Source organism: Lycorma delicatula, chromosome 9, assembly GCF_047948215.1.
Source record: "Lycorma delicatula isolate Av1 chromosome 9, ASM4794821v1, whole genome shotgun sequence".
NCBI classification, from domain to species: domain Eukaryota; kingdom Metazoa; phylum Arthropoda; class Insecta; order Hemiptera; family Fulgoridae; genus Lycorma; species Lycorma delicatula.
Genome location: NC_134463.1, coordinates 73,864,154 through 74,152,511, shown reverse-complemented (window position 1 = coordinate 74,152,511; position 288,358 = coordinate 73,864,154). Strand labels below are relative to the sequence as shown.

The window sequence follows — 288,358 nt, the reverse complement described above, 5'->3', positions numbered from 1 at the left end:
AAGTTTTCTTTGAATAAGTTGCAATTTAGTGATTTGTAAGATTATTATATTTCTGTCTCCATGAAAACTGAAATAAGTAGAGTTTTCTTGGTCAAAGGTTTAAGTAATATTTTATTTTACTAGTACTATTCTGTTTTATTTTTGTTTTTTTGTTTTTTTTGTAATTTCGTCTCTTTTTCAGGTTTCTATAAAATTTGAATACCTAAATTAATATTTATCAGTGTTATTCTCACAACCATGAGCATAATGGACAATGCGGGGGGTTCAGGGGGCTAAGCCTTATGGCCAAACAAAAATGGCGAGTGAAGCAAGCTCTAAGGCCTTGGTCTTAGCCCCGTCCTGCTATTATTAAGATAAAATATTGTTTTAAAAAATATATAAAATAATTAATTTCAAAATTATATGGGTCATTTTTTCTCTTTTATATTACGTTATAAGTAATTATACGATAAATTTAGATGATTTCGATTAATTTGCTGTGTTTGGGAACTTTCCAGACCACAGATCTTTATTTTAAAAGTTTCACAGAAAATTTGTTGTTTAAATTTCGTGTAAAACAGGTTTGCATAATGAATATATATAACAAGAAATTAATTATTCAATAAAAACTGTTAAAGACTCATGGAAGCTACAATAAAAAAAATGATGTTTTAAATTAAGTCGGGAGGCAAATCATTAATAAAAGAAAAAAAAATGCTATGAGCATATGTATATGTATGTATATATATATATCTAAACTACGTTAGATGGTCGTTAGTTAATGCGAAATAAAAGCGCTAGTAAATTTACGGTTGAGTTGTTTGAGCGGTGTAAATGCTAAACACTTATGACAAGTTTATACTCCTGGGGTGCCGAGGCCGAGGTGTTGCGAGTCGTGTTTTATGTCGGAATGAAGTTATTTCTGAAGACACCTTGTGTGAAGTCGGAATTCGTTTCACCTCGCACTCTCTTGGCCGCTCTTTTGCCGTGTATTCACTACCATCTCGTATCTACTGCTATGTACTACCCGTTCTGTCTATGTATTTACAACACACAGATTATTTTAGAAAAAGTTAAGCTTAAGATTTTTATTTAGCGTAAGCCAAACTAAATATATCATATCTGATAATAATTTATTATATTTTTAGTTATATAATATGAACTACGATGATATATTTATTATATAAGTGAGATTTTATTATTCATTCTGTGATTATATGATCCAACTAGCATGACAGCACTCCCATTTAATTGATGCGCAAAAGATCGTCTTGTATAACACAGTCTATTATATTAAAAATGATGCCGTTATTAATTCAATTCTCAAAAAAAAAGAAAAAAAAAAGAAAACGCTGATGTGGACATTACATGACTTCCTTGAACGCCTATTAATTACATATAAATATTTTTTTTTAAATTAAAAGTATATAACATTTTATTTCATTAGTAACTTCTGATATTTTCTTATTTTTTGTTTTTGTTATTGAATTACTATTTATCGTTAAAACTTTTTCTATAATCAGAAGTTAATAATTATTAATAAATCAATATAATTAAAGAAAAAAAATTAAAAAGAAGAAGATGAAATCCGATTCGAACCGATGTGCCTTCCCCTTGTAAAAACCAAATATTTTATTTATTATTTGGCTGTAACTCTGGAACCAATGAAAATAAGTATCACTTATGATATATCGTAGAAAAGACCTCAATCAGGGCTTATTACTGCAGTTAATAAAATGTTGTTAATAAAATGGATTTTGGGCTTTTTTGGAGATTTTTGGTCCAGCAATCAAAAAGGAAGGTGCACAATTAGATGTTACAACAGTTCTAAATCCAAAATTTCAACATCCTACGGCTAATCGTTTTTGAGTTATACGAGATACATACGTATGTACGTACAGACGTCACGCCGAAACTAGTCAAAATGGATTCATGGATGTTCAAAATGGATATTTCCGTTGAAATCTGAAAACCGAAATTATTGGCGATCACAATACTTCCTTTACTTTGTACAAGGAAGTAAAAAGAATTAGTGAAATCTGTAATTATTTATGCGTAAATAACCTTTATTTCTCTTTATTACTACTGTAATAACTGAAAAATTATAATTTTTTTTAGGTTTTTAGATTAGCAGTTTAACGATCTAAAAAATAGTAACAAGTTAAACATTTGACTTTTGATATATCAAAGTACTGTACTTTTAGAAGTTTCGTTTTGATTGAGTAATTTTTAATTCATATAGTACTTTCTATTTTATACTGCCTTTTCGAAGAAACGTACGATATTACTTTTGGTCACAGAATAGTTGCGAAGATGAGGGAGACCGAGGTATTTGGGATGCGGATTCGAGCCGGGCCTGTACCGGAGCGGAACGGTGATCTCAATGCACCGGTTCTAAATTTCGAACGGGCTCATCTCCCGCCTGCATAGGGGGCTTTACAGCCTCGCAATGGATACATGGCAGCAATAATGGCACGCCACGGCTAAGGAAAGGTCCTTGTGTAGATTTATACAGAACGTGGTGAGATGGTATGTCTCTCCTTTGTTTTTAAGGGCAACGGGTGCCCAGGTTCTTTCCAACCACACGAACTTGAACCAATATTTGTTTCGGATCCGTCTGGTTGCTGATAAGCTGTGCGTCTGCGGGGAGGTTCAGTCGAACGACCACAGATGTTCGACTGCCCAGCTCTTGGGGGGGGGGGGCCCAGAACTCAGGCCACCCTGGAAATTAGAGGTTAAGGGGAAAATTGGCCGCTCATAAGCGGTGAGTCAATATGGCGAGAGCCTCATTGTCGTACGGTGTGGCAGTTCCTCCTTGATGTGGTTGCTTTGTTCAACCGATATCAGTAGTTTGCCTAAGGGAAAAGACTCTTACCGCGCTGTTGTAGGAAGCTAACCGAGAGATATGGCTGACCACCAGCCTGATTAAGGCTCTAATCGCTTTAATGGTGGACACCGGTTTATCATTGCTGGCATTCAGCGACCTAGTCGTGGCAGTGAATTGCTATCTTGACGATTTAAATCAATTTATTGAGTGTCATATATATTTTATTAGTTGTCAGGGTGTAACTACACATTTTTTTTTTTTTTTTTAGTAATATATGACAAGTGAGCGGTGGGATACAAAGCGAGTGGTGTAGGGCACCACGCTTAGTTCGCTCACGCAATTAGGTTAGCTCCAGGAGCTAGTTAGGAATGGTCGCTTAACTGTTTCGAGGTTCAGTAGCCGTAGCACAGACATTCGGTCTTATGCTTTAGAGCGACCGAATGGGGTGGTGGCAGGAGAAATGCCATGCAAACCGTTTTAGTCACAGAGAGATTGGGGATGAAATTGAATTTTCTTCATGTTCTGAGGTATGAGTACGAAAATATCATTCACTTCAAATGCAATTTCATTATATATATAAGACAAATTTATAGAATTTATGGTTCGAAAATCGCCAGAACTAATAAATAAATTTCACTGAAATTAAGATACGCTGTAGTAGTGTATCTGAATCCACCGGGTTGGTCTAGTGGTGAACTAATCATCACAAATCAGATGATTTCGAAGTCGAGAGTTCTAAGGTTCTAATCCTAGTAAAGGCAGTTACTTTTATACGGATTTGAATACTAGATCGTGGATACCGGTGTTCTTTGGTGGTTGGGTTTCAATTAATCACACATCTCAGGAATGGTCGACCTGAGGTTGTACAAGACTTCACTTCATTTACATTCATACATATTGCCTTCATTAATCTTCGAAGTAATACCTTACCGTGGTTCCGGAAGCTAAAGAGAAAAAGAAAGTAGTGTATCTGTAGTAATGTATGTGAAAATTTGATGAAGATTGGTTGAGCCGTTCTTGAGCTATGCTTAATTTAAGGTCGACAACAAACACCATAATCTCAATTTGATATATTTTTTTGAGTGCATGGTGGCATTGAAGGATGAAAATGAATTTTCTTTACGTTTTCAGGTATGAAAAGTACAAACTATCATTAGTGGGTAACATTTTGTGGTAGGAAAATCGCCAAAAGTATTCAATCAATTTCATTGAAGTTAAGATATACTGTATTAGTGTATCTGAAGTTATGCAAGTGATAATCTTATGGAGACTGGTTGAGTCCTTCTTAAGTTATGCTCAATTTAAGTTCAACAATAGACAATATAATCTTAATTTGAGGTTATGTTGGCTTTGTATTGGTGTATTCTTCGAATCCGCTTATGGAATGAATCACAATAGCGAGCAATTTTAAACTTGATATTTGTGTGTAGGGTCTATTTGTTATTTTTAATTATTTCATCAAATTACAGATATAATAATTTAATTTTTTATAAATAGAAAATATATTTTAATATTAAATAAATAAAAAAATATGCATCATTTAATTTTTGAATTTAATTTATTCTTCGTAATTTCTAATACATGTTTCGTATATTTCTCGAGCAAAAAATTACGCAAAATAAAATAACGAAAAATCGTCTTTGAGAAGTTATTTAACATACATAATTTTGGCGTAATAATGATTATTATTTCGAGCAAATTGGAGTTTAAATTGAATCCTTAGAACAAGATGAATTTGATTATGATATTTTATAAATTAATTAAAATTTTGGACGTTTTTAATGAATTAGTGAAAGAAATAAAAATAAAAGGGCAATTAATACGCCATTGAAGTACATTCTTTTCTTGGATGATTTGATTCCTTATATTACCATACAACTCTTTTCAAAATGTAATCTTACAATAAAAAAATATTTTGAATTTTTAGAAATATTTGATTACTTTTTTGTCATTTTAAAGAAATTTGAAATAAAAATAATCTATTTACTTCACTTACTATAGCAGAAATTAAGAAAGAAAACTGATAATATACGAATCGTTAAAATAATGTATAAATAAAATATTTTCTTATAAATTGTTTCTTATACAAACATCAAAAATATAACAGCTTAAATTTACAAAATTCACATGAATCCAGGTTGTTAGTCTCTTTAATATTAGTTTTATTTTATCGGTGTAGGCCAATTTATAAATATCACTTTTTTCTAAGACCTTTTCTCTTGTTCCATTTGTTTCTCATTTTTTCGACATGTCTTTGTTTTTGGTCCTTTTCTTCTTCTCCTTCTCTTTATTGCCACAAGAACTTCTACATTGTAATATTAACTGTTTTATTCCATTTTTTAAGTAAATTATTTTTAATATATTTATAGTAATTTATTTTAAGTAATCCTATTATACCTATTGAAAACATTACATTTCAGCAAAACAATATTATTATTCATTGAAATATTATTAAGTGTTATTAAATAATTACTCATTGAAAACTATTAACATGAATTTATTATCAACCTCCGTGGTAGAAAGGTAGGAAATCAATTCTTTCGTCCGAAAGATCCTGGTTTCGAATCACGATTAGGCTTTGCAATTTCCACATGCTCATACAATTATTCATTTATTGATAAGAAAATTATAACTGAAATTAACATATTGTTGCTAAAAAAAAAAAAAAAAATTGCAATTCATTTAGATAACTTAATATATTAATTTAATTTATTGACAAAAATGACTGTAAAAAAGCTTACTAAAGAAACTCCAGAGTTCAACAAAGAAAGGATACAGACTGAAATCTTACAATGAAATCTACCAAAATCAATAACACTTAGAAATAGCGATAAGGAAAAAAAAGTTGAATTTTTTGAGGTATATGATCAGGATAGAAACAAACTGATTCAGGAAAACAAATTTTTGACAAGTTGTTGAAACATGAAAAGCAAATAAAATTATTTGAAATTGATGGAAGAGGACCTCCAAAAGATAAACTTGAAAGAAGGGGAAATTTGCGATAGAAATAACTTCTGAATAATTTACAATTTGATAATTCTTTTGGTAGAAAAAGAACAGGAAGAAAATGGACAGTTGAGCAAAAACAAAAGATGACAAACGCATAGAAGAACAGCAAAGAAGTGAAATTTGCGTGATCCTAATTTGGCCTTTTCGAATAAAAATAATATATGTATATTGTCGCGTGTTTTTCGCTCGATCAGGATACTGGGAGATTGACAATCGTAAATGCTTATAAAATTACAATTTATTATTTAAAGAACACAAGAAAAACAAGACAAATCAATAATAACAATAATAATTATAATAATGGCAATACCAAACAATAACAATACTAATAAATGCCAATAATAAACAAATAATAGTACTAATAATACGAGCAATTATAAAGTAATAGTAAAAAATAAAAAAACATCACCTGGATAATTGTTGTGACGATACAACTGGCCGCTAACACCAGAATAAATGTGCCGAGAAGCTGTTGAAGTACAGGGATTTGGCGGATCAGGTCAGGGAGATCCAGACCCAGCGAAAGGTTATAATAGCGCCCATCGTCATCGGCGCACTTGGAGAGATTCCGCACTAGCTTCACAAATCACTCAGGACCATTGGCGTTCAACCTCGCCTCTTCCTGCCGATCCAGAAAGCAGTGATTCTAGACACGTGTGCATTGATAACTAAATGTTTACATAATTACAATTTACTAGTTTAAAACCAAAGTAAAACAACACAAATCAATAATAATAATGAAAATGGTAATAATAATAAACGACAATAATAAACACATAATAATAATGCTAGTAATAGTAATCACAACCACAGCAACAAATAATAATAATAGATGGTCTAATAATGAAAAATACTCCATTCCCCAGATTATTTATGCTCCTATCCTCTTGAACTACAGGACCAAACCCCAGTTGTGGGTGAGAACGATCGACCAAGCCCTTTCAGTTTCCCATGCATTCATAACCTGGGTCCGGTAACTCTTCTCACGAAATTAAATATATTTAGGTGGACCAGTGGGCAGCATTACAAAAGACAATTGTTAAAACTTCAACAAAAAAAAGTCAATAATAATAATAAACAGTAATTACATACAAAACAAAATTTACAGTAATAGTCAGGATTTAATGTCAGGTAGTTAAATATTGAAACCCAGAATTCAGTCTCATTGACAAAAGACATTAACATGACCACTAATCTTAACACCTTTAAACAATATACAACAATATTACATTAGATAAGACAAGTATAAAGTTCTTTGAGTCCAAATTTCTTTACTTTTCACAAATAGAATTATCCTAAAAATTTATAAATGAATTCAGTACATTATTTTTTTCACTAATCGTTTAACAGTAACTCACCGAACCACTTCTTGTTTTCCTGTACTGGAATTACTTGTGACGTCACCTTAATCGCGTCGAACTTGTACGCACTAGAAATTTGCTTCTTCACTGACCTCCTCGCAGAATACTCTCCATTCAAATTCACATAATATTTCAATCACTCAATATCCTGATCGAGCTGCGAACACGCGACAAACTAATTTTTATTTATCTATTACATTTAATATTTTATGTTTTTCCTACATATTCTTCTGTTTATGTTAATTTTATGTTCTTTTTTTGTGTTTGCTGTACGTAAATTATTAATACTAAATAAATGAATAATTGTGTAAAAATAGAATTACATTTCAATATGCTTAAAAAAATTACATGGAAAAATAATCATTATAAATTACTATTTTTTAATTGCGGTACATATATATAAAACTAAATGGAATTAATTTTCTTTAAGGTGAGCCTAAACATGTACCTGTTTTTGCAATAAAGCAAATGCTCTCTATTGATCCAATTAATGTCGAGTTTTTCAGACATAAAAAAATTAATGATTTGCGACACCAGTTTTTGTATACAACAATAATTTCCTAAATTTAGTTACTTTTTTATTTAGGTCGAAACCCATATGAATACTTAATTTAAGACATGTTTTAAAATACTTGTGAATCGTACCGGTATACAAAAAATATCTTCATATTCTATAATACAACTATTATCAAGATTTTACAACGGTTTCCAATGTTCATTCCAGGGAAATGCTGGGATAGTTTCTATTTTATTCGTATATTTATGTACCATTAAAAATAAAAGATTTATTTATTTATACCAAAATTTGATTGTCTAACTCTGTACTCTTAAAAAATTGTAATATTTACATAAAAATAAAGAAAACGTATACATTAATGAACCTATAAAATTTAAACATTTAATTCTTTTTTGTTTAATATATGAATGAATTAACAACAAACAGCAAAAAAAGACTTAAGGAAGTTAAAAATTACTTTATTTATTTTACTAGAAAATTTTTAACTTTTCGAACGTTTTTTTTAATTTTGAATAATAAACATATATAGAAGTTAATGGGTTTATTCTCTAAATAATTATGATAACTTTTACTTAAATTATTGGGATTATCAGAAAACCTGTAGACGCAGATCCGATTCCAAATTTTCAAAAAAAAACATTTTGTACATCAATAAACCTTGTTATTGTTCTGTATCGATATTTGAATAACTAAATCTGTTACATCTAAGTGGATCACATTAATTAAATAAAATTAAGAAGAACATTAAGTTAAGTAAAAAACAAAAAGTGGATTGTTGTAATTCGGCTCAGTAATTATTTTAAGCAGCGTTTTTAAGTTTAATGAAAAGCAAAAGTCATTCGGACTCCTACGATTAATACAGTTATACTTATAAATACTTACTTTATAAGAATGTTACCAAGCATCTACTTCAATAATTTTTCTTTTGTCTTCAGTCATTTGACTGGTTTGATGCAGCTCTCCAAGATTCTCTATTTAGTGTCAGTCACATCATTTCGGTATACCCCTACATCCTACATCCCTAAAAATTTGTTTTACATATTCCAACCGTTGCCTGCCTGCACAATTTTCCCCTTGTACCTGTCCCTTCAATATTGAAGCGACTATTTCAGGATGCCTTAATATGTGGCCTATAACTTTGTCTCTTCTTTTAAAAATATTTTCCCAAATGCTTCTTTCTTCATCAATTTGCCGCAACACTTCTTCATTTGTCATTTTATCCACCCATCTGATTTTTAGCATTCTCCTATAGCAGACGACCACATTCCAAAAGCTTCTAATCTTTTCTTCTCGGGTACTCCGATCGTCCAAGTTTCACTTTCATGTAAACCTACGCTCCAAACGTATACTCTCAAAAATGTTTTCCTGACGTTTAAATTAATTTTTGATCTAAACAAATTATATTTTTTAATGAAAAAAAAAATGGATTCAAGGATGGTCAAAATGGATATTTCCGTTGAAATTTGAAAATTGAAATCATTCGCAATCACAATACTTCCTTTATTTCGTACAACGAAGTAAAATAAATCTTGGGTAACCTTTTTTTTTTTACTATACAAGAAAGTATAGTAAAAAAAACATAATGGTTGGTTATATAAAAAATTGTTTCAGACAAAAGTTTTAAGTAAAGTTTGGAGGACTAACGATCACTTTAAACCGATTTGATACTGTGCTTATTAAGGGAGGAATGATCTTTTTGTCTTCGAAATCTCATTTTTTACCTTCCCGGGATCAATGATTGGTGTTATCACAAAACTTTACTTAGATAGGTTTTACGCCCTTATCTAAAGAATAGTAGGATATTTAAATGAATTTGATATTTCACTTAATAAGAAAATTATAGCGATGTTTCGTTTTTTCGAAAAAGTCCCTCCCAATTTCCACACTCATGGTCCGATTTTGCCCATTAACGAACTCGACCGAGATTTTCCGTCGTTATATTTTACGTATCAATTTGAAAGTGATTGGTGAAAAATTACGGCAGTTATCCTGCCCACAAGAAAGTTATATATATATATATATATATATATATATATATATATATATATATATACATAATGAACATATATACTTTTGAACTGAGATGTTTTTGGGGTCTAGGGAATGTCAAACGCGAAGATATGTCGAAATTTTCCGGAAGTTGAAACATGGTACCAATTACAATAGAGAGGTTTCGTATGAAATTTACCTAAAAAATCACAGACATATATATATTTGTTTATTTATCTTGTAGAAACCCAGCGAAACATTTTCCTTTCGTTTTTATCTAACTTAAGTTTTGAATTTTTTATTATTGCTGTTTCATATTCGAAACATAAAAATGATGAATCAGAAAGAGTACAGGGATCTTTAAACCAAATTAAATTTCATTTTAGAAGATCTCGAAGTATTGATTTTTTAAGCCTATTTTTTTATTTCAAATTTAAATGATTCATTGTCTGAGGTTCAGCCCATCGCTGGATATTAAACAACTTGATCAGCGTTTCGTTAATATTATTTTATATAATAAGGGCAATTTTTTTTTAAGTGAATATGCTAAATTTAAACATATTCACTTTTACAGACCATGCCGACTAACATAGCGCAGTGACATTACATCCGGAAGTTCGTAGGTTCGAGTCCCGATCCTGTTTGCCATTTAACCACAAGAAAAACATAATTTTATATCATCCAAAATAAAAAATGGATAATTGTATCTGGGTGAAGGCCTATTGTTATCGGATAGAATCAAATAATTAGATTTTCAACATTTTGTGATTAGATTCATTATTAGACAAAAAATCTATTTTTCAAAAATGATGTAATTTTATATAAGTTAATGTTTACGAAAATGATAGTAACATATGATACCTTAATGTATTTGAAAAAATTCTATAAACCTTTTTCATTCTTTATAAAAGTTTATTATTTTTCTATTTATGACTTAAATATATTAAAAAATCTTTAGAAAAAAAATCAGTAAAAGATTTTTAACCTAATTTTTATTTGTCCCTTTTTTATTTTCACGTTTTTATTTTTAAATCAAGCGAACAAGAAATTTATTTTTGTATTTAGCTAAACAAATTTATTTTATAAGTACTATATATTTTTCAATTAAAACCTTTTCTTATCTCTTTTCGTAAAATTTTTAAAAATTAAAAGGTTAAACATTTCCTGTTTACTAAGAGGAAAATGGTACATTAAAAATATTATATATTTTTAACCATTTATTTCTATTAAGAAGAAAAAATCGTATTATGAGACAAAATGATGCATCCTTTATTTTAGATATGATTAACTTGTGTGAGAAGTTTTAAGAGTCAAGTCGCCGCCTATATCATGATTACCTCTCTCCCTCCTAATACTGTTTTCTCTTTCATTCTATTATTCGTTCTTAACCACACCGTCTTTCTTTTTCTTTTTCCTGCGCGCGCACACACACACACACACACACACACACACACATACATATTTCATCATCCATATATTCTGCGGAGTCCAGATTGTTCATAACCGTTGTCATCTGGCATGGACTATTCAATTCAACGTTTTTTTAATCCGCATGGTTGAATTAGAATTAACCAAATATTCACAAACGAGTATATATGGTGTGTGCGCGTGCGCAATTTGTATGAGTATATTCTATGTAGTAGTAATTTTTTTTAAATTTATATCTTATTTAGAATAAACCTTGTTAGAATATCATAAATACTACACCGATTATCCCAATATGTATGGTATTCACGTAAAAACCTTCTAACCAACATCTTGCAATTCTGTGCACACACACACACACACACACACACATACATGTGCTTCGTTGGTATGATGTAAATAAAATTAAAAATATCATAATAAAATAAAAATTATACGCAGTGACAAGTGGACGATCTTTCTTTTTTCTTTTTATCTTCTCTCTTTTTTTCTCTCTTCTTTCTCTCCCATCCTTTCTAAACTTTGTCCCTAGTGTCACGTACGATAACTAAACTAACATAGACATTTGTAAGGGATTATGTCTAGTATAGTGTACTCCTTATTTAACATAAAGATACAGCCTACCTGCCTACACTTATAAATAATAAAAATCCATCTACACAGTTAGTATAAGATATATCCACGGCCTAATATATTTCATTTTACTGTATACATTTTTATTTTATTAGCTATAATCGTGGTACATTGCACGGCATCGCATACCTGATCGTCCTTCCAACAGTGAGTGGTAAGGTATCCTTCCTATACTAGCCTGACAACACAGCAGTAATATACAATGTGACAACTAATGAATGTTACTTTAACGATTAATTTAACTGTCTTCCATTCTATTTATTTATTTATTATTTTTATACTTTTTTCCTTTAACTCTTATTAGTGTGACTTATAATATTTATTTACCTATATTTTGCATACAAGTAATTGCATCATTGCGAAAACTTATATATTGTATATATAAAATATAAACATGCAGGAAGGTCACCGGGAATATATTTATTCAGATTATCTGATCGGATATTCATTACACGTAATTTTTATTCTCGATCTTTAATCTATATTAAGTTGTTTATGTGGTACAAGTATAACATTGTAATCATTAATATTAATATAATTATTATTTCTTCTGACGACTAAATTTAATGGAGTGGGGGAAAATATGACATTTTATTTTACAAAAAAACAAGTCATAATAACAATTATAAAATGACAATTCTGGTTAGATTAATTTCAGTTTTATTCATTTTTAATTTTTTTTTTTAATGAAATGAATGGGTACTGACAAAAAGAAAAAGCGTTCGTAACAAATAAATAGAAGCAATACTTAAAACATTTAGCTTTGTTTAATTCTAAGTTTGTTTGGAAATATTATAGTATATGTTTAGATTCTTATTCTTTAATTAGCAATTAAGAAAAAAGTTAGCGTTTCTCAATCTTTCAATATTTGGAGAACCAATTTTCAATCATAATTTTCATCGCTTCCCCCTCTCATAAAATAATAATGTATTTTGACGCTAAAGCTACATTACGACCTTAATTACAAACCTTACAAATTACCAAGAATAAGTAAATTTATTGATATTTGGCAACACCGATCCGTTGCATTGATAAAACCAGAATAGATGCCTTTCTACAGCTCTTTGTCTTATGTCCACCATATCGGACATTCTTGCGGTTTACGAGAAGTTCCGATTTATTTCTAACATTTTGGAACGTCTGTGCAAATGTGTATAAATGCTGCAACTCGTTCAATTCCAGTCAGTCTCAGTCGAATCGATCCTTCTATCGTGAATGTGTATTTTATAATTTGCGTATTCACGGCAGTGATTTATACAGAATCATGAATAAATTTTTAAGTGGGAGTAAGCAAACATTAGACGATAGTGAAGCATCAACAAGGGCACAGACGACCGTGGTTCTAAAAATAAATTCAAGAAAATATTTTTGAGAATACTTAAATTTTAGGTTTATCAGTACTGAAGTAAATGAAGAAGAAAGGCCCCTTGTGTCATTTGCTCAAAGATCTTGGCAGCAGACAACATGAAATCTAATAAACTTAAACGACATTTGGAAACGCTTCATAATGAGTACGTTAACAAACCCCGAGAATTCTTCGAATTAAAATTAAAATTATACGAAATTATACCATTTTAAAAAAAAAAACTTTCTAAATGAAAAAGCTTTACTTGCCTCTTACAAAGTTTCATATAAAATACCCAGATGTAAAAAGCCTCATACCATTGGTGAAGAACTTTTTTCCAGGTGTAACTGATGTTTGGAGATAATCTTGCCAAACAATTACAGTCCACACCTGGATCAAATGATACTGTTGCCCGTCGAATCGGTGATATAGCTGAAGATGTACAACATTAGCTTTTCCGGAAGTTGCGTGACAAATTGTTATCAATTCGGCTTAATGAGGCAACAGATAGCAATAAAGATGTTCATTTCATTGCCTATGTTCGATTTTGTAATGGTATGTCAGCAGTAGAAGAACTACTTTTCTGCAAACCAATAGAACTCAAAGATAAAGTACTCCCATTATTTGCTATCTTAAATGATATTATAAACGAGGCAAACATAGAGTGGACAAATTGCGTCAGAATATGGTGCTCGTTCAATTTCTGGAAGATTCCAAAGTATACAAGCATTTGTGAAACAAAAATCTTCACAGTGTGTCTGGACACATTGCATGATCTACAGAGAAGCTCTGGCTATGAAAGAAATGAGTCCTGGTCTGAATATTGTGCTAACTACGGTTGTAACCGTAGTAAATTATATGAAAATGAGACCCCTAAAATCAAGACTCTTTTCTGAACTTTGTAAAGACGTGGGTGCAGTACATTAGCGTTATTATTTTGTTGCGAGGCAAGATGGTTATCACGTAGGAATTTTTACAACATATTTATGAATTAAGAGATGAATTTTTCATTTTTATAGAATTCAAAATAGAATTTCAAATTTAATTCGTCATTTTTCTAGAAGAGGAAAACCGACCGAAAGCCGAGAAGTTTCCAGATGGTTTATTTGTAATGGAATTGAGATATTTGGTCAACATATTCGAGAAATTAAATACCTTGAATCTTAAACTCTAAGGAGCAAATACACATGTTGGATACGAGTGATAAAGTTAATGCTTTTTGTAGAAAATTGGAATTGTGTCAAAAATTTAAAGCAAAAAAAAACTTGAAATGTTTGTAAATGTGAATGAATCTGTTAAAATTTATAAGGCTGAAGAACAACAGGTGAAATTTGTTTTTGTAACCATTGAAAACCATTTAGGAATGCTGGCAAAGAACTTTAAAAAGTATTTTCTTGCTGACGACAACTTGATAGTAAATTACGAGTGGATTAGGGATTTATTTCAAAATATTCCCGAAGGGCTCTCAACTGCCGAAGAAGAAATCTTCATAGACTTCACGGCAAGTGGCGAGATCAAAAGACAATTCAGTAATAAATCACTCTTTGAATTTTGGGCAGGGGTGAATGATGAGTGGTGGGGTGGATATGAGCTAAATATAGAAAAAGAACTCAGAGTTTCTGTTTGTAATATTAAACCTTCCTTCGAAAAGCTTTGCTCTGCAAGACAGACCCAAGGGAGACACTAATAATTATTAAACTTGTTTTTAATTTAGTATTGATAATTTAATTAAATTTACATTGCGTAGTACAAAGCTTAAGTGAACAAAGCATAAGTGTATTATATCAGTGTAAATGTATATTATATTATTTATTATGTCAGAATATATTTTGTTTTGCTTTCTTTTCAGTAAATTAATAAATTTGTTTAATAATATTTTCTTTTCGATATGCTCGCGTCCCCCATTTAGTGTTGTAACAGCCCCTTAGGAGGGCGCTCCCACAGGTTGAGAAACACTGATAAAAGTAATTAGATGATTGATTTCTTAATTAAGAACGAACTAAAACTCCATATACTGCTCCTAAATTTTTCCGTGGAGTTAATATTTAAACAGAATAGTAGTAGGATAATTTTCCGAAGAAAATTCAACTTCCAGGTTTTTCCGAAAATCTTATTTCATTTATTTTTGAAAAAAAATTAGAGGGGGTGAGAGGTATTTCAAATTACGTATGATTTTTTCTACGATGCTTTATAATTACTTTTACTTTTACTAAAAAATAATTAAATAAATTACAGTTTCCAAAATAGAAATCACCGCATACATTTAAAATGTATATATTTTTATAAAATCTAAAATTAAGTATTTTTATGATTCACAATCGTTTAAATCTTTTAAATACGAGATAAACTGTTAAAAATAGTACACTGATGTAGTGAAGCCTAGTTTCTAACTGAATTGAATTTTTGTTTTAAACAATTTTAGTATGTACATACAGAATAGCGCATGAAATGATCGAATTTTTTTTTTGGCAATAATTGTTTAGATTAATAATTATTAATGTGTTTTATGTTGGCGGAACTGACAGTAATTTATGAATATAAGTTTATTTTCTTTCCGAGTGCGCTTTGTGTATTGTTCTAAGATGGTTGACAAAAGAAGACTGACTGTTGAACAGCGCGTTAAGACTGTGTTGTTTTTTAATGAAACGAAAAGTGTGGTGCTTACACAAAGACGGTTTCGTGCACATTTTGAAGTTCGGTGATCGCCGTCATTTAAAACAATGTGTAGACTTAAGAAAAATTTAATAGAAATGGTTCAGTATTTGAGAATAAGTGCGAACGGCCTACCGATGCTCATTCTCCACAGAATGTCGAAGCCGTTACAACAACGTTGCTGAGAATCCCAGAGAAATCAACAAGAAAAGCAAGAGCACAACTTGGAATTTTTAGGCAATCTGTAGAGCGAATTTTAAAAACCGATATGCATTTGCATCTGTACAAAATAAGAGTGTTGCCTAAATTAACGGTTGACAACAAACATCATAGAATGGCATTCGCTGGACGGGTTGTGAACTAAGAAGTACTGTTGAGTATTGTTTGGTTTTCCGATGAAGCACATTTTCAGCTAAACAGGGCTGTTAATAAACAAAATGTGCGTTTTTGGGCTTCCGAAAATCCACACGTGTTTCATGAAAAGGTGTACCATCACGCTCCAAGAATTACCGTACGAGCCGCTATCTCAAGTCACGGTTTAATAGGGCCATTTTTTTTTAACAAACTGTGAACAGAGAAGGTTATCTAAACATGCTACGTAATAATTTTGTTCTTGGAAAAGCGTTACAATCAGAAAACGAGTGGTTCACGCGGGAAGATGTCACACCATACACAGGTAATGTTGTTTTAGACTTTTTGTATGAAACTTTTAACGGAAATGTCATTTGAAACTGATTTTCCAAACGTTTTGGGCGTGGACAGAACTGGCTCCCGAAAAGTCCTGATTTGAATCCGTGTGATTATTTTCTTTGGGGATTTCTAAAGGAAATTTTTTCACCTAAATATCCTTGTACATTGATGGAACTGCAAATGCTGATCCAAGATATGAGATGTTTCAAGTGTCTAACATCCTCGCAATATTAAGTAAAATCAAAAGACTGTTTTCATGATTGTTAAAGTTGTAATTTATATTTTGGACTAAATCGTTGAATTTGTCATGAACGTACAGAAGGCTTCAGATATTCATAACATATGAAAATGATTTTAGTTTATTTAAAAATTTAAATGTATTTATATGCATAATAAAAAGGTGTCCAAAAGATAAGGTACAGAACCAAAGAGGATTGATACTAAACGAAGAAATTAAATTTTAATTAGTTTTTGTCTAGTTTTGAAATACATAACATCATGTTAAAATTTTTAATTTTGAAAAATATTTTTTTTTAATTGAACAATGTTAAAATATAAGCAGGCATAAGTACAATGTGGATATACAAAGTCGTTTAGTATAACGATAAAAAAATAATAGGCAGTCGTTGAAGTTAATGTTCTTTTACTACGATCGACCACTAAATGTATTACAAATCTGTAATGATAAAATTCTTAAAATTTTAACACGTATAGGAAAATCAATATAACTTGAAATTATTCCCATTACTGAAGTACTAAAGATCATCTTTAGTTTATGATTGTTTTCCATTAGTAATAACAGTACTGATACTAGATTTCCTTTAGAGTCTTGTCAATATCCTATAAAAGTAACAGAATGTACTCATGCTAGTTGAAGTTTACTAAAATACGGTAAGATATTACAGTATTTGGTCGGTTCATCATCACTTAATCATGAAAGTGAATATCAATTAAATTCAAGTGCGTTTTAATATGCATAAAGTTATTTATGCCTATTAGTTGAATACACATCGAATGACGCTTGAATTAGGTTGAGCAACGACAAGGTTTATACACGGTAAACTAAACGAACGATATCCATGGGATTACAGGCAGAAGAGAGATAGCGATCGTGAGGGGGAGGGATGGGTTGAGATGGAAACTCTCCTTATTCCTTTACCTTCCTTCACCTATTCCTCTTCATTCGTATTTATCCCCCACGGGGGAAAACCGTCGTATAAGACTGAATCGGCAAGCAAAGCGACAATCCCTTTGAACATTTCCCCGGCGATTTGTTGCGATCACCGGCGTGGAGAGAACAAACAGCACCGGATCAAATTTACACAAATCCTATTTGCCATAAACACACACACACACACACACTCATATATATATATATATATCTAACTCACTTCTCCACAAGTGTCTCTATATGGAAGTAAACTGACAGTATAATTTCAACCCTCACCCTTCCAGTTTAACCCTTGAATGCCTTTTATTTACTCTTTCTATGTCACTTATATACCACTTCAGCTGTAAATAAACACAAACAAACACTAGCCTAATGTTAACTAACGCTTAATTGTATTACCTTTAATTTAACTATTTATTTTGTTTATATGTCTCATAATTTTCAATTTTTTATTAACACACACAAACATACATATAGAAAATAATACGTCGTGAGTGATTCATAATCAATGCCGAACAAAGAATACTACAAATAAATTGATGAAAATTTTTATGCATGGTTCTTCTTACGGTGTAAGTGCACACTAAGAAAGAATTTTTTGTAATTCCGAATTTAAAGGGATAAAATGTGGTAACATCAAATTTTATTATATTTTTAATGTGTTGGTAACAAAAGAAGATATCAACTTGATTTTGGTGTGTATAATCTTCATGTGATATCTAAAAACCAATTTCTACAGTTTTTGAAATCCCATCTTGAAAAGGATAAAAAAAGATAAACAAAATTTGAAAACGATTGTAAATTTTCCCTCATTTCCGACTATACTAAATGAGAATTGAGTAGAGTACATCACAAAATCAGCTGTTTTTTGCAGTTGAGAATTCTACGGTTGGGTACATTTACACTTACATTGCGCTACGTCAGCCGGTAGCGATAATTTCATTTGACACACAAGCACGCACACACACACACACCTACACCTACACCCGGCAGTTGCTGGAAAACTGATTAGAGAAAATAAACAAATAGAGGTGTCAAATCGTACAAGTTACCAAAAGTTATCCTAGCATAGACAATGGTTTTCGCAAAATATCGTTTTGGAATGTGATTGGCAGAATTTATTTAGAGAAACAGAGATTACATTTACAACCACTTTATCATGGAGTTGAATATCTTCGCCTTTCTTACGGAAGGCTTTAGGCTTGCATCCAGGTTATTTTGATGTTTTTCATACGCTAAAAATAATATATTTCTCATCATAAAAAAGATATTAGGATGGCTATAATTTAGCATTCCCCTATATTTGCTGGTAAAATAATAAGTAAAATAACAAAGAGTTTACTTCAGAAAAATATTATTTTCTAATAAAGATTTTTACATTATAAAATTATTGGGTTTAACGGTAAAGATATAAAAATAAATATTTTGAAAATTTATGTTATTTTTTTTTTCAAATACGTATAAATAATTTGTTATATTTAAAACACTTGTGAGTCGGTTTGTCTAGCATGAATTAAAGAATGTAGTTTAGTCATAACAAATAATCCTGGCTATACCATTTTAATTTATTAAAATTATCAATCACAAAGTAGGAAAACAATGAGATCGTAATTTTTTTTACTTCCTTGTACTAAGTAAAGGAGGAATTGTGATCGCGAAAAATTTCGGTATTCAAATTTCAACGGAAATATCCATTTTTCCTAGCCCTAAATCCATTTAGACTAGTTTCGGCGTGACGTCTGTACGTACGTATGTATCTCGCATAACTCAAAAACGATTATCCGTGGGATATCAAAATTTTGGATTAAGGATTGTTGTACATCTAGTTGTGCACCTCCCCTTTTGATGCAATCGACTCAACCAAAAATCTCCAAAAAACCCCAAAATCCAAAAAAGGTTTTTTTTTCAAGGTCCGATCGGTCACGAAATTAAAACCACAGTGAAAATAAAAAAATTTTTATTTGTAACAAGTATTTACATAGTTACGCTATTTCTCTATATTGTCTCCACTCCGATTTAGACAGTTGTCGTAGCAAAAGTGTCCAAAAAAAGTCCTAAATCCAAAAAAAAATTTGGTTGTTGAACTTTTTCTTAAGTGCAGCAATAAGCTTTCATTGAGAGCATTTCAACGATATATTATTACTGATATTTATTCTCATTGGTTCCGGAGTTACAGCCTAATAAAATATTAATTAATGAAATATTTTTGGTCTTACAAGGGGTAGGCACGTCAGTTCGAATCAGACTTCATCTCCTTTTTTAACTTTTTTTTTTCTAATTTAAATATATTGATTTATTAATAATTATTAACCTTCGATTGTAAAAAAAATTACTATAAATAATAATTCAATAAAAACAATTTAAAAAAAAATCAAAAATATCAGAAATTATTAAAGAAATAAAATTTTATGTACTTTTCATTTTAAAAAAATAAGATTTTTTAAATAAAATGGGTTGTCTCGTTCGGATAGATATTTAGTTATACATAGTTAGTTTTATGATATTTATTTGTTTTATATTTTTAGTTCAAATATTTTTTCACCTTTCCAAACCAAACAATAATAAATGAAAGAAACATTTAGTTAACCTTAAATTATATAATTACTGGCCAGTTCCTTTCTCAATTAAATATTATTGTAAAAATAATTAAAATTTTTTGAACTATTGTATTTTTTTTTAATTAACTAATTGTTGGATAAAGATAATAAGTAATAAATGTTTCAACTGTCAAATATGGGGTACTAAGTATTAAATATTCTATTTAGATATGTGTGGTGTTACAAAAATCGTTAATCTTTCGTGCATATAAGTAGCATATTATCATTCGCGCAAACCCAATTGTAAATACGTAATGTAGACCACAATATACACAATACTAAATTGGTGAACAGGGAATTTCAGAAAGGGGGGAAGTTAATACTAACAAATACTGTGTTGCAATAAAAACAATAATAAAAGAAGTAGTAATTTTACGTGTTAGAATGATACACGAATACAATAAGCAGTTTATATAAATTGCCTTTTTCTTCTTTTTTTTGAAACAACAGTGACTGACCAAAATAGGGGAATTGGAAACAGGATAAAAATAGAGAAAAATAGATGGAAATAAAACAGAATTCGTGGGATAACTGTTAAGCGATGACAATGATGTCCTGTGGGATACAACTATATGTCCTCTCATCGAATAAGAGACGCTCCTCTAGCATATATATATATATATATATATATATATATATAGAAAGGAGGGGAAAAGCGAAAAGGGATTCGGAATAAGAGAGGAAAAAGTTAAAAGATATCACAACATCCAGTTTATATATATATATTTTCCATATTCGATTATTCGTTTACTGAAAAGAATACTACAGTGAACGAAAACTATGATTTAACAACCGGTCTCAATATAATACTCTTCATTCAGTATTATGTAACGTAATAATAAACGATTTTCCATTTGCAATATTTTTGCTAAACTACAGAAAAAAGAACTTTGATCGAATATCCAGTTGTCACGATGAGATGATGGTAATGTTTGCCGTATAACAAGTAATTCTTTTTCGTTCGGAATATACTGGAACAATACAATACAATACAATACAACAGCAATCACAAAACAACGACAACTTAGGGTCCAATCAGAAAAAAAGAAACAAACACAACCATAATGTAAAACAAGGGGTATTGCTATCTATGAATTCAACCTATAACTTTTACGTTTATATACATATATATCAAAAATGAGTTCATAGAGGTAATCTATCTTTTAAAAAGGATACAATTTATTTATGACTTATCAGATAAATTACATAGAAATTTTAAATGAAATTACAAATCTTAATCGTTAAAAATAGATAAAATTAAATTAATTAATCAATGAAAATAAATCTTTAAAAAAAATTAAATGCATTCAGTTTATAAAGAATATTAGGACTTTTATCTATCTTTCGCCTAACAAAATACCCACATAATTCAGAAATATTATAAACTTTCATTAACATCTATCTATAATTTAAGAGAAATGAGATTAGTAAAATTTGAAGAATCCTTTGATCTAATCTTTCAAAGGAAATGAATATCTTTCCTTCCTATAATATACTGAAAGACATTTAATCCTTTACTGATATTATTTTCTTTCTATTTTATTATTTTAGTTATATACTGATTACTGGACGGTCAGGCGACAGTTCGCTCGTCCGATAGTTTAGCTAGGGGACCCCCTGGGCAAAGCCTTCTTGGTTGCGAGAATATTAAATACTTTACAGATATTCGTAAAAGAAAAAAGAAAACTAATTGTTTTACTACATATATTTCTGTTGCCATGGTCACAGAAATATATTAATGGAGAAAAAGGGTTAATTTTTTTACTTCTTTGTACGAAGTAAAGGAAGTATTGTGATCGTAAGAAATTTCTGTTATCAGATTTCAACGGAAATATCCATTTTGACCATGCCTGAATCCATTTTTACTAGTTTCGTCGTGATGTTTGTACGTACATATGTATGTATATCGCATAACTCAAAAACGATTAGCCGTAGAATGTTGAAATTTTGGATTTAAGACTGTTATAATATCTAGTTGTGCACCTTACCTTTAGATTGTAATTGACTGGACCAAAAGTGTCCAAAAAAGCCCAAAATCCAAAAAAAAAGATTTTGCTTGATTATTATTTTTTATTCATTTATTTATTTTTTTTTTTTTTTAATTTTACAAATCTCATAAAATAATTTTGATATCAATCAATCAATTAAAATAATTTTGCATCTCAGAAGGCGAAATTTTGCTATACTACAATATGAAGTAATACACTCCAGTTCCACCCTGCTTGTTATTTAGTCCAGTTAACGGATCTCCAAATCGTTACATGTATGTCGGAGAGAACTTTTCGGTGAAATAGTACCTGCGATTCATCGTTAAGTGTAAGTTTCGTTCAATCTAATTTAACTATTAAATCTTTTCCACCTACTTTCTGTCAGGCATCATTCCATGTAAAACACAAATTAATTTTTCGCTTGTAGATATCCATTAGACAATCATTTTCTATATATTATTTAACGATGGGTTGTAACAAAATTTATCGACATGAACTACCAAAAAATTGTAATCATAATCCTTATCAGTTTCATAATTCAATGTCTTTTAATTTACTTATTTTTTAAAATGAATATACCAATAAAGGATGAATTTACCTATTCTAAAGTGAATTTATATTTCATAAAATTTGTTTTATCTTATTAGTAAAATATAGCTCATTGACACCAGTTAAACAATCTTATTTAGCCAGGGAGATAATAATTCCATTTTAAAAGCAATTTAAATAAAACTACACAGAAATATATCAACATTATTGTAATTATTACCATTCAATCTTAATCTATTAAGATTAGAATACAGTAGATTACAGTGTATTGATCCTCGTAAAGGCAGTTACTTTTCTACGGATTTGAGTACTAGATCGTGGATACCGGTGTTCTTTAGTGGTTGGGTTTTATTTAACCACACATCTCAGGAATGGTCGAACTGAGACTTACAAGACTACATTTCAATTACATTCATACATATAATCCTCATTCATCCTCTGAAATAATTCCTTATAATGGTTCCGGAGGCTAAGCAGAAAAGAAAGGAAGATGACATTGTGTTGGTAACTCATCGGGTTGGTCTAGTGGTGAACTCGTCATCGCAAATCAGCTGATTTCGAAGTCAAGAATTTTAAGGTTCAAATCCTAGTAAAAACAGTTACTTCTATATAATTTTGAGTACTAGATCGTAGATACCGGTGTACTGTGGTAGTTGAGTTTCAATTAGGCACATATCTCAGGAACGGTCGACTTTTGACTGTACAAGACTACACTTAATTAACATTCACACATATTATTCTCTGAAATAATACCTTATGGTGGTTCTGTAGGCTTTGTAAAAACAAATCGGTTTGATAATACAATTAAAGGGAATAACGACCGTTTTATATATTTATCAACTGAAAAGTTTATATGCATCCAAATTAATCTATTTCATCCGGTACGTTGTGAATTTCAATAACTCAGTGAGAGCAACATCCCACACATATAATAATTACTAAAAAAAATTTCTATTTAGTACATGGAAATATTGTAATAGCGAAAGATTTTGGTTTTCAGATTTCAACGGAAATATTCATTTTGACCATTCCTGAATCCATTTTTACTAGTTTCATCGTGACGTCTATAAATACGTATGTATGTATCTCGCTCGCATAACTCAAAAACGATTAGCCATAGAATGTTGAAATTTGGGATTTAGAACTGTTGTAACATCTAGCTGTGTACCACCTCTTTTTATTGCAATCTACTGGACCAAAAGTGTCCAAAAAAACCAAAAATCCAAAAAATGTGGATTTTGAACTTTTTCTTAACTGCACTAATAAGCCTTCATTGAGATCTTTTCAACGATCTATCATAAGTGGTACTTCTTTTCATTGTTTCCTAAGTTATAGCCAAATAAAAGTTTAAAAAATGAAATATTTGGATCGTACAAGGGGAAGGCTCGAATTTATTTGGGTCGGTTCGAATCGGACATTTCCTTTTTCTATCTTTTTTTGAATTTAAATATACTACTTTATTAATAATTATTAACCTCTGATTGCAAAAAAATGTTTACAATATTAATAACAATAAAAAACAATTCAATAATAATATTTACAATAATAAGAATAAAGAAAAATGAAAAAATATCAAGTTATTAATGAAAAAGAATTTTATGTACTTTTCAGTTTAAAAAAAAAAGTATATATGTAATTTAATAGGCGTACAAGGAAGTCATGTGGTGTCCACATCAGATTTTTTATCCAAGCTTTATATACTTTTTTTGTTTATTTCTTAACATTTAAAATGTTTAAATATATAAGCTTAAAGAATCGCACCCCACAACGAAAAAAATTATTTGGAAGAAAAGTAAAGATTAGAAAAATTGAAACATCATTCTCGACTTTGTTTTTTAATTTAAATATATTGATTTATTAATAATTATTAACCTCTGATTATAAAAACATGTTTATATGTAACTTAATAGGGGTAAAAGGAAGTCATGTAGTGTCCACATCAGATTTTTTGAAGTTCTATACGTATATAGAACGGATGAAGCCGTAAAGGGTCTGCTAGTGCAGTACAAAACTCAATTACTTTCGATTAAGCAGACAGATCGTAATAATTAACTGTTCAAATAAAAGATTTTTTCCAAGCTAATAATGAATTAGTACTGCAGTTGAATTTTGTAAACGTTAAATTCATATTGTAATTATCATCTGCTGAAATATTCAATTTACTCATTCATCATCATTAATACGTTTTTGGAACAGATAATAAAAATAATAATGATCTTTATTTAACAGGAAATAAATAAATTGGATGTTATAGTCAATAAAATTTTATCAGATCTTTTCAGTAAAATGTATGAAAGTTGAAAACCAAAGTGAACCAATTTCATAATACATCGATAAAACTGTAAATATTACAGCAATATATTAAGCTATTTTATAAAATATTTCTTTTATAATGATTTAAGAAAAAATATAACTCATGATAAAATTACAGTAGATAACATAAAATATAATAAAATCAGCTTAAAGTAACAGATCGACAATTTAAAACACCTGGTTAGTTCCTTTTTTTACTATGATTGACTAGTCTAAGATACGAGTTTTAAGTTATTTAGGACTATAACTAACAACACCGTGTGTAAAGGTTTTTCTAACAGTTCCCAGACTCTACTGTACACACACATAGGACTATCCACAAAATATTGTTTTATATATATATATATATATATATATATACACGTACATCTATCTATTTACACAGATGTACTGTTACTAATAATATTTTTATTATAAAAAAATAAAATAAAAATATTAAAAAAAAATGAAAACGTTACATTGACGGATTCGGTTATTTATTTTACAATGAATATAATGTATTTATTTATATATGTTTGTTTATTTGTTAGTAGTTGTCATCAAAATTGTTTGCACGGTGAAATCAGGTTGTTCTTTTGTAAAATATAGACTAATATAAATCGTTTCGATTTATCGAAACGATCGATATCGATTCAAATCGTTTTTCATAATACGATCGATGATGTGGGAAATAATTTAACACTTTAATGAATAAAATAGCACAAAAAGAAAGATCGGTACAAAACACTTTCTATTTATTAGTTTTAGTTTTATTAAACCATATCTATCGGTGTTTATGATATGAAATAAATTTTTAGTTAGTAATTTTCTAATTTTACGCTAAGGTTAGTTAAAATTATATCGGTTTATATTTTATTAATGTAAAGTGGATCATATCTATATTAAATTAATCTAGATAATCTAGATATACAATAATTTTTTAATAAGAAATCTAATTAATATTAGAACATTAATATTATTAACACACCAGTTCCTAAATAAATATAAAATTTATTAATATTTATTATTTAATGTTTGATAATTTACTTCATCTGTTATCCTTAAGTTTGATCATCAAAACGAACGTTTACAATAAAAATCCTTCCTATCTAATCACTAAATACGAGAGATAAAAAGAAAATTACATTTTTAAAATTGCGATTAAACCATTTCAATATTTGACTATATAACTAATTTGTTAACCTTTAATAATAATAATAATAATAGTAATAATAATCCGCATCGCACGCTCTGACGTTCAATAAACCGAAGTGTTCGAAAAATATTAAGGCAGGATTTCATAGATAGGATGTTCGTTCTTTTAAACAAACTCAAGTGCGTTGCTTTGGATGTCAAAGATTTCAAAATACAGTGGCATGATGAATCAGGAAACAAATCTGCGTTTGTGGTGTCATTACATCCTGATGTTCCATGCAGGAACCCACCTGTATGCGTCAATTGTCATGAACACCACTCTGCGAGATCCCGAAATTGACCTACTTACAAAGAAAAGTAGCTATTCAGGAATTCAAGAAGATACAAATCGTTAGTTACTTGGGAACTAGGATGATTGTGATCGGCAGAACTCCAAAGGTTGCATCACAGGTTGCACCAAAGGTTGCAGGTTGCTACAGCTCCTGTAGGATCAACTTAATCTCCGAAATAGCACCCGCTCTAGCAAACGTGTTCGAACACATCATCAATCAAAAATTGAAAGGACAACCATCAACAGAAAGTCCAAAACCGACCCACAAGAAATCAGATGTTTCCGAAGAAAGGAACTCCATAAAGCCCAAGAATGAGCTTACGGCTAGTATGTAAGGTAAGCCAAAAGAAACAACAATCGAGAGAAAACTTGTGTCAACTGGTTGTAAAGAAAAAGTCGAGCCAGACAAAATTCCCCATTAAGGAATCTGCGAAACCCAAAATAAAGATACTGGAAAAGGAAGATATTGAAAACCAACAATGGAGCCTCCGAAATCACGGAGACTTTTAGCCGAGAGGGCAAGGAATTCGGCCGCCCCTCATGTTTTAGCGGCGAGTGCATCTAGTCTGGACTGCGATGTACTTCTCACCGCGCCACAAATCGGGTCGTCAGATGCCGGCAGCAGCTGATCCTTCTCGTTTTTCGGCGAGGGACCTGTAGATTCCATTTCCAAGGCCTCAGATCGCTCAGAATTTGTCATCGAGGCCTTTAGGAAGATGGAGAAGAGGACCAAAAAAGGATGGCCTAAGAAAAAGCTAAGCGATAGGTATTAAGAGGTTCATTTTTTATGTGTTTTGAAGAATTTTAACGAAAGGATGAACATTTTAAAGTTTGAATAACATGAACATGTTTCAATGTCAAACACAGAAGTGATCTGTGTATTGTTTAAGTGTCCAGCAACCTTTACAATCTTGTCATCATGTGTTTTTATATTTTAATACTCGTATAAGTGTATTTTTAATTTTGTTACAGTGTTTTTTGAAAGTGTGAATTTGATCGTTTTCGAAAACGTTTCGTAAGAAATGGTTTATGTTTTTAAATGGCAAGTGTGTTTTTAAATACATCCTTCTCATATTCTTTTAGGGTATCGTAATACATCTTGACAAGTCTATTTCTAGATGATCTGTTATGACAAAATTAGTGTACGGACTATGTAGCTGGTGTTTTTAACAGAGAGGGGAAAGTAATTTTTCTTATTTTTCTTTTTGATGTGAAAGGGGCTAATGACTATAGTAGTCGATGCCCCTAAAACTTCAAAAAAAGAAAATAATAATTATCTACTGTGGCATATTATTTAGAGGATAATTTACTATATATAAATACACTAGCAATCCCGTCACGCCATCTCCCGCGGTATATGGTTTATGCGTTTCCCGTCAAGCCACAGCCTCTGTCCTCTAGATTCTCCTCTGTTCATTAAAGTCATGCTTGTGGGAATAATAATGATAAATAAAAATTAAAGCCTATTCAATTTATAAAAAACTGTCAGGATATTGTAAATTCTTCAAAACAACAATTTGGTCAATACAGTACACTAACTGGTTTTTAGATTTCCCATCGTAGCCCACCTCAACGTAGTGGTTAACTCAACGTCGAGTTAACGTAGGGGTTAACTCACAATTGTAAATCAACTGATTTCAAAATCGAGAATTCTAAGGTCCAAATCCTAATAAAGGCAATTACTTTAATGCGGATTTGAATACTAGATCGTGGATATCGGTGTTCTTTGGTGGCTGGGTTTCAATTAACCACACATCTCAGGAGTAGTCGACCTGAAACAGTACAAGACTACACTTCATTCACATTCATATATATATATATATATATATATATATATATATCATCCTCTGAAGTAATACCTTACGGTGGTTCCGGAGGCTAAACAGAAAAAGAGAGAGAGAGAGAGAGAAAGAGATTTTCCATGGTGGATTCGTTCACAAAATAAATAATGGGAATTACAAACATTAATTACTATCACAATGATGTCAAATCTCATAAAGAAAAATTCAGTAACGATAGCATAAAACGGCAAAAAAATTAAAAAAAAAATTACGTTTTTTATACCTTAAAATATTAAAGTTCAAAAACCCGAAAAAGGTTTTAGGTATTTATCTGAAGATTATTTACAAGCCCAAATTTAGTGAATATCTCGTTTAGTATAGTTGGAAATAGGGAAAATTTTTGATCATTGTCAAATTTTTTTTTATCTTTCTTTCAAATCTAAAACAAAAATTAGAAATTGGTTTTAAGATATTTATATGAAGATTACACACGCCAGTAATAAAGTTGATATCTTCATTTGCTTCCGAGAAATTAAAAAAAAATAATAAATTTCATTGTTACTCCATTTTAACTCTTTAAACTCAGAATTTCAAAAAAATATTTTCTTGGTGTTCACTTACACTGTAAGAAGAACGTGTTTACAAATGTTCATAAATTTATCTTTAGTAGTCTTTGCTAAGCGTTAATTATGAATCACTCACGACATGTTATTTTATACTTATACGAGTATATATACAAGACTGTGATACCTAATCTCATCGAGACTAGATCTCCGTGACCTAGGAGTTTTAGTATTGCAACATTTTCATAATTAAAGAATATAATGCTAATTGCAAAGAGTGCTAGTCAACCCATAATTTAAAAAAAAAAAAATTAAGATAGAAAAGTAACCTTAACGTAGTAATTAGTAAAAAATAATAATGATGAAAGGAATAAAGAAGTTCAAAGATAACAAATACAAAAAAATAACGAAAAAGAAACAAAATAATAATAAAATAACAAATATAAAAACAAAAATAACTTGTGCTTGGTAAAAAAATAATAACTACAGAAGTAACAGTAACTTCAAAGGTATCAAAATATAATTAATACAAAAGTAACGAGTACGAAACTGCCGAAATATATTTAATACCAAAATAACAATAACTTCGTAATTAACAAAAATACCAGGGTCGTTCGGAACATTCTCAGTCTGACACTGAGATGACTGAAGTATGACCACATGACTATATTATTTGTCAATTACGATTCTTTAGATGGCGTGATGCAACGTTTCAGACGCGTACGTCTAGCTGCTTATTTGTGGCGATCGAAAGAATCAATTAAATTTTGACATTTTTTGAAAAATTAATAAAACTGAAATTCAAACTGTTATGAAGTACTATGTTTTAAAATATTTAACTCAAATGGACATCCAAAAAGAATTAGATCTCTCTTTAAAGGATACTTCCTCTTCGTTTTCGATGGTAAAAAAGTGGTTTACTGAATTAAAACGTGATTCAAAATGATGAATGCTCGGGACGCCCAAAAACTGGTACGACCAACGAAATCGTCACAAAAATTCCGTATTTAATGATCACTGACTGAAGGTACGCGAGCTTGCTGACATTGCAAACATCTCGAAAGACCGTATTCATAACATTTTACACGATATGTCGGTTATGAAAAAGCTATCCGCTCGATGGGTTCCGCTTTTCATACAGTAGAACAAAAACGTATTCGATGAACTCTTCTCAAGAGTATTTAGATTTATTTAAACGTGATTCCGGTGAGTTTCTTCGAGGTTTTACAATAGTAGATGAACACTGGATTCACCGTTACGTCTCAGAGATCAAATAACAATCCAAACTGAAAATGAAAGGTGGAAGCAAACAAAAGTGCGCCAAACAAAGCGAAAACAATTTCATAAGCAGGAAAAATATTGGTTACTTTTTTTGTGATTCTAATAGTATTGTTCATAGACTACCTATAGAAAGGCAGGGCCATCACCAGAAATATTACCTTTCATGACTGGCTCTTTTGAAGGGTGCTATTCAGACTAAACATCCATATCTGGTAAATAAGAAAGTGCTATTTCACCACGATAATATGTCTACACACACATCTTGAATTTTTTCTAAAAAAATTTCACGATCTACCCTTCAAAATTCTTCCCCGTGATGTGGATTGGGTTCTCAGCAATTACTTCCTTTTCTCAAACTTGAAGAGATGGTTTGCTGGTTTAAGAGTTACTTCAGATAATTAGGTCAAAACTGAGGCAACAGAGTTGGACTCTGAGGGTATTAAAAGAATTGGAAAGTTGTCAGCCATATATTGAATTGCAAGATAACTACAAAGAAAACCGAAAAACAGGTTTTGATAACTACTATTAATAGAAAATATAAAAAATTAAGAAAAGAAAAATTGCTAATCAAACATTAGTATGAATAAGAAATAAGAATTACTTCATAGGTACAGCAATGTTTATTTTGTGGACTATATGGTGCTGAAATTAATGGTTTCTGATTTATGACTGAGCTTGAAATTTCATATTGGACTTTAACTTTGCTTGCAACTGTTTATTGTGTATTATTTATTTTGGAGGTTCCTTAAGGACCTTCTTATCATGTGCTTTTGTCAGGAAACTTACTTACGGCTCCGCAGGAGAGCCGATTATAATTATAATTGTTATTGAGAAGAAAAAAACAATAGAAACAGCAAAATTAAAAACAAATTCCTTTCGGCAGGCCGGAAGTTGGAGGTAGATTTCACCGGTGCTAAGTAGAGGATAAAAAAGATTTCCACCTTAAAGTTAAGAAAAACATCAAATTTACTCAATGCTTCAATAGTTGCATATGAAAAAACGTTTCACATGTTTAGCATGCAAACACCGCCTTCTAACATTCCAGCAATATTTTGGTCATCCCTTGCCGTAAGAATTGGTCATATCAAAAATTTGGTTTTCAGCCTTTGGGCCAATGGTTGGTGATATCAAAAAACTTTACTTAAATAAGTTTTAGGCCCTTTTCCAAAGAAGAGTAGAAACTTTAAACGAATTCGATATTTTAATTAATAAGAAAGTTATAGCGATATTTTTTTTTCGAAAAAGCGGGAAGGCTTTTTTGATATAGCGGTATATAGTTTTTTTCAAAAAAGCCCCCCCCCCCCATATTTTCACCCTCATGGTCCGATTTTCCCCTATTAACGAACTGGACCGAGATTTTGGTCGTTATATATTATATATCAATTTGAAAGTGATTGGCGCAAAATTATCATGTCCACAAGAATGTGAAATATATATATAATTTTGAACTAATTGTGGTTTTGGGGTCTGGTGGGTGTGAAACGCGAAGATATGTCGAAATTTTCAGGAAGTAGAATCATGGTACCCATTACAATAGGTAGCTTTCTTATGAAATCTACCTAAAAACGTTCTAATAACATAAAAATGGTCTCCTCTACTTATACTTTTCTATCAAACTAAACTTGTAACGCCATGCTTTTTTACAATATATTTACTCAACTGTTACCATTTGAGTAGCTTTTCAATTCGTTTATCTCTAGAGTCCGTGTTTTGAAATACTGATCCTGAACTCATGCAACACTGGATTTGTTAACGTTTATTTTTTTCCTTTTCATAATGAAAAATATATAAATTAATTTTGAAGTCGATTGATTTCACATTTTTTAAATTAATAATAACAATAAATAGTATTAATAATAATGAAGAGGGTTGTCTAGTATTAAACTATAATTTCCGCTTCTAACAAAAGGAAATTCTCCTCGGATCTCCAACCCAATTTCTTTTCTTAACAAACGATATACAATGTTGTGACCATTAGTTTCGGTGATATCAAATCTTTAATTTAACAATATTATGATAAACATTCGATTATTTTTTAATCAATTACAAATTGATACATATGTAAATGAATGTATATGTTTTAATAATAAAATACCTAAAACCAATGCAATAACTGTAAAAGAGTATTTATATTAGATTATTACATTTAAAATAACTTTTTTTTCGTTATTTTATTTTGTTTCTTTAAGCTGGAAAAATAAGTTTTGAAGTCAATAAAAAAAGAATAAAATAATAAAAGACTACGCGAAATAATAAATAATAAATAAAAAAAAAATAAGTAAACAATCGTGAAGCTAATTAAAATAAAATAAAATGATACAAAAAAAAAAAATAAACAATAATGAAAAAATAATTTTAATATAATTTAACAAGAATATTATTAATAAGTTAATAATTCCTACGCCCACACTATTTCGTAGTCAAAAACGCATACATATGTTCCATTAATGAGTAGACCATACACACTAGCCTCAAGTTTCAACTAACTGGACTCGCTGCATAAATGCGTATGAAAAATACACCAATACACTCAACATAACCATTAGATAAATACACATATCCAATTATCACGACCCTCAAAGTAAGTAATACTACTTTGAACAATCTACAATCTAATTTAATCTACGTTGAACAGTATTTCTAACAATAGATACGGTAGAATAAGAAGCGTCAACATTCTAACCTGCAGCATCATAATAAAACACGCTTCTAACATGTCTCTCTAAAATTTTTTCGATTTTAAATTGAGCATAACTCAAGAACGACTCAACCAATCTTCATCAAATTTTCATTATATTATAACAATTGTTAAGACATAACAATTGCGAAACTCTTATAAAATGGACTTAGTTACTTTATCTTATGACTAACATTACAAAATAACGACCAGTTGTGTATTTAATATTATTAAATGAATTTGACATTTTTTACTTATAAATTCCTTCTAAAGATGGCAGAATAGCCGAAAGCGCTTGAAGAAGTCAAATTGAATTTTGGTAAGCTGTTCTTAAAACTGTGTATAATAGTTATTTTACCAAACGGTGCCATGTTCGAAAAACTTATATGTTTTTTTTATCTAGACTCTAGATGAACTAGTTGGACATTAAATGGTAAAGATTTGCAAACTCGCAAACGAAGCATTTTAAGAAATTTTTTTATATAAACTTTTTCCGTCATTTTCACGAGTAGAATATTTTTTGAAAATCTCGGGAAAACTTCGTGGTATACTCTGTATAAAATAGTAACCGTGCACTATCACTGATAGAGAATAATTTTTTGATACCTATTTGATAGAAATTTATACGACCGTTCTGAAGTTACAGTACATTTAAAAATCTATTTATGAACAAAATAAAAAATAAAAAATCTTTTTTTTGGTATTGTAAAGTAAAATTCAATAACAGAAGCCTATTTTAAAATCTCTATCTATACAATTTTGCTCAAAAAAGAGACAAAAATTAAATTAGAAAAGTCTTATGAAGGAAATCAATTTAACATTCAGAGAGTTACATTACCCACATATATATATATATATATATATATATATATATATATATATAAAGAATTAAAATAAACAGTTGAAAAAATATTTCTAATATCTATATATTTTGGATGAAAATTATTTTTAAAATAGCAAGAAATTTATTTTGAAAAAACAAAAACAAAGTAAGGCGAATGTTAAGTCAATAAGTATTACTTTATAGCTGTTTTGATGGTAAAAGGACTTTACTTTTCTTCCGATACTTTCAAACAACAAACCTGTAAATAAATATAAAGAAATGTTGAGGTAATTCGTTGAGATTTGAAAGAAGTCCAGGGATTTCATTCGTTGATAGAGAGGGACCGAATTTCACATTTAACTCTCACGGGGAATAGAACTCGTTTCATTCCAAAAATTGAGAGTGTTTACTTTGATGACATGGAGTACGGGGACCAGGGAACAGAGTAGCGTGGGTTATCGAAGGCACAGAAAGAATATAATCTCCAATACGATGAGACGATGACGAGAGGTGGTCTGGTCAATGTGTGTGTATGGGAGTGATACTGTATTTGTGTTTGAGTAAGTTTATCTGCTTCATATTGCTTTGTGTGTGATCTTTTTCACCGCCACAGGGAGTACAATATTGGTATCGTCAGCTCTTAAAAAGAAAAAAAAAAATAGAATAGATAAAAAACTCAATTCTTTTTCGGTTTCCTTTATTATAACACAAAGTCAAATATTGAGTAGATATAGGTAGTTTTTTTATTATTATTAATCTGAATAATATTGGTAATTCATATTATAAATTAATAATATTTAATATATGTATATTTTATCCAAAACTAAAATATTTTCATATCCCAAAACTGTTGCCTTCTTCACAGAATTTTTGTTTAAAAATAACAAATGAAAATATCTATAAAATATAAAATTAATTTTTCCTTTTCCTTTTAGTATATATATTACTGTGAAAGGCCGATATCTGGCAAATATTGATTTCTCCGGTGAATGTCGACATATACCAAACACGTCGGTGAAACATCGAAATACTGTTTATTTAGACCTTTGCCGGTATATGGGGAACGGAACGCAAGAATGGCCGGAGTTTCAATATTTCTCCCTACAGATCGCAGAGCGTGGACAATGTCCCTTGCTGCTGTATCTTTCTATTATCGGGCGGATTTCATCGGTTATTTAGTGGCGGTTATAAATTTTAAGTTTTATTTACCGATGGATTTGGTAATTTGCGTTCCTATCCGTATGGACCATGGTGTAATTTATTTACTGGTTCTGACCGTGGTAGACTAAGCTTTTGAGCCTAGTAATCTCGGCGTGATTCCCTTTCAGTCCATCCGCTGAAGTACCCTCGGTACCAGCACCTATGAGCTAGCAGGAGTGCGCCTACTAGTTCTTTGGAGGGAGAAATGCGTCTCGTTCTCCGGAGGGAGTCGCATATGCTGACTAAATGAAATTGTGGTCTCTTCGTGGGACGGTGTGGGGTGATGTCTAGCTTTTTATACTATTAACAAAATTTAATTGCGAAAACGGTCACTTTCACGCCGGAATTTTTGTGCGGTTTCCATTTATAGGTTACGTAATATAGAGGCTCCTAAGCCTGGTTTGTTATTTTTTGACTCTCGTACCGCCTCTTCACGGTGGTTCGTTTAATACGGCATGAGGCCATTTTCTTATACCCTGTGCAGTACGGTCCTCTCGGCAGATGTCACGGAGATGGCCGTGTTCGGACACGGCCGCTCTCCCGAACAGTCTGCGTGCCTGCGCCACTCCCACCTCGGATACGGTGTGTACTCCCGCATCGTAGCGATGTGTGACGTTTCTGACGAACAACGGTGCTCCAAAATATCGTCCGCAACGCTATGTTTTGGACGGCTTCTAATTTCTTTTGAAGGTTGGAGTTCAACAAAGCTCCCCATGCCGGGTAAGCATATGTTAGAATTGGCAGGACGTATAGCCGAAAAATGAGCAATTTGGTTGCCAGTGGATATGGGCTGGCACTGTTCAGTACTGGGTATAGTGAAGCACTGACGGCCTTTGCTCTTTGGGTCACATATTTACCATGTTCTCGCCGGTATATGTCGACAAACTTTGTTGGGTGAGGGGGGGGGGTCGAAACAATAACTAGAAATTAAAAAAAAAACCACCCAATCTCTAAGCCAATTAACGTTAAAAATTTAAATTATATATGTTATTCTCCAACAATGGAAACGATTAATCAAATTCACCGCAATCAGCATGATGAAAGTTAAATAAAAATATTGTTATAAAAAAATGTAATAAAGGACAAACAATCTGACCATTCATTTGTATCGTTATTGTTCATCCGTGCAGTTAACATATTTTTTATATCCTGATTGGCTCTAGCAATTTATAAAATGCTGAAAATTTGATTAAATGTTTTTATAAATGCGGTGAATTTCTTGGAGAATAGCACATATAAAAAAAAACTTCGCGGTAAACTCTGTGTTTATACATGTTTTTTAGTCTAGATGAACTAGTTGGGCCCTAAAACGTATAGATTTACCAAAAAAATTCGATATCCCATTTTTGACAAGATTATCATACTTGCCTCTTTATTATTGATATATATATCTAGCTATATTTGACGGGAAGGTAACATTTAATTTTTTATCTAAAAAATAAGTAGTAATGAAAGAAATCTATTTTCCAAAATATCCAAAAATAAAATTTTATTCCCTAAATAATTACGAGGAAATTAAATTATGTAATCATTACGAATAAGAATTAAAAATTTAATGTAATTAAAAAATAGTTTTGGACACGGTTTATAAAGTGCAATAAAAATTATTCTGAGGAAAGGAATAATACTGTAAGGTATTAGAAAACAAATCTTTACAATTAATTGAAGTCATATACAGGTAAATGTTATATTATATATATATATATATATATATATATATATATATATATATTAATAAAAAGAATATGTCCTATCAGGCATAAAAGGGTAATAAATTACACTGTAATTAGGCTAGATTAAGCTATTACCTAGACTTAATCTAATTAAAAAAATAAAAATATTTCCCATTATAACTTATGACAGCCATTTAATTTACTGTTTTTCGATGATTAATAACATCTCCTTTAATTCATGATGTACAAAATTTATTATCATTGTTAAAATTATATCATTCTAGCACAGGTTATAATATACATGTATATTCTATATACAGGACAAGTAAATGTATTTTACGGTAAACACCACTCGTATTTATTTGCGGATATACAAATAAATACGGAGCAAATATAATAATATATAACACCAAGTTGAGTCCCGAGTCCATTAATTTTGGCCAAAATTGACAACAAGAGAAGTAAATCAAGTTTAAATTGATATGTTTATATTCAGGTTGAGTGGTCAGTATAAAGGCCTACGTTAGCCTAGCTAACGTTGTAATGCATGCGTATTTTATTAGTGCTGCCTCAAATCCCACTTCAATCAAATATTTGTTATTTTTATTTGTGCTAAATTGTTACAGTACTTTTTTTTATGTATTTTTTTTTTTTTTTAAATTACTCTTTTGTAAAAGTACATCCAATACGATAACTTCATAAAACCACTGGATAGTATCGCGGTATACATATATATGTATGTATTTTTTTGCGATGAGTAAATTTGGATAGGGTTTAAAGTTCATTTAAAGTCCATTTAACTGACAGAGGTAGCAGTCTATGGTAGAGATGTCGGATCAGGGATTCTGGTGGAAAGGGTGATTTTGCGGAGGGGGGAGGTTTACCTTTAACGAAATAAATCAGGAATTGTGTAGTATAGCGACCCGCAACCCACAACATCAATCAGCTAATGTTTATGCCCCGATTAGAGCAACTATCCCCTATTTGTGTTTTCACAACGTCTCCTCTCCTGTCCATTGATTGCAGGAACACCCCCTTTCCCTAAATAATGTACGTGTTATTCATTTAAAACCGCGCCCATAAATCAACGGTGGTTTATTGGTTTTTGATACCGCCATTTTGATAGCAAAGCCTTCCCGTTCCTATACATAACACTCACACACATCTATGTATTATATATATATAATAGAATGGAATGGGGGGAGGGGTTGGACGGATGATGCGGTATAGAGTTGTAGGGGAAGGGGTAAAATTAATGAAGACATAATGGCTCAAAGCCGTCTGATGAATATTGGCGTTACCCTTTACCCATCCTACTTCCCCATAATATACCGCGAACCTCACCTCTTCTTGTGCAGCAGCTCTTCCTTCGTACCGTGCCACCTCACGTCCACCTCTTTAATTAGCACCGGGTGATGTAATTACTTTTTGGCCCGGTTGTATGTTGTGTTATTATTATTATTATTATTATTATTATTATTATTATTATTATTATTATTATTATTATTATTATTATTATTATTATTATTATTACTGCTACTGTTATTGCTATCGTTGTATATATCAGTTATCTTTAAATTGGAATTTATATTTTCACATAACAGTGAGTGCTAAATACCATTGGTTGATTATTAAAAGAAAATAATAAATTAATAGTTACAACTCAGAATAATTTATCTCGTAGTAATAATTGACAATATTTTAATTAAAATAAATTACTTTGATCTTTATTTATTTATTATTATTTTTTATTGTTTTATTGATGCTATAGAAAATAAAATCGGATATAATAAATAGAAAAAAATAAAAACAATTTTGCATAGCAAGCAATATCATTATTTGAAAAAAATCTGATGTGGACACCACATGACTTCCTTGTATGCCTATTAAAATATATATACACATTTTTGCTACACTTCATTTAAACTTATTTCATGTGAAAGTGAGACCCGATTCTTCAATTATTTAATAGAAGTGAACAGTTCACAATTGCTAAAATATTATTTTTTATTAACATCAAATATTTACGCAATTATTAATTAAACCATCATACCTGAAATATTAGGTTAGAGTAAAAGTCCCGTTACTTCTCCTTAAACAAATTTAAGTCTTATATACCGTATATATATCTAATACTATTATTTTTAAATTATTATGATGTAACCATTAACAAAATGAAAACAAAAACGCAACAGGAGGTTACTAAATTTTATAGCGATATTTATTATCAAGTAGAGTGAAACAAATGCATAAATAAAAATAATATGATTTTAAATTATAATTTTCAATTAATATTAGATAATCAGATATTTCAGCAAATTTAATGTGGACACCACATGACTTCCTTGTACGCCTATTAAATTACATATACACGTTTTTAAAAGTACATAAAATTTTATTTCACTAATAACTTCTGATTTTTTTTTCATATTTTTTTATTTTATTTTATTGATATTGAATAATTATTTATTGTAAAAATTTTGTTACAATCAAAGGTTAATAATTGTTAATAAATCAAAATATTTAAATTAAAAAACAAAGTCGGAAATGAAGTCGGATTCGATGTGCCTTTCCCTTGTAAGACCCAAATATTTCATTAATTAAACATTTATTTGGCTATAACCCCGGAATCAATGAAAATAATTACCACTTATATTTCGTTGAAAAGCTCTCAGTGAGAGCTTATTACTGCAGTTAAGAAAAAGGCCAAAATCCAAAGAATTTGGATTTTGAGATTTTTCGGAAACTTTTGGTTCAGTCGATTGCAATCAAAAGGTAAGGTGCACCACTAGGTGTTACAGCAGTCCTAAATTAAAAATTTCAACATCCTGTAGCTAATCGTTTTCGAGTTATGCGAGACATATACGTCCGTTCATACAGTCGTCACGCCAAAACTAGTCAAAATGGATTCAGGAATAGTCGAAATGGATATTTCCGCCGTTTAAATCTGAAAAGCGATATTTTTCGCGATCACAATACTTTCTTTACATTGTACAAGGAAGTAAAAATCTTACAAGTAAGAAAAAAAAGTCGTTTATCATTATAAACGTTTGCTTATAAATATATTTTAGAAAGAAAGAACAAAGTAATAGCAAGCTTGTAATTTATCAAAAAAAAACAAAAAAAAAACAATTACATTATGTTGGACATTTGTCCTAGACCATAGATTTCCAATATAATTTATTGCTTTAAACGTACAGTATAGTAAATCACAAATTAGTTAACTAATAAAAAATTAGTAAAATTAGTTAGTTTTTGGAACTGTTCATTTTGGAATCATATTAGATCATTTATTTATTTGCTATTTTCTATCTGTCCATGTCCCTCTTCATTCTTTCTTTCGTTCTTCAAATGTTCAGCTCTGTCCACGCGTTTTGCGCTACTCGTAATCTTTTATTTTCATCTTTTAATATTCTCTAAAATTATTCCTTCTTTTATAATTTCGTCACTTCTTTTAGGTCTTCTTGAACTTGTGTGAACCATTTTCCTTTATTTTTATTTTATTTTGGAAGAATGAAAATTTGTTTAGTCAATCTACGCCTGTTATTTTAAATAAATGGGAGTAAAATGCAATACGTCTTCCTTATTTTATATTACGTTTTTTAAATTTTAGTACAAAGTTTATTATTTGAAATTAATTTTACTTTATTATTTTGAAATTTAGGACCTAAAAGCTTTCTTATAATTTTCCTTTCTTTTTCTTTAGATTTTCTATTAGACCTTTGTTGCACAGTCTTAGGGTTTCTGTCGCACAGAGTGCTTCCGGCTTTATCACAGCTTTATAGTGTCGAAATTTTGATAGACTGTTTCTTATGTGTAATTTTAATTAGCTGGAAAGCTAATTCACCTGTAACTGTTAACGCTTTTTTATCTAAAGAATTCCAACCGATCCATTCTCCGAGATATTTGAAATTATCAACTTTCCCTGTTTTTTTTTTTTTTATTATTTATACTAAGGAAATTCGGGTAGTTTTTCTCATTATTAGAAATTTTCGTTTTCTCAAACGCGACGTTTAGTCCCATTTTAGGAGTTTCTTTTTCTAATTCTTTAATTCGTTGTTCAGGTTCATTTCAATTTTTAACTAATAATGCCATATCATCAACGAAAACTAAACAGTTACTCTTTAGTCCTTTAGTTCCCAGTCTTATTCCACTATTTTTGTCTAAATTTTTGTTCCATTCTCCGACTATCTTTTCAAGAGCACAGTTAAAATAAAGTGGAGGAAGTCCATCTACGCCTGTTTCCATGGGAAAAGGATCAAATAATTCTCCCAGAGATTTTATTTTACATTATGTATTAATTAATATTGTTTTGATTAAGTTTGCGGTTTTTTTATCTAAACCTAATTCGATTAATGATGAAAAAAGTGATCTAACGAAGCGTACTCTTTTTGAAAATCAATAAAATTTTAACATATGTTCTATTTTGACATTTACAATATTCCATAATATTGTTGAGATTAAAGATTTACTCTGCGCAAGATCTATTTTTCTTAAATCCACCCTGATATCACCCAGATGTGGATCAAGTTGAGGTTCGGCATGATTAAAAAGAGTTTTAGATAGAATCTCGTTTGTAATTTCCAAAAATTAAATTCCCCTGTAGTTATTTGGGTCTGTTCCTTTTTTACGAAGAGGGTGGATGAGTGCAGCCTTCCAATCTTCGGGAATTTTTTCCTTATTCCATATTTCGCTAAATATTTTGACTACGGATTCTTTTGCCTTCTTCCATATTTCTGCTATAATTGAACTTTCCCTAGAAGCTTTATTATTCTTAACGTCTTTAATTAGGGTTTGACTTTCATCTAAATCAGGAGGTATGAAGTTTTCTGCATTATGGTTATTAATTTTTAACTTAAAAATTTCTCTTGGTTTCTCATAATTTAATAAATTCTGGAAATATTTGGCTCAGATTTTACTGTTATCTGTGTTATGTGATTTTTTACCATCCTCATCATACAACTCAAAATTTTTGGTAAAGTTGCAAATTTTTTATCTATTAAATTATTAAATCGATGCGCCTAATTTTTTTTAAAGAATGATTTCAGTTTAGTTATTAAAAATACGAATTAATTATAACATATTGTCTTACAACAAAAGAAAGTACATATTTTTTTAAAAGATTATCTTAATTTTTTAGCTGTATATAAATATATATATATATATTAGCATCCCCGTCGCGGTTTCGCGCGCTCAATATGATTACTTGCGTTTCCCGTTACGGCCAATTTTTTATTTTATTTTATGTTTTTTAGTCAAATAACCGGAGGCAGGTGCAGCCAGTCGCGTCGCACATTCAGTAACAATAATTATCTTCATCAACAATAATGATAATAATACATCTTGTGAAATTAAAAGATTCATTCGCCACGGAGACTCCTGTGTATATTTTTCTAAAATATGCATAATAATACTCGGCTGAATATGGATTTTTTTTTCTAAAGGTGCTCATAACTTTGACTTTGATTCGCAAGGTTTTTCAACGTTATAGAATTCTCCGAGACCAGTGAATCTTGAAATTTTAATTAAGTCTTTCGCTCGCTTATAATGAAAAAGACTTTACTTTATCCAACAAAATGCGCGTGATTTTTTGTCCTTTTCTACTGTAAGCACCTAGCTTTTAATTACTTTTTAAGATGTTCATATCCGACATACCTATTATAAGGATAGGGAATGAAATTCACCGCGTTTTTTAAATCAGTTTTTTTTGTCTAGGACACTTTGATATGTGTTTTTTTTTTGGGAGACAATAAATTTTTTTTGGAAAGCGGGAGATTTTTTAGGGTTCGAGATACAGCGGAGTCATAAACACTTTTAAATTGGAAGTGTTTTTTTTTTTTTTGTAGATTGATATCACGTATGTTTGTTCGACTGATGGTTTTGAAATGTAATTTAAACTTTTCAACGGATGGTTTACTATAATATAATCATAGGTGGTATTATATTTTTCGAAAATACATCTCGCTCGAAATATATAACGGTGGTCCCGAAGGTTATAAAAAAAAAGAATAAAAAAAAGGGAGTGGTAGTATAATGAACGTCATTACTCTCAGAGAAAGCAACTGTAACTGATGCCTCTTTTACCGCAGATGCTTTATATGTATTATAGCCATAAGATAAATACTGTAACAAATAGTAAGAAGCAAGAATTGCCTATATTTCTTTCTTTATGGAACAATGAATAACAAATATTTTTACCTCATAGGTGAAGCGATAAATAAATAAACATAACAAAGAACTTTTAATGATATTTTTGAAGATAAAATAATGAGAATAAAACGTTCATATTATTAAGTTCAGGAAATGGGAATTTATGCCGACGTCAAGATATACTTTTTTTAAATTAAGATACAATCCAGATGAAATTTTTTTTCTTAACCTACATAAATTCAAAACTTGTAAAACTGAATATTTTTTATTGTTGTATGACACATCAAAATATATATAATTTCGATTCTGTCAAGAAATTTTGATAACCAGAGTGTTACAACTTTTTATTTTATATATGTAATAATATTATAAATATATCAATTTAATACGAATAGGGTGTAAGTTATACTTTAGCCTACAGTAAAAATGACATACGTATTTTACAACGAGAAAGTTTTTAAAATTTAAATCCATGATATAAAAAATACTAAATAAAATAAAATATTAGAATTAAACATGAACATTTTTTTAATAGAATATTAAAATAATTTTCTATTTTACAGTTCATAATTTTACTTTCTCGTTGAATACAGCTATTTTAAACGGGAAAAAATGGTGGTCATATAAAAAATTGGGTATCGAATTTTTTGCAAATCTTTACATTTTAGGGTCCAACTAGGTAATCTACATCAAAAACTTATTTATGTACGAACGTATGTACTTTCGTATGACGCATTCCTTTTGCCCTTCTATCTCAGGATTGACCAAAACCGATTTCCTTCAAATTTGGCTCAAATATTTCTGTGTATAGGGAACTGATCATATTAACTCTTTTTGTAAAATTCGTTATACAGTGAGAAGAAAATATCGCGAAAAAGTCAATTTTGATTTTCTTTAGAAGCATTTTAGAAAAACCTTTATTGAAGGAAATTTATTACCTACAATGCATGTAGAGATAATCCAACAAATGTTTTTCATAGAATTCACTTCCACCTCTTAAAAATTGGAATTTATGTTTTTTTTTAATTCTTTTTCTGTAACCCCCTTTGGTTAAAATGTTTTTCAAAAGTTGATCCTGCAAGTTTAAGTTACTGCGAGTATATACTTAATTTTAAAACTATCAAGAAATGCCTACAAAATTATTTTAAATTATAAAATCCCGACCTAAACTGTAGAAAAGGTTTTCTGAAATTTTTTTCTTCTAATTATTGAAGGGGTTGATAGATTAATTGTTGAAGTTTTTAATTCTTCTTTGTTGAAGCGGATGTTAGATTAAGAGAAAACTACTTAATTAAATATTTTAAGCTTAATCTCTAATGAACATTTTTAGAAAAATATTTCTTAAAATTTATTCCCCACTTTTAAAAAAATATATATACTGTTTTTTTCTTTGTAACTCTTTTAATTCTTATTTTTAAAGAATCTGTTTTTGTATTTTACTTCCATGTATGAAATAAAGGAAATATTGTGGTCGCCAAAAATTTCGATTTTCAGATTTAACGGAAATATCCATTTTGACCATAAATGAAACCCACATAATGCAAACCTAATTAAAAAAGAAAATATTACAATAATAAATATTAAATAATTATTAACAAGAAAATAAAAAAATAAATAATTAAAATAACCATAAAAACTATTCAAGTAAAAAATTCTAAATAAAAAAGAAAAAGAACCAAAAAGAGTATTAAAAACTTTTTTAAATCCTGCCCTTAAACGTTCAGGCTGCGAAGAATGAACTAAAGAAGAAAAAGGAATAGAAGCAGCCATAGCATAAGATAATCAAACAGAAAAGGGAAATTAAGTACTTTTAGTAAAAGAAGCAAATAAAACTAAATAAATAAAATCATTATCAAAAGAATAAATATAAAAAATATAATGGATCGATTTTGAATAGTTTTGGCGGTTTAGATCCAAAAATTTGAATTTTGGACTTTTTCTTAACTGCAGTAATAAGCCCTCATTGAGAGCTTAACGATATATCATAAGTGATACTTATTTTCTTTCATTGGTTCCAGAGTTATAGCCAAATAAATGTTTAATTAATCAAATATTTGGATCTTACAAGGGGAAGGCACATCGCTTCGAATCCGACTTTATTCCCAACTTTGTTTTTTAATTTAAATATATTGATTTATTAACAGTTATTAACCTATGATTGTTAAAAAATTTTTACAATAAATAATAATTCAATAATATCAATAAAATAAAATAAATAATATGAAAAAAAAATCAGAAGTTATTAGTGAAATAGAATTTTATGTGCTTTTAAAAATGTGTTATATGATTTTAATATGCGTACAAGGAAGTCATGTGGTGTCCACATCAGATTTGGTGAAACATCTGATTATATAATATTAATTGAAAATTATAATTTAGAATCTTATTGTTTTTTTATGTATGTTTCAGTCTACTTGATAATAAATATCGCTATAAAATTTAGTAACCTTCTCCGGTTACGTTTTTATTTTCATTTTGTTAGGTTACATAACAATAATTTTTAAAAAACACATAATATTAGATAAATATAAAACTTACATTTATTTAAAGAGTAATAAAGGGACTTTTACTCTAACCTAATATTTCAGGTAAGATTGTTGAGTTAATTATTGTATAAATATATGATGTTAATAAAAACTAATATTTTAAGAATTGTGTAACTGTCCACTTTATTAAAGAATTGGAGGATCTTATCTCACTTTCAAATGAAGTGAAGTGCAGCAAAAATATGTATATATAATTTAATAGGCGTACAAGGAAGTCATGTGTCCAAATCAGATTTTTTTCCTTATCACTTTAAGGGCTATTAAAATTAAAGTAGCTTTGGTACCTGTGTTATATTTCGGAACCAAAATGAGAAGCAATTTTTTTCGTTAAACTTATTCTTCATTTTTTCAATATTTTTTAACAATTCTTTTTTAAATAGATTTTTCCTAAATTTTCCTACAAAGTAAGGAAGCTCTTAAACTCGAACATTTTTTTAATCGATATTTAAGAATTTTGATGCTTAAATCTTATTTTGGTGTATATTTAGTAATAGTTTAACATTTTTTTATTTTACAATTCAACATTTTTTTATTAATAGATTCCGTCTTCCATAGAAATATGACGTGATTCTTTTTAATAAACATCATTATTTCAACTGGTTTTGATCTACTGTAGGATTAAAACTTCTTCAGTAGCCTCCAGTAACTACCGTTTAGATAATACTTCAGAGGATGAATGAGGATGATACGTATGAGTGTAAAGGAAGTTTAGTCTTGAACATTCTCAGTTCGACCATTGCTGAGATGTGTGGTTAATTGAAACCCAACCACCAAAGAACACCGGTATCCACGATCTAGTATTCAAATCCGTGTAAAAATAACTGGATTTACTAGGATTTGAACACTGGAACTCTCGACTTCCAAATCAGCTGATCTGGGAAGACGCGTTCACCACTAGACCAACCCAGTGGGTCATAGGTAAGGACTGGCAGGATACATTAATGAAAAACTTTCTTTTTAAGGCAAAAGGGGAGATTGTTCTCCAAAACGATGTTAAGTCTACCAAATGCCCGCCACCCAGGCTTAACTTGTTCAAAAAAAAATAAAAAATGTGTTCTATTCTATTCTTTTCGTGTATGTTCTATTCTTTATTTATATCTAAAACAGAATATAATTTAATAAATAAAATAAAATATATGAATGTTTTTATATAAGTTTTATTTTTTGTTTAAATTTCTTATATTTCTGTAAAGTTTCTTGGATTAATTTTATAAAACCCCGTACTCTAATTTTAACCTTAAAAACTTTTTCGTAGCTCTGCCTAGTGCCATAAATAAAATAAAAGAAGGAATATATCGTGAAAGAGTGACATTGAGAGAGAAACAAGTTAAGACATCATCTGGTAAAAGTTAGGCGGAATAGGATTTATAAAGACCCAAGAAGCGTATGAAAGATGCTGCTTACCTACCAATAACACAACTAAACATCAACCAACGAAGATATAGTGATAAGATGAAGAAGGGAGTGTATACTGTGTTGTGGGAGGGAGAGCAAATATATATATATATAAGTAGATACGAAGTGGAAGCTACGGCAATAAAAATATCTATATAAGTTTGGAGCGGAAAGGGAGAGGGGGCTTGGTTGTGCTTTATAAGTCGCCGGTTCATGTAAAATGCATCAGACGTGACGCACAGCAACGGGAGGGTAGTTAGAGTGTAAGGGGATCAGAGGACAGGGAATAAGGGGACAGGGGGACAGAGGAGGGGGGTATGGGTTTAGGTTTTAGTAAAGTTGAATTCGAATCACGCTCCACAAATCCATCATCCGAAGCGTTGGGTCTTTCTCATGCATGATAAAGGTGGAAGTGGAACCCTTGAATCAAGTACCAACTCTTTTCTATAATCTAAGAACGAGAAAGAAAAAATGTACACACACACACACACACACACACACACACGTGTGTGTGTGTGTGTGTGTGTGTGTGTGTGTATGTTAAAAATATTGAGAGTTAAACCTGTGTATAGTATTATAAGGATGATCTCTTTATGTTATCTTCCATAGAAAATCATGTACTTAAATTCATCTTTCTTTCTCTACATGGTTTATGAGTTTTAAACAGAAACCTGGTGGATAAAACTTTCAAACACTATCAATACTTATCGATCGATTTTAACTTTTTTACTCTTAAATCACCTTTTTCTACATAAAATAAAAAGTAAAAAAATCGAAGGAAATGCAGTTGAACTTTAATCTATATTATTTCTATAACAATTTATAATTCAAAAACTGTGTAAAAATAAGTTATATAAAATGATTTGCAAAAAGGTTTTAAGATTAGGAAAAGAGGACAAATAATGTAATATATTCATAATGGAATACGGGACAAAGTGGTAGACTGATATGTTTCCCCTCTTTCATTCAGAAGATTTCGAGTTCAAATTACAAACGAAAATGGAATTTTTTAATACGCTTTTAAATTTTTTTAGTTAATTTTTTTTCGCTTAAATAATTGTAGCCGGTACGATCTAATTGTATCGCCTAATATCACATTAAGAAGAAGGAAAATAAAGTCTAAAAAAAAAAATTATATCGTAATGAATTAATTATCGGTATTTATAATCTTTACACTGAAAAATTTTTCGTATTTTAGAAAGTGAGTTTAAGAAGGATCCGAGAATATAAAAAATTTTTTCACGTTCAGGATAGTAAAGAAGACGAAGAAGAAATAAATAAAAAAATTAGAGAAATTTTTAAATAGATTTTTTTTTCGCTAACTAGTTTCTATTCAATCGGTGTCTTAAATTAGAACTATAAGTAAATCGTATAATAATAATTACATGATACTATGTTGTTTACGAATTCCCATAATAATTCAATCAGAACCTAAGAATAACAAAAAAAAATATCTAAAGATATCAACAAGCAAAGTTCTTAAAATTCTTAAGTACAAGAATATTTCCACAGTCACTTTTTGATTTAAAAAATCAACAATCATATAAAAATAAACAAAAAATAAAAAGAAATACAAAATAAAAATAATGAAAAAAAAAACAGATAAATAAGAACGAATATTGATGTGCACACTACCGCAGTGAGCATTTTTTAAAAGTAAATTAAACAATTTTTTTTTCAAAGGTCTAAATCTATTCTATTAAAAACAGCAGTTATTAATTTTTACAACTTCATATAAAATTTTGTTAACATTTTTATTAACAAAAGCTTATTTTTTTTATTTATTTTTTTTTTCATAAACTGTAATAAATCAATTTTCTCAGAATAAAATTTCCTTCACGTTTTGATAATAAAATTTACGCATTTATTAATCATTTAATAAACTTATACTTCAAACTTAAAAAAATGTTTTTCGTTCTGAATCTTTCTGTTTTACTTTGGATATCATGAAATATTTAGAAAATACAGTTCTGGGACCTATTTTATTCGATTCTTCAGGTCAAAAAACATAAGAAATCATCAAGTTTACTCCTTATATAATAAAATTTCACCGAGGAGAATTGAAATCTGCAGGAAATTTTTCGCTAGCCGAAATTCGATAACCAAGCGTTTTCGGACGTATGATGTTTTTCCTTATTTCAAGCTCTAGAATCGGTTTCCAGATTATTTCCTTTTCCTTTGGAATCATCTGTGAACATACACACACACACACATTTATATGGGCTATGGTATGACACACCGGTAAAGTAAGGATTCCAACGCAGGGTCATACACCTAAATCGGTTCAGCCGTTGAGCTGCCACGGTAGAACAAACATACGTACATGCATATACTTAAGTACATTACACTCCTTTTTGTGCAGTCGTGTAAAAAATAATACTTTTTTCAGTGTTCTTTAAATATCTCCTTTAAAAGCCCATGTTAATTTAAAAACAAAGACACCCCACAATTTACTAACCCAAAAAAATTTAATTAATTTAATAAAGTCGAAGTGTAAATAATGATTTTTATGTCATATAAATGAGGTGTCAGACTCATTTATACTTGAATAGACTCAGACCTTAATATATATATATATATATATATATATATATATAAAATTTATAATATTTTAACGTTGCCAAAATTTTTTTATGACACAAATAAACGAACTTGCTCGTAAATTAAAACTGTTGTTGAGATCTATTAAGAGCGAGACATTTAAGGACTTCCTGGTGAATCCATCCCTTTTAAAGAAGAATGATTACTCGCTATGGAAGGCCACGTAGGGATTCAAGAGGCCATTACTAACGATCACTCCTCTAAAAACGTTGGATAGGTCCTGGACACGGAGCGACAATGAGTAAGTTTAAGTATTCGCTTGGCATCTTTCAGACTTTTGATATACTGGGAGCTGGTAAGAAAGAAATAAATGAATTCCTGAGTAACCCTATTCTTACGAGTCTTCGGGTGAAACCTTTTTCATCGGTAGAGGCTCTACAAGTGATCAGAAGAAGACAGAATTCAAAGAAGACTCCTGGGGATGACTTGATAAATAACAAAATGCTGTTCATGCTGCTTTTCAGGGCCATCCGATATATAACTCATTTTTTTAATGCAATTCCTCGGACTATGTATTTTCTGACGGTTTCAAATTATAATGGTCCGGAAAGGCCGGGTAAACGGATAGGCATGTATAGCTTCATACAAGCGGATAAGCATATTGCCAATTCTATCGAAGTTATTTGAAAGACTACATCTTTGGAGACTATGGCCGATTCTAGAGAAAGGGATTCTTATTCCTGACTATTAGTTCGATTTCAAAGGTCATCACTAAACGATCGAACAAACACACCGGATTGTCATAGTTATCAGTAAGTGATTAGAAGAAAAGATGTATTGCTAGTCATCCAGCAAGACTTTGATAAGGTTTGTCTTTCTAGCCTCCTATATAATTTGAAAAGGAACCTTCTTTAATTGCACTATTTGATCATGTAAAGCTACCTGGATGGATGATTCTTTCAAATGAGGTACATTCAAGACCTATCGATCTTCTTTTATACTGATTCAGGTGTTCCTCAAGGGTAGGTTCTAGGACTTGTTTTATTTTCGATCTTCACGGTGGTCCTTCAAACTCCTGAGAATGACACAGATGCATTGTTTGCGGACGATACGGCATTCTTGGCTGTGGATGCTGACCATGTAACAACTTCTATTAAGCTACAGACTGTATTGGATAAAATTAGTGAATGCTTTCTAAATAGAAGATGAAGGTAAATTCAGCGAAATCTACACACTTTACTTTTGCGATAACTGCCCTCGAGTACTACTGAATAGAGTTTTATCCCGCATTCTAACAGCCTGAGTCTGGACCTGGATTACCGTCTGGCTGAAGAACGCACATCAGAGAAAAACGGAAACAGCTTAAGGTTAAGTTCAGAGAGATGTACTGACTGGTTGCTAGTTACGGGGGTAGCAATTATCATTATCAAATAAACATAATTGTTGTATACAACAACTGAGAAACCTGTTTACACCAACGGGATAATAGGTATAAAGTATTACAAGCGAGAGTAATATTGACCTCGTTTAGCTATTTCAAAAAAGTTATTGAGAACTATAACAGAGGCACCGCGGTTTATAAAAAAAATATTGAGGTACGTAGTTATCTATGAAAGCCAACCGTTCGACATATTTAGTTCGAAACACAAAATGAGCCGCCTAAAGGGGCTCCAAGTATTAGATTTCTGAGGTTCTTCGAGATTTGGATGAATTCATTACATTAGGACATTATGCTTGATCAAAATATCTCGTTATGTTTTGTTTTCATCATTTATTTTTATTTTTTTCATTTTCACTATTTATATTTAATGTTTCTTGTTTGGTTATTACTTCCTTGTACGAAGTAAAGGAAGTATTGTAATCGAGAAACATTTGGTTTTCAGATTTCAACGGAAATATATATTTTGACCATCCCTGATTCCATTTTGACTAGTTTCGGCGTAACGTCTATACCTACATATTTATGTATCTCGCATAACTCAAAAACGATTAGGCGTAGGATATTGAAATTTTAGATTTAGGACTGTTGTAACATCTAGTTGCACACCTCCCCTTTTGACCGCAAACGACTGAGCCAAAAGTGTCCAAAAAAGCTCAAAATTCAAAAAAAATATGAATTTTGAACATTTGCTTAACTGTAGTAATACGCTCTCATTGAGAGCTTGTCAACGATTTATCATATGTGATTCTTATTTTCATTGGTTTCAGAGTTATAACCAAATAAAATTTTAATTAATGAAATATCTGGATCTTACAACGGGAAGATGTGCCTTCCCCTCGAGTTCGATTTCATCGTCTGTTTTTAACCTTTTTTTATTAATTTAAATATATTGATTTATTAATAATTATTAAACTTTTGATTGTAAAAAAAAATTACAATACATATTAATTCAATAACAACAATAAAAAAATAAAAAATGAAAAAAATATCAGAAGTTATTAATGAAATAAAGTTTTTTATATACTTTCATTTAAAAAAATGTATATATGTAATTTAATAGGTGTACAAGGAAGTCATGTGATCCCCAAACCAGATTTTTTTTTAAATTCTTTGTGTAACGTGAGGTATACATCTTGATGTTTTCTTTTTATTTTATGCATTTGATCAATATTCTTTGAACTCATCAGCGTATTTAATCGTTTATAACATTATAATTCTTGTAAGTTTTCAATGGACACCTTTCTTTCTATATCATTTGTTATTGTGATCAAATTTACTTATGGATCCGGTTAATGGGGACTAATTGTAAACAAAAAAAACTTTATTGCCAAAAAAATAAATGAATTTTCACATTACGTAGGCTGTAATTTTTTAAAAAGTATTAAACTCTGATGGAAGCAAAAAAATAAATTAATTTAAAAAACCTATCTATCATTATGAATTTTAGTAATTCATATTTGAATTTATTTCATATGTCTTAATTAGAGAGGTTATAGTATTTTGTAACAGAAAAAGGACTGAAACATTATTATTTAAGAGAAGAACCCTTTTAAAACTCAAAAAATAATAAATAAATAATGGACTGGTGAAAGGAAAAGAACACGCAAAACATAAAAATCATAATGGGCAGATTAGTGAGATCGAAACAGGAGAATTTGTAATCCTTATAGGAGAGAAGAAAAAAAAAGAAAAGGTTCTTATTAATCAACATTAACGCTACGGAACACACATTAATAATACTTTCACTGTAAATGGATGAATCACATTTTATTTCCTCAATCTTTAAAATATAAAAATTTATTTATTTACCATTCTAAGAGATAAATCTCTTTTAACAATATTTGATATCTATTTCATATATTAATTTTGTGTATGTGTGCGCGCGCGGGATTTAATTGAATAATATCTGACATTAAAATAATTCATTAAAATTCTGTACTCCACCTTAGTAGAAATTAATTACGAGTACATAAGAGAATAAACTTAAGTATTAGAATTTTATTACCACTAAAATACGTTTTAGTATTAAAAAATAACCCACCGAGTTTGTCTAATGGTGAACGCGTCTTCCCAAATCAGCTGATTTGGAAGTCGAGAGTTCCAGCGTTCAAGTCCTAGTAAAGCCAGCTATTTTTACACGGACTTGAATACTAAATCGTGGATACCGGTGTTCTTTGGTGGTTGGGTTTCAATTAACCACACATCTCAGGTATGGTCGAACTGAGAATGTACAAGACTAAATTCATTCACACTCATACATATCATCCTCATTCATCCTCCGAAGTATTATCTAAACGGTAGTTACCGGAGGCTCAACAGGAAAAAGAAAGAAAGTATTAAAAAATAACACTGGTCAACAAAATTTAATATTTTGTTTGTTAAATGAGAGAGAATGGCCGATCCTTATAGTATTTTTTATGCTGATTTCATATTTTTTAATGGATTTTTTCTATCGGGCTCAGTTTTTTTGTAATTGAGATTTCTTTTGAAACAAAAAATGTATGGTGATGTAATATGACAATACATTACATGCTTTTTGTACTCGCTTAAAATCTAATTCTTTTGGATTTTTTGCTGATCAACTTGATTTTTGTTGTGTGTAATCCTCAAATAAATATCTAAAAACCTAATTCAAGATTCTTTAAAATTTGACCTTGAAAGGGGTAAAGAAATGTAAAATAATTTTTGAATATTGATTGCATATTTTCGACTATTCTAAACGAGATATTCACTATATTCACTAAATTTGGGGAAACACCCTTCAGATAAATATCTAAGAACAATTTTGAGTTTTCTGAATTTCGATTTTTTAACGATTGTAATGGTGTACAGCGTGACGGTTCAACCAACGCAGCCACTGCCACTGGTTACTGTATGTGCAACGTGGCTGGTTGCACCTGCCTCCGGTTACTTGTTTAAAAAAAAAAATTAAAAAAAAAAAAGAATTGACAACGACGGGAAACGCAAGTAACTATATAGAGCGGGCGAAGCCGCGAGGGTGCTAGTATATATAATTATATATATTAAAAAGAATACACTTTCTTGCTATTTTTGAGTCAAATTATAATTAATTAACTGCCGGCCTTCGTGGCACAAATTGTAGCATTTTGGGCTTTGATATGGAGGTCCTGGAATTGAATCCCGGTCAGACGTTAATTTTTCGTACGCAACAAAAATTACATTTCACATTCCAACGCAGAAGCTTCGAGTTTCTGTAGTCAATTTTAGAAAAAAAAAAACAGAATAGAGTATTCAATTGGGTTTGATTGATTGCCACTAAAGAGCAGTAAGAAGCATATTCGTTCAATTTTTTTTTTTTTTATGAATCAGAGAAGTTTATCTCATCGCCAAAATAAAAACTGTAAAATAAAACCTGTTTTTATGTTCAAATAAATTCATCAGTTGAGTTACGAAATAAAATTTCATTGAAAGATAATTTAATTAGATAATTAAAAAGAACGATATATTTACTCAGCTATGAATTAGGTGAAATAATCTTAAAAATGCTTATGAAAATAAATCTGACGATCATTTTTAATTAGATTGATAAATCTTCGGAGTAATATGAAAATGTATTTTATTTTAAAATAGATTTAAACTGAATTAAAAGAGATGTCAAAGAAAAAAAATCCTTCAAAAGAAAGAAAGAAAAAAAATTCGTTTTTGTACGTTACAGTCGTCGGTGAAAATTACGTAAAACTTTGTTGATTTATTGACAAACTGAAAAAAAATTTATTTTATATAAATTTAAAAAAATAATAATAAAAAATTTAATTTAGTTATAATAAATATTATTTATTAAATTATATCGCAAAATTAAATTTAGATTTTTTCTTTAAAAGATTAATAGTTTTTTTACACGACTTCCCAAAAAGGTTTGTAATGTTTTTAGGGTGAGTGTTTGTTCCTCCGTAGCAGCTCAGTGGCCACACTGACTTAGATGAATAACGCCGCGTTGGAATCCTTACATTTCCGGGAGTGTCACAGACCATATAAATATACATACATTTCTATATTTATAAAAATATATGTAGTAGTGGAGATTTTCCGGTTAACTCATAAACGTTAATTAATTAAATTAATGAACTGTGAACCTCTGTCACTGAACTGGGTTTGAATTGAGTGATTCAAGTCGATCGAATGAATAAAATTACAAAAATAATAGAATTAAACTTACGTTAAATAAAATAAATTAAAAAAATTCTGTTTAAAAATAATGGGCTTTCCGTGAGGACTGCGTGTGAGGCTAGAATGGTGAGGTGATGCGTGTACCTCCTGCGAGGCTAGACGAATCATCACCATTAACTGATAACAAACGGGATACTCCTGGAGCCCTGTTTTGCGAGGTGCAGTGAGTGGGGTGCTCTTATAATATCTCCGCAAACAATCGTCTGATTTTCAAAATTTCAACGGGCTGTTTGTTAGTTAATACAAAATTACGATGGAAGCAAACTGGAACAAAAGGGCAATGCTTGTCAGCAATGGTTTTTTTCAGCAGCCGTGTTTTTTAATTTTTAATATTCATTTCTTGTTTCTTAAAATAGAATTTAAAAAAATATTTTTTATATTAATCTTCATGAAAAGTAATATAGTGTATTTTTTTTAAACAAGTTGGCAGACGAATATTACGTCGGCGGATCTAAATATATTTTACCGATCTCCATAACGGTGCGATAGCGACTTTGTCTTTCATACGGAAAGTTCTGGGTTTGAAAACCGATCACGCTTTGTATTTTTTTTACGCTTAAAATTGATATTTTGTCATCAGCGATAACTGTACGAGTAATTTAATTTGATATCTATAGTTACTTGGAAGAATAAATAAATAAGCTTTTTTATTCTTTACATAACATCTTTTTTTTTCTTGTTTTCCGTAGGAAGTGGGAGAATTTACCTGAACCAAACGCCCACCAGCCCGCACATACTGGGTGTGCGGGGTTCACCGCCTATGCGGTGGGAACCACTAAAAACCCACTCCCTCACCCAAGGTGGTGCTGGAATTGTCCTAAAGCTATAACATCAGCACCACCCGCGACACAGGCGCACTTCTCATTCACACCAATATTTACGTAACACATTCAGACACTATTTACAGTTAATAATATATACACCTCAGAATATATACACTATAGTTATGCCGGCCTCAGACAACAGGAACGCGTCCCGTGGGAGCTATTGATGACGACAATGTCGAGGCACCCCCGAGTTAACGTCTGAGGAAGATACTGTGTACGAAACAAATGTTATTTTTTAAATAAATTTTGGGAAAATCAAAAGCTTTTCTTATGAAACGTTTCTTAACGTTATGACAGATTTTCATCAAGTAAAGGTTCAATCCATCGATTACATTAAAAAATTCAATGTTTCCATAACTATACGGGACAGTTTTCCAGCTAGTTTTTAAAGAACAATAAAGAGCTACGAATGGTTTTAATGGAAGGTTTTAAAAAGTCAATCCACGGTTAAATAATTTTGTAAATATTCTTTTAGAAATTTATACAGATACTTATACATTGAAAATTGTAAATTAACCTCTTCGTATTAAGGATCCTATAACCAGACGTCGAATGATTTCTTAAAAACCAAAATAAATAAACATCATGAAATGAGGTCACTGCAATATGTGAAATGTTTGGAGTATTTTAATAAACAATAATTTTATTGATGTAACTTAAATTTGAATCTTAGAACTTTGTGAGTAAAATTGTATCATTTGTATATATATATATATATAATTTAGTATTAAACAAATATGGGTTCACTTTCTAATTAGTATTTTCTTATTATTATAATATTACTTACATCAGTAATTTATTACCTTATTACCAGGTAAATGGTGTGTAGTTCGCCTATTATAAAATATTTCTAGGCTGAATTCAACCGTTCGTGTAATGATTTTTAAACCCAGGTACTTGGTGAGCGAATACTAGATCGTGGATACCGGTGTTCTTTGGTGGTTGGGTTTCAATTAACCACACATCTCAGGAATGGTCGAACCGAGAATGTACAAGACTAACACTTCATTTACACTCATACATATCATCCTCATTCATCCTCTGAAGAATTATCTAAACGGTAGTTACCGGAGGCTAAACAGGAAAAAGAAGAAGAAGGTACTTGGTGAGCAATTAGAACCACCGGGATATATACTACCGTAAACTGAGAAAAAAGTATCAAATCTATTGAAAAAAAGCTGAAAGTCCTACAACTGTGGGTTATTTCTTACACACACATAAACACACAACTTAATTTAAAATATTCATCATTTTATTTAAACATAATATTTTTTCATTTATTTAATTCAATGATTCAACTAAAGCGCGCGCGTATACCGTATTTAATTCGCGCGATTGAAGCGGTAATAGCGGCGACGGTCGGCACTAACTAAATTAATATAATTTCAAAACTTAATAGAAAAGAATTTGCTTGTACAATCGGCACAGTGGTGTAGCCACGAGGCTTAACGCACAAGATACCGAGTCAACCGGGCGGTCGAGTTCGAGACCCAGCCAGACCGTTAATTTTGAGGTAGGGGTACGATTTTTCAAAAACGTTTTTTTCAAATATTATTATTTTTTAATTGTTAACAAATGTGCATAAGAAAGATATTAGGTGAAATCTCGATATACTTAGCGTGACCTTGCTCAATAGTCTCACCTTGACCTTTAAAGTTGAAAATTTAATAGCATCAATGCCATTAAATTATATATATAGAGAGAATAATATACAAGTAATATGACTAAATTTGGTCAAAATCGGTCGAGTGCAGATATAAGGTGTGAAACATCGAACACAAACACGTACATGCGAACAATTCTATCCGGTTTTTGTGTTCCTTAGATGAAGGACTTCACCTTTTAAGTTAAAAATTTAATAGCATCAATGCCCCCATATATATAGAAGTAATCTGACCAAGTTTAGTCAAAATCGGTCCAGTAGTTCTGGAGATATGAAATGATTTAGACGCCAAAACTGAATACACGTACATACACATACATGTACGTGATGTACACGTACATCCGAAAAATTTCCATCCGTTTTTTGGGTTCCTTACGTGTTAAAGCGTCAACATCCGGTGAAAACCGTATAAACTCAAATTGAATCGATTAAAAAACTTTCTCTTATAGATTTATAGCTCTGCTATACCGCTATCTAAACGGGAAAGTAAAATTTATAATCTCATTTTTCAATAAAATAAAAAATGAAGGAAAAAAATAGCTCGAAATGTATCTGATAAGCGTTCTCCAAACAATTAAAAATTCTATGTAATCTAATCTTTTAACGCAGTAAAGATTTATTTAAAAGTAATCATTCAAAATAATTTGTAGTAAATCAGAATCAGATTTAACAAAATTAAATGGGTATAGTTGCAAAGAACACTAATGAATATTATTTTTGACAAAAATAAAACATTTATCCAATTTAAATAAATTCAATATTTAAATAATTCAAAGCTTATCGTCTATTTTTAACAATCATGATTAGGAAATTCCAGGGGGATTAAGTAAAAACAAAATTGTTACGAATGATAAAATAGTATCGGGACAGTCTAAGTTGACAGTTTAGTTTTTATGCAATTTTTATATAAAACTTTCGCTTTCAGTTAGGGTAGCCTTCAACAATGACATATAGCTTTTAATCAACTGTTTTCATTACTTTATTTCTTAATATCTACTAATAATTGTTTAACAATTAAAAAGTTGATCTAATGTTATATTTTTATTATTATTTTCTATTTTTTAAACGGTTTTTTAAAGTTATATATAATATATAACCTAAATTAGACTAGAATTTAAAAAACTGAAAGTTTCACCATGTATAAGTTTACTATTATATTATATAATTATATTTTATTTATTATATAAAAAATTGAAGCGCTCGAATACGTAACAGAAATTTCACTTTAAGCATCTTATTAACTGCAAAAGATCTGGTTCCACTTCACTTGATTTCATACTGATGAACCGTATAGAATTTGTAGGTTATAAATCCTATTTTTCATATCTTAATCTATTTGCATCATTATTATTTTTTTTATAATTAATATAACGTACAATCATTTCTTTTCTTTATATTTATTAATTAATATTATGATATAATATTGCTTTAATAAAAATTTTCTCACGGTTTTTCTTCTTTTTTTTAAAGCAAGAATTTATATATAGACTAGCATGCACGAATTTATTTTTGATATAGTCTATAAATATATTTCACGATTATAATTTTTTTTTTTGTCTTCAGTCATTTGACTGGTTTGATGCAGCTCTCCAAGATTCCCTATCTAGTGCTAGTCGTTTCATTTCAGTATACCCTCTACATCCTACATCCCTAACAATTTGTTTTACATATTCCAAACGTGGTCTGCCTACACAATTTTTTCCTTCTACCTGTCCTTCCAATATTAAAGCGGCTATTCCAGGATGCCTTAGTATGTGGCCTATAAGTCTGTCTCTTCTTTTAACTATATTTTTCCAAATGCTTCTTTCTTCATCTACTTGTCGCAATACCTCTTCATTTGTCACTTTATCCACCCATCTGATTTTTAACATTCTTCTATAGCACCACATTTCAAAAGCTTCTAATCTTTTCTTCTCAGATACTCCGATTGTCCAAGTTTCACTTCCATATAAAGCGACACTCCAAACATATACTTTCAAAAATCTTTTCCTGACATTTAAATTAATTTTTGATGTAAACAAATTATACTTCTTACTGAAGGCTCGTTTCGCTTGTGCTATTCGGCATTTTATATCGCTCCTGCTTCGTCCATCTTTAGTAATTCTGCTTCCCAAATAACAAAATTCTTCTACCTCCATAATCTTTTCTCCTCCTATTTTCACATTCAGTGGTCCATCTTTGTTATTTCTACTACATTTCATCACTTTTGTTTTCTTCTTGTTTATTTTCATGCGGTAGTTCTTGCGCAGGACTTCATCCATGCCGTTTATTGTTTCTTCTAAATCCTTTCTACTCTCAGCTAGAATTACTATATCATCAGCAAATCGTAGCATCTTTATCTTTTCACCTTGTACTGTTACTCAGAATCTAAATTGTTCTTTAACATCATTAACTGCTAGATCCATGTAAAGATTAAAAAGTAACGGAGATAGGGAACATCCTTGTCGGACTCCCTTTCTTATTACGGCTTCTTTCTTATGTTCTTCAATTATTACTGTTGCTGTTTGGTTCCTGTACATTTTAGCAATTGTTCTTCTATCTCTGTATTTGAACCCTAATTTTTTTTAAAATGCTGAACATTTTATTCCAGTTTACGTTATCGAATGCCTTTTCTAGGTCTATAAACGCCAAGTATGTTGGTTTGTTTTTCTTTAATCTTCCTTCTACTATTAATCTGAGGCCTAAAATTGCTTCCTTTGTCCCTATACTTTTCCTGAAACCAAATTGGTCTTCTCCTAACACTTCTTCCACTCTTCTCTCAATTCTAGTTAAGATTTTTGATGCATGAGTAGTTAAACTAATTGTTCTGTATTCTTCACATTTATCTGCCCCTGCTTTCTTTGGTATCATGACTATATATTATAAATTAAGATGAAAAATCTTTTTTTCTTAATAAATTAATTTAGTTCAAGCTATAGCCTCCTGTATTACACACACAAAAAATATTATAAATTTACTTATATATAAATAAATGAAATAAAATCTTACCTACAATTCGTCTGCAGTCTCTTTTCTAGTACTTTCGATCATTCGACCATCCTCAGGAAAAGATATTCTTCAATTTATATCATTCAAATTAAATTATGTATAATAAATATATTTTATAATTATTTAATAATTACCTAAAATTGTATGAATATTCATAACTGCAACCTTCTTACTTAACAGACATGACTAATTTTATACTATGACGACCAGTGATTTTAAATTTACATATAAGAAACGAAGTCAAAACTACGATTTGTAAAGAATTCATACTATAGAAGAATAATTCATAAATAGTATCAGCAAAATTTCAGTAAGAAAAGGATGATATTCAACGCACAACCTCTAGATCCAAAAGGTCAACAGCCAGATGGTTTTCGTGCGCATTAAGCTTAAGTACATACTTTGAACACAACCGGTGAATTTCTTCAGGAATAAATGACACACGGAAAAATCATTTGAGAGATAAGAGAAAACAAATATCAAGCTTAGACGGTTCAACTGGTTATTAGAAACACGGCCCCTTTATTATCATTAAATAACAAACTGTTGTACAAAGCGTTTTTAAAAAGCCAATATAGGTCTACGGGATAGAACTTTAGGGTAAGGCAAGTAATAGCAATATCAATATCATCCAAAAGTTCTAGAACAAAGTTCTGAGGAAAATTTCGGAGGCGCGATGGTTTACGAACAAGGAGATAAACGATTTATTTAAATCTGTCTTTTTTTTTTTAATTTTTCCTTAAAGCACAAAACTTAAAAATTCTAATATTGTAGATCTTTTTCTGACCGACTTATATACTTTTCCGTTATAGCTATTTGGCAGCACACATCACATAGTCGGGAAAGTAAAAATAGATTGAAATATTTTAATTATTTTAATAGAATTCTCTTAAGAATGAATTCACTCATTGTTTTTATTTTGACAAATTATTTAATAAAGTTATAATTAATAAAATACAAGACCAAGGTTTATAAAAAATTACGGGATTAAATTACCTGAAGAATACATATATATCAACATCTGTTGAAATTTTTGTTTATATTTAAAAAAAAATAAAAATTATAATTCATAAATATTTTAACTTAATTTAATTTTTTCCTTGTACTGAAGGAAATTACTAATTAATTATGTTATCTAGATCAACATCTAGGCTTACTAATAATAAACTGCAGAAAAAACCCTAAGAATACACGATTATTTCTTATACATAATATTTTATATTACTTGAGTCATAATAATCTAATTAAAAGTTGGAATGATTTTAATATAACGAAAATTCCCACAGATGTATAAATTTAGTTAGAATGTATTAAGGTAGAAATATGAAATTTATTGTCAGTTTTTATCTACAATTTATTTCTTGATTTTATCTCTGAAGTAATTTTAACAACTGTCGGTAAAAAAAATTTGAAGCGATTACATTTTACTGATTTTAAATTTAATAAATTTTCTCCTTCGATGGAGACATCATATCTTTTCAACACGTCTGAAAATTTTATATTTTTCGACTGTTTGGTGATCTTTATAAAATTTTCTTATTTTGTTTTTAATAGACGATTTGTAAAAATTTATTCTATAGAAAAGTGTATTAATGTATGTTCATGATATTTATGAATGAGTGTACGTACACAAATATTTTACGCACGCACTCCATTTTAATTTAAAATTCTAAGTTGGTATGTTTGTCCTTACGTGCTTTATTAATTTATTTGGATTAAGTAGTATTTTATTTGTTGCGTCACTTTAATATTAATATATATATTTAATATTAAGGTCAAAATCCGTTGAATGCCCACAACGCTTCCGTTAGTTAGTTACTTAGTTCTTAGATTGCGCCACTGAAACGCTATATTGAAATAAGAAAATAAATAAATAAAATTATAAATGTAATCTATCCAAACTTAAACTTAACCTTGAATAGCGAACGAACCTCCCTCGTTAGTCAAGGTTAGCGAGCGAAGCGAGAGTAGGTTAAGTTTGGTTAGATTACATTTATAATTTTTTTTTTTCTTATTTCAATATAGCGTTTCATTGGTGCTATTTAAGAACTAACTAACGGAAGCGTTGTAGGCTACAACGGATTTTCACCGATATTAACATACCGTGTGTCCCACAAAGAGGTATACGCTTTTGATTTGTGAGTATTACTCACCCATTCCCCCACCGATTCTATTGAAACTTTACAGCCCTTTTAAAGAATATTTGAAAAATTTTCTACGAAAATTTCATCTTTTTAAGATTTATAGAAACAAAATGGCGAGTTTAAAAAAAAACATAAATTTCAGATAAACTACATTTTCTAGTCATTACAAAACAACTGGTCAAAATTATTAAAAAGAGATGATATATTGTTAAACAGCTGTTCAAATTCAATAAAAAAAAGTGAATAATTAGTCATAACCATGACTAATTATCTAACTTTTTTATTATTCTAGTTCTAATTATCATCCATTTTTAACAACTTATATGTTTTTGTTTCCAAATATCAAAGAATTTGATATTTGATTCTTTGTAACAGATCTTTTTTTTTACCAGCCTTTTGAAGAAAATTACGGTATTACTTTCGGTCGAAGGGGAAATTTTTTTATTATGGTGGTAGTGTAATTGAACCAAATACTATAAACTGTTTAAATGAGAAATTTATATTCTCCAAAAAAAATATCTTGCGCAGTTCTGTGCCAGAAGACCGAATTTTCGTTAATCTAATTTGGTTTTAATATTTTTTAATTTAGTTTAATATTGATAACAATAGATGCCGCTGATAAACGTCAACGTTCCAATTTGCAGCATCATAACAAACTATGCTTCTACCTTGCCCCGCTCAAATTTTTTCGACCTTAAATTGAAAAGGTATCTCAAAAACGAATTAACCAATTTTCATCAAGTCTTCAAATACACAGCAGCATATATACTTCAATGAAATTGATCAAGTAGTTTTGGAAATCCTCGAGCTACAAAATTTGAGAGATAGACCTATATACACATATAGGCCTATCCAAACTAAAACCATGTTGTAGTTTCAAAACTTAAATTTATAATGAAATATACATATGTACATAAGGAAACCCCAATTTAAGTGAATGTTATTTTTGTACTTCTTATACCTCAAAACGTAAAGAAAATTCATTTTCAACCCTCATTAATACCATGAGACCGAAATATCTTCTTTTTTTCGAAAAGTCGATAAAAAACTTTTTAAATTTTTTGAGTATTAGAAATTTGTGCCAAAAAAAAAACAAAATTAAATTACTAAGGCTTAAATTGTTTTGAACTTCAAAAAAATTAAAAATTTAAGAACTGAAAAATATTTTTTTAAAACGATTTTTTTTAATCGGTTTTACTAATTTTTATTTATTTATTTTTTTTAGTGTATGATAAAGATTAATTCTTAGGAAAACAAAAACGAAAAAAAAGATCTTGATAAAAAAAGAAAGAATTCGTAAAAAAGCCACAAAGAGACTGCTAATTAGCGTGATATGATAAAGCTCTCAAGTTTATAGGAATTTATTTATTTTTGTACTTAAAAAAAACGTATTTTTAAAAAAGTATATTTGTTTTGCTAATTTATTTTAATATTTGTTGTGATATATATTTGGAATATGAAAATTAGATGTGGTTATGTGTGCTGTAACAATTCACTATTATATAAAAAAAAAAATTAAATCAATTACGCAGCAAAGTTCATTGATCTAGAAAAAACTTTCTAATCTTATCAAAAACAAATTTTAGAAATCACAACGAGATAAATATTTATTTAACGAGAATATTTATCTCTACAAAATATAAAATAATCTTCAACTGAGCTATTTGGAGAAGAGTACGATTTGAAAATATATAAAAAAAAGAAAACAAAGTCAATTTTTGAAACTATTTTATGTAAATAGTCTATATTTTGCCACTGTTTTTTCCTTTATTAGTGTGAAACGGGAATGTTTAAAACGACTTCTAAACTTAAATTTTAAAGATTTGCTTGTTATATATTTATTAAAAATGTTGTTAAAAACTAGAGGTTTTTAAATAGTTGTAATATAGATATATAAATAGAAGTCAAAATGAGATATTTCCGTTCTTTCTGAAATCAATTGATAAAACTCTTAACTATATAAATATTCTGAATTCTTGATAAAAAATTTTGACTTTCATCATTTTCTTTAAAAAACTTATGTTAATAGTACAAATTTCACAATAAAGTGAGGTTAATTGACCTTCGTATATTGGATAAAAAGCTAAAAAAAAAAAAATATTTGACCGAAACATTTTTTTACGCACTATATATTTATTTCTACGTGATCCAACTTCTTATCAACAGAAAATTATTTTTATTTTTTCAAATTTCTGTCTTAAATCCTCGATTTTTAATTATTTCACTACACTTTTTCCTTTCATATTCTATAACAAACAAGATTATTATTTTCTAGAACAATTAATTATTATAAAACAATTATGTCACTAAATTCGTTGATAATATTTGAATTATGTAGTTAAATTAAATCTGAAAAGTAATTTAAGCTATGGGTAAAGTGTTATCATAAAAGAAATAAAATAAAATTCCTAAAATTATATATTACGTACAAATTATTATCATAATATATAAAATTAATTTTAAAAACTGGTTTATCGTATCGTATTACAGTAAATTGTCTTGAAATTAAAGAACAAGCTACAATTCATTAATTCTAAATTGGAGTAAAATAAATTACAAATCTATATTACAGTTAGTAAATACCTGCGCGTATATATGTATATTTAAAAATAAATTTACGTTAACAGGCGTTATTAGTTTATATACGTAACAGTGTTATCTAATGAGAGAAACGGGAGAAGGGGTCGATGAGCTATGTAACGTAAACGGAAAGGGTTTCTGGTAGTGGCCGGTCGCCGAGAGAGTGAGAAAACGTACAAGAGAATAAAAGAGAAAGAACAGTGAGGGTTGAATATAATTGGAATACTGTTCCACTAATCAGCATAGTAAGTTAATTAGAAAATAAAGGAGGTTGTAACAAGCAGGGTAACACGGAATAGACGTTGTCGAGTTGCATTTGTAGTCGTATCGGTTGGCAGGGGATGGAAAAGGGAAGTGAAGTGACGAGCAGTGGAGAGGGAGCAGTAACTGGAGGAAGAACAAGAAGAAGAAGAAGAAGGGAATTAAATCAAGTAACAATTAGAATAACCTCACAAATAGGCTGCAGTGTCAGGTGTCTGATAATGATTGAAAAACAGGGACGAGTCACATGACTGCCAGCCGGTTAAATTTGAGGAGAAAAGGGAGAACATTGTTGTCGCACTATTGGCTGCAAGACTGGAGGTGCGGTTTGATGCGGACCAATAGTAAAGCTGGAAATCGATGGGCGCTCGCCATTATTGAATCCGGTGGGGGTTCATGTCCCTCCCATCACCGCTTACCGCTAGCCGAATGCTTTCATTTATGTACAGTCGTCAGACCGAATACAACTGCCGTCGGCCGCGTTGAATATCAATACGTAGAGTGATTTATTCTTTGATTTTAATATCGGTCAATGTTATCTCGCGGTAAAATTACGTACAGTTTATGAACTTTAAACGTTATTTATTTTAAATCAGAAATAATTATCGTAATTTAATTAATTAAAATAGTTTACGTCAAACTACCGGCTTATACGACCCGGATAAGTTATAAAAGTGAAGTGTAAATTGTTTGTATTGTGTATAATTAAATTAAAATATAATTAATGACAAGGAACAGTGAATTTTAAAGGACAAGTGTATAAAATTTAAATGAAAATATATTTATAAGAACAAAACATTTCTGTTATTGAAAAACTTAATTATTGTAATAAAAAAATGTGATTAATTAATAAGAATTAGATTATTTATTAAAATATTTAAAAATTAATTACAAATTTTATATTTTTCATATTAGAAAAAAAGGAAACTGTGATTATATAGCCTATAATGAATTTGATTACCTGATGTAATCTAAATAACTGAAAATTATACTTCGCTACTTCAGCCGTAAGAGTCAAAAACTCATATTTTTACAACTTTATAGAAAACTTAACTTAACTGTCTTGCAGTTCTAATTAAAAAGAATATTCGTGTAGGCTCTAGTATATTCTTAATTGATTTTTACGATACAATAATCTATTGTATTTTTAGGAAAAACTATATTAATTTAATAATTTCCAAAATAATTATCATAAATTTAGAATACAAAACGATTTTACTAAAAATAATTTTAAAATATCACATATCAAAAATAGCATTTTATAAATTTACAGAAATAAATATATATATTACAGCTTAGGCTATTAGTGAAATTTTAAAGACACTGCCAATTTGAATTCATGATATTACAGATTTTTTTATTATTCCAAATCATTTGATATTTACATAGATCCTACCATAAATATTTGTAATTTTACAAAATATTTATTAAGATATTTGCAGCCGAAATCTTCATCAAGATAAATTATTATTTTTAATAAAATCTATTAAATTAATTAATTTTTATATTGAAAAACATTTTAAATTTTTATAAAAAATATCCGCTTGAGTTTATTTATATAATTTAAAAAACTTACACGCTACAGTAATAAGTACAGCGTAAAATTTGGCAGCTAAATAAATTTTGACGGTTTATTTTTTCAAGTGAACTTTTACAAATATAAGCCTAAAAAAATTAAAATAAACATGTGAGAAATGTTTGTATCAATTTATATTACACTGACTATATTTTCTCTTATTAAATATTTAAACTATGGTGATAAATAAACGTGAGTTAATATCAAAAAGGCCGTTTAATTCATCGGAGAACATTAAAATAGATTATGTTATACAAAAGTGGAATCCAGTGTTAATAATAGAACGGATCGAAGTGACGATAAAATTCGCCTGAATAAAAGTCAGGCTATGATGGTTTTGGAAGGCGGTTGTTTACCGCCTCCGTTGCGGTTATATCTGCAAACAGGAGGCGGTGGTAATGCTGCCGGAAACGGTAATAGTTTTACACCGTCACCAGTACTTCCGTTATTTCCACATCTTACTAGATTTCCGATGTTTCCACACGGATTTCTTCATCCTCATCCGAGATTCGCCGAGTCGCTTCTTTCAAGAAGTCCCCACGTTCAAGATCATAGAAGACGACATCGACATTCCCCGTCCGAATCTGATAACGCTTCGGATCATAGTTCTCCAAAAAAAGGTAACAGATCATCTTTGATTATTTATCTATTATACAATAATACAAATTATTTTTGTCATCTTTAGTATCTTCGGCCTAACGATGAAAGTTTTTTATTATGTCGTTATAGAAATCAAGTTATTTTAATTTAAGTAATATTATCTTCAATATTGACTGTTAAATAAGTAAATTTAAAAGAAATATAATAACAAAATGCATATTTTTTTTAACCAGACGGTATTTTTTTAAAATTAAAATCCGCGTTGTTTGGCTAGACCTTATAACGAATCGATCTGTATTTTTTTATCTTTCGACTGGTTAGTTAAATATATTAAGTTTTAATAGTTTAGAGATTGCGACTAGAAAAAATTGTATGATTTAAAATGGAAAAATAAAATGATCAAATTGATATTTAATGAAAAAGTATGGATATATAGGCTATTCATAAATAATCTTCTAACAAATAATATTATACAATAAAACTTCCCAATATACCGCACGGGGCTTGGGGAAAACAATTTGTCCATTATTTCGACGCGTCTGCTATTCAGAAAAATGTGAATAAAGAATTGTATTTGGTAATTGTACAGAGAAAAAAAAAACACTACATAGAATAATAGTGTTGCGTATTTATTTCATGTAAATTAAAATTTAAAAAAAATTAGTTGCTAAAACAACTTAGTAAAATTTTAAATTTTTTTATTCTTTTTTTGAAAATAAAACATTGTCCTCTTATGTTCATACTTTAATAAATAAAAAAATACTGTACTGCACTACTCGACCAATAAAATGGAATAGAGAATAAATTACTGTACTATATTAAAATTAAATAAAATGCAATGTACGCTACAAAAATATGAATCAAAGAAGCTACAGTACATAAGAATATCAAATTATTAAAATCAAATACGGATACGTACAATTTATTTAAACCTAGATGGGTTAAAATAGCTATCTATTTTAGTTTGAACTAAGTCCTGATACATATTTTTTCAATAAGCGACTACACTTTTGATATTGCAGTAACACCTTCTTGTAATCATTTTTGTAAGAAATATCGCTTTAATTTTTTCTTTAACCACTTCTGTCGCTTCCTTGCTAAATCCGGGTTCACCGTCGATCGTATTGGATTTAATCAAATCTGAGACAACAACAAGATTACAGATATCAGTCGTCACGTCTTCTGTGTTGCGTGTGTCGTTTACATTCCTGTACTCTTTATATAGTTTCCAAACGTTCAATAAGTTATTGTAATTCTCTCTGTTCCACAAAATTTTCATTTGATTCGGTAATATTTTCAATATCGAATTTGAAATTACTTTATTGAGATTTATTACCGACTTTTATGAAACAATTTCTCACTGTCGTAGCAGTAAACTGCTTTATTGCAGTACGAACCCATAAAACTGCATACAGCACACTAATGCTTTTAGAAAGCTAATCAGCATTCGTAACTTCATTCATTGTTAACAATAAAAATAATACCGTAATACCTTTTTTCTGTACTCAATTTTAAATTACTGTATGATCCAGTGATCATTCAAAATACAATGATCGATAAAATAATTGTCGTCCTGTAACTCCGCTTCTATTTTACCTTTTATCTTTTATTATACCGTTACAAAAATATTACACGTGTTCAACGTATAATATATAATTGTAAATGACTGATGACTAATCTCGTTGGATAATGAAGTGACTGAAATCAACATCGGCGTTTAGACGGGAAATGATGCAATTAAAAACAGATAAATAAATTAGTCACACTGAGTATAAAATAAAAATTACAATTTCTGGCGTCCATTTATTAAGAATTGATTGAACAGTTTTTGTAAGGTAAAATTCATTGTCCGCGTCTGTTATTGAAAATTATTTAAAACATTAATGACTATAAAACTGGGAATTTTCGGTATTAAGACTCATCCGTTATTGGGAAGTGTCCGTTAAGGGAAGTTTCACTGTATTTATTATTTGGGACAATTTTAAAATATATGAAAATTTATAATATGTTTGATACATGGGAATATAACGGAGGAATCAGGAAAAAAATTAAACTTGCATAATTCATCTTAAAATTAATTGAATTCAAATAAAGTTTTCTAATATTATTGTTATTGAATGCTAATTAAATCTAATTCTAGCATTAGAATAATTATACGGTAGAAAAAAATACGACATAAGTTAAGAAAATTATAAAATTAATTTTACCCAAAAAAACAAATAGGTTTAGGCTTATAAAATTGTTAAAACTAATTAATACAAGATATAACAAATCTGTTGTGTTCCTAATAACTCCGTAAGAACAATTCTCAGCAATCTTAAGGTAGAAATAAAATTTATAAGAATGTAATTTATTTCAAATAAAATAACAAGATTTATATATATATATTTTTTTTTAAAGCGTTACTTTTGTTTTAAACTTTTATTATTACAGATAAAATCAAATTAAAAATATTCTTTAGGAAGATAATTTTAATGTAAATTTTCTTTATTTTACACGAAATTACCTGGTATAAACCATATTTTTATATCTTATTGCCTAACGTTTTACGCTAGTTTCAGATTTATTATCGTTAATGTCTTCTTAGATGTCTGAGAAATACTCGGACGGCAAACGATTAAAATCAAATAAAATTTTAATATATAATTGGGTTTATTTCTAAACTAATAATATAATTAAACTATTCAAGAACACTTCCTAATAATAAAAAATTATATTTATATAATTTTGGCAGCCCTGATAATTTTTAACGATGTCATCATATCAGGAACTAATTAATTTTATCAGTTTTTAGTCTAACTCATGCGTGGTTTTTTTTTATTTTACGCGGCTTTTTGTATTATTTTTAAAACGTTTAAAAATTTATCTTCAAACTGCATCAGTCATTTATTAATTGTAACAGGACCAAAATAAGAACTGATCTTAGAAAAATCTACTGTCCATTACTCAAACTATTTTAACAAAGACGGCTATTTTAAATAATTTTGTTTAAATAGTTAATTTAAAAAAAAACTGTTAATTAAAAGTTTTAATATTTGCTTTATAGATAGATATATTCTTCTAAATTTAAATATTTCATAATCGAATTCTTATAATGTTTCCTATAATTTTTATTAAATTTTAATATTTTTAATTATTATTATGTAAAATTTTTTAGATTTAATTTACTAAGCATTTGGCACCTTGGTATTAATATGTATATTTTACAGGTACTTAAAATTTCAAAATTTTATAAATTAATGAATAATTATGTATATTACTTTAATGAGATTATTATAAACAAAACCTATATTTTACAGTGTAGATTAGCTTCTATAATCATAAATTAATTTCTCTACTCAAAATAAGGATGAAGGAGAATAGGAAATTTATTACTATTTATGTCATAAATTATGATCTTTTGATAAATATTAAAGTATTAAAAACTAATCTAAAAACCACGTTCTAGAAAAAACGAATATAATTGTAAAAATGAAATACCCATTAAAATAACGGTTTATTTATTTTTTCTTCTTTTCATTGTGATAAGCGCTTTCATAGAGATCTTTCCTTCGTCAGAACATATGGAAATACAAATAAAACGTAATTATAAAGTTACAATATAATGAGGTTTGTGTAATTTTCTAATATTAAAACTATGACTCAGATATTACATAAAAACGAAATAAATAATACTAAAAAAAACTCTCTTAAAGCTTAAATTTAGAATTATATTCTTATAAATTAGGTAACGTTGTATTTTATTGAAAAATAAGTTTTTTAAAAAGCAAGTCTATATAAAACTGTACTTTCTAAAAAAAACGTTTGTTTTAGATAACTTTTCATTATATTTCAAACTTAATTTTTTTATAAATTTATTCTTTATGGATGAATTGAGAATTTTAATATATTACGCTAAATTAATATTTTCCGTTTTTTAATATTTAATATTTTTTTCGAAGATGTTTATTAGATATTACGCCAATATATGTTTCTTCTTTTCCATGTTCTTTCATTTTCTCGGACTTTTTTCTTCTTCTGTACATTTTCTACTGGTATTCTTTCTTCCTTAATCCATAAGAACATTTATATTATAAATAATTTCTTTAAACATCATTCTAACCAAATTGTCCTAGTTTATCCATAGGTTTATAGAATTTCCTCTTTCATCTGTTTTTATGTGTATTGTTTGGCTTTTTAATTTTCAAAATTTTTCGAATATTTAGTCTTTCTGAATTTATTATGTCCCAGGAATCTTAATTTATTTATATAATTTCATTCTGAATATTTCTGCTATTTTTTTGAGATCGTAGATTCTGTTTAAAGATTTTACTTTTGATTTTGAGGAAATTTTCTGTTTCATTTCTTTATAAGATCGCTGGTTTAACATTCCAATTCATCAATTTTGATTTTGTGAAAATATTATTTTTATTGTAAATTTCTTTGGTTAGAAAATTTAATTTTTCTAATTTGAATCCCAAGATATCCAAAGCTGCTACGTTTATCGCATTTTTATTGATTTTTCTTTTGATAAATATATAAATCTATGAGTATTGTACGTAATATTTATATATATATATATATTTTTTTTAATGTTCACGCGTTATTTGGCAACATACTTGAACCTTTTTTCTTTTTTTTTGGTTTAAAAGGAAAATTTTATTGGTGGTTCCGTATAAATTCTATCAAAATTGGTTAACGTTTTTAAAATTCAGCAAAAAAATTATTTAGGATAATCTGTTTTGTGGTAATCTTTACAGTTTAAACAGAAATCGTAATTTCTGTTCTTGGGAAGGTATCATACAGTGGTATGTAATTTTTAAAGGGATATTCTTATATAAAAAAAACAAAAACTATTAATGTTCATAAAACATAAGGATTTTTATTAGAATTAATAATAAATATGTAAAATTATAATAAAATTTAGAAGTGTTTTATATGTTTAATATTGTAATATAGACGAATCCTAAAATCAAGACGTTGTTTTAAAACATTCACAAAAATATAAGAATATATTATTAGGTTTTATCTGTTTTGTAGTAAATACTAACAAAATAAACAATTACCAATCATCAATTAATAGTTAATATCATCATAGTTATCTATATAAAAATATAGAAATTCAATTTTAGTTTTTTAAACTTTAAATATTCTGAATATATTAAATCATATAAAGAATTCATAAAAATGACAACTGAAAACCGCGAGAAATTTTACAGTATTAATCAATCATTAAATTTTATGACGTGTCATCTTATGTATACTGTATTCTAAATTTTATAGATTTTACTTCTAAAATGGTGAATCGTTCAACCTAATTGATTTTTAAGGTTCATTTTTATCTCTGGTATAAAATTCTGATTGATTATTTTACCGTATTTTCTTATGTATAAGAGTATATAAAAAAAAAATCAGTCATTAAAATAAAATATTTGTTTATTTATTTTTTGTTTTTAGATATTTATATAATTTATCATTTTTTTATCACTTCTGAAATGTTTTATTAACACTTCAGACTTGATACAAATTATACTGAAATTATGATACAATATTTTTATCTAAATACATTACGTTAATAATAACTATATTTTACATAATATTATACAATATATTAATAAATTAACGTTAAAGAGTTTCAATGTCATTTGAATTGTAACCAGATTATAATTCCCGATTTCGAAATAATCAGACGTAATTTTATTGATGATAACATTTAACTGTAATTAATATATAAAATAATATTCAATCTGTAGCAAATTGCATCAGGTTGTCAACAAAATCATGAAGCCATGTTCCTTTTTCCTTCTCATACTAAAGTTTATAATTTGATTGGTCAGTACAATAAAATCCCCATTAACAGGAATGATTTCAATACTGGACTCCGTGGATAATTGATAGAATAATAGAAGAAACCACATAGATTTTAACTTATTTATATACAAACAACTTAATTATGTATTAATGACCGACACAAACGCAGTTTTTAATTTGTAAATTCAAATTCATTTTTAAATAAAAGATGTATATACTCAATTATAGAAAAAATAAAGTTAAAATTTATTGTTTTATATACTACAAAAAAGGCGCGAAAATGTTTACATGGCTTTTATTACACATGAATTTAGTGTACTTACAACAAATTTTTTTTTTAAACGAAAAGCTTCAAAATAATTTAAAAAAAACTGCAACAGCAATGAAAAAATAATAAAAAAAGATTACAATAGATTTACTTAATTTTTTCGACATAAAAAAGGAGATTTTAAATAAAAATAAAGCAAGCAAATGAACTTTACTACTTTTTTGATTTTACCAAGAAGCAATTTATTCAAAATAAAAATCTGAGCACATAAAGGAAATAAAAAAAAACGCATCATGCCTCTTTATCTGGTTGATATACTAGCTCGCGAAATACTTAATCAGAATTACAAACATAAATTAATCATCACAATTTTAACAAAATAATAACATCGAGGTAATATATAAGGTTACCTCTGTGGTAACTCCTGAAGGTTATTCCTGTGTTCTTTTGCCAGGTCAACGCAATTTATTTCGCTTTTATTGAGATCCGTAGTGACGAAAGCTTCCTGATAATTACCGACTCTATGAGTGTACTTGAGAGCTTGAGCTGCAGACGATCTGAATCCATCGTCCAAGTAATTTATGATACCCCCTCAAGAAAAAACAAGACTGTGTAATTGATATGGGTTCCTGGCAATTGCGGCATCCTCGGGAACGAACGATGAGGCTGTCAAGAGAGCGGCAATAAATGTCCTCCGAGTAGAATTAACATGCAAGAGCGACTTCTTGGAGACAGTCCATGTTAAACTACGTTCTCAGTGGAACAAGTTCTTTCTTTCTTTTTCCTGTTTAGCCTCCGGTAATGACTTTTCAGATAATACTTCAGTGGATGAATGAGGATGATATGTAGGAGCGTAAACGAAGTGTAGTCTTGTACAGTCTCAGTTCGACCATTCTTGAGATGTGTAGTTAATTGAAACCCAACCACCAAAAAAAAAACCGGTATCCACGATTTAGTATTCAAATCCGTGTAAAAATAACTGACTTTATTAGGACTTCTGGAATTCTTGACTTCCAAATCAGCTGATTTGGGAAAACGCGTTCACCACTATAACAACCCGGTGGGTAGTGGAACAAGTTCTGAATGCTAAGTCCTCTTACGGCCTTAGATTCCCGTGCGAGAATGCGTTCAAGAAATCCTTCAACCAAAGCAACAGGAGACCAAGTCATCCTAACTCGGTGGAGGATTGGACACACTAGCCATAGCCACGCCCATTTATTTGGCACTCCTCAGCAGAACTGTGAGCCGTTCAATGGTCCGTTCACCATTTGTTCATAGATTTTACAAAAATTACACCTGGGTTTAGATGTGAAGTGTTTACTAAACCTGAAGGAATGCAAAAAAACTGTTGCCGTTTCTCACTGGTTGTATCATGAAGAACGGTTAGCGGTTTTGCTTAGTATGTGTTTTTTTCTTTTTTTTTGGTATTTATTATTTACGATCAAGAAGTTACATTTAAGTCGATAATAACTTTAATTGTTGATGCGACTATAAATAAAAGCATTAAAAAAAGAACATCATAAAAATTGATTCAATAGCGGTAGCATAAAACAGCAAAAATGTAAAAATATATATATATATATTTTTACACTTAAAATATTAATATATTCAAAAAACCCATAAATGGTTTTAAGATATTTATCTGTAGAGTGTTTGGGAAGCCTAAATATTTCGTTTAGTATAGTCGGAAATGGGGAAAATTTACAGTTCGAAATTTTGACCTTTTTTCAAGGTCGATTTTCATAAAAAATTAGAAATTGATTTATAAATGTTTACATGAAAATTACACTCACCAAAAATTAAACCATATCTAACACTGGCAGTGATTGTGTTGTTTGAGCCACATACACCAATGCATCCATAAAAAAATCAGATTAAAAAAACCATAAAATGTTTTTTAGATTTAGTTTCTTATATGAAGAGTATTTTCAAACCAAAATCGAGGGAAAATCTCATTTAGTATAGTCAGAAACGGGGAAAATATACAATCATTCTTCAAAATACTTACCTTTCTTCATCCCTTTCAAGATCGAATTTAAAAAAAAAACATTTATTAATTGGATTTTAGATATTCACATGAAGATTATATAAACCAAAAATTAAATTGATATCTTCATTTGTTAACGAAAAAAAAATACTGTACATACACCGAAAGAAAAACTTTTTTACAAATATTTATCAATTTATTTCAAGTAATTTTTGTTGGGCGTTGATTACCAATCAGTCAGGACATGTTGTTTTATATCCTAACCTACTAAAGGGCATTTGTATGTGTGTGTGTTTGTCCCCCTTAGCTTAACACCGGAATATACCGATCACTAGCGGAAAATCCCGATTCGTTAATTTCAATTTCTAGTGTTAAATTTCTTATTTAACTTATAACTCATTATTTCAATTTTCACCATTCAAAAAAAATATTTTTACACAAGAATTAATAAATTTTGGATACCTAATTATCCTATTCCGGGACGCCGCCCGTCAGGGCAACCCGTCCGTAGGGCCTAGCTGCGGAGGTCGTGCCTATTGCCTACGGCACGCATCTGCAGTTAGTATATTGAGAGAATGAAAATTGTAGTATTATTCAAATCTTTCATATCTTTATAACATTAATGTGCAAGTGACTATAATTTTCTTTTATTTTTTAAATATATATTTATGATAAAAATGTATAAAAGATCTTTCTTCTACAGGCTACGTTCTTTTAATTTATAATATTTATTTTCAAGTAAAATAAATGTAGTACACCTTTACGTTTTGTTTAAATAAAGGAAAGATTTTTATTTTCGATTCCGTAAATCCTAAGTTTTAGCCATTCATAATTTTAATCATTTTATAATTGCTTATTGTGAAAAACTTTACAAATTTAATTACTTTTTTAATACTCAATTTGTTTACATTTCAATGAATAATAAATGTAGAAATGATTAAGTTGTAATTTTTTGAAATAATTTGGATTAAAACTGTTGTTACATAATTTGTTTATTAAAATAGCTTAACTTTAACCCAGAATTGAATCCGTATGCTTAAATTTATTTGAAAATACTTTTACACGTTAAAAGTTTTTCGAAGCAAAAAGTTAGGTATTTTTTATAAAATTTAATAGGTTATGGAAAGTTATAATTTAATTTCTTCCATTTTATCATAAAAAAATTTTATAAATTATTTTTTCCTCTAAGATGTATATAAATATTTTTTTAAATATGATTGCTTTTTACTTTTATTTACTACCAATTTTTTATTTTTATTTTTTTTATCTCACCAATTTTTCTTTTATTATATATAAATGAAGTTCAGATGTTTTTGTAAAATTTAAAATTTATAAACCGTTAATTAAATCGTATACATTTAAAAACTTAGGCTGAAAACCTAATATTTCCGTTTGGATATTCTACTTTACGAATCGAACTAATTTTTTTTTTTTATTCGGCTTGAAATGACCCAAAGAATTGTCATCAAATGTCATCGTAACCCAAATTTCAGTCTTCTTTAAAAATCCCTCAAAAAAATCTCATTTTTACTTAATTGAGGAAATTCCCGAAGTTATTACTCGTAGGAAAATCATAAAATTACTTTGAATGTCTATCAATGATTGATGACATACTTACGGATCTCGAGTATAGTAAAATAAGTCCGATTCGTACAGAAGAACATCTGAACCTCCTGGAAATAGGTTGAGACCGCGTATTTTACGTATAGTAGGAAAGGAAAGAGAAAAACAAGGTTGGGGTGAGAAATGCTGTAAATAGAATAGGTTTATAGCCGATTTTTTAAAATTTAAATATATACAATTACTCTGTAATTATAAAGCTGCCGGAGCTGCATCGAATCTTTAATGGTTATTTGAATTTATGTTCTTCCTATAGTAAGGACAGTTAAAGTTAATTAATTAATATTTAAAAAAAATTTCCACTAAGAGTTGTTTAATATAAAAATTTGGTATGTGTATTGAGTTACAAAGTATTTTAATAGTTTAGTTTTGTGTGTGTAAGCACGCGTGCAAAATAAATAGATAATTGTATTCCAAGTAAATAATTATATCAATTAATATATTTTTTTTTCATGAAGCCGTTAAATAATAAGTTAAAAAATATTTGACATCAATCAACTTGAAATCATATGATATATTGCAATGTCATTTTATTTTTTTGTTGTTTTTTTTTTCAGTTTTTTATCATTGCAGTCACGGTATTTTTAATAGTTTCTTATACCGATAGAAACTCATTAAAAAATTTAGCATCATCTCATTTAAACCGTTAATTAATATTTTCATCGTCAGATTTAAGATAATTTGGTTAAATAAAAGTTATAAATTTTATGTAAGTAAAGTAATATTTTGTGTAATAAATTTGATCGGTATGCTTCTTTTAAACAAGAAAACCAGCATTTCTTGATTAATGACTATATAAAAAAAATAAAAATATTATTCAACGGTAAAAATTAAAAAAATGTTTTTTCTATCATTAAATTAAATGTTTCTTTCGAGTGGATAAGAGGGAAAACTGTTTAGAAATAGATGATTTATTTTTTTTAATGTTATACCAATCCTAATTTTTTTTTACTAATACGCATGAATTAAATTTATATAATAATAAAAAAAAACTACATTATTGTATCTTTGAATGTAATTTAAAATACATTTTCCCGTTATTTATTAATTAATGTACAAATTGTCCGTTAAGTTTCTATACAAAGAAAAAATAAACAATTTTTTATGAAGCTCATAAGGTATCATGAAAAGATACAAAACGTAAATCATCTCAAGGAACGTATCACCGACGAAATTATAAGCATACTAAGCAACATTACAAGTATACTAAATTAAATTAAATGAAGGTCTAAATGTACTGTACTAAAAGCAGCTGTTTTTAATTTTTTAATTCATAACATTTTTGTTCGGTTTTGTTTTTAATAATAAAAATAGATTTTGATTTTATTTTTTTATAAACTTTATACATCAATTTTCTTAGAATTAAATTATCTTAAAATTTTATTTAAACAAATTTACCCTGTTATTGGTAATTTAAAAATAAAGTTATTGAACTTTAAACCTTAAAAAAAAGTATTTCTCGTCACCGAATGTTTCTGATTTGCTTTGGAAAACTACGGGAGATACAGTTCTGCGATCTATTTTATTCGATTTTCCAGGTCAAAAAACATAAGACCATCAAGTTTACCACTAATATAATCCCTTAAAAAGTTCAGTACGATATCATTTCACCGGGGGAATTGAATTCCGGACGAAATTTTTTGCTAGCTGTAATTCAATAACAAAAAGTTTTAGGATACATGTTTGTATGAACTTTTTCCCTTATTTCAACCTAAAATCAGTTCCCAAATTGTTTCCCTTTTGTTCCAGAATAAAAATATATGTTACACAGTAAATTATTTGTGAATAAAAGCGTACAAACGAGTGTCATATAATACAAATTCTTAGCATAATTTTATTAAAACATTATCTTAATTTATATAAACTAAATTCACAAATAAGTTACGTGAAAATAACAATTATCTTGCTATCAAATAATATTTTACAATTACGACATATATAGTATTATCTACGGTAAGTTATAAGAACCTAATTTTTATCTACTAATTCAAACATTTTTGTTTATAGTTACAAAGACATAAAAAATATAAAAGTAGATCTTTTTAATCAGCACCAGATAATTTGACAGGTATTCCATAAACAAAATAAAATAAATAGAAATTAAACTGGGTAACGATTTGAAGAAAAGAAACATAAAAAATAAAACAGAATATATTACTGTATAGTTAACAAAAAAAAAAAATTGTTAAATAAATAAAGAACAATTACTTTAATTACATTTCCATAAAAAAAGAAATCACTTACAATCAATCTCCTTTCCTTCGTTCCCGTTTCAATAATAAAACCTGTTTGGATATATATAATTTACCATAAATACTTAAATAAGTAAGTTAAAACATAATTTAAAAAAGATCGCAAATCTGCCTTTAGGCCTTTTCATCAATTATACCATTTTATAATTCCTAAAATAAGTATTAAAAAAATAATAATAATTTGAATTCATATTTATTTTTTCTTAAAAAAAAACTTAAAAAAAATGGAATATATATTACAATATAATTAAGCACATTTAAAAATTCAAATTAAAGAATTAAAAAAAAAAAATAGTTGAAAACAAATACATAGTATATTGAAAAAAAAGTCTTTGATCAAGATTTTATTCATATCAGTTTTTACAATTGCAAAAAAAATTAGTAAATGATATAACAATAAAATTGACGTTAAAAGAGACAGTTTCAAGCTAAACTTCTAAGGAACACAATTCAACATACAAGAGGAAAATATAAAAAAATTGACATTAAAGATAAATAAATGCTGTGTTGAGACATACAAAGAAAGAAAAAGATACTAAGCAAATTTGGAAGGAAAACAAGCAGAAAATTGGTAAGATCTCATACGTTATCCTCTGGATCCAAGACATGCTGCCGTTTTAAACGGCGAATCGTTATCCAGTAGGTTTACATTAAAGTAGTTCTCATGTCTGTTAAGACGTTGTTCATAATTGTTTGTAAAGCGCCGAATTTCATTCCGAAAATATGAAATCTTCAGATAATCGTGAATCCCGCCATTCCTTACAAATCATAGTAAATTTGTTATATTCCGGAGTAGTTCGTTCTGGAACCGCTTAATAATTTCGATGTTGCTCTTGCCTGTCGTTCCCCAGAGTTGAATATCATAGGTACGGATTGGTTTTAGAATTACATTGTAGAGTAAAATTACAGTTTTCTGTATGTCTTCACTTATTTTGAATGAAGGGAGGTTTCCGAATCGTTCAGAATGAAGGTTTGAGATGCGAGTTATTCAAACCCAAAAGGACTCGTTCATCGGATCAAATATTTGTTTGCTACATGTGCTCACATTTTTATTTTGAATGAAGCGTTTCTTGGCAAAATGCAAAAAAGTAGCAAACTCCACTGGCTTCCTTTATTTTTTTTGGAAAATTTCTTTTTTATGTTGAAAAAATAAAGCATATTTATTGCAGTTTTTTAAATTATTTTTTCATTGATGTTGCAGTTTTCTAAAAATTATTTTGAAGCTTTTCGTTGTGAAAAAAGTTTTTGTTGATAGTACGCTAAATTTATGAAGTTATTTAGTAACATTTGGCAAACACATTTAACAAAATCATGTGTAATAAAAGCCATGTAACATTTTCGCGCCTTTTTACTAGTACATAAAACATTAAATTTTAACTTAACCTTTATCTGTAATTGAATATATATATATATATATATATATGTTATGGTAAAACCCCGAATACCTGTAAATCTTAAGTTTTGCCGGTAAATGCTAACATTTACCAAGTCACTTGGTAAAAGTCGGAAATAATCTTGAAAACATATTTATTTCGTACTTTTACCAAATAATTTTGGTCATTATTGACATTTACCATAGATTGTTGGTAAAAGTTGACAATTCTGTAATGAAATCACTAAAAAGTATGAATTTAAAAGTGCTCTCCCAATTTCGGAATTTTAGTGCACTGCGGGTGAAAAATGAAACAGGTTTTTTTCAAAAGATTACAAAAAAATTTATTTTGCTATATAATACTAAGACATTTCCAAAAGTTTACAAGTAATTAATTCATGCACACTAATATACAGGAATGAATAATTTTCAGCAAACTTCTACAATGGTGAATAGCAATATGTTCGTTGTTATAATTAAATGAATCCTTTTGAGACTACAAATTATCTATGGAAATCTAAAAATCTATGGTAATCAAAAGTACGCTGACGGCAAAATCTACCTTTACAATGTCCAAGAATATGAGACCCAGATAAATTTTAAAGAGTATAAAATCAACGTATAAAGTGAAGAATAAATATGAAAGAATAAATCCTTTTCAAAGGATAAAGCCTGTAGAATACAATTACCATTAAGAATAATCTATTAACTTTTTTGTGTAAAAATTATTCTTAATAATATTAAATAAAATTCAATCGCATTTTCTTAGCAGCATGTTTTTTTAATCATGGTGTTTTGTAAAAGGAAAGACGAATTTTACGATCAACAGAAAACTGGAAGGCTATATTTTAATTAACAAAATTTTTAGTTATATTTTTTAGGTTTTTTATATTTTCCCTTAAGTTTTAGAATGGTTTGAACTAATAAAATGACTGTATTTAATGAAAAACGTTCAGTTGGGATTCAAAACTTTTTTCCTGCAGCAAAAATTGAAAATAAATTGGGTTAAAAAACAATCCGGGTGTTAGACCCAGATTGTGTATTTAAGAGTTAAGTATTAATTGATTATTCTCACGTTTGAGAATGATTAATTTTAATGCAATTTTTGAACTGAAATCCCGAAATTGAGAAGAGAATTTTTAAATTCATATTCTTTCCTATTTAGAAGTAATTTCGTTACAGAATTGTCAACTTTTACCGACAGAATATGGTAATTGTCAACAATGACCAAAACGATTTGGTAAAAGAATTAAATGTGTTTTCAAGACTTTTTCGGACTTTTACCAAGTGACTTGGTAAATGTTAGAATTTACCGGTAAAACTTAAGATTTACCCGTATTCGGGGTTTTACCATAACATATATCTTTTTTTATAAATGAATTGAATTTAAAAAAAAAAATATTTTGAAGCTTTTCGTCGTAAAAGTTTTTGTTATTATTAGTACACTAAATTAAATAATGTTATTAGTCGCAAAAACATTTAACAAAATCATGTGTAATGAAACATAAACCATGCAATATTTTCGCGGGGGACACAGGCTCGAATTTTTTCTAGAACACTTCTAAAATTAATATTTTTATTTCGCGCATAGAGAGCATAACTTAAAATTAATAAAGTTGTGTAACAATTTGCTTTAGTTAAGTCTAAATTTTTCAGAAATAATATTAAAAAAGTAAATATATGAAGAAAACAGGCAAATATATAAGTATATACACAAAAACAATTTTATAAGGATTAGATAAATTAATTATAAAAAATAAAAACAATTTATTTTTTCCAAACATTAGTGTTACATTTTGAATTATCGTATTTATTTTTTAAATGTTGTCATATTGTTAATCAATTAAACCATAGAATTTGTTGTATTACAATAAAAGAAAACAACTTATCGTTTTGTAAGTCATAAATAATTTTATCATAAAAAAATTATTAAAATTTTTCCTATTGTAAGGTTAAATGACATTTATATATCGTTTAGATTTATTATTATAATCATAAATATTATTTATTGGTATTTTATATATATTTCATAAATTTAAACTTTTTACTTCTTGACTGATTAAATAAATATCACTAAAAGAAAATCGTATAAGGCTATCACAAATTTTTTTAAATTAGAATGTTAAAATGAAAACAAATAAAACAACCAATTAACATTTCATCTTTACTGCTTTCTTTGAAAGTATTTTTTCATATATGTAATATTTTTTAAATATCTTTATTTATAGTCGCTTCAACAATTAATGTCATTAGCGACTTATCAATGAAATGTAACTGTATCAGTAAATGTCCAGGACAGACTCAGGCCGACCATTCCTGAGACGTATGACTAATTGAAACCCAACCGATATCAACGATCTAGTATTCAAATCTTAATAAAAGAAACTATCTTTATTAAGATTTAAACTTGAGAAATCTCGATTTCGAAATCTGCTGTCCAATCCGGTGGGTTTGTCAAATATTAAATATATTTATTGCAACATTTTGAAAAAAGAAATCGAATTTTTTATCATAATTTAATAATATAAATTAACTTCTAATACTTTGTTTTTTTTATAATATTCCTTGATATGGAAAAACAAATTCATAATTGCATTAAAAAGCTTTAATTTTTTTTAAAAACTAATTGTAATATCTAAAATTTAATCAGATGAAGCTACTCTTTCTCTCTCTTTCTCTCAGATGAAGTTCAAATCTCAAATACTTCTTTTTTTGTCATCTGATCGATTGATTTTATGCAGTTTTCCATTTTTTTTATGTTTTATGCTAAGCTAGGAATCCCAAATTATTTATCACATACCGCATCGTGAATTATGTATTTCATACATTTTTTATATTATTTTATCTTACCTATAAAACAAAATATCTTGACTGATATAATCAACGCCTTGATATAATCAACGCCTAGTAAAAACTAATAAAGATAAATTAATAAAAATTTGTTTACATATTTTTCTTACGATACAAGTGCACACTAAGAAAGGAGTTTTTGAAATTCCAAGTTTAAAATTTATAAAATGGGGTAACATTGAATTTATATATTTTTTTTGAATTTCTTAATAGAATATGAAGATATCAATTTAATTTTTGGTATCTGTAATTTTTATGTAAATATCTAAAAAAAATTTCTAGATTTTTTTTTTGAAATTTGATCTTAAAAGGGGTGAAGAAAAGTATAAATCTTTGAACAATGACTGGAAATTTTCCTCATATCCTATTATACTAAACGAGATATTTACTCGATTTTAGTTTGGGAATACGCTTCAGATAAATATTTAAAAATCATTTTCTAATTTTTTTTAATTTCTATATTTTAAGGGTTACATTGTTGTCTGGCGCGTTATGGATCAACCAGCACAGCCACTGCCAGCTTTACTGTATGAGCGACGTGACTGACTTCATCTATCTCCGGTTACTTGATTAAAAAATATTAAAAAGTAATAAAATAATAAAAAATGAAAAACGAAGTACGATCATGTCATAGTTGTGTACGTCGAACGCTAAGAACCGAGTGAAATACATTTTTACTCGTACGAAGATCGGGTAATCAGCTATAACTAATATTTTTAAGATGGAGGCCGACTATTTTGAAACCCGCATTTTTCAAATCGCTCAAAGTTTCCGACCAAACTGATGCTCTGAAGAAATTACAGCACCATGATAGTTTTTATAAATTTCAAAAATTACAAAAATTTCAATTTTTATTTATCATTATTCTCGTAAGCAAAAACATATTGAGGGGAATCCAAATGAATACATAAATATTTATCAAATTAAACCTAACTGCAGAATATAAATATTAAAAAAAATATCTTTTGCGATTACTGCTTTTGTTTTATCTTAAGATTTTTATGATTTCGTAAATATTTATCAGATCGTTATTTGTATATGATTTAATTCCAAATATAATTGTAAATATCAATATTTCCGACAGGTATTTTTACATTTTCAGTCTGTATAGATTATATTAGTGCGTTTAACATCAATAATTAGTTTCGATGATCAGCATATCTTCTCTATAATTTTAATATTTAAAAATATATTTTAATTAAATTCTATAAATAACATTCTGATTATGGAATAGAAATTTCTGTGGAAATACTACAAGTTGAAAAAAATAATAAAAGCATTAAGGAGCAAAACATTTTTTAATTGTGTAAAAAATTAATTTTTTTTTCAAACTTTACCCTCTGTTTAAATCATTATGGTACAAAATTCCTACCCTAAATATCTCTTTTGTTGGTTTCAAGAACTATTCAAATTTACAGAGAATATATTATCTAATTTTAACATTTCCCCTTTAGTACGTATTTAATATATTTTATTATTTTTGTTTGTATTTTTCCTATAATCATATTTTTATTTCCATAAGTACTAAATTTTATTCCGTAGACAAAATGTCTACGGAATTTTATCTACTAATGTTAAAATCTGTAGCATCATAAATAAACAATAAATAATAAAGTTATCGAAATAATCTTTTAGGAAAGGAAAAGCTTCATTTTGAACACAAAACGAATAAAAATTTAAAACAAATAAATCATTCACCTTTAGATTATTAAAAAATTTAAGCACCTAATTCACTTAATTGATGTTGAAACTCAAAACAGCCTTGCAATCTACAAAAATTTCTTTATAAATCTGTATCGAAAAAACAATTTATTTTCCTGCATGACTCCTTTGTTGTTTTACTTAATTATTTTACTCTTATATTTAGTAATTTTACTACTCAATTACCAAAATGGTTCAAGCATGGTGTAAAATATTCATTTATTAAATACATTTGATAATTTTGTTACATTTTCGTTATTTATTTAATTAATTAAATGTAATGTATTTATTAATTAAATTTATAAGTAAAACAAAAACAAACATTATTGGAGAGAAAAAAGCTATCTATTATTATCTACTTAAATTGTTATTCCACTTTAAAAATGTTTCTTCTCTTCCTTTATTACTTCTACTTATAAGTAAAAATGAAAAAATAATGGAACTCATGAAGAACATGTAATGTGATTCACGTATATAGAATTATAAGATTCCCACTGTCCCTACTAATGCTGTATATGATATATAATGTATATTGAATCTGAAAAGTTTAAGACGAGATAACTAGATTGTTGATTATTTTATTAACTGTGCTAAATATCTTGCGCAGAAACTCGCATTACCTGCCCCTACAGAAGATAATATAATATCATCTAATGTGACGCATGCATAAAAATATCAGGATTTCCATTATCTCTACTTACTCGCCAAACGGCGAAAAAATTTTTTTTCAATTTTCAGACCGATATTTTGTTTTTAAAGACTTCTTCAACATGATTGCCAAAAGTAGCTGCATTTATTGCAACAAAATTTATTTCAATCGGATTAATAGGAAAACCTTTATCCGTGAACATAAAAAAATATATGCGGGTCGAATATGTAACCTCCATTTTTGAAGTCTGTTAACAAAAAGGAATAATTCCAACCTTGTCATGTTTCTTTTTTTTACTTATAACAGCGTCTTGTTTAAAATAATTACGTATTTTCATTTATACTATATAACGTTTTTTTAATTATGTTTATTAAAATATATTATCAAATTTTAGTAATAAATAAAAATAAAATTTACAACTAAAATATTTTTGCTTAAAAAACTTTTAAGAAATAAAATAATACAGACAAAAATTAACAAAATCAGTGAAGAAAATTTTCTATTTATTCTTTCTTCAAAATTTTAACACAAAAAAATATTAAAAAAATAAATGTATTATTATTATTGTAATAATAACTAAATAACAGTTACGGCATTTAACACATTATTATAACAGATATATTTAGACAAATAATAACTGTTATTAAGCTCACAAAGAATCTGATGATTAATTAATTTAAAACAATTGTAATAATTGAAGAACTTGAACATAATTACGAAAACAAATAATTATTAGAAGTCAGAATGTTGTTAATTAGAACATATTTTTATGCTCATTCAACTTCTAATTTATTACATCTTATAAAAAAAAAACATGTGTAAAAATATCAAGAAGAGCATATTTAAAAACTTTCTACTACTGCATTAAAATGGAATTTTTCCACTTTAAATGAAAATCTCAAATTAATAGAATAGAAAGTCGTATAATTTTTTAAAATAAATGAACATTTTAATTTTCATATTTTAGTTTAATTTATTCTTCTTCTTCTCATTTCGTTTAGACCTATTTAGATTGCGTTCTCGTTCTTTAATTTCCGTTGTTTCTAGTATTTTTTCATTCTATCCGAGAGAGCTTGTTTTTGTTCTTCTGTAAATTTTTTGGAGCTGTTTTTTAGTTTTTCTTTTTTATTTAGTTTGAAATCCTCAATTGGATTTTGAACCTCTATTCTAGCTGTTATTATTTTTTTCCAATTTTTAATTAGATTTTCTAGATTTTGGTTTACTTCTCGGTGCTACTCGATTAGCTACTCGATTAGTAATTTTCTATTTTTTTAAAAGTTAGATAATTGTTTTCTTTTTAAAAGTCTTTTCCGATTGTAAATCTTTTATTTCTTCGTAAATCCATTTGTTAGATTTTTAGCATATAACTTTCCTTATTTTTTCTTTTTTAAAAAAATCCTTTAAAAAACAAAATTCTTTTTTTAAAGAATCTTTAAAATTTCTTAAAGAATCTTTAATAATTTTTAAAATCTTTAAAATTTTGATTCTTTTTTTTTTTTAAATCTATTATGTTTTCTAAACACTCGCCTGCATAAAAGACTTCTGGGATAAATACTGTTTTTCTCGAATTTCGTAGTTTAGCTTTATAGCTTATGAGCTTATGAATTTCTTATTGTAAACATCTGCTGTCAGTTTATAAGCTGGTTCCATTTTACGAATCCTTCTTTTAATTCCTTCTTTTCCGAGTATAGTTGGTATTATTATGTCCCAAAAAATACTTAAATTTGTCTACTTTGTGTATTTTTGTCTCTTTTCAAAGATTAATTCTTCTACACAGCTTTTATTCATTAGTTATAAATTTTTTTTTTTTTTGTTTTTTTAATACATTTATGAATTTATTTTTTATTTATTATTTAAATTTAAAAAAAAAATTGTTTCAAGTATATCGGCATTTTTATGAACAGATTATTTTAAATATTAAAACAATTTATATTAGTAGAAGAGCTAAATTCTTAATAAAACCTAAAAGCATCCTTAACTTCAAATTTCGTAAAACATACTTTGGAAACTAAACATAATTATGATCCAAATATTTGATAAGAAAATATGATATTTTATATAAGCAAATAATAAAAAGTAATAATTAAGTTGGCTAAACTGATTCTACAATTTACAGAGCTCATAACAATTGTAATACTATTATAATACTCACGTAGTCACTTTGACTTAAAAACTTTAACTTTCGACGAACTTTAACAAATGATGATCAATTGTTATAAATATAATTCAATGATATAAGTTTTATAATTTTATATATTTTAATCATAAATTATAACTTCTTCTGAAGATTGCAGAATAGCAGAAAGCCTTCGAGGGAAATAAATAATATATTGGTAAGCAGTTTATATTATATACAATAATAAAAGTTTAATCTTTTTTTGTTTTTCATAGTTACGATTACATAATTTTTTTCAAAATTAAATTCACTACAAGTTTTTATAGTACAATATACGCTATTATTAATCATTTAACAAAGTTACTGTACTTCAAACTTTTTAAAAAACGTGTTTTTCGTCACCATTGTATTTTTCTGTTTTATGTTGAATATCATGAAAACTACGGACACAGTTCTCGGATTTATTTTATTCGATTTTTCAGGTTAAAAACCATAAAATTTACCCATATTATAACGCCTTAATGATTTCAGTTTGATCTCATTTCACCGGTACACTGAAATACGGGTAAAATGTTTCGCTGACTAACTATAACAAAGCGTATTTCTACATACGTTTGTATGACCTGTTTTCTTTATTTCAAACTTTCGAATCATTTCCCAAATTATTTCTCTTTCCACCTGATGTATATACTGTTCTATTGGGTTTTAAATTTTGAGTTTTGGAAGACGGTACCAAATTAAAAATAAATTCCAATAATTCTTAATACGGTGCCAACTACAAAAAGGTGAAATCCTTTTGTAATTCAGTTTTATTAATCTTTAAATGTTTATTATTATCTATAAATGTTTTATAAAATAAATGTTTATTTTATTATTTTTTACGCTATATATTTAAAAAGAAAAAGATTGCAAAAAGAAAAAGATATATTTAAAAAAGGTTGCCTCTTAATAAAAAAAAAATCTGATGTGGACATCACATGACTTCGTTGTACACCTATTGCATTACATATGTACATTGTTTTTTTAAAGAAAAAGTGCATAAAATTTTATTTCGTTAATAAGTTCTGATATTTTTTCTTTTATTGTTATTATTGAATTATTATTTATTGTAAAACTTTTTTTTACAATCGGAGGTTAATAATTATTAGTAAATCAATATATTTAAATAAAAAAAGTTAAAAAAAACGAGAAGAAGTCGGATTTGAACCGATGTGCGTTCCCCTTGCATGATCTAAATATTTCATTAATTAAAATTTCAATTCGCTATAACTCTGGAAACAATGAAAATAAGTACCACTTATGATAATTCGACGAAAAGCTCTCAATATTGCAGTTAATAAAAAGTCTAAAATTCGATTTTTTTTTTTATTTTGGGCTTTTTTTGGACACTTTTGGTTCGGTCGATTGCAATTAAAAGGGAAGATGCACAGCTAGATGTTACAACAGGCCTAAATCCAAGATTTTAGCATCCTACGCCTAATGGTTTTTCAGTTAACATACGAGATACATACGTACATACAAATGTCTCGCCGAAACTAATCAAAATGGATTCAGGGATGGTCAAAATGAATATTTCCGTTGAAATCTGAAAACCGAAATTTTTCGGTTTTCACAATACATTTTTTACTTCGTACAAGGAAGTAAAAAGGTTGAAATAAGGTAAATAATTACTACCGAGTGTGTATTAAGGCCGTTTGGGATAAGTAATATGTACCATAAAATTTCTACCAGAAATTTTATAAGCAATTTTTCTTGAACTCTTTTATCAAAATACGTTAAATGTAATATTGGCTACACTCAATCTAACACTTTAACATTCCAATATATATATATATATATACACATATATTATTTTCCCGCCTAGATAGCGGTATAGCGGAGCCACAACTCTAGTAGGAAAAGTATGGTAATCTGTCCAATTTGAGTATATACGGCTTTCACCGGAAGTTGACGTTTTGACATATAAAGAACCCAAAAACCGAATGGAAATTTTCCGTATGTTGTTCGTTCGTATGCAGATGTGTGTTTGGTATTGGCCTCAAAATCACCGTATATATCCAGAACTACTGGACCTATTTTGATCAAACTTAGTCACATTACTTAAATATGTGGAGCATTGAGACCATTAAATTTTCAAGTTACAGGTCAGATAAATGAGGCTGTAGAGCAAGACCATTCTAAGTAGCTGATATTTCGCCTAATTAAGATCATATTATTCTTAGCAACATTTGTTAACAATTAAAAATTAACAATAGTTGGAAAAAAAAAGTTGAAAATCGCACCCTCACCCCAAAAAATGTTGTTGTAGTTGTCTTCTATATTGTGAAGTCACAGGTGAACGGTAGAATTAAAAAATGAATACTATTTAAAGGGTAAAAAAAGAATCTCGGTCTAGCTGGGTCTCAAACTGGGACTAACCCGGTTGACTCGGTACCTCGTGAGTTAAGCCTTGCGGCTACACCAGTCTGCCGACTGTATAAGCGAAAATGTTTTTTATGTAACTTGTGAGATTACATTAGCTTAGTTAGTCCCGACCATCACCGCTAGTATCGCCGCATTCGCACAAATTAAATACGGTATACGCGCACTTTAGTTACAATCATTGTATTAAATTAACGAAAAAGTAATGTAATTAATAAATATTTTTAATTAAGTTGTGTGTGTAAGCCGTGCATCAGAAACAACCTACAGTTGTAGGACTTTCCTGACGGGAAAGGCGTACAACAATATTGTCGGCTTTTTTCTTTTTCTCCGTGCATCTAAATCATAAGTGAGGTTAGAACATAGATAGAGAAAAAAAACGGAGAATATTTTTTTGAAGTCGGTTGATAACAACAAAACAATTACAAAGATAATAATTACATTTTCAAATCTTAATGAATTTAGCAGATTTAATAATAATTATTTGCAAAAGATTTTTTTTTCTAAAAAAATTACTTGAAATTCTACACAAGTAATGTTAAACAATGAAGTATTTCTTTATTTTTTAAGGGTGGTAGAATCTGACCTATCTCTGATTAGACGTTTTTGTCGTTATCAGGACATGAAGCTTTTATATATAAATAAAAATATCTATAATATATATATTTTTATAGAAGGTTAAAAGTAAAAGATCATTTTACGCTACTCTAACCTCAAAGCGTTACGTTATTGAAAAAATTACTTAAATTATAAATTTTTATAGTTAATAATTATAATCAATTTTATATAACTTTTTTTTTCATTGGTTCGTCGTGCACTTTTCAATTCAGTGTATTACAATTTATGCTGTATATTAAATATCTCATAAAAAAAACTATTATTAAGAGAATTTTATCATAAATTTAAATTAGAAATGACAAACTATATATTTAAACTGTACTTTTATACAATATTTTGAATTTTACTAAATTTAATTTGGTTTATATGAATTTATCTTTAAAATTGATAAATAATTAATATTTATTAACATTTGATGTGACAACCACACAGATTTCCTATCAAAAATTATAAAAATAGATTTTAAAAAAATACAATTTTCTTATTTTTTTCACTTTACGTAAATATGATTTAATTTGGATTAAAAAATAAATTATTAAAATTCTTTAAAAGAATAAACAAATTTAAAAAAACGTATAAGTTACTGTTCTACCTTAATGAATTTATAATAAAATTTTGTAAATAAAACAAATTATCAATAAAAGTATTAATAAAAAATAAAATTATTATATATTTTTTTAAATTTTGTTGGGGACCATAACACTTTTTGAAAAAAAAAAAAACTTGAAATTTGTAAGAATAAATCTATTTACTTCTGTTAAAAATAAAAAAATAATAACAATAATTTAGCTCTTCAAATATTTTACATTATGTTCACAGTTTTAATTACAAACATAATTTCTAGTGATGAAGAGGGTATTTTTATTTTTTTTATTATTTTCTTTATTTTTATCCGAATTTATTTTTTTTCCGAATAGTTCACCTTGGAATAAGTTAGATTATTTATATTATTGCTGTTGTTTCTTTTTTTCTACCTACCCAGTAACTCTTTATTCTTTTCCTTCGTTCTTCAGAAAGTTGAAAGTTCTTCAGAAACAACAAATTTCTGTTGTTCTTCCGTTTTAACGGAAATATTTTATTTTTATCTTTTAATATTCTTTTTAAAATTTCTCTTTCTCTTATAATTTCTTCAGTTACTTTCAGTTCTTTTAGATTTTCTTGGACTTGTGTGAACAATTTACTTTTAGTTTTTTAACTTTGAAAGAAGTCAAAAATTTGTTTAGTCAGTTTACTGTTTTCATTCTATAAAAATGGGAGTAAAATGCAATTCGTATTTTCATTATCTGTCTGATAATTATTCAAATTTTGTATAAAGTTTGTTGTTTGTAATTAATTTTACCTAATTGTTTTGAAATTAAGATCTAAACGTTTTCTTCTAAATTTTCTAGTAGACTTTTATTGCACAGTCTTAGGGTTTCTACCACATAGACTGCATCCGGATTTATCACAGTTTATAGTATCGAAATTTTAAGTTCAATGACAAAGGCTGTTTGTTAGTTATATTTGTTTTTCGTTAGCTGGAAAACTAATTCCATTTTATTAGCTGTAATTGTTAACGCTTTTTTATCTAAAGAATTCCAACTGATCGAGTCTCCAAGATATTTGAAATATCCACTTTCATTATTTTTTTATTACTTGTACTAAGGAGTTTTGGATTGTTTATATCATTAGTAAAAATTTTCGTTTTCTTAAAAGCGATTTTTAGTCCCATCTTAGGAGCTTGTTTTTCTAATTCTTTAATTTGTTGTACAGCTTTCCAGTTTTTCGCAAATAATGCCATATCATCAGAGAAAGCTAAATAGTTAATCTTTAGTCCTTTATTTCCCAGTTTTATTTCACTATTTTCGTCAAACGGTTTGTTCCGTTCTCTACCTTTTCAAGAGCACAGTTAAAATATAGTGAGAAAGTCCATCTACGCCGGTTTCGATTCGAAAAGGATCAGATAATTCTCCTAGAAATTTTATTTTACAGTTTGTGGTTTTGTTATCTAAATCTAATTCTGTTATTGTTGAAAAATCTGATATTCTATCTACCAAATCGTACGCTTGTTGAAAATCAATGAAATTTTAACTTAACGTATCTTCTATTTTGACATTTACAATATTCCATAATATTTTTGAGATTAAAGATTTGCTGCGCAAGATTTATTTTTCCTAAATCCACCCCAATATTACTATTTAGCAAAAAAAAAAAAAAGATAAGTTAATACTTAAAATTACGTAATATGCTACTAGGTAATCAGAAACCCTTCTCGGGTACTCTACAGATACTCTGTATATCTGATCGAGTGAATGTATTAAATACATAAATGAATTTTAGACAAATTTTTATAATTATATTTTTTATTTTATGGAAAAATAAGTTGTACTAAAAATTTGATATTCATTTGTAAAAAGTTTTTCGAACAATAAGTAGTTTAAAATATAAAAATCGATAATGTAAAGGGATTACTGAAAAATATAGTACAATAAAAATTAATGAAGAAAAACCATGATTACAAAAAAAAGCCCCTATTATAAACAGTCTTATTTTTATATTATGACGTCATAGTATACGAGTTAGGATAAATAAATTATTTATATTATGAAAGAAGATGAAACTTTCGGATTATGGGTAAAGTTTTTATATATAAAATAATAATAAATTTTGAATCTTAGTTTGCAATTTTATTTTTACTAAAATTATCTACATTAAAGATAAGTCAAAGAGAAAAAAATTGTATTTAATTTATTAAAATCGCGTATGACTGCACCCGATTTTTTTAAAAATGTTTAATAAATTAATTAATCAAATAAAATTTTTTTCCGGGACATGTATATTTGTAGATATTTAGTTACACAAGTTCTAGGTATTTCAGATTACAATAACATATTTGAGATGATTCCGTAAAATAAATTTTTGTAATGTGTATTATAGATTTATATAATTTTTTTGCAGGGAAAACTATGAAATAACAAAAATAAATAATTTTACTTTAAAATTTACGAAAATTGTAATAACAGTTTTTTAAATGTAACTTAAATATTTTGTAAAAACAAAATAAAATAAATTTAAATTTAGATAATAATATTAATTTTTCACGTTTAATGTTTATTATTAGTGTAAAAACACTAATACTACCACCAAATATTAATGAAATGCTATAATATATATCTACAGAATTAAGTTACTGAATGTAAAAATATTCCCTATCCTACTTAATGAGACAAAATAAAAAATCCTACTCAAATTATTAAGTAAAAAAAATTTCATTTAATACGAAATTAAAGATAAATAATTATATAAATTATCTATTTAAGTTAATAATAAAGTGGTAATAAAATTTAATCAATGAATTAAATATTACACTGCAGGCCAGTATTTATCTATCAGTTTGAGTTACATAATAATACGTTATCTAAATATTAGGATAAAATTATAATAATAAAAGAGCTCACGAAAATTTTTTGCAAAAAATTTAAAAAATCTATAACTGATGCGCATTTCCATTTATAACTGATCGCCATTAAAATATATAAAATAATTACTAAAAATAAAAAACAAAAATTTTTAATAATAATTATTATTATTTATTTATGCAACACTAACAATAACAATAATAATTATGGATGATAATAAATTTTATAGTCTGTTAAAAGTCATGCCTGATCATGATTCGAATCTGGTCCTCCGGATAAAAAGGCAGAGCGCTATATTCCACCACGGAGTTCCGATAATAATAATATTCAAGAAAAATTTTATAAGGTGTCCCAATATATATATTTAGGTAAAAATACATTTTCTGGTACTTTTTCGGAATCCGACAGCCACTTTTTTCAATTTTTTCTTCCAAATCAGAAGTTATTTGGAGAGAAATTTTAAATATAATCTAACCAAACTTAACCTACACTCGCTATTCAAGGTTAGCTAGCGAAGCGAGCGTAGGTAAAGTTTGGTTAGATTATATTTATAATTATAAGCATAATTTTTATACTGGACCTTTCTCAGGTACATTTGGAAGACCCATGTTCGAATAAACTGATTCAGGATATCAAAACAAACAAAAAAACTTTCACTGTACAAATGCCCTATCTGGTATGATTTTCTTTCGTCTAGCAGTATGTGTTTTTCTTTCCTTATAAAAATTTATATCATTAAAATTGAATAAGATTTTTTATAAAATCTGGTGTACAGGTACTAAAAAAAAATCTTCTAAAAAATAAATAAGTTCGAAAATTTTGCCTTTGAAAATTCCAAAATGGTAGAAATTAAAAGTATTTTAATCATAAACAGCTCGAGAATTATGAATTTTTTCCAATTCTGTTTTAATATATAAAATTTTAAGCGTTTTGCGGTGAACATCATTGTTACAAATTGGTTGATAAACTATTGAGATATATCTGATATGATGTTATAGTGGATGTTAAATATTATGCAGTCTGATAATATTATTCCTGTTTTCACTTATTAATAATAAATATTACTCAAAAAGTTTCTAATTCAATTATCAAAGGAAGTTCACTCTTTTTTAGTGAAGTTTAAGTACATTTTTAAGGACACCTTCCTATCTGCGTGTGTATATTTTTTGTACCCCTGATATATCAGGGGTACAACAAAAGGGGTATATATATCAGGGGTACAACAAAATATATCACGGCTTTAATTTGTTGCAATATCTCTTGGATGATATGTACAGTGCTGATTAAGACTAGAATTAAAGAGCAAAAAAAAACAGCTTTAGTTGCGCACATGATTCAAATTATTTCCGCTTGACAGCGCCACTATCAAAGATGGCAACTCCTTAAAAAAAAAAATTCTGTGTTTTGCTATTTGCTTACAAATTTGTAATTGTGATTCTGTAAACGACTATAACATTTGATGATGGCCTAACCTGTTTTAAACTACCGAATTTCTGTGTAAAGGGAAAAGTTCAGGACAGCTAAGGGGTGTCTGAGGAAATTATTGGGCGTGTCAGGGATTCTTTCCTGTATAATCCTAAAAAATCTGTTTGGAAGGCCGACCGCAAAACAGCGATACCTGTCATGACAGTGTAGAATATTTTTACGAAACGCTTCTACAAGCGTCCATATGGTTTACAATTGTTACAAGCTTTTAAACTTACTTACTACTACGTTGTTAGTGCCGACTACGCGATCGAAATATTGCAACATAAAAATGACCACTTTCTTCGATCGTAATGCGTTAAATAATATATCAAAATTTCTTCTCAGTGGAAAAGTTAACGCACATAATATAAATATCTGGGGATTAGAAAATCCTCATGAACTTTTACAATGTGAAAGGTATTCCGAAAAATTAACTATTTTCTGTAAAATATCTGGACGGCATGATTACGGGCCATTCTTTTTCGCTGATACAAGTGTAACAGGATTTTTTATTTGGATATGCAGCGTCCATGGCTCTTTTTTCCAACTGGAATATTACATAACGGATTCTATTCAGCGATATAAGATAGTGCGTCTCTTCACTAGCATAACACCGTACGGGAACAGTTGACTGGCGTTTTCCCCGACCGCTGAATCGGTTGGCATGGACCAGATGACAGAGCTTGTTTGCGGTAGGGCTTCAAGATCACCGCGATCTTATCTCCATGTGATTTTTTTTCCTTTGGGGTTTTATAAAGGATCTTGTGTTTGTGCCTTCGCTATTTACTGATCTACCCGATTTGAAACACAAGATTGAAGAAGTTGCTGTTTCAGTCGTGCCGGTTAAAAAACGGGACGAACTCTTCTATCGGTTGGATGTGTTCCGCTTGGCAATAGGTGCTCACTTTGAACACTTGTAGGGAAAAACTGTAAGTTTTTCTGATTCATTTTATTTGCGATTAAATGCTGTAAATCAAAGTTAAGAAGTACTAAATAGCTTAATACCCCGGTATTTTTTACTTTTGCTCATCTATATATGTTTTTTAAGCATTTTTTGGGCGTTTTTCATTGTTTTTTCACAATGTTTTAGCAAAGATAATTAAAAAAATATATATAATATATTCTAAGTTCATCATTTTCATTTTAAAAAAATTGTTATATCCTTATATAAAATAATAGATTTTCATTAATTTTAACTAAAATTTTAGTGATTTACTACGTATTTATTTATTTAGCGTGTGGCACCAAAACATAATACCAATTACAGTCAAAATTACAAACAAAGATTTACAAATTAATATATGCTACTGAGTCTCTGGAGTCGCCATCAGGAAATCTTCAGGATTCCCTTCATAAGCTGTCCTAGGGCAAACTTCTGTGATTTGTCTGACAGTTTGATTTTCACCACACTTACAAAGGGGCGTCGGTGTTTTACCTCATTTATACAGGAAATAGGCGCACCTACAATGCTGAGGTGCATGATTATTTATATAAACACACACACATATATATATTTATTTATTTATTTTTTTTTTTTTGAGGTTTTTAGGGGCATCGACTACTTTGGTCATTAGCCCCATCACACTTCAAAAAAATAAAAAATAAAAAAAAAGGTTCTTTAATTCATATTTCCATGAAGAAAATAAGTGATCAAAATTTCAATCTTCTAATTTAAAATCCAACAAATTACCGCCTAGGCTTTCCTTTCGGCCATCCTTTCTTACGTTTTTCCATTCTGCGAACGGCCTCAACTTCCGACGACAGAGTGTCTGAGGCTTCGGACATGGCATCGTCTTCTCTTTCTGACGCCAATGACGTTCGCCGGCTTACATCATTTATTTATTTATTTCAGTTTTACGTAGTAAAACATGATATATTAAATAGCTTAAATTAAATGAGAGATAACATATTTTTAAAAAAAATCTGTTTTAATGTAATTTTTTACTTAAAAATAAAAAACCTTCGTAGATTATTCATGAAAAAGTTTATGTTTTATAAAATGATATTAACTTATAGAAATATTGATATACCATTTGAAACATTTCATACAGACTTATAAATCCTATTATTTATTATATACTAGTGAACCCGGCAATGATTCGCTATTGATAATTTGAGTGTATGAATTAAAGAAATTAAATACATTTTAAATGATCTTGTAGCTCGTAAGTCTGACATATGTAATCTATTTCGTCGTGCATTTCTTCTGTTTCATATATTCTCTATTCTTTCATTCTCTTGGCTCGAATTGTGTGTCGACCAAAATTTTGGATGCATTGTTATTTTGAAATTATAAAAGTTTTAACTTTTCATATAAATATTAATATTATTATTTACGTTTATTATTATTTTTTTATTGTTCTCCTTTGTTTATCCCTCTTCCCTGGAGCCGGATCCGCAATTTACATTTTTGTAACTTACAAAAACAATGAAACTGACAATATTACAAAAACAATAAATTGCGCAATATTAATCCATTATTCATTTTCTTTCTTTCTTCTTATGATCCCCAGATTGTTTACCACAGTTCAAACCTTACCAATCTTACTACTAAATCATAAAATAAGTATAAATAAATAACCTAGAACCCCTTTTACTAATTTAATATTGCTGTATATATCGAGAGGTATCGTCTAAATAAATTGTCGTTGTCTTCATCGACCGTTGTCTATGTCAATATCGATTTTCTCAGACAGTTATTATATGACCAATATTTTATCGTTTTGGACAATTATTCTAGTTTTCGTCAGTTTTCTAAGGATTCAAAGATTTCATTTAGAAAATGATTATTTTAAAAGAAATTAAAATATTACCATCCATTTTACGAGCCGATTAAGAAATCCTGCACAATAATTAAAATTGTACATTACTATTTTGGGAATAAAAGTACTAAAAAAGAATTAAAATTATTAAAAAAAAAACAGCAATTTTCAGATGCTGCAAACAGGAAAAAGTATAAGATAGATCGTATTACATAGACTTTTAGTAGATATTGCTTTTAAAGACATTATGCGTAGTATTTTTTTACGAGAATTAAATAATTAGAATTAGTAAAAAAATCATATTTTTATTTACATATATCAATTCCATATATATGTTATAAACTATACAACTGTTTTTAAGGTTATTATTTGTGTATATCTTCATTCATTTTATCTAAACGATCATACCAGGTTTATATTTTTTAAAAAATAACTATTCCTACCTGAAATAATTAATAAAACCTGTACTGGAATAGAATTAATTAAATAATAATTATTAAAAAATGAAACCGATATCAAGGATAGATGTAATACACCTATACAGAATTATAAGATTCCACTGTCCCTACCGATGCTGTATGTAATATATAATGTAAATTCGATCTGAAAAGTTTAAGACGACATATATCGATTTTTGATAATTTTATTAACGATGCTACATATCATGTGAAATTCACATTAACTGCCCTACAGAAGACCAGGTAACATCTTCTGACGTGACGCATACGTATAGAATATCAGGATTTCCTTGCTTACCCGTTGGACGGCGAAAACCTTTTCTTATCAATTTTCAGACCGATTTTTGGATCTAAATAATTTTTTCCACATCATGGTATAATAGCAAAAAGCAACTTCGTCGATTACAACAAAATTTATTTAAATCGGATTAATAGGAAAAAATTATACCCGAACCATCCTACAAATTTTCATCAAAATTGGTTTTAATTGCGCCCATTTGAACAGAAAAAAGCTCAAAATGAACCCAAAATCCCAGTTATTTAGTTCTAACTCCAGTTCTTGTGAACCGATTCGTTTCAAAATCAATAGACTCTACTCCCAATAGGTTTACATGAGCTCACCAAGTTTTATCAAAATCGGTGAAGGTTTGCGTCCGGTAGAGCGGGCGAAATAATCTTATACATTTACACATATTTATATAAACATGACCGGGCGGAGTAGCGATCCAAATTCTTTGGAAATTCGCTAATAACAATTTTATGAATAAAATATATAATTTTTGTACGTCCTACGAGTGATATATATAATTCTTTATACAGAATTGATACATCAATTTAGATAAACTGTAAACATTTGCAAAATTCTGTATTCCATCTCTAAGTTTGAGTTTTTTACCGACTTTTCTAAGAATAATTCGGTATTATTTTCGGTCGTACAATGAGGTTAGGGAGTGAAATTAAATTTTCTTTTGAGGAATCAGAAGAGCGAAAATATTTTACACTTAAAATATAATTTCTCTAATATGTCTTATATAGATATAAATATATATATATAGTCTAAAGTTTTGTAGCTCGAAATCACCAAAACTACTACATCAATTTACAAAAATTTAGATATGCAGTAGTAGTGTATCTGAAGTAGTGCCAATGAAAATTTGATGAAAAGCAAGTAAACATCAAATCTGATGGAGACCATTATTTCATATTGACTTTCACTTTAAAAAAAAATTGCAGGTGATCGAGGCATCGTCCTATTGTGCATGACTAAAAAGTGGTTCAGAAAGGTAGATTCCTACTGGTTCCATAGTTTGTACATGTGCCTTGTTGATGGCCACGTAAAATGTTAACCGTATTGTCTTCGATTAGTAGAAAATGGGACAGCAGTTCAGACGGCGTTAAATCAATTCGAGGCAGCAGTAGCCATTGTCCAACGTTCACAATTTTTATAATTTCGACGTAAAAATTGTTAGTGTTACACGTCCACGCGACGATTGTTTTAAGAACCAAACGAATTCTATACGTTAATCATTTCTAAGATACGGTTCATATGATGGAACTTGACGTGATGAATGTTTTAAAATCCGTACGAATTCTTTATCTTAATTAATTGCTGAGATATCTCTATTTGAATGCCATTGAGTATAAGAAAAGCTGTTTCCTTAAAACTACCCTCATACATAATTAAGTGAACGTAGTCTGTGCGTGCTGGTTATCTGTGGTCTGATGTAATGAGTATTTTAAGACCGTTACAAAGTTTGTAAATTAGTTATTCAGTTATTGCAGAAAAACCTTTTTTTTTAGTTTACCAAATTTGTTTAATGTGTGAATAATAACTTCTATCAGCATCTATGCAATGGTACAGAAAGTTGATAGATAAGTACAACTTGTAAAATATGCATAATACAACTATAAGGAAATTCTTAATTATTAAGCTATCTTATTACTTAGTAATTATGTAAAACAATAAAATAATCTGTAATTAAAAAATAAATAATCATTAAAAATACTAAAGTTTTTAATTTAATTTAAATTAAAAAAGAGAAACTTTATTTTTAAATTTGTTTTCTAAGTTAATACTATGCTATTTGTGCCAAATAAATTCTAACTAAAACAATATATTTATAAAATTAATACTTTAATCATAAAATTAAAAACTATTACCGTCATTTTATCTTTATTAAATACAAAAAAAAAAATATTGTAATAAAAATAACAAAAAAAAAATGTTGAAAATTAAAACTCGTAATAAAAAGATACATATTTTTATATAGAATAAAGCTTTAGAAGAAAAAGTTTTAATGTTTAAAAAAAAAGTTTTATTAACAGTTAAATGTTATGTCGGTTCTAACTTTATTACAATAAAAAATAGTCTTTAAATTGTAAAATTAATTAATTTATATCTTATATTCTTTTTCCTATTATTAAATTAGTTACAAAAAAATTAATTAACATTATATTAATAATCAAATAAAATATTGTATAAAGTTATAAATTAAAACAACCGGGTATTATTTTCTCTAAATCTTTGGTTATTTTTTTTTTAATTTTATCCTTTTTAACCGACTTCAAAAAAGGAGTGTATTTTTTTCCACTGTATTTTTTTTTAATGTATGTTAAGAGGTATCTCTCCGACGTTAATAAACTGATTTTGATAATTAAAAAAAAAAAACAAAATTAAAAAATTAAAAATTTTATGGCTCGAAAAATCTTTAAAACTATTTGATCAATTTGACTAAAATTTAGATATGTCGTAGTAACGTATCTAATGTTGTGCATGTCAAAATTTCATGAATATCGGTGAGGTCGTTCACTCAATAGGTTAACAACAAACAATATAACCTTAATTTGAGGTTATGTTGACTTTGTATTTGAGTGTATTTCAAACGCGCTTATGCAGTGAGTCAGTGGTGAACGAGTTGAAACTTGATGATTGTGTGTAGAGTCTAGTCGGTTACTCTAATGTATGTAGTACGTTGTACTCTGAAAAATCAATGAATTTTTGACTACGAAATAGTAAGAACGTCGAAAATAATAAGTCAGTCTTCTTTCACAGAACTGGGCAAGAGTTTTTTTATACAGAAACTTTCACTGCATTCCGTTTTGTCAATCAATGAACTTAAAATAGCCTAATAATTTTCATTACTTTTAAACTATACGCTAGAAAAAATAAGAGCCTAAGACCCGCCGCGAATATATTACATAATTTATGTTTCATTACACACGATTTTGTTAAATGTTTCTGCCATTAGAAACTAAATAGCGTTCATGAATTTACCGTACTAACAGCAAAAAAAATTTTACAACAAAAAGCTTCAACAGCTAAAAGTTTTAGCTGTTTCTTAAGTTGTGATTTTTTAACACAGCTCTAACCCAAATGTTTTCCTTTTTTATCCCCAAAACACAAATATAATTTTAGATAAATCGTTTGTATCAAGAAGAAGAATAAATCGTTCGAATGAATGAATCGTTCGTGCGCTTCTATAAATAAAAAAAATGAGTACACAGCAAACAACCATGCTTTTTTATTGAGAGATTTTATTTAAGTAAATTTAAAAAATTCATTAGTACTATAGTTATTATTATAATTACTATTTATTTTTTTATTTTATAATTCTTAGTCTCATTATTTGTAATTTAATATTATTTTATTGATAAACTTATTTGATATGAGCGCTAATAACAATTATTTTATCATCCTAACCAGTACATAAATGTATATTCTCTAACGCGTTTTGAATCTTTTTTTTTTTTTAATAAACCGATATAACTCAATTAAATAAAATATGTACCGTACAATAATCTACTAAAACCAGATTTATTACTAAAATATAAGGAGATTTCAAATAATATAACCGTAATCCTTAATTATATCATACAGAGTACTTTGACATTAATACTTACTTAAACGGCAAGCTCTAAAGATTATAACGTAAGAAAAAAGAAAGAAGAAAACAATTTACTTATAACTCTTGTAAGAAAATATTCCGAGGTATTAAATTTATTACGATTGGGATGCTGGTATTTAAAAAGAAAGAAAAAAGATATTCATCGCTGCCAGTTTAAAAATAACATCATTGTAAACGTCGGCTCTTAAAAACTGCAGGTACTTAAAACTAGTATACTATATCATTTTTATAAGATTTAATGAACTGTACGCATAAATTACAATTGTTATTATTACATAAATCTTTATTAATATATAAATTAAATAAAATCTGTCGGTTTATTTATTATAAAATTTTTAACCGAACGTAATTAAAATTGGATATTAAGGTTTAACTTCACAACAGGATAAATTTATGCTATAATTTGATGAAAAGATATATTTTATTTAGAGGTGAGGAATAGATTTTATGTAAAAGATTTCTAATAATATTCATGTATAGGTTAAGCGTAATAGAATTGCTTAAATAAAATCTTCTTTATATCTCGCCCCTTCAATAAAAGCAAAAATTAGGAAAATAAAATTTTCAAAAATCTTTGTTGGATTTTAGATCCGGGGTCTATCATTTAAAAAAAATTATAAAAATTCCTTGATAGCTCTATATATAAAATATAACTTTAAAAAGAACTTTTGAAAAATATTTTTACCGAAGGGAGATAGAGTAAAAGGACAAAAAAATTTCAGTTTTTAAGCGATGAGCGTCGATTTTCTGGAAAACATTCCTTTCAATTATTTTATGTATGCATTATAGATAACAAATCTACTTTAATAAAGTTTTCTCTAAAATGCCTCTGAAGAAAATCAAAATTGTTTTTTTCGAATTCTCCACCCAGTTAAAAAAATTTGGAAGAAAATTAATTTAATCATAGCTCCATTTATAGAAATATTCCAACCAGATTAGAAGAAAATCGGTTTGATCAATCCTGAGACAAAAGCAAAGTAACACATACGTACGTAGGCACATACATTATTTATTCAGGTGTTTTTTTGGTCTAGATGACTAGTTGGATTCTAAAACGACAAGATTTGCAAAAAAACCGATTTCCGATTTTTGACATAATTACCATAATTTCCCAATTGATATTCTCGTTATATTAAGCGAGAAAGTGAAAAATATTTTTATTAAATCATGTTTTTTTAAATCATTTAACGAATCACTGAATGAATTTTTCTTAATAAGCAATTATATTTTTCCTCTTATTTGGTATTTTATTAAAAAATCTATAGGTTTTTTTTGCTGCAACGAACGAATCAATCGATTTCATGCGTAAAATTACTGAAATGTATTCAATGCGATGAAAGTTAATGATCAAATATCGTTAAAGAAGAAATGCTTTAAATATTGCGATAAAAGTAATACAAAAGTAAGATGGATCACTGATAGAATATGGAATACAAAAATCTGGACTTAATAGTTAAGGAAGAGGAACAGTTCAATTGCTATTTATGGAGTTTCTGTTGTATGAGTTTGAAACATTGTATGAGAGGAAGAAAAACAGGGTTGTAATTTTTAAAGTGTAGATACGGAGAAAGTAAGATAAATGAAAAAAGTGAGAAATGATAAAGTAGTAAACATGATTAAAGGAGAAAGAATTTCTCCGTAAAGTGCACAATAAAAGGAAAACTGGTTGAGACAATTGGCTAGAACCAGGAGAATCTTGACAACTTCAGTAGAAGGAGAACGAAGATGACGAAGTAAATAGATGAGGTAAGGATTTTAAAGTTCAAGGGAACGAAGGAGAAGGCTTGGGACGTAAATTAATTGAGGTAACGGTGGAGTAAGTGACCTACTGTCAGGCATATGAATAAAAGTTAATGTTCGGAAAGCTAAGTAATGAGGATACGGTACAATAAATGTTTGGAAGGAAAGCAAAACACAAAGAGTGACAAAGAACTAAAAACAAATATAATAATAATAATAACTAAAGAAATATTTATTAGAAAGAATTAGGTATTATGTAGCAAGACGGTGTAAGAATTAAAAAAGCGTTTTTTGACGTTTTTATTTTGGAGTGTATTGATATGAAAACAGGAAAAAAGAAAGGATGAAAGTACCGGAGATGTGCCCATTGAGGAGACTGGAAAAAGTTAAATGAACGATGTAAAAAAGTGAAGTAATGAGAATAGAAACTTAGAGTAGAATAGGAAACTGGTCTGGAATAACATGAGAGGAGAAAGATTGATTAATACAGTGCTAGAAGGATCAGTAGAAGATGCAAAAGAGTAAAGATTACGTCGGTCTAAAAGGAAACGGGAAGCTATCAAAATCTTAGGAGAATAACTAAGAATAAAAGAGAATAGAGATGGACATAGTGAAAAGGACATATTTTAGAACAGATAACCATATGAAAACGTACAAAAAGGCGGCTTATAATCAGAAATTATTACCTCTAATGTTCATCTGCGCTTGTTTCTGTATTATCTTCCTGTTGAAAACGATATTAGAAAACTATCATTTATGACTTAATAAAGAAGGATGATGCAAATGAATGAAACATAATTGTTGTAAATACAAGGGTAAATTAAATAATTATATAATTATTTTGTAATTTATCAGATTACAAAAGAAAGAGTATAATTATTTAAAATAAGTTATCTTAAACTTTAATTTTATTTATAGCGGATATAGTGGAAAAATTTTTCCTATTAGATTATAATTTTTGTAAAAGTTTATATGACCTAAATCAAGATGTAACTAGACTTTTAGATATCAAATTAAAACGCTACTTACTTTGAGTAGTTTAAATTAAATCTATAACTAATTAATTGTTAACCTTTCCGTGATAAGATTTGATATAACTCTGTTTATTGATTATAACAAAAACTATAGCTTACGTAATTGTTATGCAGCATAATTTTTTGGCGTAAAGTATTTGTTTTTTTTCTTCCCGATGTGAAAGATTGAGGCCCGGCCAAGCCAATTATATTTTAATACTCATAACACCTTTATATTATTTATAGACTCAATTCTGTCTCAATTGTAATTAACATCACATTTTGTCTTTGAAATCATGTGATATAACAAACTACAGGATCACTACACGAACTTACAGCAGCTACCTACTTATTAAATTTTTAATCAAAAAAGTCGTATTAGATATAGAGACACTGAGGAATATCATACGAAGGAAATCGACCGTTAATTTTATGTATTATAATAATAATACCATTTTTTTTTTGAGGAAGTGGAAATGCAATTTACTCACAGAGTGCAATTTATGCACGGACTGAGTCCTTCTATCTTAGCCTGAGAAGGCGGCTACCTAGTTTCCGTCTGTTTCAGGTCAATCTAGGTCGCCCTTCTTGGCTCTGAAGACACTCCCGGATCACCTTCTGCCAACTGCTCAGATCCCGAAGCATCACCGCAATCACATTGTAGAGGCTCAGTGCTCCGAGATCCGCGTCTAAAGTTTCCTCGGAGCACGTGCGAAAAAAAGTCGTGCTCAGCGTTGTCCCACCGGAATAATAAAGGCTGTTGGAGAACGGCGCTTTTCCTATGGCATGGAGATATAAGCGGGAGTATCCGTGACGCGTTAAAAACTGGGTCAGATAGTACCCCACCTTTTCACGCCACCGCTCTATCCACGGTCTTGCTAGAGGGATGAGCCTTGTAGACTATCATACTCTGGTCTCGTGGTCTCAGGCTCCTTGCCAGACGAGGAACGTGCGGGTCCGTTCCTCCTAGGCTAAGATTTCCCAATCGTGGTCTGCCCACCGCCTCCCGTAGTCCGCCTGGTTCTCCCTTGCAAAAAGAATCCACGGGTGTGACACCGGCCATCACCAGAACAGCAGGCTGGAAAACCGTCTGATACGTTTAAGTGACTCCAAGGCAGCGATGCGTTGCACCTGCGCGAGCCGCTTCCGGTTTTTGTCAGATCTTAGCGCCTGGGCCTATACTTCCACTCCCTATAACAGGAAGGAATGCACCGTGGATATTAAGAGTCGCCGCCTGCTGGCCGTTGGTCTGCCGTCATTCGCCATGAGCCGGCTGAGGACGGTTACGGCCCTCGCGGCTTTTCGGCGGCTCTCCATAGCTGCTCAGTAATAATAATACAAATTAAAAAGTGTGTTTGTGCGCGCGCGCGTAGGTTATAGACATGTTAAAAATATATCTGAAAGTTAATTAACCTTTTTTGCGATCACTGCTCCTAAAGCTTACGCATGCAAATTCTTCTTTTTCTAGAATTCTTTCATTTTTTCCCTTAACTCTTCTCATCTTTTTTCGGTTCATCCAATGCGTTTCCTTTTATGTTTCTCTGGAAAATTAAATCTATCCCCTATTTTTTTGAAAAAATTGTATGTTGAAAATGATTTCTTTGGAAATATTTATTAATTTTTTTTTATTTTTTACAATTTATTTGGTTTTCCTATTTTGCAAAGAAGTATATATTTATGTTTCATCCATCATCCATCTTATATGTGAACGTAGAGTTTGAGTTTTCTTTTGGTCGTTTTATGATCTATTTTTTTAAATTTTGGAAAACGTTTTATGATATTCTTAATTTATAAATACTATCTTTGAGTTTTGGGCAGTGGATGTTTCTTAAAATTCTATTTTCAACTTTTCTTAAAAACTAATTGTAAAGTTAATTATTAGACAAGCCCAGTTTTTTTTCTATTAATGGTACCTAACCTATCTCCGATACAATCGAATTTAATAATTCTTGCGTTCATAAAAACTTTTCATGATTATATATATACAAAAGAGGAAATTTCATTTCATGATTTTTTATTCTCAACTTATTGTTTAACAGCTAATTCTCGATTTCGAAGGGTTTTTGGTTCAAATCTTAGTAAAAATATGCTACTTTTATGCGAATTTGGCTTTTAGGATGTGGATACCGATGTACTTTGGTGGTTGGGGTTCAATTAACCACACTTCTCCGAAATGGTCGGTCGGAGTCTGACAAACACTAGACCTAATCTACATTTCATACATACATATCATCCTCATCTCATTAGGGCAAGAAAGAGTTGCCTATTATTCACCAGTAAAATATATTGCAATCAGGAATAATACAAAAAAAATTCTGAACCGATAAGCTTGAAATTAAATTAACACTGTCTCAAAAATATTACTAAAAATAAAGCATATTTTCTGAAAATTTTGAACCACAAATATTATTATTTTTTCAAATTTTTATTTACAATCGGTTGATTTTTTTATAAAAAATTATGCAAATATTCAACGATTACGATTTTCGTAAATTGTTATATAATTTGTGACTTTATTTTTTGCTGATAAATATTAATCATGCCAACCGATATTCAGTAAATTAAAAATTCTAACTTCCATAGCATTAATATTCATGAATGTGGTAACTTTACGAAAAAAGAAGTAAGTAATTTATTCTAAGATAACAATTTTTATCTATCAATTAAAGAACAAAACTATTTTCATGTTACATGTTATAATACATACAGTTTGGCCGATGAGAAAAGGTCTAATTATGTTTAATCACGGTTCCGTTGTCAAATTTAATAAATTGCCTAACAATATTAAAATATTCAGACCAATTTATTTAAAACTGGATTAAATTTTCCTTTTTAAAAAAAAAAACATTAATTAAATAAATTTGGATTTACTTCATTCTCATAAAATTATGTACGTTCAGTGTTTTTTTTTCAATTAACGGATTTAAAAAAGTTGTTATATTCCGTTCCGAATCTTTTTATTTTTAAAAACATTAGTATGTAATTACTAGTATTAATTAATATAATGCAATTAATTTTTATGTGTATTATTACGGACTGCATGTAATTTTATTTTTACAATTAACTTCGTATTTCGTGATGTTGCTCTAATTAATGGTTTTACTAGTAAATGTTACTAGGGTTTTTGTTTGTAGAGTAATTACGTATAATTTTTGATGTGTAAAATTAAAAATTATATTTATTATGTACTACTTAAGTACTGATTTAAATTATAAATATCGTTCAACTTATAAAATGGTGGTAACATTTTTGAGGTGTTAAAATTTTTATTTCAATATTTTTTTGAAAGCTACAAATGATTTGTTTAATTTAACGGCGTGTCTGAATGATTTATATACATATATATATATATATATTTTATAGAAACAGCAAAATTATTTTTACGAATTACATAAAATTTACAAAACAAAAAAGGATTTAAAGATGTAACATACTACGTTTGAATATTTTTCAAAATTATTCATCCGAAAAACATGATAATTTCTTTTGAAAGTTCTTTCGGGTAAAACCAAATTTTATTTATTACTTCACCACTAAATTCCGATCCGGTTTTATACCTTCAAAAAATAAGTATCTTACCACATCAGGCTATTCTACTACGGAATGAATTTAAGCGCAATCGACAATCTGAAATAAACCATAGTGTATACAATAATGGAATTACTATTCAAATAGCTGATATTTGTTAGGTCGAAGTGTCGACTTTAACGTCCAACAGTTTCAGTTCATTACATTAAATAAATTTTCTGCTGTTTGTATCTTTTAATCACTGAACGACCCTCATAGGTACTATTCGCCAATTTATGTATATCCAGTACAACAATATTTTTAATTAAATAACTGATGTTTAAGAATAGGAGTGCCGATCTTCGTGGCGATATGGTAGCGTCTCAACCTTTAATCCGGAAGTCCTGGGTTCGAATCTCGGTAAGGCATGACATTATTCATACGCTAAAAATTTCCATTCTCATAGTGAAAAATGACCCAAGCAGTCGATGCCAAAATCATCACAAAAAAAATTAAGAGTGTACCCGATTTTAATAAATAGAATTCATTTTTTTATCAACTCTTCTGAAGAAAATTACGGTATTACTTTCAGTCGCATAGTGGGATTGAGGGGGGGGTTTGTAACTGAATTTTCTTTACGTTTTGAGGTGCGAGTATGAAAATACCATTTACTTAAAATGTGATTTCCTTATTTACGGGCTTATGAAAAAAAATTGTGGCTCTAAAATTTTCAAAATTACTACATCAATTTCGTTGAAATTTAGATGTATTCTAGGAGCGTATCCGAAGTTGTTCGTGTAAAAATTTGATGAAGTTTGGTTGAATCGTTCTTGAGTTCATGAGCTCAATTTAAGTTCGACAATAGACAACATAACCTGAAATTGTTGTTTGTTGACAACATCCCTCAATTTGGGATTTTTTTTTTGGTCGCAAAATGGGATTGGGGAGTGAAAATGAAATTTTTTTACCTTTGAAGGTATGATGATAACGAAAATATCATTTATACATATTATTTTATGGCTCAAACAATTCCAAACCTAATACATCAATTTCATAGAAATTTAGATATGTTGTAGTCTGTCTTGAGTTGTGCATGTGAAATTTGATGAAGATTGGTTAAGTCGTTCTTGAGTTACGCTCAATTTAATGTCTATAACAAATCACATAACCTTAAGTTGACTGTGTAATGCCGTATTAATTTTATACGCGCTTATGCAATAAGTCACAGCGGTGAGCGAGTTTAAATTTGATGCTTGTGTGTAGGGTCTACTCCTTTGTTAATCGAACGTATGTAGTGCGTTATACTTTGAAAATCAGTGCGTTTCTGATTGCAAAATAGTTAGGGCGTCGAAACGAAAAGTCGGTCTTCTTGGACAGAACTACGCAAGTTTATTTTTTTTAAGTTTATTTGCGAGAAGTATATATTCTTCATTTATATAACGCGATTTAATCATTTGTTCAAAATAATACTAAAAGAAAAATTACGCTGTAAAAGAATATGAAATTATTTGGATGAACTCACATTTTAAATCATCTTCAAATAGCAATGAAAAAAATAGAATCATTCAGATCGGTTAAGAAGTTTTTAAGGAAAAGAGTTGTATTAAAAAATATATATATATTTTTTGTATAAATTATGGAAAATTGATTAATTTATAAAAATTTAGTTAATAACACAGCTAGGCCCTCCGGGCGTATTGCCCTGGCGGGCGGCGTCTCAGAATGGGATTATTAGGTGTCCAAAATTGATTACCTCTTCTGAAAAATGTTTTTTTTGTTTTTTTTTAATGATGAAAATTGATCAAGAAAAAGGGAAAAAATATCAGCAAATGTTCCCAGTTAAATTTGGTTTAGCCATCTTTTAAAAATTGTACGCTCCCAATATTTTCATCAAGATCCATAATATCCGTATGCAAATTCACTCACTACGAGAGCTGGAAGCTTAAATATAAATTAAATTAATTTATTTATGTATTATTTTCAATTTACTAAACAAATTATCGTAATACGAAACTAACCTTCCGACAAAATATTAATGGATTCTGATGACCAAAATGTCGAATAATATGGCACCATTACGCCCTCCCTGGGCGTCCTGATTTCACCTCCTGATTTTTAAAAGAATTATCGTTTTTAGTAGGTACATAAAAACGTATTTTAATATAATTATTTAGTAATAAATTGTACAGAATAACTAAATAGGCAAATACATTTAGCTGAGCTGCAAAAAAAAAACATATGAACTCCAAGCAAACAGAAATAAATAGATGATGCGAAATGTATTTTAATAATATATATATATTTTATTTATGTGTTTGTTTTTCTTCATAAAAACGATTATTTATGTTAAGATCAGGTTTCATTTCCTCCTTTTTTATTTGTAAAAATAAAAATTTTTCACTTTTTTCTTACTCTTTAAAAAGTTTTAATCTTTCTGTTACTTTTTTTTTATAAATTCTCACTTTTTTATTGTTTTATTTTTATTTTCTACTATTTTAAATAACTGTCTTTAATCTAAATATTAAGTTACATTTACATCCAGATGAGTTGTGTTAATAGAGTAATTTGTTCTAATAAAATAGTATTGTATATTACTTTATGGTATTTAAAATTTAAATCGGTAATACTAGTTAAATACTACAATACTGTACTAGGTCTGTAAATAAAGTAATGAGACTAGTTTTTTTAGCAGCCAAAGTGGCAACACTGTAAAGTTACTAATAAACATACAGTTATATGAACAGCTGAGTTAAATTTGGTATGAATATTTTCAGTGTATTGTTGCCACGTGAGATGTAAACAAACTTTTCGTGAAACGAGTTTTTGTTATGCGTTACAAAAATGTATGATATTAATTATGAACAGCGATATACAATGAAGTTTTGTGTTAAACTGTAAGAATGTTACTGAAACTTTTTAAAAATTGAAAAGGGCGTATGGAGATGACGCTCTGTCACAAGCCCAAGTTTTTAGGTAGTTTAAAACATTTTCAGGTGGCCAGGAATCAGTTGCGGACGATCCACGTTCTTTAAGACAGTTAACGTCAAAAAATTACGACAATGTTGAGCGAATCAGACTTGATTTGGTATGACCGGCGACTAACTGTCAGAATTACTGCAGAAAAATTGAATTTTAACCACACCACAGTCCATCAAATTTTGACAAACGAATTGGACATGAAAAAGTTTGTGCAAAATTGGTCCCAAAAAACCTCACTGTTGAACAAAAAAACAACAGGGTGGAAGTGTGCCGCGATCTTCTAGGACGAATTGAAACTGATCCTCTAAAAAATGTTATTACCGGTGATGAATCTTGGATATTTGAGTACGACCCAGAAACAAGACGTCAGGGCAAGGAGAGGCAAAAATGAGCAAATGAAAAATCAAAACTATGCTAATTTGTTTCTTCGATAGTAATTGCATTGTCCATAAAAAGTTTTAGCCTACAGGACAGAGTATAAATCAATATGTTTACCGAGAAATTATTGAAAGACTGCGGAAAAAAGTTGTCCGCGTGAGACCAGCCATCAAAGACAACTGGATACTACATCATGACAATGCACCTTGTCATACTGCACTCTCAATTAATGGATTTTTGACAAAGAAAAACATTCCTGTAGTTTCTCAACCTGAATTGAGTCCCTGCAACTTTTTCCTACTCCCGACTTTAAGAAAACATCTTAAAGAACACCATTCTGGAACAGAAGAAAACATTAAAAAAAAAAAATGTAACCGACCATCTAAAGAATGCTCCGGTTTCTGAGTTTCAACACTGTTATGAAGAGTGGGAAAACCCCACGTTTGAAGCGTTGCGTGGATTCCCAAGAAAACTGTTTCGAAGATGATAGAGTACATAAAAAGTTTTTCTGAATCAGTCTCATTATTTTATTTACAAACCTCGTATTTTCAATTAAATGAATAAGGGAAAGTGATTAAAAAACTGTTTGATTACCGTAGTTTACCGTTCCGAAAAAAAAAAACATTGTGAAAATAATGTACGCAAAATACATATTCAGATTTTGTTTTGTCTCATAATATTCTAATTTTTAACTGGAATGTTCGGTAAAATTTTAATTGTATTACAAGATGAACTCAACTGACATTGTTTTCTTTTTTTTTATTTATCACTTTATCTTCGACATAAATCGGTTAGCCTATAAGCGTTGGTATAACAGGTGTCTTCGGATGGCAGTGTTACAGCGATATCGTTCTGTATAAGGAATCTTATTTCAAAAATTTCGTTAACTGGAAATAAAAGAATTTTCAAATTCGTTTTCATTGTTTTAATTCAAAAACAAAAAGAAAATGAAAATTTGTAAATATTAATAATATATTAAATATTATTACCGTAGAACGATCTTCTACACGTCTATAATTCTAAACAAAAAATTTGTATATTGAAATAAAAAAACTGATGAGATAAACATAGGCTACTGAAAAACAATGTAGATTTAAAATGCATACAAGTTATGATACAACTTATTTTCATAATTTAATACAAAAATAATCAAGCAGTCAGAATTAATTATTTTATGAAGATTAATTTTATAAATTATAATAACGCTGTTATAACAACTTAATTATGAAATTGTCTACCTGATTTTTAAAACGGATAAGAAGTTGAAAATTATATGATAAAATATAAAACGAAAAAGAATTTTGACGGTGAATTTATTAATAAAGTGATACCTGAACACTATAATTTACTACTACTACTATTATTATTATTATTATTATTTGTATATAAAAACCTAAATAGGACTCAATGGATTACGGAATGTTGTTAAAACAATAATAAAAGAGAAAACAGAAGGCCAGTAAATGATAGGAAGGTCGTTAAAGTGTCTATTTTATGAAGAAATGAAAAACGAATTTACGTCAGAATAATATGCAAATATAAAGGAAATTAAAAAACAATGAACCTTGTTTTAGATCTCTCTCTCTCTTACACTAAAAAAAAAACGGATCCGACAAAACTAAAAATTCTTTTCATAGGTTATAAGAAAATTGGCTACAGAATTCAGAATTGTTACACCAGTTTAATAAAATAATAAAGAAAAGGTTTTTTTTAATCACTTAACCTTTTTTCATTTCGTTCCGACCACTACATATCACGTTTACATAGTTTTGACTTCTTTTTATTTTTTCCAAAAGGTTTTATTCTTTTGGTCTGTTGTCGCCTTTCTTCCGTCCATCTATTCAGGTTTATACCCTTCTTTTTTTCTCTCTGGAAACTTAGATTCACGAATCACTTTTTTAAATTTCTCTGTCTACGTAGATCCTAAAAAATGTTTAATGTTTTTAGATTAATTTCTATTTCTTCAAACTAGTTGTTCTTTGTTGGTCTGTTTATGTGGAAATTAAATATTTGTTTTGTCAATCTTTGGTTGTTCATTCTTCAATAACGTACATTAAAATTGTAATATTCTTTTCCGGTTTAAGGCCCCTATTTTTTCTGTATGTTTGTAGATTTCTTTTTAACTCTTCATTCCGTAAATTCCATCTTCATATTTTGGTTCATACCATGAGAGGCATACTGAGGGGGAATTAAGTCATTTACCTTTTTCATTAAGTTTAATACACTGTTACATGTCGGTAGAATAAACCCACTGGAATGTCTAACCTCACTGGATATCTAACTTTATAAGCAAACACTTTCTTTCTTTTCCTATAAGGTCTGATTATCTAATGAACATCATTACTTTAAAAGAAAATAGTTTTTAACTCTTTCCTTTTGTAACGCAAATATTTTTAATTTACATAACAATAACAAAGATTATGAATGATAAAATAATAAATTAAGAGAAATAATGGATTATACATACTATCTCCATTCACTAGAGGAAAAATTATTAAAAAATAATCTTAAGCAGTTCAATAATCTTTATGGAAGAATTGTACAGGGAAATTACAGATCAAAAGATTTAATTTTTTTAAAAATATTTTCATAAAATATTAATTTTTTTCACCCAAAAACTGCAATATTTTCTAGGCGATTCTGTTTAATTAACTTACATTGGAATTTTTTATTTAATTTTAATTGTTTAGAAAATCACCTAAAGTTAAAAAAAAAAATAATTTTTGAAATATTTATTTCTTTATAATATAAAGAGAGTATTTCTAAAATGGTGAACTGGTTACACTTTTTCGGATTTTTTTTCTTAAAGCAAACGAAAATATCCTTAGGAAAAATTGTGATTTCTCTTTCGTTCTCCAACTGTCCGCCATTTTGTTATTTTTATATAAAGATTTATATCTCAAGTTCGGATAGACAAATCACATTATTATTTGGTAAGCGTGTTGGTAATAAAGTTTTAAAATCATGAATTAAATACCTTTGCAAATTACAAAATGGTGGTCATGTTTATTTTTCAAATTGTTATATCTCCATAAATATTAGTTGTATCAAAATGTACGTTTTGCTAAAATATTATGCCTTTTATTTTGAACACATTTTATTTTTTAAAAATCGGTTAATAAATAGCCAAATTTTGGCAGAAATATTATTTTGACCATTCCTGAATTCCATTTTGATTAGTTTCGGGGTGACGTGACGTCTGTACACGCGTACGTATGTATGTGCATACCTATGTATCTCGCATAGCTTAAAAGGGATTAGCCGCAGTATATGAAATTTTGGATTCAGAACTAAGTTGTGCACCTTCCCTTTTGATTGCAATCGATTGGACCAAAAGTGTCCAAATAAAGTGCAAAATCACAGAAAATTTGGATTTTGGACTTTTTTTAACTGCAGTAATAAGGTCTCATTGAGAGCTTTTCAGCGACATATCATAAGTGGTACTTATTTTTATTGGTTCCAGAGTTATAGCCCAATAAGAGTTTAATTAATGAGATGTTTGGATCTTACAAAGGGAAGGTATATCGGCGAGAATCCGACTTCATTTCCTTCTTTTTTTTTTTTAAAGTTAAATATATTGATTTATTAATAATTATTAACCTCTGATTGTAAAAAAAAAAAAAAATAATGAATAAACATCAGAATTTATTAGTGAAATAAAATTATATACTTTTAAGAAGGTGTATATGAAATTTAGTAAGTTAGTCACGTGGTGTCCACATCAGATTTTTTATTATAAATCTATGCTGTTACATGATATTTTTCTATTTTTTTTGTACTCTTTTATTTTAATTTAAAATTAAATTTGTTTTTAATTAGATTTTTCTTAAAAAGTAGTATATATTTAATTTATTCATATAAAATAATATTTGATAGCCTTTCATAAATAATTCAATTTTCTATATAATTTACTAAAATAAATTTGTTTGATAAGTTGTCACGAATCATGCAAGCTTTCAACTAAAAAATTAATTTAAAAGAAAATATATTTTTCATCTATTTTAAACTATTTTATTTATGAAGAATAAAAAAAGTAGAAAAATATAATAAATAGAAAGAAGAAAAATAACCGAGAAAGAATGATTAAATATTGGAAGGACAGGAAATTGAATGCCATCATGATCCTCCGGTGGCCGAAACGAAAAGAGTAAAAAATTCTTTTAACTATTTGTATATAAGTTACCGTAAAAGATCGATATCTGATAAATGTCGATATTCTCCGTTGAATTTTGATACACTCCAAATACGTTGGTGAAAGATTTGATTATTCGGACCTTCGCCGGTGTATATCGAAAAACATAGATAATCTCTGGTGCAGATTGCAACGATAACTAGAAATTAAAAAGAAATCATCCAATACCAATCTCGAAGGTAAATAAAATACCAGAAACCCTCATAAAAAAGGAAGTTTAAAATAAAGCCAAACATAACCTACGTTCGCTAACCTCATCTAATTAATCTTAAATATATAAATTATATATGTTATTCTCCAACGCTGGAGATGATTAATCAATTTCACCGCATTAATAAAAAAAAATTAATCAAATTTTCAGCATTTTATAAATCGAAAGGGCCAGTCAGGATGCACAAATTATATTAATTGCATGGATGAACGATAGCGATACAAATAAATGGTCAGATGGTTTACCCTTTGTTCAGTTTTTTAAAAAAATATTTTTATATAACTTTCACCATTAGTACATACTGAATACGATGAATTTGATTAATCACCTCCATTTGTATAATTAAACGAGGTTAGCGAGTGCACGTTATGTTTGGCTTAAATTTAAACTTCCTTTTTTTACGAGGGTTTCTCGTAATCTATTTACCTTAGAGATTGGTATTGGGCGATTATTTTTCTTCTAATTTCTACTTATTGTTTCGTCCCTCACCAGTGTTTGTCGATATATACCGGCGAAGGTCGGAATAATCAAATATTCGGTCACCGACATATTTGGAATGTGTCGACATTCACCGGAGAATGCCGACGTTCACTAATTTCTGTCTTTCACGGTAATATATATAAATCATTACTTTACATTCTTTTCGTAACATCAACTGATTTCTTTTCAAGCTTTTCCCTTACTTTCTTTACTAGAGAGCGCTTTCATTTCCTGATAATTCATAATTAGCTGAAATCAACTATCAGCGAGAAGAATTATATGTTCAATATTTTTATCACAGTTTTATTTCTACTGTTCAAGAAAAACTTTTAGGTTTCTGTAGTTAATTCCTGCTGGAATTAACAATTTTTTTAAGTTAATTTAATTATCTTTTCATAATTAATAAAATTAGCCTTTTAACCACGATTTAATGGTTATAAATAAATAACAATTAATTTGTTATTTTTGTTCTTGTACAATCTAATGAATACTGATGTATTCGTCCCTTCATTTATAGGGAAGTTATTACAAATTATAACATACTATCAAATAAGGAAGTTAATTATATTAGATGAAAGAGCCTCGGTTATAGTTATTATGGCGATGTCAATATTTTTACAAGACAATCTTAATTAAACAAATACGTATTGTAAATTAAAAATTAGCCTTTTATTCTACTTTTAAACTGGTTATACTAGTAAAACAATAGGCACTAACCAGTTAATATAATAATAATATTACCTTGAGGTAAACCAAATAATAATAATAATAGTAACAATTTGTTTAAGCATGCCAGTAACCTAAACACAGACTATTATTATATGCGCTTGATGATAGAAGCTTGTTGAGTAACAATATGTTTGTATTCTTTTAAGCAAATCCAGTGCAAAAGTTACGTTATCATGTAATCTATTGTTATAGCATTATTAAATTAATATAATTCACTGATTGGACCGTTATTTTAAATTGGTATATACCACGACACCCTAGCTTTTAAATTGTACTTGAGGTATTATTATTGTGCTATACAAATATTATATGATATATTTCCTTTTCTTATTATAATTGTAAGAGAAGAGAATACGCCATTTTATTTATTGTGAAAGTATCTTTACGTCGATCGTTTTTTAATGATACATTTTTATTTTCCATTGTTACATTAAAATCATTTTACACACAATAAAATTACTTCAAGCGATATTTATATTTTATTTTTTTAATTAATACAATTGTGACCCAATTAATTTAATCACTATAAATGAAGATACAAAATTGTCAATGACAAAAATAGAGATGTGAAATGATAATTATAAAAAAAGTCTGATGTGGACATTACATGACATCCTTGTACGCCTACTAAAATAAAATTATATACACACATTTTTTTTTTAAAGGAAAACTATATAAAATGTTGTTTCATTGATAACTTCTGATATTTTTTATATATATATTTTTTTTATTGTTATTACTGAAGAATTATTATTTATTGTAAAACTTTTTTTTTACAATCAAAAGTTAATAATTATTAATAAATCAATATATTTATATTAAAAAAAATTTTTTTTTTAAATGTATACGAAGTCGGATTCGAACCGATGTGCGTTCCCCTTGTAAGTTCCGAAAACTTCATTAATTAAAATTTTATTTGGCTATAACTCTGGAACCAATGTAAATAAGTACCACATATGATATATCGTTTAAAAGCTCTCAATAAGGGCTTATTACTGCAGTTAAGAAAAAGTCCAAAAGCCAATTTTTGTTTGAATTTTGGGCTTTTTGGATAATTTTTAGTCCAGTCGATTGCAATCAAAAGTGGAGAAGCACAACTACATGTTACAACAGCCCTAAATCCAAAATTTCAACATTCTACAGCTAATCGTTTTTGAGTTATGCGAGATACATACGTATGTGCGTAAAGACGTCACGCCGAAAGTAGTCAAAATGGATTCAGGGATGGTCAAAATGGATATTTCCGCTGGAATCTGAATAATGAATTTCTTCGCGATCATAATACTTCCTTTATTTCGTATACTTTATCTTTATTTCGGATACTTTATCATAATACCATAATATTATGATAAAGTATCCGTAATTAATCATTAATAACTTAAACATTATCTTTAATTAATTAACGAAAAGACTGATAATTAAATTCAATAATTAATTACTATTTACTTGATAATTAACTTAATAGTCATTAACGTCTGATTGTAAAAAAAAAACAAAAAAAAAACAAATAACTCAATAATAACAAAAAAATTTATAAAAAAATCAGAAATTATTAGTGAAATAAAATATTATGTACTTTTCATTTTAATTAAATTTTTTTTACAGTTGTTAATAATTATTAATAAATCAATATATTTAAATTTAAAAAAAAAAGTTAAAATACATATATGTATATGAAGTCGGATTCGAATCGATGTGTACATGGTTATAGATTCTACACGTTTTCACTTACGCCATGTAACTACTTGAGCGACGTTAAACAAAATTAATATATAAACTAATATTAAATGCTGGTACGGACACCACAAAAAAAAATGTGATGCATGTGACGTCCATCACAATGTAATCGTGTAACTGTCCACTTTATTGATGAATTGGAGGATCGTATCTCACTTTCAAATAAGTTTAAATGAAGGATAGCAAAAAATGTGTATATTTAATTTAATAGGCGTAAAAGGAAGTCATGTGGTGTCCACATCAGATTTTTATTAATATAACCGGTTTTGAACATAGAAAAAGGATTTTTATTGTGGAAAATTATTTAACAACTAAATCTTTTGTTTTATGCCAAGAAGCTTTTCAATTGCTGTTCCCGAGTAAGAATATACCAAATAAATCTTCAATTCATCGTTTTGTAAAGAAATATAAAGAAACTAGTTGGCAATCACAGACATAGCCGGAAACGGTTCAGTACTTAATGACGAAATATTGGAAGTTTTAAACAAAAGTCTTATGTTTTTAATAAAGATTTATTAATTTTTTTTTTCTTGATTAATTTTTTTTTTCATTAATTCAATAGCTTTTTAAAGCTTTTACCTGGAAATATGGAAAATGTAATTTTTTAGCGTATGAAAAATGTCATGTCTGACCGGGATTCAAACCCGGGAATCCCGGATGAAAGGCCGAAACGCTACCACTCCACCACGGAGATCGGTGATAATTGTATTAATTCGCATTATCAATGTAATTTCTTTAAACTATTATCAAGAGAAAAATATATAATTAAAAAAAAACAAACGATATATATATATTATATATATTTTCATTATATATATTATATATATTTTCATTATATATATAATGAAAATTTAATATATTAAGTTAAAAAACCTTTTACCAAAGAAACTAGTTTCGATTTAGTGATTTCTATAAAGATGATAACCTACAGATTTGCTTATATACTGCCAAAAACAATTTCTACTAAGTAATTACTATTAAAACGAGTATTATTTTGATCGAGATAGCTGAAGGGAATAGTTTTATACTAATATTGGCAAAGAAATGAGAAGATAAAGATTTTAATGCTACTTTCGATAAAAAGTGAGAAAAATTTTATGACATTTTATATTGCAACTAGAATAAAAAATTTCCTTTCATTTTAAGATTTTATAAAAATTATTTCTAACTTTATTTTGAATAAATAAAATAATATAATAATATATAATTTTGAGGTAAATAATTCAGTATATTCGAAAATGATTATTCAACCATTTATCAAATAAATATTTTACAGAGATCGTTAAAATAGTTTTCTTAACTACTTTAATTCGAAATTGTAAACTAAAAATATTATTTTAACTATTCTTGCATATTTTTAAAATCATATAATTTAAAACACTTCATAAATTAATAGATTATAATTATTAATTGAATAAAATAATTATGTTTTTTTTTGTGATTTATGTTGATAAATTATAATAAACAAAGTTAAACAATAAAAATAAAAATGACTTATGCTGATTAAATAGCATAATATTATGATAAAGTATCCGTAATTAATCATTAATAACTTAAAGATTATCTTTAATTAATTAACGAAAAGAGTGATAATTAAATTCAGTAATTAATTACTATTTACTTGATAATTAAGTCTATTTGCGTATTAAGCTACTTAATGAATAAAGATAACTACCTGAACTTGTAATATATTACAGGTAATCTGTCTGTTAAACTGTTATCCTATTTTATGTTTGTTTACACTATATAAAAGATTTAATAATCGACTTATTAAAATTTATTAGAACTTTGATTATACTAATTTATTAATGACCGTTATAATCCGATAACCAATAATCCAGATAATAGGATAATTACGGAAAAACTTTGCACAGTTCTGCGCAAGACTATTTGTTAACTTAATTTGGTTTTAATATTTTAATATATTTTAGATTTCGTTTAATATTGCTAACATTAGATACCACAGATAAATAAACATCAACGTTCCAACTTGCAGCATCATAATGAACCACGTTTCTAATTTGCCCCGCTCAAATTCTTTCGATATTAAATTAAGCGTAACTCAAAAACGACTCGACAAACATTCTTCAAATTTCTACATGAACAACTTCAGATATACTGCTGCAGCATATCTAAATCTCAATGTACTTGATCTAGTAGGTTTGGGGATTTTTGAGCCTAAAAATATTTTTGCATAGGCCTATAAATATTTACGGAAACTCCAATTTAAGTAAATGGTATTTTTCGTACATCTCATACTTCAGAACGTAAAGAACCTTCATTTTCATCCATCACTCTTACCGTGCGACCGAAAGTAATAACGTATGTAGGTAAAGAACAACAATCAATTATTTAAATTATTTTATTACATACATATTGTACTTTTTTAAAGATACTTTAAAAATAACGTACTAAACTGTAATAAATATAACAGTTTTAAAATTCAAATGTTCAATATCAGCACCAAATTAAGTGTTAATACACTTTTCATTGCGTTGTTATTTTGGTTAATTTATAAAAGTGAAAAAAAATAAACAAAAAAGCTGACAACATAGTTGTAGGATTTTCCCGGAACGTCCAAGTCGCGTTCCGGGAAAATCCTACAACTATGGGTTGTTTCTGATGCACAGCTTTCACACACATACACACACAACTTAATTTAAAACATTTATAATTTTATTTAAATGTTATATTTTTTCGTTTATTTAATTCAATGATTCTAACTACAGCGTGCGCGCATACGTTATTCAATTGGCGTGCGTGTGGCGGTACTAGGAGCGACGGTCGGCGCTAACTAAACTAATGTAATTCACAACTTACATAGAACAAATTAAAAATATTTATATTGATACAATTTTTATTTATTTTTTTATAAATATATATTTTAGAGTATTTAATTTTTATACATATAAAAACAAAAACTATGTAACCATTGCTCACTGAAAGAAAACATTTGAATTCAGTTTTAACATCTCCACCGATAGATCGAATGAAACCTTGACCAAAAACTAAAAATCTTACCTTAACTAAGCGAAATCTCAAGATACTGAAGGTGACCTTGCTCTACAGTCTCACCCCCTTGATATTTAAAATTGAAAATTTAATGGCATCAATGCCCCATATATAGAAGTAATCTAAGTTTGGTAGAAATCGGTCCAGTAGTTCTAGAGATAGAAGATGTTTTATAGACCATCACTGAACACACGTATATACAAATATTAACATCCGGAAAATTTCATTCCAATTTTTTGGTTAATTAGGTGTCAAAACGTCAAAATCCGATGATAACCGTATATGCCAAAATTGGTCTGATTACAATACTTTCCCTTCTAGAGCTATAGCGCTATCTAGACGAGGAAGAAAAAATTAATATAAGAAACAAAATCAAACAAAATACAAAAATTAATTTACAAATAACGAACGATTATAAAAATAATATTAAAAAAAAATTAAATTTTGTTTACGTTAATTACTTATTCAAAAGTTGCGATTATTTGTAAATTTAATAAAAAATATAAAAAATTTCGCTATAAAACATTTTGTATTTTAAGTGAAAAATAAATTTGTTATTTACTGCAATAATTTTCTCTGATGTATAATAACACTTAAAATATTATACATCATAAAAAATGTTGTAAAAATTATTGTTACACTCTTTATAAAACTTTAGGCAACGTAAACAGGTTTCGTGCTGTTTCTTTGTTCAGATAAACGTTTAAGTTTGTTAAATAAAAATGCTGTTCAATATGGAAAAAATGTGTATACGACAAGCGCAAGAAATTTAAAGTTTTAAATTAATATGTCAGAGAAAACTGACTTATATGGTTAAAAAAAATTATAACAAATTTTTTACATCATCGTAAAAAAAAAATCTTTTGTAAAATAGTTATTTTGTCCTTCAGTTTATCGATAAATAGAAGATCAATAGCGTAGACATTATTACTTACATATATACATCATTATCGCCCATACTTGATCTATACGTACAGACGGCAGCCAACTGTGTTTCATTTCTTCTTTGTGCTGAGCGCGGCATTATCCACATAAAAATGACAGATCTAATTGACACGTCATATTTGACATCTCAATACTCCACATTAAGGTATATCCTACCTAACATAATCCGATAATAAATAAAAAAGAGAATATGAAAAATAAAAAAAATTATTGCACTTATGTCTATTCACAATAGTAGTAAATCTATTGACGATCTAAGTATCTATTGTCAGATATACATGCCACATTATTCTATTATTATTTTTTATTATTGTTATTATTATTACTATTATTTTATTGTTGTCATCAACGCCATCATCATCTCCACGCCTATCTTTATTTTTTTTCTGCTTTACCTGTTCGGTCAAACTTTTTTACAGTAAAAGAATTCTTTACTTGTTCTCATTTTAAAAGTTTAAAAATTGATTATTTATTTTTTGAGAACTTCAAAAACTATTTCATCATATACAATAATTATTTTAAAAAAGCAGTAAGTTTGAATTAAAATATTGAATATATATGTACTCGTTATTATATATATATTTAAAGTTTTTAATATAATTTTTTTAGCTATGAAAGAAATAAAAGATTGAGAAAGAAAAAATATAGTATAAATGATGTGAAAAAAGAATTTATTCTATAAACCGGAAATTTTTTTTTACAAATATAGAGTTGTTATATTAACATATCAAATCTCTCCTCAGTTTTATTTATTTATTAACTAGCAGATCCGGCAATGCTTTGCTATTGTTAGATTTGAGTATATATATATATATATATATAGATTAAATGAACACGGTTGAAAGTTTGATAAAACATTAACAAAATGAACATTACAGAACTTCACAAAATTTAACCTTTCCCTTTTACCCTTTCATCCCTTTCCCTTTTTCCCATTTTCATTTTTGCCATATTCCCTTTCCTCATTTCCCCTCTTCCCTTTCCTTTTATCATTCCTCTTTCCTTTATTTCTTTTCCCCTTTCTTTTTGTCTTCTTTCCATTTCCGTTTTCCTTTTTTCTTTTTTCCATTTTCCCCTTCTTCCCTTTTACCTTTTTCGATTTTTCCCTTTCTCCCTTTTTCCACGTGCTAAATCGGTCCAGTAAGTTTTTATTCTATAGTGGACATACATATTGGAAACACTGAAATGGAATCTTAAAATATTTAGTATAGCGTGTGTTGCTTTTACGTCCAACAAATAGCGCTGTTTTTCAAAAAAAGCATGTTTTTACCTGTCAAAGTGTATCATTTTAGGTATATAAATAGTATGTATATAAAAACACGCGCATATTTAAATGCAACGTTTTGTCAAAATTTCAAAGCAATCGGTGAAGAACTTTCGGAGGTTTAAGATTTTGAACAAATGTACATTTAAATTTTTATTTATATAGATTTTTTTTTTAATATTAATTTATTTTTGCTTTCCCGTCCATCGCTATAATGGGAAAATAAATAGATCGGTAAAAAAAATAAATCTAAAAAAATATTTTTTTAAAGTTTTATTCCTTAAGGAGAAATTAAAAAACAAAATTCGATAAAAATTTCCTATAATGTTCATAACAAAAATGACTTAATTAACTAACAAAAATTGCACTATCTATATTCTTCCTTAAAGAACTCTTATTAAAAATCTATCACGAATCAAAATTGTATAACTGCAGTAGGTCGATTATAAAGGCGTTTTGATAATAAATATCTAATTGCATCTCATAATAGAGATCGTATTTTAAAACTAAATTCTATAAGGGAAATCTTTGGATAATTTATCCAAATTTATTATCGAAGTATCTTCATATGTGAATGCGCTTCAGACAATGGATATTCCAATCAACACATATAAACTTATTGTTTAGTTGTTAACATCAAAGATAGATTACCAATGCCTCCACATTATGAAAGAAGAGACTTCAAAAATTTCTATTTTTGTCAGACGGACGTTATTGCGAACGTATGTTGATTTGTATTTGTTCTTAAAACTCTGGACCCGGTTGACCGAATATCTTCAAATTTGGTAGACAAATCAAGGGGTAGAATGTCAAGGAGAAAGAATGTATTAATTTTTTCTAAAAATTGTAAAAAAGGGTGGAGGGGTGATTTGGTCGAAATAAAATCTCAAATCTTATTTGGACATTTTAGCTAGTTTTCTTACAAAAGTTGAGTGTTTTACTTTCCCGTCTAGATAGCGCTATGGCTTTATTAGAGAAAATATTTTAATAGTTCCAGCTTGCGGATCTTGACGTTTTTACATCTAAGGAATCCAAAAAACTAAAAAAACTGGATGGAGATTTTCCGAATGTTAATGTTCCTATGTACATGTGTGTGTGTTGGGTGTTGTTCTCTAAGTTGCCGTATATCTCCAGAACTACTGAACCGATTTTGATCAAACTTGATCAAATTAATTATATATTAGGTATGGATGCCTTTAAATAATTTTCAACTTAAAAAATCATGGGGATGAGACTGCAGAGCAAGGTCATCCTCAATATCTGGAAATTTCTCCTAATTAAGGTCACATTTTTCTAAGGCACATTTCTTAACAATTAAAAAATAACAATATTTGCAAAGAAATTTATTTTTTCAAATTGCACCCTCACCCCAAAAACGCTCTAAATTTGTCTGCTATGTTGCGACGTCATAGGTGAGCGGTAGAATTAAATAAATGAATATTATTTAAAGTGTAAAAAAGTAACTTGGTCTGGCTGATCTCAAGCTCGATCGCCCATTTGATTCTGCATTTGGTGCGTTAAGCCTCGCGACTACACAAGTTGCCGACCTTACAAGCGAAATTTGTTCTATATAAGTTGTGAAATTACGTTAGTTTAGTTAGTGTCGACCGTGGCCGCTAGTACCGGCACACTCGCGCGAATTAAATACGGTATGCGTGCGCACTTTAGTTAGAATCACTGAATTAGATAAACGAAAAACTATAATATTTAAATAAAATGATAAATATTTTAAATTAAGTTGTGTGTGTAGCCGTGCATCAGAAAAAACCCACAGTTGTAGTGCTTTCTCGGAACGCGGCTAAAGCCGCTCGAGACGGGAAAACCTACAACTGTGATGTAAGTTTTTTTTTCTTATTAAGATCACAAATTACCAAAAATTGTTAATATTCCCCCTCCTCAAAATATGACTATTGTTTTTTTTTCATTTTTTAGTTATATTTTGCTTCAAAAAAGTAGCTAATGGAGCTTTTTGTCATGTATATTTTGTACATCAGTATGCCATTAAACCATTAAAAATATTTTGCCACCCACACTAATGATCTATGGTTAAAATAAATAAAAAAATTTTTTAATTTTTAAAAAATGTTGTTTAAAATGATCCATCTCACAAGTTATCCGTTCCATTTAAAATGTAAAAGTCGTCATTTTCTGACAGTCCTTACTCTTCAGCATTTCTTAAAAACGAAAAGATTAGCCAATAATGTTGACCCTCTTGCTAGAATATTACAACTTTTTTTATTTAGAATTATGGCAGTATCTTTGTACCCGTATTTTTAAAATAATTTAATAAGGTCTTTTCTTTAAATTTACTATTATCACTTGGGATTTTTTCTTATAAATTAATTTTTCCCCGAATGTTTTCTTTTGAGGAACATAGCCGGAAAAGTTATTCAATTCATTATCAGATATTTTTCTTAGAATCAAGGAAAATTAGTTTAATTTTAAAAATATTAAAATAAAAAGTTCAAAGATTATATTGACAATTATGATTATATTTAGGTTAACATGAAAATTAAAAAAATACCTTTTTTAACGTATTTAACTTTCTATAAGTTTATTGAAAGCCTGGAATTATCAAAAGAATACAGATATAAAAAAAAAAAATACTGATCAACGCAACAACATGTATCTTAAACATTACTGCTCACAACGACCTACACGTACCGTAAGTCAGTGACATTTACTTCAAAGTATACTGACAGTATATTAAAGATAAATTAAGGAATCATTCCAACCCACTATTAAATCGTTTGACCTACCCCACATTACGTGGTAATCATAAAAACTGTTACACTATTGATGGATTAGAGCCTTTCTAAGATAAAAAAATCTGATGTGGACACTACATGACTTCCTTGTACGCCTATTAAATTACATATACACATTTTTAAAAGTACATAGAATTTTATTTAATTAATAACTTCTGATTTTTTTTATACATTTCTTTTTTATTGTTATTGTTGAATTATTATTTATTGTAAAATATTTTATACAATTACAGGTTAATAATTATTAATAGTTCAACATATTTAAATTAAAAAAAAGAAAAAGGAAATGAAGCCGGATTCAAATCGATGTGCCTTCCGCTTGTAATAGCCAAGCATTAATTAAAATTTTACTTGGCTATAACTGTGGAACCAATGAGTATAAGTACTACTTATGTTATTTCGTTGAAAATCTTTCAAGTAGGGCTTATTACTGCAGTTAAGAAAAATTCCAAAATCTAAATGTTTTGGAATTTGGCCTTTTTGGACACTTTTAGTCCAACCAATTACAATCAAAAGGGAAGATACACAAATAGATTTTACAACAGTCCTAAATCCAAAATTTCAGCATTCTACGGCTAATCGATTTTGAGTTATACGAGATACATACGTATAGGAACGTTCCTATACGTACATAAAGACGTATCGCCGAAACTAGTCAAATGGATTCTGGGATGGTCAAAATAAGGAAATTTTTCGTGATCACAATACTTTCTTTTCTTCGTACAGGAAGTAAAAATTTACTTTTAATAAAGAAAAAAAAACTGATAAAAATTAAATTTTATCGGATGAGAATATAATAGCCTAAACTCATACCAAATTCTTCCTTTGTAATTTTAAATAGTAAAAAAAAGCTGAATTTTCAAAATGTTATTTGTTTTCACTTAACTTTACATCGATTTTCTCAAAATTAAATTTTCTGTAATTATATCTTGATAGGTACGAGTTAATTTAACTAAGTTACGTCAAACATAATTTTTTTTTGTACTCTATTGATTTGGGCTTTAAACAAATTTTTCGGAACTACTGGAAATACAGTTCTGAGAAACGTATAATAGTAATTTATACGAATTTAAAAAACCAATAAGACATTTGTAGGACTTTCCCCTCACGCGATTTACACACGCATACACACACAACTTAATTTTTTTCTTTTAAATGGTACCGGAAGTTTCCGGTACCATCGTTAGTTATTGCTTCAGAGGATGAGATGAATGACAATTTTTGTAGCGTGTGAAAATGCTATGCCTGACCGTGATTCGAACTCAGGAGACAACTTAATTTAGCACTTCTTATGGTGACGAATGGTACTATTGACGCAGTATACCCACTTAGCCATTAGTTTAAACCATTTTTGGAGGTGGAGGTGCGATTTTGCAAAAAGGTATTTTGTAAATGTTTTTACTTTTTAATTGTTAACAAATGAGACTAAGAAAAATATGACCTTATTAGTGAAATCTCGAGATACTGAAGGTGACCTTGCTGTATAGTCTCACCCTCTTTACTTTTAAATTGAAAATTGAATAGTATCAATGCCCCATATATTGAAGTAATGTGACCGAGTTTTGTCCCCAAAACAAAATCCCCAACAGTAAAATAGGTCCAGTAGTTCTTGAGATATAAGGTCATTTAGAGTATGACACTGAATACACACACGTACATAAGATCATCCGGAAAATTTCCATACGGTTTTTTGGGTTTCTTAGATGTCAAAACGTCAAGACCCGGTGAAAACCGCATATGTCCAAATTGGACAGATTACATTCCCTTCTACTGCAGTAGTGTTAGACGAGAAAGTAATAGTAATTTAAATTATTTAAAAACAAACGAAAAAAAAAGCGTAAATTTTTTATTTTGTCTTCAGTCATTTGACTGGTTTGATGCAGCTCTCCAAGATTCCCTATCTAGTGCTAGTCGTTTCATTCCAGTATACCCTCTACATCCTACATCCCTAACAATTTGTTTTACATATTCCAAACGTGGCCTGCCTACACAATTTTTCGCTTCTACGTGTCCTTCCAATATCAACGCTACTATTCCAGGATGCCTTAGTATGTGGTCTATAAGTCTGTCTCTTCTTTTAACTATATTTTTCGAAATGCTTCTTTCTTCATCTATTTGCCGCAATACCTCTTCATTTGTCACTTTATCCAACCATCTGATTTTTAACATTTTCCTCTGACACCACATTTCAAAAGCTTCTAATCTTTTCTTCTCAGATACTCCGATCGTCCAAGTTTCACTTCCATATAAAGCGACACTCCAAACATACACTTTCAAAAATCTTTTCCTGACATTTAAATTAATTTTTGATGTAAACAAATTATATTTCTTACTGAAGGCTCGTTTAGCTTGTGCTATTCGGCATTTTATACCGCTCCTGCTTCGTCCATCTTTAGTAAATCTACTTCCCAAATAACAAAATTCTTCTACCTCCATAATCTTTTCTCCTCCTATTTTCACATTCAGTGATCCATCTTTGTTATTTCTACTACATTTCATTACTTTTGTTTTGTTCCTGTTTATTTTCACGCGATAGTTCTTGCGTAGGACTTCATCTATGCCGTTCGTTGTTTCTTCTAAATCCTTTTTATTCTCGGCTAGAATTACTATATCATCAGCAAATCGTAGCATCTTTATCTTTTCACCTTGTACTGTTACTCCGAATCTAAATTGTTCTTTAACATCATTAACTGCTAGAAAGAGAAAAATAAAAACCACCATACATAGTAGTAAGAGATTTGGATAAAATAATGTATTTTATGTTTTTGTTTCATGAATGATAACCAAATTAATCTCATATTATTAGAAAATGTTGTTTATTTTGATCATCATTTAAGAGATAATTCAGAAAGAATTAAAAAAGTGTTATCAGTTATTGACCAATTATTCTTTCTCAAGAATTATATTATTAAAGTCTCTAATAATAAATAATAATTAGTTTTTTGTGTAAAAATAAATTTTTAATATTTTTATTAAGCAAAATTTAGTGGTTATATTAAGGAGAAAATTATACAAAATTTCACAATTGAAACTGAAGAAATAAACTTTGAGATTATTAATAATTTATAACTGTGAAATTGATAATTTTTTGTAGGAAATCAAGAATTTCAATTTTATTTTGATTTATGGTAGCTAAATTTTATTTTATTTTACCATAGATTTTTATCAAATCTAAAATGCAGTGCTTATAAAATTAATAAAAAGAAAGTGATTTATTCTTCTCTGAATTCAGACCTATTTATTTCATATTTCTATGATATATTTTTTGTATGTTTCAAGGAAGAAAAATAAATCGCAACTCTTATCAAGTAGAATCGTCAGATCTATCAACCAATTCTATATGAAGATTGAAACAGAACTGGAATAGAGATATTGTAAAGCATATCTAGTTAATAAATACGATTGTTGTGTCAAATCAATTAATCTTTATGTCGTTTAAGGCTTACCATTGCTAAAAATGATTCAAGGCCTTTTAAGTTACTTTAATTATTTATTATAGAATTCATTTTTTGTTCTTTATTTAATTATAGTTGTGAATAAAATCTTGTTAATCTATAGTAATTAAACCTATTTATTGTTAAAAGTTTCATTTTGAAGATTCTGCTTTACTTTAGAAATCTATATTTCAATATTTCTTAAAATGAAGTAAGCTCTGAAAAAATCACAATTTCATTCATTCTTCATACATGGTCTAATCTCTTCCAAAATGTTATAACTGAACTAGATTCACTTTCTTTTAGTATGAATATTAATAAGTATTTTATATATAAAACGGAATGTCGTGACTGATTCATAATCAACGCCCAGCAAAAATTGTTGAAGATAAATAATTTATGAAAATTTATATTCTTGTTATGGTGTAAGTACACACTAGGGAACGTTTTTTGAGATTCCTAGTTTAAACGGCTAAAATGGGGAATGAGGTAACATTAAATTTTGATTTAAAAAAAAAATATTTTATTATTATTTGAATTTCTCGGTAAAAAAAAATATACCAATTATTTTTTGGTGTGTGTAATCTTTATGTCCATGTCTAAAAAGAAATTTCTACATTTTTGGAAATTCGATTTTGAGAGAGGTGAAGAAAGTTAAAAAAAAATATTGAACAATGATTAAAAGTTTTCCAAATTTCCGACTATACTAAACGGAGATATTCAGTAGATTTGCTTTGGGGAAAACAACTTTATATATATTTCAAAACTAACAGATACTAGGAAGTAGAAACAAGCATATATAGTTACAAAATTACGACTTATGATTGTTTAAAACATTTTTCCGCTATATTGAATCAAACTGATTTTTTTTTTTTTTTAGATAAGACGGGGTACATGTAATTTTAATATAAAATTACAGGGGTAAATTACAAGGGGTAAGGGGTAATTTTAATATAAAATTGTACGAGAAGATTTTGGTACAATAATTAGATATTTTATGGTTTCAACAAGATGGAACGCCACAATGCTTTTGTATAAGGGCACAAAAATTTTAAATGAAACATTTCCAGATCATTAAATTGATTATAGAAGACACATTGTCATTGACGCAAAATTACGGCAGTTATCGTGCCCAAAAAAAAGTGAAATGTGTATATATATATTTTTTTTTTAAACCGAGGTTGGTTTTGGGGTCTGGGAGATGTGAAACGCGAAGATATGTCAAAATTTTCCGGAATTCGGATGGATCATGGTACCCATTACAGGAGGTAACTTTCTTATGAAATCTACCTAAAATGTCTACGGGGCGTTTTACCTCGTTTTATTTCTACCGCAATTTTTTTCGTTTCCTCAAATCTGATTACTTATAACTTGAAAACGAAGTAATTTATAAATAAACAGTATTCACTGTCGTTTTTATCGTAAAATGTTATATTAAAATCATGGCTCACATATCTACCTTCCTAATTAAAACAAAAGACGATTGATTCAATACAGCGGATCTAAGATGGAAAAAATTTCAAACTGACCATAAAGTAGTAATTATGTAAGTATGTAGATCTGCATTTGTTTCTACCTTCTAGTATCCTTCAGTTTTGAAATATGAAGCTGTTTCCTTATTTTAAAATCACTTTTTGTGTGTTGTGTGTGTGTGTATGTGTGTGTGTGTACATTATATGTATATATAGTAACAATATTTACTGTAACTTTTCTATATGATACTTTACTATCAGTTACTAAATTTTTTTTTCTACTTTTAAGAGAAAAGAATATTGGATTTAGTAATATAGATGTGTCGAAAATGACAAGTAAAATGTGTCGGTATCAATATTATACCATGACATGTCAGAGCAGAGTGGCTATATTCAACGTAATACAATATTATAATGTCTGTCAATCATTATTATTTTACCATTTCCATTTCCTTCAAATTTATTTAGCTCATCCTATTTACTCTATACTCTTAGAATATATATATATATATAATTTATTTCCATTTTATGTGTGCTATTGGAACCACTTCAGTCAGAATAGAGTGGCGCCACTCAATAATAGATCAGTCATATTATCTTTTCCCCCTTCTTTTATGTATTTTTTGCAGGTGTTATTTACAGGTTAATAACGTAACCTGTAGAAAAAAATTAAATATTTATTTAAAGAAAAAAATATGCTGTATAAAAAAAATATTTTTATGTTAATAAACAAAAATACCAGTTTTATTTTCAACTTTAAAATTACTATTATAAGTTTGTTCACGCAGAAAGAGAGAAACTTTCAGGACATATTCTATTGGTGAAAATAATGAAAAACGTTCATATAAATATAAATATAAATATATATAAATACACATATAAATATAGATTTAGAAACGATTTGTTTTCGACTTACGACTAGAGAAACTTTCGCCCGGATTTCAGCTCTTATAATAAAAAGAATCCCTAACGTAATTTTTTGTACAAAAATTAAAGAGTAAATTTAATAGTTTCTTATGTAATTTGTGCTGGAAAATAAGGTAAAACAAGTTCTAAAACAGTAACTCAGAACTGTTTTTAAGATAGTGACGTAATACATAATACGATTTTCTGCATAGTTTTCGTCTGTTTTGCTTCAATAAAAAACCGATTTTAAAAGTTTTTATTTACTTTTTATTAGCTGTATTTACATTAATTTTATCAGAATTAAATTCTTTACAAGTTTTCTTGCTAAATATTCAACATTTATTAGTCATTTAACAAAGCTTTGAACCTATAAAAACCCGTTTTAAAAAACTGAATTTTGTGCATTACTTCGCATATATTATAAATTATTAGAGTTACAGTTCTTGGGCATGTTTTATCTTTTTTCCTAGCATAAATTACACCAGAAACCATTAACTTACTTCTTAATTTTGATCCCAAAAATTACAGTAGAGCTTCTTTTTATTAGAAGAGCTGAAAACCGGGCGTAATTTTCGTAAGCCCTAACTCGAAAACGAAGCGATTTCAGACCTATGTTTATAAAAACGTTTTTCATTATTTTTACCGGTAGAACATTCCCTGAAAGTTTCTTTGTGGAACACTGTAAATAATATATACAAAGAGTTTCTAAAATGGTGGGCAGGCTATACTTTTTCGGATTCTACTTGTAAAATTAAAAAAAAAAAATCCTTAGGAAAAATGGCAATTTCTCTTTCGTTCTCCCACTGCAGACCATTTTGTTATTTTTATACAAAAATTTATGTCTCAAGTTTGGATAGAAAAATCACATTAATATTTGGTAAGCACCTTAGTAATAAAGTTTTAAAATTAGAAAAAAGTCAGGACTTAATTACATTCACAAATTACAAAATGGCGGCCATGTTTATTTTTCTATCGTTATGTCTCCATAAATATTAGTTTTATCAAAATGTATGTAATTGGTAAAATATTAAGCCTTTTATTTTGAACAAAATAACGTTTTACTTTGTAAAATCGGTTAACAATCAGCCGAGTTACAGCAGAAAATTTATTTTATGTCTGTTTTCATGTCCTCCACTTTACGTTCATTTCGATTAAATATTAATTGTTTTTATTTACTGTTAATTCTAGTATTCTAGATTAGTATCAAATTAAATAATTATTTTCTCACAATAATAGACCGAATCATGACACAAAATTACAACATCAATTTTCTTCTATAACTCGACTATTTGTTAACCGATTTAAAAAAATAAAATGTCATTTTGTTCAAAATAAAAGGCTTAATATTTTAGTAAATAACAATATTAGTTTAAAATTAACAATTAAAATTTATGTTTAATTACATCTTTTACGTAATATGTTCAGTTTCGTGCTTGAACCGAAAAAAAAAACTAAGTGTGTTAGATAAGTAACAAAAGATTTCTATTTAATTATTCTTTTTCAGAAAGAAACGATTTATAAAATATATCGTATTGTTAAGCTTTAAGTAAAAATAAAAATTAATGAAGGCATAAATCATTAAGAAAAGAACGGAATATTTAGATAACCCGTTAACTGTCCGTGGCCGGTAATTTAAATTTTCTTAACTAATAATCTTGGCTATTTTTCTTTTAGTAAAGTAGTATAAATCTGTTAATGAATAGCCCTAAGGTTATTATGAATTTTCATGGCTTATTTATGATATCAATATATGGAAATGATAGATTTTTTACGATCGTTTCATAACATTTACATTTGTATATTCTCGCTAAATTCGTTCGTCCTTGTAAATAAATCAATATATTACAATTTTTATATAGACTTTGTTATTTTTAATAACATTTAAAATAAAATAACAAGTTTTATTCATTTAATTGTCAGTTTAAACGCCGACAAATATATATATTTATCTGATATCATAATTAGAAAAAAAATCCTTTTATGAAAATTACAAATTTTTAAATTTGAATAAATGTAAACGGCTTTTAAAAATGAAATAATATAATTTAAAACAACAATCAATAAATAAATAAATAAAAAGATTAAGTTAGGTTATCTATTTTTAAATGAACAAGTCATAAAAGAACTAACTACCACATCTAGTAGTATTACTATTATTACTACGTATTTCATCTAATTTACATACGAATGTTTCCTGTGATATAAACGAATGAATACAGAAACACACACACAAACAGATATATATATATCGACGGCCTCCCGACAAATTTAATCTCTCTCGATACATAAACAAAAGTAGTCAGTGGTTTTACCCGAGGCGTCTACCCTGGTTACCATCTTAACAATTGTTAGCAAAATTTATCGTCCACAATCTTTTTCTGTCATGAATAAATAAATAAATATCACTTCTGAAACGTTATATATACATACATACATAGATACACACACAAGTACAATAAAATATAACATTAACAGTTACTGTTCTAAGATAAATTTATATACAATAAAATATGAATTGAGTTGTACGTCTATAATTTTTATAAATGTTTTTATAATGTAACTTTCATACATAATTATTATTATTATTATTATTATACATGACTATATTATATTAATGTTAATTGGGTAGTGGGAAATGTATGTGGCAATGGTTGGATTATATAATGAGAAGGAACATAACAAGTATTTATATATTATATTAAACCAAACAAGGGAATACTGTATTATATTAATTTATATTACAAATAAATAATAACAATAAACAACTAAGTAAGTTAGAAATCAATAGGTTATATGCTAAATAAAATGAACTTAAACATTTAAACAATGTATTTAAATTCTACGAAATGATTGTACTGATATTAAGATTATTGTGAATAAAATACATAACTGTCTAAACTATTTTATATTATTATTATTATTACTGCTGCAGAATTTAATTTTGATATAAATTATATATATATTCAATATAGTTGCGGATAAAATGTATGTATAAACTTAAAACTAATAACAAGTTTATTGTTATAATATAATTTTTCTTTTATATACGCTACCGATTTGTAAATTGTCTAAAGTATTATTATTTAGTAGCCTACAGGTCTATAATTTAACATAAATGTAATCTACAGGTATAAAATACCATTTATGAATATATTTCCCACAATTTTTATATTTAAATAAATAATATTAAAATTACAGATTATAAATAACACTTTTTTACCTAATTCATAGAATATAACCAAGATTATTCATATATTCATAAATAAAATACAACAAACATGAGAATATATATAAAAATGCTGCCAAATTATTGGCATGACTTTACCGGCTACGCCGATCAAAAATTGGTATTGTAAATCTTAAAAAAATTGTAAAATAAAACATTTTGCATATTTTTATAAAAATAGTAAAATCAAAAAAAGTAAAACATAGTTAAAAAAAAATAAAATCATTATAAATATAATATTAAAAACAGTTTACCAATATATTATTTGATCTCTATTTAATTTAATAAACAGGATTTATTTAATTTTCTTTTTGTATTTACCGGGCATCGACTACTAAGATCATTAGAGTCTCTGTCAATTCCTAAAATAAAACCCCCCAAAAAAGATAATACAAAAGCTCCCAGAAAGCACAAAACAAAAAAAACAATAAATAAATAACTAGATAAATTTTTTCTCCAGACATAGAAACATTCGTAGGGGATGGTGTCCAAAATTTAATAAATCTTTTATCAAAAAGTTTGATTATTTAAATTCTAAATTATTTTAAATACCTCCTGAAGATGGCAAAATAACTAAAAACGTTTGAGAAAATCAAATAATATATTGGTGAGCTGCATTTAATAGTATATTTATAATAATTATATTTTACCAACGGTGCCATGTTTGAAAAACTTAAAAATGAGATCGCAAAAATTTCAACGATGTTGTAAAATTAAAAAAAATCTGATGTGGACACCACATGACTTCCTTGTACGCCTATTAAATTACACTGACACATTTTTTTAAGATGAAAATTACATAAAATTTTATTTCATTAATAAATTCTGATATTTTTTCTTTTTTTTATTGTTATTATTGAATTATTATTTGAATAAAATAGGTTTAATAACTGTGTCTTTAGTAGTTTTTAAGATATTCGAAGAAAAACTGAAAAAATGGTTGTCTAAAAACAGTTTTTTTATGTTTGAAATACAATAACTTTGTTAAATGACTAAAATGCCTAAAATTTATTAAAAAAACTTATAGAGAATTTAATTATAAAAATGGTAATGTAAGTAAATCCAATAAAATTAAAATAAACGTTTTAAAAAATAAAATTTTACTGAAAAAGAAACATAATAAAATAAAGGAAATTACTTATTCTGGAATTTTTTGCCATCCATCATTTGTTTATTTAAAAAATCTGATGTGGACACCACATGACTTCCTTTTACGCCTATTAAATTACATATACACATTTTTTTTTTTAAATGTAAAGTACTTAAAGTTTTATTTCATTAATAACTTCTGACATTTTTTCATATTTTCTTTTTTTATTGTTATTACTGAATTATTATTTATTGTAAATTTTTACAATCAGAGGTTAATAATTATTAATAAATCAATATATTTAGATTAAAAAAAAAATAAAAAAAAGGTGATGAAGTCAGATTCGAACCGATGTGCCTTCCTCTTGGAAGGCCAAATATTTCATTAATTAAAATTTTATTTGGCTATAACTCTGGAACCAATGAAGATAAGTACCACTTACGATTTATCGTTGAAAAGCTCTCAATGAGGCTTACTACAGCAGTTAAGAAAGAGTCCAAAATCCTAAAAAATTGGATTTTGGGCTTTTTTTGACACTTTTGGGCCAGTCGATTGCAACTACAAAAAGTGCACAACTAGATGTAACAACAGTCCTAAATACAAAATTTCAACATTCTGCAGGTAATCGTTTTTGGTATGCGAGATACATACTTACGTACAGACGTCACGCCGAATCTAGTCAAAGTGGATTCAGAGATGTCCAAAATGGATATTTCCGTTGAAATCTTGAAATAAACCGAAAATTTTCGCGATATAATACAATTATAAAAAGATTTTACGATAAATAATAATTCAATAATAAAAAAAAAATGAAAAAATATCAGAAGTTATTAATGAAATAAAATTTTACGTAATTTCCATTTAAAAAAAATGTCTATATGTAATTTAATAGGCGTGCAAGGAAATCATGTGGTGTCCACATCAGAATTTTTGGTTTAGATGAACTAGTTGGAAACTTTACTAAAACGTAAAGATTTGAAAAAAATTGATACCCCATTTTTGACTTGCTCAGAATAATTTACCGTTTAAATAGCTGTATTCTCCAGAAATTAAAAATCCATATTTAAGAAAAAAAAATTACTAACTATCCTCAGAAAGAAAGTGTGAAAAATGCTTTTTTATAAAAGTTAGGTAAAAGTTTATTCCATTGTACTTTTTTTTTAACTTAAATTTATGAAAAATATTCCAGATTTTTTTTCCGCTAGAATTTTAGTTCAAAATCCCCATTTAAAATAGATTATCGTTTATTCAAATTTTATTACAAGTATTACAATTTTATTTATTTTTTGGTTTTATTTACATTTAACATATTTCGGTGAATAAAGCCGATCTCTGAGACGGAGTGGTGGCGTCTCGGCCTTTCATCCGGAGGTCCAGGGTTCAAATCCCGATCAGGCATGTTTTTTATCATTCGCTATAAAATTCCATTTACACGACTCATGCACAAGCTTCATGCTTATATGGCAATACTAAGAAATAATAAATAAATTAAAAGAAACTTAAATAGAAAGAAAATACGAATACAACTGATAATAAGATACAAACTACAAATAAACGAGATAATAGACGCAATGTGTTTCAATTTTATTTAACATATTTATTATATTATTATTAAAATTTTTATTTATACCGAGTAATTTTATAAATTTATAATCAGACGTCAAATTTAATTAAATTAAATGAGGAGTTTTTACTAACCTTTTAAAGAAAGTAGAATTTATGAACCTAATAAGTCTCTTCGCTGATGATCCTTCAAATCTATGTCGGCAGCTGTATAAATAAGCATATAAAATGTGTTATAACATCTCAAGTCAATCCTTTAGAATTTCACACGTCCTACAAAAGTTTTCTTACCTATAATAAACCTTAATAACAGTAGTTAAATGTAAATAATAATACATTTAACAGTATATTTTTAAATATAATTATGTATTAAGCGTTAACACTATAATTAACAACATAAAGTGTTATCTGTAAAATCTGTGTAATATTATCATATAATATTTTTCTATCGTTGTATAACGTTTGAATTACGCGGCTGGAACCTGTACCATAATGGGACGTTATGAAACAAGTGTTCAACCGATCAAAAGTATACTTTTTTTACCCAATACCAATCAATCAGAAGGTGTATTTTTTAATGTATCAGCTGTTATTTTACTTTGATTTTAATCCGATTTAGTGGTTAGCAAGCCGAGAGGTTAATTTGAAAGTACACTAATAGGTAACTAAGTTTCTATACCGCCGGCTTCCGTGGCCCGAGTGGTAGCCTTTCATCCGGAGGTCCCGGGTTCGAATCCAGGCATGTCATTTTCACATACGCTACAAATCATTCATATCATTCTCTGAAGCAATATCTAACGGTGGTCCCGGAGGTTAAAAAAAGGAAATAATAGTTTCTATATTACACTTATAATTATATTACTTTTTGTTAATTATGTAAGTTTATGTCCGATGTTACCGATCGATATAAAGAAAAGGGAGAAGTTATGATTAATATCCTATTACCAGAGAAATCTATTCTTTCATATTTCTTTCTGAAGGACAAGATTTGTGTTGCCCGGTAACAATTTTATTTCCTTTTCCTATATTGTTTCCTTATTTTCCTGCTTTGTCATCTTTTTACTAAGGAATTTTTTTTTCTTTAAATAATTTAAAATTGATAACAGTTTTATTTAAAGGTTTTAGTAAACATTTTTCAAAACATGTGGGAATTATGAAAATTGGGGATGGAATTTTATAACTTTTTGGTTCATATAGAGTTAAAAAATTAGATCAGTAAAAATTTTCTTATTTGCATTGCAATTCTAATAAAATATTAACCAAGACTTAAAAAATAATAATTTTAAGAATTTAATTAAAAGAAAACTTATGTTAAAAATAAAACTTACCGAGAATTTTACCGAGAATCGCAACAACAAAGCAAATTGATAATGTTATCATAAATAAATTAACTGACAGTAATGATTAACTTTAATTGAATTTAGTTTCCATATATGTTTTAATTTTGTTTAGATAAATATTTTTATGTCCGTTGTAGATACCGATAAAAATTATGTAAAATTATTAATTTTTGTAACATCAAACCGAACGCCGTTTTCAAGACTCATTCTATAATATTTTCAATCGTTCATACTGCCATCACTAATAAAATTCTACCATTAGCTAATGTTATTGCTAACGGTTTTTTAAGCTATTTAAACAAAAATTTATTGAAAGTGTTTTATAAAATACTTTAAATATGGTGGCAAGAACAACTAAAATAAATATAATAAGTTTTTAAAAAAATATTGGTTTAATTGGATGATTTTTTCATTAAAAATTTGTTATTTTTTATATTGCTTAAGATAATAAAGTTTTTAATCCTTTTTTTTTTTTTAAAGAAGATATTTAGAGGGCATGACCGAACTGTTTTTTTATTAAGATAAAAAATCTATAACTTTTATGGTATGAAAATAAAATCAACTGAAATATTATAAAAGTAATTGCAAGAACTACTGCAATATACTGCAAAATTGCATCGTGAATATCTCCCATAAAAAAAAAATAATAAAAATAATTACATCTATTAAACAATATTGCTTCACAATAATGTGATTTTTTTTTTTTCAATTTTGTCTAATTATTATTTTAAAATGTCATTTAATTATCAATATTTTATCGAATTTAAAAGAGCTCTTAACAGTTCGCCAATAATAAGACAGTAAACGTAATAACCAATCAAATAAATTTGAAAGCTACTAATATTTTTTTGTTAAATAAGTCTAGTCCAATGATTAGCGAATGATATATTTTATTTTTATTTTGCTATTTTAGGTATTTATAGGAGTTCATTTCGAGTTGTAATGAAGTAATCAAGCTTTCAGCTTAATTACCACTTTGATACCAGAACTGGGGTTAGCAGATTTCAAAATCTAATAATTTTGCGTAATTAATCAAAACAACTTATTTTTGAAAATTTAAAGGTTTGAAAAATAGTTTAAATTTTGATAACTGGTTTTTTTTAATTAAGAAAAGGTACTGATTTTTCTTATAAAAAAACCCGATTATCAAGATATTTTAAGACATTTTTTATATTATTTTTAAAAAACGTGATTATTTTCTATTCTAAACTTAAAATTTCAATCTTTTATGAAATTATTAAGAAATTTTATTAACTTAAACACATTTAATTCTGTATAATATTTTTTTTTTATTGTTAGATAATTAAAGGTAAAATGAACTTAATAATAATAAAACAAACTTAAAAAATCCAATTATTTAAATTTTATCTTTCAATGTCAAATTAAACTACCAAAATTTATTATTTACTAGAAGACCCGGCAATGCTTCGCTATTGCTAGACTAGAATATATATATAGATTAAATGAACAGAATTGAAAGTCTGATAAAACATTAACAAAATAACATTACGAACGTCACAAAATTTAATCTTTTTCTTTTCTTCCTTTTCCCTTTCCCTCTTTCCTTTTTTCCCTTTTCCACATTTTCCTTTCCCATTTTCATTTTTACCATATCCCGTTCCCTTTCCCTCGCTTTTACCACTTTTTTCTCCATTCCATCACCTATTTTCTTTCTCTCTTCCCCTTTACATTGTTCTCCTTTCCCTTTCTGTTTCCTTTTTTCCGTTTTCCCTTCAATTTTCCCCTTCTTCCCTTTTACCGTTTTCGATTTTTCCCTTTCTCCCTATTCCCCGCTCGTGAATCAGTCCAGTAGTTTTTTAGTCTATAGCGAACACACTAATCGGAAATATTCAAATGGAATTGTAAAATATATAGTAAAACATGTGTTGCTTTTACGTCCAACAGATAGCACTTTTTTTTTAAAATCATATTTCTACCTGTCACAGGTGTGACATCTTAGGTATATAAAATCATTCTCGTATTCGATTGTAACGTTGTGTAAAAATTTCAAAGCAATCGCTGAAGAACTTTTGGAGATTTAAGATTTTGAACAAAAGAATCTTTAAATTTTTATTAATATAGATTTAAAATATTTTTAACAACAGAACTTCTTAACCCAGTCTATATGTATTTTTAAAAAAGTTCAAACTACGTTTTAATAAACGCTGGTCTAGTAATTAACTTCTCGTCGCAAATCAGTTGGTTAACAGGTGATTTTTGAAGTCGAAGAATCTGAGGTTCAAATCCTAGTAATAGTTAGTTTTTTTATAGAAATTTGAATACTAGACAGTATTTTGATGGTTGAGGTTTAATTAACAACACATTTCTGGAATGGTTGACCCGAATCTGTACAAGATACATTTCATTTACGTCATAAATTTCATTCTCATCTCATTCAGCCTTGAGGAAGGTTACGTATTGTTTACTAGTTTTTCTTTTTCTGTTTAGCCACTGGAACCACCGTAAGGTATTACTTCAGAGAATGAATGAGGATTATATGTATGAATATAAATGAACTATAGTCTTGTACAGTCTCTGGTCGAATATTCCTAGCCCACCGGGCTGGTCTATATGTATGAATATAAATGAACTATAGTCTTGTACAGTCTCTGGTCGAATATTCCTAGCCCACCGGGCTGGTCTAGTGGTTAACTCGTCATTGCAAATCAGCTGATTTCGAAGTCGAGAGTTCTAAGTTTCTAATCCTAGTAAAGGCAGTTACTTTTATACATATTTCAATACTAGGTCGTGGATACCGGTATTCTTTGGTGGTTGGGTTTCAATTAACCATACCTCTCAGGAGTCATCGACCTATATGGACTTACAGAATACAACATCGGAGATTAGTAAAGCAAGTCAAAAATTGCTATTACAGAATTATTAATTTCAAACAAAATTCTTGAAAACACACAAAGTGAACAACCAGTACGTTAAAAATGATAAAGGCTGTATTTCATTATACACGAAAAAAAACAACTAAAAATAAAGTTAGATTTTCAGGTACGGAAAAAAATTGAAAAACCTTATCATTTTAGGGCTCTTTGTACTGAATATCAATGAAGATTTCTTTAATTTAAAAAGAATAAAATTATTTGACTTTTCGTTCAGATATAAAAATAAAATATAATTTTTTTTTTTAGATATCTTTTTATTTATAGTAGCATTAATTTATAGTGCACTATATTATATTTATTATTTATTTATAATTATTTTGAAACTGTTCAGTTTATATAACAATTTATAAGATTAAGAATATCTGGGTTTATTTATTTTACGAATATATAATTCATTTAGAATATAAATGTACAGAAATAATAATAACATCAATATTATTATGATGAAAAGAAATATGTGTGTGTGTGTGTGTGTGTGTGTGTGTGTGTAAGAAATGAAAAGTTTGCAAAAGTTGTAAGAAACTAGGGCTTAGTTGCTTAGTAAAATGCAGGTAGGATTTCAGTAATAGCTGTCTGCCATAATTAAAGTTAATTTATTTTATTAATACACAGCTATGAAACACTTCTCCAAATATATATGTCTATATTATGTGCTTGTGTCTATGAAACATAATGTGTATTTAGATTGCATAGCACGTAGGTGTAAGAAAATCATAAATCTAAAAATATATTCCATAATAAAAACTAACACCATAAGTGTTGTATGTATGAAGTTCTTGAATATATTATATGTATAGGCAGGTCCGTATAAAACTGTAGCTTACGTATGTATATATATTATAATAATACATTTTTATTACTATTTATAATACATAAAGTAACATAATGTATTTTAAATATAACATTTTTATTAAATTATTATAATTTCGAAATTAATAATTAAAAATAATTATAGGAATAAGGATTTAATGCAGTAATTGAGCTTATAAAAAAAAAGTAGTAATAAATAAATAATATATAAAAACATGCAAAGTTTTTTAAAACGAAAAAATAAATAAACAAAATAATACAGTTAGAAAAAACCCGACTGTATTAAAAAAAAAACCCCACGTTGTAATTTTTATTACAAAGTATTAGGCAGTCACTATACCCTGCTACAATAAAAAAGGTGTACCAATTTTTACAAAATAAACGTTAAATTATTCTCCAATTGTCAAAGCGACAATAGATATTTAAAATTAAAAAAAATAAAACAAGGTAAAATGGTAGGTACTGGACACAATTTTTATACACAAAATAATCTGAGAAAAACAGTATAATTGGCAATCCTTTGTCCGTCACGAGGACCAGAATAAATAATTTAACATTTGTTACGCTAAAAACGGTACATTCAATCATGTATTTACTTATAATTATAAAACGAAGAAGAGCTTAAATCCGATTGTGTCGATTTGCATTAAAAAAAACCTAATTGTTCAACAGTTTGTTTTTAGAAATAATTTATATACAGCAGAATTTTATAAATAAAAATAAATAAGTAGTTTTTATCTTATTTTTATATAAAATGGACCAGAATTTCGATTTTTGTCTATTTTAAACAAATATCTATTATAGAATTGAAAACATCATCCTTCTGGTTAGGGTAAAATCGGTTAAAATTAATAACAAAGTTAAAATAAACCATATGAAGTTTAAAATTTAAACTGTCGCTTATTACCATGAAAGTGATAAGTGGCGATTTAGCGACGACAGTACTAGTTATCGAAAATCAGCTGATTTCGAAGTCAAGAGTTCTAAGGTTCAAATCCTAGTAAAGGTAGGCAAGGTTATTTTAATACGGATTTGAATACTAGATCGTGAATACAGGTGTTCATTTGTGGTTGGGTTTTAACTAACCAAACATCTCAGGAATGGAGACTGTACAAGATATCATTTACATTAATCATATCTTCATTTACATTAATACATATCATCCTCTGAAATAACACCTTACGGTGGTTCCGAAGGCTAAACAGAAAAAGTGAGAGGTCAACCATTAGTGAGAGATGAGATTAATTGAACCCCAACTATCAAAGTACATCGGTATCCACTGTCTATTATTCAAATCCGTATAAAACAACTAACTTTTACTAGGATTTAAACCTCAAAGCCTTTGGCTTTCAAAATCAGCTGTTGAACAACTTACTGGCGAGGAGTTAACCACAAGACCAGATCGTTGGGCTTAAATCAATATTTAAGCAATCAATATTTAAATACAAAACTATTTCTTGTTTTGCCTACTTTAACTTCATTATTTTCAATACATATAAAAATTAACATATAAAAATTACAATAGATTACAGAATTTACATTCTATATGCAAGATAACTAACATTTTAATGTTAGTTGATGTTAGTTTGGATGTATGTATGTTTGTTTCACCGTAGCAGTTCAACGGCTGAACCGATTTAAATGTATGACCTCGCGTTGGAATCCTTACGTTACCGGAAATGTCATAGGCTATGTAAATATATATATATATATATAAAATATATATATACTAGCTGCAGAGACGTCCCATAGGCACGTCCTCCGTAGCTAGGCTCTCAGGGCGGGTTGCACTGGCGAGCGGCGTCTCGGAATGGGATTATTAGGTATCCAAAATTGAATACCTCTTGTGTAAAAATATTTTTTTTAAATGATGAAAACTGATATAACGAAAGTTAAATTCGAAATTTATCTCTAGAAATTGATACTAACGAATAGGGATTTTTCGCTAGTGATCGGTTCATTCCGGTGCCTAATTTTTGGTTATGGTTCATTATTTTATGAAGAAAAACAATCACATTAAAAAATATATTATTAATATATATTTCGCAAATATATCGATATATATATATACGATATATCTATATACAATACACCTGACCCCACCACGAGACATGTACTAACGAATCGGGATTTTCCGCTAGTGATCGGTACATTCCGATGCTAAGCTAAGGGGGACGGACACACACACAGATAAACGCACTTACAAATGCCCTTTAGTAGGGTAGGATATATATACTGTAGTGGAAATTTGGCGGTAAATGCATAAACTTTAATGAATTGAATTAATGAACTGTTAGTTTCTATAACTGTGTGAGCTAGGTTTGAACTGAACGATTCGAATGAATAATATTACAAAAATAATAGAATTAAATTTAAGTTAAATAAAACAAAATAATGTTAAATAAATTAAAATTATTTCTGTTTAATAATAATACTAATAATAATAATAATAATAAAATGGGCTTCTATGGGGTCTGGGTGTGAGGCTAGAGTGGTGAGATGTGTCAACACCTCCTGCGAGGTTAGACCAATTATCGCTATTAACTGATAATAAACGGGGTGCCCCTGGTGCGCTGTTTTGGGAGGTGCAATGGAGTGTTTTATAATATCCTTGTAAACAATCGTCCGATTTTCAAAATTCAAATCGGGTACTTGTTTATAGATTGAAGGCTAACCTTTGCATGTATCAGGTACACTCTCGATATAACAGATCACGATTATTCGGAAACGTTGTTATATATTCGTAACCAATCTAAGTTTAAAAAATAAGAAAAAAATATAATATATACAAATACTATGTACAAAATTGTCATTCATACGCTGTTTAATTATCCTATATTAAACAGCAATGTTTGCAAGCAGTATTTTTTTTGCGGTCGTGTTTTTTAGTTTTTAATATTTCTGTTATATCCTAGGATTACAATTATAATGCATTGCCAGCCTCTGTAGCACGAGTGGTAGCTTTCATCCGAAGATCCCTGGTTCGTATTCTCTGAAGCAATACCTAACGGTGTTCCCGGAGGTTAAACAAGAAAAAAGAAAAAATTATAATGCATTATCAATATAACATTTTTTTCCATTATCTATTTCCGCAGCACTAATATTTTCCTCTGATTTCAAATTTTTACACTATAAATTCTTCAATTATGATAGTAAATTTAGGCTTTGATTGTTTAGTTTCAATTCTTTATTCATTTCTGTACATATTTGCAAGTGTTTTCGATATCTCAATACTTTTTTCTTTTTGGGTTTTAATCATTTGTCACCTTACATTTTATTGAACTGTTCAAATAATTAATCGTAGATGCCTTAATATATAGCCTAGTCACTTAAGTTCTTCGTTTCGAAGAAGAGGTGAAGTTAAGTTTTTTTTTCCTGTTACTTATTTAAACCTTTTTAATTCGTACTTTATCAACCGACCTAGTCTCTAACATTCTTTCTAATTAAATTTTCAAAAATCAATCCTCTTTTAGTTTTCTTGCTTTAATATTTACATTTCTTTTTAACTTACCTTAAATTATTTTTTATATATACCTACGTTTATATTAATTGTTATAAAAAGTTCCATTTTAAATTAATTTTTTCGTTTACGGTATTTACAGAATGATTAAACAAAATATAAATTAAATGACAACGAAGTAAAATCAAAAGAATTGTTTTCGGCAAAATCTTAGCTCTTCAAATGTAATAGGAAATAAAAATATAAGCAATTACAATAAGAATAATTACAATTTACCGAGAAAATATAGTGGTACTTCTACTAAAAGAAATAAAATTGTCTTTGGTGTTCTCGAGTACAAGCCTAATATAATAGAAGTTGTTTTATTATTTTTTTCCTTCTTTCTGACTTTTTTTTACAACTTTATTTTTTCGAAGAGGGTGATAACGACTCTTTCGTGAGAAGCCCTTCTGTTATATAAAACATCAGTAGAATGTAATGATCCGACAGAAGGGGCGTCAGATGCACCCAAAATTACCTATCACGTCTCACGTCTCGCACCACTTCCTTATATAAAATGATACAACCCCCTTCATCTTGACAACCCCCACACCGAAGAATATACACACATCAACCTTCCGTCTGCCCCTTTCCCCTATGTACTCTTTTCTTGTCTCTTTTATACGAAACGAATGAAGAGTAAATAAAATAAGTCGTAATGTTTGTCTAAAGGAAATAAAGAAGAAAAGAAAAAAATTGAGTACAAGCTGTTTATTAAGCTTTTACCTTTTTACACTTATTCTATTTGTTTCCATTATAACTAAATAAACAAATAAAAATCATTAGGGGTTACTTTTCAAATAGTATATAATCTAACCTTTATAAATTTTATTATGTATCTACTGTATATAGTAAATTAAAAAAAAATCTGACAACGGAGTCCTAATACTTTCCTGGCATTGGTTATTTATTCTTATATAGTAGATAAATAATGATACATGAAACAAGTTACCTAAGATTAATTTTTTGGGGTGGGGTAATTTATGATAAAGTTTTATTGTAAAATTATCATTACATATTTAAACAAATCAATAAAGTTAAAAAAAAAAACGGTTTTTTTCTGATTCCACACCTGCGAAATCACCTTCCAAGATTTTTTTTTTGATTTTTCTACGTTTACTATGATAGATGGAAGGAATTAAAAATAATTCCGTCAAAAAATGTACAACCAGTTACGTAAAATTCCGTTTTTGGGGTGTGGGGACAAATTATTAGGAAATTTTATTGTAATATTATTATTAAAAGTTTATTATTCAAATTTAAATTTATTATTATACGTTTTTTAATAAACCAAAAAAGTTTTGAATAATTCAAAAAATCAATATTTTTAAACTTTTATCGGCTCCACCCGAAATATTACCCCAAAAGTAATTTTTGAAATTGAAAAATTGAAATTTTTCGCGATTACAATCTTCCTTTACAAGGAAGTAAAAATGAATATTGAATTAAAATAAATAACAATTTAAGTTAATAAGGACATGCTATTTTCTTTAACCCTCGATAAAGGTACGTTTGTTTATTCCCCTATTAGCACTTACAATAGGGACGAGAACCATTAACTAGTTATTAGAAGATTTGTCTTAATTAAAAGGGAGATAATGGATATACGAATACTTTAACAAAATAAAATAGATGATGGTAAACGTAATATTCTCCAAGGAGAAACCACCAATTTAATTTTTTTAAATTCATCTTACATTTAATCAATAAAAATCTATTAAAAAAAACCTGTGATGATACAGCTGCTGCGTAAAACAACTGAAAATATTTTTCTTTTACTTGTTTCTATAAAAAAAATTAGGCCTGAAACATTTTTATAATAATTTTTAGAATATGCTTCTCTTTAAAAAAAAACAAAAAAAAACATGAATATAATAATTATTAGCAGTAAATATAATGATGAAACGAGGAAGATGTGAGGAAGAAATAAGCAGCAGAGTACCTACGGCTCGAAGAGTAACAAATCCTTATTATGGGAAATGAAATTAGTCTTAACAAGAAAAAAAGCTTCGGGTAACAATAAGATAAAAAGTTAACTCGAGAATACAAAGATTTCTTCAGGAGTTACAAGGTATCTAGGTTAGAACCTATAATAAATGGAGTAATCGAGAGGGAAATTGATCAAAATGATTCAGTGTTAGATTACATTCAGTATCAACGATTTATATTGTATACCAATATGCAAAGGATGAATGACAGCCTCTAGCTAAGAAGAATTTATAATTGGTTACCAAAGAAAAAGAGAGAGACAGCCATCAAAACGACGTCATAGAAGCCAGGGCAGAAAATATGGTCTTAACGAGGAAGGTGAGCATAGTCGAAATTTATGATCGGATTTCATGGAGCTGGGTATATCTCGTCATAATAAAAAATAAATACAAAATTTGATAATTTTTTTTTAAACAGGAAGGAAATTTTCTAAATAGTTTATAAATTTAAGCAGACCTGATGAATTTTTTTTTGAAGATAAATCACCCGTTTTTATACTTACAACTATAAGTATTTATTTTATTATCTAAATCCGATAATGTTTATATTTAATTGGAAGGGGAATATATGGCATGCTTTAAATAACTCTGTATGATAAATACATTTTAATCTATAAATATCTTAGCTGTTGTCTAGAATTCTGAAACGTTTGTAAATTTTGAAATTATTTTTCATGCTTGTAATTTTTCTTTTTTGGCCGAGATTTTTTTTAATACTTTTATTTATAGTCGCATCAACAATTAAAGCTATTAGCGATTTAGCAGTTTAATGTAACTGTACCGGCAAATGTCAAACCCACCGGGTTAGTCTTATGGTGAACTCGTAATTCTAAATCAAGCTGATTTCGAAGTCGATAATTATAAGGTTCAAATCCTAGTAAAGGTAATTACATTTATAAGGATTTGAATATTAGACCGTAGATACCGATGTTCTTTGGTGGTTGGGTTTCAATTAATTACACGTCTAAGGAATGGTCGACCTGAGGCTGTACAAGACATTCATACATATCATCCTCTAAAGTAATAATACCTTACGGTGGTTCCGGAGGCTAAACAGAAATAGAGAGAGAGAGAGAGAGGGAGTGAGAGAGAGTATTAGACAAGGTTTTAAAAAATGTGCATTAGCAACACATTAGACGGAACTGAAGATGATATTCCGTGGAAGAAAGAATCAAATAATGAAAACAATATTTTATTTTCAGACGGCAGTAGTGGTGATATGTTGTGAGTTAATTTTTGTGAAGTAGAATGTTTTAATGAAATTTTTTTTAATGAAAATGTAAAAAAGAATTTAAATAAAATTTTAAAATTTCGATCGTTATTATTTATTTAAAATACTTAATACTAAAAATTCTACACACAAAATATATTTTTTTTATTTATGATTTTTTTAAATATTTTTATTTATAGTCGCATCAACAATTAAAATAATTAGCGACTTGTCAAAGTAATGTAACTGTACCCGACTACTCCTGAGACGTGCGGCTAATTGAAACGCAACCATCAAAGACCACTAGTATTCACAATCTAGTATTCAAATCCATTTAAAAGTAACTACTATTTTATTAGGATTTGAACCTGAGAACTGATCGTTCGAAATCAGCTGATTTATGACGATGAGTTTACCACTACAAGAACCCGGTGGATTGTTTTTTTTTATTATGATGCTATTTAGGTATAAAATTTAAGCAAGTATGTATATTATAAAATAATATAATGAAATATTAATATAATAGTATAATAAAAAGAAGATGTAATATTATGTAATTACGTATAATAAATTTAAAATTTCTTATTGGTGGTAAAATTTTCTTTAGTGGTAAAAACATTCATCATATATTTTTCCTGAAAATTAAATACAAAAATGATAGGTTGACCTATATTCGGGTTCAGCGTATATCCGAGCAGATACGTTAGTAAAAAAATGATTCTTTTTATAAACGTCTATAGTTCACAAAATTAATTTTTAAAATAATCATCTTTGAAAAAAGAGAACCGAACTTAAGATCATGCAACGTGATGCACGTATATCGAATTATAAGTTGTCCACTGTCCCTACCAATGTTGTATATTATATACGAGTATAATATATATTGGGTCTGAAAGATTTAAAACGAGATATCTCGATTTATGATGATTTTACTAACGGTGCTACATATACTTTGCAGAAATTCGCATTACTTGCCCTACAGAAGACTATATGAAATCATCTAACGTGATGCATACACGTAGAATATCAGGATTCCCACTGCTCTTACCTACCTGCCGAATGCGAAAGTTTTTTTACAATTTTCAGACCGATCTTTTGTTTCTAAAAATGTTTCAACATCATCGTACCACTGTAAAAATCAGCTGCGTCGATTGCAACAAGATTTACATTAGTCTGATTAATAGACACACAAAGTTATGTGCGAAAAACAAAAGAAAAAATATAATGTGGACACTACATGACTTCCTTTTACACCAATTAAATTACATATACACTTTTTTTTAAATGAAAAATACATAAAATTTTATTCCCTTAACTTCTGATATTTTTTTTTATTGTTATTAAATTATTATTTATTATAATTATTTTTTTACAATCAGAGGTTAATATAATTATTAATTAATCAATATAAATTAAAAAAAACTTAAAAAAAAGGAGTCAAGTCGGATTCGAACCGATGTGCGTTCCCCTTGTAAAATCCAAATATATCATTAATTAAAATTTTATTTGGCTATAACTCTGAAACCATTAAAAATAAGTACCATTTTTGATATATCGTTGAAAAGCTCTCAATAAGGGCGTATTACTGCAGTTAAGAAAAAACCCAAAATCCTAATTATTTTGAATTTTAGCCTTTTTTGGACACTTTTGGTTCAGTCGAATTCAATCAAAAGGATAAGTGCACAACCGGATGTTACAACAATCCTAAATCCAAAATTTCAACATTCTACGGCTAATCGTTTTTATGTTATGGTAGAACATACATACGTACAGACGTCACGCCAAAACTAGTCAAAATGGATATTTCCGTTGAAATCTGAAAACCAAATTTTTTCGCGATTACAATATTTCCTTTACTTCTTACAAGGAAGAAAAATATGTGGGTCGAATAAATAACCTTTTTTTTTTTGAAGTCGTATAATAAGCAAAAATTCGTGTAATTTTTATAACAATAGTATTAATTTTCGTTAAAAATAATTCGTTGAATAATGACAAAGGACAAGTGAAAAAAAAACTTTATTACGAAAAAATTACGATCAAAAACAGTAACCGGTTTGATTTCGACATGTATAACTATTATCCAAGTATAAAATACAAATAGATACATTTACAAACACGCATGCAAATAGAAAAACCATTACATCGATACATTGCCTTTAATAACATATTTTTATATTTATATCGCATATTATATTGTTCAACAAAACGCAACCAATAAAAAACACATTATATTATACGATTGAAGCGTACCACCTACCGCATGTTGTTTTATTACCATTGTTAACGTCATTGTACGTATGAAGAAGTGAGGAATAGAGAGGGGTCACGATTATACGATTCGATAGAGAGGTTATGAAAAAGAAATTACAGCGAGGGTAAAAAATATAGAATAAAAAAAAAACAAACCTGTATCTCATAATTCCAAGGGATGATGATGGTGTGAATACATAAAATGTATAAGTTGGAGATTATATTCACCAACGCCTCCCTTCATTTACCGCTACCATCCTGAGAAATATACCCCCTAAAAATCTATCTGTTACAGAGGTACCTATCAACAACAATAATAATAATAATAATAATAACAACAACAATAAAACAACCCCCATTCTTTTTCCTTAATATATCCTTCGTAACCGGCGCACACGATCCGTTAGGGGTTGAAGATACTCGGGTCATTAGCTTCACTTTAATATATATTACGAATAACGAAATGGACACGTGACTGATTATATTCACCCCTACCTCCTAGCTGTAGTTTAATTTTTTTTTTTGCTAACATAACCTATTAGTAAACGGTTACTATAAGCCACGTGGCTGTTTTAAAATTTATTTTAAAATAATGACAGTGAAAATTCGATTATATTAGTTAACTCCCCCGAATTGCATTGCCCAACCCGTCGATAATCATTTTCTCTTATTTTTATTTCGTATAACTGTTTGCTAGCGCATTGTAGACTACACGGAACTGAATCCGCATTGTTATTATTATTATTAGGGCGGCGGACGACGCCGGTTGGGCCATACCCGTCTTTCGCTGCAGTCTCCGCCCTATATAGGTTGTGTGAATATAGCTATATATAAAACAGTTATGGGCGTAACTAAAGAACGGCGCCTGTCAAAATATTATACATTAATCATTATTTTATTATTATTACTTTTATTACTATTATTATTAATTTCAATGCTGTACGCGTCGGTATGATAAATGACAGTACTAATTGTTTATATATGCAAAAGTAAACACTGAATATATTTTGTTTTAAATTATCATCATATCTGTGTTACTTCTGTGATGATCATTATGTCTCGGGCACGAGAATAGGACTTAAGTTAATTGTCTCCTTGTAAAATATACTTTATCACCTTGTATTAGTTTTACAATTGTGAAACTAATAAAATTTCCATAACAAATGAATAATAAAAAATTATCTGTATTTATTTCCGTTTATTTCTCCTCTTTTCTCGCACTTTTTTCTTTCTATTATATTTTGGTTTATTTATTTTTTTTAATTTTCTTCGTAACACAGAAGAAAATTTTAATTTTTTTCTCGACGAATAAAACTAAAATATTAAAAGATTTATTTATGTATTAAAGAATTCCTTCAATTAAAGGGAAACGTATGATCATTATATCAAACAATGAGGTATTGGGTTTTTCAAAAAGTTTTGAGTTCCAAGTAATTCGTCTATACCAAAACAATTGTATGTAAGTATTTACGCACGTATGTATGTATGTGTATCGTACTGATTTTGGATGTATATCTCAGGATCGACCAAACAGATTTTCTTCAAATTTGGTTCAAATATTTCTTTACATGTAATATTGTCGTATTATTCTTTTTTCAAAATTCATAAAGGGAGGGATATTGCGAAAAAAACAATTTCGATTTTCTTTAAGAACATTTTAGTGAAACCTTTAAAATAAAAAAATTGTTACCAAAAATAAAAACTAATCATTTATATTGTTCATGATAAAAATAAATTTTTAAAAGTTAGCAATAAGCGTGTAGTGTTTAAATGGTTTTACTTTAAGGCTTTAATTTCATATTACAATAGGGAAAAAAATTTTTTTAGAAGTTAAAATTTGAAAAGTAATAAAACATTAATATTTATGTTTTTTTTTTTTGTAGATGTAAATTTCTAATTTTATATTTAACATTATAATGTCTTGTTCAGAAAATTAAAAAATTTGGTTACCAAAAAATGTTTTCTAAGCGTATGAATACATTTTTGTTATTATTTTATAAAAATATGAAATTATTTTGATATGAAAATAAAAAGTAATTAGAGAATGGAAGAAAGAACACGAAAAACTAAATATTGCAGAAAAATGGGATGTAAAAACAAAATTTATAAACACAACCTTATTAGCTTTCCGAGATCATGTCGTGATATTTGGAAAAGACATGGAAGAGGCTTGAATTAAAATCCAGAAATTAAACGAATGTGCTATCAAAATAGGCTTACAAATTTCTTTCGAAAAAACAAAATGGTTCTCCAATGCTAAAAAAAAACAAATTACAAACACTAAAAATTCTCAAAAATCAGGAAATTAAGAGTATTAAAATCTCAGAGAAATAATTTAACAAAAGTTTTAGGTAAAAAAACAATTCGAAAATGTGCCTATTAAGGGAAGTATGATGTTTTTTTTCATCGAAACCCCATTTTTCTACCCTCTGGGCCAATGATTGGCGATACCAAAAAACTTTACTTAGGTACGTTTTACGCACTTATCCAAAGAATAGTAGAAACCTTAAACGAATTTGATATTTTACTTAATAAGAAAGTTATAGCGATATTTTAGTTTTTTTGAAAACGTCCCCCCATTTTCACCCCCATGGTCCGAATTTGACCGTTAACGAACTCGACCGAGATTTTGAGACGAGGTACTTTTAAGGAAGAATTTGAAAGTGATTGACGCAAAATTACGTGCATGTGCACAACACATGACTTCCTTGTACGCCTATTAAATTAAATTACACATTTTTAAAATACATAAAATTTTATTTCACTAATAACTTCTGATTTTTTCCATACTTTTTTATTGTTATTATTGAATTTTTTATTGTAAAAGTTTTTTTTTTACAATCACGAATTAATAATTATTAATAAATAAATATATTTAATCAAAAAAAAAAAAAGAAGAAAATGAAGTCTGATTCGAACCGATGTCCCTTCCCCTAACATCCAAATATTTCATTAATTAAACTTTTATTTAACTATAACTGTAGAACCAGTGAAAATAAGTACCACTTATGATGTATTATTGAAAAACTCGAAATGAGGGCTTATTACTGCAGTTAAAAAAAGTCCAGAAACAATTTTTTTTTTATTTTGGGACTTTTTGGACACCTTTGGTCCAGTTGATTGCAATGAAAAGAGGAGGTGTACAACTAGATGTTACAACAGTCCTAAATCCAAAACTTCAACATTCTACGGAAAATCGTTTTTAAGTTATGCGAGATAAATACGTACGTACAGACGTCACGCTGAAACTAGTCAAAATGTATTCAGGGTTGGGAAAAATAAATATTTCGTTAAAATATGAAAACCGAAATTTTTCGCGACTACATTACTTCTTTATAGTTCGTACAACAAAGTAAAAATCAATTGAAACACACGAAGAAAAGAAGGAAAATGCGATTAAACCTCATTTTGTTAATTTTTTACATAATTTTATTTTTCCTTAAAATCGATAATAACTTTAAATAATTTATTTTTTGAAATTTATTTAACGGTAACTTGTTAATAAATAATAATGTTTTCTAACAATTCCAATAAAAATGTAAATCAAACAGAAGAATATATTTTTGTTACGTTGATACAAAATTTACAGGGTTAAAAGGTGTTAAATTGCAGAATTCAGTTTTCCCCTTGACAAATAATAATAAATGAAACAATATAGTTGTGAAATGAAAATATAATTATTAAATTATATATTTTCATAATATAACAAATAATTATAATAATATAAATACATTTCTAGTAATGCATTATAATATAAAAATGAGCCTACAAATTGGAAATAATATTGAAAAAATAATATAACATAAATATATAATAAATAAGTACTAGTTCAGGCATCTAAATGATGCAGTATGGTTTTTTTATAATAGATACATTGTTCTCAATTAGCACGTGTATTCTATTTTGTATTTACTTTGTTTTTAGGAGAAGTACTGGAAAATTTATTCGATTTTTATAAGAATTCAATTTTTCCAGGCTTATTCTATGGATAGAAATAAAATAGCTTTTTGCAGATTTCAAATCTCTTTATACGTTTTGTCAGTGTTATATGTTATTTTACAACGAACGTTTGTATCTTTAAATTTTCATAATTTTCACATTATCGATTCATCTTCGCTGGACAACAGCACTTATTATTTCACATGAATAAGAATTCTGTTCGTCCATCTGATTAAAACATTTAAAAATTTGTTTTCCACCTTCAAGTGCAACAGACTCAAAACATTTAATTCGCGTGCACGGGCAAACGTTCCCGAATTCATGTTGATAATTCATTTTAATAATGTCAATTAATCTCTACATTCTTAATAAAGCCAAAAACAAAACCGAATAACGGCAAACATAGCACGTGTTCACATACAAAAATTAGGCTAACAATGAACTAAGTTGTTCTAAGAGGCTGACTGTAGACTAAACTGTATAGTAATGATCATCTTCATGAAAACGGGCTGTTTATTCAGACCACACTGAATGACGCGCGGATTTACCTTTTTTTGCATGTCAACTGGACTAATCCTTTCTTTGTCTGTTCTTTGAAGAGGGTGATACACATCATCTTTTTAAAAATTTCACGATGCAATAAAATAAAAATTATAAAAATGCACTAAACCTCAATTTCCTTGTAAACTTTAATTAAAATTTTATTATTTACTTCAAAGAATTTTTAACAATGCATGTCCTTTTTTTACATTGCTAGTCAAACTAGTCAAAATGGATATTTCCGTTAAAATATGAAAACCGTAATTTTTCACGATCACAATACTTCTTTTACTTCGTACAAGGAAGTAAAAAAACAGGAATCTATTAATATAGTATTTACTTAATAGAGAATCTAGGATTTAATAATTAATTTAATAGTTATACTAGCCTGTACGTTCTTAATTCAAAAGAAAATTAAAGAAATCTATTCTTACTTTTTAGTGCATTTTGATGTCGATTTTCTAATAATTATTACTAAATAAGAATACTAGAAATTCAGTTATTTTATTTTTAAATTAAGTTTATATAAAAACTTATCTAAAAAGTAATATTATTTTTGAACGAAATATTTAGAAAACATAAATTAAGAAACATTAAATTGGTGGAAAAATCTTGGAATGCTTTTTAATAAACTGTTAAAAATAATAACTGCAGCATAATAAGTACGTATTTCATTTTACGCTCAAGTAATGTGCTTAATGTGCTGTTACGTGAAGATAGTTCTGTATGGTTTGATAAAAGGACATATTCTTTTTCGGAATAAACAGTTTTATTACTGTAAAGATGGCAAGTATAAAGTAGTATATATAATCGCATGAAAATGTCCGTAATTAGATGAATAAATCGATAATAATTATCGATCTTCATGTTTTATGTTTATGAGCGGCAATATTTGTACTTTAAAGATTTTATGAAAGAGTCTTCAAGAATAAACATCTCACTATTATACTTGAAGTGAGGTAATATACGTAAAATAATAAATATTTAATTATAATTACAAGGCAATGAGTTCAATTAAGACGGATCAAAGCGAATAGTGTGGTTTTAATATATCGCAAACGAGATTAATTTGATCGTCAACGATAATTTAGCATCTAACAAGGAATAAACAAATTTGATACTATGGGCAATAGAAATTCTATAAATATATAATTATTACTAATGAAAATAATATCCATGAAATTAGCAAATTTATATACACATTACATCCGCTGTTATTATAAACGTTTGAATTTAGAGTCACTAATTATTTATTTATCCGTAAGAAATTGAAAAGTAAGAAATTACTGAAGAAAAGATACCAGGACAAATTTAATTAGAAATTAGCTGGTTAACAATTATAGTAATATTCTTTGATATCGGTCTACCATTTTAAACTAGCAATAGTTCTAACTAGTTGATCTACCAAAATTGTTTGAAAATTAAAATAAACTAGATTATTTATTGGCTAATAGAGATTTAAGTTTTAGAAAATGTTCAAAATGAAAGTAGAAATTTGGAAACTATTTTTTTGGTAGAGTTTGGCCATTTATTATTGACAATTGGACATAATTGACAAAATTTTATTGACAATTGGACATTATAATTAAAATTTCTTTTTCAAAACGAGGAGTATGCATGCGTTTTCACCAAGGACAAAAACTCTATCAGCTGCAGAGATGGTATAGTCATAGTCACAATTATTAATAAGAACTTTTCCAGTTGCGTGATTTTTTAGAAGGCATATTTACAATTTGATAGAATACATTTATGTTATAAAATACACTATATAAAAACCTAATATAAACACAATTAATCGTAATTCGCATCCCACTTCTTGTGCTGACTGTACAAGCTGTAACGTTGACAGCACGAATCCATCTACGGAATGAAATGCGTACGCGCTACTGTTGCTAAGCTCTAACGAACGTCTTAAAGCAAACTGTCCGTAGCCTAGCACCGGGTGTCTGTCTTAAACAGAGTTGTCAAAAACGAACAGTCGAACTCTAGTAATAGAAAAAATTGCTTTCTTTAAATTACTCCTTATTTTCATTTTTTTTTACATTTCCTTAACGATAAGGAATCAATTTCTGTAATGATATCACCTTATCACGAATTTTAAAACTACTTTAAAATTTATTAAATTTAATCAATCAAATTCTAGAATAATGTGTATCCTTCTATTTTCTGAAAAATTATGTGAAAAAACATAAAAAGTTAGAAATCTAAAATCTAAGTTCAGTTTACGAATGCCGGTTGGTTGGTACACATAATCTAACAATTAAAAAAATCTGATGTGGACACCATATGACTTCTTTGTATGCCTGTTAAATTACATATACACATTTTTTAAAATATTTTTATAAATATAAATATATTCTGATATTTTTCTTTTTTTTTTGAAATAGAAATTTATAAAAAACATGAAAAAAATAAAACACCATCCGGTGAAGAAGATTGCAATTTTATGGGCATTTATATAGAATGAGCAAAACAGATTAACAAAACAAATATTTAACTTTTATTACAGTAGAACTATTTAAATAAATAGAATATGATCTAAAAACGTAAAAAATCTCCAAAAGTCCTGTTTAAATAGAAATGAATTTAGAAAATTAATCAAAAATCTAAGTTTCTAGTGTAAAAGGATAAGAAGAGGAAGTGTAAAAGGAAGAAAGTGAATTGAGGAAGAAAAACAAAAAAAAGCGAAAAAAATTTAAAAAAATAATTGGGAAAACAAAAGAACTTCCAAACTACTATGAAAACGTGATTCTTACTGGTCCGGATTAAACAAAAAAAAAGTAAATAAATAAATAAAAGTCAGGTCCTTAATATTTGAATTGCAAAGACTTTCCGGCGAATCCAAAAAGATTTTGCATTGTATGACTTGAACGACGTAGCGGAAAGGCATGTACTACTATGACAACATTTATTAATGTAAAATTATTAATTTTAAAAGTCTGATGTGGACATCACATGACTTCCTTGTACGTCTATTAAATTATATTACACATTTTTAAAAATACAAAAAATTTTATTTCTCTAATAACTTCTGATTTTTCCCATTTTAATTTTTTATAGTTATTATTGAATTATTATTTATTTAAATTTTTTTTTACGTTCAGAGGTTAATAATTTTTAATAAATCAAAACATTTAAATTAAAAAAAAAAGTTAAAAAAAGGAGATCAATTCGAATTCCAACCGATGTGCCTTCCCACTGTAAGACCCAAATATTTCAATAATTAAAGTTTTATTTGGCTATAACTCTGAAACCAATGAAAATAAGTACCACTTATGATATATCGTTGAAAAGCTCTCAATTAGAGCTTATTACAGCAGTTAAGAAAAACTCAAAAATCCAATTTTGTTTGGATTTTTTTTGTTGAACTTTTTCAGTCGATTGCAATCAAAAGGAGAGGTGCACAACTAGATGTTACAAAAGTCCTAAATCCAAAATTTCAACATTCTACAGCTAATCGTGTTTTAATTATGTAACATACATACGTACGTACAGACGTCACGGCGAAACTGGTCAAAATGGTCAGTGATGGTCAAAATAGATATTTCCATTGAAATTTGAAAACCGAAATTTTTCGCGATCGCAATACTTTCTTTATTTCGTACAAGGAAGTAAAAAGAACAAAAAAGATCATTTAAAATCTTATCATGTTACATGTAGAAAAATATTCTACTTTATTATATTCTATCATGATTTATATAAAAAATGTTTTCTTCTATCCTATATTATAGATTAAATAATTAAAAATATAAATTTTGCTACCTAACCTGGGAACATGACTTCTGTTTTACTGTAACGCGTAATCTGATATTATATTTAAAAAAATGAGATTGACAATAATCAATCAATTTCTATAAGTTTAGATTGTTTAATATAATTAAGATTATCTGATCTATACAGGTAGTTAGGGGTCCATTGTCTTGTATATCTTGAAATATCTTTTGCCAATTTCCATAGCGGAGCGGTAGCGTGTCGGCCTTTCATCCGGAGATTTCGGGTTAAAATTCGGGTCAGCATTCCAATTTAATATTATCACATATTAGCTCCCAACGGTTCTGTGGTGAATTAATGAATCAATTCACCGTAAAAAAAAAAAATTGATTTAATTTCGTAATTAAAAAAAATCGTGTAGTGGGTAAATTTTTAAGATATAATGCTTGAAAATGATAAATTGAGGGTGTAAGATATAGTAAATATTATAAAATTAAATATTAAAAATAAAGTAAAAAGGAGAAAGTAACTACGGCATAAGTTGCCGATCTTCGATAAAAATTTCGGTTATGATTTTATAAGAAGTTTAGGATTTCATTAAAATACTACTCTGAGCCCCAAAATGTTCTTTTTTATTCTATGAACGGCATAGCTGAAGTCCTACGCAAGAACTATCGCATGAAAATAAACAAGAACAAAACAAAAGTAATGAAATGTACAATGTAGAAATAACAAAGATGGATCACTGAATGTGAAAATAGGAGGAGAAAAGATTATGGAGGTAGAAGAATTTTGTTATTTGGGAAGTAGAATTACTAAAGATGGACGAATCAGGAGCGATATAAAATGCCGAATAGCACAAGCGAAACAAGCCTAATTTAATTGTCAGGAAAAGATTTTTGAAAGTATATGTTTGGAGTGTCGCTTTATATGGAAGTGAAACTTGGACGATCGGAGTATCTGAGAAGAAAAGATTAGAAGCTTTTGAAATGCGGTGCTATAGGGAATGTTAAAAATCAGATTGGTGGATAAAGTGACAAATGAAGAGGTATTGCGGCAAATAGATGAAGAAAGAAGCATTGGAAAAATATAGTTAAAAGAAGAGACGGACTTATATAGGCCACATACTAAGGCATCCTGGAATAGTCGCTTTAATATTGGAAGGACAGGTAGAAGGAAAAAATTGTGTAGGCAGGCCACGTTTGGAATATGTAAAACAAATTGTTAGGGATGTAGGATGTAGAGGGTATACTGAAATGAAACGACTAGCACTAGATAGGGAATCTTGGAGAGCTGCATCAAACCAGTCAAATGACTGAAGACAAAAAAAAAAATTCTAATAATATTTACAAAACAATTAATGTTATTAGATAGATGTTTTTTACAGCGATAATTGAAACAGAAAATTGCATTTGAGGTAAAAGATAGGAAAAATCATTTTTATCATTGATAATAATTTAATCACGATGCCAATATCGATAGTTTAAAATGAATTCGAGTTAATTAATATCGAAAGCAAAACGTATGGCAATAAATTCAATTGACCCTGATCAGTTCGCTCGTAATATAAACGGCAGCTTAAAATTTAATGGTGCACCATACGGTTTAAAATTACAACGCCACCGATTATCCAACAAGTTAAGTAAAATGTGATCGCAGAGAACAATATCGAATTTGACTATAACCAAAGGTCGATACGTAATATAAATATCGATCGTTGAGTATTTCGTAGTTACTACGGTCTAATACCGAACATTGTTTATGATGATTGTATTTAATACGTAATAGCGAATACCGTTCACTATCCTATTTGAATGTATGTAATCATCAAGGGGTTTAACATTTAAATTCCCTGATCCGGTCTAAACATAAAATTATTAGCAAATATTAATTAACCGCTGTTACTATAGTGTGGTGTACGTGAATACAGATTAAATTTGTAGATGAAAACGTTTCATTTAAATTAAATAACCAACGGTATTATGCCTAAATGTAATATTCAATTATTTATAAATTTCTTTGTTCTTATTATTGTCTCCCTTTCATCACCAACTTAATATATAATAATCATTTAATTTAACTTTCATTTAAATTTTAATTAAAATATACTGATTTCAATTAAAATTAACCAATTTTAATAACTAGTTGTACATAAAAGAACGTTATTGTACTACTAAATCTTTGAATTTTCGTTTGTGTATTTTTTACAGCGATAAATTTTTAAAATAAAAGATTTCAAAGGAACTTTCCAACGCAGTCCTTAAATAATGGAGGATAATGTTTTACTTAAAAGAAATTGAACTAAAACGTTGTCATACTGGGAAAAATGATCTTTTATCGATTTCAATTTTTTTGTTAAATTGCTGTATTACGGTACTTTTATATTATTACGTCTTTTTTTATTCTAATTTTATTAAGCTGAGTAAAAAATACATCGCATGAAAGTCCTTAATGATTAAAAAGACAAAACTTGTTAAAAGAAACACAGCTTAATAAAACGAACTACTTTATGTTGGCATTCCTGACAGAAAAATCAGCTGTTAAAAAACAATTTTCATTATTATAACGTCTTTTATTATTTAAAAATGTAAAAACTGGCAAAACTCATTCGCCATTGTTAAAATTGTATGTTAAAAGTGTATTAATCGTGAAAATTTCTACAGAGCGTTTAGAAAGTCACTGTGCAGTATGCTTTAAAATTATGAGGTGTTTTCTGTTCTTTCGGTGTTAGGTTGGCTGCCCTATGGATTCGTTATAAGAACAAGATATCGGACTTACTACCGCGCATAAAGCTGAAAGTGGGAAAAGAACTGAAACTTTTCCCCTACAAAGTAATGTGTTCAAGAAGTGACCTATAGATTATGCAAAAAAAAAACAAACTAAGTTAATGCCAATAATTTAAACGTTTTATCGATCAAAATAATGTGGGAAGTTATTCAAAAGTTGAATTGGGAGGTGTTGCCGGATCTATCTTACCAACCCAATTTCGCACTTCTTATTTTTCGTTTTCTTCTCTCAAAGAGTTAATAGGTTTTATATGGCACCGATTTCAGCAACAATGAGCTGCTCAATAATGCGGTATAAGAATGGCAAAGACACTAATATGAACAACTTTTTACTTCTAAAAGAAAAAACCTCACAGAAAGATGAGACAAGTAACTAAATGTAGCTCCGAGAATTACATTGAAAAGTTAGTTTTATTGTGGCTAAATAAGTAATAATTTCTCTAAAGTTATTTGTCTCCTAACCAACCGGGATAGTATAATGGTAAACCCGCCTCGCAAATCACTTCTTTAACAGCTGATTTTCGAAGTCGAAGGTTTTGAGGTTCAAATCCTAGGAAAAGTTAGTTACTTTTATATGGATTTGATACTAAATGGTGAATACCGGTGTTATTTGAGGTTAGGGATTCAATTAATCACACGTCTTAGGAATGGTCAGCCTAAATCTGTACAAGACTGTACTTCATTTACGTGTCAGCCTCATCTCATTGGGTCATTGAGTAGGGGGGGGGGGAGCTTATGTTTCACTAGTTGAACAAATTGTAACGTACGCATTAAGAATAATAAATAAATATAAAGTTAAAACAAATTGAATTACTAAATAAATAGATTCGTCTCTAATCATTGAACTGACCCTTGTATTTAACATCAGATTAATTTTAAAAATTATTTTTTAATACCAACTACAGTGTATAAAAACAACGAATAGTTTACGATTACTTGGGATATTTCACATAATAATATGTTTGGACAATTTTAAGTTCAATTTAATTGATAATTTTGTAAAGAATTTAACTGGATGAACAGTAATAAATATTGCTCAAGAAACGAATCAAAGGATTTGAAACAAAACAAAAGAAGGGTCAGAAGGGGGAGGTCATAAAACAAAGTTCTCAAACTCGATCGCCCGGTTGACTCGGTAATCCGTGCGTTAAGCCTCGAGGCTACATCAGTTTGCCGATCGTACAAGCGAAATTTGTTCTACTCCTAAGTTGTGAAATTACATTAGTTTAGTTAGCGCCGTCACACCCTCGCGAATTAAATACGGTATGCGCGCGCGTTTTAGTTAGAATCATTGAATTAAATAAACGAAAAAATATTATATTTAAATAAAATGATAACTATTTTAAATTAAGTTGTGTGTATGGCTATCACGCAGCTAAAGCCGCGTCCCGGGAAAGTCCTACAACTGTGTGGTTAGTTTTTTAAAATGGCCACAATATTGACGGTCAGTTATCAAATAACACTGTTAAAAAAATTAAGTTATAAATTAACCGAAACTAAATAATGAATTAAATAAATGAAATGAAATAAAATAAACGAACTGAAATAAATTTCATTCCATTTAATAATAATAATAGTAAAATAATAATAACAATATTCCCTTTAGGCAATTTAGCATTGTTTCTATTATAAACAAAAAATAATTTTTTTTTCTCGATTTCATTTCGTTTATAAATAAAATCAAATAAAACAAAAAGTAAAACTTATTACTTTATTGATAAACTGATTAAAGAAACTCGTTTTCAATTAGATTTAATCATAAAAATATAACTATTAATTTTATTATTAATACTAAACCTAAGTAAAATTTAATTTAAAAACATAAAACACTTCCTAAATAATAATTAATGTTATTATTAATTTATATAAGTTATACAGTTAATTTAAACAATGTTAATACGTATCTTAAAAATATTAGATAAAAAATATAATAATAAAACAAAGCTGTGTTTTAATTTCTTTTATATTAGCCTATAACAATAACGTTAATTAAAAGTTATTATATAATAACACGACGAAAGTTAATAAGCGTTTATTTATATTGTTAAAAAGAAAAAGAAAAATCTAAAAACATATTTCATTATTTTAATTATAGTATTACTGTATTTATTTAATACATATATATAAAATAATATAATATAAAACAATAAGTAATATAAATAAAAGAAATAAAATAGTTTATGGCTTTTTATACGTTAAACAATGGTCTATAAAATAAAAACCAATGGCCCGTTACGTCTTCCCTTCGTAATGTATTGTATTTATTTGTAATTTTTAATTAAAAGTAAAAAAAAAAAACATGTTTGCTAGAGTATATATGTATTCTAATAATACTTTTACTATTTATTAAACCGTTGTATATCATGAACATTAGATTTTGTAAACTAACACAACCATCAATAGTTGTTCGTTTATAAAATAAATTAGATCATGGGTTCTTAAAAAAAATATATATGTTATTCCGTTAGATATTTTATATTTGTTTCTGAAATGTTAATATTAATTACGTTATCAGTTATAAAGATTAAATTATTAAAAAAAAAAAAAATTGCACGAGTATTTTTTAAAAAACTACCTAAATCTAAACGACTGAAAACGGAATGAAAATGAATTTTAAGAAAACAAAAGTAATGATGATTGCAGACAATAAGCAAACGAATGTCTTCACAGAAGGAGCAACTGATCACGCAAAACTTGGATAGATACTTAGATATCCCAACCACTAAAGAACACGGGTATCAACGATCAAGTATTCAAATCCGTATAAAAGTAACTAACTGTCTTTACTAGGATTTGAACCTTAGATTTCGATATTAAGAATTCAAGTAAAATCCTAGTAAAGGGTATACGGATCTGAGCACTAGATCGTGGATACCTGGGTTATTTGGTGGTTGGGTTTCAATTAATCACACATCTCAGGAACGATCAACCTGAGATTGTACAAGACTACACTTCATTTAGATTCATACATATCATCCTAATTCATCCTCTGAAGTAATACCTTAAACAGAAAAAGGAACAAAGATACTTAGATATGATATTAACAGAAAAGTAAAAAGTGCTGACAACAAAGTTGTAATGCTTTTCTGACATTGGTTATATATGTAGCGGCAAAATAGTAATACAAGAAAAAATTTACCTAAGTTACTTTTTGTGGGTGGGGGTAATAAATTATGAAGATTTATTGTAAAATTATCACTATATATTTAATTAAAACAAATTAAAAGTTTTACAAATTAAAAAAAAATCGATATTTTTTCTCCTTCCCATACCTTTAAAATCAACTTCCAATAATTTTTTTTTATTTTACTACGTTTACTATGTTAAATTTAAAATCTCTGATGTGGATACCACATAACTTCCTTGTACACCTATTAAATTGCATATACACATTTTTTTAAAATGAAAAGTACATAAAATTTTATTTCACTAATAACTTCTGATTTTTTCATTTTTTTTTTATAGGTTATTGAATTATTATTATAGTAATTTTTTTTACAATCAGAGGTTAATAATTATTAATAAATATATTAAAATTTAAAAAAAAGTTAAAAAAAGGAAATGAAATCGGATTCGAACCGATGTGCATTTTCCTTGTAAGGTCCAAATACTTCATTTATTAAAATTTTATTTGGTTATAACTTTGGAACTAAAATAAAAATAAGTACCACTTATGATCGTTGAATATCTATCATTAGGGCTTATTTCTGCAGTAAAGAAAAAGTTTAAAATCCAGTTTTTTTTATAAATTTATACATTTTTGATCCAGTCGATTGCAATCAAAAGAGGAAATGCACAACTAGATGTTAACAGTCCTAAATCCAAAATTTCAACATTCTACGGCTAATCGTTTTAGATGTTACGTACAGATGTTACGCCGAAACTAGTCAAAATGGATTCACAGATGGTCAAAATATATGTTGAAATTTTTATCGATTACAATACTTCCTTTACTTCGTACAAGGAAGTAAAAACTAAACAAAATTTAATTAATAAAGAACCAATAAAAAGTTATTTAAATCACTTTTTTGGAGGTGGGAGGGAGAATTATAGAGATTTATTATAATATTATTAATAAAAGTTTATTATTCTAAGATTTAATAATATTAAATTTTAAATAAACCAAAAAAAGTTGAAAAATCTTAAAGGATGATATTTTTAAAATTTGATTGGCTTCCCACCCTCAATATTGCCATAAAAACAGTTTTTGGATCTGTTGCACTATCACTATGCCTAGAAAGACATAAAACAATTCGGTTAAATAAATAAAAAATAATTTTTTTCGAATTTTGGGGAAAAATTTCTTTTAAAATGGTACAATAAGCATGAACGCATATATTGAGCTTTATAAAAATAAAAGGGTTACATTTCAAAATATTGAGAAAATTGACCCTCAAAAAACTATCTGCCTACTCCTGAAGATATTGATCCATAGAGTTTACAAACAAATTATCCTACGTACACTAGTCTCTGAGCCAAATTTAATCAAAATTGGTTTATCCAGTCAAAAGTTATTAAGTTTCTAACACGCTAACACACGTAGACTCTACCGCTGACGGTGAAGGATTCATGGCGCAACAAGTAATGAGGGGTCATGGGAATGCGTGTGTGATCGAGGACAGATCACCCATCTGATGCGTGTAGGGGCCAGGGAGGCAGCCTCTATGCCTAGGGTGTTCGGGCCTACTCACGCGCAAGAGTGGGTGGGTCGGAGCTCCCCGATGATGGCATGGGGGACCTTCGAGGTGTGCATGGGGGGACGCGTAACTGTGAAGGACAAACGAAATGTATGTCTTGATCAGGTACAATAGGGTGTGGAAGGGTACTCTCCTGCGGAGAAAAATTCTGATCACCGGAAGAGGTGATTAGTATGTTTTCGAGGAGGCACGAGAAACCCCGATGGGATGTCCGAGTTCGGACGAGCTAGGGAGGGCAGACTGCGCTGCCATGAAACCCTGAGGCGACTGTGTTAAGCTTTTTAGCGTGGGCTGGTCGTCTTGGGGAAGTTTAAAAAAAAAAAAAAAAAAAAAACACACGTAGACTATATATATACGTACGAAAATTACTACCACCCTTTTTGGGAAAGGTTCCGTGACATGAAACGTCGAGAAATTCAAAAAACATTTCAATCATCTTTAATTGGAAGATATTTAATAAATTCATATTTCGTTTTTCATGTCAATTTTCGTATGTTGATAGCGTGGTTGCCAAACGTTTATTTACTCGTAATAAGATTCCAACAAAAATTCCAGTATAATTTATTTTTTAATGCAGTTTAAAAACAAGTTTAAAGCACTTAAAATTTTAAATTAATATTTAAGATAAATTCCTTTCGTGGTTTAATTTGGTATTTATTATTACTGAGTTCTCTTTGCTTTGGTACACAATTTCCTACAACTGTTACATAATTTTTTTGTACTATATTGATACTATCAAAAATAAATGGTCATTCAAATCGCATAACAGGTTTGATTAATGACGATAATTAAAGTAGGCTAAATGTATTAGAAAGAATTCAAATACATGAAATTAAAAATAGAAATTTAGTTTTTATTTCAGATTATTAGGTCCCAAAGAGTGGAAAACTTGAAATATTTGGGTGTTAATATTATTGAGAGCAATGATTCTGAAAGAAGCATAAATTACGGATTGCCACAGCTAAAAAATAATAATGTGCTTTATCTCTAGTTAATGTTGTGAACAAATAATAAATAAGAAAAACATTCTATTTTAATACAACCTAGCTTGGTTATAAACTCTTTACATTGAAAAAAATACAAAAAAATGGTTTTGAAAGATTAAAAAACAATATTCTAAGAATGATAAACAATACTATAAAAAAATGGGCTACATAGAACAAAAATAAATAAGGAATTCACATACTGGAACAAATGTAACAATTTTTTGACGTGAAACATCTTTAAAATCACACCGAAATATATGGGTACCAGAACAAGAATTTATAGCGTAACGAAAAGGTCTAAATCGTCCTGCCTTAATAACTCCCTAACTATTAGTCTCAGAGACGTAAATGCGGTGCCAGTTAAAACTTAAACGGTCAGCTCGCCGATACGACTTTCAGTTTGTGGCACTGGCAAACGGGTTGGTGGAGAGGGGGCACACCCCGGGTCGCCAAAACTGGCACTCTCGATCATTTCCATCCAGTGTAGCTAACGACTTAGTGATAGCGAGATGATTCGTGTATTTGTGTTTAGAGTTTGTTAAAATAGATCGATTTAAGTAATAATAAGTGTATTTTCGATAATATTTATGCGTAAAAATTTAAAGTAAACATGTAAAAAAGTATAAAAATTCAATATATCTGCCTCAGCCCGCGCAAAAGCCAGCCGGAGATATAAATTACGCATATCGTTGGAAAGGGGAGGTTATGGGTCACGCATAGTTACCCCAATGTTCGGTGCCGAGCTTGCGAAACTGTTTCGGGAGCGTCGCAAAGCTGGCACGGCGCGCTCAGTGAACGACGCCGACGGCACGAGCACCTACCGTTGCTTATTATGCCTTATGTCTCTTACTTCTCATATCGATTAATTTTGAAGAAAATTGTCGTCGAATATTAGTCGAAATAAATATCATGTACAATTTAACGTCTGGTTTATGTTAAAATTAAATTTAGTACGGTGTCAATGTTTCGTTTTTATTTCAATCCAATACACTAAAAATGACTCGCTGATATACCAGTTTGTCTATAGAGAGGCCAAATGAAGAAACTAAAATTTTCCATTGGAGACTTTCAGTTTTGTTCAAAGAATACAATGGTGGCTCTCCCATCATAAGTTGGTCGGTCTGTAGCTCGGGGAACATCATCCAAGGTTTCACGTTAAACCACCGGTCCTGCGCCCCGCCACAGCACCACCCGACTTTTTTCCTCAAATTGACGATTGCAATTGTCTTTAGATTGAATAAAACTGAAGAATAAAAGAAATCATACCATTTGGAAGACCAGTATTAAGACGGTTAGATCAAAATGATCTTAAAAAGAATTGATCGGCTGAAATAATGACTCAACATCAAGAGAAATGGATGAGATGAAAACTTCTTTAACGTTGAATGCGTAAAAATATAATAAAATATTGACGTAAAAATAATAAGTAACAGAAAAGAAAAATAGAAAAGCTGTAGAAATAGAATGCTATGAAAACGTAACTAAATTGTATAAAAGAGGGAAGGAATGATGATCCAAATAATAAAAACGCACCAAAAAAGAAGGTTATAGTATAACAAATATGAACAGTTTAGCTTCCCTATAATATCGTACAAGTCTATAACTAAGTTAATAATAAAAAAATAAATAAAAGGAAAGGTGCCTGCGATATATCCTTATAAATAGAGGAATAAAGATTTATCTGTATAACGAAAAAAAAGATCACCACCAAATTTTTCGCGTGTCAGTAAGAATCATTCGTGTATAGACTTTAGATTGGTTAAAAGTATTTTTACCGTGAATCTTGAATATCAACAAATACACATAAATCAGTTTTTATATCAAAGTAGAATCACGTTATGAATTATGCAAAACCGGTCATTTTCACACCCTCAACTAAGAGGGAAGAAATCCTCTTTTACTATAACACACCCTCTATACACACACACACACGCGCATACAAAAAGAACCCTTCTCTCTTCTCACAATAAAATCTGTGCGCTCTATTACACCAAATACACCAGTATGAATACCGTTGCTGACTCTGGATTTCTAATATAAAATCATCTAATCATTTATTCCATTGCCTCGAGTGCTGCGGTACGGTATAGAATACATATAACATGCGTTTATCGGTTGTATATTGTAGAATATACTATGACCAAAAAGGCCGTTCAATTTTACTCACCGATTTTTTTTTTACTATTATTATTATTATTATGAAGATTCTAACGGTAGATACCAATTCAACAGAATTTCCAAATAAATACAATAAACGTGAAGAGAATTTACAAACAGTTAAATGGTATTACATGGAATATATATTGCAAGATACGTTAGTGGATAATATTGTATATTTTATAAACTGTTATTATAGAAGAAAAAACGATAAACTAAAGTGAAATCTTGTTAAATTTTTATAACGGGTGAAGCGCAATTCAATGACAACAAATTATTTTTTAGAAAGCCTTTTTATTAATTTACAAAATAGTAGTAACATTTAAAAAAGTATTACTTACAAGTTTATAACCGTTGGAAATGTCCACCATGATTTTCAATGCGTGCATCAACGCGTTTTCTTACATTGAATGTGATCTTTTTCAGTGTACCAGCAGTTATATTTGATATACAGTCTTCAATATTTTAAGTTCATCAAGTGTATGCGGCTTGTTTGAGTACACATTATCTTTCAAAAGGTTCCGCAAATAAAAATATCGGGAGGACTAAGGTCCGGCGAACGAGGAGGCCTTAGATCACAAGAAATTATCCGGTCATCGAAGAAATTGCATTCTACTGTTCGCCTTGTATACAGCTGCTCTATCTTGTTGTAGCCAGCAATCCACGTTCATCAACAAATAAAAAAAACTATAAACCGCATGATTATTTCTTGATACCGTTCAGCTGTAATGGTCTCCGAAAAGATAGGCCAGACAATTCTACGACGAGATCCACCACACCACATCACACCCCAATTTTTTGCGAATTTGGCTCTTCATGGAAAACATGTAGGTTCTCTGAAGTGATGATCATATTCTGTAATTTTAACTGTTAACATATCCGCTAAGATGAAGCCAAGCTTCATCGCTGAAACAGAACAGATGTGTCTTTTCGAATAAAACTTTTAAACCACAAACGATACTTTTTATTCGTTTCTCCTTATCTGGTTCTTGGAGCCGATGACTTACGTTAATCCGGTACGGATGTAATTTTAGAACTTTAGCACCCTTATGAACACTTCCGTAGACGTAAGAGACTTTTTTTTGCAGAACGAAGAAGTGTTTCATTTATTGTCTGCAGTTTGTTCAGTTAAAATACTTGGACGGTGTATTTACGGTCATGCACACTACCTGTATCCGGAAAAAATTAATTAAACGACATATAGTGATTTTTTTGGTACATTAGCATCTGGAAAAGCATTTAACAATTTTCTTGTGTACGATTTCGATTCGCAGTAACTCACAATAATAAAGATGCGACGTTCTTGCGTAAAAGACATTGCTGCTCGGACTAAACTAACTGTCTGGTGCCACGCCCACTGTTGCTAGAAGGCGTGATCCTAGCAGTGCTACCATACACTATTCTGTCATACAAAAAATTACCCTAATTAAAATATCTTTTACAAATTTAACTGTTATTCTTACAAAGCAGAAAAATTTGGGTTGCGCGATTTTATACGATCATACTCTGTGGTTTATCATACAACCCATAAACAAAAATAATCAGCAAATATATAAACAGGCATATAAACGGTATAAAGAATTTTACAAAAAATACAAAAAAAAAATCTAAAAATTTATAACCGAAGCATTTTGTTTTCCTTTTGAATTCTTTTATATTTTTCTAAAACACGAAAGCTATCCGTGCCACAAAAACAGATTCAAATATTTAAAATATATTTATATATCTTTTTTTGTAGTAAACAAATAAATCTTCTATTTTTATGTTAATAAATATCAAAGTAGTCTTGCCATTGATTATACAAAGTTTTCAGTTTCATTGCTATGTAGACAACATTTTTTCGTTTGTTGCCAATAGCCATAAAAGCTACAAAATCAATCATTACGAAATTTTAAATGTAGATTTTATTTTACCTCCGGAATGTTTACCACAGTTCAAATATTACTGCTGTATAAATTATAAATAAATAAATAAGACCAAAATCAATGCGACACAATTACATACATAATCACATAGATTCATATGTTTTTTTTTGTCTAGACAAACTATTGAACCTAAAAAGTAAAGATTTGCAAATAATTATTTTTAAAAAAAAACCTACATGAAGACTATATAATGGGATGCACATGCATAAAACTATAAGATTACCATTGTCCCTACCGATGCTGTATTTTAAATATTGGGTGTGAAAAGTTTAAGACGAAATATCTCGATTTTTAATGATTTTATTAACGGTGTAACATATCTTGTACATAACTCGCATTACTGGTCTTGTAGAAGACAATACAACATCACCTAACATGACGTATACAACAGAATATCAGAATTTTCACTGTCAACCCGCCGGATGGTGAAACATTTTTTTTGTTAATTTTCAGACCGATATTTTGTGTTTAAAAAACTTTTTCACGTCATGGTACCGCCGTGAAAAGCTGCTGTATCGATTGTAACATGATTTATTTCAATTGGATTAATAAGAAAAAAGTTGTGCGCGAACAAATTTTTAAAAAATATACGGGACGAATATATAACCTCTTTTTTTGAAGTGGGTAAAAAAAACCGATACCCCATTTTTGACATGATTCACCATATCCGTTAATATAACAATTCTTGCTACATCCGCCGAGAAAATTAAAAAATGTATAAATAAATAACCTAGAACTTCGTTCGATAAATTTAATGTGGTTGTCTATATCGATAAATGTTGTTTATATCAATTTCCATTGTCCATATATCGACTTCACTATATCATTATAGATTTCTCCAGAAAGTTATAACGTGATTTACTAAATTTAATATCATTGTCTATAAAAGATCAATTTGTATTATTATAGTATATTTATATAAAAATAAATTAATTTGATAATAAAATTAAAGGGAATGACGACTATTTACATAATTAAAAAAATTTAATGATTTCAGGAATATCGATATCAATATCGAATTCTTCAGAAAGCTCTTACATATTTACTAAATTAAACGTAATTTTCTAATCTGACGGTGAACATTTCTTTTTCCTGTTTAGCCTCTTATAATTACCTTTCAGATAATACTTCAGAGGTTGAATGAGGATGATATGCATGAGCGTAAATGAAGTGTAGTCTTGTACAGTCTCAGTTCGACTATTCCTGAGATGTGTGGTTAATTGAAACCCAACAACCAAAGAACACCGGTATCCACGATCTAATATTCAAATCCGTGTAAAAATAACTGACTTTACTAGTACTTGAAAGCTGGAACTCTCGACTTCCAAATCGACTAATTTGGGAAAACGCGTTCACCACTAGACCAACCCGGTGGGTCATCTGACGGTGACCCACTCACGCGAGCAAAGTAGCAGCACCATGTAGATTTATATTTACTGAACTAAGTAGTTCTACAGGGTATAACAGGGTCTACATGTATAATTAATATTAATATTAATATAATTTAACTGACAATTTAGTAATAATATTTTTATAACACCTAATTCGGCGAGGTCACTGATAGGAAGAAGAACTTCTAGGATTACAAGAAGAATTTGGGATCGTAGACGATCTGAATATACGCCAAAACATTCTCAAAGACCTGAAGAGCATCATACATCTGAATTTGAAAGATATTCAAATAACTAACATGATTAAAATATGTATTCATTGCAATATAAAAAATTAAATGATGAAACTACTGTACTTTGCCGTACTGAAAGCAAAATAATTTTTAAAGTACTTCAAAAGCCTCCTGATTTAATTAAAATTTTGATTTTGGGAACATATCTATTATCTAAATATTTTATTTTATCCGCTATGTTGTGTTTAGCGATAATTCTGAGAGCTACAGCCCACAATTAAAAACAAAAATGTTTATTCTTGAAGTTTTGTACTTATATCGCGGGCGAAGCCGCGACGAGAGATGCTAGTTCTTAATGTGCATGTCAAGACCCATTAGTAGTAATCGGTCTGTTATGAATCATATAAATCACTTCATGTAATCCATTCTCTAGGAAACAGACATCCAATGCCAGGCTGGCTACAGAAAATGTTGTTTTGTCATTAAAGAGTAAACTGATTTGCTATTATACAAATAAGCTGAATAACCTGAACAGAGACTGGCTGTATAGTTAACATAATTATTTTCAAAAAAGTGGTCTCTACTGCCTAAGATAATTTACATACACCACAAATACGAAAAAGTCCAAGGTAGGTAGAATAAAAAAAAAAATAAAACTTAATACTTTTTCAAGAAAAACTGAAATACTTTTAGTACAAGAAAACTTGAGCTGCTTTTTTTGGTAAAAAACACAATAACTTAATTTACTTTTTCAGTTATAAAACTATGGATTATATACAATACTTCAGCTCAAAAGAAGAATTATAGATAATAACTGTAAATATTAATGTAATCAGATAATTTTATATGCGGTAATAACTGGAGCACTTTATTTTGAAAAGAATAATACTTATTTAAATATGATTTTCAAATAATCGTAATAGTATATTTATTTATAAATTCAAATTATTACATTTTACATATTTTATATAATTTTATTTTAATCATGAAGAAAAATATCTGATTTTAAATTTTTCCATATTTTGAAACTGGAATATCGTCACGCTATAATAATTTCCGCTTCAACTAGGTTATTTTAAATCATATTTAAATAATGAAGGATCATTTTGTTCACAATAGATTTTTCCAGCTTCTACTTTATAAAGTATAATTTACTATATAATAATAGTGATTTTTTTTTTTATTACTGAATAATTTTTAACAAAATATTTCCTTCATTTTCAAAACAATTGTTAAAAAAAATTCTCTTCTAGTCCTAAAATAGTAGTTAATTTGCGATTTTTTAAAAGATTGATGATATAAAATTTTTAAATAATAATTAATAAATGCCAATCTCCGTGGCGGAGTGGCAGCGTCTTGGCCTTTTATCCGGAGGTCCCGGGTTCGAATCCTGATCAGCCATTTGCCTAACAACTTTCTATTTTCATTCCCGCGTATAAGCTTTACAGCTCTTCTATGAATTAATTTATCAAGAAAAAAATATATACTTAAAGAGAGCATTCACTATAAAACTTTAAACCGTTGATTTTTTTTGTACAAAATGTAGAATACTTTTATTTTAATTCTGGTTAAATAGCATATTGAAAATGTGTTTGTAAAACTTCAGAAATGTTAGTTAATAATCATGAAACCTTCCTAGTCATTTTCATGCTATAAAATAACATAAAAATAATAGGTTTTTCATTTTTATCTTAAATAGAGCAATTTTATAAAAAAACATTTTATTTATTATTCTGATATACATTTTTAAATAAATAACTTGATATAATTTGGTTAGTATCAATTGCAATTTAAAGATTACTTTTCCTAATTTTAATATCTTACATACGTAAAATAAGATACATTTAAATATTCAGTATTTTAATATCTTATTGGTCAGTAAAAAACACTAAATGCGCAGTATTTTTATTTGTAAGTTGCACAGTATAAAAAAATTCCTTTCGGCACGCCGGAAGGTGGAGGTAGATTTCACCGATGCTAAGTATGGGATAAAAAGTTTTTCCTCCTTAAAGTTAATTAAAACTTCAAATTTACTCAAAAAACATATGAAAAAAGTTCACATGTTTAGCACACGACAAGCTCCATTTTCTTATAATTCCAGCAACATTTTGGTCATCCTTTGCCGTAAGGTTTAGTCATATCAAAATAAAAATTGTTTCAAACAAAAGTTTTAGTAATTTTTAGAGGACTCACGACCACTTTAAACCGATTCGATACTGTGTCTATTAAGGAAGGTATGATTATTTTTGTCTTCGAAATTCCATTTTTTCCATCTCCTGGGCCAATGATTGGCGATATAAAAAAACTTTACTTAGATACGTTTTAGGCCCTTATCCAAAGAATAGTAGGAACTTTAAACGAATTCGATACTTTACTTAATAAGAAAGCTATAGCAATATTTTGTTTTTCGAAAAAGCCCCCCATTTCCACCTCCATGATCCGATTTTGTCCATTAACAAACTAGATCAAGATTTTGGGTCTTTATATTTTATGTATCAATTTGAAACTGGTTGGCGCAAAATTACGGCAGTTATCGTGTTCACAAGAAAGTAAAATAAACTTTTGAACTGACGGTGGTTTTGGGGTTTGGGGGTGAAACCCGAAGGTATGTAGAAATTTTCCGGAAGTCGAATCATGGTACCCGTTACAGTAGATAGCTTTCTTATGAAATCTACCTAAAAATTTGCACAGGAAAATATTCAAACTGTTAAGTAAACAGCGCATAGCATTAAATTAAACGGGTTTGGTAAAAACATTACCTATTAAAAAGTTGGGATTTTAATACGTAGATAATCTATAATTATTAAAGTTCATTCTATTACGTTAGTTATTAAATACTCCTTTTTTTAACATTTAAAGTTGTATTTATGATAACAAATTTTAAATATTTTAATCTTTTTTCTTATTTTGATTTATAAGTTTGTTTAAAGAAGGAGCCTATTTATATTAATAAACATATTAAATAATTATTAAATGCTCACCTAGTTAATTTTTTCTTTCCCAAATATATTAACATTTTTTTACAAAATGATTAGCATTCTTATTGAGGATTCATTTTTTCCCCGGTGTTTACTAAAATTACTGAACATTTAATACTGAGCAATTTAGAATTTTATTGAGCAATTAAATGAAATATTATAAATATTTATTTTGCTTTTAGTTAAAATACTGGTGATTTAATTTACAACGTTTAAAAAATATTTTTTATAACGACGTACACAGATTAAATTTTATTTATTTTACTTAGTAAAGAAATATTTTATCGAGAAAAGAGTACAAATAAAAATGGTTTCATGAATATATAATATATAATAAAAGAAGCTGAACTATAATAAAATGTATACGTTATGTCAGATTTTATTTAAACTAGAAAGAGAACTCTCCGATAAAATTCCGAATAATATTTCATAAGAAAATCGTTAAATTTAAAAAGAAAATTTCTTACTCCGAATAATTCAATCCGGATTTATTCACAAAAAAATCTATTAATGGTAATGGGAGGAAGAAACAACAGTTTAAACAAATTTAACAATTTAAAAAAAAAAATTTACGATTACAAGAAAAGGTAACGCATAAAAGATATTCAATATTTCTCCCCTAGAATTTGAAAAAAAAAAAACACTTTCCTAAAAAAACGTTATTTCCATCCTTAAAATTTTTTTGTTAAAATTTATCTAGTACACGCATATTAAAAAATGTTTTAATAGAAATTGAGCAGGATTAATTATTCTTTTACCTACAATTTTTTATAGAGTTTGTCACAGGAAAATAAATGTTAAGAATTTATTTTTCATGAAAAGACCACACCGCTATTTGGTAAATATTTCAAATAAAAAAAGTACTTTCTTAATTTAACTAACTAATAAAATTAATTTACCTCGTTAAAATAAGTTTATTATGGAAGATCGTTAAAGTACGTTAAAAGTATAACAGTTTACAAGCAGAAAATAGACACTAATTGAGAGATAATAGGTACTAATTTAAATAAATAAAAACAATGAAATGAAATAAAATCTCTTTTGTTTTCAATTCATAAAACAAACATGACATGAAAAAATACACATTTAAAATTTGCATTTATTTCCGGTAAACAGAGCGCTCGCTATCAAAAATTACGTTCTTGTTTATCTACAAAAATCATCGTATAATAAATGTATAAGTTAAATCACAGTTTTATTGAAAAGCGTTAATCCGATCCTTATAAATGAAATTCAATTTATTTTTTACCTTGTATGTTCAACCTTGTAATATGATTAATTCGATAGCTGAAAGTGTTATATATAAGTAAAATTCTCTATTTAAAATTTATTAAATATATAATAACGATTTAATGAATTACATTTACGTCAAAAATAATCTTCAAATTTCCGTTAAATTATTGGTACAGTTATTAGTATACCCACCGTGTTGGTCTAGTGGTGAACTCAATATCGCAAATTAGCTGATTTCGAAGTCGATAATTCTAAGGATCAAATCCTAGTAAAGGCAATTAATTACTTTTGTATTGCTTTGGATACTACATCGTGGATACCGATGTTCTTTGGTGACTGAGTTTCAATTAGCTACACATCTCAGGAATGTTTGACCTGAGAGTGTAAGACTATAATTCATTTACATTCATGCTTATCATCCTCATTCATCCTCTGAATTAATACCTTACGGTGGTTCCGGAGCCTGAACAGAAAGAAAAGATAAACTATCTAATTTATGTATGAAAATGATTGAATTAAATAAAAATTGACAACAAAGTTGTAATACTTTCCTTACATTAGTTATATTTATTCTTTTATAGAAGAAAAATATATGAAGAAAGTTACCTAAATTTTTTTTTTTGGATGGAAGGTAATTTAGGGTTAAGCTTTATTTTAAAATTATTATTATTATTTGTATAAATAAACCAAAAAAAGTTTTCAAAAATTCAAAAAATCTATATTTTTAAACTTTAACCAGCTCCTCCACCCGTAATATTACCCTTAAAGAATTTTTTTGGAGTCGCTTGCACTATTACTGTGCGTTGGAAGACATTAAAAAAATTCGGTTGAAAAATATGCAATAAATAAAACGATAGCTTGTTTGGATTTTTGGGGAAGGGAGAACTTTCAGTAAATTCTAAAAAATCTTATGTGGACACACCACATGACTTCCTTGTACGCCTATTAAATTACATATACACATTTTTCAAAATAAAAAGTATAAAATTTTATTTCATTAATAATTTCTGAAAATTTTAAATATTTTTATTTTATTATTGAATTATTATTTATCGTAATTTTTTTTTACAATCAGAGGTTAACAATTATTAATAAATCAATATATTTAAGTTAAAGGAGATGTAGTCTGATTCAGGTTTGGTTTATATGATCCAAATATTTCATTAATTAACCTTTCATTTGACTCTGGAATTATTGAAAATTACAATCACTTATGATATATCGTTGAAAAGCTGTCAATAAGAGCTTATTACTACATTTAAGATAAAGTCCAAAATCCAGATCTTTTGATCTTTTTTGGACACTTTTGTTTCAGCCGATTGCAATCAAAAGGGGAGGTGCACAACTAGATGTTACAATAGTAATAAATCCATAATTTGAACATCCTACGGTTAATTGTTTTTTAGTTTAGCGAGATAAATTCATACGTACGTACGTACCTACAGACGTCACGCCGAAACTAGTCAAAATGGATCAGGGATGGTAAAAAAGGATATTTCCGTTGAAATCTGAAATCCAAACTTTTCACGATCACAGTTCAAAGTATTGTGATCGATTCCTTTACTTCGTACAAGGAAGTAAAAATAGTAAGATAACTTGCATTTATTCACTAAGCTTAACATAAAATGGGGTTGTATTTGCAAAATTTTTTATAAAATTATCCCCTGAATTTTACCAACAAATTGTTCTATATAAATGAGTCTACATGTCTTTGTAAAACATTTAATCAAAATCAGTTTATCCGGTCAACAATTATTAAGCTTAAATTACCCCAACGCATGTTCATACGTACATATAAACATTACCGCACCCGTACTCTTGTTTTTTGGGGTGCCTGGGTCATGAAAGGGTCGAGAAATGATTCAGACTTGCCATAACTATCTTTTTTATTGATGCACATATTGAGTGCAAATTCCATTTTTCCGGAGATCCGGCTTAATCCCTGCTAATACTGTTATTACTCATGCATCTTTCCATATTCTCCAAGATCCATCTTACATCATTTAGTCCTTTCCGTGTGAAACCGTTGAACAAACAGTGTAATAACGCGTTACCCTGCCGTACATCTTGTTCAATGCTGGCCTCATCTTCATGTTACCTACACCTTATCACTGCCGTTTTACCTATGTACACACTATGTATCACTGCTCTATCCCTATGTTTCATACCCCCCCACCCATAAAAATTCACGAGCAAGGTTTTTTGAGATTTATGTACAATTTATTATATATAATTAACTCAATGGCAGTATATACTTTTTGTAATTAAATCAACCGTAAACGGCGAAATTAGGTTTATGCAGTGTATTTAGGTGTAATTAGGTTTATACTATGTATATATTATGTTAAACAATTTTATATTTTTTTAATTATACATTTATATATTTTTTATTATATTATATTATTTGATAATATAATAATAATATTAATGTCAAATGAAATTGTTAAATGACAATATATGTATGAATGTAGAAACAGTTGAGGGAAGTTAGATAGATAAAGTTTTAGAAAATTATTTCCTTCTCTTCCAACTACTATAAATAATATTAGGGAAAGAAAATTCATATCTATAAGCTGATAGCCAATTGCATATTGCTGAAATAACTCTAAATGTGTGTTTGTGTGTGTGTAAGTATATGTATGTGTGGTAGTGAGAGATAGGGGACAACGAAGATTGAAAAGATGGCGGTGGAAGATACGTTAGACGGTTCTATATATATATATATAGAAATATATATATTTCATGAACGACGACTTCTATAATAAACCTTTGTCCGACTAACTGAAAAGGAACAGAATATAAAAAGCAACAGAAAATAGGAGAAAAGTGAAATAGAGAGAAAGATAAATAGAATAAATAGGAGGATGAGGAGAGAAGAAATGCTAAGAAATTGAATGAATACATTCAATGTCGTTTGTTTTGTCTCTCCGTTATGAAATAAAATATTCTATTCGTTTGGCCCTCCCTCGTAACGTTGTCGTTAGATTTCTTAGATTACAAAAGATACAAGACTAACCAGAACAAAGGATAAAGGATATATATATATATATATAAAACTATACAAAAAACAAATCACCCCCTCTCTTTTCAATTTTATTCCCTTCTCCACCATATCCCTTTGTACATTCTATTTTCATCCATTTATCTTTTTCTTCAATTTTACCCATTTTTGAATGTTAGTCTTTTTTTTTATATTACTGCAGACTACAAGGCTACTCTCTTTCACTCACTTTTTCTCTCTGTATGTATATGTATATATGAATAATGTTTCAATTTTCTTGCCATGACAGAAATATAACTATCACGTATTCATAGATATATACATACACAAACAAGAATATACATTGTATTTTATATACTAAAATGAAATATTCAGCTTTAATAATATTTACATGAATTATACATTTTTTATGACATATTTTTATATTTCTTATTTAAAATTTAAAGTTATTTTATCTAGCGCGTAAGTAAATGATTGAAAAAAAAAAACATTTTCAGTATATTTTATATAACTTTATAATAAATTCAATAAAAGAAGCTTACAAAAATTTGCATAACTTTCCCGCTAATGTCAGATTTAATTTCAAATATGCCATATGGTTTTAATTAGAATAAAATTGTGAAAAAGATCAAAATTTTCAGTAAAAAAATTTGGATCCAATTTGATACCTTTAATCAAATGACTTTTATATTAAAACTTATTCAGTATTAAAAGTATAATTACTAAAAAAAAAAAAAATCAAAATTCTCAGCAAAATATTTTTTGAGATCCAGTTTATTCCTTTACCAAATGACGTTATTAACATCAATAAAATGTAATCGCTAAAAGAAAATAGACATTTTTAGTAAAAACATTTTCGTCCCGTTTGACTATTTGCTCGACAACTAGCTCTACAGTATTTTTAATAACAGCCAGATTGAAATACAAATAAGGTACCAGAAATAACAATAAAAAACCCTGACAACACAGATGTAGGACTTTCCCGTCAGTTGTAGGACTTTCAAAGTCCTACAACTGCGGGTTGTTTCTGATGCATGCAACACACAACTTAAAATACACACACACACACACAACTTAAAATATTTATTAATCTATTTAAATATATTTTTTATCTTATTTAATTCAATCATTCTAATAAAGCACGCGTACTTACCGTATTTAATTCACGCGGATGTGGCGGTACTAGCGACGACGGTTAGCACTAACTAAAGTAATGTAATTTCACAATTTACACAGTATAAATTTCGCTTCTGTTGACTTTCGCAGACTGTTTCAGCTGAGGGGCTTAACGCACGAGGTACCGAATAAACCGGGCGATCGAGTTTGAGACCGAGTTACTTTTTTACACTTTAAATATTATTCATTTATTTAATTTTATTACTCACCTGTGACGTCACAAAGTCACAGGTGGTATTATAGATAACTACAACAGCATTTTTTGAGGTGGGGGTGCGATTTTGCAAAAGAATTTTTTTTTGCTAATATTTTTAACAAATGTGTCTAAGTAAAACATGATCTTAATTAGGCGAAATTTCGAGATACTGAGGGTGACCTTGCTATACGCAGCCTCATCCCCTTGACCTTTTAAGTTGAAAATTTAATGGCACCAATGCTCCATACGTAGAAGTAATCTGACCAAGTTTGGTCAAAATCTGGAAATATAAGGCCTTAGTAGTTCTGGAAATATAAGGTGATTTAGAGGTCAACACAGAACCCTCACATGTACATAAGAATATTAACATCCGCAAAATTTCCATCAGGTTTTTTTGGTTCGTAAGGGGACAAAATGTCAACTGGTGAAAACCGCATATGCCCAAACTGGGCCGTTTACATACTTTTCCTATTAGAGCTTTAGCTTTGCTATAGCGCTATCTAGACGGGAAAGTAAAATCCAAACAATAAACTGTTGCATTATTCCCTTATAAGGATACATTTTAAATAAACTTAGCGCTTTAATATAGAATTTACTAAATAATATTACAAGAAAACTAACCTGAATGAGAAATAGGGTAGCGCCTTAACCGTCTGTCGGTAGGGGTGCTGACTAGAAATTATAGCCTATAGAAAATTTTGTGATAAATATTTGCTGTCCAGTTTTTCAGGCATATATGAACTGGTTTTTCAACCGATTTGTACAAATGAGGTGCCGATTTGTTCACAATAAATGGCTTGAAATTTTATTTAGTAAAACAATTCGATAAAAAAATATCTACGGAAGTATTAATGATTATAATACTTTTATGGTCGTCAATTTTTTAATTTGCAAAGGTGAAGTTTTCAAACTTATTTATTTTGTAAAAGGCGTTGTTGGGTGTACATACGTAAAATTTCATAAAAATATATCTACCCATTTTTAAGGTATAAATGAAAAAACAAAAAAAAAAACTATTGGATTTAGGAAAAATAAAACTAGATAAGCTACCTGAATTTTTTTGTATATTTTGAAGTTCCAAATCAGTCCCTAAAGATTGACCAACACCTTTTGGAAAACTCTTTATAGCTATTGGAGTGGTAGTATAAACTGGTAGTATAAAGGGGGTAAAATCATGATGATGCCCCGTTGTCCGATGTTATCAGTAATTAGGCAAGCATTACATACAACGCAATATTTGCAATATTAGATTAAACTCTTAAATATTTGCATATTAAATTCTCTACAGGTTTTGTTTAAAAGTTTTATGTGTTTATTACCCATTTAACAAAGTTATTTTACGTCAAATTTACAAAACAGGGTTTTTTCCCCAATTTATTGTTTTTTTTTTAATCGCAGATAACTCCAAATTGCTGCAGATACGATTCTGGACCTAATTTTTTTGATCTTTCAGATCAAAATCCGTAAGAAATCACTAGATTTGTCCTTTAATTAATGTTCTAAAAATTTCAGTTCGACCTCATCTCACCGGGTTAGTTAAAATTCGAGGGAAATTTTTCACTAGCCGTAATTCGCAAACGAAACATTTTACTTTTATTACATATGAACTTTTTCTATTATTTTCGCGAATAGAACAGATTATCAAAGCCGTGGGAGAACTTCATGATATATTCTGTATATATGTTGTGAAAAGATTTTTAAAAAATATCATTTTTTTGAACTCAGCAGGTTGATGAATTTCAAACAATTTAAGTTTTTTAGTTTGGATATAATAACATAAATCAGTTAGGTTTTTCAAATTTTTAAAATGTTATGTATCAAATATCACTTGTGTTATTAAGATAAATCATTTGATTTCAATTTTATAAAAATGTTTACTCCCGTTTAGTTGTAGGGATACAAACAAATATAAACCGCTAAAAAATTATCACAAATTACACTCCTCCTGGTATAGCTGAGTAAAAGTAAAATATTTTTTACAAATCCTATCCTACTAAAGGGCATTTGTATGTGTGTGCCTCCTCCTTAGCTGAAAATATGCTTATATGATCGAACATACTGCCCGTCAAAAAACGTAAGATTTTAAAAAAATGGTAATAAACAATAAATAACAGTAATAATAATTATAAAATAAATTAATAAATTTTACTACCGTAATTCATTCATTCTATATCGTAGCAGATCTTAAAACACAATTATGATAAAAATAAATCGATACTAAAAATACTATCGATTATCCATTTAGAATCCATTGATATTTTGTCGGAAGGTTGGTTTCATGTTACGATAATTTATTTCGTAAATTGAATATAATAAATAATTAATAAATAAATAAATTTAATTTATATTTAATCTTCCAGCTCTCGTAGTGCGTGAATTTGCATATGAATATTATGACAAACCCTTTTTTCGGTTTTACCTGATCAATTTTCATCATTCAAAATAAATAAAACATTTACACAAGAGGTAATCAATTGTGGGTACCTAATAATAGCACTCCGAAACGCCGCCTGTCAGGGCAACCCGCCCGGAGAGCCTAGCTGCAGAGGTGTGCCATAAGCATGCCTTGCAGCTACTAAATATCTAAAAATTTACGCAAAAAAAAAAATTAGATGTTGATTTTTCAAAATAAACTACTAAATATTTTATTCTGATAAACATTTTTTTTATATATAAATAATAGCCTGCTATAAAAATAAATTATAATATAAAATTATATTTCACAAATACCGTAAACGCTATTCCATTCTAATGATTAATTTCACCTTTTTATTTAATAGCCTAGTACAGTAGGAAAACCCATAGTTTCCTGTTATTTACACATGAATCATTTATTTTGTTTCTATCTCGATATATTTATCTTGAGTGAGGGGATACGGAAGATGGAAAACGTAAAAAATAATGTGATCAATACTGGAAATCATAGATTTAATAATAATAATAATAAGAAAATAAATACTATTAATGTTAAATTACTCAGATAATATTAAAAGGTGAATGTGTAAAGCAAACTCATTAAAGAAAAGGAAAAATAATTTAATTATACTCAACATAATTAAATAAACAAGATTACTTTTTTTTTCTGTTATGTTTTGCAAGTTATTTTAAATTGCTCAATTAAGTTTTATGTCAACTAATTTAATTATAATGACAGATGGTTATTATTTTTTTTTAGGTAATGAAAATCGTTTGTACTAGTTTTTTAACCTTAGATTAGATTTCTAGTGTAACATGTATTAATTAAGTGTATTTAAAGATAAAACAATACATAATTTGGTAAGCACTTTCCTGTTTTGTAATTTAGAAACAGTTTTGTAATTATTTATACGTAATTTAACATACTAAAATTTTATTTGCTACAACAGTATACAGTAATTTTTTGTTGTTTTCCTTCTTAGTTTAAAAAAAACACACATTATAGATTATAATGATAGAAAAAGAATATGTAAATAAATACATATGAAATAATATTCCAGAAAATTTTGATTTATGAAATTTTGGAACAAAAACTTTTAGTTCTTAAATAATAAATTTATGTGTAATTTGTCTTTTATTTATTCCCAGAAACAAGTATGTGGATTACTTGATTAATTATACTGCACTTTTATGAACGTTTTATTGTAATTTTTTTTTACTGTTATTTTAAATACAAATAGAATCTAAAAGAAAATTACTTTATAAACTTAAAAAATACTTTTTTAAACTTGTACCAAATTAATAATTTTAGTTAACATTTGTTATTATTATTATTACCATTCTAGGGGTTAACTATGAATGACTCATGACCTGTTGTTTTACACACACACACACACACACACACACACACACACACACACACACACACACACACACACACACACACACACACACACACACACATATATATATATATATATATATATATATATATATATATATATATATTAGCAGACCCGTCGCGGCTTCGTCCGCACTATATGGTTACTTTCTTTTCCTGTTAGGGAATGTTTAGCTGGTCAGAGCTCACTTCACTCGCCCTTTCCTTCTAGGGAAATTTAAAAAAAAACCGAAAATGATTTTAAGAGTATCTAAAGAGTATTTGCAAGCCAGCTCGAATGAATATCTGGTTTAGTATAATCGGAAATGGGGAAAATTTGTAAGCATTGTTTAATTAAAATGTTTTACCTTTCTTCACCCCTTTCAAGGTAAAATTTAAAAAAATTTCGAAACTGCCTTTTAGATATTCACATGAAGATTATCTATATATATAAAAATGAATGTTTATCTTTCTGTATGTCTCTTATACCTTCCTAAACCGTTCATCCGATAGCGATGAAACTTTGGAGAATGGTTGGACGCATGCCAGGGAAGGTTTCTGAATTAGTTTGGACCTGATAGATGGCGCTGGCGTCGAGATATTTCGAAAAATTGTATTTATGGTCCGATTTGCCTCATATTCAGAATACATGTTACTTACAAGGAAAGAATTATCTCTGCAAATAATGAACCCGGTAGATGGCGCTCGGGTTGAGATATTTAGAAAAATTATATTTATCGACCGATTTGGTTCATATTCAGAATGTGAATATTAGTTACGTGAAAGAAATATTTTTGCAAAAACTATACCCGCTAGGTAGGGCCGGTGTCGAGATATTTACGAAACAAACAAATATACAAACAGACTTTTTTTATTCTATATATATATATATATATATATATATATATATATAAAAGGCATGTTCGTATGTGTGTCCGCTAAAGACGAAAAACTAATGGACCGATTTACGCGCGGGCAAAAGGGAAAAAGGGGAAAATGGAAATGGGGAAAAGGGGAAAATTTGGAAAGAGAAAAGGGGAAAAAGGGAAAGGGTAAAAAGGAAACTGGAAGAGGGTAAGGGAGAAGGATGAAAGGGAGAAGTTGAAAAGGGAAAAGGGGAAGGAGAATAAGTGAAAAGTAAAATTTGTGAAGTTCAGTTTTTTAATGTTTTTATCAAATTTTCAATTGTGTTCATTTAAACTCTCTTTTTCCCATTCTCTCTCTCTCTCTCTCTCTCTCTCTATGTATATATATATATATATATATAGCAATAGCGAAGCATTGCCGGGTCTGATAGTATATTATAAAAATGAAGTTAATATCTTTATCTACTCCTATGACCGGGGAAATAAAATAATAATAAATTTCATTCTTACTCTATTTTAATCATTTAACTTCGAATTAAAAAAAAAAAAATCCTTTCTTCATGCGCACTTACATTCCAAGAAGAACTTGTATACAAACAGTTTTATCAATCTACCCTCAATAGTTTTTGCTGGGTGTTGATTATGAGTTAGTCAGGACATGTTGTTTTATAGCTGCATAATAAAAAAATGAATAAAATCTATAATTTGTTTAAAAACTTGAAACGTTTTATAATTTTTATAGGTTTAACTGTAAAATAAGTAAAAAATTTTTTAAGTAAAAAATAAAAAAATATATTTTAGTACATCTCTACGTAAAATCCGGCTTCCGTGGCACGAGCGGTAGTGTCTCGGTCTTTCATCTGGAGGTCCTAGGTTCGAATCCCGGTCAGGCATGGCATTTTTAATACGTTACATTTCCATATTCCACGCACAAGCTTCAAGCTTATGAGACAATACATCAAGTAAAAAAAAGGGGACAACATAACAAAATAAATAAAATAAAATATTGAACTGGCTTAATAAAATGTAATAAAAAACTATATTAAAAGAAATAAATAATTTTTTTTTTATCATTGTAAAAATCATTCCGTCAAATAATAAACATTAGATAAGTCTCTAACCTATAGAAAATTCTTATATATAAAAACCTATATCATTTTAATATCATTATTAAATTAGTCACACAGAAGAAAAAGAAATTTACTGAATGCAAAAATAACTAGAAGCTAAACATTTTTAAAAAAGAATTCCAAATTTTCTTTCAACTATTTACCAATCATTTTTATATTATGAGTAACAAAAAAAAAGTAATAATTCGCACAACACCTGTAGTAATCAAGAAAAAAAAAGAAGTGGTTACCTTCAATAACATTAAGTAAATAATAATAATAATATTTATATGACGTGCATTATAAAATTATTCAACGATATATAAACTAATATTGCACCTATAATCTATGGAATTAAAAAAAAAAAATACATAGATAAAATAATCTAATACTCATTGATTAGCTGCGGTAAGAAAACTATTCACAAGTAAATCTGTTACGTTGTTTTTCAATCAAGTTTACTCACTGAACAAATTATTTACGGTTATTTCACCGAAGATTCATTATTATCCCTCCTTCAGTCTTTTTGTAATAGATATATTCTCTTGACGTAAAACAACGGTAAAATGATAGTCTATAGCAATAAAAAAAAAGTAGGAAAAAATAAAGCGGGAGAAAGAGATAATAATAAGTATAAAATAGTAGTAAAAAAAAGAACATTACAGGTTAAAGAAGGGTGAACTAAAAAAAAATTGGGGACAATAGAAAATATTATTGTTATAAGGTTTGTGAAATTTCTGATTTCAAACTGGTGTGATATACACAAATACACATATACTGAATTTAAAAAGAGTTGTTGGTAGGAGAACTTTAATACAACTTAATTAAGTAATTTGATGGAACTAATCTAAGGTAACAATCTCGCGGTGAAATGTAGCCGTAAGGGATTTGTATAAGGACAAGAGTAACAAAGATAGAGATATACAAACAATTTGTTTTCTGTAAACATGTCGGTTGGCCAAGAAGAGGGGAGTTTCTCCGTAGAAAATCAATCATGTCACCATCGTTGTTGTTGTTGTTACAGCACAGCAACAACGCTGACTCTGATTGTCCTGTTTTATTCCTTGTATGTTGTATTTATATATATTTAGGCGAAACGAAACATTGTCGCCTGTGAGAAGATAATAGCCTTGTTTCTTATACGCTATATACTAGCACCTATAAAAGAAATGTCAGCAATGCACCCTACTTCACCAAGTTCTTTCTCACTTTTCTCTCTCTCCAACAATTTCCCCTCCCACCAAAACTAATCGTAACCGATTCGTCAGACCATTTTTCATTCACTTATTTATCATTCACATCACTGATTACATTAACAATTTGATCAATCAAACTGTTTTTCTTTTCTTTTCTCTATTTTACTTGCTTTTTTGATTTTAATTTTATTTTCACTTTATTTTTTTCTTTATTGATGAATTAACGGTATCAGTGTTTTTATTATATGAACAAAATGAAAAAAAAAAAATTTTAACGGCATGAAATTTTATTTGCATAATAAATAACGAATTATTGAACCGATTAAAGCCAAATTTCCACCAATAATTTCTACATCGGCTTTTACAGTGTTTCATAAGTTTTTATACATAGGAAAAATAATTTTTTTTATGAAGGCCATGGTGTTTCACAAAAGCACAGCTGAAATTGCGGTAACACGTTCCTGAAGACAATTTATATTTTGTTTCTTCTCCTGATACACTGTATCCTTAATAAAAAGAGTTTTATTTTTTCTATGCATCGAAATTTAATTCACAGCAGTGAAGAAAAGTATCGAGATGTGTTTTCAAAACAATGATAGCTATGTAGAGCATATTAGGTAGATTTCATAAGAAAGCTACCTATTGTAATGGATACCATGATTCGACTTCCGGAAAATTTCGACATAACTTCACGTTTCACATCCCCCAGATCCCAAAACCACCGTCAGTCCAAAAGTATATATATATATATATATATATATATATCACTTGTGGATACGTTAACTACTAATAATTTTGCGCCAATGACTTTCAAATAGATACATAAAATATAACTATCCAAATTCTTGGTCGAGTTAATCAATGGGAAAAATTGGACCATGAGGATGGAAATGGGGGGCTTTTTCGAAAAAAAAAACAAAATGTTGCTATAACTTATTTATTAACTAAAATATCGAATTCGTTTAAACTTTTAAATTTCATTCTTTGTAAAAGGGCCTAAAACTTATCTTAGTAAAGTTTTTGGATATCACCAACCATTGGTCCAGGGGGTGAAAAAATGGGGTTTCGAAGACAAAAAGCATCATACCTCCCTTAATAGGCGCAGTATCGAATCTGTTGAAGTGGTCATTAGTCCCGTAAACATTACCTAAAAATTTTGTCTGAAACAATTTTTGATATGATCAACCCTTACGGCAAGGGATGATACCAAAACAAAAAAAAAACAAAAATATCGCTATACAATCACCGATACAATAGAACATTCGCAAGAACAAATAACAGAACTCCAAAGAGAAGCAGCTAAGGCTGGCTTACAGATCTCCTTTGAGAAAACACAATACATTACAAACGCGCCACAATATCTTAAAATAAACAGAAATAAAATAGCCAGAACTGACAGTTTTAAATACCTAGGAGAATGGATAACACAAAACAATAGCGAAAAAATAGCTCTAGAAAACAGATTATTCAAAATAGAAAAAGTATACAATATCACGAAGAATACCTACAACAAGAAATCCCTTTCCTGGAACACCAAACTAAGACACTACCAAACGGTAGTTAGACCAGAAATACTATATGCGGCAGAAACGCTGAAACTACATAAAGTACAGGACGTTGAGAGAATAGAGAAAATAGAGAGAAGAATCTTACGGAAAATATTAGACCCAAAAAACAACACACGACTAGATTATAAACAAAGATCAAACCAAGAGCTATATTCCAAAATAGAAAAAATAACAGATGTAATCAGGAAAAGAAGACTGCAATTCTAGGGACACATATACAGATTGGAGAACACCAGACTAACAAAACAGATCTTTACCCTACTAAACGCTCACAAGAACAAGATAACCTGGCTTAATGAAATAGACAATGACCTAAGACACTTTAAAAGACAGAGCAACATTCAGAAAAACAATACAGGATTTAGAGTTTCAGGAGAGGAAAAAACTCACTTGTAGAAGAGGGTGAAAATGGACTCAAGAAGATAAAGAACACCACTCTAGAAAAATGAAAGAATAATGGGCTAAAAAGTTGATTAAGCGTGCCCTCTAAATGGGTTATTCAAAAATAAAAAAAATATCGCTATAACTTTCTTATTAAGTAAAATATCGAATTCGTTTGAAGTTCCTACTATACTTTGGATAAGGGCCAAGGGGTGGAAAAAATGAGGTTTCAAGGACAAAAATAAATCATAGCTCCTTTAATAGGCACAGGATCGAATCCGTTTAAAGTGGTCCTAGATCTCTAAATATTACCTAAACATTCTGTCTGAAACGATTCTTGGTATGATCAACCCTTATAGCAAGGGATGAACAAAATATTGTTCGAATCGTAAGAAGAGGCTTTCCATATGCAAAACATATGAAACTTGTTTACAAATGAAACCATTGTCAAATTGCGTGAATTTGAAGTGAACGCATTTAAACTGCGGTGACTTAGTACTACGTATATGTTAGTTTTTGCAAGTGACAATATTTTATGTGGATAATGTAGGCCTATTTTACTTTGAAATCATCTTCTCAACATCACTATTGTTAAATTTATACATGTTTTTAAATAAAACTTTCTGAAAACATTGTCTTTTTTTATCAATACAAAGAGACAAACGTAGAATGTTTCACTATCCCTCAAATAGGTGTTGTCAAGCAGTTCAGGAAAAATCATAAAGAAGTCTTGATAGAATTAGTTATAGCTTGTAGTCTAAACAGAAAACGTAGTGTCTGTAAAACATGAAAAGTAATGTTTGATAAGACCTCGTACAATCCAAGTTCGCCTACCCCTATTTTGTCCCGGTGAAATATAAGCTCCGCCTTCCAGCGTGCCGAATGAATTTTTATATAATTAAAAATGATTTTTTTTAATAAAAATTGTTTTTTCTGTATATGAAAACTTATGGGGCACTCTGTACATAATAGAAGGTTCCAAATTGCATACGGAAAACTATTAGTTCAATAAATTTAAATGAATATCATTAATTATGCACCTAGTTTGAAGTTTTAATTTTAAAAAATTTGAAATTTTATAGGGAGTGTCTAAACAATCTGAAATAAATTATTAATTCTTTACAGTCAAAGTAAATGAACATAAATACTGAAACGAATGTACAGAAATATTCATAAAGAATTCATGAACAAGCATTCAGGATATGTTCTACTGGTAAAAATAAAGAAAACAGTTCATATAATAATACATTTGAAAACGCTTCTTCAGCAAGTGCCGGCTGGTGAAAAATTTTGCTCTGAATTTTGCAGCTTCGTTAGAATTAAGATAAGCTGTAATTATTGGAACCCAAATTAAGGGGTAAATTTAGTGATTTTTTTATGACCTAAAAATTAGCAAAAAAAAAAAAATAAATAAATAAATAAAATAGATTCCAGAACTGTATATAATTAAAATCTGTCACATTTCTACACGGCTGCCCAAAAAGGAGTGTAATGTGCTTACGATGTATGTACGTTGTTTGTTTCACCGTAGCAGCTCAACGGCTGAACCGGTTTAGATGTATGACCCCGCATTGGAATCCTTACGTTATTGGGAATGTCATATATATATATATATATTTGTTTATAATTGAAATTTTTCTCCAAAATATATTCATATTCCTTTTATTAGAAATAAATAAAAATAAAAATTTATTCATTGGTAAATGAAATAAATACATTTGAAAACAAATATTTATGAAATTTTCAAAATATTTTATATTTCCGCTAAGATTATCACGTTTGATTTGTGTTATTTTCTCTCCTTCCTAGAAGTTACGTTGGAAGAGGAGAAAAGTAACACCAAAATCTAATATTTCTGACCGTAAAAAGTTTCTGACATTTAAGCATTTTAAAGAACATCTCTCTAAAAATTAAATAACCTATTACAGAACATGTAGACCCGGGCGAAAACGTTTTAGATTGCCTGTTTACTTTATGTAATTTCGAATTTGATGCGAAAGATGGGCTAAAGATTTTATATAAATATAAACAAATCACGTTAACTGTTGTAGTAATTTATTTCTTAACAGAGGAAAAAAGTACAACGATTTAAATGTAACAAACGGTACAATGCATTAGAAAATATGAAAATACAGCTGTTACAAAACAGCTGACCCTGGTTTTATCATAACGACTGGACGCATCAATAAGCCCGTGAAACAAATCTGAATTTTAATTAACTTTTTTCAATTTCTTTTCTTCTTAAATCTGTTTGATTTAATTAATTTGAATTACCCCCCCCCCCCATCACATTTATGGGGGTTTGTTTTGATGGTGTTTTATAAATGGTACTCAATCGTCGCCCGTCGTCTTTCCTTAGCGTATTATATATAGAGAAATATTTACAAGCGAAAGTTAAAAATGTGTTCCAGGTATACTGCGGCAAGAGGCAGCTAATCTCTATCGATGTCGGTTAAGAAAGGGTAATAATAAATGTGATATAAAATACGGAAATAAGTGAAAGTTTAGACAAATAATGAAATAAAATTCAATATAAATTCTTTACATCTTCTTTATTTGTACTTCTGTCAAGCTGTGCTTTTGAATAATCTTTACCACAGTTACCCTTTCCTAAACAATTACGCTAAACTCAGTTTCACAAAACTTTGACTTAATTCTGCATTTTTAAAATATTTCATATATATATGAATAGAAACAAAATATGTCATATTTTGCAATATTTTCGAATAATTAGAAAATAAGTTAATTTTTATAAAATTAACTTTTGTTTCAGTTGTAGGTAAAAATAATCAAATGTTTTATTAACACGAAATTATCTGCACCTTGTAAATTTCTGTAGGAAATAAAATAATAAATGCACACTTTTTTGTTAATATCCCACACCACAGAATTACAATTTGTGATGACATTGTTATGAAATTGATTTATGTAATGTCAAAATCACTAAGATTTTTTTATCTAGGACAGTGGTTCCCAAACTTTTCCGAGTTGTGGCGCCCTTTTTCAATTAAAATTTGTCCATGACGCCCTACCCTAAGTACTCGCAAGTTAGAGATAAAAATAAATACAAGTTGTGTATCTTCATTATTCTTTTTTACTTTATTAACATTAAATTAATAATTATAAAGCTTGGCTGAATTAATTATGAAGCTTTTACAATATTTCGCGGGGCCCCTGTGAAGAGGCCGTGGCGCACAGTTTGAGATTCACAGATCTACGAAAAATCTCAAAATAAAATCGTGAAACCACTAAAACTAAAATATTAAAATAAAAAGATAGGCGAAGTTAATGTAATAAAATTTATCTAAAGCGTTCTTAATGCTAAGTTGTTTTAAACAAATTAAACTCCTTTTTTAGATTTTCATAAAAAATCAATCCCTTCAATGTTTTTTAAAATTTTGTTTTTTTTTATGAATATGAGAAATTTTTTTTTGTATATAAAATACTTCCTCATTTAAATAATACCAAATTTTTTCACCCAAAGAAAGGAATTCTTTGGTTAAAATTTAAACAAATATAGTACAATAGTTAAATTTATTTCTAATTATTTATTTATTTTCTAAATAAGTGGAGAGATATTATGTGTAAATAGAGAAAACCACAGTGAAAATAAAAATTTTTTGTTTGTAACAAGTACTTACATAGTTACGCTATTTCTCTACATAGCCTCCACTCCGATTTAGATATTTGTCGTAGGGCGGTACCAACTTTCCAATACCCTCGTCATAGAACGGAGCCAGCTGTGTTTTCAGCCATGTTTCTACGTTGGTCTGCAACTCGATATCTGTGCCAAAATGTTGTCCTAAAAATTAAAAATGGCTGTTTTTAGTACAATAATTTTACATCTTAAAGCATTCTTCAGAATTTTTAATAATCTTCGTGAGAATGGTACGCTTCCGAGCGGTCATGCTTCATCTGAACATCAACCAGTACATGGTGATGAAAGGGAAAACGTTCTTCAGTTGGTACAACTTAGTCTTACAAAGAGCACGCTGCGAATTTCTACACGACTCCGCAAAATAACTATGAAGGACGCTCACGGACTGCATCCTTATCATGCTCAGAAAGTTCAAAAACTCCAGCTTGAAGACCATTCCAAACGACTACAGTTTTGCCAATGGGTTAACAATAAAAACATTTTATTGTTAACATAGTTAAAAATTTCAGTATGATCTCATTTCACCGGGAAAACTGAAATACGGGCGAAATTTTTCGATAGCCGTAACTGAATAACAAAGCATTTTCGGACATATGTTTGTATGAAATTTTTACCTTATTTTAAGCTGTAGATTCGGTTTTGAAATTGATGAACTGATTCCCACAGTAGCATTTTCAGTGCTACTCTCCTCATCAAGGGACAAGAAGCTATCATAAGGTTTGCGATAGAAAATGTAAGGAAACGAATGTTGAAAATGTGTAAGGAAATGTTGAAAAGTGCATCGATGTCAATGAATAAGAGTGCCAGTTAAGTCCTAAATATCAATTACATTTTATTTTGTTTGACATACAATTGGCTTAGTAAAGAAGGTAACGGGAAACTACATCATTCACCACACTCTACTCTCTTTAGTAAGTGTGGATTGTAATTCTTTTACTCTTTAAAATGGTATGCCGTTTTTGGTACGATTATGTTAACTAAAACACATTATTTATTTATCTATTTTATTGTAAAATACATTGTAAGCAAGTAAATATAAACAAATTTTTTTTTTTTTTGTAAAAAGGTAAAATGAATAAAAAGACAAATTTTTATATATAGCCTATAAATGTTTGAATATTTTATTTACTCTTTTTACCTTAAAAATTCAAGCTTTTTGTTGATTAAGCCGTTTCAAGAATTGTCAATGAATACCGTATAGGAAAACTTTTAATTAATAGGTTGATATGATTCATTAATTTCCAAAATAAAACAGACGAAATAATTATCAGAACTTGACCGCTCCATTGATGAAAATCAATTTAACAAGTATTAACTAGGATTTTGATTTTTTTTTTTTTGTTTAATATTTCTTCTTTTTTTCTGCAAGAAATAAATAAAGAAAACACAATTTTCAATTGTAATTTAAGTTTGTTTTACTAAAAAACCGCACTATTCTATATAAATTAATGCATTTATTTTATTTATAATTTTTAGTTAAAAAATTATCTGCTAAATTTAATCTTACTGTTTTAAGCAGTAATAGAAAAAAAATTAATTAAACAAGAAATTATTATTAAAAATTAAAAAACACGACTGCCGAAAAAACATTGTTCTTTTTTTGTTCTGGTTTGGTTCAATCGTGATTTTGTTATACAAACAAATATCCCGTTTGAATTTTGAAAATGTTGCGAAGATGTAACGTTTCCGAATAACCATAATCTGTTAGATAGAGCGTGTTCCTGATGCATGAAAAAGTCAGCCTTCAACCTACTAACAAATACAACGATCGAATTATGAAAATCGGACGATTGTTTGCAGAACTATTATAAGAGCACCCCATTGCACCTCTTAAAACAGCGCCTCAGGGGCACCTCGTTTCTTATCGGTCGATGGTGATGATTGGTCTATCCTTGTACGAGGTGCTCGCATCACGTCATCACTCTAGTTTCACACGCAGTACCCTACGGAAAGCCCATTATTATTATTAAACAGAATTTTTTTAAATTTATTAAATATTATTTTATCTTTTTTAACATATATTTAATTCCGTTAATTTGTAATAATATTATTCATTCGATTGACTGGAATCATTCAGTTCAACTCCAGCTGATATAGTAATAGAGAGGCTCACAGTTTACAGTGCATTAATTCAATTCATTAAAGTTTGTGCTTCAACCGGAAAATCTCCACTACTACATCTATATATAATATATATATATATATATATAAATCAATGTTTGTTTGTCTATCTGTTCCAACTTAACTCGAGATCTACCGTACAAATTTGTCTAAAATTTGGCACACCTACACTTTGAAACCCTTTGAATATATATATATATATACAAACACACACACACACACACATATTTACATAGTTTATGACACTCCCGTTAACGTAAGGATTCCAACGCGGGGTCATACATCTAAATCCGTACAGCCTTTGAGCTGTTACAGTGGAACAAACACATGTACAAGCTTACATCCTAAATACATACACTCCTTTTTGGGCAGTAGCGTAAAAACGGAAAGAGATTTTAAAAATAATAATTTAAAAAATTTGTACGTATCGGTTTGAAAATTTTCATTTGTGTAAAACGATAAAAGTCGTCTACAGAAGAGTAATTGTTCGATAAAACTGATTCATTACTCGACTGATGTACAAATACAGTACTAAATAAATTAACTGCCACATGAATAAATAGGTTATACTTAGTAATAAAATTAATTTTCTTACAGCAGTTATTGCGTATTCATTCTGTATAGTAAAACTTTGCTTAATACATTAAGAAAACATACAATTTGCTTACAAGATATGTTAAATTAAATAATAACAAATGATAAACATTAAGTAATAAACAATAAAATCTCTTTAATAAAGTTAGCTACTAGAATAATAATTGCATTGCTAATTATATTCTGAATAAATTTTCATAGCATATCATTTATAATGATAATAATAATTGAAGGAATAAAGGTTTATTACTTTATTACACATAATCTTACAATAAAGTTGTATATTCAAATAACTGCAACATTTCTTTTCTTCTTTTTTTTGACGTTTTTAGTATCCTTAATGCAAGAGGCAGAACAAATTTAGTAATGATGGTTGCATGTATGAAATTAATATTATTAAAACAAATTTATTATCGCTTAATTAGGAAGTCAAATAACAATAACTCGTTTATATTATTATTTCAGTCCATTAAAATATTTAATAAATTAATCCGGTTTAACTGTGAATTTAAATAAAATAATACGGCGATTAATAAAAATATTTTTCATTATATTTGGAATGGTAACCGATGAATATAATATAGGATTTTATTAATCCATGTATCTCTTTTTCTGTGAAAAAAATCTGATTTGGACACCACACGACTTCCTTGTACGCCTATATAATTACAAATACACATTTTTTTGAAATGAGAATTACGTAAAATTTTATTTCAGTAATAATATTTTTTTTGTTATTATTGAATTATTATTTATTGTATTTTTTTTTTTTTTTTTTTTTTTTACTAACAGATGTTAATAATAATTATTATTAAATCAATATATCTAAATTAAAAAAAATAAGTAAAAAGCAAGTCAGATTTGAACCGATGTGAGTTGGCACATCGGAGTTGGAAGAGTAATTATTATGGAGTAAGATCCAAATATTTCATTAAATAAAATTTTATTTGGTTATAACTCTGGAACCACTTCTGATATATGATTGAAAAGCTCTCCTGAGACTTATTATTTCAGTTAAGAAAAAATCCAAAATTAAAAAAAAAATTGGATTTTGGGCTTTTTCAGTCCAAAATCCAACAGCAGTACTAAATCCAAAATTTCAAAATCCTACAGTAAATCGTTTTTGAGTTACGCTAGATACATACACACATACATACAGATGTCACGCCGAAACTAGTAAAAATGGATTCAGGGATGGTCAAAATGTGTATTTCCGTTGAAATCTGAAAACCGAAATTTTTCGCGATTACAATACTTCCTTTATTTCGTACAAGGAAGTAAAATGTTGTACTTTAAAATTCCTAAGTAATATTATTTGGATAGGATTCCCAACATTTTTCTGGGAATCCTATATGTAAAATTGCAAAATATATGAATTATGAAAAAATAATTTTGGGGATTACACTTCTATAATAGACAAAATAATTACTCTTCTATAGAAACTGTAGATGACATTTTAACATTTTATACATATGAAAATTTTCAAAACGATACGAATATATTTTAAGTAGATTTCGTAAAAAAGCTACCTATTGTAATGGGTACCGTGATTCGACCTCCGGAAAATTTCGTCATTTCTTTGCTTTTCACATTCCCCAGACCCCAAAACCACCGTCAGTTCAAAAGTTTATGTACACATTTATATTTCTCTTTCGTGTGGGACACGATAACTGCCGTAATTTTCCGCCAATCACTTTCAAATTGATACATAAAATATAACGACCTAAAATCTCAGTCGAGTTCGTTAATGGATAAAATCGGATCATGCGGGGGAAATGGGCGGGGGGTGGACTTTTTCGAAAAAAAATAGCGCTATAACTTTCTTAAGTAAAATATCGAATTTGTTTAAAGTTCCTACAATTCTTTGTATAAGGGTCTAAAACTAATCTAAGTAAAAGTTTAGGCACAGTATCGAATCGGTTTAAAGTGGTCGTTAGTTCTTTAAACATCACCAAAAACATTTGTCTGAGACAATTTTTTATATGACCAACCCCTACAGCAAGGAATGAACAAAGTGTTGCTGGAATTGTAAGAAAATGAGGCTTGTCGTATGCTGAACATGCGAAAAATTTTTTCACGTGAAACCATTGTCGTATTGAGTAAATTTTAAGTTTTTCTTAACTTTAAGGTGGAAATATTTTTTATCCCCTGCTTAGCACCAGTGAAATCTTTTTTACTAAAATTTTCTCATTATGAAAAAATTAAAGCAATTTTGATTAGCAGATAAAAAAAAAATTAGTAAAAATAAATAATATGAATATAGAAATAATAATAATATTTGTTAATAAATAAAATAAAAAACAAGCATTTTTTTTTATTAATTATTAAAGAAAAACAGTTATTCATTTTACTTAGATTGTTTGCAGTAAAATTACATTATTTTCTAATTCTATATTTTTGCACGACTACTCACGGAGTGTAATGTACTTAGGGTGTACTATGTATGTTTTTTTCACCGTAGCAGCTCAACAGCTGAACCGATTTAGATGTACGACCTAGCGTTGCAATCCTTAAGTTAAACTGAATATCATATATATAAGGGTATTTCTAAAATGGTGGACTGCCTATATTTTTTTCGGATTCTACTTGTAAAACTAAACAAAAAATATCCTTGGAAAAATGGCAATTTTTATTCCTTCGTTCTGCCTTATCCGCTATTTTGTTATTTTTATATAAAAATTATATCTCAAGTTCGGATAGAGGAATCACATTAATATTTGGTAAACGGCTTTGTAATAAAGTTTTAACATTAGCAATTACCAAAAAATTAAAACTTAAATACCTTTGCAAATTACAAAATGGTGACCATGTTTATTTTTCTATCCGTTATATCTCCATAATATAAGTTTATCAAAATGTTTGTTATTTCCTACAATAGTAAGCCTTTTAGTTTGAACAAAATTACATTTTATTTTTTTTAAATAGTATTTATGTCAAAAAATGATGTATGTTTCTTAAAATCCTTACGTAGCTTCATGAAAGACATTATTCATGCTTTGATTTAAAATTCACGTTTTTCGGGTGATTAACTTTTCACCCGGATCATGATTAATACTGCAATTAGACTTAAATATTCGCAAAAAAATATTCCAAGACAAAATAAGGTAAAACTTATGAAAGCGAAAAGAAATCAAGTATTTGAATTTTCAATTAAAAATATATTAATTATTTATATTGCTAATAAAAATAATCTTGTATCATTTTCAAAATGTAATAACAAATAACTAAAAATTAAATTTAAATTATGTTTTATTAGTATTTTTTCTGAATATTAGTTCCTATAAACCTAGATGAAAGATAACCCCATAAGAAAACACCTTAAAAAACGTGTTAATTAGAAATACCTTAAAAAACAAATAACTAGAAAGGATTTTTACATTATGAAATACAGTACTACACACAACTAACATAGTAGTTTAATCTCATCTTATTTAAATCCTTAAACCAGTTTATAAAGGAAAAATATGCAACAGAAGGTATTCATAGTAGAAATAATAATAATAACATTTAATAATGAAAAAACCAGTTACATCTTTGTTTTACACCTGTAATACCGATTCAAATTGATTTAATAATAATAGTAGAAACAAGAACAGCAACAACGAATAAAAAAAGGATTAAAAAACAAGAAAGAGATAATGAAAATGTTTTAAATAAATTAATATTTATAATAAAAACAATTTAATACAGAAGTTAATTGAATATCTAACACGCACACTCATAACACATACACAAAATCATATTAATACACAAGGATGAATTTATAAGTTACTAATAAAGGCAAGGTTAACTGGTATTTAAGCATAAATAAAAAAAAGGTTCATATATCATGAAGATTTATATTCATTATTGTAGTATTATCACTGGTTTATATAGTAGATTATTATATCATCCAAATAGCATAACAACACAGATTCATTTTACTAAAAAAATAAGAGTTGCCAATGTTTAAAACAATGTTGCCAATAATTAAAACACAGATATTTAGGATGCAAAAGTATCAAATTACCGAAAACTTTCATATTCAACACATTGATATGAGTTATTTAAAAGAAATAAACGTTTTTAAACTTCGTGTTAGGACCGATGTGGTAACTCAAAAAGAACAAACTTATTTATTAATCGATTACAAGATTATAGTGGAACATTTATTTTTTATCTCAATTCGTTTACTTATAATCGGTTCCAAAAAGGAACCATAAATTTATAAAATTACAATAAACACTTGAAGAGGGGTTACCAATGAACCTCCTGATTAAAACATACATACATAAGAGAATGGTTCATTTGTATAAATGCATTACCACAGATTCACTTCATAAAAAAGTACAAAAGTTGGTAAAACCCGCCAAAAAAAAAAAAAAATCAAATAATATTACAAGACAAAGAAAAATAAAAAGAAAGCAGTAATATAATTTTCTTATCAAGAATTTTTAGGCCCTTCATCAGGCACAGAGAAGATGCTCATCACAGGATATCGTACCAACCCGAGAAGTGTTCTGATTACCCAAGGTCCAATACGTGAAGGCACGTTTGAGTTGCCGGAAATCCGTACTGCTGTCTAGGAGATTTAGCACTAGATAGTTTACTTAATCGTTCGTTGTTTGTAATGTGAAACGAATCGCTTGATTTCCTCGTGGATATAAGGCAATTTTAGGTAGTTAAAAGTTTATTTTTTAAATGGAAATTTAAAAAAGAAAAAAACTATCTGCGTATGCCAATTATGCTTGAAGAGAAATGCTTGCTTTTAAATCTTATAAGTCGTAAATATCGCGGAAAGAGGAAACACACTGCAGGTAATAAAAAAAAAAGTTTTAGAAGTGAATTAATATCGAAAAATAAAGACAGTGAAAATATAGCTAAAAGAAATGTAATTTATAAAATCTCTCTTTCTCGTTAATGTATGCAACGTTTATAGTCTAGAATTAACTATTATTTTTTTAGAGAAAAAATAGCTTTTTAATAACATGACTAAAAATAAAGTAGTCATTATCGGGCTTCTAACACCGGTATTTCTGCGCAAATTTGGAACGGGATGTATCAAGCATTTGTTGAAGAACGTGTGATAATGTGATTCATACGCCACATAATTGGAGCGTTGTTATTTCTGAGACACTCTGATGACAGATTTTTAGTATATCAATTAATCAGTTTAAGTTCACACTTTTCAATACGTCACGTATTTTGTACAAGGAAATATCCATTTTGACTATCTCTGAATCCAATTTTACTAGTTTCGGCGTGACGTCTGTTCGTACGTATGTATCTCCTACAACTCAAAAACGTTTAGCCGTATATTGTTGAAATTTTGGATTTAGAACTGTTGTAACATTTAGTTGTGCACTTTCTCTCTTGATTACAATCGACTGGCCCAAAAGTAGATTTTGGCCCAAAATCCCAAAAAATTGGATTTTGGACTTTTTCTTAACTGCAGTAATAAGCCCTCATTGAGAACTTTTCAAATGTGTATATATCATCATAAGTGGTACTTATTTTCATTGGTTCCAGAATTATAGCCAAATGAAATTTTAATTAATGAAATAATTTGGATCTTACAAGAGGAAGCACATCGGTTCGAATCAGACTTCATTTCTTCTTTTTTTTTTATTTAAATATATTGATTTATTAATAATAATTGACCTCTGATTGTAAAAAAAATTACAATAAATAATAATTCAATAATAACAAAAAAAGGAAAATTATGTGAAAAAAATGTAATAAAAATTATAAATATAGAAAAAATATACATAATTTAATAAGCGTAAAAGGAAGTCATATGGCGTCCACATCTGATTTTTTTATTTCATATTTTTAAATGAATTTGTCATAAATTCCTTAATTCGATATTTTTAGTACTTTGAAGATACCTTCCACGTTTATAGAAAATGGGCAATAAAGATTACACAAACTGTAATTTAAAAAAAAATTGCATGAAGAATTGGTGGAGTTACGTAAAAAACGTATATGATAAAGCAGATAGAACATGCATAAATAAAAGACGACTTACTGATGAGGGAAAATGTAGACTTGTATGAAACCAAGAGGTCCTAAAGCCGTAGAACCAGCTCTAGACTACTTTAGAAAGAAAAAGAATTTCCTTCTTTGGTCACATAATAAGAACAGAACCGAACAGACTCGTCATTTGACTGGTCCAGAAATACTGGAAAATATCCAAAACACCCACCTGGATAACTGAAATTTAACAAGATATGCGAGAACTAGAAATCACAATAGAAGATTAACGAAACAAAACTGACAATATAAAATTACTAAAAGAAGCAAACTCCAAATTTAATATTAAAGAAAAGAAAACAACAACAAGGGTTTGTTCAGAAGAACTCAAAAAAGCAAAATCTGACAGAATTAAGTATTGGAAAGCAATCAAGAAAAAAAAAATAAAAAGAAAAGACGAACTAAGTTGACTAGAGTGGTCCAGTGTGACCTCAAAATCCTCAAAAAAAAGCAAATGAATTTTTTTTTTGAGAATAGAGTTAGGCGATATGAAACCAGTTTTAAAAAGAATTTACTGTTAAGAACAATCAACGGGTGAAATATGTGTTTGCATTGGTATTCCTTTTTTTTTAAACAACAGTTCAACTACACTTAATGAATCATCAAAAGCAGCACTGTTTATCTTCAAACAATTTTTAAAATCTTCAGAATTATTTTCCCGCATTTTTTTGTTGATTAATATGCATATAAATTTTCCATTCGTTCAACCATTTCTTTTCATTTACTACCTGACTGTAAAAATGAAATAGTGAACGCTGTTTAACATTTTATTCCTGGTATCACTTAACTTTATTTCTTTCTACACAACCGAACTTACTGGTCGAAGGCAAAGCCAACGCTAATAATAATTATTTAAAAAAAAAAAAAATGCAACTGAAATCAAGACCATGTAATGAGTGATACACCTATATAAAATAAAAAGATTCTCACAGACCCTACCGATGCTATATATGGTATATAATGTACATTGGTTCTGAAAAGTTTTAGACGAGACATCTCAATTTTTTATAATTTTATTAACGGTGCTACGTACCTTGTGCAGAAACTCACGTTATCTGCCCTGCAGAAGACCAGATAACATCATCTAACATGGCGCATACATATAGAATATCAAGATACCCTAACTAACCTACCTACCCGACGGACGGCGAAAAAATCTTTTTTGTTAATTTTCATTTTGTCAAGTTACAGACCAATATTTTATGTCTAAAAAATTTTCTCAACATCATGGTACCACCACGAAAAGCAGCTGCGTCGATTGCAACAAAATTTATTTCAATCTGATTAATAGGAAAAACAATTATAATTAATTATTAATAGGAAAATAGCGAACAAACATAAGAAAAAATATACGGGTCGAATACATAACCTTGTTTTTTTAAGTCAGTTAAAAATACGTACGCCAACCATTTAATATTAAACTGAATGGAATTCTAAGCGTGCATACTTGAAACGGGTAAAATGTGAAGTTTGCTTCCATAAACGAACATGAAAATAATTTCCGTTCCAAATATTTTGTTCCAACTTTGTCTGTGGATTTTGAAGCACTTAGAATGTAGAATGTCAAATCCGAGAGTCGGTGCATGGCAATCAAGAATGTGCTTTAGCTTACTTCTGAGTTTTTCGCATAATTTTTTTTTAAATAAATATTTTTTAAGAAAGTGAAATATATATAAACTTTTGAGCTGACGGTGGTAATTGGATCTGGGAGATGTGAAACGCGTAGATATGTCGAAATTTTCCGGAAGTCGAATCATGCTACCCATTACAATAGGTAGCTTTCTTATGAAGTCTATCTAAAATGCCACATACTAGCCAGAATCGAATCCGAGACCAAATGATTTAGAAGCCAACAAACGCATATCACTACATGACTTACAAACACCACCGTGTTTGTAATGAAATATTTGTGATAGCGTAGAAGTTCTATCGGCCACAATTGAAGAAATGAAGTAATTGCGAGGGAGTAGAATTATAGCACTAGAACACTCTAGAATTTTTTTAAGGTTGTTTTTTATATCGTTCGTTCAATCCAATCAATTAATCGTACGAATTTTTATATAATCTACCAAATTCTAATTTATGTTTTCTAATTATGGTAAAATAGAATCACAGAAGACCAGTTCAAACTAATAAGTACAGATAAAACTTGGCAATAACCGATTATATTGTTTTGCCGAACTTTGTAGCGGAATAGTAGCGTCTCGGTCTTTCATCTGAAGGTCTTGGGATCGAATACCGGTTCGGTAAATCCTCTAAGATGAATTGTACTCATCAAGGAAAAAAATATATCCGTTAAATGTATCCTTTCGTTTAGTTAATTACTAGCTGCAGAGAAGTGCCGTAAGCACGCCCTTCGCAGCTAGGCCTTCGTGCAGGTTGCCCTGGCGGCGGCGTCTCGGATTGGGATTATTAGGTATTCAAAATTGATTACCTCTTGAGCAAAAATGTTTTTTTTTGAATGATGAAAATTAATATAACTAAAGTTAAATTAGAGATTTAACTTTAGAAATTGATAATAACGAATCAGGATTTTCCTCTACTGATCGGTACATTCCTGTACCTACATTTTGGTTATAGGACATTATTTTATGAAGTAAAACAATCACATAAATAAACATAGGTATTATAAATATATATTTCATATATATATATGCACTATATCGATATATAATAATATAACAAGTACGCACTTGAATACCACGAAATTTGTATTAATGAATCGAGATTTTTCGCTAGTGATCGATACATTCCGGTGCTAAGTTAAGGGGAACGGACACACACACACAGCCCACATACAAATGCCCTTTAGTAGCGTAGGAATAGCGTAAATATAATTGTAGAAACAACTTTCTTTTATGTCTAGACTCCGGAACCACCACCGTAAGGTATTATTTCAGAAGATGAATGAGAATGATATGTATGAATGTAAATGAAGTGTAGTCTTGTACAGTTTCAGGTCGATTATTCCTGAGATGTCTGGTTAATTGAAACCCAACCACCAAAGAATATTGGTATCCACGACCTAGTATTCAAATCCATATAAAATGAACTGCCTTTACTAGGATTTCAACCTTACAACTATCGACTTCGAAATCAGTTGATTTGCGATGACGAGTTTACTACCAGACGAACCCGGCGAGTCTTTATTAGTTTTTCTTATTGTTGTCATTTGATAATCTCCAAAAAAAATTAAATATTGTAAAGCACATTGATTAAAAAAAAATAATAATAAGATAAACGCTTGAGTGCAACTCGAATATGAGAAAGTACAGCGTGGAAAAATCGTGTTTCTGGTCAATTTGTTAAGGTTAATAGTAAGATTTAAACCAAGGTCTAACTATTTACTTATTATGAATTTTAGCATACTGAAGAATTTTAGAATTTTTAAACAGTTTTTTCTTACATAAGAACACACGCACACACACACACACACACACACACACACATACATACATATATATAGTTAAAATATTGAGCACCCAGTCATTTTCTTTCTTTTTTGTTTCGAAATCCAGGAAAATAGGAACATTTTTTATAAATTGGAACTTGTATGAATTAAAAATAAAATAAAATGTCACGCATATTAAAACCGTTAGAATGAGTTTTATATGTTTAAAGTTCAAACAAGATAAAAATATTATCATATTAACATATTATCATGGTTATTAGAAAAAATGGACAAGTTTGAATTTATTCTATTTATTATTAATGATTTTAATACAATTATCATAAAATCTATAAGTAACAATAAGTTTATAGTTCTACTTAAATAGATTTTACTTTCCCGTCTAGCGATATAGCAGAGCTATTGCTGTAGAACGGAAAGTTCCATTGTTCCAATCGGTCCAATTTGGGCATATGCGGTTTTCACAAGATCTTGATGTTTTGACACCTAAGGAACCCAAAAAATCCAAAAACCGGATGGAAATTTTCCGGATATTCGTATGTACGTGTATGTATGTTCGATGTTGCGCCCTAAATCACCTTATATCTCCAGAACTAGTCGACCGATTTTGAACAAACTTGGTCAAATTACTTCTACGTATGGAGTATTGTTGCTATTAAAATTTCAACGTAAAAGGTCAAGGAGGTGAGGCTGTAGTTCAAGGTCACCCTCAGTATCTCGAGATTTCGTCTAATTAAGGTCTTACTTTTCTTAGGAACGTTTGTTAACGAATTAAAAATAATATATCAAAAAAAAATTGTTGCAAAATCGCACCACCACCCCAAAAAATGCTCTAAATAAACAAATGGCTAAGCGGGTATAGTGCGTCATTAGTACTTCCTCTCACCACAAGGAGCACTAGTGTAGCACTGACGTACAGCTGCTGTGTGCGTCTGCAATGTTGTGACATCACAGGTCAGCGGTAGAATTAAATAAAATTTAATGTGTAAAAAAAGTATTTAAATTGGCCGTTAATACCGCCACATCCGCACAAATGAAATACAGCATGCGTGCGTGCTTTAAACAGAATTATTGAAGTACGTAAACAAAATATCTATAAGTAAAATGATAAATATTTTAAATTAAGTTGCGTGTGTGTGTGTGTGTTTGTATGGGTATAAGCCGTGCATCAGAAAAAAAATACGCGCGATGGGAACGTTCTACAACTGTGTTGTCAGCTTTTTTTTTTAAGTATCTAATAAATTGTGGGAATTTTGTTCTCGAGCTATTTGGATATTACAGTAATACATTATTATATTTAACATTATTAGACCAATATAACAACACGTACAATAATTACACTGTACTGTATTTTATTTTATATTTATTTATTAATAAATAAAAACTTTACTTGACAGATTAATTAAATATCAATTATAAAAATATAATGGAGGGGCAGGTTACATAATATAATTTAAATCTATTTTATTATCCAGATCCAAATGTCATGTTTTATAAAAGAGTTTGAAATTTGTAACTTAATTCATTGAATAATACAGACTAATAATTATTACCAATTTATATATATATTTGCAACTGAAAAAGTGAAAGTTGTAAATTTTTTTCTTTGTGTAGAGTTATTAATGTGCAATCATGTTATACCTCAGATCATTACAGTTACTGTTTGAAAAATGTAATAATCATAATAATAAAAATTACGTTTAGTGTAACACGCTAACTTTCTTTCTATTATAACTTATTTACTACTGTCAAATTTTCGTATTACAAAATATCTAGTTAGGCCTACATAATCTAATATTTAATTAACGTTACAATAAAAATAAAAATAAAAAACTTTATGAGATAATTGACATTTCATAATAACATTTATGTCTAACTAAAATTATGTTTTCTTACAAATCGAATAGCAATTTCAATTTATTTTTAAGTTCTTCTAATTTTAAATTACATCAGTAGTTTTTTTTTTTTTTTTATATTTCTTAAAACATTTTAAAATTTTATCAACATAGCACCGTAATTTGAAAAACTTGATTAAATTATCAAAAAGTAAATAATAAATTAAAAAGTATAAATTTTAAGATGTAAACTAATATTAGTCACGATTGTAAATATAATAGTCTAATTTACTGATCAAAGTTTAAATTTCCGATAAAACTGGTTTAAATTTTTAATCTAGTTTTGGGTTTTTAACTGGTTGAAACATAATATTTTAAAGATTAAATGTTGAGATTAACAACTAAATCATCAACTTGTGTTACAGTTTATTAAGATATTGGATTGTAGCTCATTACTTTATCCTTCTCTTTAAAATTTAAAAGTTAATCAACAAACGAAAAATTTCGTTATTGAATTAAATATGTATGTGTATGATCACTTTTTGTCTCTGGTTCAATTAAAGCATCGTTAGAGGATTACAAAAATACACGAATAGACACGATCGGCCGCCAGGTTCACCTAAAAATGGCCGCTAAAATTAAACTTTTGTAATAACAATTTTAGCAATAACAACGTAAGCTATGAAGTGGTTTAAACGCAGTAATGTAAGGTTTACTAAAATGTTTAAAATATATAAATATCAATTTTATAAATCAAGTGTAAGAGCCAAAAGTGTCGGAAAAATAACGGTACTTACGTATTAACGCCACCGCACTACAGCTTTATTTAAAAACAAAGTAGTCAATCGGATTTCGGTGGATTAACATTAATTGGATTTCGGTGCTATAACATTAAGGTTATATTATTAATAAGTTGTATATATTATGCATATTTAATGTTAATTATAAGAGGTTAGCGAGCGAAGCGAGCGTAGGTTATATTTAGTTAGGTTATTTTGATATACGTACGATTTGTCAGTACACGCAAGTCAACATAACCTAAAGCTGTAGCTGCGGTGGCGTTAATACGTAAGTACCAAAATAACTTTTTAATAATGGAAAAATTGTGCTATAAATTCTCCAGAATACGAGATAAACAAATTATATAAACTTAACGTAAGGTTATATATATATATATATATATATATATATATATATATAAGATTAAATAGCGGGTATAGTTTTTGCAAAAAATTGTTCTATTCACTTAACTAATACATATTCTGAATATGGGCAAAATCGGATCATAAATACAATTTTTATCTCGACCGCAGCGCCACCTAGCGGGTCCATTTTTTGCAAAAATATTTATTTTCTCTTAACTAATACATATTCTGAATATGAGCCAAATCGGATCATAAATACAATTTTCTGAAATATCTGGACCCCAGCGCCACTTAGCAGATCCAATCTAATTCAGAAACCTTCGCGGGCCTGCGCACAAAACCTCCCCAAAGTTTCATCTCAATCGGATGAATTGTATAGGAATGCATACGGGGCAGACAAACAAACATTCACATATATATAGAAGATTAAATCAAATATTACAAACTGTAATTATTATTATTCTACTTTACACTCAAATTAATCTAGATTTTTTTAATAATGCAGTTCAGAAACATTCCAAATTATTGGAAATCAGTTATCTCTAGAGGCAAACCTGTTTCAGAGATTATCATCAATATAATTCATTAAAATAATATGAGAAAAAAATAAAACATCAATTTAATACTAACTTAAAAGAGACGATAAATGGTATTCACCATAATCTAATCGAATAACATATTTCCCATCAAAAAACAAAGCATTCCACTTATTTGACATATTGACTCACTGCTGTAATCAAATTCGAACAATCAACCATTCTAATATGGAACACAAATACCATATCACGTATTAAATATATATATATATATTGAACAACATGAAAAGCCAGAGCGATTAACATAAATTCTCCAAGCAACACAAGTAATTCTGTAATAAAGTCACAAACTAATCAAACATCATAAGCATGGTCAATTGACAGGAAGAAAGCTCTGGATCGTCCATCACAACATATTGCATTCAAAAGGGATCTTTTTCTTGTAGAATAAAGTCCAGTTTTCCTGATATCATCAAATATTAAGATATAAATCATAGGAGCCATATAATCATGCGATCTTTTGAAATTTTCACTTTATGAAAAGGGAACAATAATTTTTCCCTTATTTCTAACAAACTATATGTTGTGATGATTATCTTCCAAACGTCTTGTTCTTACATAGAAGTTATCCATTAATCTAAAGATGTACAATTGTTTTGTAAATAATATTTTTGATTTCATAAAAGTAGGTAACTATGAATTTAACCTAGACTTATTAGCAGTCAACGCCCCATTCTTTTATTGAATTTTTCATAATCCCTAATTTTTTCATTTATAATTTAAGAACAAGTAAATGAAATTCATTTAATATAAATCAGGAAAATTTTCAAAGAACATAGCTATCGGTAAACTTTCTATCTAATTTCTTTTAAGAATGGTATTCAATGGCTGACTCAGTAAAAAGAAAAAAAAGTGTAAAAGAGAGGAACGAGAAACCTGCTGTTAAGTCTCAAGCAGTGCAATTTCCGTGACTTATAAAGAGTGTAAAAGAAAAAGCAAGTAAAATCCCAAAGGAAGGTTGATGATGTTAAAGAGAGTTTGGAGTCGGCGTCGGAGAGAATCGTCGGCGCATGGGCGCATAGGCAAATAGGCGCATGCCTTCTGTGTTATCAACGTTCGTAGGGCAGTTTATCATAGCGTTTCCCCCATATTACATCCCGATTCCGAAAATCCGACCCCTCCCTGATGCTATCGTATACCGTTTCTATCCTTCCCGTTTTACTTCTCTATTCTCTCGTTGCAAGCCTATTTTACCGCATTTTTTGTCTCTTTTTCCTACATTCTCTCTTTTCTCGAACTCCCTCCCGCACACCATACTAAAGTAACAGCATTAACTTACGTTGCGTTCTCGCTCTATTTCCGGATGTTATTTCTAGAAATTGTTTCAATAAATATTCTCTACATTATTTTCATCCCTTATAACCATTTACGCACTCGCACAAACCTATTCATTCGAAATATACAAAAGGAAATTGTTTCATGCAATTACAATCTAAACCGACCATGTCCGTTGTTTATTGCTGGGGTATTTTGTATGGATAACAATATCTTCTAAGTTTAATTCAGCACAAAATATGGAGCGCATTGAACTTTGTTAAAAAGCATGAAATAAATAATAAAATATTTTTGTATAAATTCTAATAGATTTCTTTTAATTTTACGTAACTGAAATTTCATTCAAGTTAAGAAAATTCAGTAAAATTAATATAAAATAAAATACACAAATATTGTATGACGTACTCTAAAAATTTAGAGGCATAAAACATAGAACTAGATTCCATTGAAGGTAACGTACTGTTAAAAAATATAAACCAAATACAAATCGTTTAAAAAGTGACGCGACCATATGGAAAACTGTTTTCTTCTTTTGTTACATGTTATCTGAGGAAAAATGGAATACACAATGAAGCAGAGAATATTTATTGTCTCCCAATACATTAGATGTGCTAGTTTTGCCCAGACCCAGAATGCCTTCACAGACAAGTATGGTGTGGATGCACCAAACAAGTTCTCAATCAAGCGGCTGAGCGACAAGTTCCAAGAGACAGGAAATGTGGTAGATGCAGACAAAAGCGGTCGAACTAACGTTCTAACATCAGAATAGTTGATCGACGTACAAGCTGCATATTCTGTATGTCTCAAGAAATCTATGAGACGCCTATCTAGCCAGTCTAGTACTTCGGTTAGTAAAGCCCACACGCGCAAGTGTTTAAAGATACATCCGTACAGAATTCTTATTGTTCATGAGTTATTACTTGTAGACAGTGGAAAACATATAGCTTTCTGTCAATGGTTCATGTCATTTGTAACGCCAAATGGGGAAGAACTCGCTGACTGGTTTTGATCTGACGAAGCACGGTTTCACCTTGATGGATATGTGAATGCACAGAATTCACCCGTTTGGTGTACGGAAAATCCACATCAGCGTACAAAAAATGGATGCTTGGTATGCAATGTCACGTAGGCGAATCTTCATGATATTATTTCACGGTACAGTGAACAGTGAACGTTATATACATAAGGTGAAACAATTTGTAAACACTATACCTACAGACCGGCTAGAGTACACGCGGTCGTACAGCCAACAACACTATGATTTTCTTGGAACAGTGTTTTAACGGACAAGTGATTTTGAAATGGTTGTGACCCCCTTGGTCTCCTGATATATCCCTTCCTGACTTTGTTTTGTGAGTATACTTTAAGGATGCTGCTTACAAAACTCATCCTCACACCGTTCCCGAATTATAGAGCGAAATTTAATAATGTGTCGCTGTAATTCCTCAACAAACGTTACAACATGTGTTTAAGAGCATGCAACGTCGTATTCAATTATGAACAATTCAATTATGGTCGTATTCAATTATTTTCCCAAAAGGTTGTATCACTTTTTAAACACGCTGTACAAAAAGAAAGAAAAAAGATACACAATTAAAAAATATAATGACCATTATAGCAACTCAAGAAATGGATAATTAAATCTGCAGTGACCAAAACAAAATCAACTTTGGACAGACAGGATGTACATTCACCTAACTTATACTACAAATAACTTAGAAAAACTCTACACAAAACAATAAAATCATCTTCTGAAGTCATTTAATAATATTGCTATAATTTAAAAATTATTAATGTAAAAATTCATGATTTTAATCTATTTGAAAATGGTATAGAATTCTCAAACACTTCTGTATTTGAGAAAAATAACATACAAGTAAGCAATAAAATAAATATATTATTTTACTATATACTGTACGGGTTTCCTAACCACTTTAAAATTAAAATCGACGCTGTTGACAATCATGCTAATGGTAAATCGGCAGAAGATGGAACTAAAAACTCGCTCCGCAAAGATCTTTAACAAAAACAATTTCCTCGAAATTGAATCATTTGTAAAGTTCAACATTCTAAAAAAGTTAAAGTGTCATAAAACTTATTACTAAATACAAAAAAAAATATTTCTATTATTAAATAATCTCTAAAAACAAACAAAAAATTATATAATATGCCTGATTATGACTTTTATTAATCAATTTTAAAACTTAATGTATTAAAAGTAATGAAATTTTAAAATGATTATTTTTATGTCAAATATTTGTCGGTAATATTTAAATTTTTTTTTGCAAAATATCTAAATAATTTTAACTTTTTTTTCAGAATTTGATGATACTCGTATGTCGAAAATCCTTAGTTATTTGTTTTACGTAATGTAATCTTTCTTTTTCTCCATTCATTCCTGTAATTTCTAATTAATTAACATGATTCTACCGCCAATTTTAAATTATTTGTTTTTACATTTTTTTTCTTTATCTTAAAGTTTATCAACGAATTTAATTTTCAATTCTCCAAAATATTACATTTCAAAGGTACATTTTTAGTACTTTTCTTTGTTTTCTTTTTTTTTGTTTTATTATTGTTCATTATCCCCGCTTCTCGTTACACTCGAAATTACCTACTGTAATGAAAATTTTTTTATAAATTCAACTTTAAAGAAAAATTATCAGGTTGTATATTATCAACTGTATGTTTTCGACTACACTCAATTTTTAATTATTCGTATTATTATTATTCCTTACATATTTCTTGTAATACATAGGAAAATCAGCTGATTTTTAAAGCCGAGAGTTCTAAGGTTCGAGTCCTTGAAGCCTAAAAGCTTTTATATGGATTTGAATGACAGATTGTGGATACTGGCGGGTGTTCTTTGATGGTTAGGTTTCAATTAACCACACTTCTCAAGAACGGTTTCATTTCATTTACATTCACGCATATCATCCTCATTCATCCTCTTAAGTAATACCTTACGGTGGTTTCGGAGACTAAAAAAAGAGAATACTATACGAGATATTCAGGAAATTTGGAGTGGTCGACCTGAGTCTGTTCCAGACTACATGTTTACCGGTACATTTAAAATTAGCATAGCATAGCATTAGCATAGCATCTCTGCAGAGATGTCATGGCATCTCTGCAGAGTACTATTGACATCATGTCACTCTGCTGTTACTCGGTAACATGGTATACGTAAATAAATAAACAAATGATACTACTTCATATTATAAATATTATTATTATTCCTTATAATTTTTTAATAAATTTATGATAATACGCAAATAATAATATTTAAAATAAAATAATTATATTAAATGATATAAACAAAACGTTTATAGACAAATCGGTATAGGCATATCCAAGATAAAGAAAATCCCATTCTGATGTTATTGAGGAAAGTAAGGGTGAAGAGGTTTTACATTATTTTCTTCACTAAGTCAAATATACTTTTACAAATCGGGCTTCAATGCCTACTAAGTTACAAAAGATGTTCAGTTCAACAAGTGAACCTGCTCATGGAACTCTGTTTAATAACATTATAGTTCTAACTGAAAGCTACTTGTCTAGGGCCTCTTGGACTATAGATGCTTTACTTGCGTTAGAGCCATAAAGAAATTGATAAAAAATAGGTAATGTTCTTCTATACATACGAGTAATTCATAATTTCGATAAACTCAATGAATTATAAAATTGCCTATACTGATTAGAGGGAAAAATTACAAATTTTTTAAAATTATGTTTTGTTAATATTTATTTAATAGAATTTTGTTTTTGTAAAAAAATATATTTAAAAGGTTTGGTATTTACATTTACAAATCTCTGTACTAATGATGGTAATTTAACAACTGGAACGCGATCTAGTTTTAATATTTTATTTTTATAAACTATTCTTCAGCGTTTTTTAAAATTTTATTTAAATAACCGTTTAGTATATCTTATAATTTGTTCTTTATTTATATTTTAAATTAAAATATAAAAAACTAACGCAATTTTTTTTCTTTTATTATTGTGTTTATCAGATGGTGATACAGGATCAACGGAGGATTTAAATTCAAGTAAAAGAAGAAGATCGAGAACAAATTTTAACAGTTGGCAACTGGAAGAACTGGAAAGAGCGTTCCTTGCCAGCCATTACCCGGACGTGTTCATGAGAGAGGCGTTAGCATTAAGACTAGATCTTAAGGAGTCAAGGGTGGCGGTAAGAAAAATAATAATTACAATACAGTTTTTGAATTATTAAAATATTAAGAAATATATACTATTTTTTAATTTTTATATTTTCATATACAGAATGTTCCTAAAATGGTGAGCTGGTGATACTTTTTCGAATTCTACTAGTAAAACTAAACAAAAAATATCCTTAGGAAAACTGGCAATTTCTCCTTAGTTCTCCCGCTGTCCGCCATTTTGTTATTTTTATGTAGTAATTTATATCTCAAGTTCGGATAGACGAATCACATTAAATTCGTAAGCTTTGTAATAAAGTTTAAAATTAGCAAAAAATCAGGACTTTTGCAAATTCCTTTAAAAAAACCTTTGCAAATTAAAAAATGGCAGCCATGTTTATTTTTCAATCCGCTATATATATCAATAAATATTAGTTTTCTAAAATGTATGTTATTTACTAAAATATTATGCCTTTTATTCTAAACAAAATGATGTTTTTTTTTTTGTTTTTTTTAAATCTGTTGATAAATAGTCGACTTATGGAAGAAAATTGATGTAAATTTTCAGTCATAATTATTAGCTCTGCTATAGTGAGAAAATTATTACTTAATTTGATACTAATTTACAATATTAGACTTAACAATAAATAAAAAAAAATTAACATTTAATCGAATTGAACTTAGAGTGGACATAAAAACGACACAAAGTTACGACATCAATTTTCTGCCATTCAGATATTTGTTAACCGATTTTAAAAAGTAAAATGTAATTTTGTTCAAAATAAAAGGCTTAATATTTTATTAAATAACATAAATTTTGATAAAACTAATATTTATGGAGATATAACGGATTGAAAAATAAACATGGCCGCCATTTTTTTAATTTTAGAAGGTATTTATGACCTGATTGTTTGATTATTTAAAAATTTTATTACCAAGACGTTTATTAAATATTAATGTGATTCGTTTATCTGAAATTAAGATATACATTTTTATATAAAATTAAGAAAACAGGGAGAAATTGCCATTTTTCCTAAGGATATTTTTTGTTTAGTTATACAAGTAGAATCTGAAAAAGTATAGCCAGCCCACCATTTTAGAAACACTCTGTATAGTAGTAGATTATTTGTAAGAACACAATAATTTAACTAGCACTGTCCGTAATGAAGACATAGATTAATAAAAATCCAAAATTTGTATTAAGTTTTGTTAAGTTTTCCGCGTTTTTTAAGTCATTAAGTTGCAATTTTTGTACCGAGCACCAATTTTTTAATCACGAAGAGGAAGAGAACTCGTGCTATTCTTACCCGGATAAACAGGGCTGTCTCCTTTCGGGTATGCTGCGTGTACAGGACTAACTCGGGCTATGCCGTCGGCGTAGTGGCCAGACTTACGACTCCAGATCTCATCGTTCAGAAACGCAGATATGGAGGAAGCGATTATCCACAAGTAACAGGAAAAACAGGATCAGTCTACAAAAAGCAGATGGACCTACAGAATGATCAGATCTTTAGAGTCGTTTGTATCAAAAATACGGGAACTAGCGTACAAGTTGACCCAGTTCTTGGTTCACACTTTTGAACAACTTTAGTGGATGCTGCGAACCTTCGCGAAGTATTATTGCGGGGAGGAAAATACCGCAGAACACAAGGTGTTAGTGTGCGATCGGTACGTGCACCATAAGGAAACATGCCAAAGAGAGTTCGGCATATTACCGTAGAACAAATTATTGGTGCTATGATGTAGGCCGAACGATTGTGACACGATGTTGGTTAACATTATTCGGATAAAGATGGCGAAAGAAGTGCAGGATAATTCTTCCTGAATTTCTCAGGAGAAGAATTGGGGCTGTGTTCACATTAAAGAAGGTCCAGCCCCAAAGCGAAATAACAAAAAAAAAGAAAAAAGTCATTAAGTAAGTCTATGAAGATTTAATTTCTGATAAATAAGTAATAAAAATAAGTAAATAACACGTGCAAAAAAGAGTAAAATTATATTTTTATCAATCTTACACTAAAAAAAATTTCAAAATTTTCTTAATACGAACCGTACGAACTTTTTTTATATTTTCAAGTCTCTTTAAAGTAACCAAGGATAACTATATGCAGATTGCAGATTATTTAGTACTTTTAGGTTTGACATCGAAATATTTCCAACCAAAGATTACTAATTTAAAAATTAACGATTCACCCATTTCAGGTGATTAGTATAAATACAAATAAATAAAAAATTATGATATTCACAAAATTAGCGGGACATGAACAACGGTTTTGGAAAAATAAACAAATTGAGAGAGTAAAAATCCATTATCTCCATTTACATACTGTTCTCTGGAATTCCAGCATATCTAGAAAAATGAAAAAAAAAAGATGTTTGTTTGATTTACAGAGAGTGGAGTTACGTCCGATGGGGTGATTAGGAGATTTAACAGAAACCTGAAAAGAAGAATCCCAGTAACAGATATGATATTTTGGAGGAGATTTTTTTCGGAGGACTCTGACGGATCGTTTAAATAACTTTCTGTTTTCTGTTTATTTTGCGGAACCACCGTAACTTATTACTTCAGAGGATGAATGAGAATGTACGTAAATGAAGTATAGTCTTGTAAAGTCTCAGGTCGACCATTCCTGAAATGTGTGGTTAATTGAAACCAAACTACCGAAGAACACCAGTATTTACGAACTAGTATTCAAATCCGTATAAAAATTCTATTACCTTAGGTAACTTTCTGTTAGGTTAGGTTTTATTATCTTTTTTAGGTAAAATTCTGTTATCTTAAATTCTCTTACCTTAGGATTTTAACCTTAGACTCTCGATTTCAAAATCTGCTGATTTACAATATAGTTTAAGTAACTAAAAGATTAGGGAAGAAATTTGAATAGATTACAAAAATTAAATGAAACAACTTATATGGTTTGGATATATATGACATGACGGTCGATTACTAAAAAAGATTTTGGATGAACTCCGTGTTCCAGAAAGAAAAGACGATAACTAGGAAGTAGGTAGCAAGGGGGAGTGGACAAAGTAATACAAAGGAGATAATAATATGACGAAGATGTTTTTGATAAAGGAAAATTTGAAATTAGTACAGATATTTAAGTCACGATTACATCTTTCATATAATTTTCAACTGATGTAAAGTACTGAATGTTGGGATCTAAATTTGCTTTGAATGTGTGGAGGGAAGTGATATATAATAATTAAATCCCACTGATTGCTGATTCGGATGTGTTTGATTCAGTATTTAATTTATAGTAAATTTTTTCTTATCTTTCTGTAAGTTATCTAATGTCAAATCACCTACAGGTTTTGACATCTTACATTGTAATTTTTTTTAAAAAAAAAAACGTTAATAATGAAATGTAATTACTTAGGACAAAGCAGGACTGGACGAAGCAGGAGCGATATAAAATTCCGAATAGCACAAGCTAAACGAGCCTTCAGTAAGAAATATAATTTGTTTACATCAAAAATTAATTTAAATGTCAGGAAAAGATTTTTGAAAGTGTATGTTTGGAGTGTCGCTTTATATGGAAGTGAAACTTGGACAATCGGAGTATCTGAGAAGAAAAGATTAGAAGCTTTTGAAATGTGGTGCTATAGGAGAATGTTAAAAATCAGATGGGTGGATAAAGTGACAAATGAAGAGGTATTGCGGCAAATAGATGAAGAAAGAAGCATTTGGAAAAATATAGTTAAAAGAAGAGACAGACTTATAGGCCACATACTAAGGCATCCTTGAATAGTCGCTTTAATATTGGAAGGACAGGTAGAAGGGAAAAATTGTGTAGGCAGGCCACGTTTGGAGTATGTAAAACAAATTGTTGGGGATGTAGGATGTAGAGGGTATACTGAAATGAAACGACTAGCACTAGATAGGGAATCTTGGAGAGCTGCATCAAACCAGTCAAATGACTGAAGACAAAAAAAAAAAAATTACTTAGGTTAACAAAAACAAATATAAATAAATAAATAAATAATAATAACAACTGGAAAATTAAACTATTTCTGCCGATCTCTTGGTGGAGTGGTAGCGTTTTGGCATTTCATCTGAAGGATCCGGGTTCGAACCCCGGTCATGTATGGTATAAAGACCTAAGCAGTAATCCCCGAAATCTCATTAAAAAAAATGTCTGATTTTTTTTTTTCTTATTATTAACAGGTTTTAAACTTAACGATAACGATATAAAGCTAGTAAATATAATATAATCTAATAAGTAACCTAACTGTTATTACGATTAAATATAACAAGTCTTTACAACAATTGTACATGCAACCTGGCTAAAAGCAAAAACCAATTTTTCAAATAAAATAATTTAAACTATCTATAATGATATCTTTATTAAATTTAAAAGTACAATGATACAAAATACATCGTGCTAAGGACGAACACCTATTCAGAACGTTTATGCTATATTATTTACATTTCGTTGTACAAAACAAATTGAATAATTGTCATTATTTGCGGTTAAAAAAGGGAGGAAAATACATTGTATTAATAGGAATAAGAGAGAGGGGAGGGGAAACGAAACGAAACGAAACATGCCAGCGTTACTAAATGAATAAGTAGGAGGGGAGACTAAACGAAGACTCATAGTCAGTGTATCCAATGAATGTTATAGGCCTCAATTTCTTTCTTTCTTTCACACATACGAGAATATACTCTCTCTTTTACTCTTTTTCCTCCCCTTGTTTAAAGTTTAGAAGAAGGGAGTGGTATCGGTGGAATGGGAGAAAAGCAGGGCGCGGGCTGCACTTGTGGAATACAGATTGAAGGGGGGCTGCGGCTCTGAGTCTGATAGTAGGGGTGCTGGGTTGGTTATGGGACTCGTGGGACACCCATCTGCCCGAGGTTTATTTAATCATTGCCTTTATAATCGATACGCCCTTCCGGGTCTCACTAAAACCTCTCTCACTCCGTCTCTCTTTTTCATATACACGCAGATTTCCATTTTGTATATATATATGACCCGTCTTATGATTACTTCATTTCATTACTAATTGTAATAAACTCTTATTATATACAGCGATGAAACAATGTATTTTTATTTATATTTCTATTGTGTATTATCAACTGTTATTTTATTATAATCCAAATAAAATGTTTTTATATTTGTATCGAATCAATTTCAAGTAGATAAAATTACGTACTCCACTTTTTATTCTTATCAATCATATAAATCATATGTGTGCAGTATACCTCGATTTTTTTTTGCATTTTGTTATCACTCATGGTTAATATAGTATTTTTATTACGAAACGTTTATCAAGTTTTATACATAAAATTTGACAAAAGATTATAAAATCATATATATCACCTAGATTATTACTTTTTTGTGAACTAATTCTCTCTCTTTAGAGAATAAAGTGGTCTACAATACCAAATCTACCTTGGGTTTATTAACGTTTACATTCTTTTACCCACGACGGAAAGGAGACAGTATATACGTTTGAGGTTAAGAGGTTGTGTGTGCCTGTTCGCGCGCGCGTGCGTGTCTGTTACCATTTTCCTCAAAAACTACAGGACCGATTTCGATACTGTCCTTTTCATTACATAGGTATCACATCAGAACAGTTTCTTAGACATGTTTTACGGTTATAAGCCACACCAAGGGGCGTTGCAGTAGATGTGTATTTCTAAAACTGTTGGGTCGATTTTGATGCGTTTTTTGCAGTACATAGATATCATCTCAGAGCAGGTTCTTAGATTAGTTTTACGGTTATAACCCGCCAGGGGGGCTGCAGTAAATATATTTCTTTTAAACGGCTTCAAGGGTTTTTTTAAAATTCATAACTTCATCTCTTCTATGTTTCATTTTGTCAATTTATTAAAAATGGTAATTAGCGTGTAGGTCTATTATAGTCTTTAATTTTTTTTTTAATAACTACCTTATTTAAATATTTTTTATTTTTTACCTAATTAAAATAATTAGTACCAGTGATAATAATTACAAGATTTACATAAACTTTAGAACGAGCAAGGGCCGGTTTTTCGTGTTTTTCCATTTCGCGCGGCAGCGTCGAATAATCGTCCGTTAAACATTACCATATATTTTTGGTAACAATTTTTGTAATAGGCTTAAAGTCCAGTTGATATAAATATATATTAAATAACATGTCATGCGTCATTCATAATCAACGCCTCCAGTTATATATATATATATATATATATATATATATACACACATAAACGAAAACGTCCTGATTGACTGATTCATCCACGCACAGTAAATATCTCTGAAGAAAAATTGATGAAAATTTGTAAACATGTTCTTCTTACGGTGTAAGTGTACACTAAGGAAATGTTTTTTTTTGAAAATTCTAGTTTAAAGGATTAAACTGAAGTAACAATTAAAATCTGTTTTGTTTTTTTTTATTTCTCGGTAGCAGCTGATCAACTTGATTTTTGATGTGTGTAATGTTCATGCACCTAAAAATTAATTTCTAGATATTTTTTTTAAATTTCAAGTTTAAAGGGTTAAAATGGATTTTGATTATTTTTTTTATTTTTCGGTAACAAATGAAGATATCAATATGATTTTTGATGAGTGTAATTTTCATGTAAATATTTAAAAACCAATTTCTAGATTTTTCGCAATTCAACTTTGAAAGGGATAAAGAAAGATAAAAGAAATTTTAACAATGCTTGCAAATTTTCCCTATTTCCGACTATGCTAAACGAGATATTCACTAGATTTAGACTTGCAAATACTCTTCATATCTAAATATCATATTCTAGTTTTATTGAATTTCGATATTTTAAAGGGTGCGACGGTTTTTGTTATGGTCAAAATCCATAAAAAAAATCACTAGTTTAACATCCTTTAAAAACATCCTAAAAAAAATTCCAGTTCGACCTCATTTCACTGGGGTAGCTGAAATCCGAGCGAAATCTTTCAATAGCCGTAACTCTCAATCAAAGCATTTCAATACATATGTTTCTATGAACTTTTTCTATTATTTTCACTAGTAGAATAGGTTATGAAGGTCCCGGGAGAACTACGTAAAACACCTTATATATTTCAATGTTAAGGGGTTGGGGGTTGAAATTTTGAATTAAAAAAGAAATCATATATATATATATATATGCTTAGTAGGTTATATATTTGCTTTAATAAAGTTTTCTGTAATATGCCTCTGAAGAAAATCGAGATTGGTTTTTTACAATATTCCTCCAACGAATTTTGAAAAAAATGAATCCTACGAATGCCCCATACAAATAGAACTATTTGAGCCAAATTTGGAAAAAATCGGTTAGGTTAATCCTGAGATATAAGATCACAATGTGCGACACACATACTTCCATATATATGTTTTTTTAGTTTAGACTTATTATTTTTCTGTTTAATCTTCGGAACCACCGTAAGGTATAATTTCAGAGGATGAATGAGAATTATATGCAATATAAATGAAGTGTAGTCTTGAACAATCTCAGGTCGACGATTCCTGAGATGTGTGGTTAATCCAACCGCCAAAGAACACCGGTATCCACCACAAAATTAATATATAAACTAATATAAAATGCTGATACGGACATCAGAAAAAATTGTGTTCACTTTATCAAAGAATTGGAGGATCGTATCTCACTTTCAAAAGTTTAAATGAAGTGCAGCAGAAAATGTGTATATGTAATTTAATAGGCGTACAAGGAAGTCACGTAGTGTCCACTTCAGATTTTTTTTTAATGAATATCTGTAAAATATTTAATATCTTCACAACCATGTTGTTAACGAAAGCGTCAGCGGTCTAGTTGTCCTGCTAAACAATCAGGCGAACGAAGGGAGCGCTGACGAGCTGGTGAGAAATATATAATCCAGTGGGTACATTTTATCTCTTGAGTAAGTATTTTAAAAAGTAATAAAATGAAAAATAAACAAATATAATATTTATATTTTACAATGAAGAATGTATTTTTAGAAACGGACTACATGACCAGAATGAAATTCATGCGGTAAGAGCAATGTGATCAATGTGATCACATCAGATAGATATTTTTTTAAAAGGGTAACGTGGGCGAACAAAATGTATAAAACAACTACAACTGTAATTAAATCCTACACTATTACTTTATACTGTTTTACAAATTAAGTCTACGTTATAAAATCAACTTGAAACAAAAAAAAATACATAAGTAAATAATTTAAATACATATATAATTTTTAATTGAAATACTTGTATAAAATAGAACCGGTCTTTCCTTCTTGTAATACAATGACTAATATCTAAGATAATTAATTATGAATTATTACTATTATTTCGCTGTTTTACTTTATGTCTTATTTCTTAGTCTAAATAAAAATCCATTATAGTGATTATGGCTAAAAGTAAGCCATCAAATTAAGTTGTCATTTTAACTCCATAAGTTACGGCTTAACGAATATAAATCAAATTTATTTTTTAATGTTTATTAAATATATATATTTTAAACACACATAATTTAATTGAATAAAATTATTATTTCTTTAATAACGTAAGGAAATTTTATTTTTATTTTAAATATATAAAGTTATAGCAGGGAAATTATTATGAATAAAAAATAGAGTTAATGTGTAATTTAAACTACGTTACGAAAAAATAAATAAATATAACAAAATTATTCAAATAGAATTTGGTGCGAAATGAAGGAATTGGAATAACTGCATAGTCTTTGCCAAAGATATCGCAGTTATCAACCCAAAACGGCAAGAGAACAAGTAATCTACGTAAAACAATCGCAGAGAAAGTACGGATGAAAACTTAAAAAAGAGAAAATTCAAGAGAATACACGAAATAAGGGAAAATCAAGAAGGAATTTAAATATCTGGAGAAATAATCGAAATTAACGATTTATATAAAGAAGCCAATTTAACAAGAACGAGAAAAATTCAACTGTACACATAAGATAATCCATAATATAAAATCCATAATTTAAATCTAAGTCTGGAATTTATTTAAGCGTAAGCTGAGTTTCACGAAGGAAACTAGGACTAAATTTTGTTGTTGCGATCAACATGTTTGGTGGTATGTTGTGTTATTTTGCCTCGAATTTCAAGACATTCACGAAATTGGCTCATAATAAGTAGAACTAGGCACGGGGTTCGCGCTTCCGCGAGCCTCGGTTAGTTAGTTCACAAAGAGACGATGTAGGACATTCAAGATATCCGGACGAGGCCGACAGCGAAGACAATAAGCTGAGTTATTAAATCACTGTATGTAATGTTAATGTCTGCCGAGGCATTTACATCGGTGGCATCCCAACGAGGTCTGGCTTATTACTATGAGATGTAAAAAGTCAGAGGGCGATAGATGACTCCCGTTAAAGCCCAACAGGGCCATAAACGGGCGGGGGGGGGGGGGTTGTAGCGACCGGAACGTCACTAGGGGGGGTGTCTTCCCCTACGGGGTTGGGATGTACACATTAAATGTGTATCTTAAGTTTGAAATCAGGTGAAATAAATGCAATAAAAAAAAACAGATGTGGACAACACATAACTTCCATGTACGCCTTTTAAATTACATATTCATTTTTAAAAGTATATACAATTTTATTTCATCAAAAAATTCTGATATTTTGTCATTTTTGTTGTTGTTATTGAATTACTCATGAAAAAAAATTTACAATGAGAGATTAATAATTATTCATAAATAAATATGTTTAAATTAAAAAAAAAAGGAGATGAAGTTTAATTTGAACCGATGTGCCTTCCCCTTGTGTGATCCAAATGTTTCATTAATTAAAATTTTATTTGGCTATAACTGTGAAACCAATGAAAATAAGTACCACTTATGATATATCGATGAAAAGGTCTAATGAAGGCTTATTATTGCAGTTAATAAAAAGTCCAAAATCCAAATATTTTTGGATTTTGGGCCTTTTTGGACACTTTTGGTGCAGTCGATTGCAATAAAAAAAGAAGGCACACAAGTAGATGGTACAGAAATCTTAAATATAAAATTTCAATATCCTACGGCTGATCGTTTTTGAGTTATGCGAGATAGATACGTAGGTACAGACGTCACGCCGAAACTAGTCGAAATGGATTCGGGGATGGTCAAAATGGATATTTCCGTTGAAATCTGAAAACCGAAATATTTCACGATTACATTATTTCCTTTACTTACAAGGTAGTAAAAAAGAAAGGAAAACTTTAAGAAAACTTCTAGGACTAATAAAAATAGATGAAAACGAATACAAAATCAGGGGTATTAAAAACTTTAAAAATGACATAAATCTAGAAAACACACTTGTTATTTTCCAACATTGGAGGCGATTAATCAAATTCACCGCATTTATAAAAAATATTTATCAAATTTTCAACATTTTATAAATTGAAAGGGCTAATATGTTAACTGCTTAGATAAACGATAATGATACAAATAAATGGTCAGATGGTTTGCCCTTTGTTCAGTCTTTATAAAAATATTTTTATTCAGTTTTCACCATCAGTGCATGCTGAATGCGGTATATCAGATTAATCGACTCTAATTTTGAAGAATAACATGTATAATTAGTTTATTTAACGTTAATTAGGCGAGGTTAGCAAGCGTAGGTTATGTTTGGCTTAAATTTAAACTTCCTTTTTTTACGAGGGTTTCTCGTAATCTATTTACCTTAGAGATTGGCATTGGGTGTTTTTTTTAGTTTCTGGCTATCGTTTCGACCTTCACCTGAGCTTATCTGTATTTTTCAACATATACCAGCAAAGGTCTGAATAAAGAAATATTTCGGTCTTTCACCGACGTATTTGGTATGTGTCGACATTCACGGGAGAATATTGACATTTGCCAGATGTCTGTCCTTCACGTATATATATATATGTACACAACTGTGTAATTATTTTATATTTTTGCAAAACAGATTAGCAATTGTGGTTTTTATTCGAATTAATTTTATTTAAATATTTTATTAATATAGTTAACCTAAACATATAAAGGTCATAAAAATTTGATAAACAATATACATACTTTTTACTTCCTTATTCGAAGTAAAGGAAGTGTTGTGATCGCGAAAAATTTCGGTTTTCAGATTTCAACGAAAATATCCATTTTGAGTAGTTTTAACGTGACGTCTGTACGTACGTATGTATGTATCATAACTCAAAAACGATTAGCCGTAGGATGATGAAATTTTGGATTTAGGTCTTTTGCATCATCTAGACCTCCCCATTTGATTGCAATCGACTGAACCAAAAAAGTTTACGAAAGCCCAAAAATAAAAAAAGGTTTATATTTTTCACTTTTTCTTAACTGTAGTAATAAGCCGTCATTGAGAGATTTTCAACGATTTATCATAAGTGGTACTTATTTTCATTGGTTCCACAGTTATAGCCAAATAAAATTTTAATTAATGAAATATTTGGATCTTACAAGGGGAAGACGCATCGGTTCAAATCGGACTACATCTTTTTTTTTTTAATTAAATTAATTGATTTATTAATAATTATTAACCTCTGATTGTAAAAAAAACTTTTACAATAAATAATAATTTAATAATAACAATAAAAAAAAATGAAAAAATATTCAGAAGTTATTAATGAAATAAAATTTTATGAACTTTTATTACACATAAAAAAAAAAAAAAAAAAATATAAATATTATATATTTATATTATTAAATATTTATATTTATAAATATATTTTATAAATGTCATATACACATTAAAAATGTGTATATGTAATTTAATATACACATACAACTAACAAGGAAGTCATGTAGTGTCCACATCAGATTATTATTATTTTTTTTTTTTCATTAAATTGGTCTATATTTGAAACACGTTTTTTTTTTGTTTTTCGTTTTACCTGTATAATTTTAATTTATGTAAATCTTTTCTCGTATTGTAAGTTGTAAGATAAATTTTGTCCTCGTATCTTTAACAGCTAAGCTTTTTTTTCTATTTTAATAATAAATACTGCTAGATATTGCCCAGTGTTTTAAGCTGTAGTTATTATTACAGTTACACAAAGAGAAACACTTTTAAGTACCAGAAACAGTACGTGGATAACTACTACACAGTGTCGTGGTAACTATTCCTTTAGTTATCATAATAAATAAAATTTCAAATAACATATTAATAACGGAAAATAATATATTAGCAGTTGTTGGTATATACGCTACTTATTTTACATGTTATTATGTTGCTTACGTCACTAAGAATTCTTTTAAATCGAATATACCACTTGTATGAGGTAACATCTAACGATTAGAAGGAAAAGAGCGATATTACGTACGATCTCTCACTCACATCTCCTACTGGTCAATTCTCGATTATAATAATTTTTTTTTAAATCCCCTCATTCTAAACACCCCTCCACACTCTCTACGTACTGCTTATGTGGAACAGAATATATATTATTTATTACTATTATAAAACATACAGTTTATATTTATGGTAAAAGAGTCATTAAACAAGCTGTAAATTCTAAATGTTCGTATAAATAATGCCAAGTAAATCAATAATGAACTTCTGCATGAAAAAATAAAAAAAATTAATAGATTCAAACTAACACGGTAGACCCCTCTAGCAATATCAAATAAAATATAAAATAAAACAATTTTCTTTATATATATTATTTATTGTTTATACTTGTGTATACTTTTTAACTTTTTGGTAAATTGAAAAAAATAAATTAAAAAATCTGATGCGGGCATCACATGACTTCCTTGTGCGCCTGTTAAATTACATACACATTTTTAACGTTTTTAAAAGTAATTTTATTTCATTAATAACTTCTTACATTTTTCATATTTGGTTTTTTATTGTTATTGAATTATTATTTATTGTAATTTTGTTTTACAATCAGAGGTTAATAATTATTAATAAATCAATATATATAAATTAAAAAAAAAAAAATTAAAAAAGGAGATAAAGTCGGATTCGAACCGATGTGCCTTTCTCTTGCAAGATCCAAATATTTCATTAATTAAAATTTTGTTTGGCATAAGTCTGGAACCGATGAAAATAAGTACCACTTATGGTATATCGTTGAAAATCTCTCAATGAGGGCTTATAACTGCAGTTAAGAAAAAATCCAAAATCTAAATTGTTTGTATTTTGGACTTTTTGGTCAAGTCGATTGCAATCATAAGGGGAGGTGCACAAGTGGATTTCACAGCAGTTCTAAATCCAAAATTTCAACATTTTATGGCATTCGATTTTGAGTTTTGCTAGATAGTGCATACGTACGTACGTAAGAGACGTCACGCCGAAACTAGTCAAAATGGATTGAGGGATGGTCAAGTTGGATATTTTCGTTGAAATTTGAAAACCGAAATTTTCCGTGATTACAATACTTCCTTTATTTTGAAGGAGGAAGTAAAAAACAATAAAAAGGAAAATAATTTTTTAATAAGAAAAATAATAATTTGATAAATAAATTTTAAAAATTGTTTCAAATAAGGTTTTTATTTATTTTTTATAAAATATCAAACGTTTTTGTTGTAATCATAATTATGTACACCCCACATTTCCAGTTTTAAAAAAATATTCGAAAGATAAATGGAATTTAACAGTAAATAAAGAAGCTTATATATAATTTCTTGATGACTTAAAATACGAAGTACGGAAAAGATAGAAGTAACTTCATTTACATTACAATCTATAAAGAATTTCATATTTTAGAAAAAAACTATTTGTAAAACATTCTTGCGTAGTTCTACGCAAGAAAGTCGACATTTCGTTAATTTAAAATTATTTTAATATATATATATATATATATATATTCTTTTAATTTGGATTAATATTGGATACAATAGATACCGCACGTAAAGAAATTTCTACGTTCCAACCTCACATAATAACGAACCATGCTTCTAATTTACCCCACTCAAATATTTACGACTTGAAAATGATCGTAATTCAAGAAAATCTCAAGCAATCTTCATGAAATTTTACATGCACAACTCCAAATCGATTAATACATTATATCTAAATTTCAATAAAATTGATTTATTAGTTTTGGAAATTTTTGAGCCACAAAATGTTATACATAGGCTATATATATATATGTACATATATTTATTTTATCTATATTATATTTATTTTATATACATATATAAAAGGAAACCAGATATATATAAAAGAATACCCGACGAATGGTATTTTTGTTCTCATACGTCAAAACGTACTCCCAACTACCGCCATCTGACTGAAAGTAATAGCATATATTTCTTCGAAAAATTGGTAAAAAAATATAAACAAAACTCACATGTTAAATAATTTATTTTAGTTATAACAAATTTTCAGGATATGTTTTAGTGGTGAAATATTTAAATAAAATATTTCACAAAACAAAAAAATTAAATATTTAAATAAAATATTTAATTTTTTTGTTTTGTAATTTTTAAAATTTCTTTCGTTTAATATCTAGTTAAAAATCTGTAGCATTTTGATATGGTTTGTTTTTAATAAAATTAAAAATTGTTACGTTTGTATTTAATTTTTATGAACTTTATTCATACCACTTTACTCGGAATAAAATTTTCCATAATTTTTGTTTTAAACTATTACGTGTTCATTATTCATTAAAAAAAATTCTTTTACGCCAGACTTAAAATAGTGTGTTTATCGAACTCAATCTTTTGTGTTTTACCTCAAATTTTTCGAAAACTATTAAAAATACAGTTCTAGGACCTGTAATTTTTTTTTCAATTTTTCATGTCAGATTACATATAAAACCACTAAATTCATCCCGTCATTTTGATCCCAAGAGTTACAATCTAGCTTAAATTTACTGAAAGCGTAGAAACCAGAGAAACTAAATCTACCGCCAGCCTTTCCTTTCTGTTTCTTTTTCTGCTTAGCCTCCGGAACCATCGTAAGTTATTACTTCAGAGCATTCATGCTCTGAAGCATTAAAATAAAATAATAATATAATCAAGCAATAAAATAATGTTATAAAAATTATTTAAATTTTTACAGGTATGGTTTCAAAATAGAAGAGCAAAATGGCGAAAAAAGGAACATACAAAAAAAGGACCAGGAAGACCTGCGCATAATGCGCATCCAGTTACTTGTTCTGGAGAACCAATACCAATGGAAGAATTAAGGCGTAAAGAACGTGAAAGGCGGCAAAAGAAATTACTTAAAAGTCTGGAACGTCAGCAACGTAAACTAGCAGCAAAGGGCGTAGCTGTAGATTTGGAAACGCTACGAAGAGAATGGGAGGCTCAACAAAACCATAGTAAGTAAAAAATAGATAAAATCGTAGTAAAAGTAATAATTAAAATATTATAATAATTTTATCAAACATGGTCCGTTGGTATGATTATACAATAAATAATTAAAATATAAAACCCACTTAACAACAAATCTTTTTATGCGTTCAAGCGCTTTCGGGAACATATTCCATCTTCAGGAACTTAATTTTTTTTATATTATTCTTAAAAAAACTAAACCTTTGTGATCATAAGTAGAATTGTTATGTAAAGTAAGTAAAATATATAACAGTAGTCGTCATTTGTTTAAAACTCTTGACTTAACGTCCTGTCATTATGAATGACTCCACCGTTATCTAACAGTGAAGACATAAACATATGACGACCACTGTTCTACATTTTACACACTTCACATAAAAATTCTACTTATAACGACAAAGTTTTAGTTTTTTTTATGAATAATATAAAAACGTTTTAAATTCCTGAAGATGGAATTCGTTTCCGAAAGCGCTTGTAGCATAAAAAAATTTGTTGGTAAATGGGTTTTATATTTTAAGTATTTATTATAACAATATTAGCATAGAAAAAACAAAAATAATAATAATAATGTAACAACCACTTCATTTACAATTAAATCTGATTTTATAAAACCGTTCAAGACCAAGGCAGAGTTCGTAAAACCATTCCTATCTTGATCGAATTTCACCATTAATACAATCAGTCGTAGGTAAAATAAATAACTTACAGATATAAAATACATTCATCATTATGTTAATCTTTTTTTTTACAATTAATTAATAACGGGATGTGTCGCTGATCATATTTGTGAAGCAAAGGAACACATAGTACTAGCAACGAATTTGCATTTGTTTACACCAATTCTAAATATAAGTGGAATGGATTTTATTTTAAACTTCAAATGTGTTAGGATTAAATTTACGCTCGTATTTCATTTTCTGTCGTCAAATTTCGGTTGTATGATGCTTGTATCAGTAATTTATTCAAATTTGTTATTTCTTATTTAATATAGATGTTAAGGTGATTTCATTCTATGATACATTACATATAATATTATAGAAAAAGTCCCTTTCGGCACGCCGGAAAGCGGAGGTAGATTTCACCGGTGCTAAGTAGGGTTAAAAAAGATTTCCACGTTAAAGTTAAGAAAAACTTAAAATATACTCAATACGAGAATAGTTGCATGTGAAAAATGCTTCACATGTTTAGCATACAACAAGCCCTGCCTTCTTACAATTCCAGCAATATTTTGGTCATTCCTTGCCGTAAGGGTTGGTCATATCAAAAATTGTCTCAGAAAAAAATTTTAAGTAATATTTAGAGGACTAATGACCACTTTAAACCGATTCGATACTGTAACGGAGGTATGATATTTTTTTGTCTTCGTACCCCATTTTTTCCACCCCCTGGGCTAATGGTTGGTAATATCAAAATAATTTACTAATATAAGTTTTAGGTCCTTAAATAAAGAATAGTAGGAACTTTAAACTAATTCGATATTTTACTTAATAAGAAAGTTATAGCGATATTTTGTTTTTTTCGAAAAAGCCCTCCCCCATTTCCACTACCAAGATCCGATTTTGGCTGATAACAAATTCGATCGAGATTTTGGGTCGTTATGTTTTATGTATCAATTTGAAAGTGATTGACGCAAAATTACGGCAATGATCAAGTCCACAAGAAAGTGAAATATATATAAACTTTTGAGCTGACGGTGGTATTTGGATCTGGGAGATGTGAAACGCGAGATATGTCGAAATTTTCCGGAAGTCGAATCATGGTACCCGTTACAATAGGTAGCTTTCTTATGAAATCTACCTAACAGTAATCTTTAATTCTGAATGTAATGCTTACTCGATGGTTAATTCTACTTTCTTCATAACTAGTACTCACAGGTGTCAATTTCACTCTGGTATTGCAAAATTAAGGCAGGCGATATCTACCAAAATCATAAAGAGTAAAACGAAAAAAAAACTTGGTTAGAATCGCTTTTGGTTTAACCAAAAGCGATTACCTTAAAAAAGGTAATTTTTTGGTTTAAAAAAGCGATTAACCTACAGAAAAAATGTCAGATGCTTATTTTGAAGCGCAGCTCCTTCAAACCTAAAATGTATGGAATTTTCGAATTAATGGTTAAATACACAAGTTGATACCAAATTGTGTGTTTTACGTCGGATATCTTAAAAAGTTATTGAATTACAGTTCTGGAGTCTATTTTTCCTATTTTCAGCTAAAATTACATTAAAAAAAACTACCAACCTTAATCCTTAATTTGAGTCCTAAAAATTACTCAAGGGATTCTTTTCTTTATTAGAAGAGTTGAAATCCGGACGAAATTTTTTGCTTGCCGTAACTCGAAAACTAAGAGTTTCAGGACCTATGTTTATGAGGACTTTTTTCATTATTTTCCCTAACAGAACATTCGTAAAAGTTTCTCCGATTTTTCATGGGATACCCTGAATAATCTGTATGTGATAATTTTTCAGTTTGTACCTTATTAGATTTAAACTCGATGTAGATAATTTCGTATTTTTAGATGTATAAAAAATATTATATAAATTCCTTTTTAACTATGTTGTTTACCATATGAAGATTCATCAATTCTTTCCACGATTAAAATAAAAATAATTATCACTATTGTTCCCGAAAGATTATTAAAAATCCTCTGAAGATTTAAGTAATTAAAAATTTTGATCGATGATATCATGACAAAAGGACCTCCGTTTTGAAAGAGAAAATAATGAAACATCCGTAAATTTCATCTCAGATCTGATATTTACAATTCATCTATAACTTATTTAGCGTTTAAATTGAAAGTAAGAATTTGATGTTACGTAGTTACAATTAATAAAAAATTGCTTGTTAATCATGTCATTCTAAACTTAACGGTATATTTTATACATTTTTTTTATATTCCTAATTTTGGAATCTGTTTAACTAGTGAATAAATAAGCAACGTCCCCACCCGATTATTTCGATGAGAATGAGATTACTGGAAATTATTTTTTTTTTCATGAAAAAATTACTTACTTTTAAATAGTGTTACCTTTTTACTTTATTGGATTTTGAACAAAATTAAATTTTTACATAAATGCATTAAGCGATGAATGATGCCCCGCTAAAAATATCGTAGCTTATAAACTAATTGTATAGTTTGAAAAGACATAATAAAAATATTGTATAATATATACATAATAATTAATTTATAAATCAACTTCTATTTATTTATTTTTATTAGCATTTAAAAAAATATTGATAATTATTTTTACCAATTATTTTAATGACTTATATATATATTCCTAATATTCACGTTGCAATCTGTTCAACTAGTGAACAATAAGCAACCCCCCCCCCCACCACCAAGTCACATGAGATGAGGATGATATATACGACGTGTAAATGAGATTTAGTATAGTACAGAATCAGGCCTACCATTCCTGAGATGTGTAGTTAATTAAATCTCAACCACCACCGAACACAGATATATAGTGTCTAGTACTCAAATCCGAATAAAAGCAACCAATTTTTACTAGTATTTAAACCTAAGAACCATCCACTTTGAAAATCAGCTGATAATACTACTATTTTACCATTTTAGCCCACCAGACTAGTCCGGTGGGCTATTTTATACAATATAAATAAGTCTTTGCACTGTAAATCATTGAAAGAAATGAGAAGAGTAAAATTTTCCTACACTTGAACAAAATTGAAATAAAAATAAAACATCTTTGGCTATTTTATTTACCATTGCAAAGATATATTCTTCTTCTTCTTTTATGCACTTCTCCTTAGCGAAGGTTGGCGGTTTACGTAACCAGTTCCCAACGTGATACATTGAACAGAGCCATGCTATATGAACTCAAAGGGATATCCTTCAGGATCTTTAACGCAAAGGTTTCCCGTTGCCTTCTACCATTTTAATACCGTTGACAAATTTTAGCTCTTCCGCCTTTTGGTGCCATTTTCTTCCCCAAGGACAATAAAGTACCCTAACCTCTACCCACACTCAAAGAAGCTGTTGGCACTTGGTATAGGAGATCTTATCCCGGAAGATAATCGGTCCCTTCATTCGTTTGTCGCCTGCACATAAAAACATGCTATAAACTGCCGATGCCCTCATCTCTACCACGGGGATTTGAATGTTAGGATTTACCATCATTGAAACTAAGACCTTAAAAGTATTTCTCAGTTTCTCTTGGAGAGGATATATTACGTTACTAATTTTTTAATACGACTTCTTTCATATTATTTATTAGCAATAATTTTTTTTTGTACAGTGTTTTTATTCTAAATAATGATTAAGTACACAAAAAACCTAAAGAAAGTTAATAAAAAAAAAACTGATCCCACCTGAAGGAATTTCGTAGATAAAATTTAATCCAAAAATTATGAGATGAGGCAAAACCAAATTTTGTTAAAGCAATCTTTTATATTATTAATCAAGAATAAATGTACAATTTGTACTATTTTATAAGTTTATTAATTTAATTTTTTTTTTATTGAAATATACTAGTAAAAGTGATTATAGACATTTAAACGTTTATAATACAAAACTATTATAATATGTATACAAAATATAAAAAAACAATTTTTGTTCTTAACAAACAAAACAATTGAATTTTTTTTTAAAAAACATTAACTCGTTTTTTTATCTCATCTAAAACTAATGAAGCAATCAAGTTAGACCAAGAAGATATGTAATTAAAATGAAATATCTATCAATATTCTCCTACAGGAGCGCGGTAGTCGTCTACGAAGGAGAAATAGAAAAAAAACAAAGAAAGACGAGAACAAAAGTCATTAAAAGTAATGCAATTACTTTTTCTTTTCCTTTAACCTAACACACAGTATATTAGTACAAAGAAGTAATAGAGAAATAGGATCTGCTATATTGAAAAATTTATTATAGTATATAATTACCACTTTGGCTTTTTAATGTTTTAATATTATTTTTAATTTCATATATTTTTTTAATATTTCATCTTCTTCAATTTCAATTGATTGTTTGCCATTAATTATTTTAAATTTTAATTAGTATTTTAAAATCGTTTGTACTCTCTCTGTCTCTCAGTCTCTCTCTCTCTCTTCTTATTTCTTACAACATCTTTCGTATTACTATAGTTTAACATAAAGAGCCATCACATGCCGTGACGATAATCGTCAATCGTATAACGATAGATTGGAGGGAAAGGGGAACATTACGGACCGAGAAGTTTTCGTTTTACTTTAACGCCGCCCGTCTTCCTCTATTCGTTGAACGGCTACAAAAACCGACACAATTAACTTCTATATAACTCATTATGGATATGTTTCTCCTCCTTTATTTTATTTATTATTATTATTGTAACATTTTTCTTTAATTTTTAAATGTAATAACCCTTTTATTTATTTCTACTGTTGTTAAAACTAATAAAGACGTCAAACAAACCAATTGTATAACGTTTAACTATAATATATATATATATATATATATATATATATATACACACTCGTACATAAGACTGTTATTCTCAGTTTAATATTAATTATATTATCATATTCCATAACTAATTATTTATATTATATTAATTATCACGCATATTATTTACGGCTGGACTATCGTAATTAAAATAGATATTAACGAAATATACTTTTAAAATAGTTATAATTAACAAACGTTTTTAAAAGGTTTCATTTTTTATTATATTATGAAAATAACATTAATGATACATTGTTGTAAAGTTCTTAATATCGTGTACGTAGAAAATTGCTGATTATTATATATAAAATATATAAAAATTAGTTACGGAACCAAATAAATGAGTTTCGGTATATAAAACATAATATAGAAAAATAATTTTAAATATATTCATTAAAATCGATTTAAATACCATATCTAAATTATATTTTACAATTTAAATATTAATAATCTGTGTAAAATTGAGGTTGCTCTGTATTTGTTTTCTAATTATCATAAAATATGTAATTTTTAATTTTTTTTTATAACGTAGAAATCATACAAGGATTTAGGATAATCTATTAAATATATCTAAAGTTCAACTTCGATATCTAATAAAAAATATATACCTATTGAGAATTCCCATATAATTATAAATTTCAAAAATTCTAATATATAAATGCGAACGTTTGTTTCCGGTTCTGTCCATCCGTTTGCAACAGCATCACGCGAGAACCACCACGATTGCTTTCAAATTTTCTAGATACATTCATGTTATCCCAGAGAAAATTTTAACGTATAGATCGAGGCCCTTGTCCCCCTGAGGGTTAAGTATTATAGACATTTTTTAAATGAACAAAAATTAATCCTTTTACTTTATAATATTTTTATCATCATGGTATTAGAAAGATAATTATATAAAACGACTAAATTTTTTTCTTTAATGAAAATATCTGTAAAATATTTAACATTCTCAAAACCATGAGGATAACGAACGAGTTGGGGGTCCGGTTGTCCTAACTAGAAAATCGGGTGAACGAAAGGAGCTCTGACCAGCTAGTAAGGAATATAATCCAATGTGTACATTTCGTCTCTTGAGTATTATTTTTTTTTTTAAATAATAAAATAAAAAAATATCTTATAATATTTATATTTTACAATGAAGAACAGATTTTTTAGAAAACAACTAATAAACCAGAATGAAGTTCAACCGGTAAAATCAATGTGCTCGCCACATTGATTTTTCTTTTCTTTTTTTTTGTGGGCGAAAAACGCCCAGGCGAACATCGCCCGGAATTTTATTAATAAAAGGGTTAAATAACTCCAAAACAATAAAACTTATTAGTTGTAAAATTAATATTAATCATATAATAAAAAATGATTAAAACAAAACTCAAGAAAGTAAAATAAAACTCAAAACTAATATCGCAGACGAAGTCTTTAAAATATTATGGTAGATATATTTTTTTTTAGAAAACGTTCCGCGTCAAAAGTTGTTTTCTTTAATTACTGTAGTTACTGGTGTTTTATTTTTTTGTAATTTAATTTCTTTGTTTGTAGTTTCATAATCTGTTTTCTGGGTCGTGATATATCTTGTTTGTTGTTGTTTTGCTGTAACTGATGTGTTTCTATTGATTTTCCTACTATGATGCGATTGCACTATGACGTATGAGTGAGCGTGTAACCCCCCTTCCCGAAGGAATGTTTCGTTAGCGGTTCCAGAAAGGGTGGTAGCCTGGGGTGGCGGTTTAGTAGGTAGTGCGCAGGTTTACATACGCATATAAATAACATTGCGGTACCTATTAGCGAGCCCGACACTGCTTAGGCGTCCGTAAATGGGATCTCTTAGAAAAGAAAAAAAAACCGTGAGAACAATGGGTTTACGACGGGATCTGCCACGAAACTCGCGAGTTTTGTATTTTGTGTTGCTGACCGAAGAGAAGATTCGTTACTGCCAATATTCAGTTTCATCGCACCGCGTTCCTAAATTATTTCAGATCGGTGGCCGATCTACAACGGGATACGAAAATTTGAACAGGAATTATATACGCAACATTGTTAACCATTATCAAAATTTTATAAATCCAATTACTGGGATGCATACCCAGACTATTGAAAAACTATGGGGAGTAACAAAAAATAAGCTTGATGAAAAACTGCCACAGCGAGAAATTTATTAGATAGTTATTTTTGTGAATTTCTCCGGTGCCATAATGTAGAAGCAGAGAGTCGGAATCCGTTCCAGTCCCTTATAAAAGATATTGCCGCCTTATATACAATAAATCACTAGTTTTTATAAATACGATAATTTTCACTTTCATAACATTTTTTTTTTTGTCTTCAGTCATTTGACTGGTTTGATGCAGCTCTACAAAATTCTCTATCCAGTGCTAGTTATTTTATTTCAGCATACACCCTACATCCTACATCTTTAACAATTTGTTTTACATATTCCAAACGTTGCCTGCCTGCACAATTTTTTCCTTCTACTTGTCCCTCCAATATTAAAGCGACTATTCCAGGATGCCCTCATATGTGCCCTATAAGTCTGTCTCTTCTTCGAACTATATTTTTCCTAATGCCTCCCTCAACATCTCTTCATTTGTCACTTTATCCAACCCATCTGATTATTAACATTCTCCTGTAGCACCACATTTCAAAAGCTTCTAATCTTTTCTTTTCAGGTACTCCGATTGTCCAAGTTTCACTTCCATATAAACCTACGCTCCAAACATACTTTCAAAAATCTTTTCCTGACGTTTAAATTAATTTTTGATGTAAACAAATTATATTTCTGACTGAAACCTTATTTCGCCTGTGCTATTCGGCATTTTATACCGCTCCTGCCTCGTCCATCTTTAGTAATGCTTCTTCCCAAATAACAAAATTCTTCTATCTCCATAATCTTTTCTCTTCCTAATTTTACATTCAGTGGTTCACCTTCGTTATTTCTACTACATTTAATTACTTTCGTTTCGTTCTTGTTTATTTTCATGCGGTAATTCTTGCATTGGATTTTATCCATGCCGTTCATTGTTTCTTCTAAATCTTTTTTAACCTCAACTAGAATTACTATGTCATCAGCAAATCGTAGCATCTTTATCTCTTTTCCTAGTACTATTACTGATTTAAGATTAAATTCGAATTGGTTAGATCATTTACAGTTTTGGGTCCTTCTGTATAACTCCTGACCGTGACGGAAAACACGAGTAACCATACAGCGTGGGCGAAGCCGCCATGGGAATGCTAGTTATTAAGAAAATAAATATCACAAAAAATTCGCCGATAAAAACTGAAGGGAAAATAAGAAAGACAACCCTATCAAATATATAAATCAATTTAGAAAAAAGATTTATCAAAGTATAAATAACATTTTTCGTTAATTTTCATATGCATTACATAATTATAATTCTAGGATCTATTTTTGTTGAGTATTTTACATTAAACAAATTGAATATTTCAGAATATATATATATAAATAATATTTTTAAATTAATGAATTTATTTTTATTTGTAGATAAGAAAAACGGAAGCAGTAGCGTAAGTAACAATGGAGGTGAAAGCACGATGACAACGCGTGGTGAAGATTCCCTTAGTTGTTGCAGTAATACGAGCAGTACGGCAACAAGGGACGTCGAAATAGATGTCGTCGGTGAAGGTGAAGGGGAACAAGAAGTGGAAGGTATGGAATCTACAAGAACAAGTTTGGATTTGTCGGATAAGACAAGGAGACCTAATCCTTTCAGTATCGAATCTCTTCTATCGAGCGGAAGAGTACCGAACCACTTGTGAAATGCCCTTATTTTACATAATTTACGCGAACTATTAGCGGATATTTGTACAAATGTAACAGTGAACAGTGAGTAATTTTTTTTGTTTTTTTTTTTAAGTGATCGATTTATTGTTGTATAAATTAAAACTAAAGTGTTATCTTTTTTCTATTATAAATAGTCTATCAAATATTTGAAAAAAGAACACAATAACAGACAAACAAGACGATTTCTTAATTAATAAAAATTAAATTATTATAATTAGTGTTAAAATTAATTAAAAACGAAGTGTGTTATTATTGTTATTATTCATTATATAAAGAGAAAAACAGATTTATTATTTTACAAATAAAAGATAAAGAATAATAATAATAATAAATAAATAAATAAAAGAAAAATTCTTCAATATTTCAGTGATAATTTTAAGTTGTTAAAGAGTGTATACCAATATTTAAAGTGAAAATGAGTAAAAAAAGTGACATGTTTATATATACATATATGTAAATAGCCTATTGTATAATTATTTATACATATATATATTAAAAAAAAAACTTTTTAACTTGTTACATAGTTCATGTACTTCTACATGAGCAATTATTAAAATTATCCAAGTAAAACAGTAGCTAATAAAAATTAAAAAAATAATGTGACAACTGACATACATTTTAAAATATAATATATATTAGTTGATATGTATAAATAAAACTTCCTTTTTTTTTGTTTTGAAGTGAATTTTTATTTTTTTAAGTAAAGAAAAAATATTACTGTAATAAAAGATGTTATTTAATATTAATTTATTTTAGTCGACGAAATTGAGCCTAAATTTCCTTTTTACGTATATTTTTTGAGATATATAAAATTCAAATAATATGAAAGATGCTTTACTGGATATAAAAAAAAAAGTCTACTATTGTAATTTAAAATAAACGTAACATACGTCAGTCCACATAATTAAGTAAAAATCCATTTGTCAGGACTGATTTTAGAATCCTATCGCAGCTAGTCATCCGTTAATCTTGTTAAATAAATACTCATGCGATTTTAACAAAATAATATAAATAAAATCTCGTTGCGTACATCAATCTTTGTTATTATTATTATTATTATTACTATTAGTAAAACCCCGTTAATTCGAATTAAAAAATAGTAAAATTATTTGGAATAAATAAACATATTAAAGTAGAGAATTACGAAAAATGAATAAATTTTTTTTTTTTTTAATTAATAGAATGACTTTTTAACTGAATATTACTGACTTGAAAAGATAAAATTTTATTTTCATACGGATGTATGTTATTTAAAAAAAAGTAATTTTAAACATTATGGAGAATTAAAATTTTACTCTTAAAATAAAAACGTGCTTAGTGTGTTACTGATGACAAAAACAGTACAGTATAATTACGAGTATAAACCGGACTTTGAATGGCAGATGTTTACTATAATCACTCGGAATGAACGAAAAGTAAATTTTAATGAGAAGCAATAAAAATAAAAAAAAGCAGGCGACCACTTAAAATATTAAAAATAAAAAATGAGTTATGTATAAAATTGCATATAAATGTACTACAACCAAATTATTTTAGAATAACAGTAAACAGCTGTAATGAGCTACCATTTTATTTAAACACTTTTGTTTATTATTATTTATCTAACTTAATTTTCCTAAAATAATATTTTTTTATAACTTTTTTAATAGCACAGCTTAAAACACAATTGAATACATTTTATTTATTATAATATATTTTTCAATTTTTTTACATATTTAAAAACCTATAATATTTTATAATTTCTAAACTATGTTTAAAAATATAATTCATACAAATGTTTAAAAAAATAATTTATTATTTTAGCTTACAAAAAAATTATAATTTTTTTTTCAAGCAAAAATAATTGTGATTTGTTTTTATTGCTCCACCAATTTTCCACTTTATTTAATGCAACTTCTTTGTCAAAAAACAACGTATTAAATGTATTTTTACAATGTATTAAACAAGAAATATATCTATTAACGAGCGAAGCGAGCGTGGGTTGCTTGTTTATATTATATTAACTCTGTGTACTGACGAATCGTACGTATATCAACATAACCTACTCTCGTTTCGCTTGCTGACCTCGTCTAATTAACGTATATACGCTTTTAACGTTAATTAGACGAGATTAGCGTGCGAAGCGAACGTAGATTATATTTGGTTAGGTTATATTGGTACACATACGATTACGTCAACATATTCTAAGCGTTTTGTAATTTTTATTTTTCATTACAAAATGTACTTTTTCCATCTTAAATAAACGTTATTATTTATTTTCTCAAGAAATCTGAAAAAGTTGCATCAAAACAAGTGAAAAAGTTGTGATGAGATCACAAACAAGTAACTAGTATGAATTTTTTAATTTCAATCCGTAGTGGATTTTGAACGAGATTAATTTTTTTATTTAAATACATTAAGCGATGAATGATGCCCCGCTAAAAAATATTGTAGCTTGTAAAATATCTTATGATTCTAAAAAAAATCATAATAAAAATATTGTATAATGAAAAAATAATAATCATCTTTTATCTATTTTTGTTACCATTAAACTAAATATTGATATTATTTTTACCAATAATTTAATTACTTATATATATATATATATATATATATATATATTCCCAATATGTACTTTCCAATTTGTTCAATTGTGAACAATAAGCAACCCCCACCACAGGCACAATGAGATCAGGATGATATATGTACGACATGTAAATGAAATGTAGTCCTGTACAGACTCAGGCCGACAATTCTTGAGTTGTGTAGTTAATTGAACCCCAGTCCAAAGTACATCGGCATCCACTGTCTACTATTCAAATCCGTAAAAAATTAGCTAACATTTACTAGGATTTGAACCTCAATCCTAGTAAAACCAGTTACTTTTATATGGATTTGAATACTAGATCGTAGATACCGGTGATCTTTAGTGGTTGGGTTTCAATTAATCACACATCTCGGGAATAGTCGGACCTGAGACTGTACAAATTATACTTCATTTACATTCATACATATCATCCTCTGAAGTAATATCTTACGGTGGTTCCGGAGACTAAACAGAAAAAGGAAAAGGATTTGACCCTCAGAAAATTCGACTTCGAAAATCAGCAGTTAAACAATTGATTTTGCTACAAAGAGATTACCACACTAGACCAGTCCGGTCTTATTTAATTACTTCGATGCTTTATTTAGTAAAATTATTTTCAATCATTATTATTATTATTATTATGGTAAAAAAACAGCTGTTCTTTTATTAATTTATTACTAATTAATTAATGGTAAATATTTAATATATTGTTATCAATGATGAAAGATTTTTATATAAAAATGTTTATATAATGATCCAAATTATTATTTCAGAGTAAATCGGACAAATGGGGTTTTATTTACTATTACTTTATTAAAAAAATTTAAAAAGTAAAGATTATTAGAAAATCCGTTTGCATTAGGAAAAAAACAAGCTATAAATAAATAAGCATAAATTGTTTACACTAAAAATTTATTTTAATAGTTGCCGAATAAGGTATCTTAATTTTTATTAATGGATTTCGCTCTTTGCATAATTTTTTTTAAAAATCATATGAATTGTTTATATGGAATATTAGGCAATTACACAAAATAATAACTCGTGTATGTAAAAAAATGTTGAATATTTTAAACGGTGAAACAGTGTGTTATTTCGAACCGAATTACTTTGATAATATATTTTTAACTTTTTACGACGACATGGTTATTACTGATTTACATATTTTATATTAAGTCATTCATAAAAAAAATTTGCTTAGTTATTTTATATAAGCCTGTTTATTTATTTTTATCTAGAACTTCCGACAATAGTTTAATGTAATGTAGATAAGTTCTTTCCTGTTGTATTTTCAACTTGGATAAAATTTTTGAAAATTTAAATAGATTATAAATGTATTATATATATATATATATATATATATATATATATACATAATTATAATATATTATTAATATAAACAGATTAATATATAAAATTCCATTTTTGGACAAATAAAAATAATGTAATTAATTCAACGTATTTTCTTTAATCTACCATGCAAAGTAAAAAAATAAACAGTACGATTTATTAATTTTATTTAATATTTTTAATCAGCGCACACATTACGAATAAATTAAATTCATTAATTGAGCTACTATAATAATTCTGAACACAAATGTAATTGACAGCTTCGTTATGTAATTGACAACTGGAAATAATTCCGTTGATGTGACATTTAATCCGTAAAAATAAAATTAAATAAATTAAGTTTTTTTTTAAATTTAATTAAATTCGTCCATTTTATATTTCGTCATTTAAATCGATTTTTTTTGTTTATTTTTCATGGCTTATTTAATAATAAAATTAAAAAATATGTTTATATGAATGTCGATGAAATTTCTATATTTATATAATTATTGTTCAAAGGGATAAATTAAAAATAAATAAATCCGACTGTGATTTCCATTTTTAAAAAGTTGACCCGATAAAGTTATTACTATACCGAATTATAAATGGATTATTCAATTCTTTACCAAAAAAAAACTATATATTAACTCAAACAATATCGGAAATATTCATTTTAATTGTAACATGTAAATAAATACATTTATTCAGAATGTTGAAAGTTAATTCAGCAATAATAATTTACAAAAAAAAAATACTTTATTTATATAATAAATAAAAAATTTTATTATTTATCTCTAAAGTTAAAAATTAATCTAATATTTTTGTGGTATGCAGATATTTTCTGGCGAAAAGAATTATTTATCTATTTTTTATTTTATATGTATTTATTTAAAAGAATGGTTACTAAATTTCCAGCTAATTTTAAGAATTGTATGTTGTAATGTCAATATAACCAATTTTAACCACGCAAAACACTGAAAAAGTTTTTTAAAATCGAGGAAGATAAATGATTATTTTGATTTTATTTCTTTAATTTTAAATCTTTTAACTTCATTATTATAAATTAAAATAAATAAATACAAAGTATATTACCATATACTTACAAATTATTAGATAATTACGGAATGTATATGTGTCCAAACACTATGAAAACACCTCATGCTAATGCGCGGAAGATTAAAAAATTTAATACTATTATAAATTGTTTAAAAAAAAAATGGAACCGACATCAAGACTAAGCAATATGATACACGTTTATAGAATTTTAAGATTTCCACTCTCCCTAACTATGCTGTGTATTATATATAATATATATTGGATCTGAAAGGTTTAAAACGAGATATCTCGATTTTTGATGATTTTTTTGAAGATACTACGTATCTTGTGCAGAAACTCACATAGACCATATAAAATATAACGTGATGCATTCATATAGAAAATCAGGATTTCCACTGTCCCTACTTACCCGCCGGACGGCGAAAAAAATGTTTTTGTCAATTTTCAGGCCAATGTTTTTTTTTTGTAATTTTTTAACATCATGGTACCACCGCAAAAACCAGCTGCGTTGACTGCAAAAAGTTTTATTTCTATCGGATTAAAAGGAAAAAAGTTAAGCGCGAACAAACATAAAAAAATATATACGGGTCGAATACACAACCTCGTTTTTTGAAGGGAGTTAAAAACAATCTTCTACCCATAGAATAAAGGAAGTGGGATTTTTTTCATACTATTTTGAACCTAAGACTTTAAATTTTATAATTTTATCCAAGAAGATTTGTTTACTGGAAATATAAACCTACAGTTGTTTTTTTTTAATTCAAGTAATTAAAAATTAAATTATTTGTAAAGGGCTACTACATTATCTACACGACGAATTGGCACTAATTAATATCAAAGAATATTTGATGCAATTTTCTGCAGATTATATAAACATAAAATATAAATGCTATTTCACCGGAAACAGTACATCGTAAAAATATAATTACAATTGAAAATAGTAAATATAATTAATTGCATTAATTAAACAAAAAAAAAAGAAAAGGTTTCATACTAAATAGCTTTGTAAAATTAACTTCTTCATTCAGTACGAAAAAATGTTGGAAAATAATGTTAGATAATACAATTATAAATAATTCTCAAAGCAAAATATCGATTTATTTTTATGGATGGATACTATAATTTTAGATAATAACAGTTTCGATTTATAAATGTACTTAAATAAATTAAACATTATAATTGGAAATATCAGCCTATATTTGTAAATATAAAACGATATGATAAGATCATTATAAAAGCAAAGTTAATAAACGAAAATAAATCTAAGAAGATTCGTATTAAATTTATAGATATCTTGTTTGGTGATTGAAAGAGCAAATCTATATTCGAACGGATTCTTTTTTTCAAATTATAATTGAAATAAAAATTATAATTATTTAAAAAGAAAAATTACAAGGGGTTTTACTTATTTTTTTTATTTTTTAATAGTGGGATTTAAATATTTTTTATATGAAATCGTCCTTTATCGATTTTAATGAATAAATGTATTCCTAAATAACATTGCGAAGACAAATACGAGAATGCTGAAATATTAGAAATATTTTTGTCGTTCTAGGACTAAAAAAATGTTGAAGTCAATGAAAATAAATATTGAAATATAAATTAATATAAGAACCAAAAAATGATAATCGGCCTAAAAATTGAAAACTTTCATTAGATAAATATGAATGTTGCCTATACCATAAAAAAAAAGAAAAAGAAACTGTCTCAGTACTGTCGCAATAAGTGCGTCAGAAGAGCGGATTTCCGGTTTTGTTAACCTTGAAAACGTACCCAAAAACCCAGTTTTTTGTCTCTAACTCCGGTTCCTGTGAACCGATTCGCTTGAAAATCAATAGAGCTCTATTGCTAATAGGTTTACATCACCCCACCAAGTTTCATCAAAATCGATTAAGATTTGCGTCTCGTAGATTTATAATAGACCGGTAGACTTATAATTTATGTTATAATTAAGGTTTTTGTACAGCCATTAAATTTTACAATATTTTAAGGATATTTCGTGCAGAATATCTTTACATTTCATGAAAGATTTCTCAGTAGATTTTCTATACGATTATGTAAATCTTTTCTGGTTTTCCATTAAATTATTTTGTAAACCATCAGAGGATTTTGTATTAAGATGCATACCACATACTGAAATAACCTAATATAAATTAAAATATAAATAATATAATCAAGTTATAAGAGTTATTCTATTCTTAATTTGACTCTACTAAATAAAATAAATGTTTGTATTCCAATTTTGCCACAAATATTCATAAACGAATATGAACATAAAATATTCACGCTTTACACAAATTAAAAAAGTTAATTTTTAAAATTAATACATCAAAACTAGTGATTAAAACAAAATAATTGAGTTTTATACTGTTATAAATAAAGTTTTATTTTATTTTAAGAAACCTTTTCGAATTATAGCAAATTACAAATAAAAAATACCCCGTTTTCCCAGAGTAAAATATTAATAAAAAATGTTATTTAAGAATAAAAATTAACTTGTTGTTTTAAAGCAATTTTAAAAAAAAGTTTCTAAAATCGATTTAAATATGATGACCATTTTTATTATGATTTATTATTTCGGCTCTCTATAAAGATTGAAAATTATTTTTACTCTAAGCTATGTGTTGTCAACATTATCAACGTAGTAAAAAATTTCAATTACGACGGAATGGAAAATTAGTTGTGAAGGAAAATAATATTTCCATTAAAACTTCCAACATTGTTTCATTTAATTCATAAATTTGAGGTACTACTAAACATTCACAGGGCATAATCCCCGGCCCTCTGGGAAGAATACTTTCACTTCATAGTGGTAGCAAAATATCTATACAGATAAGTACAACGCCTTCAATATTTTTTACGCTTACGTGAAACAAATTTTCTATTTTCTTGGAAAAAGCAAAGATCTACCCCGTTTTAAAAAATAAGTTACTATATGATTACACTAATTTCTTTCTTGTTTTTTTAAATCCCGACTTTCATGATGGAGTAGTAGCGTTCCATTTTTTCATCATGAAGGCTCTGAGTTCGTATTTTGATCAATCTTAGCATTTCCCTCCCCAAGATTTTTCTTCAAATGGTAATGTAAAAGAAGTATTTAACATGGTGTAAAACGTTTTCTGTTCCATCGAATAGTTTATAAAGTAACCTTTACCAAGGCAAGCTTTTTTCTTTCGTGGCATTCTTTTAAGTCGCTTCAAATTCATGTATAACAAGGATTTTGATGATGTTCACAGATATTCTCTAATCTGAGTATGCTAGGAGATATCTGTAACTTGAAATACTAGGAAATAAACTGAACTTTGAAATACAGTATAAATAACTTAAAATGATCAGAAAGGGTGGAGATTAATCAAGAAGCCTAGTCAGTCAGTATATATTCTCTAAAGGTGTGAACCAACGTTCCGTTAGGAACTGGCTAATGATAAAAGAAACCATAGTTTAATAATATATACCATATAAAACCCACTGTTGGCGATAAACTCTGCCAACTTTATGTTTTCTTTGAGGAAAAAATTCTAAATTTCGTTGTTGCGAATAACATTTTTTGGTGGTATGTTATTATTCTATTGCCTCGATTATTATGAGACATTTACGAAATTGGCTCTGTAAAATGTAGAACTAGGCGCGGGGTTCCTGCTTCGGCGAACTCGGTTAACTAGTTCAGAGGGAAACGATGTATAGGACATTCAAGATGTCCGGATGAGGCCTACAACCAAGGCAAAAGCAGAGTTTAAAAATCACCGATGCAAATGTCTATCGAGGCATTTACATCGGTGGCATACGAACGAGACCTGGCTTATTACTATGAGATGTAAAAAGTTAGAGGGCGAAAGACGATTCCCGTTAAAGCCCATCAGGGCTAGGAACGGTGGGGTGGGGGTTCAAAAGGCGGGTGTCTTCCCCTACGGGGTTGGGATGAGGAAAAAATTATTTGACAATTTTTAAAGTTTTGTGACATTCACCCGTAACGTAGAATTGTTCATTATCGGATATACTGAAAAAACCACGAGTAATAAGTTTAATTTGTGCGTTATGTTGTGAGGAGAACCGGTGTTTAATTCTCTGTTCTAAAAAATTCTGTTGTAGATTACTGATTCAATTACATACTTGCGAATAAAATATGATTTCAAAATTATGATTTTCAATATCGGAGCAATTAACTTAAAGGTTCATAAATATTCCCCGTACTGAAAATTTTTAAAAATATTTTATAATCTTATATGAGTACTAAAAACAATATTAAACATTTTACCAAAGTTCAAAATACTTACTTATTACTATTTTTTAAATTAAAATACCACATACATGAAAGCATCATACTATGTGTGTAAAACTACAAACACTGAGTGTAACAGTTAGTAACTTTTAGACTAAATATCACACAGTAAGCATCTTTTATACGGGAAATAAAGTTTCTATCATCAAAATTTAAATATTTTTATTACTTTCTGGAAATTTTCTAAAAAAGTTCAAGTTTTTTACCAAAATAAGGGCTCTCAAAAAAAAATAGCTAAAGTATTCATTACTTAAAAATTTATAAACTTTTTCCTTGATAAGAATTAAACAAGTTTTTCCTTTTACATACTTCTTCACAAATTCAATTATTTAAATTTTGGCTATTGAGTTGATATATATATACATAATAATATATAATTATAAACTATACATAAATAAACTTCGTAAAAAAAATTATTATTTGGACTGTATCAGAACGTAATTATCAAATTTTATTGTAATATAAATAATTTTAATAAAATAAAATAAAAATTATGTTGTACAAATTTTATAAAAATATTGTTGTTTATAATAAATTATAAATAAAAATACGAACTTTGATTTAATTAATTACTAAGTTCATCGTTATTACCCTATAATTATCATTATTACTATTATTATTTTTTGGTTACTAAGTTATGTGATTATTATTATTATGTATTTGTAAGAATTGTTAAAAATTTATATTAATATACACTTATATAAATAAATATTGCGCTGTAGATATTAAAAAACAAAAATTAAACAATAGTTAATGTAAATTAAAAATAATCAACTAAGAAAAAAAACAGATTTTTTGGTTTAAAAAATATTTAGAACATTTTTTTATTTTAATCCTACAGGCTATAAATAAAAAGATAATTATTAAATAAAATTTAAAAAGAAATAAAATAATTTATTATCAATTTTATGATTATTATTATAATTACAATAAATTATAAAATTTATTTAAATTTACGATACAACGATAAAATAATCTGAAATAACAGTTTTGTTATCTTTATGTATAAACAAATAATTTTACGAAGGTATATTTTAATATTGTTTTGCTGAATATATGTAGGAAGTTTTTGCACAAAATAGCAAAAAGAATTGATGGTAAACGCTAAATAAATGTTAAACATGAACTGGTTGAACATCCGTGTTCAATGCAGGATGAATGTTGTTAACCGCTTTTTCACAATATTTTACGAGTTTGATAAGCATCTCATTGTATTATCAATCCCATTTTAGACATTAAATTATTATTTGTGCGTAATACTTCTTCCCATCTCAATTTTGTAACCTTAGCTGATATATTGAGTGTCCCAGGAAGAGGTATACGTTTTTGATTTAGTATCACTAACCCATTTCCTCACCGATTTTATTGAAACTTTACAGATCTTTTAAGAAAGATTCTAAAAGTGTTCTGTAAAAATTTCAACCTTCTAGAATTTATAGAAACAAAATGGCAGCTTTCAAATAAAAACATCAATTTTAAATAAACCACATTTTTTATTCATTTCAAAATTGCTTGTAAAAATTATTAAAAACAGATGATAATTAGAAGTAAAATAATTATACAATTAATCATGGATATGACTATAATTATTAACCTTTTTTTATCCAATTTGAATAGCTGTTTAACAATACATCATCTGTTTTTAATCATTTTCAACAGCAATTTTGTAATTTAATAAAAAATGTGGTTTATTTGAAATTGATGTTTTCATTTTAAACCCGCCATCTTGTTTTTATAAATGCTAGAAGGTTGAAATTTTTATAGAAAATTTTTAAGCCCTTCCTTAAAAGGTCTGTAAAATTTCAATAAAATCGTTGGAGGAATGGGCGAAAGATACTAAATCAAACTTGTATACCTCATCGTGGGACACACGGTAAATACCATATATATAACACTATCTCGACCCGAATTAGTTTTTTTTTTTAAATAAAAAGAAAAAGCAGAACAAGATTGATGATGTAATACTTTTTAAGGTTTTATTTAGAAATATTTTGATTCTAGAAAAATATATAAAAAATTGGCGTTTAAAAAATTATATATTTATCAATAAAATTTTTATTAAACCGGAAAATTAATAAAAATTCTTGTTCAGTCAACAATTTTTTCGAAATTACTTTTTTAAGGCTCTCTAATTTAAGAAACTTTAGGTTTAGTAAAATTCTATGTATAAATGCGTCGCGTCATCAAGATCCCGTACTTCCTTCGTAATTAGATCAGTTACCTTTATAAAAAAAAAAAAAAACATTACAAATGTATTACTATATAGTATATTAGGAAATTATACAGTTTTTTTTTTGTTAAAAATTATACTTCACGCAATTTCTTAAACATTATACGTAATTTAATTAATCTTTCTTTTTACCAACTTGAGCAAAAACTCTCTATTATATTTCTTTATTATTTAATAAACAACCAGCTTGAATTTATATTAATGAATAAATAAAAAAACGAAGAAAATAACAAATATCGGATTCGTAATTATAGTTCATTATATACATTTATGACTATTACATGACTGTATAAGGTTTTTATTTTTAAAAAAAATATCTTTTCGCTATAAAAATGAAAACCAATAGTTTACTTTAACGTTACATTATATCCTATATAACTTTATATCCAAGATGTATATCAGAACTCCTCTCAACTGTTTTTAATAGATGCACAGAAAAATGTCTAAAGAGGAGAAAAAATTTTTACTACAGAAATAAATAAATGGTAACACTTGTTTTTGAACATTCAATTATAGTTTCTGTGAATATCTATGAAAAGTGGTAGGGGGTTCAATCATCCTACTTGCAACGTAGTGTAAGTTAGTTAATATTAACCTAAAGATGACATATAGAACAGTGATTAACTATTTTTAGGTAAATCATTTTTTTTTTTTTTTTTTTTAATATATTTGTAAACAAATATTTTGGAATAATTTTATTTACAAATTTAAATAAATATATTTACGATAAAATCTTTATTGGTAAATATTTCCAAACGTTTTTGTTTTTATAAAACATTCAATTTTTAAAATACCACGTGTATTCGTAGAAAGATTTTAATTAAAAATATTTTGCGACGTAAAGAATTGCTTTCTACGTGATAAATCTAGGAATTTTTAAGAATATGATATATATAATTCCTACTAGGAATCTTGGCATGACAAAGCGATCATAACATATTCTCGTCTTGATATAGTACAAGAAAAAAAATTAATTTCCTATTTACGTAATTCTCCAGTAAGTTTTGTGGCATGTAGCAATGCTTAACTTTTAATTGTGTTTTCCAGCGTTAAAAGTTGCAATATATTTTATCCAATCAAATTTTGACCATAGTTATTATTAAAAATGTCATAAGGCAAAGCAAGCATATTTTTTACAGATATTAAAAAAGTAAATATGTTAACGATACAACGATGTTTAAAGAACACAATTGAATTTTTCTGTGTAGAGCAGTAAAAGAAGCGATAGAAATTTATTACAAAAAAACTTAGAAATGCTGGTTTCTGTACATAATGAATACTTAACCAATAAATATATGATTAATGTAAATATATAGAGCATTCATTTACAGTTAAAGAAAAAGATAAACTGAAATTGCAAAACAAAATATTTTGGCTTATTAAATTTTTTCCATTCTTTGGAATATACTTGTATAAAAAATTTTTTTTTAAAGATTTCTTTAAAAAAGATTATCCGTTTCATAGTGATATATAAGTAACTAACTTACAAAAACTATTTTGACCACCTATTTCTTAAATAAATGGAATAATTTTGCGCTTAGCATAATTTAAGAATGAATTTTATAATTTTTTTATGTACGCGTAGGACCATTATTTAGTGTCATTGTACATAATATTAAAAAACCCATTACACTTACAAACGATCTTTTTATTAATACTTTATTATTTTTTTTAATCTCCAGGACCACCGTTAGGTATTGCTTCAGAGGATGATATGAATGATTTGTAGCGTGTATGAAAATGTCATTAATTTTTATTAATACTAAAGTTTTTAATCAAAGACATTTTATTATAAATAAAAATATTTGGAAGTGTTCCAAAACACAATTTTTTTCTACTTTCGATTAGTTAAAAAAAATATATAATAATAATAATAATAACATCCGGTCATCAGAAATTCCGTCCATTCTAGTGAAAAATCTTTTACATCCCATATAAATAATTTATTTTTGGATGGATTTTTGATTATGAATATTATCTTGTATCAATATATCCTTCCGTCCATTAACATAATATTTTCAAAAATAAAACCAAAATTTTTATAAATATACCACCGGTATAATTATACTAAATCCACCGGGTTGGTCTAATAGTAAAACTCGTCTACTCGTCTTACTCGTCTCGTAAATCAGCTGATTTTCGAAGTCGAGGGTTCTTCGGTCCAAATCCTAGTAAAAGTAATTACTTTTAATCTAATTTGAATACTAGATAGTGGATACCGGTGTTCTTTAGTTGGTCGAGGTTCAATTAACCACACGTCTCAGGAATGGTCGGTCTGAGTCTGTCTAAGATTATACGTTTACCGGTACATTTACAAATACACTCCCATCGCTAATAACTTTAATTTTTGATGCGAATATAAATTAAAAGACATTACAATAAAAATAAATTAATAAAAAATAAATAAAAATTTGTTTTAAATATAATAATAATAATAATGAAAACTTTTTTTAAACAAAAATATTTTCCATAAAAATAACCTTACTATAAATACAAAATTAAGGTATTATAGCAGAATTTAAGACCAGTCATCCCTTACGACATGCAAACTACAAATATAACTGAAAGAGAAAATCTACTCAAGATAAAAAGAAGATTTTTAAGAAGGATTTATGTTCCAAGAAAAACACAAGAAGGCTACAGACGGAGAGCAAACAAAAAGATAGACGATAAAATTGAAGACATGGAAGTAACAATAAGAAAACAAGGACTAAAATTCTATGGATACATGGTCCGAATAAACCAATCAAGGCTAAACCAACAGATTTTTAATAAACTTTGGAATTACAAAAGTCAAGCTGAATACGTTAAGTAGATGAAAAAAGATCTCAAAAAGTTTAATATTACAAAAAAGACTGTCTAGATCGAAAAGAATGTAGAAAGAAGATTTTTGAATTAAAGGTTCCTGAAAGTGCAAAGAAAAGACTTAACAGAGGAGAATGGACTGAAAAAAGAAAAGCCAAACAGTTTGAAAAAATGAAAAACTTCTGGAGAAAAAGGAAAACTACATGAAATGATTTTTGCGTGAATCTTGAAAGCCTAGCCGCGGAGAAAAAATAAGAAGACTTACATATAATTTAAATGTTATATCCTTCTGATAAATATTTGTGAAACAGTACCCGAAACTATTAAACCTTTCAAACTGAAAACGAAAATTTATTTTTCATATTCAAAAAATATTTACAAAAATTAATAAACATGTTAAACTATTTTTTTTCTTTCTGTATGTTTATTAGCCAAATAAATTTCTTTAAAAAAAAAATAAATAAAAATTTTCAATTATTTTTTAGAATTTCTAATAAGTCTTAATTTTTAATTCCAAGTCTAATAAAGTTTCGCTGATTGATTTAAATGTAATGTTTTTAATAATTAAAAACAATAGAACATTAAGGAATCTTTTCACTTTATTAAAAAAAGCATTTTATTAGAAAAAAAATTTATTAAACATTAAAAAAATAATGTTGTACATTTTACTATTTTACTAAATTTTAATGAAGTAAAAATTTTTTTCGTTTCATTGTCTTACCCTACTAAAGGGTAAAGGATGTATGACTTTTTTTTACTTCCGGGACCATCGTTAGGTGTTGCTTTAGAAGATGAGATGAATGATTTGTAGCGTGTAAAAATATGCCTTGCCTGACTGAGATTCGAACCCGGGACTTCCAGATGAAAGGCCGAGACGCGACCACGTATGAAACAACAGACATAGGTATGTCTGTCTGCCTGTCTCTCACTCTCTCTCCATGTATGTGTGTGTGTGTGTGTGTGTGTGTGTGTGCACGCGTGTTCGCGCGCGTCCCACTAACTGAGAATATGCTTACATGATCAAACATACTGCCCATCAAAAAATCATATGATTTTTTTTTTTTCTTAAATGTTTATAGACAATAAATAACAACAGTAATAATAATAATAATTATAAAATAAATTAATAAATTTTACTACCGTAATTCATTCATTCAATATCGTAACAGATCTTAAAACACAACTATTTTCGATAAAAATAAATCGATAATGAAAATATTAACGATTATCCATTTAGAATCCATTGATATTTTGTCGGAAGGTTAATTTCGTATTACGATAATTTCCCCTCGCGCAGCCCGCCCGGAGGGCCTGTTGCGGAGGCGTGCCGTAGGCACGCCCTGCAGCTAGTACATATAATAAAAACTAATTTTAATTTCGTGCGGATTTCAAAAAGTCGAAAATTATAGAATTGCAGAATGATTTTTAAGAACACTATATGCATCAATAAGTCCCTTCATCCATTAATATAATATTTTCAAAAATAAACCTAAACTCTTTAAAACAATAATAATAGTAAAAAAAAATATGTTTAAACGTGTAATTTATATTTTACATTATTCCCGCCTACAAAGTTTTATAAAATGATAGACGTTAAAATTAAACTTTTTATTTCGTTTTTTTTAAACTCGTATTAATTTTCTTTACTTTTACTTTATTTAAATGAAATAAAAACGACATGTAAAGATAAAAATAAAAGAAAGCAGTCCGAATGAAAATAAGTGATACGCAATAAACGCCAAAGATGAAAAAAAATGTTCATCTTGATGAAAGTATGAAAAGGAAATAATGTAGGGAAACGATTTGAATCATCTGCTCTTGAATGATGAGCTAAGAGCAAACAGAAATCAAAATGTGAATTTCTTATTTTATAGGATATCCATAGTAATTTACTCGAAGTTTATCCATTAATTTTCTTGATATTTAAAGGTAGAAAAATGGGAACAGTAGTGAAATTTCCTGTACAAAATAAAACAAATGAATCATACGAAAATCACTTTATATGGTTATTAACTGGAAATTATAAGTGCCACAGCCTTTACGCTATGAACATACGCGCTGATACTAAATCACTGTATACAACTGGCGCTGAAATTCATAAATTATATTTAATAAGACAAAATATATTTTTTCTACAGTTTTAACATTTTGTAAATATCATAGATTAATAATTTTAATTCTGAAAATTCAACAAAACCTTTCCTGCTTGTATTCAGACTTTCTAAAGAAAAGACATAAAAGTAATAATAAATAATTATAAAAATTAAACTTGGTTTTTTCATCTGAACGATGAAATTTTATTTTAAAGCCTTTCAATACATTAAAAACTTCGTATAAATAAACTTACATTAGAAAAAAGAACAAAAACTTTTTAAAATGTTTGCAAAGCCGGTGACATATCAATATCCCAAATTTCCAAAAAGGATTCTTTACACTAAACTGTTTTTAGTATAAAATCAGTGTTTTTAATCATCATCACTTTAAAAAAAACAATAATTTTTTTTAATGCAATACATTAATTTTATATATTTACTAGAGAAAATTAATAATAAAATTTATGTAATTATTACGGGTTTTTTAAATAAATATATGATATAAAATAAATTAAAAAATCATTCTTTTTTAATCCCGTTTATAGAGAAGTTTGCTAAAATTATTAAAGAAACACGTTAGCTTAATAATATATTTTTTTAATTCTTAATAGATAAAAGATTTATAGCAGTTCTGTCCGTTTGCAACAGTATCATGTTTACAACAGAACCAACCAACCGATTGCTTTCAAATTTTCAGGATACATTCATGTTATCCGAACGAAGGTTTTAAGTCATAGATCGAGACCCTTGCCCCCTTTTGGACGATGTTCTGTATATTCTTTCTTGATGACGACCGGAATATTTTTTTTTGTTTTCATTTTTTGACTTGAGAATATAGACTATGCGTTTTACAACATTGATTTTCAGTTCTCTACCTTGACTCGTTCCTGAGATATAAGGTATTCTATGGCAGTGAAAAAAGAACCAAAATATGTTCGTTCAAAATAGGAGCGTATCAGAGCTTCTAAAACAAGAACGAGGAAACTTTGGAAGAAAGAGACCTTTTCAGGATTTGTTATGTGTTAGTATTATTCTCCCAACCGTGACGATAACGAGTGCAGCGGGGGTCAAGGGATCTTTGCCCCTGGCTGTACCTCTGACCGGCTAATATATATAAACTGTTAGCAGATCCGGCAGTGCTTTGCTATTGCTAGATTTGAGTATATACTCGTTCATAGATTAAATGAACACAATTGAATATTTGAAAAAAATTAAAAAACTATACGCTACACAACTTCACACAATTTAACCTTTCGCTTTTTTCGTAATTCCATTTCCCCCGTTCCCCTGTTTCCCATTCCCTTTTCCCCCTTCTCTCGCAAGTAAATCGGTTCAGTAGTTTTTTAGTTTATAGCGGGCACACATACAAACATTTCCTTTTATATATGTAGAAGAAGAAAATCTGTTTTTATATTTGTTTGGTTGTTTCGTAAATATCTCCGACACCGTTACCACCTAGCGGGTATAGTTTTGCAAAACATTTTCTTTTCACGTAACTAATATATATTCTGAACATGATCCAAATCGGTCGGTAAATACAATTTTTCTAAATATCTCAACCCCCAGCTCCACCTAGCGGGTCCAGTTTTCTCAAAAATATTTCTTTTTACGTAACTAATACATTTTATGAATGTGAGACAAATCTGATCATAAATAAAAGTTTTCGAAATATCTCGACCCCAGCGCTATCTAGCGGGTCCAAACTAATTCAGAAACCTTCGCGGGCGTGCGCATAACAATTCACCAAAGTTTCATCGCAATCGGGTGAACGGTTTAGGAAGACATAAGAGAATAATATAGACAGACAAACATTCATTTTTATACATATAGATTAGATCACATTCAATTTAAATGAAATTTAACATCAGCAAACTTTTATGAAACAACCCCTTCGATAAATTAGAAATATACTGTAATTTTTTTTTACTTCAAAAACTTCAGAATTATTATAATATATAAAATAGTGTACATCTTAATCATTTTATTAAATAAAACGCTATAAATAATTAAAGAGCAAAATAAATCAATATGAGTATTTACGTTACATAAATTTAAAATAATATAAATGATTAGTAACGGAATATCTTACATAACAAAATAATTTCTAAAACAAAAGAAATAAAAAGTTTAAATATTATTAAAGATCAAACTAACTTATTAATAATAAATAAATATTAAAAAAAATATTCAAAGAAAAAAATAGAGAAGATAATTAAAAAGAAAAGGAAAAAAATAGTCAACAAAATTAATGATATTCGATTATTTTCCAATTGATTATTAATTATATTTTACATATGACCCGTAATAAAAAAGGGCCGACTTACAAGAGATAGACGAAATAATGAAATGTTTTAAACACATTATTTATTATATATATATAATTATTAACTTATATGAATAGGGTATATTATTTAATTAATAATTATGAAAAACAAAGTAATAAAAGTGAAAAAATGTGATAATTTAAAATAATTATGAAAAATGTAAGATAATATCGATAAGTCTACATTTATTATTACAATAAGAATGATATTGTTAAAGAGGATAGCCGTATCATTTCATTATTTACAAAAAAAAATTATTATTTAAAAAATATCAATAAAAATGAATATTAAGTTTTATTAAATATATAGATTAATTAATTATGCTACTTTAATAAATTATTAATATTTTTAATTATTTTATTCTCGAATATATTTCTTAATATTTATGGAGTTATTTTTATTAAAAATTATTAATATTTATGTTCATCTGTTTATTAATATTTTTGAGATAATGTGATTTATTTTTAGAGTGGTTTAGTACAATAAATAATTTATTATTTTAATCTATTATAAAGTAATATTTCTATTTAAACATTTAAAAAAAAAATAAATGATTTATATAATAAATTTGCATTTATTTATTTAAATTAATTACTTTCCCGTCAAATATAGCCAGAATAGCTAGCTATATTAATGGAGAAAGTAACGGTGACCATATAAAAAACGAGATATCGGTTTTTTTTTCCAAATCTTTACGATTTCAGGTCTAACTAGATCATCTAGACCAAATATATATATATATATATATATATATATATATATATATATATATATATATATATATATATATTTATATATATATATATAAGTTTGCGTGTCGCACAGCTTTTGGGCTGGATTGACTAAAACAATTTTCTTGATTTTTGGCTCCTATTTATGGGGCATAGATCATCTTAATTTTTTCAAAATTCTTTAACGGGTGGGGTTTCATTTTTTCATAATCATTTTACAAAAAAATAAAATTAATAAAGCAAATTTATTAACTATGTACAATGAATATATAAATAATATAAATAATCCAAGAAAATTTTATTTAAAAAAAAATCTACCTCCCATATCTTAAAATTTAATATATGTATTTTGTATATTATATAAAAATATGAAAAATCCACCTTACCAGGAAATTAAGTTTGACTCAAAATCTTTCGGTTTTATTTCAAAACCTTAACTTATATTTTTAACTCCTGAAGATGGTTTTGAAATAAACCGAAAGATTTTGAGTCACATTTAAATTGTTGGTAAGGTGGATTTTTAATAATTTTTTTAATAATTTATTAAATATATCAGCGGTAACCATGTTTGAGAAACTTATATGTATTTTTGTTCTTTTGCTCTATTTACTTTCGGTTTAAATGTTTTTAAGTGTAAACTTCCAAAACAAGTTTTGTTAAAACAATTTATTTTTAAATTACAGTTCGCGGAACCTTAAAACATAGAAGGGTTTTTTGAAAATTTTTATTTTAGATTCTGTTGAAGGAGGTGTTAGATTTAGTGAAAATTTTACTGACGCAAATGTTTAGTTTAACTTATATATGAATATTTTTAGAAAGGTTTTTCTTAAACTTTCTTTCACATCTCTAAAAAATATATATTCTCTTTTTTATCTCTAACTCTTTTTAATTTTTTTATTAATAGCAGCCGGGCAATACTTTGCCCAGGTGATGATAATCAAAGCGTTTTTCGCACAGAAAAACCAAAAAAAGCAATATTTGCTTCTTTTTTTTTAAAATTATTTATATAATTTTTTTTTAAAAATATTTTTACATTTTTTCTATTGTCCTAATATTGTTGATGTAATTATGAAAAACTTAATTTATGATTAACGAGTTTTTTTAAAGCTGTTTTTATTTTTATATTCCTGTTTAACAAAAGGAGTCAAATAATTCATTTTAATACAATTTTTTTAAATGTTCTTTTTACTTAAAAAAAAAACAAAAACAAAAATAAACAAAGCATTACAATATTAAAACAGAAGTAAAAATTATTTTTTTTTATAATATAAAAGCGACTGATTATACCTTATAAAATATAAAACACGGTGAATTTATTTCTGCACTAGTCATTTAATTGATTTCATGTGCATCTCGATTTCCTTCTATATTTTGTTAAATTACAAACATCAACAAGTTGGCTGCAATTTACATATACATATATAAGTTATGGTTTCATATAATCTTTATATTTTAAAAACTCCATCTGCGATATTAGTTTTGAGTTTTATTTCACTTTTTTGACTTTTGTTTTAATAAAATTTTATTATATGATTTATATTACTTTTAAACCTTATAAGTTTTATTATTTTATAGTTATTTTACCTTTTTATTAAAGAAAATTCCGGGCTATGATAATGCACAGGCGTTTTTGTCCCCAAACAAAAAAAAAAAAATATATATAATCTTTGATTTCTTTTACAAGTTTTATTTATTATATGCACTTTCTTTTAACATTATAAAAAACTGGCATTCTTCCGGTCAAGTTTATATTGATTATTGGAATGGTAACCCTCAGTGAAAAAAAACAAAATAAATTACTTATTAAAATAAGTTCCTATTAATTACTTATTAGAAGCAATTCACAGTACATAATTTTTTTTAAAAATTGCCCCAAAGCACATGAATTTATCATTTTGAATTATTATCTTATTTTCTGATAAAATGTAATTTTGAATTAATAAATATCAAAAATCAATTTTTTTTCAATAGGTAAACGGTCCATTGGTAAATATTTCAAGGGAAAATATTTAAATTAATAATATAAGAATAGAATAATTTCCAAAGAGTTTTATTAAAGAAACTTTTAGCTATTCACATATATTCACTAATAGAAAAACAAAACAGAAGTGGAAGTAATAAACAGAAATTTAAACTGGTTTTTACTTTAATTTAATATGAAATCAAGAATAATATAAATATTGTATATAGATAGCTCTTTACGAAAAGTTATATAACTAGCCTTTATATGAATATTATAAGTATTATAAATACAAAATGAATTACTCGATTTTGATAAATAAAATGTCAAAACAAACTCAATATATTTTCGAAGTTCTATTTTAGGGAAGAAAAGCTATATTCTTACAGAATATAATTCAGCAAGCTAATGAAATGTTATTACAGTAAAAATGACGATGTATAAAACAAAAGTTCTTTCCATTCACTCCCCAAAAAAATATTGAAAATACTTTGATAAATTAAAAATAATTTTTTTTTTTGCTTGATATCATAACATAATCTTGAAGCTTGTGCGTGAGATATGGAAACTGAATTTTGTAGCGAGTGAAAAATGTCATGTTCGACCGGGATTCGAACATGTTATCTCAGGACGAAAGGCCAAGATGCTACCACTCTGCCATGGAGATAGGTTTTAATTTCATTTAGTAAATATAGAAGTATAAAAAAATAGTTTAGATAGAACTACCGCTTTCTATGTTTTAAATGAATTAAATATAAATGTGCGAAACAATATTTTTCTGTACTTTATTTTAAATAATATTTTTTCAAACTTAAAAACTCTACATTTAACGTTCTACAAACACTATATTTTAGTAACTGTATAATTTAATTTAATTTAATGGGCTTATATACACAATGACCGTGATATTTTTTTTACCAAAAAATATTATCTTTCATAGAAATACAGTACAACCCAACTGTAACTGCAGCCATCTGGAGACTACTGTTAAAACCGCGTAATAGGATAAGCGTTTTATTTCTAAAGTGATAAAAAAACAAAAAAGAAAAACACCAATTTAGTTAATATTCTAACAAAATAAAAATATTACAGTTAAAAATTAGATTATCTTACCCTACTAAACGGTATTTTTATGTGTGTCTGTATGTGTGTCCCCCTTAGCTTAGCACCGGAATGTACCGATCACTAGCGGAAAATCCCGATTGGTTAGTACATATCTCGTGGTGGTCAGGTGTATACTTGTTATATTATTATATATCAACATATCGTATGAATATATCGATATATATATATCGATATTGAAATTGGGAAAATTTAGTACATTTTAACCGGATCCTAATTTTCGGAAAAAATCGCAAATATCTCAAAAACAGTCGGTCCTAGCGCTCTGAAATTTTTTTCTGACCCCCTCGATGTTAATCCATCCGCTCCCAGTGGCACCCGACCGATGACAATATTTTCAAGTGCCTCCAGGGCGCCGTTCGGAAATTAGGGAGGGGGTACAATAAAGTGCCACCGTAATATCTCGGCAACCGTTACGCCAATTTTCACGATTCAAACGGCTTATGTATCAGCACGTCAAACGCTAACTGTTTAACCCATCGGTTTCACTCTTGATCGACCGGATATTGGTTATATGGAAATTAAATCGTTTAGCCCTATGTTTTGATTGTACTCACCCACTGTAAAACGTACCGATCCGATCTTTCGCTAAATGCGCTCAAACCTATGCGCTAGTACAGCTGTAAAGTATAAACTTATAAAGATAAAGTCGAAAATAAAAAAAATATAAAAAAAGCTTTTTTTTAAAAAGCACTCATATTAAATCCATTAAAAAGTAGAGAAAAAATTATGTAAAAAAAAATTTAAAACTCCCCTTAAATTAAACGCACTAAAATGCAAAAAGTTATTTTAGGACGGTATGTCAGAATAAATTTTATAACAAGCTTTGATGGTGATATCTAAGATGAATGTGATAGCTTCAAATTAAAAATGTCTAAAAAAATCTATGACTTTCTCATAGTCTTGCATATCACCATGAAAAGCTTGTTGTTAAATCCATTCTGAGATACCATCCTAAAATTATTTTTTACATTTTACTGCATTTAATTTAAGACAGGTTTTAAACATTTAAAAAAATATTTTTTTATTTATTTATGCGATTGTTTTTCTTCATAAAATAATGAACTATAACCAAAAAGTAGGCACCGGAATGTACCGATCACTAGCGGAAACTTCCGATTCTTTATTATCAATTTCTAGAGTTAAGTTTCTAATTTAACTTACGTTATATCAATTTTCATCATTCAAAAAACAAAAATATTTTTACACAAGTAATCAGTTTTGGACAGCTAATAATCCCATTCTAAGGGAGATGTGACATAAGCACGCTCTGTAGTTAATGGAATAAAATAAAATATAATACTGAGTATGTATTGTGCAGTACCAACATTTTTGAAACTTTTTTTTTGGATTTACCTCCAAGACCACAGTTAGGTATTGCTTCAGAGAATGAGGTTATGGTTTGTAGCGTGTGTGAAAATCCCATGCCTGACCGGGATTCAAACCCGAGACCTTCGAATGAAAGGCTGAAACGCTACCACTCGCGTCACGGAGGCCGGTACATTTTTGAAACTGGATTTCATTTTTGGTTTTTTTTTCGGAACAGTAAATTGTAAATACTTTTTTAAGCACATTCCCTTATGGCCTCATTGAAAATACAGTATTGTAGTAAATGATCTGAATTCAAAATACCGTAAAGTAATATGCAATTCTACCATCACAAATCAACACAACACATCTGAATGTATAAAACATACCAATTAGATTTAAGATAGCTATTTGAAAAAGTAAAAAGTTATTTTTGTTTGGTGGTTGGAGTTCGTATTAAATAGATTTCATAAAAAAGTTACCTATTGTAATGGGTACCAAGATTCGACTTCCGGTAAATTTCGACTTATCTTCACGTTTAACATCCCCCAGACTTCAAAACCACCGTCAGTTCAAAAGTTTATAAACATATATTTCACTTTCTTGTGAACACGATAACTGCCGTAATTTTACGCCAATCACTTTCAAATTGTTCCATAAAAAATAACTCGTCTAAAAATCTCGGTTGAATTTGTTAATGGGCAAAATCGGACTATGGGGGTGGAAATGGAAGGGGGGCCTTTAAAAAAAAAAATATCGCTATAACTTTTTAATTAAGTAAAATATCGAATTCGTTTAAAGTTCCTATTTACATAAGTAAAGTTTTTTGATGTCACCAGCCATTGGCACAGGGGGTGGAAAATATGGGGTTTCGAAAATAAAAATAATTATACATTCCTAAATAGGCACAGTATTAAATCGGTTTAAAATGGTCGTTAGTCCTTTAAACATTTCCTAAAACTTCTGTCTGAAACAATTTTTGATATAACCAACCCTTACTGCAAGGGATGACCAAAATATTGATGGAATTGTAAGAAGATGGGGCTTGTCATGTGCTAAACATGTGAAACTTTTTTCACATGCAACCGTTGTCGTATTGAGTAAATTTGAATTTTTCTTAAAACTTTGTATGCTCTAAAATCTTTTTTATCTCCTACTTAGCACCGGTAAAATCTACCGCCTTCCAGCGTGCCGAAAGGGATTTTTTTTTACAGTTACGTCCAATTTCACAGAGTTCTGTTCAATTTATAATTAAATACTAGTTAAAATGCGTTTCCGTATATCTACTAAATAGTAGAGAATTTTTTTATCGATTTTTCGAAGAAAGTGCAGTATTAGTTTCGGTCACATGGTTGCAGGGGAGGGGGGAGGGGAATAGATCTTCTTTGAGGCATGAAGAGTATGAAAATACTACTTACTTAAAATCGGGTTTCGTTTAATATATATATATATATATATATATGTATGACCACATATAAAATTTGTTGCACGAACATCTCTAAAACTACTATATAAATTTCAATGAACATAATACAATTCTGAAGTTGTGCACCTGAAAATTTGATGAAGATTGGTCAAGTTCGTTATTGAGTTACAATCAATTTTAGATCGGAAATAAAATTTGTGGTTATGTTGACTGCACAAAGGTGCATTTTTTATACGCGCTAATGCACGTCACTACGATGGATGGGCTGAAACTGTTTTTTTTTAAATTTTTTATATTTTATTATAGTACTTTTTTGATGCGTAATTATTTTTTTTGGATCAAATAATTTGTTATTTAAATTTAAATTAGAAATTATTTTGATACTTTTTCAAAAGGAAACAAAACATAATAACGAAAATAAAGATTTGCGCAATTTTTTTTTAATTTCAGATAACAGTATTCTTTTTGGGAGAATATTCTTCTCTCCGCGTTATATAATCGTATTCGTGCTATTTTGAACCACGTTACAAAGGGGTCGTAATATATTTCTAATTATCAAATAAATCATATAAAATAGTTGTTACATAGAAATTTCATGATCACTTTTTTATTAGCGTTTTTGTAGTGCACTATTCTTCATCAGATAAAAAATTATTGTATTATATGTTAAAAACTTTACGTTTTAAAATAACCAAGTAAATAAACGTTAAGCTTTTTCAGTGAAATAAAAAACAACTTAGAATAAAAATTTTAAATGATATCTCACAAACTTCTTAAGGTATTTTTAATAAAAGAAGCATATAATTTTAACTGAAAAGTTTCTTAGATTTTTTCTTGTCCTTAATACTCTTTCTTTCTACTCATTCTTTCACGTAAAAAAATATTTACATTTTATAAATATTTAAAAAAAAATGAATCCATAAAAAATTTATCTTAAATATTTGGCTTTAACGTTTTCTTTACTCTGATTTCCTTCTAAATAAAAATAGGAAGATAACAAGAATAGAATAAATATTTGCCTCATTTTACTTTGTTTTATTACAGATTCCTTTTCTTAATCTACTTTTATCATAGAAGAACAATTTGATTTTTGTTGAAAACAGTATCCACTATTCTACTTTAAAGTTTTATCTATTTAATAAAGATAATATCTAATTACATAAGTGATTTGCGATTTAATTTTTATTAAATTCCTTTGATACTTTTATAAGTTATCTAAGAAATTGATTTCTAATGAATTTGATATATTTTTAAAATTTGGCGATATTTTACTTCTGTCTTTTTTTAACATTATTAAAATGTTTCGCTAGTAACGTACCCTACTCTCTGAAGAACTGTTATTTAAACACTTCGATAAAAAATTTATTCAAGGCAAAATTATATATAGCTGTTAATCGAAATATTATTCCGTACGTACAGACAGGCTTCAATATATAATTCTATGAATTACAATATTATTTTCTAAAGAGAGCTATTATTTATTCCTTTAAAATTGATTTAATTTCTTCTTCTTATTTATCAGTCCATCCAGGAACTGAAGAAAGAGATGGAAGATAGAAAAGATGATTTCTAATCCTGCTAGCAGGATTAGGCCAGTAACCTATTCCGGGTATAATATCTCGGTCCTTGGTCGTCTAATACGTAATTATTTAGTTTTAAACCAAATTGTTTTTCTTCATCTATTAATATATCTATCATTTGACTTTTTGAAACAGATGGTCGGCAAAGTTGTTAGTCTCCTCTTATTTGAGAATCGTTTGTAAATTCGTGTACTTTTAAGTTAATCTTCGTTAAAATTTTAATTCCAATTAATAATTTTAACGCTCTCATGATTAAATTATATGATAAAATTTAAAATTCTTATTGATGTTGTATTTTAATAACAGTATGTAAAGATTGGGGTAATTTTAATTTTACCCCAATTTTAATTTTAATCATAATAATTACTTATAATATCGAATTTTATAAGTATATGAAAAATATAATTAGGATATAACCAACACAAAAAATTTCAAGCTGGTTGTAATAAATTTTTTTTTCAATAAATAATGTAAAATTTATAGATTTTTTAAAACAATTTTAAATTAGCTTATTTTATAATTTCAATAAAATATTACTTTTACATTTATTCTTATAATAACTTTTTTTTTTAATTTTATATATTATAAAATATTGAAGAAAAACACTATTTGTAATTAAATTTATAATTATAAATTATTATCGACTGGTAATTTGTTACTAAAATTAAAATTCTGTATAGTAAACCGAACGTGAGTAACACGCGTAACCTATTACTAAGTAAATTTATAATCTGTTACAAGAGAAAGTTGTTAGCCTATTTCTTCATATAATTTTTTTTAGGATATAAGGAATTAATTCAATTTTATAATTTAATTACATTTTGGTGTTGAATAAATTTATTTTGTTATTTATCACGTGTCAAAATTTAAATTTTAATTAGCATGATTTATTTTTAAGAAAACCAAATCCAAATTAATATTAAATACAACTTTCAAAAGTTAATAATAAATAAGTTTATATAATAATATCGGCATATTTATGTACTATTATGTAGAATTAAATTTATATTTTTGCAATGACGACTTTAAAATAAGTTTAAATAAATATAATTCTCAGATTGGTTATTGTTGCTATATATATAATAAATATTTTAATAATAATTAACAGGACAACAACTTTAATTAAAGATGAAATGAATTTACAGTTTAAATATTAAAGTACAATTTTTTTATTTATAAATTTTTGCGAATAAGAAGATTTCACTTTACGCTGTAGTATTAATATGATACACCAGTTTATTTTCCAAATGAGCAGAAGACTAATTGTTGTGGGGGGTTTAATAATATCAGTGCTGCCTATATTTCATTTCTGTAATAATATACTTTTTTCAAAAATATTTTCCATTTTCAATAATTCATACATATGTTTAATTTTTCAGAGATATCAGCTACGTTAAATAAATATTTTCGAAGATTAAAAATTAATTTACGAGTTAAATTTTACAAAAAAAAAAATATCATTCATATTCCAAGATGATAACTGGTTAACAAACTTTAAAATCATGGATGCTGAAGATGGCTACAAAAAAGGAAACAAAACACATTATTTTCTTTCTGGGACTGTGACTATTCGTGATTAAAAAAAAAACTAGATAAAATATGCTCACTAGAAATATATTTTTGATTTAAAATGTTTTTATTGAAAAAATAATTTCTTAACCACAAAGATTATATTGAAGTGTGAAAAAATAAACCTCTTTTATAGTTAAAAAAACTAATACATTACTCTATCTAACGAATATTTAAAAAAAGACGCAACCCTAAGATTAGGTCACGCATAGGTAAATTTTATTTCTCCCTACATGTCAATTGGCAACACTGTACACAAAATTAGCAGCTTGTAACAGTTAAAATGTTCTTCTTATGTACTAGTGCTACACCAGAATAAATTCGTCTCTGTTGTGTTAACTATGTCATTTTCCAAGGACGTACGTGTCTTTGTTATTGAGACTTATTGCGCGTATAAATCTTACGAACGAGTGAAAGACGAGTTTCGAACAAAATTTCCCAACTCTTCAGTCCCTAATAAGTCGTCAACATCGCGTTTGATTAAGTAATTTCGTGAGTCTGGTTGTGTAAATGATCGGAAAAGTACAAGTCGACCATCACTGTTAACAGTAGAAGTTCTGGAGGATGTGAAAGAACATTTGACGCGCTCACCCAGAAAATCGCTTTCACTATCTACAGCTTTCAAAGCTACAAAAAAATTACAATCGCGTGCTTATCGCATCGGTATCGTTCAAGAACTGAAAGAAGTAGACCACCGAAAACGATTACAATTTTGTCTGTTTCATTCTCTTGTTGATGACAACGGTATTGAAATTTTGGATCTTGTTTATTTCAGGGACAAGGCATGGTTTTACTTGGAAGGCTATATTTTAAAACTGCCGAATATGAAGCCCTGAAACTCTTCACGTGTTTCACGAACGATCATTACACGCACGTAAAATTCGTGTTTGGTGTACGATATCCCGGCGTCGTGTAATAGGGCCTTTATTTTTTGACAAATCTGTAGACCGTGTGGTTTATCGCAATTTAATCAAACAGTCTATTGCTAGGTTAGATTCACACAAACGAGAATGTCGGTACCAGCAGGATAACGCAACGTGTTGCGATAATGAAACACTGGATATTTTATGGAAATTTTACTTTTGATATGAAAATGGTTGTGGCCTCCAAGAACTCCAGATCATACACCAGCAGACGTTTTCCTTCGGGGATATTTAAAAAGTTTAGTTAGATTTAAAACTAATCCTCATACACTTGACGAATTGATTAATATCATTAACCATTAATATCAAATGGACTTGAGACTTCCGGTAGTATACTTCCTTCTTTTTTTTCATCTTCTGCTTTACTAAATGAGAACTGCGACTTCTTCAGATGGTGACAGTCATCTGTCACCATCTGAAGAAGTTATGTTAGTAGAAATGTTAGTACAAATTAAACCATTCATTAACTGTAATAATTGTTTAGTTTTACTTTGTCACAATTATTTACATTTTTTATTTTCTTAAAAATCTCTTGCTCGATAGTAAATTGAATACAAATTTTGCTACATCTGGGAGTCAATAGTTTTTAAAGAAGTGATCAACACTGAATTTCATTTCCTATAGAATAATATTTTATTACCAGTAATATATTTTTACGGAATAGAAAATACTTATTTGATTATTTTATTAACTTTTTATTATTTACTTTTAATGTATCTCAAATAATATTACATATCATTGGCATATTTAAAAACAAATACCAGTCGATGTAAGACATAAAATGACCAACAAATTTAATTATTAAAAAAACAGAATTGTAATAAAATAAAAAATATGAGTTGGATTATTTTATTATTATTATTTATTAGTATTATTGTTATTATTATTATTAAGATTACAAATTGTATTATTTATATATAAAAAATTAAATAGTTGTGATAGCATTGTGTATGAATTATTATTATTATTATTATTATTAACAAGCTGAAACAATAATTAAATTAATAATTGAACTAAATAGATGAGAGAATATTCCTTTCAAGTACATTCCGTATATATAAATAAAAATATTTATTCCATTAATAAATTATTTGAATTATTTATTTCATCCTAAGCCCTTTATTAATAAATAAATTAATTTATCTTTTATACAACGAACACAGTATATTATTACTCGTCAAAGTTTAGAGAACTTAGTTGATTCGCAGAATGGGGATGAATTGCTGGAGTTGTATTTCATCCCCATCTTCTCAATTGTATTATTATCGATTTTACTATTAGCAGTTGAGCTATAGCTTCTCTACTGTACTATTAGCATGTCAACAATACTTCAGGTAGAAAATAGAAAACTAATAAGCATCTATGTTAAACCCTTTAACTTAAACGAACAATATATTAAACCCTCGTAAAATTAAGAGTTAATTATAAAGTCAAAAAGTTGAATTTTATGATTAAAGTGACACCTATAATTTTATCAACAGGTTTGAAGTTAATTAAATCGCTTTTTAATAACGGCAAAAAAGTCGTCTTTAACTTTAACAAAAAGAAAGTATCTACTGCGTAACCATTGAAAGAAAAACATATTAAAATTATGAACGACTTTGTGTAATTTAATTATACAATTAATTTGCTTAACTTATATAATTTAATTTTATTACTCTATTTTTTTCAATATTATTTAAGAAATACTAAAGAATAATATCCTTTTTTTTTGACTAATTTTTTACCTTTCTTTCTTTTTCCCTGTTTAGCCTACGGTAATTACTGTTCAGATAATACTTCAGTGGATGAATGAGGATGATTGTAGGAGTGTAAACGAAGTGTAGTCTTGTACAGTCTCAGTTCGACCATTCCTGAGATGTGTAGTTAATTGAAACCCAACCACCAAACAACACCGGTATCCACGATCTAGTATTCAAATTCGTGTAAAAATAGCTGAGTTTACTAGTACTTGAACGCTGGAACTCTCGACTTCCAAATTAGCTGATTTAGAAAGACGCGTTCACCACTAGACCAACCCGGTGGGTGACTAACTTCTGATCTAAATCAATTTTAAACGAGTTTGGAAAAAATAACTTTTTAAAATTATTCCCTACGAACTAGTTAATTTAATTTATCTCGTTGTCCTTGGTTAATTTTAGGTGATTCCGTAATCAACTGTGTTTTGAGTAGGGTAAAATAATATACAATAAACAGAACGGGCTAAGAGATATTAAGTTTAATGATATAGCGAAATGGAAAAAATAAAGTATCTATTGCGTAACCGTTGAAAGAAAAACATATTAAAAATTATGGATGATGTCAGGAATATATTATCTAATCTACAAAATAGCTAAGTAAATAGCTAAGTAAATTGTTAGACTTATCGTTCTGGTAAATAGCAAAGGAATTATTAAAAAATTATATAAAAATCGGAAAAAGCCATATTTTTTTCATAATTGCAAAGTATTTGCTTTTCTAAATATAGGTTTCTAGTTTCATATTTTTGAACGGCAAATAATGATTTGACAACGCATTTTTGTGTCTTAGAAACGCTTTCTGACGTTTTGAGGGAGATAACAATGACAACATACTTTAGAGTACAATATACAAGAGATAACAAAAGTACAAGAGATAACAATATACTTTATACGAGAATATATGTAGGGATAATAAATATTTAATAATTAAGACAAGCTTAGAGTTTTATATCAGTAAGAAATTTAGAATGCTTTAATAAGATTGTAAAAAATTGAAAATGGAATCTTTGGTTATCTACGGAATTTGAATTATTTGACAAAAATTGGGAAATTGCTTTATCAGTAGACGATTTTTTCTAAAACCATTCTGAAAGTTTTTTAATACGATATATTTTTCAAGAAATCGTAAAAGCCAATTTTTTTCATAATTTTTTTAAAATCCTTTACGAAACCCAGATAACGAAATTGTCCTATATAATTTTGTAAATTAACTGGTGAACTTTTCTTAAGAAGAGGTATAACAACAGAAGTCTTAATATCCCACTAGGGAATAATCCGCTGCTGAAAGATTCTTAATCAGCTGACAAAACAAGAAGTAAAAAATTTAATTTATTTTATAAAGAATTTTTTTTTCAATATTTTAACGTTATCATAAACTAAAATTATCATCACATTAATATAAAAATGAATACTTTAATACAGATAGAGTCCGTAATAACGATTCAGCGCGAGTTTCGACAGCGTTTCTGGTTTGACAGACCATCGGCTAAAAACATTCGTCGCTGGTAAAAAACAATATAAAGAATCGGGGTATTTACGTAAGGAGAAGAGTCCAAGGTGACACGCGCACCGGAGAAGAAGGTACAAAGAATTCAAGACGTTTTTCAGCGAAGTGTGAAAAATCCACTCTTCGTGCCAGTCAAGAACTTTCTATTCCTTACATGACTGTTTAGCGTGTGTTAAAAGGACACTTGCCGATTTATTTCAGACCGTACCGAATACAACCGGTTGTTTCCGTATCAGAGACAACCGATTCAGGGATAAAAGAACACGTAAACATTTCTCAGATATGCTCTTAGTCGATATGGAAGACAGTTTTGTTATTTCGGTATTTTTATTGACGAAGCAATATTTCATTTAAAATTTCATGTTCCAATGTTCGCACATGCAAACTTTACAATCCGTACGAGATTTACGGTGGGAGTGAAATTCACAAAAGGTTTATGGTTTTTATGCGAATTCGTTTACAACTCTTTTTTTGAAGAAAACAATAACAGTGCATTTTATCTGCAGCCAGTTCTGTAATTATAGAACTGGCTTTTTTTAGAACTAAATGAATACGGTGAGAATTCATTTTTCAGACGATAGGACCCAACCCACCGGATTGGTCTAGTGAACGCGTCTTGCCAGATCAGCTGATTTGGAAGTCAAGAGTTCCAGCGTTCAATTCCTAGTAAAGTCAGTTATTTTTAGATGGATTTGAATACTAGATCGTGGATTCTGGTGTTCAATTAACCACACATCTCTGGAATGGTCGAACTGAGACAGTTCAAGACTAACACTTCATTTACACTCATACATATCATCCTCTGAAGTATTGATTGACTGATTTGCATGGCATTCCTCTTCTACCACCCCATTCGGTCGCCCTAAAGCATAAGATGAATGCCTGTGCTACAAACGGCCACTGAGTCTCGAATCGGTTTAGCGACCAGTGTCCTAACTAGCTCTTAGAGTTAACATAATTGCGTGAGCGAACTATGCATGGTGCCACACACCACTTGGTTCGTGTCCCACCGCTCACCTGTCATATATTCTAAAATGGGTAGACGCACCCCGTCAACTACTAAAATAAAATATATATGATATTCAATAAATTAAATTTATCACGTCAAGAGAGCAATTCGCTGCCACGCCTACGTCACTGACTGCCAGCAAGTACCTGTTCACCAATATTAAAGCGCTTGGAGCTTTAATTGGTTGATGGCAAACCATAACTTTCGGGTAGCTTCTCACAGAAGTGAGATAGGAGTCTTTCCCTTAAATAAACTACTGATGCCGGTTGAACAGAGCAACGGCATCAAGGAACACCCACAGGATCCGAAAATGCAGCTCACGACACATTGACTCGCCGCTTATGAGTGGCCAATTTTTCCCTTGATTTCTATGTTCCAGAGTGGTCCTTCCAAGAGCTGGGCAGTTGAACATCATATGTTCGGTCGACTGGACCTCCCCGCAGACGTACAGCTGATCAGCTACCAGGCGGAACCGAAACAAATATTGGCAAATTCGCATGGTTGGAGAGCACCTGGGCACCCGTTGCCCTTAAAAACGAAGGAGAGGCATACCATCCCCCCAAGTCCTGCATAAATCTATACAAGGACCTTCCCTTAGTCGTGGTGTGCTATTCTTGCTGCTATGCATCCATCGCGAGTCTGTAAAGCCTCCTCTTCAGGTCGGAGATGGGTAACTGAACAAAATATAGAACCGATGCATCGTGATCACCGTTACGCTCCGGTACAGGCCCGGCTCGAAACCGCATCCCAAATACCTCGGCCTCCCTGCTTCTTTACAACTTCCACATGGCCGCCCAAACATTCACCACTAAATCGATTGGGAGAGCCTTTCCCAATATGGTGGTAGCCTCAAAGAAGGTTGTTTTAAAAACACCAGTGCATACTATTAATGCTCTGCGCAGGGCACTCCTTAAATTCTGAATAAGTGCTATAAAGTATTATCTGAACGGTAATTACCGGAGGCTAAACTGGAAAAAGAAAGAAGATAGGACCCCTCGGGTTAATCTAGTGGTGAACTCATTATCGCAAATCAGCTGATTTTGAAATCGAGATTTCTAAGGTTCAAATCCTAGTAGAACCAGTTACTTTTATATGGATTTGAATACTAGATCGTGGATACTGATGTTCTTTGTTGGTTGGGTTTCAATTAACCACATATCTCAGGAATGGTCGACCTGAGACTGTACAAGACATTTACATTCGTACATATCATCCTCTGAAGTAATACCTTACAGTGGTTCTAGAGGCTAAACAAAAAAAGAGTAGTAGTATCGACAATTACAGTGCTATTAAACAAAACGTGGACTCGTCATTAAAAACTATGTTGTTTAATAAATTAGGTGGTAGATGCACAAATATGTTTTATCATAATTTCCTAGGATTCAAGTCTTCGATCGTAGTCATGTTCCCTAAGCTCTTGCACCAGACGAATTTTGAAAGGTTTGTAATTTTCATTTTTGTTCAAATCCCTGATGGATTAATCATTATCACACTCTCTACGGACCAAACAGGGGATAGAAGGTGAAGCTACTTGAGAGAGGCACAGGACCATATATAACCAGGGAGTATCGGGTGCTATTCAAGCTAATCGGCAGCAACTGATCAAAAGGAAAATGCCCATCATGATAATGCCACTGTTCACATGTCTCTGGTTGTTGCCGGAAAACCCTTATGACCTACTACATCTTCTAAACGTTTTCAAGTACGCTGTATGCATTCGCTGGATTTGGTTCTGAGCCATTACTTCTTCTTTTCCAACCTGACGAAAATTTACTTCAAATGATGAGGTCAAAAATGTGAATACCGCTTATTTTACAGATTTAGACAAATTACATTATAATGATAGTATTAAAAAGTTGGTTTAAATGTAACGAATTACAAGGTGACAAAGTTAAAAAAAAATTAACTTATATCATTAAATTACATATAAAAATTATATTAAGCAATCGTTTTGGAAACATTACACCAGGGAATCGAGTGAATTTACGAATGAACTTTTGAAACATTACAAAATGAGTATTTTGAGAATAAAAGCAAAAGATATAAGGTATTGTCATTTTAGAGAACTTTATCAGAAGGCGTAAATTTAGCTTATTTCATTCACATCTTTGTTAGAGGTTGGATAGATAAAACTTATTTTAAGAACGATAAAGATAGCATGAACCAGTCAATTAGATTACCCCACCCATACAGGGTAACTACTTAAATAAGTAAATGAAAATCATTAAACATCTAGCTGCTGTGATAAACCATATCATACAGACAGCCCTGAATTTCAATTGGCTTGACATTTGATATTCCGTAATATATGTACTTGGCTCAGTCAAGAAGGTAACATTTCATTCCTTACTCTCCTAAGCAAATCTAACGTGGGACAATTGCTGTTAAAAGTTGTTATTAAATTTTTTAGTGTTATTCTATCGTGTTTCTGATGGCTTTCACCTGGTCCGGTTATGGTGGTTATAGAACCCGTAATGGAGTTTATCTAATAGTTTTATGACGTACAGTTTTAGTTACAGTAACAGTTTTATCTTACAGATGCAACTATTAGATTAACAATGAATCTAATAAACTGAAATGATAGTTAAATGTATGAAATTAATCTTTTTTCATATCTAAAAAAATAAATTTAAAGGAAATAGTAGAAAACAGTAACTTTAAATTTTTACTCTCTTGTTTGTTCCACTTGGAAATAATATTTTTAGAGATCTATTTTTCAAGTTGAGGATAAACAAACAACTTTTTCCACAATCTTCACTTTACCTTTTAGAATAGGACATTTCTAAAGTAATTGTTTGGTTATTTCTGTACGGGCACTGATCTCTATTGTTAAAAGTATTTTCATTGAACCTTCACAAATGTTTTCCTCCCTTTTGATTTGACGCAGACATAACTACCATTGTTAAATTAATACGTTACTTTAAAAATCTTTCCCAGTTTTCACTATAATCTTTTTTCTCAGAGTAATGATGTTCACTACACAACCAGTCCCTGTAGTTTTGAACGGAATGAACTTTACACACGTAGGGCTTAATTTCGGTGGGCTTGGCAATTGCAAATAGAAGGATATATTTATCTCAGTTAAGTAGGCAACTGAAACCATTCTACCACCCGCTTTCTCTAGTAAGCACGGCATGGGATCTTTTTATTCTTATGATAGCAATGTAATAATCTTTTGGAATGATTTTACTTTTACTGGATATTGTATGCGTTTATGTGCCTCACGATAGCAGTGTGGATTAATATCAGACCAGTATCGATAATTGTAACCCACCTCTGGTCTAGAGATGAACTCGTTCTCGCAAATCAGCTGATTTCGAAGGTGAGAGTTCTAATGTTCAATCCTTTTAAAGGCAGTTCCTTTTGCACGAACTTGAATGCTAGATCGTGGATACCGGTGTTCTTTGGTGGTTGGGTTTCAATTAACCACACATCTCAGGAATGGTCGACCTGAGACTGTACAAGACTACACTTCATTTAGATTCATTCATATCATCCTCATTCATTCTCTGAAGCAATATATTACGGTGGTTCTGGAGTCTAAACAGAAAAAGAGAGAGAAAGAAGATAGTACCCCTCCATATCGGCACAACCGAATTCGTCGGTTTGTAAATTAAATATTAACGCTGGATTGGGCGTACTGAAGACTTATCACTACATTCTTGGTCCGGGATCGCCAGACGTTATATTTGCGACTTGTCTAATGGGGATTGTTGACACATTAACTGCTGATTTAAATTAACTGAAAACCAGAATTACAGCTGAAATAACTCCTGTAACAGAAGACTGTCTGCAACGCATTGCAGAAGAATTCAGCTATTGTTTTGTTGTTATCAGTGCAGCAGTTGGAGGTCATATAATACATTTACAAAGTGGTAAGTGAAATTTTAAATTTTTTTTAAAATTTCATAATTAATTTGTATTGTAATTGTAATAAATTTTTTATTATGAAATATAACTGATTGATTTGGAGCCATATTTTTATGCGTTTCTTATTTTAAAATACTTTGAAAATAAAAATATTTTTTATAAATTTTAAATACGAAAAATTTTTAATTTAGTTTTTACCACTTTTAAAACACGAATATTCTGAAAAATTGTCTTATATAATTCCAAAAATATTTTTGTTATATGAAAATGTAAATTTTTGCAAATAAATTTATCTACGGTAGTTATAACAAAACTATTGAATAGTATAAATAATTCCAAACGATACATTTAAATAATGCCAGAAGGACTTCGGACTTAGTGCAATATCGAGTTTTTTTTTGCATCCAGTTCAAAGTATAATTATAATAAAATAAATTCCAAGAAATTCGACTTAAATAAAATTATAAAAAAAAAAAACATGTGTTTTTATTATTTAAATTACAAATTTTTGAAGTCTATGTTAAATTAAAACTAAACAATCATTAATCTTTTGCTTTAATTTCATATTTAACGTCCAGATTTAACGCTTCTGGATAAAAATAATAAAAGAAATTCTTCAATATTTCCGGCGTACGTGGCGCGAGTGGTACCGTCTCGGCATTTCATCTGGGGTGTTCGAATATCGGTCAGACATGGCATCTTCACACGCTACAAAAATTTTCATTCATCTCATCCTCTGAAGCAATACATAACGGTGGTCCCGGAGGGTTACAAAAAGAAAAAAAATTAATATTTTTTTATTATTTTGATCTAAATTAGACTAAGAATAGAACCATTTTGATTTTATTGCTTTAGCATAAAATTACCACTAATCGAACACGATGACGTTCGAGGTTATATATTTATTTAAATACAATATTATAATTAGAAAAACATATATGTGATTTATTTTATTTTTAACTTTTATTTTATTACTTTTCCAACTGGATGGGTATTAAGTATAAATATATTAGCATCTCTTGACCTTGCATTGCTAGCGCTGTATGCGTATAGAACTTCAAATATTGAAAATAATTTTACTTTCCCGTCTAGATAGCATTAGAAGGGAAAGTAATGTAATCGTTCCAATTTGGGCATATGCGGTTTTCACCGGATTTTGATGTTTTAATACCTGAGGAACCCAAGAAACCGGTTGGAAAGTTTCCGAATGTTAACGTTCGTATGAACGCGCGTCAGTGTTTGATGTTGGCTTCTAAATCACCTTATATCTCCAAAACTACTGGACCGATTTTTACAAAAACTGGCCAGATTACTTCTGTACGTAAAACATTAAGACCATTAAATTTTCAACTTAAAAGATCAAGGGGATGATGCAGAGCAAGGTCACCCTCAATATATCGAAATTTCTCCTAATTAGGAGCATTTTTTTTCTTAGGTATGATTGTTAACTATTAAAAATAAAAATTTTTCAAAAAAACTTTTTCAAAATTGCACCCGCACCCCAAAAAATTCTCTAAACTATCGCTACGTTGTGACGTCACAGGTGAGCGGTAAAATTAAATAAACGAATAATGTTTAAAGTGTAAAAAAGTAACTTGGTCTGGCTGGTTCTCGAACTCAATCGCCCGTATGACTCGGTATCTGGTACGTTAAGCCTCACGGCTTCACCAGTCTGCCGACCGTACAAGCGAAATAAGTTGTGAAATTATATTAGTTTAGGTAGTGCCGATCGTTGCCTCTAGTATCGCCATACCCGCGCGAATTAAATACGGTATGCGCACGCGCTTTAGTCAGATTCATTTAAGTAAATAACGAAAAAATATTATATTTAAATAATATTTAGATATTATATATTAATAAGAAATATTTTTAATTAAGTTTTTGTGTGTAAGGCTTGCATCAGAAACAACCCACTGTTGTAGGATCGCGACTATAACCGCGTGACAGGAAAGTCGTTCAACTTCAGCTTTTTTTCAGCTTTTTTTTAGTATTATGTGTGAGCTGTTGCTTTCAGAGTTATCCCTGTTCACAACCTATTATTGTTATCCTATTCAAAGGATGAAATAAAATGTTTAGGTGAGGGATGTGTTCAAAAAATTACAGTTTTAGAAAAACCAAGAAGATATTGTAATTGTTCAAAAACTAATCTGCCCCTCACAACAAAGTCTGAAAGTTATTATAACAGAATATTACTATTTCACATTATTGCTTAACTATTTAAAAAATATTTTAATTGACAATGACATATTTTATTGCTGTTTAATCTATTTTCTTGGCAACGTATTCTTCTGTTATTCTTGTACTTTAAACAAAATATTTTTGTTATCTTTTATTACAATTGTATTTTTTTGTTATCAGTTGTTTTATTATTATAATATTTTCCATTAATTTTTCTTGTAAAGCTATAAATATTACATTTAAACATTGTTGCTAAAGAGTCACTTCTGATAACCGAACAAATTTAAACTGTTTTTTTTTTCCAAATCGTTTAAAAATTAACTTTTCATATTAAGATTACATTAACTAAAATATTCTAACCAATTTTCTAAAAATTTCCCGTGATGATTTTTTATATATCAGAGAATATTCGCTCTACACCGAGCGTCCGAATAAAACTCCGTGATTTTAAATTAAATTTACTTAGATATAGAATTACAAATATATGTGTTTTAAACTTATTCTAGACTCTGCCCAGTATGTCTGCAGGAATCGCCACCGCCATTGCTGTTATTTTTGGCACAGGTGTTGACCAGCATTTTTTTTTATATGTAACCCAAAAAGAAGAAATTCATCATCGTCAAATCAGATAGTTGAATTCTTTATGTGTTTTCAATATTTTTTTAAGCATACCTGGTGAGTAATGTCCTTTCAACACGCTTTTGAATTCATTAAACTGTTCACAACACTTACTAAGCTGTTGTCACTCAGAAAGGTTTTATGGAAGATTCACCGATAAGTTTTTGTACCACAGTCACTGATTTTGTTTCTGCGAACCGGTACACGCATTATACCTTTTCTTATGACAACGCCATGACACTGAGACCCGGGTTCGTAACAGCTTGGCTTCGCAACAATCTAACTTAGTTGCTACCTGAAGAAGAATCAAAAGCTTAATTACTGTCGCTCAAGATTACGCATAAAACATTATTGACTGTTCCAAAATAAAAATATATATTAGTCTTGAAATCTCGGAGTTGTTTTTCTGATACCTGGTATATTTACACTATAATAATTTTTAGATAATTATAGTTAGATCATCGTAATCTCTATGACAAGACTAAAATATTTCTTCTCATATTTTATGTAGACCGTATAATCTTTTGTTTCATTAAAAAAAAAATAACTTTTTTTTGTGCTTGATGATTTCGTCGCAAAGCTTGAAGCTTGAAGCTTGTTGTGCGTGGGAATATGTAAATGGAATTTTATAACGTATAAAGAATGCCATGCCTGACCGGGATTCGAACCTCCGAATAAAAGGTAGAGAAGCTACCACTCTGCTACGGAGAACGGAGATTTATTGAATCCTTTTATGTAATCTAAAAGAAGCTACTTTCATGACCAACACAAGATCTTTGTCTACGAATTAAAAGCAAAAAATTATAAAAATAATCATCAAAATCAACAATCTGGAAGAAATTATATCTTTTACGTGTAATAAAAAGCTTAATAATTATCTTGGTTAACTGTATCCAAATCGTGATAAGAAATAAAAATATCTACTTTGACGATATGTGTGATATTCTGTTACATTTTTTACCATAAACCATTATCAGATATGTCTAAAATGTCATTCCTTCGGAGTCATCATAACATTTTAATTACAATACACAACATAGATGAAGTCGAATAAAAAATATAATGTTGAATTTATATAAAACTAAATATTATAAAGCATTTAGTTAATGTAAGAGGTGCGCACCTCAATAAAGGGGAAAAATGACACTTTATTATTTATAAATCAGATTTACCTATTAACAAAACCATTCATAAAATTAAAAATATTTTAAAAATGTGTTATTACATTAAAAAAATAAAAAATAATAATAGGGCTAATAATACATGTGGGTCGAAATCAGAACTTTTTCATTTTTTAAATCGATTAAATACTATAATTTCCCATTCTAAGTGGGCTAAATATAAACAAAATTTGAATGTTTTACGCAGAATGAATAAATATTTTTGGTAGTATGATTTATCAAAATAAGTAATATTTTTGGGCAAAAAACCCGTAAATTTTATTAAAATCATAAAAGTTTTTACACAATTTTTTTTTATTGTTGCAGCTTAATGCTAAATTCAGGCATTAAGTTCTTTGGGGTAAACCAGTATTGATTTTTGCAGAGCTGAGAAACCTCCTATCCAAATTTAACTAGAAATCATTTATTTTTCAGATTAAATAATTGTACATTTTGGATATTTGCGATATTAAGATCATAAGAAGTCTCGTACTTTTTCAAAATGTTAGTGTTAACGTATATAATGAAATATCAAGAAGGACCTGAGATTAAGCGAGAGTTGTGGACAAGGACGTTTTCTTGTTTATATTTAAATAGTATTACCAAAAACATATTTCACAATGAATCATCATCTGAGATTGTGGTGAATTTCGAAAAAATTAACAATATATTATAGTTTGCAGATTATAATACTATTCTATTGGTCTAGAATACTGAAAATTTTCAAAGAACTAACTGTGTGAAGTTAGTTTAGCTTATGGGCTAAAAATGAATTTAAATAAGACAAAGTTTATTTTACTTTAAAAAATCACAAAGATTTCACGAGGACATGTTTTTACTTTAGCTACGACCAATCAAATCATTGAAAAGGTTTATTAGTACAATATTTTGAAACTATAACTAATAAAAAGATAACAAGAATAGAAATTGCTTGCAATTTTTACTTTCTTGGCATCATAACTCTAGAACTATGCATTAAGAAGGAAAGTATGTTAATCAGTCAAAATCATCAAAAGAAAGGACTATGGGATTTTTGAGTTTCTCGACGTTTCATGACCCAGGAACTCCAAAGAACAAAAACAAAAAGGAGGTTAATGTTTGTACGTATGAATGTATGTACTTACGTATGTGTTAGATTTTTAACTGTTTAATAGCGTTTAAATCAATTCCGGTTAAATTTTATACAGAGACTCGTATATTTGCGCAGTTTTTTGGTGAAATTTTGGGATGAAAATGGGATGCAAAATGGGTTTTTTGGTGAAATTCAGATATATTTCTATTTAATTTATTTCTGATTATCCGGTTCTATTGAAATCTCCATGAATAGAAAATGATTGTCTAACTTCAAACTGCCAATAAAATATTTTTGTTACCAATTGTATACTAGATTTTGTAAATCAGGTTCAAACTGCCAATTAAATATGGAACTATTTGGGCGTACATGAATTGTAAATTATAAGATATTCTGGTTCAAACTTACAAAATATAATCTTATATATATTCTTAATTATGTATCTTTTATGAAATCATTAAAAGGCATTTTATATACACTTTTACATAATCTTGTATTATTCATTCAAATACTAAAGGATCATGTCTAATTACGAAGTGAATTAGACATAATATTTATTTAAATAATAATTTAAATAATAAATAATATTTATTTATTATTTAAAGCAGCGATAAATATATAGAGTAATTACCTAACCAAGGTACTACACCAATACCAATAATTACACGGATATTATCTCGGCCGGTAGCTGTGTTAATCTATACACTCACTCCCTGACCCGATAGTAGCTGGAATATTAAAATAGGACGTGAAAAGACTATGGAGGTAGAAGAATTTGTTATTTGGGAAGTAAAATTATTAAAGATGAACGAGACAGCTCGAATAGCACAGGCAAAACGAATTTCCAGTCATTAATATAATTTTCTAACATCAAAAATTTATTTAAACGTCAGGAAAACATTTTTGAGAGTATATGTTTGGAGCGTAGCTTTATTTGGAAGTGAAATTTTGACGATCGGAGTACCTAAGAAGAAAAGATTAGAAGCTTTTGAAATTGTGGTGCTACAGGAGAATGTTAAAAACTAGATGAGTGAAGAAAGTAACAAAGGAAGAGGTGTTGTGGCAAATTGTAGAAGAAAGAAGCATTTGGAAAAATGTAGCTAAAAGAAGAGACAGACTTATAAGTCACATATTAAGGCATCCTTGAGTAATCGCTTTGATGTTGGAGGGACAAGTAGATGGGAAAAATTGTGCAGGCAGGTTCTGGAATATGTAAAAAAAAAACATTAGGGATGTAGGGTATAGGGGTTTATACTGAAATGAAACTACTGGCACTAGATAGGAAATCTTGGAGAGCTGCATCAAACCAGTCAAATGAATCAAGACAAAAAAAAGGGTTAACTTAATTGAAATTAGTCGCATAATTTCTAAAGAAAAAAAATTGTGTTCATTATTCGGCAATAATAAAATCTGCTTTTAAGTGTAATGAATGAATAAATAAAAAAGATATATCAATAATTTTTAATTAGTCACGTTTAAAAAATATTAATTGTTTTTTTTTAATCTATTATTATATTTTAACAGTAATAATATAAATACATGTATAATAAAATTTTTATAGTCCAAATAACATGACATTAATTAAAATAAATAATAACAAATATTATATATTTTATATAAATTACTTTATTTTAATTAATCTTTATTATTTGACAAATCAAAAAATGGTGATAATATACATAACCTTGCCGAGACAACAGTGTCATCATCCAAGGCGGACAGATTATATTACAGTTAAAAGACATCTACTATGATGCTTATTATTATTGACATGACATATAGATAGCCACGAGAATTTATCATATACATACATCCCTCTTACCCCTATCAATTAATTAATTATCATTTTAAATTAATAATTATAATAATAGCGGCATATATATATAATTATTTTCGTCTCGTTTCTTATTATATAAAATAAGCCTACTTGTCTATATTTATTATCAACTTTTTTCTTTAATTAAAATTAAATATACTTGTCATTCATTTTATATGATAATATTATCCTTTGAAGCCTATCCGATATGTCCATCACACTATAATTGCGTAGGCCTTACTTCATACATAACGTGATAACAGATTTTAAAACAATAACCTTAAATTTAAATATAAATATGTTTAACGTCAATGTATATAACATTTTTTTACTATAGTTTAACAAAAAAAAACCCTTTCAACAAGTCGGAAGGCGGAGGTAGATTTTACCTGTGCTAAGTAAGAATAAAAAACATTTCCACCTTACAGTTAAGAAAAATTTCAAATTTACTCAATACGACAATGGTTGCATGTGAAAAAAAGTTTCACTTGTTTAGCATACGACAAGCCCATCTTCTTACAATTTCGGAAAAATTTGGTCATCCTTTGCGTAAGGGTTAGTCATATCAAAAATTGTTTCAGACAAAAGTTTTAGATAATATTTAGAAAACTAACGACCACTTTAAACTGATTCGATACTGTGCCTGTTAAAAGAAGTATGATTATTTTTGACTTCAAAATCACATTTTTTCCACCCTCTGTGCCAATGGTTGGTGATATCAAAAAAAAAAACTTTACTTAGATAAGTTTTAGGCCCTTATCCAAAGAATAGTAAGAACTTTAAACGAATTTTATATTTTCTTAACAAGAAAGTTATAGCGATATTTTTTTTTTTTTTTGAAAAGGCCTTCCTATTATTTTTGCCGGCTTTGAAAGCCCGAAATTTTTTGTATATTTTTGAAGTAAATTTTCACCTCCATGATCTAATTTTGCCCATTAACAAACTCGACAGAGATTTTGGGTCGTTAAAATTTATGTATAAATTTGAAAGTGATTGGGGCAAGATTACGGCAGTTATCGTGTCCACAAGAAAGTGAAATATATATAAATGTTTATATAAACTTTTAAACTGACGGTGGTTTTGGCGTCTGGGAGATGTGAAACGCGAAGATATGTCGATATTTTGCGGAAGTCGAATCATGGAACCCATTATAATAGGTAGCATTGTTATGAAAATTATCTAATTATTTATAGAATGTTATCATGAAGTTCACCCATGAATTTCATAACCTAATCTAGTCGTGAAAATAATGGAAAAATTTATATAAATATATGTCCTAAAATGCTTCGTTTACGAGTAATGGCTAGTTCAAGATTTCTCTCGGATTTCAGCTAA

At 28.5% G+C, this 288,358-nt stretch overlaps 1 protein-coding gene across 1 annotated transcript; it reads left to right on the top strand.

The window, feature by feature from the left end:
- The first annotated feature begins 66,879 nt into the window (after positions 1-66,879).
- Positions 66,880-242,840, top strand: LOC142330067 (uncharacterized). The gene is made up of 4 exons (XM_075375100.1): positions 66,880-67,428; positions 218,200-218,378; positions 233,249-233,510; positions 242,457-242,840. Exons 1-4 carry the CDS (start codon positions 67,137-67,139, stop codon positions 242,729-242,731), a joined length of 1,008 nt encoding a protein of 335 aa, XP_075231215.1. The 5' UTR covers positions 66,880-67,136; the 3' UTR covers positions 242,732-242,840.
- The last annotated feature ends 45,518 nt before the right edge of the window (positions 242,841-288,358 follow it).

Excerpts from the sequence above, each read along its gene's own strand:
- LOC142330067 (XM_075375100.1), top strand. The coding sequence starts at position 67,137 with ATGATGGTTTTGGAAGGCGGTTGTTTACCGCCTCCGTTGCGGTTATAT. Across the intron at positions 218,379-233,248 it reads TTAAGGAGTCAAGGGTGGCG|GTATGGTTTCAAAATAGAAG; the intron begins GTAAGAAAAATA and ends AAATTTTTACAG. Across the intron at positions 233,511-242,456 it reads GGAGGCTCAACAAAACCATA|ATAAGAAAAACGGAAGCAGT; the intron begins GTAAGTAAAAAA and ends TTTTATTTGTAG.